Source organism: Idiotropiscis lumnitzeri, chromosome 1, assembly GCF_059441095.1.
Source record: "Idiotropiscis lumnitzeri isolate Australia: NSW breed Sydney's pygmy pipehorse chromosome 1, RoL_Ilum_1.0, whole genome shotgun sequence".
Lineage (NCBI taxonomy): Eukaryota > Metazoa > Chordata > Actinopteri > Syngnathiformes > Syngnathidae > Idiotropiscis > Idiotropiscis lumnitzeri.
The window spans coordinates 36,621,325-36,879,887 of record NC_142391.1 but is presented as its reverse complement, the minus strand read 5'-3'; the positions used below and the strand labels follow the sequence as shown (position 1 = coordinate 36,879,887).

Sequence of the window (258,563 nt, the reverse complement as noted above, 5' to 3'; positions counted from 1 at the left end):
GATACAAAATACTCTATTGTAGGTGGCACTGGTCTTTCAAGTTTCAATAGAACAGGCTTATTGCGATTTATTGTGACGTTTCAATTCAAAAATGGAGACAAGATGGCACCATGCAGCATATACGTGAGCTTTGCTACAGGAGGAAGCTTATAGAGCACTATTGCGAACCTACAAGGGGCCATTTTGATATCTCAACCTCTTCTGAAAGCAATGCACTTTTTTAGACCACTTATAAAACACTGGTAGATAGTTTCTGCTTTGTTGATGAATATTGTGCGTCTGTCATTTAAGACTAAATCTTAACCACAGCTACGGCGTTCACATTTGGTGTATCGCACCATACGTTATGGATACGAGGTAGCACTCATGCGTCTTGTTTAAATCTGTAAACCATAAAATTCGCGAGAATGTTATATATCCATATGCCTCGTAGATACGGGGAGGGCTTGTGATATTGCTTTTATCTAAAGCTCTTATTGCCACGATGGCCGAGTGGTCTAAGGCGCCGCGTTCCGGACCCAGTCTCCCCAGGAGGCCTGGGTTCGAATCTCGTGGCTGCCAGGATGGCCGAGTGGTCTAAGGCGCCGCGTTCAGGACCCAGTCTCCCCAGGAGGCCTGGGTTTGAATCTCGAATTTCCCCATTGTGGGACTAATAAAGGCATTATTATTATTATTATTGGATTATGAACATTAAAATGGATGGCATGATTAAAAACGGCATTAATGTGCTTGAGCTCAACTGTCAGCACAGTGAGCATCGCAGGACTACATCCTTCCCCCAAAGCCACGACAGTCATCACAAAAAAGCTGGCTCCTGCTCCAAGTTTTAGCTCACTACAACACATTTTAAGACTTAAGACGCAAACATTCATTGCTTAAAACTCCTAACATACTAATTTCATAGTGCTTTTTTACACACCTGATATTTTCCAAGATATGATCATATGATATCCATATCTATTTTTTCTTCATTTTAGTATTTATGGTTGTTTGAATACTAGCAGCCATTTATTTTAAGACTTTCCACGCTCCTAATATCGTCCACACGAACACAGATACACAACCAAAGAGCTTCTTTTGCACACTCGCGTGATTCTCACCCTACCTGTAAAGTAGAACTGTCCAGCCAGGAAATGCATTTATGGGCACATTGTATGTGGACGTGCACCTTTTTGAGTGCCATATCTCAACGTCTTTAAAGATACCTGTGTACGTGCGGACTTATAGCCTACCACCTAGAAGCCCAGATCTTGATATTCATTTGGGCTGCTCTTTAAGTTGGTGTTCCCTGAGAGCACCAGTAAAAGTAGCCGTCCACACGTGCAGTGCTGTTCCAGCAGAAAGGGTAAGGAAGAAGAGGAAGGCCACTTGGAAGCCGAACCAATCCACCACACCCCCGGCCAAAGCGCTGAACAGGAGCTTTCCCAACACTTCCAGAGTTGACAGGAAACTGTAGTGGGTTGCCTAACACAGTGTTGGGTAAAGATAAGAGAAACATTTATGCAATGAGTAAGGATCGGCGAAATACATGCATCGTCGGGGCTTGAGTGAATTGTTACATCCCCAGCCATTGTTGTAATCTAGTAAAGACACATGTACAGACACTGTCGGTGAGCACATATGGGACTGGTGCTCCTGCCCTGCCCCAGTCGCATGCCAGTCCGAATCAGCCGAATCGGCCGGTGGCAGTCTGCGGCAGTGAAATGACTCAAAACGTGCAATATGATGTTTCACCTTCAAGAGGCACTGGATCTTGATACAGCATCCTCAGCACGGAAGAGAAAGGATGCGTAAGTGTTTGGGAGAATACGGCCGCTAACAGGTCTGTCAGGGAATGTCCTCGTTTCAAGGTTGCCCCACCCAAGGTGCGCACATGTCATGAAGGTGCGTAAGTGACACCCTTTGAAGAGAGAATCTGCGTAGCCATAAAAGTGCGTAGCAGTGTGGCTTTTCAGGCCTAAGGACATGGGAGAATATGCTCCATAATGAAAAAGCTTATGAATAACTTATTACAAAGTCGTTTTTAAGTGTAATTGTATGATTTTCAGTATATCTGTACGTGCTCAACAGCTTTTCCTGCTTTTCTTTATTCTTTATTTTGTACATATGACAGCTCAGGTTGCTTATTTTTAACCATTTCAACATTTTAATCATTTTTAATTTTGTGGCATTTTAATTTTGAAAAAAATAAAACAATTTGGCAGATATTGACTAGCATACATTGGTATTTCTTACTTGTTGATCCACAACAAGATTTTATTTTATTTATTTAATTATTTGTAATTTTGGGTCATTTAAGAGGCCTTTCTACACTTTTCTAGACTGCCACTTTGAAACGCTTTTTTTTTAATAAAGGGAAATAAATTGCAATTTTTTTTCTATCCGACTCATTGAATAATTGAAAAAATAATTGGCATATTAATTGATTATGGAAAGAATTGTTAATTGTAGTCCTAATGCACACGCACAACACACAGTTGTCAATAGCGAATGGCAAATGTGACATTTCAAGTTGTTAGTAAGGTGATTACCAAACATTACAAAAGGAGCAACAATGAATGAAAAAGCACCAAGGAAGGAGAGTGAGATCATGGCCTGCGATGATGGATGGAAGCCAACTAAGAAGAGGATCCAATCTAGGCCTTGAGGCTTTCAAGATGGAGTGCGGATGTAAGATATTACCTAATCTCTCGTAGCTTTCCCTTTCTTCCCAAGAGCGCCGCATTTAGCAGGTAACTACAGCACAACCCTTGTAATGGCAGAATGCCAATAAACATCTTCAATATATCCCAGAAGACACATGAAAATGTTCCGCATGTAAATATGGATATTATTTGATTGTCATTTTAAAACACCTCTGCGTTCCATCCGTCGCCACTTAATCACTGCAAAGGACATCATGACGGAAATGACTTGGGATGAGTGACCGTGGTGAATTTGAAAGTGACCAAGCACACCGTGGAGTCCATGTGACCACATCTAAGTGGCGTTCCTTTATTCCAAGCAACTTGTATCACAGATTTGGTTTCTTTCTCCTGGGGATCGTTAACAAGCACTCACGCTATTGGCTTTCAGTTACTGGATAGCTCTACCTTCAATAACACTCACATACTGTACTTCCGTCTGCACAGACTACGAACGGGTTCCCTTTACACACATGTACACACACACACGAACGCGCACATGCTCGGTCATGAGAACATTTTAAATGCAATGTGGTTGAGATCACTGAAACTTTTGGTTGATTCTCTAGGCTATTTGCTGCAGTAATAAAACAAACCTTATGTCAGCAACAGAGGCTGTGATTTTCTTGGCCCCTTTTAATTTCGCCTCTCTTCTGCACTTTAAGCATGCGGGCAATTAAAATGATAATTTGTCACCTTGAGATTGACTGAGTGAATGGCTGCGCCGTGACAACGATCACCTCCAGGCAATGATGGCCCAGTTACGACGGGGACAAAAGGAGTTATGTCAAAGACGAGACGACGAAAGAGAAGCGGGAAAAGTCAGAATGGAAAAGAGAGCACTTAAAGGACCCTGAGAATGACAAAGAAATAGTGAGGTGGTTTGAGGGGGACTCTTCCAAGGAGGAGGGGGACAAAAACAGAACGGGTGGGGAGGGTCAAAGAGGAAGGAAATACTGAATAGAAAGTGGGTCTGCTAAGACGATTTGAAATTTTCCAGGTGAAAACAACTGATGAGAAGTGACAGGACGAGTGGATGAAGAGGGCTAGACGGTTTTTCGGTGAGCTGCTGTTAACCAGCAATTGCCTGACTATCTCCCTTTTAGTTGTTACGGGGAGTCACCTCACATCCCCAAACAGCACAATTAAACCGATGTCTGGCAAAGCGCAAAGAAATAAAAGACAAATTAAATTGTCGACATAAGATGACCTCACACAATCAGGAGTCCAATTGTTGCTTATCAGCAGTTTGAGCTCCCACATTAAACTATGACTCTTACCTGAATGCTCTCCTCGGCCCTCTGAGTGCAATGCATCATGGTAGTGAAAGTGAGCGTGGTGATCAGCCCACCCAGGAAATGCTGAACGCTCATACTCAAGATGGCCATACCTGAAGGAGAAAACATTTACATTGGTGCAAAGCAACTACAGAAAGATCATCTTTAGCCCGCCAGCGCTTGCTACGACACCTCTCGTCAAACTCAAAGCATGCTGCTGAAAAGTATTTTCTCACTACCGACGCCCGCCCCCCATTTGTCCCCAAAACACATGTAGTGTATTCTCTGAGGGAAAGCGCAGAGAGGTGTCGGTGAGAAGCACAGAGGAACCACAGAGCTGATCTGTCACTGCTCCTGCGAACGCTGAATTATTCACTCAAGCTGCCAGAGTTTGTGCACAATAAGACTCTTCAATCACACACACACACACACACACACAACGATCAGACTGGAGCCGTGGAAGTAGAAGGTTATCATGTAATATTGAAAATTCCGAAACTGAATGTTTTTCTCTTTTCTTTTATTTCTGGTTCCATTTTCCCTGATATTTTTTGCTTTGCCTTTAAAGAGAAGGGGGGGGGGCTTCAATTGAGTCTGAGAGGCTGAAATGGGGAACAGACAACCGACGGAGAAGAGTGGCGCTCATCTGATTCCCAAATGCTTTGAGACGAGCAGCGCAACTCAATAACGTGTCATTCAGGCAATAAGGACTGAATGGCGCTCTGGAGACAGAAAACCAACCTCTTTTGAATAATTTATAGGACTTTTAGTTTGCGCTATACTTGCAATCAGCTTTAGAATGATTGTCCTTTAGACACCTGATTCCGAACATATTTTTGACACTGTGTCCGCTTAAATGGAATAAGAATGAACAGTAGTATTAAAGAAAATTATCTTCAACTATGGACTAAAATAAACTTGAATTCACTTGAGAAACAATTTATCTATGTTGTTCCATCATCGCTTTTTTTTATTTGAGTCTGTGCGCTCAGCTGTGAGTTTAGATGCACATTTGGTCATTGTTACGATTACTTTCTGTTTAATGCTTCTCTCATTTATTGGCAGATTTAGTTGATGTCAACTTGGAAACCAAAGTTAGAAGGATAAGTGGGCCAAGTGCAGTCCGGCAGTCAAATGCGGTCACTACACTGATGCAAAATTGGAGAGACTATGGACCACCATGAAAAACAAAATCACTGCGTACCACAGGAACACACACAACAGGGATTGCTCACCAGCACCGCTAAACAATATGATTGAGCGAGCGGGATGAACAAGTGGCATGGTCGCTAGAAGCAGACATGATGAGAAGGGAATGTGACGGATAATAGTTACATATAAGGTGAGTACATTTGGTGACGACTGGTTTTCAAATTAAAGTAAAAAATAACAACCTTAACAAAAACTTGAAATTACAGACTTTTTCCTTTATTTGTCATTTTCTTTTTGAAACTATATCAGGACAAATACGGTGCATTTAACAGCCTGGGGGAATCCTCTTTTATTAGTAAGTGTGACGTAAATTGTAAATGCATCCAAACTTCAAGTGCAATGTGATGTTTCACCTTCACAGGGCGCGTGATTTAAAATTTAACTTCAGAAGTGAGTAATCAGAGAAAAAGTGCTTAAGTCAATACGTAGAACGCTCTACCTGACAGGGCATCTGGAACGAAGGTGTGTAAATGACAGATTCAAGTGGATGGGAGAATCAGCTCAACCATAAAATACAAAGCGATGCGGCTTTCCACTCTTATGCTCATATAATATTATTATTATTATTCAGCTACAGTGATAATATTACTCAGCTATAATTGCCAGAGCGGAGAGTTTGTATTATCTACTGTGGGTGTGTATTACAGTAGTGCAGAACAGCAAAGCATTGATAATTTGGAGGCCTGTTTTAACATCCGAGTGTTATTATTTTTGTAAAGGCAGACTCTTGTGTTGATGTTTTTGTCGCCAAATATAATCTAGAGTGGAGAAAAAAAATCTGAAAAATTTGACAGAATTTCAATAAATGTCTCACCTTTTATGAGTGGCGATGGTTCCAGCACAGTGAGTAAGGAGCTCTGGAAGACCATACTGATTGTCCGCAAGACAAAAACACGTCGCATCAGCGCGCCGATGCTATGGACAGAGAAATAAATGACACAGAGATCAGAATTGTATTTATTTTTTTGCTTTCTCTTGACAGACAGTGACAAGATATTCTCAATTTCTCCTCATTCTCTCCACATACACACGGGCCTGCACATGCACACGCAAACACACCCCCACACACACACGCACACGGGTGCTTAAGTAAACAAGTCCCCAGACACTAATTGATTCGCTGTTAGAGCAAGAAAATCATCCCCCTGTGGTTTTGGTTCATGACGTAATCAATAAGCTAACGAGAATCCCAGCATGGTGAAGATAATTAATCACTGTTAATAAACACACACAAACACACATGCACATGAACCCACACTGTTTTTTGACATCAAGGATTAACAGTGCCAATCACTCAGGGGATACCTGCCACTCAAAGAGACAGCGTGTGTGTTAACATGCGATTGTGTGTAAAAACAGTTGAGATGTAAGAGAGAGAAAAAAAAACACAAGATATGAGCAAATATCGTTTTATGCGGATAAGATAAAAATAAAAAGTATCGCCTGTCAGACCTCACTTGCAGTTCAATCATTTATTGCATTTTGGAAAGAAATGTTTTACTATAACCAAAATGTATCCACTAGGTTGTATGCATTCTAATGTAGTTGCAGAATGCTTCATTTAGGTTAACATTTATCTGAAAGTGGAACTAATCTTACTCCCAGATGGGCCCTATCTTAGAAGACAGGTGCCACCTTTTTTTTTTTTGTTACCGTAAATTTTAGATTGCTTCCTAATCGGCTATAATTCCATTTCACGTCATAATCACGGAGTCAGTGGCTCTGACCACACACATTTGCAATCACAAATATTAAATGAGATTTACATTTTGCAATTATCTGTGACAACCTTTATTGGAGCAGATTGGAGAAGAAAAACACTCCACATCACAGGATAATTACTCAGGAGAATAATTAATAGAGAGCCAAGAATTAAAACTCTTAAATTTGGCCTCATTGTTGGTAAATGTGTAGACCGTTTAAACCTGAGGGGGGCAAACTTTTTGATTGGCGGGCCACAATGAGTTCTAAAATTTGACAGGGGGGCCGGACCAGGAGCAGATGGATGGAGTGTTTCGGTCACATCACCTCAAAGGAGAAAAAAAATACATAAAATTTTAAATGAAAGTGAACAAAAGTATTACAACCATATATATATATATATATATATATATATATATATATATATATATATATATATATGTCTTTGAAAAACCACAGTATTTAGAAAATAAAACATCAACAAGGTTTATTAATTTAATTTTTTTTCAAGTTTTTAATGGGCCGCATGTGGCCCCCGGGCCGTAGTTTGCCCACCCCTGGTTTAAGCAGTAAGCAAATAGAAAATGATGAAAGGCAGCAATGGATTTAACAAAATATCGGTCCCCACAAAAGTCACATTGAAAGTTGAAAACAGTCTGGTTCCGTTTGCACAGCCAATGTGATAGACTAATCAAAAAGTCTAACACCTTTCTATCTGTAAATTCAACCATTGTGTGTGCACACCCTGAAGAGATTGTGTGTATATTTGCGCATGAACGCATATGTTTGTGTGTGTAATTGATTTGCTGCTCATGCTGATCTCACACCACAAAACAGACACAGGGGGGTTCCCGGAGTTCTCCAACAGGCTATGTTTGCTTAAATTACTCAACATACTGAGCAAGTACACGTGCATACATACGCACTCAAAATAAAAGAGAAACGGGCAGCATGCACCACAGTTGTCTAAACACACCCAAAAAAAAAAAATCATAAAGAAAGAACAAAGTAAAAGCGGAATGACAAAGAGGGAAAAGAAAAATCCAGATGTATGCAAAACATTTGTACATTGGTTGTGGTAATATGAAACAATATTATGAGATTAAAACCAACTGTATAATTCCCCAATAAATGTGTTTCATGTAAAAGGCGGCGTGTGGACTTGTTCGTCACATGCAATACAGACGCGCTTTGTGGTATGCTAGCGGAGATGATAAGAAGCGACACATTTGCTGATCAAGGCTACCTGAACTGAGCAAGCAGCAAGCCTCCGAGTGACGAGCCACAGATGGAGAAGCCCATGGCGATGACGCCGTTCCAGAAGCCCAGCTCCCTGGCGGTCATGTGATGATCCAGCAGAAACAAGGGAAACATGGTGACTGCACCCTGCTCGCCTGGACACAAGGTCATTTGGGGTGAGGCGTGGTGGATTTGAACTCAGCTGACCACCAAATAAATACTGTGCATCTTTAATGTATCATGTGCCGTAGCTTTCTGACTCTCCACGTGATCTTCCCTGCTTTTAAAAAATAAACATGCCTATTGTGTCATCTTTATAGACATGAAAATGCAGCTGATCAGCTTGGAACCAATGATGATTAAAAAAAAGTGAAGCAGACGGTGAAGCTAATTCTTTTCTGTTATTTCAGATCTAATAAGCACGTCTCAACATTTCAATATGTTTGAAGTACACAGTGAACATGTAAAACGACTTGTTAAAGAACAATCAGTCAGTTGCGATGGGAATGTTATTCCAAGTTGTTAAAGCTGAAAGACTGAACAAAACAAGAGATGATGACTACAGCATCACATACAGCAAACCGGCATGCGGTGCACCTCGGCCTATTCCTGGAAAGTGTCAATAATAGATGCCTGACAAGAAAAAGAATACCCTCAGTCACTATCAAACAGAGGCCTAGCACTTTTCCTAATGCACAAAAAGGAAAACACAACAAAAACACCAGAACTTCCAAGATGAAGCAGACATCACACAGACCTTTCAGTCAAAATAAAAAGTTTCTGTCAGTCAGGCAGTCACACTTCTGTGTGGTGTTGAGTGTGGGGGTAATGTTCTGCTGAACATTACAGTAAAATATTCAGTGGTGCCGACGACACGCCATTATTATATTAATGGAGACTGACTTCAGAAAGACAGTGGGACCAAGGAGCTGCGTGAGTGACAGCTTGGCTCCCAGGTTGCTGTCAAAGACGCACAACACAACCAACGAGTCGCTCACTCAGTCAGCCAGGAGACAAACAAAAATAGAGAAAGAGGGAGAGAGACACATGAAACAGACTGCACGGGGAGAAAAAAAAAAATATCTGAGACGCTCCCAATGATCGGGAGTGCAGGAACAGAGTGTGAGTGTCACTGCTTTAACAGTGGTGTGACAAACCAACAGAAAGAAAGGTGGAGAAGGAAATTTGGATTTGTTGTGCTGGTAAGGTAACATGTGTCTTTCTTCCATGTCTGTCACTCATGTTTCCCTGCTGGCAGTTTACATAGTCACTGTATATACATTTAAAAATATAATAATTGGCTCATAAAAAGCATTTGTACTGTTACTGCACTAGGCTGCAGTTGAGCGTATTTTGAATGTGGGAAAAAAAATCGGCAAAGTCCTAATCAACATTGTGGAGTGTCGGATTAACTTCAAAGTCAATCCATGAATTTTCTGAAGTGCTCATTTGGGAAAAAGATCATGTGCTGCTTGTTATTCTAACTCTTAGGTGGAGTTGATTCCACAATATAATAATATGACAAAATAGAAGTATGAATAAAGTTTTTGGGGATATTTAGCCTAATAGGCATTTTTATGTTTCCATTTTTAATGAAGTGGCTGATTTCTTCTTGATTTATAGAGTGAGAAATAATAATAATTAAAAAAAAAAAGGCAAGATGAGACGTGGCACACATGGGTGGGACAAATTCTTTCAGTAATCAATTTGCTCACACCACGTGAACATACAGCCAAAGTGATCCTTAATGGGCTTGTTTATCCTCACTGTGTTACAACTTTTGCTCACATTTCAGAGAAATGCACGGATTTTATTTCTTGGAGTGGGAATTTGGTTACATAAAACAAATGTGCTAAAAAAAATCGAATTCAGGAAGTACACGGTTGTTTTTTCATCTCATTCCAATATTGATCACTCTAAGTGATAAGTAGCAGTTGTAGCCATGATGCCAGGGTTGTTTACATATGCTCCTCTGCATGTTCGCCTGTTGTTGAGCTCTGTGCTCGGAGCTTCCACAGACCCGCATTCAACTAATTATTTCTTTAAAAGATGGGTGTTGGGGGGTGTGCATAAAAACTCAACCTCGCTGATTATCTCATTCTATTAATATTCTCAAAGCAACAATTGTCCATTTCTGCAGGGATTTCATTAGATGCGCAAAGATTAAACAGAGCAGAGGCGAACGAAAAGGGGGAAAGAGCAGAATCAACGAGGAGACGACAAAAATAGAGTAGCAGGAAAAAGATTGAAAAGTAAAGAAATAAACCAAGAGAAAGTCATTCACACAGTGAATGAGATGAAAGAAACAATAGGAACAAAAGATGAGTATAGGTGGGAGGCGACAAGAGAAGCTGATAGAAAGTAGGAAATGACAATCATGATGCATTTATTTCCCCAAAATGTGAGTAAAGTATGACGTGAGAGAAAGGAGAGCAGTCAGAGATAGAGACAGTTAAGTGGCGGTGGGGGTTGGGGTTGGGGGGGGCACAACAAAACAGACATTGTTACGAGGTTAGTGAGGAGGAAACAGAGGAGGATGTCAGGCTCAAAGAAACTGTACAGTTTGTGTTTACATTCGAGACAGATGCCACAAAAAATACATTGAGAGCGACAAATCTATTTAATATTAAGAGGCGACCTGACACACACGCGCACACACGCAAGAAAGCGGATATATTGAGATGGTTTGTCCAAGTGACATTTATCTCAATAGTCAGACTGCGTTTTGTGTCTTGAGGCTTGTGGCTTATTGAAACTCTAATTGGCGCTTAATCCTATTGACACCATTGGCTACAATCTAACACATGTATAACTCAACTCAGTCGCACTGAGAGGCAGTTACAAATACGCATTTCAGAATGAGCTGTGTATCTCACGATGTGGCTGGTGAGTGTATGCAGCTGTGGCACAAGGGACAGGCAAAATGCGCCATTAGTCCATTGAGTGTGGAGATTTTTGATGATTATTGAATTACAAAGAATTTAAGTGTAAAAAAAAAAATACCTGTTTGGAAATACAATTAATACTAACAATAGCAACAAAAATAAATAAGTATACAATAATTGATTTAAAAAAGAATAAATAGCAATTATTGTTAATTCATGGTAATTTGGTGACTTTCCCCCATTTTGTAATTACTCGATGGAGGCTACACCACATGTTAGTCTAAAATTTCATCGACTTTTTACAGCAAGGCATCGAACAAATTCACAACCATGCTAAACTAGACTTGGCACAAAAATGTAAATTTTTACACCGAGCACAGTCTAGTTGCTGTGACCAAACCGTCAGGTGCGTCGGGAGGGAGGCAGCTCCGTGCACCGAAACGACCAGTAAGGCGGTCCCAAACACGCTAGACGAGACTTGCCCCGGCACCGGCCCGTTATTTTCCCGAGCGTATGGGCAACAGTCTGCCAACCGTCTAAAGTGGCATTTAACCGAAAAACATCTGTGCTTGGTGTACCTGCTCGAATAACAGACAGGATTTTATAACATGTGACATGTTGAGCCCCTGTTTGCCCCCTGCAGTTTATTTTGAGAGCACAGTCAATACTAATTCACCACTGATCAAACCAGAAAAAGAACAGTTTTATAACACATAAATGGTGCATTCAGGAGGGGGTGTGCTTCCTGTGATTAGTTCGATCGGTGTTCATAACAGAAATTAGCATCCGAGAGCATGTGTTCATCACAAAGCTGCGATTACTCTGCGAGTATTACAAAATCAACTCTAAAAGTCAACCATGAAGGTTCATAAGAATACAAATATTAATGAGGCAATGCTTTGACTAGCATCCAGAATATTGCAAATTTCATTCTAATATCATAAGACTAAGAATATTTTTCGATATGTACACATCATTCACATTTGTTTTTTTATAAGTGACGTAATTTTGCCACTCTACGAGACAAATATGGACAGAGGCAACATTACCATGTGATTCTCATCCAAAATATTTCATTTTCATTCTAATATTTTCATAGAATTATTATCACATTGTTGTATTGGAGGCTAACCGGCTGACATTTTTAATCATTTTGTTTGTTCTTGAAATTGTTTTCACATGAAAATGGCAAGTAGCACTAAAATATTTTGGGTCATGCCTTTGTGTAAAAAAGTTTTGTGTACACATGGTTAAATGTGTGCAATGTGCATTGTTGAAATGGTTTGATTTATTGAAAGACTATTAAATATATTATAAGACTCATGGAGGTGATTACAAAATGCAACCAACTTGGTTAACAGGTAGTATTACGCAGCAAAACATTTAAGATTCCTAATTCCCTCACCGTGTTAAGTGACAAGAGTTCAGAAAGTAGCAAAACATGCCACTTTACATTCTTGCTGAAAACTGTCATCCTCCAAACCCACTTCATTTGTAGGAAGTGAGATTGAAATTTTTTTTTCTTCTAAGCTGAGACAACAAATATATTTGTAGAGCACAAAAAAATTCATTATCAGTCATCGGTATCGGTTTGGTGAAGCAGACAGTCATTGGTTATCCTGGAAAAAAGTTACCGTGCTTCCCTTCTAAAACACTGACAATTTGCTTGCACAAGTGACCACACCCTCATAACTGACACTCTGGCCATGTTGCCAATTAACCAGTCACATTCAAACTCATGTTTTAAAAGGGGAGTCAGCACGCACCTGCCACAATTTAACATATCTCTAATTAACCCCAGACAAAGTTCACTTTCCTGATGTTTGGGGGATTCACATTTTATACAACAAGCCAACATTCATACTGAGCAGTGACAGCATCAGTGGGATCTCATTGCTCAAATCAGTCAGGAGAACTGTGCAAAATAATTTTCAAAGCATTAAATACACATTTTAACACAATAAGAACGAAGGGCTGGGCGATTAACCGAAAATTTACCGTTACCGAAATTTATTAGAATGACCGACATCATTTTGCCCATGTCGGTAAATTCGGTGTCTAAAAAAAAAAAATGAAAAAGGAAAGTCTTTTCTGTCTGCGGCAATGTTCATGCCTCTTTAAGTCTGCTCCAGCGCATGTAGTCACGTGACTCAGGCGCTGTCGAAGAATGTAAACACAAGACGCGTTCGTAGCTGGCGATTCAAATTCAGAAGCGGCTGACACGGCTAAAGACGAAGTAACGTTAGTTGAAATTGGTCTTGTCGCGCTTGTCCCAAAAAGAAATTCGACATCTGTCGTTTGGAAATGTTTTGGGTTCCATAAAGACGATGTTTGCGCAAAAGAACATGAACTACAAAGTGCGTCGTAAGCACCTGAAACAGCGCGTCCAACCTTTTCTTTTTCACCACCCACAACACAACCATGCTGTTGACTTGGAGCTTGTGCTAAAAGTTCAAAGTGAGAAGCAAGGTTGGACAAGTGACAACAGCCCACTAACGGAGGCGAAACCATACGAGAGAACGTCTCAGTGGTGGACGGGATAGCCTAGCACATAGCTAAAGATAGAGCTCCTGAAGTTACAGTGGAGCGCACAGGATTTAAACGCCTCAGGAACGTAGCCGACAAGAGGTACGAAAATATTTGCCGCAAACAGCACTTCCCGATATGGACAACATCGGGACGGGAGCGGAGACATGTCGAGCATTTTGCATCCACATCCGACTTGTGGTCGAGTCGCAACATGCATCCCTGTTTGAGCCTGAAATGTGCAGTACATAGACGACAAGTGGCGACTGCGCACCGGAGTGGTACAAACAAACAAAAGAATCCTTAAGTAAATATTAGGGCGAACATACTCCAAAGGGGATGATATCAAATCGGCCAGGGAGATCACAGATCTGCAAAGCGGGCACTTGGAAACCACCTTCCACCAAGATCAAACGCATCTGTGTGTGACCTAATGTGAAAAAGTATGCATTGCTTTTGTTACCACTGGAACTGAAAAATGAATTGATAACAATAAACACTTTTAGTCAATATTGGATATTTAAGAAAACTGCTAAAATGTTTATATAGTGCTGCAAACCAAAGTTACCTAAGACCAAAATGAAGATAAAAGACATTGCGTAGATATAAATACAAGACAGATTTCATTTTCAATTTCAGGAAAAAAAAATATGTTGTGAGGGAGGCCCTGATGAACAAGGCAGTGCCTCATTTTTGTGGCCAACACAATTAATGACCACCACTCAAGCATTAATTGAATTGTCCTTTTCTTGTGTCACTAAGATAAACCAATTTTTATTCTTTACAATATGGCCACGGAAATCAGGATGACAAGCACCCACATGGTATGTTTCTACGTTACCAAATGTGTTCATTCCTATGCTCGTGTTGTTCTGCCCTCTCAGGGCACCATGTGGTGCTTGTTCATTAATTCATCCCTTCCATCAGTCTCCCGTCCCTGCAAGTCCTATTCCCCTTTGGAAAATATCCTCTATCGCCATAAGTTCCTCTCCTCCCCCACAACCGTCCTCGAGTCTACTAATACATGTCTGTGGAAACAGCCCAGTGTGGACGGTAATACAGATTTGACGCCATTGCTGGGAAGATTTGACCTCTTCATTCTGACCACAAATGTAACTCGGGGGGGCGGGGGGGGGGCGGTATGTGGCATGTCGACATTAGTGTCACAACGTGAAAGCTGGAGCCTACCCCAGCAGACTTCAGGCAAGGAACGGTGAACACAATGAACAGGTGGCCACTCAATGGCAGAGTCACATACAGACAAACAAGCATTCAGTAACATTCACTTTTATGAACATTTTAGAGTCTGCGATTAACCTAACATGCTTGTTATGGGGATGTGGCGGGAAGCTATCGTAATAAAAGTAAAAAATTGTGTGTTCTGACAATGGTTAGCTTTAAATAAACGTGAGCACATACACTGAGGTCAAAACATGTTTAGAAGCAGGTTGACTCATCGCTCTGTAGTTTTTGTGACTACAGCACTCTGAAATTATTTTTGCAGGTCTAGGTATACCGGATATGAAAATATTTTCTGATATGATTTATTTTCCCTAAATCAGTCTTCTTGCCAATTCCGAGAGGCAGAGTTGCTATCCACTGATGTTTCACAGAATTGCAGCAGCATTCACATTAGGGTTTTCTTTAGTACATTCTGGCAGATTTGGAAACATCAAGCATTAAGCTGTCCAGTAATAAAAAATCAAGTTAATTCAGCACCCCATGCTGGGAGGTTAGAATCATTAACATTTGAGGTGGTCATATAAAAAATGAGCATCTTATATCTGATTTTTGTGTTTTCCTGGTTGTTTCGTGCCCTCATCTTGCACCGTGCTAGTGCCAACATTTGCACGGCATGGCTGCAGTTACTGTTTGCCGGGAGGTTCCACTTTAGAGTAGAGCTGCATTCAGTGCAATCAAACTCGAGAGTTCATTAAGCAGAGATGGAGAAAAGGGGCTTCAGGTCATATTTGTGTTTCAACAAAGACGATTGCGGGTGTGGGGGGGTGCGTCCAGACTGGGAGATCACTGGTCTCACACAAACATACGCCCACATCGCCTCAACAAAAAACAAAACAGTCTCCAACTGGAAATTACATTGGAAGATGGAGGCCTAAACCATTACAAAGCATTGATTGCTTTTACATTCAAAGATAAGAAAAAACAGGGTTACGTGTCAGAAAATGCAAACAAGTGATCTGGACGTCAATAAATCAGCAATGCAAAGTAGCAATGATGAAAACACCTAAATTAGAAGCGGCTGATTGCACCCTTGGGCTTGTGAGACAGCGAGAGTGCTGTGGGGTGGGGGTTTGCTCCCTAGACAGATTAGGGGCTCCAGCCAGCCTTCATATTCTGTCTAGTAGTGTCGTCTGTTGGGGCTCATCCGATTATGGAACACTCTCTCAAAAACACACATACGACTTCAAAACAAAAGGCCTATGCATTCTCACACATGTATATGTGAATGCTATGCAAATAGGCAAAGACAATTACATTTCCACCACCCACATGCAAACACACATAAGAATGAAGCGCTTTTCCCTTTCAGTTTACTAATGCCATAAAACAAAGAAACTGTAATCCTTCCATAATCCCCCATTGCTTCCAAACTTATACTCTTTCACCCACACACACTCACTGAAATGATCATAAACAACTTTTTTTATTTTCTTTCCCCCCAGAACTATGTTGTTGGCAAACCCCTGCAAGCACTTACACATAAAGTACTGCTTTACCTTGAGAATATATTTTCTTGATTTAAACATCTACTATCTACATCCTACTGCAAACTCTAGGCCAGTGTGGCGGATTCTTTTCACCCATTACTTAACAAACGGCTGCTGTGACTTACCGACAGTCACGTTTCATACACACGCCAACAGCGACATCTAGCGGTGAGTTTGAACCCCACATACCGACCGGAGCCATCGAAAGTACAATATGGGCCATACATATTTGGCCTTAAAATTCAAAAAGTCAAAAATGTAGATAAATTTGTGTGACACACTTTTTGGTTGCTGAAAATAAATAGAACTAGTTAATTTACAAACCTTTGAAATGCATTTTGATGAAAGCAACGTACACTATCAAAAATATATTGGACTGTGTCCTTTATATTGACTTATGTTCTTCTTTGGTACGCAAATACAGATGCCTACACGGATACTTTCAGAGAAGAATTTATCTATACAAATGTCATAGTAGTACGGACCAGTGTGTTATATTTGCATGTCAACTGTCAATTAGAAACACCTCTCTGTCTGACGCATTGCATATTTAGAATCAGATTCAGAAAAAATGCAAGAACAGACAACTGGGATGAGCTCCAGTACGCCCACTATGAAAGAGGGAATGGATGGATGGATGGATCAACAAATTGACAAATGTATGCCTAGGTGACAATGTCAATCAAATGTAAGCACAATTAGGATGATTATATTCATCTACATTATTTTTATCACAGACTACACTGTAGTTCTTGGTTTCCTTATGATTGTGAAACCATATAAGGGACCGTATTTTACGGACTATAAGTCACACTTTTTTAATTGATATGTATGTTTTTTTCTACCTCATTATGCATTTTTGGGCTGGTTCGATTTGTACTCCGGAGCGACTTGTAGTTTGAAAAATATAGTATGTACAAAAGACCATGAGCTACAGTGTATGTGTTTGTTGAGACATCAGACTCACCCAGTTTGTATGTGAGTACATAGAGGACGGTCCAAGCCGTGCCTGGGACAGCCAGCAGCTTTCTCCACACCTTCCATGGCATCAAAGCATCAACTCCCTGTCCTGCTTTTCTGCTGCCATCAGCCTGTTGGCCCTTCACAGGTTCCTCATCCAACACTGGAGCCCCCCACACAAACAGGGCCACGCCTGCATACACGAACGTCAGCAGCATAAACATCCAGCTCCAGCCGGCCACGTCAATCACAGCCAGCAGCCCGCCTCCAGCGAACACCGATCCGGCTTTATAGCCCACAACCTGAGCTGTGTTACCCAGCCCAAGCTCCCCACGACCTTTCAACAGCCCCACTGCCGCTCCATCCACTGCAATATCTTGAACAGAGGCCAGGGTATTCATGGCTAGCAGGGTTCCTGCTACTCCCCAGATGTGCATCTCTGGAGCCAGAGCAGAACTGGTGAGACATGTCAGTGCCAGTCCAGAGACTGTTGCCACCAGCCAACGCCGCTTGGTGCCAATCTTGTCCACCAAAGGGGCCCAAAGCACCTTGAGAACCCATGGGAAATAAAGGATTTTGGTAAAGCCAATGCGCGTCAGGGAATGGCCAGCTCCACGCAGGTAGACGGGAAGCAGGGAAGACTGGAGGCCGTATGGGATGCCCTGGACAAAGTACAGCAGGCCCAAGAAGACTAGTTTGTCATTCATGATCTTGCTCCCAACGTGCAGTGGTCCATTGGTCAGGTTGTTGTCATTGTTTTGGGTACGGAGGAGATGGAAAGGCCGACTCGAATGACCTGAAATAGCAAAAGTGACATTCAAAATTAATGACGCAAACATTTTCATTGAGCCATGCTGCAGTCCTCAAGATAGTCGGACACTCGAGTCAACCATAGCCCGGGTCATTAGATTATTGCTTACGTTAGCCACATAAACCATGCGTGCAATGCAGCAAGTGAAATATTGATGCCAGGTTAAGTCCCTTCATTCAAATCAAGTTTAGTCCATGCTGGAATTTTTGTTCGCTTGCGCTAACTTGTTAAAACCTTCTGTGGCATTTACTCAGCTACATTTAGCTAGCATTCTGACATGCTCCGTCCGCTAAGCGAATTGATTTAAAACACACGCATCACCCTTGCGAACTCTTCTGGGCGTTTCTTTGTTAGTTAGTTTGCTACGTATCTGACAGTAGCTCAATCCCAACAAATAGTGACAACATAAAAGTTGTTCCGGGTAGCGATCTCACCGTTGCCCTCTCTCCCTGCTCGTAATGTTTACATTGGAGCGAGGCGAGGTTGCCAGGCAGGGGAATTATAATCCCCCTTCTGATTTCAAAGGACGAAGGCTGTTGATCAAATCTGGCAACCCGGATACTTATAAAAAGGTATAGCAAAATGATTTGATGTGAATTAGCAGTTGCTTCTCCAGCCTTACAAGATGAATTCAGTCACTACTAAATAAACTAAATCATTTTATCATGTTGTCAAACTTAGAGTTGCACTTTATAGCTCACTTCTTAAAATTAACATTTGCAAACTTGATTTTTTTATATGACCTCAGCTTCCCCCTTTACTTAATTATACATCTTTTAATATTACAGCATTATTACGAACTATTTCGTTTTCAAATGATTTATTTTCCTGTGTCTCAAACTGTGTACTAATTTATTTGTTGTCTTCACCATTATTTCCATTAGCCTTTTGGTCTCATTTTGGTGTGATGGGTTCCTGCCTTGTATCGGTCAATGTCTGAGCATGACTATTACAGGGTTTTTATGTACGCTAATCTGCCTGTCAAAGCACTTCGTAAACAAGCTTTTTGTTACAATGTTTTTTTTTAACTCCAAAAAGTTGTGTTGATATAGTATTTTGTTATATATGTTGGATTCGTGTCTGAAAATGTATTGTATCTCTTCCAGAATCATGACTCGAGGATGACGGTACTTAAAAAGAAAGGCAGCCCACATAGAAAAAAATGCTTTTATTTGCACCAGCTCCTTCTGTTACACAGGTATACAGTATAATTGTCACATGAGGAGGATATTTTGGTAGCAGTGTTGCAAAAACTGAGTTTTTTTTCTATCAAGCACCTGTTATGTCTGTCTATCTGCCATGGTAACACAAGAGTGCGTTGGGTGTAAGTATTTCTTAAAAGTATCATTTTGTATCAGCTGAGGCAAAGCCGATTTGGAATAATTATTTTCTCATTAGCGTTATTTGTGTAAATGTCATGACAGCAGGTTATTTTGCAGAGCTGCATTTGGAGGCGAGCCTTCCGTTAAGTGGCCTCGTCAGCTGTTTGAGATCTCATAGTCAGTAGATGAGAATTCAGTTCTCACTCCCGCAGAGAGCGAGCAGAATCTTCTCATAGTCTCCTTTAGTGTCATCCTGGGAAAAAAAAAGAAAACGGTGTTTAATTATTGCAAGTCCTAAACTGTCTTTGATCAACAATATAGTAACTATCTGTAGATAATGACATGTAAAACTCTACTCTCTGTTTACTCACCAGAATGTCCTGGTAGAGAGTTTTGCCGTATTTCTTCTTGTACTCAGCCTTGATTAGTTTCAAATCTTTTTCAGCACGGCTCACCATGATACGGGTAAGGATGTTTTTGCGGGTTCCAGATCCCTGAAAGAGAATAGTCAAGAGTGAAGACCCTGAGAAGATGGAGCAAACTCCTACTGTATATTTGGTAGCATTCTGTGCATACAACACCTTCATGGCCAAGTAGAGCTTCTCAGCAAAAAAAGCAGGCCTGCTCCCAGCACACTTGACTAGAATAATTAAAATGAAAATTTTTTTTACATTACACTTATGACCAATGTATATTTGAGGTAATATTGGTTAAGCGTGAGATTGTGCCTTTACCTACTGCTGTGAGGCAATTCTCAATATCACCCTTCAGCTCCAGGTCAATTGCTTTGGCCACATCCACTTTGCTGTACTTTGAGTACCTCTGAAACACTGGAAAATAGGAGCAATAGATGACTCATGTCAAGACATGCTCTAAGAAAACTGACACTGCCGAGGAAGGCAGTGAGCTAACTAACCTTCACGAAGATGAGTGGCGCTCCTGACAGTAAGGATTTCAATGAAAACTGAGCAGTCTTTGCCTTTCCTCCCTTCTCCAGCTTCATACAAAGACCTGGCATCGCTGTCAATCAGCTGTTCACACACTCCTTCCGTGCGGTTCGCCTGTGAGAGAAACGTTCCAGGGATCAGCATTCTCTCAACCCGTGACACGGTGTCATACAAGTAGTTGACACTGTAAATAGTTTTAATTGAACTTTTTTGGGAATAATAATGATTCTCCTGGTGCGGTTATCAATGGCAGAGGATATGATGATGTTATTGTTTTAAATTAAGTGTAATTATATAATGGTGACTTTATTAACAAGGATGGAAGGAGTGTTAAACAATAGTTGTCAAATTGTGAATTGTTACCAGTTACCGCCTTCAAGAAGCCTCTTCATGGAAGAGCACCTTTGGCTATTGTAATGCCTTCAGAAGGATGAAGTCCCTGCCCAGATCCTGTAGTGCCATTGCAATGTTTGTTGACAATTCTGTTCATAGCTTTGTTGAGCATATTATATTATTTGGTTTTAGCCATGAATTATGAGGAATGACACTTAACTGGCTCATGATATTGTATTTGTTTCTGTTTTAAAATCACTGTGGGTTCTGAAGATGAGCGTTTTGTGTGTATTCATGTATGTATGAATAATTATACATACACGTACACTTTTTAGTTTATGTATTTATTTATTAATTAATTTATTTATTTATATCGGCCCAAAATAATAAATAAATTGTCACTTAAGAATAATACTTGCATCTGCATGTATAAATGAGCTACAGTAGTGATACAGGATGACTGCAAACCATTATTGTCATTCATTTTGAAACCTGAGACTGAGATGATTGTAAATCAGCACAGAATTGTTATTCTAATATAATATACTGTATTTTCTGTCGACCAATGTACACAACAACATTGTTTGAATTCATCATTGTCAATGTCATGTAAATATTTGCATGTGAGGGATTTATTTTGAAAACTTATGTCGCTGTGGCAGCTACAAACGGGGGAGTGGTATGTTGCCTTAACCTAAGACTATTCAGCAGCTGTGAAAGAAAGGATGAACAAAATCCGCCTCAAACATCCTGTAACAAAATAAGAAGCGAGTGCACGTGGAATCACACATGCTGTACCTTGCAGAGTGAAAACAGTGCATTTCTAAAGTCTCCGCTGGTGTCAGATCTGATGTCTTCCTCCAGGTCCTTCTTGTAATCTTAACAGTGGGAACACAAACATGTCATATTTAGTTAATATGTCTTGGGTTTCTACCTTCTCCCATAGATTACAGTGCAACATCTTGAGTCTCAAAGTTTTAATGAGGCGATAATGACCATACTGTATACAACTTAAATGTCACGAGAGCAACAGCAAAGTGAAAAAGAAAATGTGGGACACTGTCATTTGTGTGTTTGTCGTTCCAACTTTCTAAAGCAGGCATGTCCAGTACTAGTCCTCAAAGGCTGGATTTACTCCCGCTCTAGTGCCTCAATTAGCGGAAAATAAATCTCAGTAAAAATAACTCCCAATTTTACTGTGTTTACCTTCATCTATATGGTATATGTTGTTCCTTGGCTCATGTACAGCCTCTCAACTAAGGATTGGAAAACTGTTTTGAATAGTCCTTGCTAATTTTATCTTTCTTACCATTTACATTCACGTTTTAATAGAAATGCTATAAATAACTGCTGTGGAAAAAATGTAATTACTGTATGACCACAGACATGTGAAGGCCCATTACCGTTAGACATAACTTTCTGTATGAAATGTAAGATTGCTGCTTGACACTTGGCTGCTCTCACCTTCCTTGTAGGCCTTCTTTATATCCAAAATCTCTGTGTTGGTTCGAGAGGCCAAAATCTCAACAAGGGTGTCCTCATCTGTTCCCAATCCCTGTGTCAGGGAATCAAATATAGAAGGGTTAATATTCTGTACTATTTCACAAGTAACCTTTCACAACACTTTTTTTCAGCCCAATGGGAAAAGCCAAGAAGAATACATGGAAGTGGGCGGAGAGCTACGGACTTATATCAGTGTTAACCTCCCAAGTGCAGCAACGGCAGTTCCCCTTCACTACTGAGCATGAGAGGAAGGGAAGGGTGTGAGACAATGAGTGCATATGTACCTTCATGGCCATTTTCAGCAGCTGGGCATCATATTGAGCTGGTGTTTTCAGCAGAGCCATGACCACCTCCTCCAAATCTCCCTTCAACGCCTTCTTCAGTGCTGCCTCCAGAGGCTTTGGGCGCAATAAAACCAGAAAATATTGAGAGTGATTCTGTGAATAACAGTTGTGTGTACTCTACATGAGCAAAGCGGATTAATAACACGCTACAGTTACTTATGTAACTTTTTCAATACGGTAAACTGCACAAGTCAGTTGTTAAATGCAATATACTTATCACTTTTATTTAAGTTTGGCAGATATTCTAAAACTGAGCTATGTTCCGCCTGCTTCTTTTATTTGTATGCATTAATGCTTGCGCAATCTCATTTGTTTTTTGTTTGTCAGAGAGACTTCTGCCTCAGGCGCTGTCACATGACAGTGTTTCACCAATTCAGTAACCACGAATGATGTTCAACTCCGTTTCACCACTCAAATTGAGCCAGGCAGCCACATGACTGCACAGAGTCTTTGCGGCCACACACAGGAGGAAAGACTTCAAAGTGACTCATTAGCATGAAGCATTGCAGAGACAACAGAGAGAACTGCGCGCGACTCACACTCATAAGAGGTCGAATTTGTTGACCTTACAAACTATGAAAAAGAACATACACTGTATGTCATCCCTTCTCAGCTGTATCCGTTTGAAAATGTCCACATTTCAACCTACAATCACCCATTCAGGGGTGCATGTTGTAGTATCAATCTTAATTGTAATTCAATGTTCATTTACTCTGTACGTCAGTTGTCACCATCCTTTCCTACCTTCCCGTTGGATTGTTGGTAAGCGTCTTTAATCTGCTGCCTCTGCTCATTGCTCCTCTTCACCAATATTTCAATGATGGTATTCTCATCCACACCTGCACAAAATACAAAATGAACTAGACTCAAAATGTATGATACAATGCACCTGAGTGGCATCCAGATTGTATTTCCACTTAAACTGTTGGCCAAGAGGACACTGACAGCTGTACTGATGTTGTATCTCGAGCTTTTCTGCGGTCGCTTTGTTACAGCTCCAGCTGTTGTGAAATGCGCCACATAAATAAAGTTGTATTGTATTGTCGTGAACAAGAAAAATGGCAGAAAATAGATAGACCGCTCCAGACAGAAAATGTGTACTTGTGAATGTCTACCAGCAGGAGGTGCTGAGTTATAGAAACAAAAGGGAGCGCCAGTTTTTTCCCCTAGATGTCACATTTCTATGACTGGACAATTTGGCATTAGATTCCCTCAGAGCCCCTAGATATTTTGACATCACCTTTTGCCTTGATGGCCTGGTCCAAGACAGCTGCATCACCACTGGCGCTGAAGTTTAGCGCTGCCTTCACTGTCCCCTCATTCTTTAACACCTGAGATACAACACAGATAAATGTTTAGAGGTAGTGTTTGGTAAATATTGACTATCATCCAATGGTGTGCATGAGGGCACACTTTCTCTATTCATTAACCCAAAGCTTTTACGATCCATCTTTACAAGCACGTTTCTTAATTTAGAACAACAAAAAATATATACTGAGATAAATGTTATGTTCACTCTAAACTGGGTTGTGTGAATCCCAATAACTTCCCTTAAGAGCTAAAAAAAAAGGCCACAAACAAGCCTTCTAGCATAGTAGACTAGTTAGCTAGTGAACACCCTTGTACGGAACAAGAGTGTATGACAAAACAATGATGCCGGATAACCTTGTGCAACCCGCATGCAGGGGAATGGTGCGCAGCATTTCACTGTTTGAAGAGGTTAGATAGGGAGGGGCACAAATTCCTGTTCCATTGAGTCACAAACTCACAAGACATAAAAATGCACATTTTACTGAGTGTCGAGGAGTGAAAATAATCTCCATCAGCTATACTCCCTTCCGTAATAGTTGTGCATAGCGTCTCATTTTCTCAACTCCGCCCTGCTCTTCTGTAGCTAAATGTTTAAACTTTACACTCATTCGTTCTTCTCACTGCTATCTTTTTATGTTCCCTCCTCTTTCCTTTTCTCTGAACTCTGTCAGGAAAACTTTCCACCCAAGCATACCGCAGGAAGAGAAAAAAAAGGGAACAAACATAGTGGTTGGCCTTAGCAACTGGAACAGAAACCAGTGACTTACTGACTCATCGGGCATGCCCAGATAGACTGTCTGCATCATGAACTCTTTGATGAAAGCCATGGTGGGACTGGCTGCAGGACGCTGTCAGATGAGTACACTGAAAAGAGTGAATATATTAAGAGAACAAAAATGAGACAACATTCAGAAAACGACACTGAGAGGCAACATTGGAATTACAATTTTAAAACAGCCTTTCTACTTATAAGAGCACAAGCACTTTACAGTTGATGGTGGTTTTCCATGATGGCAATTATGTGGAGGCTGCCTGGCCACACCCACGTTTAGTTCCCACAAACACGGATGTGTGTCTATCTGGCTTGTCGCGGATTAAACGCAGACGTACGTCTGCGTAATCACAACCACTTTCTTTTACTTATATATGCGTAACGGTTCAAAACTAGTTGATTTCCGGCCACACCCACATCTATTGTATTTTAAACCCGGGAGAGAGAAATTTAATCCGGTACAGCAAGCAGAAAGCATTCGTGCATTTAAATGTCACGAAGAGAAGCCAGACAACATTTTTCAGGTTGTTTATATAAGCAACATAACTTACCGTGTGGCTGTAGAGACGTTTATGTGGGAGTGAGCTTAGCAAGGGCGGTAGACAACCAGAGGGAGTTCATTTATACTCACGTCAAACTCCACCTAGAACCGAGCCCGGCCCATTTTCCCCTCCTCACTTGGACTTTAACACCGCCTGCCTGCCATCCTGAGCTTCAGTGGACGTGGAAGAAAAATAAAGAGGGGGGCGGGGATGGTTCAGACGTCATTTAGTGGGTCCAAGCAGTCACTACCAATCTAAAAAAAAAATCTAAATAAATAATTAAATCACACTCATTATGAAATGCCGAAAAATGTGTTATCTCTTTCTTATACTGTTTAAAGTTATTCACTGTACTCTTGTATTATGATATATTGATATAAACAACAAACTAAATCTGCTTATATTTTCCTTAAAAACTTGATAGTGATAAACGTAAATGTGGATATTTTATTAAAATATAAATGAAATTGTACATGGTAGTTTGTTGTACTATATTTAGTAGTGACAGTGCCATAGTAGTTTAAAGTGGTAGTGCTTGTATAATGTTCTCTATCCCCAAAGAAGACAATTTAGGGCTGTTTGTCTTGTTGGTAACGTAACATCAATCAAAACACACACAAAAAGCACTACTATCTTTGTAAAAGCCCCCAGATAATGATTTTATTGTATTATACACGCAATGTCATCAATTATATTGCGTGTTTAAATTAAATACATACAATGAAAGTTATTGCGTCCAATATAGTATATTCTTGTAATTTATCCTGATAGAAATACCGTACTACTACTGATTTCTGCAGTTATATGTTCTGTAAAATCAAATCATTTGATTGATCGCAGCTGTGTGCCAATAGTATATCCTGCAATATCAGCACAAAGACTAACAAACATTGACATCTTGTAATGAATTTCCTCCAGGTGCGGCATGCTGTCATCGCAAAACATGCAGGAGTTGATGCTCCCCAGAGGCATGATGTCCCAACAGATGAGATTAACTTATCACTGATTACTGTGATTAACAACTGCAGTTGACTGTGTCATCGTTTTGACTGACAACATCACACACCTTTAGAAAAGAAAACAACATTGGGCAATTTGACAACTAATAAAAATCATCTTAACTCTACAAATCACCTACTCGTAGTTAAGGATAATCAGAGCTTTACTGGATCATGAAGAAAACTCTTGAATTTTTATTAAAACACAAATACCCATTTCTATGTGTAGACATGTCAAAAATTCACCAATCAGTAACATTTATAATTATTATTATGTTTTATTATGTAGTTCTAGTATATATGACAACAATGTTTACCTTGCTCGTGGGTAACCTGAGCACTATTTGGAGGGTCCTTTTACCAGCACACTTTGTGTAGTTTAGCCTACTACAAAATGAAACTCCATCTGTGGGGGGTTAATATTTAAAGACAGTGGAGAGTTTGGTTCCCCCCTTCTCACAGAACTGGATCAAATCTTGCTTGTTCTCATGGTCAGTACACAGGTTACCAAACTGAAGCAGACAAAGGAACCTCTCGTATCTGGTCGTAGAACAGGTAATCATTTCATTTTGAAAGTACATGACTATTCTGAATCATTTCTAAGTGAATTGCAGGGATTTATTTAAAAATGTAATGACAGTGTGTGTTAGAGGATTTCGTTTAACTGTCACAAGAATGGAGGTTTTGGTATAGCACACAAACAGCAGAAAAAATGCTATGAAATACTTTACATAAGGAAGACATAAATATTACAATGATATTTTATAGCCAGTTTGACTCTTTAGTATGAACGTTAAATAACAATAACGATTGTCAGTTTCTTGTTAGAGGATTTCTTACACTTTATTGATGATGCGAAACATTGTGCCATTGCAAGTAAGCCTCCAGTACAACAAATCTAATAACGGAGGCAGAAGACTTGTGAACAACTCTGTAGATATTGTGGTATAATATACTGTTTGTACAAAAATAATTGTGCATATTTTGTTCAGACTCAGTTGCTTGAGTTACTGTACATTTGCTTTCAAAATGTATGTAAACTCTTCAGGAGCTGACAATGGGTCCTTCACATTGACCTTTCTGGGAAAGAAAGTAGGGCGACATCACTCCGTGGCCCCTGCAGGCAAGAAATGTGAGTATAAAAGTACGAGCAAATAGAAGCATGTGAGTACAAACATAATATATTGTTGTAAGATGGAAATTAAATTGTACATCATTTGAAAAAGCTTAAAGTCGTTGGATACTCTTTATTTATTTATTTATTTATTTATTTGTTTATTTATTTATTTGTTAATGATAACATAGGACCAAGTCACTGATGTAGTTTTTGGGCCACATGAGCTCGGTTCCCACTCAGTGATGGTGTCATGGATCTGGCGAATGGCAGGCGATCAGATCAGAGTGAACTTCGCCTTTACCCAAAGTCACCTGGGATAGGCTTTTTCCTGCATATCATTCAAAATTTTTTAGGCTTACTCACAGTAGTTCTATCATATGACAGCATATGGTAAGCGCTTTGTTACAGCGACAGCTGTTGTGAAATGCGCTATATAAATAAAATTGTATTGTATTGTATTGTATTGTATAGGGCAGACAGTAAAAGACCAATATGCACAACTATTATATGTCTGCTATCTAGTGGTGATTAGTGATATTACAACTTATAGCTATAATTGACTCTTGTATCCTCCTAGTTTGCACCCACAGATGTGCTTTAGTAGGTTTTCTTTCTTTCTTTTTTCAATATTTTTTTCATTTTTTTACCATTTTTTCCAGGATCCCTCCCCACCAAAACATATATTGAATATTTATTGCATTTTTTTTTGAAGAATTGTTCCGGTTTAAAGAAAAATTTTCTTTTTTTTTTTTTTTTTTTAATAAATTAATCAAGGAATCGGGTCCGCCAGATACCTATCCCTGATCCATATAAATAGTGACCTTTTAATTCAGCGAAACACTGTCACAATACATTGTTGTTGTACAACCTCCATTTAATCCACCCTCAGGACTTGGTCTGTCTGTATTTCCTGCTCATCTAAATTAACATCATTCAAATTTGCATTCTATTTTCTAAGGTGCCTGGGAGGAAAACAACTCATCCACCTGCCTAGAGGATCCCATGGTGTCCCCAAAGCCCGGACCGGTCCCAGTGAAGACATACAACCAGGATCTACCAGGAAGTGTTCCATTGTTTATAGATGAGCGCTCATATCAAGTAGACCAGAAAGGGAACGACACAGCAGGTCAGCTATACATATTACTCATCATCACTTTTATTTAACTCATGAACCCCAAAAGAATGAAAGATGAATAAGACTGAAACTGATATGCCTTTTGAATCTCTGTGTCTTGTTTGAAAGGTGCTTCTGGAAAGAAAGTAACACCATGACGACACACCCACATTCCCGATTGAGAAAACTGAGGAAGATATGTCACAACAGTCTATTTCATCGGCTGATGCCATTTAATGCCAATAATGACTACACTAGATAAACTAAGCCACTATTGTGGATGGCTTTCTAAATATACAAATTAGTATAACATAATGATAATATAATGAGGACTGTATCTACAATACAATACAATGCAACTTTATTTATATTGCACATTTTGCAACATCTAAAATGTAATGCCCAATAAATGTATTCACTCTGAACTGTAAATTAATTACACATCATAGTGCTTTAATATTGATTTTGATCTAAAACAACTCCAATAAATAAAATTTTAGCCATTGTATTGAAAATTTTTCCAATGGCTGTCACGTTTAAAATATTGCATGACAGGCAATAAAGAGACATGAACAACTCAACTCAACTCTACTCAAGCTGTAGAGTTTGTTTGCCCTTTGATTTACTGACGATCAATCCAGGACATAGTCAGACTTTCGCCCAAAATCAGCTGGGCTCGATTCCAGCTCCCAGCAAACCTCAACAGGATGAGTGTTACAGACACTAGATGACTATACACAAAGAAGAAATAACTCCCTTACGTTGAAAGCAGTTGCATTACTGGAATGATTTATCGGAATGTTGTGTAATTTCACAGATTGACAAATACTTGAGAGAATGTGTGCAATGTAGTCTTTAGTAATTTAGGTTAGGCTGAGTCAAACAATAGCCCCAACATAGCCCTCTGTTACTACTTGTGGCGAGAAGTCAAGGTCAGCAAGACCTTATATGTCAGCAGTGGCAGAAGTACTGACAATTTTACAATACAATACAATTGTATTTTTACAGATGGAGCTGTAACAAAGCGCTTTCCATATGGTGTAATATAAATCAGCAGGTAATAAGAACACAAATTAAAACATATAAACACATTTACAATAGATACCAGAAGAACAGCAGAACAGTGACAGTCTCATGTTGTGTCAGAAACTAAAGAATAAAAATGTGTCTTCAAATGGGTTTTAAAAATGGACAGATAGGGAGCTTTTCGAACATTTAATGGAAGCTCGTTCCATAAAGAAGGACCGGCAACAGAAAAGATCCCCCCTGAGGCTCAGCTTAGTCCTCAGCATCTCCAGCAGCATTTGGTCCACAGACCTGAGGCAGTGGGCAGGTGCGTCGGGGTGGAGGAGCTCAGAGAGGTACGCTGGGGCGAGGCCATTTAAAGATTTGAAGACGAACAGAAGTATCTTAAAGCGAACTCCAAAGTGAACTGGGAGCCAGTGAAGAGCGGCTAAGATTGGGGTGATGTGATCTGTCTTCCGAGCGCCAGTTAAAAGGCGAGTGGCAGCATTTTGGACCAGTTGGAGGCGCTTGAGCGAGGACTGGCTGACTCCAAAGCAAAGTGCATTGCAGTAATCTAGCCTAGATGTAACAAATGCATGGATTATTGTTTCTAAGCGCTTTTGGGAAAGAAAGGGCTTCACTTTAGCCAGCTGCCTAAGATGAAAGGAGCTGGATCGAACAAGAGCACTGATCTGCTGATCTAGTTTAAAATCACTGTTCAGTTTTAAACCCAAGTTTGAGACAGTTGGCTTTAGATAAAATGTCAGGGGGCCGATGTCAACAGAATTGAGAGTAGTAATATTGTATAGTAGTATAGAGTATTTCACTTTGCTGCGAACGTTCAATTTCTTTTTTCAATCCGATTTCAGTCTTTAAGTGTTACCATGTTTCTCTAAAATGCCTTCAGGATCAGTGGCGATGGCCAATGTAACTGAAATGATTGGTATTGGGACTATTGCTTCAACCTATCAGATTTCAAATTTGTCCTCACTGGGCCAATGACATCAAGGTTTTTTCATCTTCAGATTTGTTGGTTATAACAAAATTTGTTATAGCCAAACTCCCTGAGCAAAACATATTTTGTATTGTATTGCATTGTAAAGTATTGTATTGTATTGTGCGTACTATGTAGTAATCTGCACAAAATAATAGATATAATAATCAATCCGTGAGGTCGTGTATTTAATGTATTTCATTTAAATGAAAAAAAAAAAGTTTGGGTTTTTTTTGTCATTCATATTGTTTCTGAACTACTCCAGATCATGTGTGTGACTCAGTTGTGTGCTATTGCATTGCATTTTTGCTGATAGTTTCTATAACTGGAAAGTGATAGTGGTGGTACTACTGTTAAGAGGTGGGCTAAGTCAGTTAAGTCCCCACTGAAAGCCTGAATGTAACCACTAATTATTACTGTAACATTTCCCCCCAAAAGTAAGAAACTGTATGAATGAACACATGTGGATTTATTTGGAAAAACAGTTAATTAATTTATTTTTACAGGATAACATAACCTGTGTTCATTGTTGACTACTAGTGCTTGCGAACAATGGAGAGTTGTGTTCTCACTCATACTCACATGGCCACCCTGATGCTGCTGATGTGGTCCGGTGCGCCATCTGATCCGGTGCAGATTTCATGCAAGTGGGCGTATAGTTTCCATGTATATGGCCGCAAACAACCACATAGTGCAGAGAACAGGGACCCGAAATAAGAATATTAAAAGGAGAAGTGGTGCAACAGTGTGTCGTTTAAGTCGCTTGAATGCGTAAACAAATCAAAATGCATACATTAATGGGATGGTCTGTTCGGAGGATCAAATATCATTACCGGAACTCTGAGAGGAATCTTGGACATCGACCAAGAGACGATCGAAGAGAGAGGAAAAGTGAAGAGTGCTTTACTAACGAAACATAACTTCTATCACGGACCAATTTGGGTGAGAGTATTTTGTCTTTTAGTGTCTGTTGTCTGCAAATAAACTGAAAATCTCAAACTTCGGGTGACTGCACAATATAATCACTGCTGTGCTGAAAACAATTATGTCTGTGTTTTTCCAACTTTTGCTGCAACCGGGGTTACTCGGCTCAGAACATTATACTTGTTCAGCTGGAAGGGCGGAATCAATAGGAGTGAAGGCGTCATAATAAATTGGGGCGGTGCTTGCGCTTCAGTCTTTGACCAAGAGCGTCCTCTTGTGGCGTAAAGTGTGTATAACAGGAAGATCTGTTTTAATGTATTATTATTATTATTATTATACTATTAAAAGGGTATGTTTTGTATGCACAGCTATGTTTGGACTATTGTTATCTCAAAGAGCAAATTTAATTTTTTTAACTGGCTCATCAATAGGGAAATGATAGACCGTGGGGCCTAAGGAGTCAACTTAGTCTACCTCACCAATCTGGCAGTTACTTTCATGCACAGTACTTGGTTGTGAGACAGTCATACTTTCACTTTATTCTCTTTTCACACCACCACAGTAAAGAGGTTGAGGGTTCGATTCTGGGCTCCAGCATTCCTGTGTGGACATTGTGTGTTCTCCGCGTCCTTATGTGGGTTTTTTCTGGATACTCTGGTTTCCTCCCACGTTCCAAAAACATGCATGGTAGGTTAACTGAACACCCTAAATTGTCTTTAAGTGTGATGTGAATGTGAATGGTTGTTAGTCTTTGTGTGTTCTGCGATTGGCTGGCAACCAGTTCACGGTGCACCCCGCCTACTACCCGAAGATAGCTAGGATGGGCTCCAGCACTATACTCCAGATGGTAACGAGCATGTGTGCGCCCTCGTCCCTGTTGATGGGCCTGGGGCCCCGCTTCGTGATCTCAATCGCATCCCTGATCAACCACCTAGAGTAGCCTCCTGGAGGGGGAGAACGGACAGCGGATGGTGTGTCCTACCTGTCAATTCATCAGGTAAATGACCAACATCATTTTCTGTCTGAGATAAAAGAACCAACAATTTCAAACTCCTTTAGGAGATGGTCATCATCATCAGATCAAAATCAGAGCAAAGATCTAGCTCCTGCCTTGGAACATTTTGGATTCAGAGTCCATGGAGCAATGTTGTGAGGAAGACAAAACATCAGCGTGCATACGCATCACCAGGACAACACCTTTCCCCATGCCAATAATTAGAACCTTCTCTGTGAGCTCTTTGTTCAGAGCCCTGATGAAGCCAAGAAATGGTCAGGGCGGAAAACATCTGTGTCACGCCAAAAATCAATGGAGGGTGAACCATAAAAGATTTGATGAACTGCTGAAAACTGCATCAAATGATAATTTGGCCGCAAATGGCTGCTACTCTACGTTACCTACTCTGAGGTCATGATTAACTTAATATTGTTGATAAATACACACGTGTCTTTAGGAATGAAGCCATTCAGGATAATTTTTTGTGGTACTATCGGGAAAGTTGAGATCATAATAAAGCCTCTGCTGCATGTAGCAGCCTTTGTCGGCTCTGTAACAACTCCCGAAACTTTCTTGCATTGGCAGATTCATCCTGTCGACTCTTGCTGCTCTCTGTCTTGTGCAGCAGGCCTCAAAACACACCGCAGCAGTTGTACAGTATTAGCCAGCCTTGAAAACACTCGGATGTCAATAAATTGGACTACTCATTTGTTTATTTCTCTTAGCTGTTAAATCAATATGTAAAAAAGGATGCTGAGCTGAAATTTGCATTGTAAAAATTTATAATAAACTCGTTTAACAACATGTGAAGTACTTACGCAATTAGTTTCCAGAGACACATACACCCAACCATAGGCGGGTTTACAAGGTGGCAAGGGGTGGCAGTTGCCACCATCACCAAATGCCTTGCCACCACTACTGTTGGAAATGAATCTATCAATACCAAAGTCAAAAACGTATTATAAATATTACTAATGATGTCTGCATATTGTGTATAAAGGTTTTAATCACTAGTTTAGACTTCACTTCGACTCGTTTTCTCCCATGCCACAAAGTATTGACTTAAACAAAAATGCAAATTTAGCAATAGGCCTACATTGTACCAAAACTTTCCAAAGGTAAGTAAGTAAATATCACCTATTATAATTTGTATGGTTTTCTTATTAAGTCTGCAATGCATCGATTCGATTCTCGCCATTTTCAGTTGTGCGTATGAGAGCTTTTTTCATGGAAGTGTGTCAAAGGATTCCAGTGGATTGTAAAAGCGCATTTCAACGTGCTGTGAGTGTTTCACTTGACTGTGTGCGCGTATTTCACCATGGTGTGTGAGAGCTATTTATATATGACGTCATCGGAACTCCTTTCCTTAGTCTTTCAAAGTAAAACATGTCCGCTGCCCAAAAGTCATGAAGTGGCCGAACTCAAGCAATGCCATAACTTGGTGACATACTGCATAGAATATAAATATTATAATAATCCATATTCCTGTTGATTATTCTCTTAAAATAACGATTTTGCTCATTTAGTTAATATGTTTTGCTTTTATTTTGGAAGTTGGATTTATGTGTCGGTAAAGACGAGCTGGACAGCCAATAGAAAGTCGTCTAGTCCCCGGGAGTCAAGTGACTTTTGAGGATGGGCACTCTTTTTTTTAATTTATTTTTATTTTTTCAATGCTTTAGTTAGCAAATTGGTCATCCGACAGTAGTAATTACCACAGAAGACATGTCAAAAAATCTGAGGTCGACTTCGAACTGTAAGTCCCGCCTATATCGTCATGTGATTGACAGGCGAAGACGGGAGCCAGAGAAGAGTAGAAAATCAGTCGTTGTAAAAGAGCATTATAATAATATTGTAAAAAAAATAAAAAACAGGGATCTACATGCTCTAGCAACGTGGACGGCTGTAAGGGTGCGGAGAAGTGACCGTGAGACGGAGAGAGCCGTGTTTTGAACCGTATCGGCGTCGGAAAGCGCGTAACTCACTTGATGCAGACGAGCTAAGCTATGCTATATGCTATAAACTATGCCAATGTCGCCAGGCCATTATACAGTATTTCTTTAGATGTTTAGAATGAGAAATAATACACAACGTTTTGCTTTTTATGATGTTCGAGGTATTCTGACTGAAATGCAGTGGAATCGAGGTCACCAGTAGTCATTTCCATTACCTGTAATTGTAAATTTGAATGTGAGTTACTATTGCAGTCAGATGCATATGAGATGTCATTTTGTTGGCACGATTTTGATCGCCACTGTTTTGCTTGTTGAATAACAAATGAAAAGTGAGTCATACATGGTGTTTCAAAAGATAATAGTCAATGTTTTATTAAATGAAATTGCAACCTAAAATTGTGTAATATTGTATTATTATCTAAAATGGTTCGACATCGATTTTTTTTGCAGACAAATATAGCTTTTTCTAAAGAAATGAGACGAAAAACAAATGTCTAGGTAAAAATAAATAAATAATTATAATAATAAACAGGACATGTCTTATGGAAGCATTAAAACTTCATTGAAGATTCCTGTGCATTGATGGTGAGCCTCCTAGCGTAAAGAACCAAGCACACCATGGTCATTGAGGAAACTCGACGGTGTGGGAGGAGACTTTTTTTGGGGAATGTGGGAGGAAACCAGAGGACCCATGCAGGCATGGGAGAACATGCAAACTCCACACAGGATGGCCGGAGCCCCGATTGGAATCCTGCATCTCTGCACTGTGGGGCAGACGTGCCAACCACTCGATCGCTGTGGCGCCCATCCATTAAATGTTAAATAAATTATTATTTTTTTAAATGTTGGATTGTTAAGCGAGCTTGTCATAGTGTTTGTTTGTATGAGCGCATTTCAGCAATGTGTATGAGCGCATTTCACTAGTGTGTATGAGCGAAAACATTTCACCTATGTGTATGAGCGCATTTCACTCGTGAGTGTGAGAGCTATTCCTGAATTATGTCCCGAACGGCGTCTCATACCACCCTGTCAGTCCTTTTGGTTACAAGCCATACCAATGCGTCTCCTCCTTTCGGGACTGTACGCTCACTCTTACTGAGCCATGCGTTAAATTGAAGGAGCCTGGCAATGATTAATCACCTGAGTTCAAGTTGGATCTGTACGATGTAATATAGGCATGAACAAGTTCAAAGAAACTTGGTGCCAGAAATGAATACTTTAATACATGTCATATAAAAATAGAAATAGCTTTAGATAGTATTTACACAGATTTCCCAATCAAACCAACACACATGCCAACAGGCTACATCATTAACCAGTGAACCCGTTTTGATTTTTTAAGTAAAGACAAGGGGTTAGATTAGGCCTCTTTGGCATGTATGATTAGATAAGTGACTTGAGCTCGGCCGCTCTGCCGCTGTGACCTTTCCTCCTGGCTTGTGGCATCTTCTTATCTATGACACCCTTGGCACACATCTAGTTGGAATCAGTTAAGACCATAGAATCACGCAGATGGGCTAGGTAGAGTCGCCCGCCTTGTGGGTGGGCGACCAAGGGAGTATAAAGGATTGGAACAATTTTGGCCAGATTAGACCTTCCTCAATAATCTTGCAGAGAAAGGCTTCATGGCCGTCTCTCGATCTTTCTGGCATAAAATTAAATAGTTCAACTGAGAATATGCAGTCTTCTAGAAATTATTATTTGCACAGCAAGCATTAAAGATAAAAGAACCGGGTAAGAGTTCTCCCTTTCAAAGGCATATCTGTTTCTTGCTGAGTAGATGGAATTTTCATACTTCAAATTTGTCATGGAACAAATCACCTCCATTGGAATATAACGATAAACTTGCTGCCGAGAATAAACTACGATTATACGGAACTGCAAGCAGACCTCCACGGTGGATGATGGAGAGCTGCCCAAGCAGATCACAGATAACATTCGTGGAGTGGGCACTTGGAGTCTGCCTTCCAACCCGATCGTTTCATATGACTGTGTGTAATTTTTTATGTAATTTTTTACAAGTAAATGGGTAATTTAAAAAATAAAATTAACATGTAAGTAATAATAATGTGTTCAATTAATTGATTTCTACAATGACTTTGAAGGTTTGCTGCACACTGTTGACATGGTAATGCATGAAATATGATGACATCCACCACACATATCGGCGGAGCTCAGAATCTATGCGCCTGCACCGCGATCAAATTCACCAAAAATGCTTTACGCCACCTGTGTCACAATTTAGACTTGCTTTCAGCTGGTCTAAAATGTAGCCTACTTTCAAATAAAATGCAAAATAAAAAGAAAACGCCCTCGACCCGCCAGAACGCCCAACATGGTGCCGCAAAATACATGCTAAAAGAGGCTTGCACACATACAAAAATCAAGACGCGACAGTTTTTATGCTTGAGTGCACATATGCTGTCTTCGAAAAAAACAAGACAACTATTGTCTTGGAGGCCTGCCTCGGCCTCTTCCCCTGCCTTGTCCAGGTTGAGCCCCCCGAGCATTTCCAGGCGGTCGACTTCTTGGTCCAGGGGCCCGGGTCACCACCCCCCTGGGATTGGAGGCAGCCAGTGACACATCTTTTTGCAGGTTAACCCCTTTCCCACTGGCTGCTGCACCTGGCTTCATTTTGGGAGACTTGGTGTCTTTCTCAATGACAACTTCTGAAGAGATTAACAGAGAATTTAAAAAGGACATAGGAGGACATGCAGATAAAAAATAGTTAAGCATGTGTACGGTGTGTGCATACCAGTTGGGGGCGGTTCTTCCTCAATCGGAGGGAGTATCAAAGATTTGTCCGGCAGCAAATCCTCCAAATCTTTCATGACTTGATTAGTGCTGTCCTTGTTGTTCCTGCGATTCTTCTCCTCATCTCGAGCCTTACAGTTGACCAAATTGTCAATAGCCATTTGTTTGTTTCAGATGGAAATAAACAACTTGAATATATTAAAAGAATGCTGATACTCACCATTTGCATCTTCTTTTTAAGGTCTACATTTGCTTGTTGATATCCTTTTGACACTGCATTCAGATAATAGATGGCCAGCCTGTGGCATAGAGTGTACAAAATTAATATAACAAATGCATGGAGAATAAGAACAAGCACTTAAAGCACCGTGAAATAGAAATATAAGAGCTGCATTAAAATGCTGACAGTACCTTTGCAAAAATAAATGCTCGGTTTTTAAGTATTAATTGAACTATGTTCATGACTGTGGCTGTACTTGTTATCATACTCACCATTTTTTTAACATGATGGTAACATAGTGCAGCTTATATTAGACTGTGCAGGTGTAACAAAGGGACTCGTGAGCATATGTACAGTATTATAAGCACACATTCACTGCAGTAGTGATTTACAGCCTGTTCTTTCTTCCCTCCAAAAAGTATAATTGTCCATCAATTAATTTCTTATAGAGCTTATTTGTCTCCCATCGCTGACTTTGGGCCAAGGTGCGTACTGGTTGCCTGCCAGGCACTGGTTAGACATAGACTAACGATCATTCACACCTTTAGACAATCTTGAGTCTTTGATTAACCTAATACGCATGTTAATGAAGTTAATAAAGAATCTGGTAGTCCTTGCATAATACAATTGTTCATGAATGTGTAACATGGCCTAGTTTCTGATGGTACATTTCATTTTCTCTTACACCATAAGAAGTACAGCAGGCATAATAAGTCCAGGGTTGGTGGCATATCCGAATATGTTCCCTATGATGGAAGGAAGATCCTGTTCGATAGTCTCCATGACTACGTCATACATTTTCTCTTGGCCACTGCAAGTGAAATGAAATGATCAAATAAAACACATTGTCAGTTTTGCAGTTTTAATTTTACAGTATATCCAACGCATACTGCCCATTACTGACCTAAATGGCCCACAGTCAAACGATGGCGACAGAGTCATTATAGTGTAGACCACTGGCAGCAGGCTGAGAAAGAGCACAAGCAGCAGTAGACCCATGTAGAAGTTGTTGGAGCGCGACGCCTTGAAGACTCGTTCATGAGGAACATTACAAGCCATCACAGCCCAACATTGATAGTACATCGAACACAGAAGACGCAACACATTCAGACCCACCAGCCCCGGGGCATAAAAAGCACCCATCCTGAAAGAAAAATAAGGGTTAGCAAAGCTTGATCTGGATGCTGTCGTGTTATTTTAGAAGACATTCTAAAATCACCATATCATTCCTTGATTGAAGATGAGGCCCAGCACATTACCACTGATGTCAAACTCACCATATGAAGGCTGCAGGAAACAAATTGCAAAGATGTCAACGTAATGTAACATTCTTCAACATGACTCTTTTCCCCGAGCAGCTGTAATCGTATGTCTCGCTTCCTGTAATTAAGTTTGCAGTGCAGTGCAATGTTTCACTCACTACTGGGGATCATCTGTCTTGATGGCACATTGGAAAGTATCAGGTTAACGTGATGCTATACAATTTGATGTACTTGTAAAAGCTTCAATAATACAGTACACTATTAGCATAACCATAGTGAGCTGCATGTGAACAAGAGGAACACTGATCAAGAACAAATTGGGAGTATGATGACTCCTTGAGAATACCATACGAAATTAAACCGTGCTGCTACCTGACAAGGGGATGCTGACACATATTGTGAGCACTCACAAATCCAGCCTCCAGGTCCCAGCACCAACAGTAGTTTAGGAAGCGGACGATGACAGCCCGCACGAAATCCCCAATAAGGATTGTCAAGTAGTTCACTTGCATGTCAGACACTATGAGCTTCACAAATTCCTGGAAAGCAAGATAGAGAACAAACAGAATGTGAGGGTGTTGGTTTGAGGTTAAGGGTGGCATCATACTGCTACTATTACGGACAATGCCAACTGCAGTCTCCCAGCAGGGACCTCTGATGACGTCGGCAGGGTGGACATCAGGAGGAGGCACGTCTGTGGTGTTGAAGTAGCTGCTATAGTTGCTACGGTACTCACTTAACGCCCACTCAGTGGCGTTTTTGATGGCCTTTTCACTCTCCAACTAAAGAATAGGAAATAGGCAGATCAAGTATAACATATAAGATTGTTCTTTCATTAGTCGCACGAAGGGGCGATTCTCTTTGCATAGACCTATAAGAAAAAAAGAACAAGGGGCAAAAACTTTGACAAGTAATATTTGATCGACATAAGTGGCCCGTTTTTACCTCCAAATAATTTGTTTGAATTTCATCTTTCATATAAATGTGTAAAATAATTACATGTAGTAAACTCATTCACTACCAGCCGAATAAAAAAAAAAAAAAAAGGATCTTGGACGTCTTTAGCCGTGAATGGAGTTATCAGATATTCTTTTTTGTGTGTATGTGTGTCAGTCATCCTTCAGGATGTTTGATGGCAATCACCGATCTGCCTCTCTTTGGACAAGTCGGGACTGCGATGGAGATAGATTGGGGGGTGGGGAGTAGTTATTTATTTATTTATTTTATATGTTTTGTAGCTTTGCATATACAGTATGTCTTGACAGGACTGTACATTATCAATGCCCCCCCGACTCACTTTTCTGATCAAGTATATGCAAGCCGCACTGAAGACCCCGGAATGGCAAAATGTGTCCAATGTCTTGCTCAGTGGCTCCTTAGTGGCAATCAGTCCTTATTTCCAACATAAATGTGTTCGTCAATAAGTCTACTACTCATTCCAACACAATGTTAATTTTCTTTCGACTGTCCACTTCAGCAGAAAAGACTCTCCCAAAGATGATCTTGTAATCACAAAAAATATTTTTGGGTCAATGTTGAAATCTTTTGGAGCTTTTTCCATGTCTGCTCTCATGTCTTGAAGTGTGTTGTGGTAAGCTCGATAGATACTGTCACAAGAGGTGATATCAGTCATAATAACACCTACCTGGTGTTACCACTATTTTTTTTTACTGAGTAGGGAAAAGAAAGCATTGGTATCTCTTGCAGGAGTTTATGAAACTACTGTCATCTGATTGCTGTTCCGACATGCCTTTCAGATGTGAAAAAAAAATGAAAGAGAGAATACAGGAAACACACAGTACAGGAATATTGCTATTCACACACTGCTGCATGAGCCTTACCTTTGCAGTGACCTCGTCAAAAAGGGCAAAAAGGAAGGTATAAAGATTCCCCAGGAAAAGTGCAAAGATGCGTCCCAGTTGCCACTTGAGAGCAATTCGAGGGTGATAGTCCTCTAGTTCAGCGATGGTTTCAAAGAGAGGCGGACACACCAAGCCCAGCAAAGACATCACAAACTCCACCTGATGGATATTTTATAGTGGGATGTTTCAAATAAACACTATTTTGTTACCACAAGTCAATGCTGCATGAATCCAGGAAACAGCATGTGTGTACTAAATGTTCAGTGTCAACCTGCCTCATTCTTTTCAAACCAGGAGAGTTCATCATTATCCATGTCTGCAAATTCCTGGGAGCGCTTTACCACAAAATAAATGAGGTAACCACTGCCTCCAAGGCTGCACAGGATCAGAACATTGGCAAGGACCCTGAGGAAGCGACGCAGGTGGATATTCTCATCCTTCTGGTTCTCTTGTTCATCGACAATGGATTCCTACAGGTTACATTAAAAGAAAATTAATACAGATCCTAGACATCAAAATTTTCTTTTGAGGCTTGATATGGATTTTATGGACAAAAAAGCTGCTGTTATTGTCAAAAATGGACCATACCTCCATCAATGATATTTCCTTAATATTCACACAATACTTATACAAAAAGAAATCAATTTCCCAATCTAAATTCAGATCTGATTTCACAATTTCTCATTGTGCTCTCACCTTGAAGCTGGTGGTAATGGAGGCATACTTATTATCTGCTGTCTCTGGGTTTCCAATCAGGTAATCCCAGCTGGTGAACATCTTCCAGCTGAAGGTGAACTCTCCCTCTTCAGCACCATCACCTCCTTCATTTGAATTACGGGCCATCCTGTAAAGGAGACCAGAGTAACATCGGCCATTTGACTGCAGTTACCTCAAAACGCGAGCATTTGTGTGTATTTCCTACGTTCTAATGACAACCATCAAGCTGTATCCAAAGATGCCAACGCCAACCAGCAAGTATGACAGGGGAAGTCTGAATTGCAGCACGCCAATGGTTCGCTTATGGTCATAGTATCCGTAGAATAAAAAAGAATATTTGCAGTAACCCTGTTGGGAAGATTGAAAGGAATTGAAATGCAGATAAATACTTTAAGTACTTTAAGAAATGGTTTGACAAAGGCAGTGGGAAATTGGACAATGACATCTACAGAACAGCGATCGAATGTAAGAACATGGACTTGGTGCTCCTGTTACGGCTACAATGGTTTCCACTCTTATGGGACGACTGTACAAGATTATGGAGTCTGTTTGTGATTGTTTCTGCATTCATCCAGTAGAACATTTGTGAGACCAAAGATGACTGAAGTTGGACCCGAGTGAGGATTTGGCTCAAAATGTCATGCTTTCATTTAATAGAGTTGAGATGCGGGCAAGTTGTGCTTTGTTCACTGGGTCACAGTAGTGTTTTTAAGCTCCACCAAACAATTCCCACAAAGAAGAATGCATAGAATTGTCCCATATGTCCAACTCCTGATTGATTAAATAATCCATGGAGTGTGCCAAAAACACACATAACTATTAACTTGATTGCACCCTGTGATTTTCATTCATTTTTGTTGAATACATCTGAAAGTTGGATGAAGACAGTAGAAAATTTGAACTCAGATCCTCACACCAAAATCGAAGAGAACAGAGAAGTCCATAGCTTTTGCCTGCTCCTCTCGGGGTACCGTTTTTCTGGGAATGGAGCCATATGGTAGACCCATGAGAATCTAATACACATCATAAGGTTTGTCAGACAGGAAGCAATTGATAGCATCTAAAATATCAGCTTTGTCAAATATTAAAGAATGGAAACAGGTGTACTTCAGGCAGAACCACCAAGCCAAACATGAAGCCAAACAGGACCAGGTTCAACCCATACATCCACCTCAAAAATATGAAGTAGGATGCCACAGAGGACCCAAAGTGACCTATGAGGAGATGCTTAAGTCAATAAGATAACCCCAATTTGCAAACGCAACAAACCAAAATGCTTGCTTAATTTCATCATTTCCAGGAGAATGTCAATATGGTACCAACTTTCTACTTCCTTTATCTTTCTCTCCCAGGGTATGCAGGCTGTCTTGAAGTTTTCAAAGTCACGTTTGAACTTGATGAATTTCTAGGGGAGAATGTTGATCTAATAATAACAGTTGTACGGTCACAGCTTAAAATGTCAACAAACGTGAAAACTAGAGACATTACCTTAGTCATCATGACTTTGAATGCGTACAATTTCCTTCCCTTTCCTTTCCCAAGAGCTCCTTCAAACTTTTCAATAAACTCCTGTGCTTCCCTATTGGACAAGCAGAGAAGTCAATCATTAGAAACTGAGAATGCTCAGAAGAGGAACCAGCCAATACAGGGCCAATCCAGTCAGTTAATTAGTGTTAAGATCTGTAAGTGAAATGAAAAGGATGGAATGAGTTACTGATACATGATGCTTTGTACAAGGTGATAGTAGATGGGATGATCAGGCCAAACAAGCAGCTGGTAAGAAACCACAACCCCCGGCCGGGGTCAAGTTCATGCAAAAGTTACGACAACTCACCTATCATCTTACACTGATCTACACTTTCACATTAGCTATAAAACTTTAGCTATGCTTTCTACTATTCTGATTGGTAAATTAATTAGGTAAATAAAACAATTATCTATGTTGTAAAAAAAAAAAAGTTCTCCACTTTACTGTTTATATAACACGTCAACTAAACTCACATTATGATTCCTTAGAGATGTGTGTGTCCACTGTGACTTTTACTACTTGTGCAAAGACTGCACAACAATAAAGACGATGCCATAAATAGCATGTCTCATTGTGTTATAAGCCTATACATCGAGTTTGGTTTTAAGAAAAGACACTATTTAGTTGCGAGAGAATGCAGTTATGGTGTACAAAAAAAAAGATACATTTGACTAAAAGATGATGGCACTGCAAGAGTAGGAAATAAATAGTTAAAGTAGGCAAACAAGCTTTAATATGCACAGTCATCATCACATGTACAGGACATACGTGATGGTTGGCCTTAAGAGAAGCAAATAAGTCTTTGCATGGAACAAATAATTAAAAAGCAAATAAGAAAAACTCTCAAAACGTTTGATTGCCGAGAAAACAATACGAGGAGAGGAGTTGAAATTAGGCGTTGATTTTTGGATTGCATTTTTTTACTTGAACAATACGAGTCTCCTCTTCATGCGCCACGGTTTATTCCTCAACGTGGCAATCAGTTTCTTCTTCTCCTCTACTTCTTCCTTGAGGGCTGCCATTTCTCCTTCAGAGAGAGACTCTTCATCAGAGTCAGAGGAGGAAGAAGAGCTGATGAAGGGAAAGAGCAGTCATGTGCCATGACTTTTTCGCAACCACAATGACTTCTAAATTACTAAAGATGTAATATCGCAGACACCTGCCAGACCTTCAAATTTTTATTTTGTAGAATGAATTGTTAGCCGTTCTATTTTAATATTGATTTTTTTAATCAACGTGGAATCTGAAAAATCTTGCTGTATGTATTTAGTATAGCAGAAGGAATTTGTTTAAAAAAATCGCTTTCTCCCTTATGCTTGATTAAAATCCCAAATTGAACTCAGGACATTCCGTAATCATTCTCATGGGACAGACGGTAGATGGCGCTTTACAGAGGGCTTGCCTGAGTGCAGCAGTATATGATTAATGAATGAGTGACTAATCAGACTGATGTAACGGATAATTCTTGACTTGCTGTAAAGCTTACAGCAAATACAGCGGCAACATATGATGTGTTTGCGGACTGATTCAAACGGGAGTCTCATCTATGATTAGATGTTCAAAGCAACATCCATCGGGCATGCTGCGCTTTACAAAAGATGAAGAAAGTCAGCTGGTATTGTAGGTGAGAGAGACTCTTAGAGAATACTGCACCTGCTCAACTTCCTCTTCTTCTTTTTGTCCTTCTCACCACCTTTATTGTTCCCTCTTTTCCCTTTAGCGTCTCCTTTCTTCTCTTTATTCTGCTCCTCTTTGTCCTTTTTGGACACGGCCTTGGATCCCCTTTTCTTCCTCTTGCGGTCCTCCTCGCTCTCATCCTCGCTTTGCTCCCTCGCTGCTTTCTTCCTGGAAGTTTTGGAGGCTTTGCTTTTCACACTCTTGTTATCATCATCATTAGCTTCTTCTTCATCGCTGTCCCAGCGCTGTGCTTTCTTCTTTCTTCCTCTCTTCTTTGGTGCCTCATCCTCTTCTTCCTCATCATCTTCTTCATCACTGTACCGCTTGACTTTACGTTGAGGTTTGGCCCTTCTGTTTTTATTTCTTCTCCTGGCCTCTTCTTAAAAAAAAAGTTGACATTCATTACCGGTAAATAGTGCAGAGAGAGACATCAGTTAAGGATGACAGTCTGTTTTTAATTGAATTAGGGTAAGAAAGACAAAGCTTCCGTTGTCTCAAACGGCGACTGATCGCCACCAAAACGCGAATGCACATTACTACTATTGTCCACTTCAACCTGTGAAAGTATAAAATCGTTCTGCACAATAGTTTGGATTTATTGACATCAAACATGAGCTCATGTGATCACCTCCACAAAATCTAAAATACCATGCCGATCGATTCTTCACTTACACAGGCTGAAGCGGAAGAGAGCAAGAATGTGGACACAAACCCCGACTGGTTATGTTTGGAACATTTAGCTCAGCAGACAGGCATGGATCTTTATCCCCACCCCTTCCCTCCTCGGCTAACAGTAGGATAACGGCACGGCTGAAAAAGCTTCAGAAGTGGGCATGCCAATTTGTTGGAAATCTTATCACAAAAAAATAAATCAATAAATAAATCACTACAGTCTTTTAGGGGGGGCGTTTTAGTACTGATATCATTTTTACATTCAAACCTATTATATCAGAGCCAATATTAACGTCAATCCAGTGTCCCTTTAATTGGTGACAAATGTAACTGTTCAACCTGTGCAATCTAATCTAGAATCAATATCCAATCAAATAACAAGGTGTAGCATCAAAGTATCAAAAATGTTGATATTACACTCGTAATATTGTTAGATCTGGTTTGACACTGTCAGAGAGATATTGATATAACAGAACCATACAGAAATGTTCTTTTTTTTAACCTACTCGATTGGGAAAATATAAGGAATGGCATTCTTATTAATGTGAAGTCATCATTTCTGACACAGCTCTTATTGGAGCGCATCAAAATGTATGAGTGCACGTAAGGTGAAAAGTGTAGAAAAGACAAGTGAAGTGAAAATCAAAATTGACTCACCTTCACTTCCACTCTCGTCTACAGCATCCACCTCGATACCAACTGGAACAAATAAAAAGTCAAACAAATGATCTCTAACACCAGCTAAGGCTTGGAACAAAAAAAAAAAAAAAAACTGTCTCACCATTTTCAACATCAATAGCATCATTTCTCTTCTTCGAAGGCATCCTGTGTGAGTCATTGATTGTGTAGTTGACCTATTTAGTTAATCTTCTTCTGCCTGCTTCAGACTCTTGTCTCCGCACCATCCATGAAGCGAGGCTGTGAAGGAAAAATATGCGCACAAACCCACGCACACACACTTATGGGGGGGGCAAATGTGCTCCTGCTTGACAACGAAGGCCATCGGATGACGAGCAGAAGCCCACGGGGTTGAAACCTTAATTGAGCAACACTTAAACAGACCACGGCCATGTCAATCAAAATGGCAAATGATACGGTAAGTCAACTTGACCTTTAAATGAATAATGTATTACAACATGCAACAATGCCTAAATGTTGATCGTTGGAAAGGGAAATCAAATAAACAATGGTTTATCTTTTGCTATCACTGACCTAGAAATGAGACACCAAAGCAAAGAATAATAAAAAAATAAAGACAATTAAAGTTGGATGAGAGGTTGTGCAATGCTGGGTAAAAAGTGAACATAAAAAGTTGATAGTTGACGCAAACATGGGCCATGTGTTTTCATGCAACCTAAAATCTTCCTGTAAAAATTCAAGTTGAGGGAAATTCAAGAAGGTACATTATATTCTCTCCAGCACATAATTGCTGTCCTGTCAAAAACACTTGTGTCCATTTTTTCCAGATTTTTTTTATTTATACGTGAATGAAGTTTCTGCGTTACATTAATATGAAGATTATTAAAAATGACTAAATTGATCATTTTTTGCAAAACAGAGACGATATGCAAAATGAAGGAGTAAATGTTGGGCTGACATGTTACAACAACCATAATGCGAGCCTCGAGTCAAATGTCAAGTTGGTCCGTTTGAATAATGCAGTGAAAGAAAATATGTGAAGCTGTCCTTCACCTTAACCTCAATATGCTGTCTTCCAAAAGCTCCTCCTTTTGGTCCGCCTAACCTGCACCTTCCAGTAGTCCACTCTGCTTACATCCAACGTACCTGCTCTACTTTACTGATACAGTATGCTTCCCGTTTCTGTCTCCCTATGTTCGAGGTCCCTGTTTTTGGATGGGTTGAAACTCTAGACTTTAGTTGCTCTGTACTTGCTACATGTGCAATGACAAGAAAAAATGTGATTCACATTCCCTTTCTAGTTTGTATGTATTGTGGTTGTTCAGCTAAATCCATGGTTCATTGTTGGAAAGACAGAAAGACAAACATGGATCGGTAGTTTTAACTAAATGAAAAGTAACAAAATGCAAATTGAAAAATGAAATTAGGATTTGCTAATGAATGCTGAGAAACAACAACAGCTCTGTTTAATCCGAGCCTTTCATAGCAACACTTTGATACCTTTTTGCTCCATGAGCTCATCTTATTTGATCGAGATTGCTCAACTCTCGGGATTTTCCACAAAACCAACCAGATTGCGTTATAATCTCTGATGTCAAATCAGTGTACGGTGCGCTGCAATGTCTTACTCTTCCCCTTCATTAATCTTAGTGAATATGAGATGCCCTTATGTGTCCAGAGAAAGTTAAGAGATCAGATAGTGTGCCGTTGTGTGGCTCAGTTACGGGGCAAAAGCATGGAGGCATGAGTTATAGAGCAGCAGTTTGGTTTTGATCCACAGGGTTGTAAGGATCAAGTCAGAAGTATAGTGACTAGAGGCTCAAGTTACGCGCCTTATCATCATCCACAGGTTTCAGCAAATCGTATGATTGACAACCATTTGCCATGTGTGTGAGACGTTCCTGACATGTGGTTCTCAAATAACTGCAGAATGAATGCTTGATCCTTGCCATGAATTTATAATGAGCATCCGCCGATAAAGAGCTGATTAGCATTGGAACTTAATTTCTCTATTGAGCCTAATTATAAAGGATATTTTTTTATTTACCCAAACAATTGGGGCTTATGATTCTCAATGACATTCCTTGGTGTACAAGATGCTCTATAGGAATTAGTACATCAATTAACTAACAGGATACATGTTTATGCTTGACGAAGAGGTCAGATGAGGGATTAGTGATCGACAGGACTACAGAGCAGAACGGTCACCAGGATACTGGATCTGACAGGGCAGCGTTATCAGATGATTCAAGTCAGACATCCTCGTAACATGATGAAGATCAGCTCAGGAGACTGAGATGAAACAATTTACAATTGAGACACACTATGACATGGTTTAATTAAACTGGCATGATCACAATTCAAAAGTCAAGTCACGTCAAATTTATTCATACAAGTCTTAATCACAGAAACATCTCAAAGGGCTTCACATGCCCTCAGTTGACAAATACTAACGACATCCCACAGTCTCTCTTCTGGAGACCACAGAAGTCCTTTAGAAAGAAAATGTGCTAAAAAACCCATGTAGTAGACTTCTAATCTTTGAATCACACACTTTGGAAAATGACTTTCTCAGTAAAGTGCCTTTTCAAATTCATGCTCACTCACTCAGCGTCTCTGCAGCCTTGGCATCTTGTGCATCTTCTGCTCACTTTGCTGAGGGAAACCAGGCAGGTACCTGGAAGGCTCATTGTTGCTATGGCGATAACTTCCAGAGTCAGAGGTTCGGGTTGCTTTACGTACTAGGTCTTTAACAGCAGGAGAATTGTGTCCATTTTTGCCATGATGTGATTTCTGAGATCTACCCTTGTTTTCTTTCCCATCTGTAGAGGCGGACGAGGGTTACTTGATAATAGAACAACAAATGTTGAAAAGCAGCAGCCTGCAATTAATTTGAAATTAAGATATATACCAACATTATTATTATAATTTATATTTAATTGTAATTTATATTATTGTTTCAAGCATTTTTTGTACTGTGTCTCACTTTCATGGTCTTGCAGGAAATCAAGGCTCTTTTGTTTTTCTGCAGCCTCGGACGCAGCCTGTCTGGCCTCTTCCAAATCGTTTGCGGCTTTCAATGCAGCTTGCTTGTTCTTTCTCTTGTTCTCCTCGTTTTGCTGAAATCAAAAACACAAATATCCAATTAATCATTGATGTCATGCTTTCAATGTGAAATGTAACGTAATACAATTAATGAAATAAATGACCCTTATTCTGATCCTACCCTCGAATGTCCATTCGAATATCATTTTGCTGCTATCTGCTGGAGAACTGCCACAAGTACAACTACTGTGCATCATCACTACAACTCCATAGTATTTCTGCAAAGGTGTACTAAAAAATACTTATAAACACTTATGCCAAATCTTTGCAATTACAATCTGAAATCATTCAGAAAATCAATATCTGTAATGCAAAGTTAGTTTGTTTTTGTAGTGGGATTGTGTATAATTACTTCATGAAAAGTGCATTTTATCCTTCCACACATCCATTTTCTGTATTACCAGACCAAGTGACTGGATTTTGGGCAAGAGGCAGCATATACTCTAAATTGGTCATTAAAGCTCAGGGCACATGTCGATTAACAACCATTCACAGTCACATTTACACATATGGATAATTTTACTCTTCAAGTTTCCTAACATGTATGTTAGCAGTATTTGGAATGTGGAAGGGAGTCATAATACCTGGAGAAAACCCACTCACACGGAGAACATACAAAGTCCACACAGGCCTTGATTAAGACTTGAACCCGAAAACTCCAAATTGTGAGATATTAACCACTCATTCACTATGTTAAAGTATTTACTAATTTACCGTCTGGAGCTTTTTCTTCAATTCAACATTTGCTTCTTTGTAGGTTTTGGATGTGGACTGCAGGTAATAAATGCCCAGCCTATAAGACAGTGTGGTGGGTTATCATTGACAATAAATAGTAAATGTTCCCTGTGCATCGTATCACATAGTTGACTTGATAGACAGTTGACACGATGACGTTAGTTAATGCTAAGAGAGAAAATACTGTAACTGGCTGAAGCACACACTGATGATGCAGCATTGAGACCAAGTGGAGTTTAGTCTACTCATCCAGATTTGCCATTATGATCTGAAAACCAATTCTAGTTTATCACTTTTCACAAAGACATGAAAGTCATGCCCCACATGTTTTAATTTTTTTTTAATCGATGTTACTCACACCATCAACAACATGAAAGGTAGGACCAGTCCAGGATTTGAGGCATAACTGAACACTTTTCCGAACCAGGCTGGGAAGTCCGACTCTAGAGTCTCATGGATTACATCAAACATACGATTCTTGCCACTATGAAGAAATAGAAAGTGAATGAATACCCATGGCCATTTGAAATACACTGAAAAGAATGGTGAGTTGAATTTACTTAATGTTTTTTTCAAGTGGTTAAAAAAATGATTTAATTTTGTACATGGACCTAATCTAATAAAATTGAGTAAATTTAACACACTTTTTTTTTTACCGTGTAGGATGCATTCATTACCTGAATGGTCCGCAATCAAAAGACGGAGGGATTGTGACAATGGTGTACATTGCAGGTAGGGTGGAGAGGAAGAGAATGACCAGTAACATTGCCATGTAGAAGTTGTTGGAACGAGAGGCCTTGAACACTCTTTCCTGAGGCACATTGCAGCACATGACGGCCCAGCACTGAAGGTACATGGACACATGGAGGCGGAGAACATTCAAGGCAGGCAGGCATGGAGCATAGAAGGCGCCCATCCTAGAAGAAAGCATGATGCAAAAATTGATAATTGTTTTGAACGTTTTAATGCAGGGCAGGATATGTGGCATGCCAGGATGGGACTAGGTGGAAAAGAACAGGAGAGGACATGATGGGATGAATGGGACATGATATTTCCATCCATCTGTTTCCTATGCCTCATTAGAGTCGCAGGTGTGCTGGATAGGATGGGATGGGACTGGATAGGATAGGCGATGGTGTCACAGATGAATACAGAACTGTATAAAAATATTGTATTGTACTTTTGAATGTGAAAGTCTGGATTTCACCTCTTCACTTCACAATTCTCTTTTTTTATTTCTTTTAAAAAAAAAAAAAAAAAGAAAGAAAAAACACACAGTCACTTACCATATCATTCCTTGATTAAAGATCAAGCCAAGGACATTCCCACTGACATCAAACTCAGAGTACGACGGCTTTTAGAAAGTGTAGCAAAAAAAAAAAAGAAGAACTAAATAGTCTCCTGACTCATATTTTCACAGCCTCTGTAGACATTTATGGAGGCAGGTAGAAAATGCTGACTCACAAATCCGGCCTCCAGGTCCCAGCACCAGCAGTAGTTGAGAAAACGAACAAGCACGGCTCTCAGAAAATCACCAATAAGCAGTGTGGCGTAGGTTGTCATGGTGTCAGATATGATGAGCCGCACAAACTCCTGCAAAGGACCATGCTCCTGTGAGGGATCGCGCATGCATTTATAAGAGGCAGTGTATACTATACTATGAGGTTAGTATACCGAAGGCAAAAATTGCCCTTTTATATGCAAGGTACTTACGCAGTTGATGTGATGGAATTATCTATCTATGAGCAAAACTGTTGTCCAAGCATAAAGGCCCTGGGTATCATTAGCCTGTACTTATGAACGAGGTCATTTTCCTTATCCTGCATGTGATGGTATGGTCTAACCTGCCCCACCATGGTCTCCCAGCAAGGCCCACGGGGCACATCGGCAGGATGAACAGCAGGTGGCGCGGTACTGTTTCCTGACAGGGTGACGTTGTATAAACTTGCTTCCCACTGGGTTATATTAAATTTGATTATTTTTTCCTCTTCCCTCTGAAACACACATACACTCCTGAGTTCACACTTTAATAAACTGCCTATCATGTTCACACTACAATCCTCACTTTGAGGTTGATCTCATCCATGAGTGCAATGATGAACGTGTAGAGATTCCCTAAGAAGAGGGCAAATATGCGTCCGAGCTGCCACTGCAGGGCAACTCGCGGATGGTAGTTCTCCAGGCTGCTAATGATGTCAAACAGCATGGGACAAAACATCCCCAGTAATGACATGACCATATTTACCTGGAAAAAAACACAACCTGTTACACTCAGTGGTGCCCTATAGTGCAAAGAGTGGGATTCAACCAAATTTTCTGAATGACAGATTTACGGAGACTGTACAGAAAATCTTTAAAGGGGAAGTCGACCCCAAAATTGTCTTTTCAATATTATGTTCAATGCAATCCCACTAGTCTAAAAACGGAATTCTGATTAATATTGCATTTCTGCAATATAAATAAAGCAGTAAAACTTAAAATAAAAGTAAGCAACACTGCATTACTGTGTCTGAACATCATTCTTTTTAACTGTTTATTTTTTTTATTAAAATTGAAAAGCCAGTTTAAAAAAAGATCTATTCAAAAGAGCTAATTTCTTGTAGTAATTGTTAAGAGTTACACACTGAGAAAGGGTTTTACTGTTTTAATATTTTTTCCCTTTCATTTATTGCAATGCCATTTATTTTTCTGCTTCAGTTATGGTTAAAAGGTCGATGCCAAAGAATTAAATTTGATTTAACAATTGGTCGGACAAAAGGTTCAGGATGATTTCACAAGCCAAAAAAAGGTTGGGAATGGCTGTGTAATGTGAATATGACCAGGGAATATCTACAAAATTTCCCAATCCAACCAGTAAGAAAAAGCACATCCAATGAAATTGTATGATTCATTCCCTGGTCAAATCTTGAATTTATACCTCATTCCTTTCCCACCAGGAATGATTTTCCAGTCCATCCAGAGCAAACTTCTGAGAGCGCCTTACGACAAAGTAAATGAGGTATCCACTTCCTGCTAGGCAGCACAGCACCAGGAAATTGGCCATGACTCGCAGGAAGCGCGTCAAATGGATGTTGTCATCCTTATGGTTCTCTTGCTCTTCTAAAATGGCTTCCTGGTGAGGCAGTAGGAGGAGACTCAAGGTAGTCGTTAATCCCTCCCAACTATTGCATAAATATAAACATCAACACCAACACATTTGATTTGACCTTGAAGCTGGTGGTGATTGAGGCAAATTTATTATCTGCAGTTTCAGCATTCCCTATAAGGTAGTCCCAACTTGTGAACATTTTCCAGCTGAAATTAAAGCTGCTATCATCGCTGATGCCGGTCTCATTTGAATTACGGGCCATCCTTTTATTGAAGACAGCACAAAGTCACCATAGTCATTACATTTACTAATGTGTATATACAGTAGTTATAAACTCACGTTCTAATAACCACCATGTAGCTGTAGGCCACCGTTCCAACGCCAACCAGGAAATAAGACAGTGGCATACGAAACTTGAGCCAGCCAATGGCACGCTGGTCATTGTAGTAACCATAGAAGAGGACAGAGTACTGGGCGTAACCCTGCGCAAACATGTTTTAATCCAAAGAAGAGCCAGTAAAAGTGACATTATTTGACATAAAGAAATACTGACCCCAAAGTCCCACAAGACAGCAAAGTCCATGGCGCTCCCTTCCTCAGCCCTCGGGACCGTCTTTCTTGAGATGCTGCCATAAGGCCGCCCCATTAATGCCTGATTACAATGATAGTCAACAGCGACATGAAAAACAAACTCAAAGTCACGCTGGAAAACCCTTAAAGCAACAAACCTCAGGCACCATGACCAGGCCAAAAGTGAGCCCAAACAAGATCATGTTGATGCCGTACATCCACCTCAGGAAGATGAAGTAAGAGGCAACAGAAGAGCCAAAGTGACCTGTAATGTGCGGCGCATAATGGGGGCAAAATGACTGGCCATTAATGCTCACTTCAAGGCCGTAAATGCATTGCAATCACTATAAGATTGCAAAACTCATTTGGGACTTTAAACATACTTTCAATCTCTTTGATTTTCATCTCCCATGGAATGCAAGCAGTTTTGAAGTTTTCAAAGTCTCGTTGAAACTTCATCCATTTCTAAAAGTAGAAAAAAAAACTAAGACTGTTAAGGGGTGAGACATCTGAGGAAATTCTGGTGTGTGTCTTTTGACATGGAAAAACACAGTTTTGTGTTTGTTTTCATGTTTACCATAAATACAACAAACATTGAACAAAAAAATATTGATATTTGGAACCTTTGTGAGTTGACATAACGTTGACAAAAGTTTGACCGCAAACTGACGTGCACAGAGATAGCAAAATTCTGGCGTGTTTTTCATTCTTCCCATTGGTGTGTAGTTGGGTCTTCATGTGCTGAGTAACATGTTGGCTTGGGTTAGTTGTTTGATTCAAATATGACCATTTTTATGGAGGTTTGAAGAGTTAAGCAAGACTTGTTTGCCTTAGCAAGCGAACGACGATGTTTTGCCAATGGAGTGAAACCTTTCTTAACTTTGTGAAGAGTTTTTCAGAACAAGCCAATAGTTACAAAAATGCGCGGAAGCCTTGAGAAAAAAAATATTTTTTTAATGAAAAAAAACAGTATTTGAGTAATTTAACAGCAGCTGCCCTCTTACCTTGGTCATCATGACCTTGTATGCGTAGAACTTTCTACCTTTCCCTTTGCCCAAAGCTCCCTCATAGTTCTCTACAAACTCCTGAGACTCCCTGCAAGTCAGAAGATGAGTTCACTCCAGATTCAACAGTCAATAGTTTGACCTGTGAATGTTTCAAAGAAGTTACCGTAAGGTTAACAGCTTCTTTTTCATCGACCACGGCTTTCCCCGGAGACTCTGGATCAATTTCTTCCTCCGGTCCACTTCCTCTTTTAGCTCCTGAAGTTCCTCTGCTGTCAGAGACTGTGGCCTCAACTCTTCCTCATCGCTGACCTCTTCCTCAGTGTCGTCTTCCTCACTTGTCTCCTTCTCTGAACTGAGATAATTGTTTTGTTGTAATTGTTTCTTTGTATTGTTAATGTAAAATAATTATGTTGTTTTCCAAAATGAAATGGGTAAAGGTTTACCTTGTTTCAGTTACTTTCTTGTTCTTTTTCAACTTCACTGCCGGTCTTTTCTCCTTTTCCTCATGTTCATAAATATTCTCTTTTCTCTCTTCTTTTGGGGCTCTTTCATGTTTCTTCTTCCGCTTGACATTTTCATCCTCAGCTCCCCTCACCATCTGCACCTTTTCTCTTCTTTTTTTATTTTCTAGGTTCTTCTTTGCAGTCTTTTCTTTGTGGTCCTTCTCAATCTCCTTTGTGGATTTGTTTTCATCACTGTTTCCTCTCCTCCTCTTGAGTTTTTCTTTCCTCTCTGATCTGTCCACAAACTCCTCTTGAGTCTCTGCTGAATGTTTTTTCTTCTTTCCGTGTACCTTCTTTCTCTCTCTTTTACCATCCTGCTTCTTTTTTTTAATTTTATTTTCATATTCCTCTGCTATAGTGCAAATGTGATCTTCATCACCTGTCGTATAAGTAAATGTATGTTTACTATTCCAATTGAACTTGGAGCATGTTCAATGGTACAATAAATTCATAAATATGAGATGGAACATTAGTAGTACTCTGGTCAAGGACAGGGGTAGGAAATGAACCTGTCTCACATCTGAAGGATGCTTTATCCAGACTGCACGTTTCAGACATGAGACAAATGCTTTTCAGGGGATGTAGCAGGTATAAAGATTACAGGATTCATTCATACACTTACCTCCATCCAGTCCAATGTTAACTAAGAACAAAGGGACCATAAGAACTGAATGAGCCACATGTATGTATATGTGTATGTCTAGCTGTCCATATATAGATGATATAGTTTCCCTGTTCCAACTCACCTGATTCAAATGGTCAGCTCGTCAGCAAGCTTTGCACAAGTCTGTTAGCGATTTATATATATTTCTTGTTCGTTAATGATACTAAAGCCCATTGAAGCAAATAAACACACACAACACCAAAAACTGCTAATCTGTCTTTTTTCAGAATTTTGGGGTATCTATTTAAGTCAACTGTTTCTATTCTTACAGTATTGTCCTCTTAATGCTTATTGATCTTGCTTGCAACCTCTGACTTAAATTTCATAAATGGAGTTCTTTTCTATAATCACAATGCTGTACTGACTCCATATGAGTATGCTACTTACAGTATACCCAGCATTGTCTTTAAAAGGAGCATAAATTGAAAGAAGGAAGAGATCAGCCCTTTGATGCATGTTCTTAAGTGAAACTCGAGTCGTGGTGTCACGGAGCATTTCAAAAGTGTGCATCAGAGGTGCAGGATCAAACAATAGTCTAATGAAGGGAGTCGGGGTGACTAAAGGGGCTCCAGGGTAGCAACAGAAGTTCAGACAAAGGTGCCGAGGTTATTGTTAACATCAGTTTAACAATTGAGATTGGGATGGAAAAGCAAATATTGTTTTATCATGACGCCATTGCAAGTCTAAAGGGGCTTTCTGTGCATAAAGTATTGCATTTATGCCTTTAATCGTCCAGCTCAAAATACCATGCAACCCAAATAAGTTGATCACAAATATAAAGTGGACTTACTGTCATCCTCAGTAGTGATCAGTTTGTCGTGAGGCATCTTCCTCTCATGGTTCTCGACCTCCAACTGGCCCGAGGTCCAGAGAGCTTGGTCAACGTGTGAAATAAAAATCAAGCTGGTTTCTCCTTCTATGACGTAAATACACACACTGCCTTGACAGCAAATAATGTGTGCATATGTGCATAGAAGCATGACTATGATGAGCACCTCACATGAGAAGTTCACTTTTTCCTTGCCACCCATTGACCCAAAACGCACACAATGACATCCTGGAAACTTTAGAGCCTCGTAATTTCACTGCCAATCAATTATTCAAAACAGTTATGGAGTGTGTTATCTGCGTGTGTGTGTTCGGGGCGTGTGGGTGTGTGCGGGTGTGTGTGTGTGTGTGTCAATGTGTATGTGTCCAGCAGTGTGTTTGCGCCTCTTTACACGTTTGAGTTACAAGGTAATAACATGAACATTGTGAGAGCAGAAGGTCAATGCAGGTGTGAGGGTTGTTAATGTCAGACAGTATTCTAATAATGTAACTATGTATGAAACAAAGTTACATGATAGAAACTGGATGAAGCTAATTCTTCAAACAATTTAAATGATGACAAAATCATATCTAATCCTGATTGTTTGGAATTTTGGATTGGATCTTCAGAACTTTATTAATCCTATTTAATTAGGATTTTGCTCAATAACTACTGATCATATGAGCAAAGAACATGAAATAAGACCCACTTTTGGCTGTGCCGTAAATTGTGAAAGCTGTGTGATTTGGTCTTTTTGTCAACTGTGGGCATGTGAAGAGCCCTTTGTGACTATCTTGTGATCAGGGCTATTTAAATAAATGTGACTTGACTTGACTTGTCTGTAGACACATACCACTCATGTGTAGGGTAAGCAACTAATGTGACAAGCAGTTCAAAAGAGGTTACTTAAGGAGGTAGAGTATGTTAAATACAATTAACAAACAAAACATTTGAATCTACAAAAAATACCAATAGAAAACAAATCTTTGGGGGGATTTTGTGAAATAGATGTGCAGGTCAACTAAATGCATGTCAAGAATCATTCGAGCATCAGTTTAGAACAGCTAGAACAGCATTTTTCTGGATTTTGCCAATTCCCAATAATCCGCCAGACAGCTCATTTCATTATCTTCCTCCTGGTTTCTTTCATATCCTCACTCTGCTACATGATGCCTTCATTGGCTGCATTAACATCCACCTGACCAGCTCACCTCTGTCCAACTTTTTCCCTATTCTGCGCTTCTCATTCCGCAGGTGGACCAGTTTGACCCTTTCTGCTTTTCTGTCTCAGCCAGTAGAAAAGTGAAAAGCTTCTCTAATTGCATTACTTTAAAATAGTAACTCATTTTAATCTGGCATTTTAGAAATGTTATGATCAAAGCTACCTTCATGTTATGTGAAAGCTATTGTATTTAGTTGAGGCACTATTGAAGCAATTTAAATAATTTTCTGCTTTTATTTGATTGCTCAAGCACGAGTGGCGTAAAAATAAATAAACAAATGTTGCAGGCAAGCGTGCGTGTTTGCCTCACGGAGGGAAGAAGTGTCTTGTGTAGACTATCTCTATTCCCTCTTTCCAAATTTCGCTGCAGCTACGAGGGAATCTTAAAGGAAGTTGTCAAGGCCATCTGAGCAGAGTGATTTCTAGGCACTGTAAACGATCTCATTCCTCTCAGAAGAAGATACTTGTGCTCACGTGTGGAAATACAGATATTTGCAAAATTGCGACATAGTGATGTGATGTGTTACATTGCATTAAAAATAGTGTCTTGTGTTAGTTTAACATTTTGATTAACCAATCAAAGAAGGTGGACCCATCCATCCATATTTTATGCCATTTATGGGAGCTGGAGCCCATAGCTTGACATTGGGCAAAAAGCATTCAAACCCTGCACTGGTCACTACTCAATCACAGGGCATACGGTATAAGGAAACAGACAACCATTTGCCGCCACTAGATTGTATCACATATAATCAAAATATATTTTGTTTCTCCTTGTTGACAGTCAGGCATGACATGGTGTACCAAGTAGGAACAAGAAGTGCAGTGCGTTCACTGCGGCATGTCAAGTTTATCAGCTAAAATTGAGAAATAATCTGTAGAGATAAATGACTGACTCACTGCCATCATGATAAGAGACGACTGAGCCCCACAAAATTTCCTGTATGAGCTTTGGTGCAAACAGCAGATCTCTGCATTTTGTAACTCATAAAGGAGGTCACAGAAACAATGCAAAGTCGGAGATTTGGTGTACGTATTATGCTGCATTTTGGAGTTGATTACTGAAGTTAATATTGTATTTGATTATGTAGGCATTTAAAAACCAAGGCTTTATTTTCACTGAAAGAATTTTTTTTATATATAAATAAATAAAATGTGTCCTGTGATGTACCATACATAACAAGGCATAAAACAAATGTCAAATGTCCCTGCCTGTGTTTATTTACAATCAACCCATGAACTTCGACCCCACCAATGTTGACGTTGATGTAAAACAGCAGGGAGATTGGCCCTGAGGTTAAAAAACAACAGTTTTTCCCAGTGACATAGTCGGCGCAGAGACGGCCTCCTTTGGCCACCAATATTCGCTTCCCATTAGATGTTTTTGGGACTGAACTTATCAGAACCATCTCAGAGGTAGTTCGAGGGCTAACAGGGCCTTGTTGTCACTGTCATCTGATTGGCTGACAGCAATGCAGCACAGAACTCCTCTGCAAATGCCCATTAAGATGAACCGCCTGCCAGCCATTGCCAGTCATATTTTTCAAGGTGATTCAACAATAAGACAATCACAGCACACAGAAATTTGCCATTACAGAAATGCAAATTATAGAATCGCTCAATTGCTCAAGGTTGTTTACCTGAAAGACAATCGTTGCTTTTGAGTAAACATTTGATTATATTTTTTTATCAGTTTCAAACACTGGATAAAACCAGTTCTCATTTATCTTTAGTAGGACCACTGTTCTTTCACAGATACAAAGGTGTGTTTTCAACCTAGAATAAAAACCGTCATTTTGGCTGATGTTTACATGACAATGCCATTTCGGAGCAAGAAAAACAGCTCACAATTTCAATCAAAAGGCTTCTCAGGGTAGGGTCGCGAAGGTTTTTTTTTTCTTTCACGTACACAAAACATGTTGTCAAAACAATCCCTGGGAATACAATAGTCTAATATGAGTGTGGAGAGAGTCACTTGGAATGTTTTGATCATGATGTGCTTGCAGTTTTAGCTTTTGAATGGACACAGAACTGTTTTTTGCATCCAGGCCGGCATTTTTTCTGCTTTTTCTCAACTCGGTGTACTGTCTGTAAGGATGGAGAATGTGAAGCACATTTGCTAACATGCCGGCATCCCACATAGTATCAAATGTGTAACAATGTGCAAGGACAGCATGTGAAGTGAAACACTCGAACTCATTTCCCACATCACTTTATGTTAATCTCAGTGGCGGGCCGTGCATTTCCCACCTAGACCTTCAGTGAAGTCCTACTTAGTCCGATCAGAATAAATTCCCCTCATAATACAATCATTTATGACACCACGGCTTGACAAATAATATAGGGAGAGACACTTACGCACTACTGAGTGTTGCACCACTTCGACGAAAGAGAACGAAAACGAAAGAACTTCTCTTGAAAGGTCCGTCTTGAAAATGTTCTTGCCAATCCACACTTTTCCCTCATTCGACCAATGTGGTTTAAAAAAGAAAGAATATATTTTAGATTATATTTTATATTTAGGAACACTTGCCAGTTACGACTTTTTGGTGTTCTGGTGTGTTCATTCCGCATAGCGCTGCCCCCTCACAAGTCGCGTTCATCACCTTCAAAGTAAGGCCAGCAAAAAGGCCTTACTGTGATCAACTCGTGATCTGATTGGCTCTCGCGACTGTCAATCAACTGTGCGAGTCGCTGACACACACAGCACAGACGCCAGCATCTATGAATCTGAAGGCTGCAAAAGAGAATGTGCCGCTGTATTATGAAATCTACCTAGCAACTAAAGATAGCTGAATTTTGATTGGACAAAAATTCTCACCTAAACAATTCAACATAATGACTATCCTGTGAATAATAATTCATATATATATATATATATATATATATATATATATATATATATATATACATATATATTTATATATGTATATGTATATGTATATGTGCTGTGAAAAAGCATTGGACCTCTTCCTGATTTCTGTGTTTTTTGCATATCTGTCACTCACAAAGGTTTTATTTCATCACACCAATTGCAATATTTCAATATCACACTGCGACAGCCCAAGGAAATAGAACATGCAGTATCTAGATGATGATTTCATTTGCTAAGGAGGGAAAACAATACATTCTGGGAATCTATTTGAGAGGCCAAAACAAAAAACATAGGGCACATAAATGGACCAATTTTGTTCTGGCAAAGAGAGGGAATTTCAAGTCAGTGTCAACGAGTGTTCTTTGCCACAAGCACTTCCAAGAGCTGCTTTCTCACCCCTTTTGCTTATAATAAAGGGTTTGCAAAAAAAGTAGGTGGGATTACAATCTATTTTGAAAAACGTGTGGTGTGTTGCGTATTTTGTGACAGCTTGTGTGTGACTGACGGGTGTGATGTATGTATGGTGAGTGCACATGCGCTGAAGAAGAACGATGAGAAGGGATGAAAAAGGGCAAGGCCGTGTGAGAACCTTGTGTGTGTGAACAAGTAGCCGAGGAAAACGAGTGTGCTGGTTTTAAGTAGAGTTAAACAGCTAGTGTGTATGTGTATGTACCTCAGAAAAAATGACCAATCACAATGTAGGAAACCAACCCACTATTACATGTTATCTTAGTACTAGTAGAATAATCTCACCGTGCGTAATTTAAAGCACAACAGAGCATTTAATTTAAAACATAATTGTAACAAGCTCCCCTTCCTCCAACTCTTCAAATACCTGGATCCTTGAGAAACATTTGAGATTTTGTTTTGTGAGTCAATTTCTGACTGGTTTAAAAAACACTTTCGATGTTGAGCTCTGATGTAGTTGCCTTGGAATGACATCACATTTCCAGGTTTGGCACTCTCATTTCGGAAAATTGTTATTTTACCAAATATACCAGATGAAAAAATATTTTTTCATGCTTTATTATTTGCATTAGGTGTAATTACTTAACTTGTGACACAAAAAGAATTAATTTGGCATTTTCAAAACTTACTTCACACTAGGTCTTTATGAAAGTCAGCTATCATAATGCTAACATACAAAGCAACTTCAAAAGCAAACAAACGGCAGCAACATTGCAGCGATATAATCCTTAATGCAACAGACATTTGAACATAAATAGTTTAACAACACATGAAAACAGACAAACATTCTTTTCCCTGAGAACATCAGTTGTGAAATTCTTCCTTGCGTGTTTGTATATCTATTAAACACCTCCTAGCCAAGGAAAAGAAGGAAGGACGTGCACAAGTGGAGCTGGAAGACATTAATGGCTTTGGCATTAATTTCGACGCTGATTTGCGAAATGAGTGTGTTGAGTTACAAGTGTGGTGTTTGAATAAATCAAACTTTAAAGTAAAGGCACCACAAAACATAAAGACTGAGTATTTTTGCCTGCTCAACTTATTCATTGTCCTCCAAAACAAGCAGGGATGAGAAGGAGTTAGTGTGCAAATGTGATAACAATTGGCCCGGCATGCATGTTTTCAGTAGTTTTTTGCATTACAGTGTGGACACTGATTGTGTTGACAATGTTCCTATTTTACAAGGTTGTTGCTGCATAAACATTCCCTGCGCCTCTTTGAAAATCTGTCTGCTAAATAATGTATTAAGATATTCACATACTGGCGCGCTTATGACGAAGTATGTTTTTTAGCCTTCGTTTCTCTTGTTCTTTCTTTAAACTTCTGGTTTAAGAGTGAGGAAAACTGAATTTCAGCCTCATATGGAAGAGCAGGAAACACCTTTCAGGAACAAACTATCTTGAACATGTGGAGAGTTGGCGGGGGAATATTGCTCAATATACTCGTCGCGTGATCCGGGCACAGCTCGTGTGTAAAGGGAGAGGGAGGAAAGCATGGTAAGTATGCCTGCGTAAAGCTACGTCATCAAGCAAGAGGCGGAGTTGATCTTCTTTGGGGGCGGGACTTGGCTGCTTCAATTGACAGATTACAGTGGAGGGGCGTGGCTTGTCCTTGCAGACAGAGAAGCACGTGGCTCGGCCAGTCTGCACGAGGGAGCAGCAACAAAGAGCAGCCAGTCTCGAACAGTACACGGGACATCTGCTGCAGACACGCGCGCGCACACGCTTTTTGCACAAGCATACTCACGTTCACGTTCGCCACACACATGCATGTGGTCTCATATGGCGTTCAAACACCCACAAAGGAGCATGGAAAACCAGGCAAATAGTTATTCTCTAACCACGTGCAGCAGTTATATGGATATGCAGCACATTTGACCTTTGGGACACATACACACACACACATATAGATATATATACAGTTTCACAGTTTCCACAAAGACCACACATTCTTGTTTTTCCAGCAATCATCGAGAATGCTATGCAAGGGAAAGGTTTTTGTGTGTGAATACTGGAGGGGAAAGTAAGAATTTAGACAGAATGTGGCAGGAAAGTTGGGGGACTCCTCCCTGGGCAAGGAACAAGAAACACATTCATGATGCAGAAGCGCTGTGTAACAGTTTGAAAGGGGGGAAGAATAATAAGTGGTTGCTGAATCAGCTGATTAACCCTTTTAGATTGCAATTTTTTTTCATTCACTTTTAGCATTTTTTCACATTTACTTGACTTCAAGCAGTGATCCCACCTTGGGAATATCAACAGTTTATTGAATTTACAAAGAAAGACTGTGCTCATGTATTGCAAGTAATGCATACGCTCTGTCTGTATATGTCAAGAAATATATAAATAACAAAGTTCCTGATCTCTCAAAAAAATGCAGACAAATATGCTCTGTTTGTGAAACGTTACCCAACGCCCCCTCATCTGGGGGCTCAACATAATGTTGAATGTTCAATGTGAGCAGAGCAGGGTGGGGATCAACTTTTGAAGCAATGGTTTTGGTCAACCTCTGTGTTTATCATGCCCCGCACACAGCTTATGTAAATGGATAAGCTGCCATTTCCATTGCTAGCCTCTTTATCAACAGTGTTTTGCAACACAGAAGTGCAGTTGTGTGCACGAGCGCGTGCCTTTCTGTGCTTGCATGAGTGTGTGTACGCGTGTATTTGCGTGTGCGTGCGTGCATGTGCGTGTGTGTAAGGTGGGCCAATGTCTGCCTAGTAACTAGACTCATGCTGTTCCAGATTCCCATAAGTAATCCTCACACCCACATAACCACAGAAGGAAACTCCCAAAACTGTAAGACATGTTACCATTACCATGACAACATCATCACTATCAGCTCCTCACGTGTATCTGTCATGGTGGTGGAAAGGAAGACCTCCTCGATATAACCAACGCTCAAAAAGACCCCCCCCCCCCTGCACACACACACACCACTACCAGCACACACTGGTACAGAAACCTCTTAACACACACAAACATAGAAGCAGAATGATGACAGCATATACAGGAGGGGGATGGCCAACGATACTCAACACCTCCCACTTTCTCCTCAGTCGCCCCCTCCCCTCACTGAAACTCATGAACCTTTACATACTAAACAGACATACATTTCACATCCACACGGTCCGTCTTTTCTTCTCTGCACATAGCTGCGTTAACATAACTCTCAGACTCACAAAGGCCTCAGTGTAGAGAGCCAAGTAGCTTAACCCTCCCCCATTACTCGCTTTGCTTGCTGTACTGACATGAAAAGCTCATGTCTATAGAACGACAGGGGAACCGTGTCAATAACATATACACACAATGACACAATGAGCTCACTTGATACTCACATATGAAATGCTTCCAAGTCCAAACAGTTAAATGCCGCTTTATCAATAGGTGTCAAAATATACAATCACCTCATGTTATTGCGCTCTCATTTCAGGCACAGAATTGGTGTTTGCAATCACCTGAGTGATGACAAAATTCAACTACACTCATATATTAGCCTATCTACTGTATTTACATATTGAAATATATGCAAATGCAGAAATGACACGTCATGTCCAAAGTAAACTGTAAGAGCAGTTTTGGTTGTTTCGGCCGTGAAACAAAGCGATGATGAACTTGTAAATGTCTTGAACCTCATGCACAGTGATTACACAATGTGGCAGTAATAAAGAGACTATCAACATGCTCCCTTGTTTGCACTGTGACTGAATTTATCAACTGTGATAAAGCGCCACTTCGGCTTCTGGATTTATACAGAGATCCCGCATTCCATAATGGAGGTGTGTCAACACTGTCAATACTTTGAATAAGCTACTCCTCTGTTGCCATTCAGACACTGGCAGATGGTGTTATAGCCTTGATAGCTGCCAGTCGCCTTGATATTTTGTTCGTTTGGATGCGGATTTCACAGCGAGAGTAGAGTCTACTTTATCTAAAATTGTGAACTTGATTAAGAAATCCCCTTGGCTACACCTTTTTCCATTCCCCAGTGTCAGTCAGTATCAATGGCTTCCAGACTGTACAAGTCCTCTGAGTTCCACGAATCAATTGATAGACAGCATGTTCTAAATGAAGCGCACACACATGCAGTGATGGCCCAAAGAGTGTTTGTTTTCTACCGGGGCTGTGCCTGCCAATGCGTTATGTGTTATTGTGAATGACTGGCAAGGTGGAGGAATACGTTGAGACTTGTCAGACCTGCAGGGCCAACTGACACACTGCAAGTGAATAGAAGGAACATGTTTTTGTGTCCCCCAAACATGACGAGACATAGAAAGACTGGGGTCTTGAAATGAAACAACAAGAAGCGGAAAAAAACATGGTTTGTACAGTTTGTCCTTGTGTTTCCCCACATATGCTGTCAGGTGGCATTGGTACTATTAACTAATTATTGAGAAAAGTTTGACATTTAAAAAAAAATATTGGAAAATTGATAGATGGATGATTACTGGTACATTTTTTAAAATTTGAAAAAGATGACTTGTGACATAAGAAGAAGACTACTTTCTATTGTTGGTTTTGAAAGGACATTCAAAACAAACTGAAGGATAGTAGTGTAATATTGCGATGGCCCCTTTCATCTTTTTTTTTTTTTCACGAGCTCTTCTAATAGTGTTTGAACATCGTATTTCCTCAAACTCCAGAATGCATAAGTTCTCTTTGATTGTTTCCAGTATTTGCTTTATACTCCTAAATTCTTTGAATGACACTGGACATGACCCAAAACATTCGTTGATTTTTACTGTGATCTAATTTATTTGAATGCTGCGTGATTACATAAACAGTAATTCATTTGTCATTTTGTCCTGCCAGTAAATTATGCTGAAAAGTGAAAAAACAGTAGCACAACTTTCTTTGCCTTTCGCAGACTCTGAAAAGCAACATGCGTGTGCAAACACTTAGCTCTTAAAATGTAGCCAGTTTAATGAGACAACAGTGAAAAATTCTAGAAGTTATTTAGGGTTTGGGGAAAATTGTTACAATTAAGAGTTGTAAACTCTTAAACTACCATTTAAAGCTAATCACGTGACAGTAAATCTATCCACATTTGGGTGATAAAATAGGTCGACATCGCTGTACAGTGCCTATGGAGTCATCAGAATCAATCTATCCTCATAAAAATACAAAAACATAATATCAATACACTGCAATACAATCAACAACATAACGTCTTATAATAGGTCAAACAATTGGAAATGTACACATCCAAATTGTTTAAACATGTGTGAGTTTAACTATTAATCTGCATTTACAATGTCTAATTACAATGAATAGGAAGTTTAAAGGAACGTTTCCACTTTTTGGGGGTTAAGTCTCAGACAATTTATGATACTCACTTCGCTTGTTAGTAGCGGATCACTGTTAGAAACATGATGTACTTTTTGCCTGCACTATTGTCCCATTCTCAAGACTTTGTGTTTATAATATTCCCTTTATTAGTCCCACAATGGGGAAATTCGAGATTCGAACCCAGGCCTCCTGGGGAGACTGGGTCCTGAACGCGGCGCCTTAGACCACTCGGCCATCCAGTTTGTGTGTCTGTGTGTTGGGGGTTTTCTAGCAATGTGGAAATAACCTTATCAAGTTTTACAGATGATATACCTAGGTGGACAAAAAAACAACAATAAAAAACAAGCAGCAAAGAAACACACCGTGCGTAGCCTAATATCTCCAGTTGGGGTGTGTTATGACTCTACAATCTCGACCGTTTCGGAAGATTACTCAATAAAACGGATAAAAAAGGTTGTTGTCCTTGTAGGTGGATGACGACGGGATGTGTAATAAAGGCGAGACATGTAGTGCGCTTGCGCTGGGCGAAACTAATCTGGGGGCTCCGCGGGCAGCCAATAGCGACACGTTGTTTCACCCGTGACACCATCCGCCACTCCTCTTACTAAAGAAGGAAACAAACATCCACCCAGAAAGATCTGGAGATCAGCAGAGAGAGGGAGGACGGGAGAGACGAGGCCGAGGAGGGAGAGCTTAACCCATCCGTACCAGCCTTGAAACAGACCAGCACGCCACGTTAAGGCGAGACAGGGACTGCCAGCTGGAATTGACGCCCATCTTTTTTTCACCATTAACGTCTGTTTCCCTTGACACCTCGCGAGACACTCGTCGAATTTCACCAGGTGATTTTTTTCCCCTCTTTAAATTATTTCTGATAAGAGCTGTTGTTTTTTTTTCCTGTCGTGGTATAAAAACAAGTAGGTGCTATGATATTAATGGAACGGTTGGTTCAAAGCGACCTTTAACGGCGGATTGAAAGGTCAGGTGGTGTGTGCGTGACGGTCTCGTGTGTTGGGGGGGAAAGAAAAAACAACAAGCTGAGCGATAGTACTGTTTTATTTTTATGCGTTGGCAGTGTTTACAAGCAGTATTTTGAGAACTATGCGTCCGTGTCAGTAGCCCTCGAACGTGACTCGGTCTGGTTTGGGGAAAAACATGGGGGAGAGAGATAGCTGGTGCTTGTTACTGTGCCTGTGGTTCTACATGGCCCAAGCTGGGGGATGGGGGAACGAAAACCAGATCATTCCTGTCAACATTTAGACACCGAATAGACGAGCAAAGCGAGATACATAAGCCAAATCTGTACAGTCCTGGGCAAAAAAGACTTAAGTACAGCGTTTTACCAAGTGGTTAAAATAGTTTCTTCTTTGGGAGAATTCGACGTTTGGTCGATGTTGCTTTCGAGCGATTTTGGTGGTTCTAAGTAGTTACATTTGCGGTTTTTCTTTGGAGATGTTAAATGGCTGAAATAGTATGAGGAATGGTAGTTGCTATCTTAATGTCCAAACAGGAAACACGGAGATGGCAGACAAAGGAAGAAACAAAGGCATCAGAGAGCACACTGTCTAGACTGTTGGACTAAACATCATAGCTCCCCACTTCCTGTTGCTCTCAATTTCTGTGACACTTTTTCTATTTTTTAATAGAATACTTATCTCTGTAACAGAACTACAATTCTCTTTCAGTTCAGTCCCGTCCAGTGTGACTCAGTAGTTTTTAGTCCAGCAGGGCCTGAAATATGAGCTCAGCTTCCTGCTGATACTCTGAAGTCAACCAAAGAGGAAGACCAACCCTGGCTAGTATGATAAAGTTAGATTGATTGGAATTCAATGTTTATATGTGCTGGTGAAGGCATTTGTTAGGAAATGCTTTTGTTTAAACAAGTTGGTTTGACAGCGCACATTAACAGAACATTTTCTGTTAAACTATTAGAGATCATAGAATCTTTGCAAAATTCAGAAGCACATGTTTAACGGTTTATTTGTGTGTGTGTCTGTGTCAAGACCATTACATCTTGATATGTTGGATGTCTCAACGGTTTCATGAACGGTCTGGTCAACATGTGTGATTGCGAAAGAAGGGCTCAAATGTGAATGCTAAGTCTGTTCCTTTGTCGCCATAAGAGCATGATTTATACATGTGCAGTCATGTTGACTTAGGTTAGCTCGATACTTAACTGATCCCGGAGGAAATTCTGGCATTCTGTGGTATTTTTTTGTAGATTAAACGCAGTAATAGTGTTAACTCTGGTGGATTCAGCCCTAGTTTAAAGAGCCTCTAACTTACTGCGCTGATGAGTAAAGAATTTTCACCAGTCAGCAGATGAACACATGACGCAAAGCCAGAGAAGGTCACCTGTGGGCTTTTCCGAGGAAACCCTCTGCTGACGTGCAAAGCATACATGAGGGAAGGAGTAGGAGGGGGTGGTTTAAGAATTAAAACAGTTGTCGGTGAGCTCGGGATACCTTTGTTGTGCTGTCAAGACTTTCTGATACAACTGCCAGCCTCTTTGAAACATGAAACTACCCAACCGCTGTTTGTGACCAAAATATTGACAAGCGAACAGCTGCTATGTTACAGAACAGTCCCAAATGAATTTAGGAGAAAGATGTGCTCCTTCTTGCAGCATGAGCTTGTTTTTTTGTCTGTATTAGTTGATCATATTCTTGGTTAAAGAGTTAGAAAACACCCTCTTATGTATGCCTTCCTGTCTCCTCAAATGCCTGCTCATTCATCAAGGACTGTTTGAATTGTGCACTTTCCCATTACACAATCTCCGCTTGTATTTCATCACTGCAGTGTTGCTGTACATCAGCGTCATTCAATGACATGGTTTGCCAAGAGAACGTGTGTTTACTGGATGTGTGTGTAAGGGAAGGGTGTGTGGCTTGAGTGAGGAAGTTTTGAAAGGCCTTATTTGGTAAGATGTCTTTGTAGAGAATTTAAGAGGGTGGAATTGTCATTATTTTTCCTTAGTTTTTGCTTTGAGTTCCTTTTGAAATCGCAACATTTGTCTACTACGGGTGTGTAATTATTGCAATTATCACAAGGTGATGAGTCAAGTTATTATGCAATATAAAAGTAAACTTGACAGTTTTTACACAATGTTCTATTAAATGGAAGAAAGTAGGATGTTGTCATAACTGTGATACGTCATGAGGGGTGAGTTTTTCTTGATGACAAATGGTGCGTCAGCTCCAGGGGGAGTAGTGCCAACTGTTGGCAGCACCTGCTCAGGGGTATGGCGTACGAGGTTGAACAATGCTCCATTTTCTGTCAGGTGGTGATTTGCTTCACATATTTACCCAGTGTATGAGGTTTTTAAAATATATCCTCACCCTTTCTTTCTTCTCTTTTCAGCAATGGCCCAAGAGACAAACCAGAGTCCGGTGCCCATGCTTTGTGCCACAGGCTGTGGTTTCTATGGCAACCCGCGAACCAATGGAATGTGCTCTGTATGCTACAAGGAACACCTGACAAGGCAGCAGAGCAGTGACCGGATGAGCCCCCTCAGCCCTATGGGTATGTTAGGCCACATCAAAGTTTTGGATTAACGACCTACAATGTAGCCTGAAGGTGTTCCTATAGCACATGTTTAGGTCTCTAAAGGCGCAAGGGGCTTTGTTTTGAAATTCATTTATGACTCTCCTTCGACTGGTGTATATTCCCAGCAGCCCCCACACTCCCTCTCTGGTTTTCCACTCAGCGTAATGAAAGACAGCTGTTTTCCTTAGTGGCATGATTCAAGGTTACAGTCACTTGTAAGGTCAACCATGGGAGTCAATCGTCACAGCCTTGACTCAAGATTAGCTCTATAATTGTGAGGGGAGTAAGAGGCACAAAAGAAGTGATCTCTATAGTATCTGACATCACATTTTCCTAAAGAGACTATTGTGTTCTGCTGGCAATGCTGTCTCATGATAATGATAACTTTGTGCTCATACAGGCTCAACTTCTAGTCCTACCTCAGAGGTGTCTGCGATCCAGAGACTAGAAGCTAGTCTAGCCAAGGTTGATGCCTGCCCTGCCTCGTTGCCAGACATGTCTAGGTCTGTACCAAGTGATTTTCTCTTAATTGGCAACTAAAGACACTCTTGTGTCTGACAGGGTGCTGCACCCCTACTTTTCGATCATATTCTCTTTTTTTCACATCTACAGAACTGTTCAAGGATCTCTTCCTGTGACTCAACAAATGACAGAGATGAGCATCTCGAGAGAGGACAAGCGTGAATCCCTAGAACCTGGTACGCACGCACGCACGCGCAGACATTTGAATCACGTGCGGGTGCCAGCTCACGCACAGACTTCTGGAGGCCATGTTGCATTCCATTTACTCAACCACAGGGTTTTCTTTCTGCATCTAAGAAAGCAGCAGTCTAAAAATAGACACGTTTAAAAATAACTCTACACCATAAGACATTTTTGGATTAGCTGCTTGCAGAAGCCCACTCAACAGGGCAGAAAAGGGGTAATTTCAAGATGGAGCCTACACTCATTACTGTCTGAATAACATGGAGTGCTGTTAAAAGGATACATGTGAACTTATTTTTTGTGGTAATTTACTGCGCTGGCACCACTTCAGAGAAAATGTCTTAATTCTGCTGCGTTTGCAAATTAAAATGAGCTATATTAGAAAATGTGTCTTTTAAAAAAAAATGCTTTCCGTCTTTGGCAGTTATAAACCAGCCAGTTGCCTCTAGCCCAACTCCTATCGCTTCTTCGAGCAGTGACGACAGCAAGGATGACTCGTCCAAGCCGAAGAAGAACAGATGCTTCATGTGCCGCAAGAGGGTGGGCCTTACAGGTACGTGGTGGGGACGGCATTTAAAATGTTCCTTTTTTTTTTGTTATTGTTCTCAACCGTTGAACACTTGTGTTGCTTCCAGGATTTGACTGCCGCTGCGGAAACCTATTCTGTGGGATCCACCGGTACTCCGACAAGCACAACTGCCCCTATGACTACAAGGCCGAGGCTGCCGTGAAGATCCGTAAGGAGAACCCCGTGGTGGTGGCTGACAAGATCCAGAGAATATAGATCTCACAATGCCAATGATGCAAGTGGCAGTGATGAAGATAACACTTTTTTTAAAAAGACTGATGTGTTTCACCTTTGGAATTGAACACTGGCATTTGTGGCCAAGTGAGGATGGAAAGGACTTGATTTACAAAATTAAAACCTCAAGAAGACATTAAAAGAAAATCCTGTCTGAGGGAGATGCATGAATGATCATTTTGCTCCCCTTTTGATTAATCCATTGTGTTAGTTTTATCATATGTTCTGTGGTGTGACTTCCCAAGAATACCTTGTCTTATAAAGAGCAGCCCAGCGTAAATGTCGGAGATAAGCTGCACACCTTTCACCCTAACCAGGCATATTGTGCCAAACTATAGGCCACTCTTGCTCACTCCCTGTCATGCGCCAGAAACCAAGTCAAGAATTGAGACCCTGCTGTAGGAGCTGCCCCCCCCAAAATGTTGCACAAGGGGTTCCGTTAGTTTCTCTGTCTTTCCTGGCTTGACCTACCTCACAGCTGCTCTGTTAGCCTTTTTTTCCCTCTGTGTGCTCCTCCGCTGTGACCCCAACAGAGCAGCAGGGCACCTCTCTTTGGCCTCAGTGACCCCTCTGATCAGCATTCTTGTGTTGACTGATCGGTTTGATTGTGATGAGGCTCAGTCTTGTTTAATTATGGAGGTATAGTGCAGGGCAGGGAAAATGCACCTTCACCTTTCACTGAATTCAAACTCTAGCAGTGGGCATTCTGGGTAAACGAGCTTGTATGTGAGTGACAGGTTGGGAGGGTGGAGGCCTCACAGCTCAATCTTGGCTATGTAGTTGAATGAATGGAATTTAGGCATGATTTTCTTGATTTACAGGAGAGTTTCCATAAAATGGCCTCAGTCTAGTTGGGTTGCAGGTATTTTTACTTGCTGAGACAATTGTTTATTTTTGCCCCCCACCGTCACATCGATATTGTTCTTATCTTGGCACATGTATTCAATGCGCAAATGCAGTTGGAGTATGTGAACCATGATTATGTCTTTGGTCTTCATTTTAAGTGTGCGAACAGAACGTTTGTGTGAGCACTGTGTGTGTGTGTGTGTGTGCGCATGGGCGCACAGAAACAAGGTTTATCAGCACATGTTTACAGAAAACTACAGGAGCATGCCAGAGGTAGATTTAAATGAAATACAATATACTACCACAATCACATGTAGCGTCTGTGCTTGCGTATGTGTGCGCGCGTGCGTGTGTTTGTGCAAGGTGCGTTTTCATGGCTTCTTTTCACCTTACGTGTGCGAGTTGTTGATCTCCCAGTGTGTTTTTCATTTAAGACAATGATGTATCTTGATTGTTTTCCCCTTTCTGATTCTTAGTTATATGCAAATTTGTACAAAAAAATGAAAAAAACAAAACTGTTGATATTTATGTATTGCTTATAATCCTGCTATCCAGCATTACCACAGAATAGTATCATGTAAATAAACCTGTACAGAGAGACATTATCAATGATCTTGTGTATAGTATTTCATTATGTCGCGTGTCATTATGTACACGCCACTGTCGGGTGATGACTTTGCCGTATTCAAGCATATAAAGAAAGCTGCGGGCTCAATTTTCTCATATAGGCCAGAAACCTGCCTTTTTTGCGAATAAAATTACGTTGCAAAAGGTTACTCTGCACATTTGTGCCGCAACTGCCAGAAAAACAATGGAGTGGCACTTGGTGTGTACTCTGTAAGGCCTCGCCTCAGCTAAACCGGTTGCTTGCGTTATTACTGAGACCTGGCGAAGCTCACTGAAATGCACCGACAAGCGTCATTCAAGCATCGTCTGGGTCACACAGGAAGTATTAGTATCGCGTTCTTATTGGATGAAGGTCGAACTGTACGGACAGGGTGAACCTTGTGCGTATGCTTCAAAAACAATATGTTCTTTCACACTCCTTTTGGGAGTGAGTTCACAGATGGCGTCACAGCAACAGCTGCTCAGACAGCTGAGGCGTGCTCGTGGTGTCCCTGTGACAGAGAGCGGCAAAGATCACATTGTTTGGACACAGGCCGAGGACAATAGAAGATTGAGACAACATATTAGATAACTTGGATTCAAGTTGTTCAGACACGGACGGGTCACCAAGCTTTTCGAAATGGAGAGCTACTTCTTAGGAGCTGATTAATACGATGGGTTATCAGTTTGATGCACACATATGGGATAATAAATTTACTGGAACTACTTTTGATTAATAATTAATTATGTTTATCTTTGTGAACATGATATTGATTTCTATTCCCAATGTCCCATCCCTACCGAGCTATTCTTAGAACAGGCCTGCAGGCTGCTAATGAGGTCCTTGGGCGCTACCTGGTGCCTATAGGCACCATGTTGGTGCCCCTGTGTTTTGTATGTGAGAAAATTGGGAGGAGGATTCAGCACATGCTGACCTCCTGTGAACAAGAGCAATAGAGTGGAAGAAACGCTTGGTTAACACTTATCTGCCACCACAAACACCGTATTTCGTAGTTTCCACTGGTGCCTGAAGCTTACTTGTGTCGCCTTTGTGTATGTGTGTGTGTATGCCAATGCAGGTGTGACTTAACAGGAAAAGGCAAGACTGAAGTACAGTGACAGAGTTAGGCTCCCTGATGTGACAGTGTGTTTGACAATGATCAAAAGGCACACTAGTTTCTGATAGTGCATATGTCGGTGTCCCTTTGTTATAAATACGCATACTGCTAATGTGACTGTGTTTCAACATGACTGTCTAACAGCCCTTATAAGGATGGGCATCGGAAATTTGCATTTTCTGTGCTGTGACGCCTATGTTAGAAATGACAAATTTTCAAAAGAACTAATTGTACCAAAGTCATTGATGGTGTAGTGATACACTCGCCTGATCGGTTCCCACTCAATGAGCCAATCCTCAGTAAAAGCACATGACAGCCTGACTGGAGTTTGACAAAAGGCACTTGATGGACTCTCTGACCATGAGAAATGAAATTCTCTGGTCTGATGAGACAAAGATTGAAATCTTTGGTGTGAATTCCGGGTGTCAGATGGAATCCAGACACCGCTCGTCACCTGACCAACGCCATCACTACAGTAAAACATGGTGGTGGCAGCATGATGCTGTGGAGATGTTTTTCTGCCATAGGAACTGGGAGACAAGTCAGTATTGAGTGACAGATGAATGCAGCAATTTACTGAGACTTCCTGGATGAATTCCTGCTCCAGATTGCTCAGGACCTCAGACTCAGGCGGAGGTTTGCCTTCCAACAGGACAGGATGGTTACAAAACTAGAAGTTGATGACAGCCCATTTAACCTTCACGTATGAGGCCTATTAATTTAGGAGTGTTCACTTTTCACATCAGGCCTGGCTAAATTGTCAATATTTTATTAATTTGTTGTGCAATTAAAAAATGGATCAGGAGCTTCCCCTACAATTGTACAAAAATAAATCAGCCTTGTACGTTTTCACCTAGACCTATAAACATTGCGTGGTGGTAGCGTCACCTATTGTCTAAAAGAAATACATGTTTTGTTTTGTTTTTCTTTGATGTTTTTCTCCCCAAACAAGCCTTGTTGTTGTTGGTACTGGCTAGAGGAAAATACACCTTATTGTCTTTGATTTTTTTTCTCCGAGCATATTAAGCAGGCCTACCTCATATTTAATCGGAACAGTGTTTAGACCTTCCTGATCTTGAAACAGTCAGACATTTTTCACAAAAAGTTGTTTTTGGGGCCAAACATAGTTCCCCAATAAATCAACATTTTGAGGGTCTAAATGAGCACAAAATCCCATGAAACTTTGCACACATATGAGGCCTGGCAAATTCATCAATGTTTTATTCGTTTACTGAGTGAGTTTTAAAAGATAGTTCGCGAAATTGTCATGTCATTATCCACACCGCTTATCCTGTACAGGGTTGCGGGAGGGTGCTGGAGCCTATCCTAGCTGACTACGGGCAAAAGGCGCACTACACCCTGAACTGGTCGCCAGCCAGTCACAGGACAGACATAGACACCGTCACTGAGTGGGAACTGAACCCACGCTGCCCGCCCACAAGTCAGGTGAGTGTACCACTACACCATCAGTGACACTAGCTCGTATCTTTTTGATTTTTTTTTTAAAGCAGCCCTGGTTGCCGTTTGCCCTAGAGCTACGAACACCTGATAGTATATGGAGACAAATGCTGAACCTAACAGGAAGTCAGCCATTTTAAATTTACTATGAAGGTCAATGGCCTCAAAATGTCTTAGTTCACACACAAATAAATCAAGCTTAGACGCTGTCTTTTTTTTTCAGAAATTAAGTGACAAACACACAAATATAAATTGAGAAGAACTTGACACAAATTACACTGCACCATAAGCAGCTGTAACTTGACCCAAATGATAATTATTTCTAAATATTTCTCACATGCGATAATAGTTCTGGCCTGAAGACATCGAGGAACTTGTTTTTTCATCATAGCAATAGCGCTGCCTACTGGCTAAAGGAAATATATTAGTATTTTTTGTTTTCTCCATCTAGGTTGACCAAACTTACCTCAAATTTTATATCATATTTATTTGAAAGAGATTTGAGGCTTTCAGCATTTTGCAACATATAGTTTGTGATTTTTTTTTTTTATGCAAAGCTGTTGCCGTGGCAACTCATATACGGCAAGAAAAACAACACTACCTTTGAGAGTCTACGAATGCAAGAAAAATCATGAATCTTTGCACATGTATCAGGCCTGGCAAACTCATCAATGTTTTATTTGTTTATCGTGGCTTTTTTTAAGATGGAGAGCTGGCAAAAAAAACAGCCCCGGTTGTACGTTTTACATAGAACTACGAAAATGTGTTAGTATATCTAAACTGGCTGTAATATAATATATATACTTAAATAAAATGCAATTCCAACGTTACCAGGCCCTTTATAGCTGCTTGTGGCTCTAGTTCGTTTTTTTTATTAAGGATATTTCCTGGTTAAATAAACGTAGAATTAAACAAAAAATATGTATACGAGCGTGTAAATGCATTGTCCATAAAAGCCTTAGAGGGCGCTACTTTTAGCTCAGTGTTTGCCTTGTGTCACCTCTGACACCGGAAACGGAAATCCCGGAGGCTGGAAGTTATTGACCGCTCGTGTTAGCGCCGCTATTGTAACGTAGGGCGAGCGTGAATTTGACTGAAGCTAGATTATTTTATCAACATTTTCATGATAAACGTTCATATCCTTCGCCGATGAGTCCCGCATCCAATTGCAGGAAGAGTGTGCAACAAGTGTTGTGGTAGATTTGAGACCGTATCACGTTATTTTTAGAAGTGCGCTGAAAGCTAACAAAGTGGCACCATGGCGGATGTTACCGCTCGTAGTCTGCAGTATGAATACAAGGCGGTGAGTTTGTTTTTGCAGGATACTTAACTCATTGGATTTTAGATGGCTTGTCATGATGTCGTTTGACTATATTATACAATATGTTGACTGAATATATTCGTCCATATATTTGTCAGTTTATGTTAGCATGCTCATTGGCAATTAGCCTCACTTGCTACATGAACCCAATGTGGATGTTGTGAACCCTAGAACTCGAACTTGGTGCTGCAAGCTGATCGCTCCCTGATCGACCGCACTCGAAGAGATGAACCTACGGGAGAGGTGCTGTCCCTGGTGGGGAAGCTGGAGGGAACCAAGATGGGAGACAAAGCTCAGAGGACAAAACCTCAGAAACTGGAAGAGAGACGAGACAAGTTAGTACTGTCTTGATACATTTCTTCTCACATTAATGTATATCACCCTACGTTTTAGGAATGAATATGTGGTTGATCTTCGCGTGCATTGTCCGTGTTTAAAGTTATTTGGTTTAATATTGTTCAATGTTATATATTAGGATTAGGATTTACGTGACTTGATATTTTTTTTTTATATTCGATGGTTACTGTGTGTATGTACACACGGAGTGAATATTCTGAAGTTGTTACATGTGTAACGATTCAGTTGTTTCCCATTCTCTGACAATGCGTTATAACACAAAATAATCACATCCATCCATTATCTAAGACGCTTCTTCTCATGAGGGTTGCGGGGGTGCTGGAGTCTATCCCAGCTGTCTTCTGGCAGTAGGCGAGGTACACCCTGAACTAGTTTTGAGCCAATCCCAGGGTACACAAAGACAAACACCCATCCTTGCTCACACTTGTACCTAGGGACAATTTAGAGTGTTCACTTAACCTACCATGCATGTTTTTGAAATGTGTGTGGGGGGGTGAGGTACCGGAAGAAAACCCATGCAAGCACGGGGAGAACATACAAACTCCACACAGGAAGGCCGGAGCCGGAATCGAACCCTGCACCTCTGCACTGTCTTTGTTCTAACTCGCCGTCCACCGTTCCTCCAAAATAATCACAAATTGCACCATTTTCTGATTCATCTTGAATATGACACAAGATTCACAAAATATTTTTTCTATTCATAACACTTTCTGTAACATTTAGAAACCTTAAAATACATGTAATGTGGGTTAGATCTTTGTGAACATGATCTATATCTTTGCTGCTGTAACACTTCAAATTTCCCCATTGTGGGACTAATAAAGGACATCTTTATCTTTATCTTTTGTATAATAAAAATACAATAATATACATCGAAGGCTTTTAGTGGTTGGTCAAGTCATTCTTTTGATTTTTCCGTTCAAACAGGAGACGGAAAAGAGATGAAGACAGACATGATATCAACAAAATGAAGGGCTTTACGCTCCTGTCAGAGGGCATTGATGAAATGGTGGGAATTGTATACAAACCCAAAACCAAAGAAACAAGAGAGACTTACGAAGTTTTGCTCAGCTTCATCCATGCTGCTTTGGGGGATCAGGTCTGTAAATGCAACTTTGTAACATCTGAACTTTTGGTTTAAATTATTGACTAATAACAGTTAGTAAATTGACTTGACTGTCTCTTTTTAGCCGCGTGATATTCTGTGTGGAGCAGCAGATGAAGTCTTGGCGGTGCTAAAGAACGATAAAATGAGGGATAAGGAGAGGCGGCGTGAGGTCGAACAGCTTCTTGGACCTGCCGATGACACACGCTACCACGTGCTGGTCAACCTGGGCAAGAAAATCACAGACTATGGGGGTGACAAAGATTTACAGAATATGGGTATGTTCAAAAGAAGCTACTGTGCAATGAGACCTGGTTGCCAATAAATCACATTTGTGAAATAATGCATTTTCTAACAAACCTCTTTTTTTGTAGATGACAACATTGATGAAACATATGGCGTCAATGTCCAATTTGGATCTGATGAGGAGGTATGTTAAACTTGTAAGAGAATTTTGGGGAAACCTCAGTTTTGCAGACCAATCTTGTATTTTTGCATTTATTTTTTGACTGTATTGCTTCTTCAGGAGGGTGATGAAGACAAATATGGCGAAGTACGCGATGAGCACTCAGATGAAGACAGTGAAGGAGAGGAAGCTGATGTGGGCTGCGCTCTTTCAGCCAACGTAAGCCATCAATCAGTTTGAGTCGTTGACATTAAGTCAGCCTGATCGTGTACTGATGACTCTTTCCGGCCCATTTAGCTTGGTGTCACAGGTGATGTGATGACTGTAAAGAAAAAAGACCTCCACCCTCGAGACATTGACGCCTTTTGGCTTCAACGACAGCTCAGTCGCTTTTATGATGATGCTATTGTCTCTCAGAAGAAAGCTGACGAGGTCTTAGAAATCCTCAAGGTTTGTTCATCGCCCTTTGCGTTGTGATATCGCACTGTGTTGTTTTTTTTGTTACAGAGTATTTGTATCTTTTTTTCTAGACTGCCAGTGATGATAGAGAGTGTGAAAACCAGCTTGTGTTGCTTCTTGGCTTTAACACATTTGACTTTATCAAAATCCTTCGCCAACATCGTCGCATGAGTAAGTGATTGTTGCTTTAGTGTTACTCTGGCATAGAACAAGGAGCGAATCTATTAAGACACTCAGTGACATAGTTGACCCTGAAATTTGTACATTTTTGTGAGTCCAGATTTAGTTAGCATGTTTTTCGCAACCCACAGTTCAGTATTGTACAATGCTGGCAAGCGCTCAAAGTGAAGCAGAAAAGGAACGAATCATTGGAAAGATGGAGTCTGATCAAGAGCTGTCAAAGATTCTGTACAAACTGCAAGAGACGGAGAAGGAGGATATTATTCGGGTAAGGTGCATGTCTTTGCATTTATTAGTATGCAATTATTTTTATTTTTTTTTCAAATTTTAATTTTTTCTCTTTTTTTTTTTTAGGAGGAACGATCTCGCAGGGAGAGAGTAAGGAAGTCCCGTGTGGACGACATGGAAGCGATGGACACAGGCCACGGAGAGGTAAATAGGTGGCAGGGTTGATTTAGTTGCAGCATGACATTTTGACATATACTGTATATGTTGCTATTATCCAAACAAATACCCGCTGCAAAATTATTGTATGGGCCGCTCAAACTGGAATGCGAGCTAGGGCTGAGCAATACCGTTATTGTACCATTATCTGAATATGAACATTCAAGTTAACAGCATTAAAAATCAAAACATTATCAGCCAAGTATGTGGACTTACCATGCTTGCACTGCGTGTATAGTTCAGACCAACCAACCTTTTGAGTTTGGCGTGGATTGACAGCTAAAGCCAGCCAATGAAAAGCATCTGACATGGAGGGATGAAGAGAGAGACATGCTGTGCACATGTTGGCTATCCATTTCCTTTTTATATGTACCTGTTGTGGTAAAAATGTATGCGAGTCCTGTACACGTCGTTCCATTCAAGTGAATGAGCTAGCTCCCGTTTTTAAACACATCCCTGTTTTTGTCTTCATTGTTGCCCATATCCCCTTTCTTTATCAACCTGTGTTCCATGACTGACGCTTTTTGTATTAACAAAGTTATACAGTACATGGGAAGCCTCAAAATGCCATACAGGATCACACAATTCACATTGCAGACGATGATGACTATCAGTTGTAATCATAAAACTGCACTTCCCACATCCTTTTGGATTGATGTTTTGCTTTATAAAAAAATGCTTTTCACTGAACCCATATTAATACTATCCTCTCAAAATATCTGGCATGAATATCAAGATTAGAAATCTTGTCCATATCGCCTGGCCCTATTGTGTGCAAGTTGGAAAGTTGTTTATGATGTCCACCCTTGTCCTACAGGCAGTTGCCCCCCGTCAACTATTGGACCTTGACGACTTAACCTTCACCCAGGGAAGCCATTTCATGGCTAACAAGCGCTGCCAGCTGCCAGATGGTTCTTTCCGCAAGCAAAGGAAAGGTTATGAAGAAGTGCATGTGCCTGCACTCAAACCCAAGCCCTTTGCTGATGATGAGGTTTGTTTTTGCCTGCTCCAGATAACCGTCTTGCTAGAAAAGCTCTTACACATGTGAAGCACACCTCATTTGCTTTCTCATGATTGTGTCATTAGGTGCTTGTTTCAATTGAGAAGCTGCCCAAGTATGCACAGGCTGGCTTTGAAGGTTTCAAAAACCTAAACCGTATCCAGAGCAAACTGTTTAAAACCGCCATGGAGACGGATGAGAACCTGCTTGTGTGCGCACCAACTGTAGGTTGACTTGCACCGCTGATGGGATGCGTTAGATTTTCTACTGCAGAGATTCTTCTACACCTGTTTTCTCGATTAATTAATTTTGTTGTGTGCGTGCGTGTGTGCAGGGAGCTGGTAAGACCAATGTTGCTCTGATGGCAATGCTTAGGGAAATAGGCAAGCATATAAACATGGATGGAACCATAAATGTGGATGACTTCAAAATAATCTACATTGCACCTATGCGCTCTCTAGTACAAGAGATGGTGGGAAGCTTTAGCAAGGTAAGTCTCATCGCCTTCTAACATATTTAATGCCTCAACGTGTTCAAACATGCCAAGTATTCACAATTTTTAAATTTATTAATTTTTTCCCAACTTTTTGTACGTTTCCAGCGATTGGCAAGCTATGGAATCACAGTTTCTGAGCTGACAGGAGACCACCAACTGTGCAAGGAGGAGATCAATGCTACTCAAATTATTGTCTGCACCCCTGAAAAATGGGACATCATTACTCGTAAAGGAGGCGAGCGTACCTACACCCAACTAGTGCGCCTCATCATCATTGTAAGTTCAATCCATATGTTTTTTTGTTTTTTTTTGACTGTGTTATAGAATGTATTTGAAATAATAAATGTGAATGCTTGTACAGGATGAAATCCACCTGCTCCACGATGATCGTGGACCCGTGTTGGAGTCTCTGGTGGCAAGGACCATCCGCAACGTGGAGCTGACTCAGGAAGATGTGCGTCTGCTTGGTCTCAGTGCCACGCTCCCCAACTACGAGGACGTGGCTACCTGCCTGCGTGTTGATCCTGCCAAGGGTCTCTTCTATTTTGACAACAGGTATGTCGTATGTTAAATGATTAGCTTGGGCCCCTTTTGTGGGTTGATCAAATATATCACGTTGTGTGACTTGTGACACATGTCGCATTCTCTCTCCAGTTTCCGACCAGTTCCCCTGGAGCAGACTTATGTTGGCATCACGGAGAAGAAAGCCATTAAACGTTTCCAGATCATGAATGAAATTGTATATGAGAAGATAATGGAGCATGCTGGGAAGAACCAGGTATGTCTTGTGTTACTGTGCATTTGAGGGACACACTTGTGGCCTCTGTTCATCGCATTATTTCCACACGCCACCACATCTAGTTGAAATTCACCTATTCGCTGCTTTTGTGCAGATTTTTTTGTAGCCTTTCTGTAAATAGCCAAAGATGCTGACCAAGCCCTGACTAATTGGAATGTAGTTTGGTGTCAAGGAAGTATGTTGACGTTATACATCTCGACTGTTTAACGTCTTTGTAAATTGGTGAGGAGCCAAGTTTAGTCTGGGTTATTAGCGGAAGTCACAGACCTTGACCACAACTGTTTTCTCTGCTAAGTGTGTATTAAAGAGCTAAAACTAACTAAGGTTTGTTTATTGCTGGACAATTGCATTTTAACCAGTTGTGAAGGTAACATGCCAGAGTTATGGTTGAGCTATTAATCGAGGGAAATGCAATAACGATTAACATGTTCAGGGAAGCTGTCGATTGCATTTTTTGGGGCCATTTGCAGGAGAGCTCAGTCTTGATCCTGCAAGTTTACTGTACAGTAATGTTAAATCACATTTAGCCACCATCCAACCTTTTGCCCCCTTTTTCTGCCAGGTGCTAGTATTTGTTCACTCCAGGAAAGAGACCGGAAAGACAGCCAGGGCCATCCGAGACATGTGTTTGGAGAAGGACACGCTAGGTCTTTTCCTTCGAGAAGGCTCAGCCTCCACTGAAGTGTTGCGCACTGAAGCAGAACAATGCAAGGTAACAAGTCCAAAGAAAATAACATACAATTAGCAGCTATCTATTTTTGAACACTTTTGCAAAAATCTGAAGGCCTGCATATTGCCCGAATTGCCTTTCCATAGAATCTTGAGCTGAAGGATTTGCTGCCTTACGGCTTTGCAATTCACCACGCCGGAATGACCAGAGTGGATCGTACGCTGGTGGAAGATCTGTTCGCTGATCGGCACATTCAGGTCCTGGTATCCACGGCAACCTTGGCTTGGGGTGTCAACCTGCCAGCACACACAGTCATCATCAAAGGTACACAGGTGTACAGCCCTGAGAAAGGCAGATGGACTGAGCTCGGTGCCTTGGACATTTTGCAGGTCAGTGTCAAGAACATACAAAGTGAGAAAGGATGCTCTGACTAGCAAATGATGTTACTGATATAACCCAATTTCAGATGCTTGGTCGAGCTGGCCGTCCTCAATATGACACCAAGGGAGAAGGAATCCTGATCACATCCCATGGAGAGCTGCAGTATTACCTGTCCCTGCTCAACCAGCAGCTGCCCATAGAGAGTCAGATGGTGGGCAAGCTTCCTGACATGCTTAATGCGGAGATTGTCCTGGGAAATGTTCAGAATGTGAAAGTAAGTCGCTGCCATGTACAGAAGACCCTTCAAGAATGGTATTGGAATAGTCACTGAAGGTTTGAAGCATTTTGGGTGTTATATTTTAGGATGCTGTGAACTGGCTGGGTTACACTTACCTCTACGTGCGCATGCTTCGAAACCCAACACTGTATGGCGTCTCCCACGATGACCGGTCCACAGATCCCCTGCTGGAGCGACGCCGGACTGACCTGGTGCACACAGCTGCCAATGTACTAGACAAAAACAGTCTCATCAAATACGACAAGAGGACTGGCAGTTTCCAGGTATGTGCCTCAGCGTGCTTTTATGATCTTTTTTTCATAGACTGCTTCTAATTGGTCTTTATCTCTTGAAAGGTGACTGATCTGGGCCGCATTGCCAGTCATTTCTACATTACACATGACTCGGTTCAAACCTACAACCAGTTGCTTAAGCCAACCCTCAGTGAGATTGAGCTCTTCCGTGTCTTCTCTCTTTCTTCTGAGTTCAAGAACATCACAGTAAGAGAGGTATGGTGAACTCCTGCAAGTTTAGTTAGTGTTGTCTGATCATAAAGCACACATGATGATGCGTGGATGCTTACAATACGATGGGTTTGTTTTTAGGAGGAGAAGTTGGAACTTCAGAAGCTGCTGGAGAGAGTTCCGATTCCGGTGAAGGAAAGCATTGAGGAGCCCAGTGCTAAGGTAGCTGTCAAAGTTGTGCCTATACAATAAACATGGCCAGACCATGCAAAATCTATTCATGGGCTTGAATGTCCCAGAGGCAGACTTCGTCCGATTTCTTGAAACATATTGTAATTTGCTTTTCATCATTATTTTTGTTGTTGTTATTAGAATTATTTTATTATTTATTATTTTTTTTGTCTTTTCACAGATCAATGTACTGCTTCAGGCATTCATCTCTCAGCTAAAACTGGAAGGCTTTGCCCTCATGGCAGATATGGTGTATGTGACACAGGTGCATACTGTTCCATATTTATTTAATCATATTCTTATGGTTACCCTGGCAAACTTTATCCGAGGAAATATGCCGTCTGGCAACCAATCCTTGTCCTAATCAAGTGTTTACATCCTCTCTTAGAGTGCTGGAAGGCTGATGCGAGCTATTTTTGAGATTGTTCTGAACAGAGGCTGGGCTCAACTCTCAGACAAAACCATGAATTTGTGCAAAATGATTGACAAGAGAATGTAAGTATGTCACAAAATGATTGGTTTGCAAAGGGAAGATGCTCATTTATATTGTAATTTCTTTCAGGTGGCAGTCAATGTCCCCACTGAGACAGTTTAAGAAATTGCCAGAAGAAGTGATCAAGAAGATTGAAAAGAAAAACTTCCCTTTTGAGCGTCTCTACGACCTCAACCACAATGAGATTGGTGAGTTTCCTCCTCCTACAATGCCGATATTTTCTCTACAGTCAATCATAGTGTGTTTGATGTTTTTTCAGGGGAGCTGATTCGAATGCCAAAAATGGGGAAGACCATCCACAAATATGTCCACCAGTTCCCTAAACTGGACCTAGCTGTCCATCTGCAGCCCATCACCCGCTCCACACTCAAAGTGGAGCTCACTATCACTCCTGACTTTCAGTGGGATGACAAGGTCACTAATTAAACCTCATGAGCAGCAAATAATGTGCAGCATTGTATATATACTGATTTTATGTGGCATGTTTTAGATTCACGCTTCATCAGAGGCTTTCTGGATCCTGGTGGAGGACGTCGACAGTGAGGTGATCCTCCACCATGAGTACTTTCTACTCAAAGCCAAGTACGCCCAGGATGAGCACCTTGTCACCTTCTTTGTCCCTGTATTTGAGCCTCTGCCCCCACAGTACTTCATTCGTGTGGTTTCTGACCGCTGGCTCTGTAAGTAAATGTTTTTTTTTTTTCATACAGACGCCACATTGCGTTGCCCCGGTAACCATTTCAAGCAACCTCTTGAATTGCTGTATTTGTGATTGTTTCAGCTTGTGAGACCCAGCTTCCAGTGTCGTTCCGTCATCTTATCCTCCCCGAGAAGTACCCCCCACCCACAGAGTTGCTTGACCTGCAGCCCCTTCCTGTCACTGCTCTCAGGAACTCTGCCTTTGAGGCCCTCTACCAGAACAAGTTCCCCTTCTTTAACCCAATTCAAACACAAGGTACAATAAACGTTTTTTTTTTTTACCATACTGCATTGAACCAGTGTGAGCATTTTGATTTTGATTTTATTTTGATTCTGTGGCCCTCCAGTGTTCAATGCCGTGTACAACAGTGATGACAATGTGTTTGTGGGAGCCCCCACTGGCAGTGGAAAGACAATCTGTGCTGAGTTTGCCATTCTGAGGATGCTGCTCCACAACGCAGAAGGTCGCTGTGTTTATATCACCCCCATGGAGGCACTTGCAGAACAGGTATGGTCTCATTTGAAGGTTGTGTTGGTCAATAATTTGACTATCAGAATCAGAAGGCCTTTTATTGTCATTATACTCAGTGTACAACGAGATTGTATACGCCCAGGTGATTTGTATTTATTTATTTATTTATTTTTTTTTAATTAATACTTTCTTAAGTGGCTTCCATCGTAAAAGTGTGCACCTGTTGACGTGCACTCATTTACAAAAAAAAAAAAAAAAGTTTTGCACTGCCCTACTTGAAGACCAAGAGTCTCAAATCCTATTTGAAAGTCTTGCATCTTCCCCTTGTCAGGTGTTTGTTGACTGGCACCAAAAGTTCCAGGACTTCCTGAACAAGAAGGTGGTGTTGCTGACAGGAGAAACAAGCACAGATCTGAAACTGTTAGGTAAAGGCGACATTATTGTCAGCACGCCAGATAAATGGGACATCCTGTCTCGCCGTTGGAAGCAGAGGAAGAATGTCCAAAATGTCAGTCTTTTTATTGTGGATGAGACACACCTCATTGGAGGAGAAAATGGGGTAAGAAAGTCGTAAGCTTAAGTGCTGTGTTTTAATAGGACGTTCGCCATGATTGTGAACTTTTTTTTTTTTTTTTTTACCAGCCTGTGCTAGAGGTCATCTGCTCAAGGATGAGGTACATTTCCTCTCAGATTGAGCGTCCCATACGCATCGTGGCGCTCAGCTCATCTCTATCCAACGCCAAAGACGTCGCTCACTGGCTGGGTTGTAGCACCACGGCCACGTTCAACTTCCATCCCAATGTCAGGCCGGTGCCTCTGGAGCTGCACATCCAGGTGTGCAAAAGTTTGTGTTGTTTGTCCAGGCTCTGCTTCGCTTTCAAGAAGTAAGTAGCAAGTTAAATGCACCACCCTGATGTCTTCTTTCTGGTGTTTTTAGGGCTTCAACGTGAGTCACACTCAGACTCGGCTGCTCTCCATGGCCAAGCCGGTGTATCACGCCATCATGAAGCACTCGCCCTCCAAACCAGCAGTGGTGTTTGTGCCGTCCCGCAGGCAGACTCGGCTCACGGCCATCGACATCCTCACATTCTGTGCTGCGGATGTGGTTCCTCAGAGGTCAGTCTGACTTCCTGTCCGACAACTGCTGTGTATTTTCAGAATGACAATTCCCTTCATTGTCATTGTACTCAAGTGTGCAATGAGATTAAGCTTGCTGGAGGGGTGTGAAACTATCAAACAAATGTTTTTTCAGTGGTCTTCATATTGCAGGTCTTTATATGGGTCTGGAACGTATCCCCCTTTATGAATGGGGGTTCACTGTAAATGGTTGTCCTCCTTTAGGTTCCTGCATTGCACTGAGAAAGATCTCGTGCCTTTCCTGGATAAGATAAACGATGCAACCCTGAAGGAGACTCTGGCCAATGGTGTGGGTTACCTCCATGAGGGCCTGTCTGCAACCGAACGGAAAATAGTGGAGCAGCTCTTCAACTCGGGTACGACCTCTGATGCCCTGCACTTAATTTTAGTGTGAAGGTTTAGAGGTTTATCATTTATTTCTTGCGTTGGATCTTGTTTTCCAGGAGCTGTTCAGGTGGTAGTGTCATCTCGCTCCCTCTGCTGGGGGGTCAACATCTCTGCCCATCTTGTCATTGTCATGGACACGCAGTACTACAATGGCATCATACATGCGTAAGTAAAAATAAAACGCTTTGAACATTTCGGGATAAAGCTGACATACACAAAAACGAGAAATCATAGATCACACTCTGAAAACATTGAAACACGTTTGATTTTGAATATGAACAACATATACCATCTGAAACCACATGTACTTTTTGACTTTAGAAATTGTAAACAGCAAGCACCAAAGTAAAAATTTCATGCAAAATCCCACAAAATTGATTTAAATTGAATTGACCTATATGACAGTGATATACTGAAAAATGGTGGGATTAAATCAAATAGTAATCTAGTTCATTTTGGATTTTATTAATTACTCCATCTCTCTCTGTCTCTCTTTTAGGGACAGTGCAAAACCTAAGCATATTATGCTGAAATCTGGCATTTGTTATAATTTCAACACCAGCAGTTTGTAGGGCTCGCAGTTTTTAAATTAACCTCATCATTTGTGATATAAAATGTTATGATGCTACCTTTCTAATAACATTTCTCAACCAGTTATCAGCCAACCACCAAGGGGAGAATGCGCCGTTAAAGCGCTCTTAAAATGCCTAGATAACATGAGAGCATTCCTTTTAAGAAGGAAGCCTGCAGTCAGTTGTCGTACTGCTGAGAGCGAATTATGTCGAAAGAAGATATACTGCAAAAATTGGAATTGAGGAGAGAAAAAAAATCTATAAAATTTAGTGGTGTACATTATTCACCTGCACATGTGCATTTGTATTTCTTCTTACGTCTTGTGCCATGCTGGCCATCATTCTTGCAGCTATGTGGATTATCCCATATACGACGTGCTCCAGATGGTTGGCAAAGCCAACAGACCTATTCTTGATGACGAGGGACGCTGTGTGATCATGTGTCAGGGTTCTAAGAAGGTATGGGTTTTTTTTTTTTTTTTTTTTCCCCAGGTGTGGATAAATGAATGTGTAAACAATTAAAGCTTGTTTTTTTGCTTTCCTTAGGACTTCTTCAAGAAGTTCTTGTATGAGCCTCTGCCTGTGGAGTCCCACTTGGACCACTGTCTCCATGATCACTTCAATGCTGAGATTGTCACCAAAACGGTGGAGAACAAGCAGGACGCTGTGGACTACCTGACTTGGACGTTCCTGTACCGTCGTATGACCCAGAACCCCAACTACTACAACCTGCAAGGTGAACATGTTTGTCTTGTCTTCAAAGAGGAGAACAAGCTGGTGAGTGAGCCCAGACAGAAGCTTGCTGACTGTGTGTTGACCTTGTGGCAGGCATGTCCCATCGCCACCTGTCTGATCATTTGTCGGAGTTGGTGGAACACACGCTCCATGACCTGGAGCAGTCCAAGTGCATCAGCATCGAGGACGAGATGGATGTGGCGCCGCTCAACTTGGGCATGATCGCCGCCTACTACTACATCAACTACACCACCATCGGTTTGTGCCATCATATTGGAATGCAGTGCACGTTATGCCTCGTAGAGGGTGGGGGCGCTGCGCTCCAGACCCACTTGCAAATTTGTCAAATGAACCGACCATATAATTAAAAAAAAAAAAAGTGTTGTTAATTTTTTTCCCTTTTTTTGGGCAGAGCTGTTCAGTATGTCTCTCAACGCCAAGACAAAGATCCGCGGCTTAATCGAGATCATTTCCAATGCTGCAGAATATAAAAACATTCCCATCAGGCATCATGAGGATACGCTCCTCCGACAGGTAAATTTTTCTTGCTAAATCCTGCCAAGTAGACTGTGCAATTTTGTAAAGTTTAAAAAATTCCAAGCATCTTTTTTTTTTGTCAACTGCAGCTGGCTCAGAAGGTACCCCACAAACTGAACAACCCCAAGTTCAACGACCCCCATGTGAAGACCAACCTGCTGCTCCAGGCACACCTCTCCAGGATGCAGCTGAGTGCCGAGCTGCAGTCAGACACCGAGGAGATCCTGAGCAAAGTGTGCATTTAGAAGCCGGTGTTACTTTTGGTTTGCCGTGTGATGGCTTGACTAACGTCTCTTGCATTGTTGTGCTTGTCAGGCGGTGCGTTTGATCCAGGCCTGCGTGGATGTGCTGTCCAGTAACGGCTGGCTGAGTCCTGCCTTGGCGGCTATGGAATTGGCCCAGATGGTCACACAGGCCATGTGGTCCAAGGATTCCTACCTCAAACAGCTCCCATTCTTCACCTCTGAGCACATTAAGCGCTGCATGGAAAAGGTAAACAAACACCCTGACTTATGTTTCTTAAGACCATTTCAAGTCCTACGAGCTTTAGAGTAATGATCTGCCCTGAATGAAATAGGGTGTGGAGAGCATCTTTGACATCATGGAGATGGAAGATGAAGACAGAAGCGCTTTGCTGCAGCTCTCTGACGCTCAGATGGCCGACGTGGCTCGCTTCTGTAACCGCTATCCTAACATCGAGCTGTCCTATGAGGTGGCCGAAAAGGACAACATCAAGAGGTTTGCGTCCTAATTTGCTCATGCATAAGCACCACTTTTCATTTTGAGCTTCTTCACGGATTTTGTTGTTTTTGCGTTGGATTGCTTAAAATACAACAGTGCATTGATGACATCATCATAGCTTCAATGAAAGTCATATTTTGGTTTTACTTTCTTCTCAGTGGCAATCCAGTTCTGGTTCAGGTTCAACTGGAGAGAGAGGAGGAGGTCACTGGGCCTGTCATTGCGCCCATGTTCCCTCAGGTATTGGTTCAAAGTTCTTAAATAATTATTTAAATTGACTGTCAAATGTAGTAATCCAACAAAAACCGTGATTTTAGTTTCAGTTCATCGTGGCGATATGAGCTTGCCGACAGTGTTGGTCAAATCGGAGCATTAGCTTTTTAACTGCCTTTTTTTAACTGCTTTTGTATTTATTGTGATTTGCGTGAATTAACCTATTGTTGGAAATTGTTTCAGCAATTTATTTCTAAACTATTCATAAATACAATTCCTCAGAATCGTGAAGAGGGCTGGTGGGTTGTGATTGGAGACCCCAAGTCCAACAGCCTCATCTCGATCAAGCGACTGACTCTTCAACAGAAAGCAAAGGTCAGTTTGACGCACTCGACCTGTATGAAGGCTGTGGCAAGCTTCCATATTAAACCGGCCTTCATCCCTTCCGACAGGTCAAACTGGACTTTGTTGCACCGGCCATGGGCGTTCACAACTACACGCTGTACTTCATGAGCGATGCCTACATGGGTTGCGACCAGGAGTACAAGTTCAGCACTGACGTGAAAGAGGCCGACAGCGACGCAGACAGCGACTCCGATTGAAGCGGCACGAGAACCCTGGGAGTCTCGTTTTCTGTACATACGTCATAGGGTTTATTTACTCTACACTTCAGTTTTCTGACCATGTTTTTTTTTTTTTTTCCCCAATTGTTGGGTATGTGTTCATGTCAGCTTTATTATGATGTGCACTGATCCAGAAAAAAATACCTATTTTTAATTTAGTTACAGAATCAGTCAGGTTAAATTTTACTTGTAGGCACTTTTTGATGTTGTCCCACAAAATTTAAGTTTGTCTTTCCACAATAAGTGACTATACTCAATTTTGACCAGTCCTTGTGTTTTTAATAAGCTGAGTTTTGCAATAAAGAGAAGCCTTGTCATTGTTTTTGCCATGATATAAACATTTGGAACCTATAATACAATGAGTTATCAGATAGGCTCAACATTTAGTTATTTTTTTACACCATAAGTACATTGATGAGGCTGAAAGAGAAAATGGAGCACAAAGTTATGTTGTGGGCCATGCTCAGTCCTGCTCTTGGAACCTCCAGATGGCAATGTCGCCGCTGTCGCTACAAGAAGCCAGCAGTCCTGCTTCTTTTGGATTCCATGCCACGCTGTTGACGTCCTGGCTGTGAGCTTTTGGCATGTGTGCAGCCAACGAGAACAGTGGCTGGTCAGGGTCAGAAAACGCCTCCTCCTTAAAAACTCGCACAGCGTCGTCACCGCTGGCAGTTGCCAAGACCCCGGTCAGATGACACCTGAGGCGAAACTTAGGATGAGCTTTTTGATGTGTATTGTACTCCTTGTAATAAGTTAACTCAATGAACCAACTAATTTGATAACTAAAAAAATCCCCTCCACGAGCTGTCACCTTATTGTGGTGAAGGCATTTGAGTGCCCCAATGATCCTATACAATACAATACAACTTTATTTATCCAGCACATTTCACAACAGCTGGAGCTGTAACAAAGCGCTTTCCATACGCTGTCATATAAATTAGCAGGTAATTAAAACATTTCCAATAGATACTAGAAGAACAGTATCAAAAGGATTAACCTCTTTGTGGCTGATTTATATGAGAATCCCTTATTAAAAGTAGGTGATTTTCAAGTCTTCACTTATTTCCTAATTTCTCCACAATGAATGGTTAAAAAATGACTAATTTCAGTTTCCTGATCAAAAAATAAATAAACTGAACTTGTTTGTGAAAGATGGGCCATCTTGGCTGCAGGGACACTATAAATTACTCGAGAGTCTTTTAGGGGGGCATTTCAGTACTGGTGTCATTTTTTTACATGCAAACCTATTATGTAAGTGCCAATGTTACGCTCAAACAAGTGTCCCTTTAATAAAAATAGAATAGAATTTTTTGCCCCTTTATCAGACCTGAAGGAACTATCGTCTTTACATAAAAAAAGCATTTTACAAAAACAAGAGGCCAATCTTACCAATCAATGTCGTAAACTGTGCGTCCATGGTAACCAGAGAGCGTGCAAACACACTTCCATGACATGTCACCTGGTCACAGCACAAAAGGTTAAGGTCATTACCGCAACGGGAACCCAAGAAGTTTTTTTTTTACTATTCAACTCACCTTGACCACTTTCAGCGGGATACTCCTTCCAAATCTTGACGGTGCGATCATCGCTGCATGACGCCAGCCTTTCTCCGGTGGCACTGAAGGACAGATTCCACACGGTGGATGTGTGGCCCTGCAGCGTGGCCTGACACTCCCAGTCGTCATCCACCTCTTTGTAAATACAAATGTTGTTGTCGTAGCTCGCAGAGACCAGAAGCTACATGGACATATCAAGAACAAAAACATCAGTAAGGAGCAGGTAAAAAAAATTGGATAAGTGCCAGGACTCACTTCTTGTGTTGGGTGCCACACCACATGTTTGACATCTTGTGTGTGGGAGTTCAGTACTGTAACACATTCGTAATCGTCCTCCTCATCCACTGTGAAACAAAAGACAGCAGATTGTCAACTGTGCTGGACAGCAAATCGCCACTATATCGCCATTTTCATTTCTCCATCATTGCTTATCTATGCATGTACTGTACGGTGCATACCCTGCATACCCACGGTTCAGCACCTGCAGATTTGCATATTCACAGATTTCGATATTTGTGGATTTTCTTTCTCTTGATCTTTAAAAAAGGTTTTGTGGGGATTTTTTGGAAGATTTATTCTCCATAAATGTTTTGTTCTTGTAGGTTAGGCTTACAATAAGATAAAGGCAAATGAACCATGAATTAATATGAAAGGTTTATCATTTATCTACTTCAATCAGAGTAGTTTATGTACCGGCTGTCTAGGTGTTAAATCTTTTACGCATTCACTATGACAAGACAACATAATTCGAGCAAACAAATGTGGTATCAAAATAAGTCATACTGGATGTCAGACTACATCAATAATGCAAACAAATCTGAGACTTTATCACTTCAACTTTTCATAAAATAATATGTAAACAAATGGACTACACTTCTTTTAACACTGAACTTATCTATACGTTTCATAAATAAATCTTACGAAATTAAGCATTTTTTTGTTCTGCTTTCAAAATATGTATTTCTAGCTTCTCCATGTTGATTTGAATTTGATTAATTGTTCAGGCCTACATTTATGGCATCTTTGAGAACGTATGGTAGTGATCCCAAGCACCAGTGGTCAATCCTGACCGTTCAGCAAAGGATAAAACTTTTGAATATGCTTTGTGAAGAATAGAGTCACATGGCTGTTATAGTGTAAGACATGACGGAAATGACTGTCAACATAACTACTGTAATACTGCATGAATATTATAGTACTGCCATTTGTGGGTAATGACAGCACTTTTCAATACTGTATAACATTTTCTATACACGTTATGCCTACAAATTATTTTGTGGTCAAATATGTTCAGAAAAGTTATTTGATTTCTTTATATTATGGATTTTCTCATATTTCTAGTGGACACGGATCATGTCTCACGCGATAAACACGGGTTGACTCACTGTAAATCTAGTGTTTGGCCAAATACACACCTTCCCAAACCCAAACACTTTTGTCCCGACTGCATGTTGCCAGCAGGTTCCCTGAAGGGGCCCAAGCCACACATTTCACCTCGTTCTCATGCCCCTCCAACATAGTCAAGCTCTGAAAGGACAAGAGGAGAGCCTATGTGATTTATTCAAAGGACAAACATTTCCAACAATTCTAAAGATTCAAACAAACCTCAAATTCGTCATTTTTCTTCTTCCAGATGCACGTCGTAGCATCAAAGCTAGCAGAGGCCAGATAATTCCCACAGGGAGACCACGCCAACTTCCTCACGGTACGCTGGTGGCCATCCTCCAGCACGCCCTTACAGACCCATGAGTCCCCTGCAAGTAGAATATTTTATTTCGAGTAAGTGGCATAGAAAGTACACAAACAATGGCTCACTATTTCCGTCCACTGATAGGAACGTTGACGTATGTTGTTTTTGTTGCTATATTACATAGTCCAAGCTGTTGACTTTAAAGTATATGTACTAATGATTGTTTAATATACAGTAATTTTTTTGTGATTAAATTATCCCCGTGGACCATTATGTTGGGAGATGACATTGTGATCGATCTGCAGTGAGCAGGTGGAGAACGTTTAGAGAGGTGGAGGCAGTCACTGGAAAGGAATGAAGACGTGCCCAAGTAAAACCGAATCTTCAGTATGTGTGTGAGTGAAAAGGGGTGGGGGGTGATTCCACATGGACAAAATGAGCATACAGAGCCTTTCGCCTTGACAGTTTTATATAAAAGGTGAAGAAGGGAGAGAACTCACCCTCTCGTCCCCAGATCCGGATGGCCTTGTCGCCGCCACACGAGGCCAGGAGAGTCCCGTTTGGACTCCAGCCAACAAACCAGCACCGAGAGTCCGGGTGCGCGTTCAATCTCTGAACCAGAGTCAGATTTTCCTTCATGTCGAAAGAGTCAGCTCCGATATTCCAATTTGGCTTACTGACGCCTAATGTGACAGTTAGCCCACGCGGGACCTTAAGATGAAGATAGCTCGTCGCTGCGAAAAAGTCAACCTATCAAATATATTGGTCTTGTATCACGATCGGAATGTTGATAGTAATGTGAAAATAATATGACAATCTTGGGTTTATACCGCCGAACAAAGTGCGAAAGTTCAAAAGCACAGCTACTACGGAAGCGGCGCCATGTTTGTTATCTTGTTTACGCAAGGCATTGTGGGGCACATGTTTGAATAAATATGTATAAAACTTCATGCAGTGTGCAAAACTAAATAGAAAATGGTTAAAACGCAAAAAATAAAAATGAACGTAATCACACGTAAAGGCAGTACATTTACTCTTAAATTCTGGGACTACACTTCAATTTAACCACTTTTAAATGACAGATTATAAATGAACTGCAATTTCATCTACGCCAAATGATAAATTGCATAGCCAAATAAAAACAGCTGAGTGAAAAGAAAGTGAAATTCGCACTATTGTATTCATCATCAAATTATACTTGTTGTTTTACCATTCATCGATAGGAGTCAGCACCGAAGCCCACGTGCCTCAAAGCAGGTTGAAGCAGTGACGAAGAAGAATGTCGTAAACAAGGAAGTCAATAAATTTACAGGAAGCCGCTGTTGGCTGTCTTTTGTTTTGTTTGTTTCTTTGCTTTCCTTTTTCATTGCAATCGTTATCATTTCTACAAGGACAGTAATTTGGATTCACTGAAAAGTCAGTGATCAGTTTCCCTTCCTAAATTTACGGCGTTTTTGTTTTTTTGACGACGATAAATAACGTTAGCTTTTGGATAGCCGTAGACGCTAATAACAGAGCTAACAGGCCTGAAGGCCATCTGTTCGTTTGTCGGCGATCCATTCTCCCGATAAGCCAAAATATTTTGTGGTGAGTTCGGACCGCGGTGATTGAAACATTTGTTTGCTGTTCATCCGATTCGTGTTCATCGTCGCTAAGTGTGCTCTTAGGAGCGCAGTCGTTAGGACTGTTTAAAGCAACCAATTTCCAAGGACCGGACGAGCATGTATGCCCCGCCGGGTTCGACCGGTCCTGGAGGCCGAAGAAGGAGAGGGGGCACCCCTTTGCCCAAGCAACCAGAGCGGAGCCTCGTCTCGGCTCTTCCCGGAGCCCTTTCCATAACCGCCCTGTGCACGGCTCTCGCGGAACCAGCTTGGCTCCGGGTTCACGGAGGGACTTGCCCCAGACAGGAAATCGGGGTGGCAGATGTCCTAGGCTACATCGACCCCAAGCTCCTGGACGGTGAGGTCTAGGACCTGACTTTTTCCAGTCTGCTGGGAGACACCGATATTTGTGTAATGATAAATTGTTATGACTTGGTCTTTCAGATTACTGCGTGAACCCCCAGACCATATTGTTGCTGCGAGTGATCGCAGCATTCTGTTTCCTGGGCATCTTTTGCAGTCTGACTGCATTTCTCTTGGATGTGTTTGGACCGAAGTACCCTGCCCTTAAGATCACACGGAGATATGCCTTTGCACATATCCTCACAGGTCAGCCTTTATGTCATGACTTTTGACTTCCCGGTAGTGTGTCACGATAGTGAGCTGATTAATAGTCCCGCCAGATGTAAAGTGGGGATAATTTATAATGAACATTAGTTTACATGCTGTTTAGACTCTGGTTTATCATATTCTTAATATTAGTTATTTTATAATAATTAACACTTTAACATAGTTTGTTGTATTTTTATATTAAACTGCATTTGATCAATTATGTAGTTACTATTACATTTATTCCATTATTTTATGAGCATGTGTCTTCAGATTGATAGTGAGTCAATGCATCTCAGAATTTGGGGCAACATGCTCAACATGATTTAACTTCAAACAGTACTGGTGAATTTACTTCTCATATGCAACTAGTAAAGAGCATGTATGCTTGACAGCAAATAATTTACACTTGATTGCCTTCTATTTGAAGCTAAATTGTTAAAATATGTGTGCTGGTGTTTATCAGTTCTCATCGTGTTCCCTTCTTTGCCCTGAGTAGCTTTATAGCAGGTTGTATCAGCTGGCTCTCACTGTCGGCTGTCAAAGTATTAGTATTTCCATATCTCACTTCCTGCTTGTTCTTTCTCAAAAAATTGCAGACATCCCGGAAGAGTGGTAGAGGTTGTGGCCATTTCTTTCTCTTGTTTTTAGTATAAGTACGTTGGAGTACTGCCGATAACTGATAATGCCATTTGCGTCGTGCAATTTTGATGGGGATTTATTTTAATCCGATGTTGTTAAAAAAAAAACACAAAACTTTTATTGACCATGGAATAAAAGCCACTCAAATATAATAGTTCATATGAACCCTCATTGATCCTATTGCACTTATCTGAGAGGTTTACTGTGAGAGGTATTCTCTTGGTCTACAGGAGGGCAGTGTTTTGCAGGTACATAACATGTACATTTGATGAAAAGACAAAATAAGAACGTCGTAGCATAGCGGTGGTAGTATAACTAATTTTTCGATGAGTAAAATTAATATTCTGAGTATTGTTAAGTATTTCTGTAAATGTTCCTGCAACGTCTATAGAGTTTCACATGATGTGTTCGTATTTGCAAGACAGTGTTGTGTTTGCTTCAATAGACAATATGTAATTCTTTATTTTGTGTGTTTTACGATAAACGTCAAGTGGGAGTCTCAATCAACCACTTTGCAGCAAGCACATGTTGAATCTTTGGAAAAGCTGTCCGCTGTCTTCCAAACTGCACACCGCATGCTCCGGGATGACAAAATCGTAGAATACGACTTTCACAGCCTGGTATCGTTTGTTGTAGTGTCGGAAAATTGAAAAGATTTGTGGTTTCAGACATAAAGACACAATTGCCTGCTCTGTCGCTGTCCGTCTATGAAGTATTGTTACTAAAAGCGCATGGGATTTTTTATTTATTTTTTGACATTGAGGTTGCAATATTTTCCCCATTGCTATTTCGTGCAACCCTACTTAGTGGTAAAGATTTTGTTTCAAAGTGTCTCATTTCCCTAACAGCGTTGTGTGTTTCTACCTTCCAGTGCTCCAATGTGCCACCGTCATCGGCTTCTGCTACTGGGCCTCAGAGCTCATATTGTCGCTGCAGCAACAACACAAAAAATACCACGGGTCGCTTGTATACGTCACCTTCGCCATCAGCTTCTACCTGGTGGCGGGGGCCGGCGGGGCTTCCATCCTCGCCACGGCCGCCAACCTCCTGCGCCACTACCCCACCGAGGAGGAGGAGCAAGCTTTAGAATTGCTCTCCGAGATGGAGGACAGCAGCGAAACGTTCCCCGTCGACTACGACATCAGCAACCAGTTTCAGCCTCCGCCCGCGTACACGCCCTGACAGGGCAAGGCGTCATTTGCCGGAGGAGTCAACATGCTCGCGGTCAGATGGATTTATTTGCAAATACTCTCAATAGTTGAATGCGTTGTGTGCAGCAAGTGCACACACTCAATGACTGACAAGCGCTTGGGTGCATGAGAGCTAAGAAATGGTTCTTGCTTTCACAGATGTTGATTTGCATGTAAATGGCTTGTAGGACTTGCTTCTTCATCCAAAGATGAATGCTAACTCAATATGGCTGATGAAGTAATTGATCAAGCAGCCTGATCAATGCTGATTATTACTATCCAAGATGGCTGTTGACCACTGGTTGATTGGCTGGCTTCGGTGTGGAGCTTTGAGCATTCTTTTTTTTTTTTCCTTATTTTTTTTCTTTCAATGTTTTAACAAAATGTACGTGCTTTGGTTACTGATACATCAAAAGTACAGAAAACACTTGAGGCATTTTTTGGACATTTCTTTTATACAAAATAACAAACAGCCCTTTATTTATTAATTAGTTAGATGTGTAGATTTTTCTTTTCTGTTGCTGGTTTAGTCTTACATGGTCACATTCTGTGCTTGAGATGAGACACGAAACAACATGTTTTCTATGCTAGCAAGCTCTCCACTACAGATGGAGATTAAGGAAAGTGTTTTGAAATCAAAGTAAGATTCACATTCAACAGGAACCTCACTTCATTAATTGGTGATGTCATGTCCTTTGTATATAATTTGTTTCAATCAAACTTTATTTGTACTGTGTGAACCAGAAGTGTTTCTGTTCATGTGAGAAGTTTTGTGTGCTAATCTTAAAACCTCATAGCACTTGTGCTATTAGGATTCAAATTGTGATTACTGTCGTGTGGTTATCCAAGTTGGTTGTGTGCTTTTCTGTTTCACACAGGTCCTGCTTTTTATTTCTGGATTTTGAATTATATGTTCATCATCACTTTGTAAATATTGTTTATACATTAAAAAAAAAGTAGTCAAAATACAATCAAACCACTTGTCTTTTGTGTTTTGGCATTTCCAACTACAAAATTAAGACTATCGCCACATGTTGCACATACAGTACAAGCATACGGTCAGAACTATTTGGACCCCAATGATGAGTTTTTATGATTTGGCTTTTCATACATCGTCCAGATTGCTATTGCGTAATCACATGTGACAACAAAATAATTATGTACTGTGTTTTTCCCCCCACAATGCAAAGCTGCTGAACAGCAAACCTACATTAAATGCAAGAACTCCTTTTGTGTTTTTTTTCCTCAGAAAAATCAACTCCTTCAAAATTTGAATATTCAGGTTTTATGGTTTTCCGGTATTTCCAAATCCACACAACATTATTAGGCCTACACATCTAGTAGAAGGGCAGTATAACTCTCACCTGAAGTGGTGAATGGTGATATTACCACTGAAGCTACAACTTAAAACTAAAGTCATTTCAAATGGCCAATTTCTGGCTTTTAAAAACATGAAAAGAACTTTAGAAAAAACGTAGTAGTCAATAACAGTTACATTTTTAGACAAAACTAACACCTGCATCATATTTGATCTGCTTGTTAGTTTGCAGTTAAACAGGTGTGCTCACAACTTGGAGTGCTGTTGCACCAAGTGGACTGACATGAATCATGAGCCGAGTTTACGTGGAGGTATTCCAATTAAAATGAATCGGACTGTCCAAACATAATGAAATTGCTCCATACAAACACCTCAATCGGAATAAAGAAGGTGGAATATTGTTTTGTTTTCTGCGTGCTTGTGCAGGTTTTCTCAAGATAATTTAATTTGTCCTACATCCCCGAAACATGCATGTTAGGTTAATTGAAGACGCAAATTTGTGGTAATGGCTGCGTGTTTGTGCGTATGTGCTCTGCCATTGACTGGTGACCAGTCGAGGTTCTATACTGACATTTGCCCAAAGTTAGCTGGGATCTGCTCCAGCTCACCCACAACCTTCATGAGGACATGCAGTGCAGACAATGGGAGGAGATGGAAGCTTGAAGAGGATGAAACAGAAAGGCCAACTGCAAAAATTCAAACCTGGGTCAGATAATCATTTTTGCATGACACAAGTACAAAAAATAAGACCACCAGATCAATAATAACAAAATAACCCTTTTTTCTCAAATAAAGGAATTTATTCAATACAAACATATAAAAACAACAAAACAATATATAAAACTTTTCAGTTTGTACAAAACCTCCAAAGTCATCACTCCAGATGTAACTTCTCATTTGGGGTTATTTTAGTAGAAACAGTTCGCAAAGTACGTTACAAAGTTATAGGATGTCAAGTGACCAAATCGGCTTTTGTCATTTCTCAGTTTAATAAAAAAAAACAAAAAAAAAACACGGGCACAGTTTATAAAAGACTGAATCATTCACAGTGCTGTCTTCACATCAGTGAATTGTAAACATGTTTGCATATTAGAATTCATTTCACAAAACATGAGAGCAAAGCTCAAATCAGAAAAAGGCAATATAACATTTTCCTGTATTACTCATACCATCCACTTGAATAATTTTTTTTACATCAATGCAAGTAAAAAATTGCACATCTCAACAGATAAACATGCTGAGACACAAAGGGAAATAGGTGAAGCAGGGGCAAATTAAACTAAAATATTTTTACTGAGAAGAATAATTAACATCACCAACTGCCCTGAGGTGCTTGTACTAAATGATAAGAACATTAATTATATTAAATTTAGAACACGAATGTCAGTAGTAGGGGAAAGGGTAGGAAAGAACATTTTCATTTTGGAGCAAAATAATTGTCAAAAGCTTTCTTATGATTTGAAAAAAAAATCTTCACCTGAAATAACAGCTTCAGTGTTGTGAGTTGCTGGTTACATTAAGGGCCGCCGCTCACTGAGCGATGCAGCGGAACGGCATTGTGACTGAACGCCCGCGCAGTGTGTAAGGTTCTGCCACAAAATTTCCCGTTCGGCTGAGTCTCTGCCACTGGTTTTGCAGCAAGTTCAAATTATAGCCAATCAAAAACTTTCACACAGGTGAAAAATCACGGTTTTCATGGAGTGACACAAAAGCCACCCATTGCCAAGTCCTAAAAAGACATTATATACAAGTTTTGTTTTACAATAATACTTAACCATATTTCTAATTTTATATATCCCTGTAGATGAAATGGCAAAACTTTTAGTAATAATACAAGCGAGCGGTGCATGTACCACGCTGGTTACATTTAAGTAAATGGGAGCGAGCACCTTTTGTCTCACCAATGACCTCTTTCTGTAGTAACCTACAGTATGTTTTCTGTTTCAAACACTCTTGTTTTTCTGGATTTAAAGAACAGATACTCAACTCTTCTAATTACAAAATATTGAACAGGGAGCCCCAAAATGCAATACAGGCTGGCACAGTTCACATCGCTAGGAGTCCACACATTAAATCGCCCAATGCGTAGGGGTGAGCGGTCAACTGTCATTTTTTGCGATGGTCAGGCCCTAGTCGGGTTTGGAAGCATCGTGCAGGGTGCGGCGGCCCTAAAGCAAAATGCTTCCTGTTTTGTTTCAAAGATGTGTCTGTGTCTGATTGTCCCAAAAAAAACAAAACAAACAAAAACAAAATACACGGTTGCAGAAGCTTTTATAAAAATTAAATAATCCCTTCTCAGCGGAAACAAAAACAAGATAATTCAATTTCATGACAAATATGGACAAAGCACTTTGCAGTACAGTCTTGGATTCTTTTATACTGCCTGAACGGACAATAGAAGCTTTTTTCCATGTCAAGTGAGACTGTTCATGCAGCTGTGGTCTGCTACTTGTTGTCTTTCTCACACGCACCTGTAGAAACAAAGAGCATTGCAGCATTGAAGTACAGCTCTGAATAGAACACTACCTTTTCGAAAGGAATTTGCAAGCAAGCAAACACAAGCAGACGAAACATTAAAAGGCGTGAGTGACAGGCAAGAGGCAGGCAGGCGAGCAATGAAGGGAAATGAAGGAAAAGAGGGCAGCCGGAGAGTGACGGACCAAGTTCTGCTTCTAGAGCAGCGCTGAGTTGCAGTCAGAGTCCGAATCATGTCCAGGGGCGAGGAAGGGCTCGTGAGGACAGATGGAATCCTGAACCCGTCTGTACGCTTGGTACTCCTGCCGGAGAGCGTTGAAACGCGCCTCGCTAAGGGATTGGCGGTACTGGCTGGAAGGTGTGTTGGAAACAGTTGGGCAGGCTGGGTGAGGCGAGCCTGAGGGAGGGCATGGGGGACAGGAAATGCATGGGTGGATGTCATGGGAAAAGCTCACATTTATCACAACACTTAAGGGGCGAGCTCATGCAGCACCGTCGCATTCAACGTCAATCCCAATGGCACATGCTACGACACGATCAAACATTAAGGAAGTGACATCACCTTTGTTTCTTTGGTCCTGGAGGCCAGCAGGTTGATCACACACAAGCCTCCCTCTTCTTGTCTGGAAATCTGCTGGTGACTGATCAAACCTCAAGGCCTCCAGGACTTCAGAGTCCACACATACGTCAGCAGAATCCCACTCATAACTTTCATCTACTGACGTGTTCCTTCTACTGGAATGCACAAAAGCAAAATGTCAGAATGATACAACGCCATACACAGGAAGTCAGACAAAAACAAGTGTCATTTTGGCAAACAAGAATATATCCCTCCACCATGAGAAAAGTCCTGTTTGTTGCCTATTTCCTGGTGAGGTAATGTTTCACCTTTTTGATCTCCTCTCAGGTGGATCCAGCTCAGCTCTGTGCCGCTCACTCTCCTCGGTAGTTTCGGGAGAGCTGAGCAGTGTGGGAGTGATGGACATTGACTGGCGGAAGAGACCGGCGCTGCCTCTGCCACTGCTCTGACTGGCATAGCTGGCCCTCCCTCCTTCTCGAGGCTCTGTCTCGCCCACCCTCCTCATCATTCTGTCCGCCGGTCTGTAACTGTCACCCTCCCTCTGAGGGAAAGGCATGCTGTAGGGTGAGGGCCAGCTGATGCCTCTGGGCAGGTACGACCTCGGGGGGCCCATTCTGGGGTCCATCAGCCTCATGTTCTCTGGCCTGGGTCCAGACCAGGGGTGATAATTGGGGACTGGAATGCTGGTGGGCATGGGGAAGTACTTGTACTGAGCAGATCTCAGCGTATCTGGGTAAGACGGGGACCACCTTGAGGACTCAGAGAAAACTGTCGCTTGCCTTCGGGGGTCGCAGTGTTCCAACATTGGGGAGACGGACCTTTCTCTGGGTGGGTACATGCTAGGAGGGAAATAGGAGGGACTAGATCTTTGCGCACATCTGGGTCTCTCCAAGCTCCCCATGGTAGGTCGCCTGAGGGGGATGTACTCCCTCCAGGAAGGACCTGGCCTGAGAAAGGACGATGGAGTGCGACCTAAACTGTAAGATTTCACCCTCACATCTGGGTTTGGGAACTCATCCCAGTAACATTTCTCAGAGATGTATGTCCTGGGGCTCTCAATGTGCTCCCATCTCGGGGAGCCAAAACTGATGGATTTCTTAAGGAAAGGTCGGGGGGGTCCTAGACCTGAGAGTGTCCTACAAGGGCCGACACTTAAGGATTTCTTCAGAAATGGCACAGGGGCTTGACTTATTCGCAGTGCAATGTTATTGGTCCGATTTCCCGGAGAACCTTTTCTTTGGGTTTGCTCTGATAAAGACTCACTACTGTCCACAAAGCTCTGAGAATGTTTTGACACGATGTCTACCATGCCTTTTGCGGCACTGAGCAAAGTGTGAGCTGGTCGGCTACCCGGTCTTGACTCGCTGCTTTTAGTCTCAGCTCGAATCTGTGTCTTTTCATTGTATAGTTGTTTGCTAGTTTTTTCTGGAGCAGGTGATTGTGGTTTTATGTCGTCTGGAAATCGTACCCGAGGTTGAGACTCTTTTGCTTCGACGTGAGGCCTACAGCCAAGTTTTTCTGGCGAAAGTGATGGTTCAAAGCAACCCTTTATTTTATTGAATTCCCTTTCTGCAATTTCCTGAACATGAACCTCCCAGTTTTTAGGGACTACATCGGGTTTAGCCACTATGGATTGCACAGATTTTGGGTCCAAACATTGTCCAGCAGCATCTGCAACTTCACCTTGTTCCACAGGCTCATCTACACTCATCTCAATAAAACCTGGAAGACTCAGATATTCCAGAATTGCACTCGTCTGCATTGACGACATTTTAGAAGGGGATGCAGCTGGCCTGTTCTTGAATGACCCTGACATTCCCGGGACAGAAAATTGGGATAGATCATTTTCAGCTTCTTCTACAAGAGTCAATGTTGACACAGGGCCGGGACTATCAGAGAACAGACATTTTTCACTCCTCCTGGAGCGTGCTCGCACACCTTCTCTTTCTGATCCCAAGCTGTGACGGTCATCCCCGCCTTGATGTTTAGCGTCTTTGCCATTTGATTTAACTTGATGCTCATAGGGTAAGGTTGGAATACGTGGGGTACCGGGATCCCTGGTGGCTGCATATGATGTTGAAGTAGTAAAAGCTGGACTACCAGACCGCTTACTGTAGGCTAAAGGACTTTGAGAAGCCGAATCCCAATTTCGAGTGCCATATGCATATGAATTCCTGGACCGTGAGGGAGCACCTCCAACACTAATATTTTCCCTCAGACCCTCAGTCGTGAACTTACTACACGGATCGGAATCTCTATGAGGACTAAGTGACTTGGCTCTGGACGACGTCCCTAAACATCGAAGTGTGGAGTTTTCAAATGTCACATCTGTGGAAGGCATGGGAAGGGAGGTGTTCTGAGTGACTGGAGAATGTGATAAATCAACAGCAAGAGAGTCTGTAGTTTCCGCACATGAATGAGAACGCTGTAACTGCTGTAATACCGCCGATGTGTTCTCCCAGGGGCTCTTTACTGGAACAAGATTTGTTATGGCTGTAACAGGGCTAATGTCCCATTCAATGTGAGATGTAGGAACTCGATCCGTTGGACTGCTCGTGCTCCCAAAGTAACATGCCCTTCGATAGTCTGCTACCCGACTTGTGTGGCCGGAGGACTTGTGTTTTTGACGTAGTGTAACATCTTGTAGTTTCCATACAGGTTCTTCCTCAGACTGCGATACGCTACATTTAGGGCTCTCGTTCCCATCGTCTTGGATTCTGTGATTGGTTGTATAGCGTTCTAGCTCACGCTCCATTTCCTCCCGTTCCTTGGCAAGTTGTATGCACTTTTTGATGCTATCGCTCTCCAGTTCACTGTCAAGTTGTGTGATAAGTGTGCTATCATCAGTGAGGTGACTGGCCATTGGTTGATAGCCTGAAGACTGAGGTCTGTCCGCCTCTCGGTCCAAAACATAGGTTCGCCTTGACAAAATGGGGAAAAGGTCTTCTGTGCGAGCTGGCATGCGATGCCTTTTCAAAGAATCACTGGGTTTTTTCTCACTATTATCTGAATAGAAGCTTGCTCTTTCCAGGAGGTTCTCGGAACCATGTTCATCATCAGAGTAAAAGCAGCCATGACGGGAGAAGTTCCGAGCAATCGATCGTACTCTTCCAGGGGAGGAAGTAGGCCTGCTAAGCTCCAGGACATCCACAGTAAGAGGAGAAACCTTCCTCTCATCTTTGTCGGAACTCAGGATACTTGATTTCGGAGAGTCCCGAAAGGATGTCCGGTTGCTTCCTGAGCCACTTGCACCACCATTACTTTGCAAGATGTCCTTGAGATTTTTCTTATTTGAGGGACTGGAACTCTCTATCAGAGGTTGGATTATGAAACGGCCATCTGGGCCTCTGTGAATAGACTCCAAAGATGTTGGTGAGGGAGCCTGAGAGCCCAGGTGGCTTTCAAAGAGTGTGTAATGCGGTGGCGGAGATGAATTGGCCAATAGTTGCTTGCGCTGGTCTTGGTATTCTCCTCGACTGCCTTTATCAAAGGAGGAGCGGCCATACTGTGAGGAGGAGGTGGGGAAGAAGGGAATAGGTGGACACAGCTTCAGCTTCAAGACACTGTCCGGGCTGCGGGGAGGAGAGCGAGCTCTGAGGGGGGAAAAAGGAAATAGACAAATAATAGAAAGTGATGATGATGAAAATTCCACACATTTCATACGTACGAACAGTAGATCAATTGGGACACTTACTCTAAAGATGGACTCTTTTGGAAAGCAGATGGGACATCTAAAAAAAGAACAACTTATTAAAAACACATTTTGAACTAACGATAATATAAGAAGATTATATTCATCCATCGTGTTTTACCTTGTTGTCTCTTCCTGCGTCGACGCTCTCTCCAGTTTCTCATATAGCAAGCGGTCACAAATGAGAGCACGATGGCCATGAAAAGGAAGCACACCCCTCCGACCACACCTGCCAGGAGTGGCGCAGGGACAAGCTCCATGAAACTAGGGCTTAGGGGGTAAATCTCCATCCCTGTAGTCCAATCAGACAGACTGCAGTTAGACAAATTGTCCATCATATTTTGGCAATCATTACATACTATTAAATAGGTGAACTTCAACTTTTACCTGCAGTAGATATACTGACAAAGTCACTTGGTTCACTGCGTACTTGATTGCTGCAAGACATCAGCCTCAGATCATAACTGGAGTCCTGAGCGACAGGAAGATTTGATGAACTCATCATTAAGCCAAAACAACCCCCATTAAATCTTTTAGCATTCAATTTTTTTTTTTAAATTAAATAAATGTAATATTGACACATGAAAATCAGAAGCATTTGCACACATACGACTGTTTGATTATGCGAACCAGCAAATAGTGAGAAATCCGCCTTACGCGAAGTAGTCCTTGTACAAGAACTTCACTCTCATTGGCACTGATGTTGCTGCTCAGGATGACCCACTGGCCCTGATTGCGACGAGCCTGCAGCACATAACTTGTCAGCGGAGAGGAAGGAATCTCGGGAGGTGACCACTGGAGGAGAACACCATGTCTGGTCCGGTTAGCAGACAAGATTATAGGCGGCTCGAGTGTTAGTAGAGTGGTGATGACAGTTGGGGCTTCTGTGGGCACAACTAGGAGGAGAAAAAAGATTTAGGTCCGTACCAATGCAAAAGTGGTTAGAAATGGCAAAGTTCAAAAAAATATTCACAAACCTTTGGTTCTTACAGTAACAATTTCACTGAAAGGTCCAGAGCCGAGTTTATTCTGAGGTAGGACACTGAACTGATAACTAGTTGCAGCCAGAAGGCCAGTCACCAACAAGTACTTTTTGGATGTGGGCACTGGTAAAGATGCCCATTCATGTTTACCTCTGGATGCTTGCTTGACCCTGACAAAAAAAAAGGGAGGAATGTTGGCCTTTGCATCTTAAAAGTACATCATCCATGTTGCATGATATTTACCACACAGTGAACTTCTGGGTGTATCCACCATCAAACCCCGGCACCCAAGACACATTTGCTTGATTTATATCTGTGTTTACTGACACTGAAGACACAGCATGAGGACTGGTACCTGAGCAAAACACAGAAAAAATGATTATATACAACACTCCCATCTGTTTTATAAATTTTTTTTGGGACAGGGACTCACTTACCCAGCACCATCACCACAGTGCCTGCACTGACAGTTGCGACACGAGTCGAGGCCAAGCATTCCCAGGCCCCGTGGTGGTCTTTACTGAGAGGCTGCAGCAGGAGGGACCCATTAGCCAACACAAAGTACTGCGAACGAGGAATAGGGCCAATCTGCTAGGGAAGACATCATCGGTTTAACAAAAAGAATGACAACCACACTTGTGCAAATCGTCTACGTTCATGAGCAAATCATCTTCACCTTGCTCCATGTTATGTTCGGCGCGGGATCTCCATCGGCTTCACAAGGGATGATCAACTCTCTGCCTACCTCTTGAAGATACTCAGGCCGAGGAGGCACTTGGAAGGAGGGTGGATCCTGGAACACAGGATAGCCTTTGTTACATTGCGCTTTGTGCGAGGAGAAGGACCGCCGCAACCAAACACAGTGGGAGTTGCCTTGCGTACCTGCACGATGACCTGGGTGGGCTCAGATTGACCCATGGTGCCGTAGCTGTTATACGCAGTGCAGCTGTACATACCCACAGCATTGTCGTTTGCAGTCGCTATGAAAACCGAGCCCTCAGAGTTCACCATCCAGCCTGGCAACTACAGGAAAAAGGTCAAAGATGTAAAATAACCCCTCTTTGCTTCTGATCTGAAAAGTAAAAACATGCACTTGAAAGCGAGACAGTCATGCAATATCTCACAACTTACATTGTCAAGATTTAAATTGTTTCCATCTTTGGTCCAGTTCACATAGAGCACAGGGGGGTCCGCCTGGACAGGACACACAATGACCCCCTCCATGCCGGAGGGCAAGTAGGTTTCCCGTGGCATTCGGACAACTCGAGCAGGGTCTACCGCGGCGTAGGGAATTTGCAACAGAAAGAATAGATTTATAATACTACAAGAGGATTGGCTTTTCAAGCAGATTCAATTCTTACGTTTCACTTTAAGATGTGCTGATGCTGAGGGGGGAGTCAATATCCCATTTGTTGGGATACAGGTGTAGTTTCCAGCATCTTCTGGAATTAGATTAGGGATTAAAAGGGTTCCGTCCACCAGAATCTTCACTCTGGATTTTAATGATCTAAAACGAAACAAAAAAGTATTTGTTTATCCAATGTTGTTATCAGAAAGACTGCCATTTCAATAAGATCGGAAATTGTCTAGTGAATTCTTTGTATTGCTTTTTATCGTCTGTGCTTGGTCTAAATTATTTTATGTACACGTATCTTTTGCTTTTCTATACAATCTGATGAGTATGTTGTGTTTGTGATCTTCATTTTGTATTCGGCAGGACCAATGATGTTATGATAATTGAGACTCACTCAATGTGGTAAACATTCTGTCCTTGTTTCATCCACTCATATGTGAGGTTGGAAGGGTAAGCGTCAGCCTGGCACTGCAAAACTGCATCCTGGGACATATTGAGAGTGGTGTCTTCTGGCGAGATGATGATGATTGGGGGACCTTCATTGGCAAAGTCAAAGAACACTTGTGACAACAGTAACTAATCTGTACGGATTTCTATGTACATCACTGCTGTAGTAACAAGAGATGGACAGAAGGTGGCACTGTGGTTTGATTGATTTAGTTTGGGTTCCTGTACTGTACTTTCAAACGCTTTAATCCTTGTTTTGGCATCATCACATGGTGCAACGATTATCATCGCTACAGTGGTTAAGCGACAAGAACAACTTTGTTTCTATTCATTCCAACACTCACCTTTGACCTGAAGCTGCGTAGCATGCGTCAGGTTGCCTTCTGAATTAGAAACATGGCATTTATATACTCCTGAAATGCTTCTTGTGGCTGACGTCAACGACAAGGTACCGTTGAGCACCTGAATGGTAATTGCAAAAAAAAAAAAATGTTCAAGGAAAGAAGGGAGTGGGAAAAGTTGGAGACAAAACGGTCAGACAAGCAATTTGATGCAGCGGAATCAAAAGGTTGCATATGTGACAGAATTTCCCAGTAAAATTTAAACATATGAATGTAAATGAGTCATGTTCCTCACTTTGATTTTCTCATGTTTCTCAATTGGGCTCTCATCTTTGTGCCACACAACAGTTGGGCGAGGGTTGCCATGAGCACCGCAGCTGAGCGTCAACGAGTCTCCGAGCAAAACCTCCACAAAAGTTGGAGGCGTCTTGATAAACACAGGTGGAGCTGAAACAAACAGAGAACGGATGACACAGCTATTCTTTATGGATTTGTTTACACTTTACATACAGAGTTGTGGTTTTGTAAAACGTGTAGCTTTGGTTGCAAGCCGGTTTGGTAGGAAAAACAAAACAAATGTTCTCAATTACTTATTGTGTCATTTTGATTTTCGCACTCACTCGGTCCATCCAAGCTAAAAATAAATGCAACATAACCTAAACACAAGAGTCATCTGTATTGTCTTCACGTGAAATACAATACGTGCAAGAATGCACCACTATTGAATGAATGAATCGTGTCCTGTGGTTATTTGCAACCTGATGCACCACATGTAGGCCTTTTATTGAGTCAGGTATGAAAAATGTGAAATCTACTTTTCGCACTCAATAAATAGTCTGTGGCACAATTGTGGCACTGAAAGAGAAGTTGATATGTGACAAGTATTTTCATCATCTCACCTTTTAACACAAACCTTAACGACACTGCAGAACATGTCTTGGTTCAATTTCTTAAAATCAGCAAGGAAGAAACATATAAAGACAATTTCCGCTCATGTCACATCGAGTCATGCCGCATAACAGTGAATTTGGATTGCCAGTACGTTTTAGCAACAGGCTGCCCCTGATGTCAACAATCAAAATGCCAATGATGAGCCAGCAAAAAAGCATCTTTTTTTTGCCCACACCCTGCCGTGCTGCACCTGTGATGGAGAGGAAGGTCCATGTGCCATTTTGGAAGTTGTCAGTTTTGCTATCCAGGAGCAGGATGCGACACTCAAACCAGCCCTCATCCTCAAGGGTCAGCCGTTCCACCAGCAGGGAGGCGCCGCCGGTCAGAGAGACCCGCCCTGTGGGAGCAGGGGGGAGGGAGGGACAGAGAGATGAGAGGGTCAGTGCAGTCAGGCAGACAGACCGCCGCAGTCAGCACATGCAGGAGAGGAGCTTACAGTGTCGATGACACGGGGATCATGACACAATGGCCTCAGTCAGTCATAAACTTTATGTTCCACAAGCAAAAAAATCTGTGCCACTGATATTTGGAAGAAAGAATTATTTTGTAGTAGGTAGGGTAAGAGGGGTTGCTCATATTTGAGTCCATTATTTAAATTATGTGATGAGTGTAATGATCAAATTGATATGAAATCATATCTTTGAATGGTTCCAACTCACACTTGCACCCATGCCTGATTACATCCTCTCGCACACATTTCATCTTTCGCTGTCATAATTCCCAACTCGACCCCTTCTCTGTACATTTTATATTTCCCTTTTAGGCTTTGAAACTTGATCTGTCGGTTGCCTGGTGACTGCCGCCTGAAGTTACCCCCTCCTCACTTTCTTTCCTTTTATTCCGTCTCTCAATGAACTCTTTTTTACCCCCTTCAGTCTCAGCCCTTTTAACGACAGGAGGGTGTGTGTAGGAGGGGGAAACGCACACGTTGTTCATACCAAGGCTGTGGCTGAAGCAGTTTGAAAGTAAACAGAGTCAATATTGGGACGTTCCCAGCATCGTGTCATTTTTGTTTGCAGGGGGAAAGGTGATGACTTACATAGGCAAATATTAAACTATTGCTTTTTTATTCGTTCACGCAAGATACTCAAACTCCATTTTCAATCCTTTTATTTTATTTATTGGCACAGCACTTTTGGCACATTTCATCTCAAAGCAGTCAGCCAGTGAATACAAGAGGAAATAATGTCAGAATGCCCTATTCAACCTTGAAGCAAGTTTTACACAAAGCAAAATAATATCTTCACTATTGACTTCGCCTTACAAGGCATCGTCTGGAACAGAGCCTGAACACTGTGAAATTCATTTAACTTTTGACACGGCCTCCAGACAGGGTGAAACACATGCTGTGAGTATAAAACGGGCAACAATGGCTTATAATTAACCCTGCATTCCTGACTGGGGCTGTTGCTGTGCTTAATGGTTACGTTTAATGATTGACTCAACTCTGTCAAGACTCGGATGGGCAATACTCTCCTCTGAAATCCTCGATCAAACAAATGCCTTGAATCTCAGGTCAGCGTTGACCAAACAAGTGGGGAGGTCATAGAGAGAAGGAGTTGAGGGGATAACCTCAGGCATGTTCCTCCTTTAACTGTTCATTTCCCATGCAAGCCTTGCAATTAAATGTAGAGGAAAAACGTGTTCACAGGAAAATTAACGAAAACAAAAGAAATCTAATCCCCCGGTGGCTAACAGTTCTTGAATGCGCATTTAAAAAAAAAAAAAACGTGTGCTGATCTCATGGCTTTGTGTCACGTGGTAGCGTGTTGATTTTCAAAATTTGGTGCTTGCACCGGTTCACCATTGAGTTACTGCCGCTCCTCTGTTGGACAATTTAACCCCTTCCCGCTGCCTCGCTCTTGTCCATCACTACAAATGGACGACAGCCCCCCACTCTGCATTCTCGCCTGTTACCATAGTGACAAAACCAAGGAAAACCCGGACAGTCGGTTTAGATTTGAATTCAGTTGCTGTAGAAACATGGCGGCATGGATAAGGGAGTGTTGATCGCGGAGGGGAGAAATTAGGAAAATGACACTAAGAGAAAACTTGTTTTGATTTAAAACAAAATGCTGCCATGCAGCACTTTGAGGCACATACAAAGAAAGAGAAAAAGGAGAGGAATCCATTTTCGAATTCAGCCTAAAGTCAAACAAAAGGCTGGCACTGAATGATAAATGTTGCCCCCCCCCACACACACACACATTTCAAGGTTTAGTTTCCGAACTTGAACTCAAACTGGCATTTGGCAGGTGCTCTGCTACAAGGAGGCATTACTTCTGGGCTGATGCCCACACATAAGGAAATACTTAAACACGAGCACTAACAATCATCAATCATATGAGTGGAACAAAAACCAAGTAAGTGAATGAGAGGTTATGGAGAGGTTACTCAAATTGTGAGCATCCATAACCCACTGACAACTAATAAGAGGTGGACCCTCTTGACCTCTATGCTCCGTAACTCCCCCACAGACACATTCATCACTCCCTCTGCTTCAAGGCACAAACATCATTAGACTTTTTTTTTTTTTTTGGTGGACAACAGAGAGAAAGGCAGACACAATAGCTGTGTCTCCCTCATAGTCTTGCTCCTCTTCCTCCGGATTGTTTTCCTCCAGTAGCTAGCACATGCATGACAAAAAACAAAATCCTTGTTCCAACAGGTCAGGTCAGTCACCGGTGCCATAAAACTCAAATTCACACTGAGTGGTTTTCAGGGGGGAGAAGAAGTCGGGTAACTAAGCGATGAATTCCTCAATTCAATTTTCTTCCTGAATTCACCAAATACAAACACCTGATGCACTTGGCGCTGTTCGGAGAAACAAAAGCAGCTCAACTAACTCTAAAATGTCAACTGGTCTCAGCCATGACCACCTAAACTTATGGACTTTGATGCGATTCCGTGAGATAGACTAACAGAGGAAGAAAGATTATTCACTTTGAATAGCATCAGCACTGCTTTTCTTTGTCCATTCGTATGTGCGGAAGAGAGCGGGGCAGAGGTGCATTGTGGGATATGTTTTGATTTGAATACAATCATAAGTCCGGGATCTGGCCCCATGCTTCTGACAGCTCCCCTCTCGTGTTCCCCCAAATTTCCCTCTTCAATCCTCCTGTCCCCCTAATCAGTTTAAGCCTCTTATGAATAGCTCTTTGTCGTGATATAGATTACAGTTAACTCTGCCCCTCTCACTCTGTCCAGCGCTGTTAACCCCTGCGCCATTAAGCACACTCGCCTCACGTGCCAAGCTTCACCACAGGCATTGACACTCTGACACGATCAGTCTCTGAATTATGCTCATCATATGGAATGTGATTAGTAACAAGCAAAAGGCATGTAGTAACTTGGTTGCTGCTCCAAGACAAAGGTCACAACATTCTTGCCAAACATCATATTAGAATACTTGTAGCAGCAAAACAGATTGAAAAACAAAACGACTGGTGGTGTTCTTATTGAATTTCTTGCAGATCTTCAATTGTGATTTTTAATTAAAGCAACAAACTATTTAGTGTTGACTATTATGCACCGCATATTCAGCTAAAATTACCTCACGGGACTTGGATTAGTGGTATCCAAGATCTTTGAATTTATAAAGCTAAACCACTTAGGTGAAGGCTAAAAAAAAATTAAAAAAAAAAAAAAAAAAAAGTAAAAGAGAATGGGTGGTCTTCAATTACACTTTGATCACTTTTGCCATCCAATTAACTTCCTTGTCACTTTCTTTTAACTCATATGCATACAGTACAAAAATACACTGCCTTCCATTGTAAAATCCAGAATTGGTGTCAGGTATTGTTTTGAAACCATCTGTCACTTACTGTGAAAAGAACAATTTGGGGAAAAATGTCAATTGTAGATTACGGCTGTTATCTACAGATCAACCGTCGCCCTCCAGATCATTTTATTAATAGGACATAATCTGCTATATCCAAAGTTTGGCATTCACAGATTTATGTGGCAGCTGAATTCTTATTTGTGACCTATCCTCCTGTATTTGGTGAAAAACTCACGTGTTTGATAAAGTGACAAATAATTGATTATCAAAATAATCAACTATTTTGATCATGAATTAACGATTTAGATTATCTTGTTTAACTTAAAATTATCCAAATCATTGGAATTTCAGCCTCTTAACAGTAAATGTCTCAGATTTCTGTAGTCTGTAGTAGGAATTGAAATGAAAAAAAAAGTTATATGTTTATAGTCAGAATTATTGTAGAATTGGAAAAAATAGGGAATACAAGCAACATAATGGAAACGTAGACTACAAAATCTCTTAGTAGGGGAAACAAAAACCTACGATTGACTAAAGTGGAATAAATTAAACCAAACAACAACAGCACCAAGATTCCACGAGGTAGCATCAAATACTTTTATTGCTTTGGCCTGAGCACACAAACAGCGAAGAAATGCGCCCTTCAGTGTAAAATGCAAAAGGCGTTACTGTATGCTTGAGATTTTGCTTGATCTTTTTTTCCCTTCTTAGTTTCTTGTGTTCTTCTCCAAGATAAACAGAAATCACTGAGGACGCGGACGCTATATTGACATATAGTGGTAGTGCGAATGCAAGTGTGAATGGTCTCTATGCCCTGTTATTGGCAGGCGACCAGTCAATGCTGTCATCTGCATTTCACCCAAAGTCTTCTTGGACAGGCTCCAGCTGCCAGCAATTCTCAAGAAGAAGAAAAGCGGTACAGAAAATGGATGGGTGGATCGTACACTGCTGCCATATCTAAAAACCTTTTTTGACATCTTCAGTACACTTGGCGTGTCCACCCAACAACACACGGAGTTCTAAGGAATTAGCAACAAGATGCCTCTGTCAATTTTCCATGGACTACGACCACAGTCCATTTCAGAACATTGTTGCATTGGAATCTAAAATTCACCAGTTTGAAGAGAATGTGGTAGTGAATGGAATATGTCAAAATGAGACGGCATTACCAAGGCAAAACAGCAGACAAAAGGATGCGCGGCTATTTAAGCCATTCTTAAAGGGGATGTCAACGCCCTAAATTATTTGCAATAAAATGTTCTATGCACCTTCACTAGTCCAAACATGGCATTCGGATTAACATTGCATTTGTGGAATATTAGTTAAGCAGTAAAATCCACCAGGTGTTAGCCATCTCAGGGTGCAGCCATTTTGTCACTTTCATGTCTCAAATTACTGTAGATAATGTCAATCTTTTTTTTCATTAAATTTAGATTTTATGAATTTGTCTTACTATTATTTAATTCCATTATCACCATTGTGTATGAGGCTGCATCTTGCCTTGGTCCCCAATTGTAAAACATAATTAGTTCTCATCCCTCTTTCCTGGTTAAATAAATAGAAAAAATAAATAATCAAAATCAATTTTGTGACCTTATCATCTGGAGAGGTCAAGATAAAGTTGAAAATATGATGAGCCTGGGTGTTGTGGCACACCATTGTGTCACGAGAGACAGAGAGCTCAAGAGTGCCATTGAAATGAATTCAGTGTGATTTAATTTGACCAGAAATTATAATTTACAAATATATCCTTGTTCATCTATCTATGCCAGCAATGTAGCAAAAGCCAGAACAATTTAAAAAGCTCTTCCATTTTATGGCAGTATCCACCAGTTACACAAAAACGTATTCAGTAAGTCATAACTCCTTACAACAACTGGATATCAATATTTATTTAATTAAATAAGCCTAGAGTTTACATCGAGGTCCATTTGTGATCATTATTGTTTTCAGTATTTCTAACATTTTGGGACATTTTTGCGTGGACTTTTCTAACATGAATTGAGTGCCTTGGCGCAATACAGGTTGGGAAACGCTGCACACGAGAACTGTTTGCTCTTAGTTGTGTGAGGTTCTGTGCCCTTCCCAACTTCAATTGTTTAACCCACGACTAGTTTCTGATAGAGTTGTCACTCTTATAGTGGTTTACTGGATAGCACGTCCGCCTCAGAGAGCAGTGGTTGTGGGTTCGATTCCAGCACCGGCCTTCCTTGTGTGGAGTTTGCATGTTCTCCCCGTGCTTGTGTGGGTTTCCTCCGGGTACTCTGGTTTCCTTCCACATTCCAAAAACAGGCATGGTAAGTTGATTGAACACTCTAAATTGTCCCTAGGTGTGATTGTGAGTGTGGATGGTTGTTTGTCTTTGAGTGCCTTGCGATTGGCTGACAATCAGTTCAGGGTGTACCTCGCCTACTGCCCGAAGATAGCTGGGATAGGCTTCAGCATGCCCGAGGCACTCGAGGGGGAAAGCGGCTTGGATAATTGATGGATGGCTGGACCTTTGCATGGACTTGATCGTTTGATCTCTTGTTGGAGAGTATTTGGACTTCCTTGCTTTGTCATCCACATCCACGCTGAAAATGCTGATGGCGTGTGTGCGTGTGTGTGTGTGTATGTGTCTGCCTGAGAGAATGTGTGTGCGAGTGTGAATGTGCATGCAAAAATGCCAGAGCCTCTCCCATGCTCGAAGGACCCACTGCGAGGATAATGAAGGCCTACAGAGATTTGGGGGTTTGCCCATTGTTGCCGTGGCCTCAGGTCGAACTCTCCTGCTCACCATCTCCGATGATTTTCCTCAGCACACGGGAGCCATTTGATCTTGCCCTGCAACAGTAAACCTACCTGACACCAACAGACCCCCACGCTTTTTTTCAACTAATTCAGCTCAAGAAGACTATAATAGCATGTCAGTGCAGAGTTGATCTGGCTGTTTCCTCTGTGAGTTGTTCACTCATGTTCAGGCCTCCAGGGCACGCTGAGTGGGAAACATGAGAGGGCTGAGGGATACTAATACCTTTCGGATTCACTTGAATCAGACAACTAGGACGAATGTCTTCAGAAGGAATCAAAGGAATGATGCCATTCTGAAGACTCCTTAAATACACGATAGTCTACATTTAAAAAAATCCATTTAATTGAGTAAAATATGTGCCTTAGATATTGCTCACTTTGTGATTTTACTTTGAGACAGAGCAGCGTGAGACAGAAACAAAGCAATAGATAAAGTATACAGATGTTTTAGATGCTCGTATATATTTATTGAACGGCATTGAGTTTACCAAAGGTGGGCCATAAAATTCTATGCAATCTAGTCTGGCGCCAAGATACCACTTGTGTGACTCCACCTCTGAACTGCAGGGAAATGCTAAATTTATGATTATATTTTGGGAGTATATACTTGAAACTATCAGTAACATGCTGGTTTAAGTGTCTGATGTCATTCAAGCAAGGACAACGTTCTGGAAACTGTCATCAACTCAACAGTCATCATAAAACCCCCAACACTGTAATTTGAGGGTAAGATACATTAGAGCAGCAACGCTGACACGCTTCACATGCTGCCATCTGCCTCCTCTGGATGGGGAGGCATAAAGATCTGACGCAGGCGGGGGGGGGGGGGGGGTAAAGCTCAACGCAGATAACAACACACACGGGATGGCTACGCCTAAACACTGGGATATCCCAAACAGTGCCTGAGAATGTTATTTAGTCTGTTAGGGCTGCAAAAATATCAGATGACTGCCCAGAAACAATAGCACAGTTCATGGCCTATCATGCACACACATGCAGGCCAATTGCTCAGTGGAAGCTGCCTGTTTGTAGCTGACTCGACACACAATCAATGTAGTGGTAATAAATTCCACCAAGGTGCATGTTTACAATACCACAAGGGCCTTTATTCTTGGCTGGAGTTGCTTTTGTCAGATGTATGCACTATACATGCAGGAGAGCATATTTACTGTATTTCCATGACATATTAGGGTCAGTATGGGATTTTGGGTGTCCTTGTGGATTTTGTAAAGCAAAGGGAGGTAGTGATACCCCTCTTTGTCTTTTGTTCATGGGTAGACAATGACGGGATTATCGAGCCCCAGAAGCAAACTCCCGTTATTCGCCATGCTTCATCCTTCCTGCTCCACTCACAATCTCTTACTGGGTCACCCCTCTGCATACTAATAAAAACACTGTCATCAGACCACCAAGCCCCCACCTGCGCTTAATCCTACCATGCGCATAGCTTCTTGTACCCTCCCCCTTGGTCTTTGCAGAGCTGCCCCACCCCCTAGCCGCCTCCATTAGAACAGAAGCATTCTTGCCCCTTTTCCCACTGCTTCTGCCATTACGGCAGACAGGCCATCCAAAGACTGAAAACCTGCAGTCATTCTAAATCTGTTTGAGTGTGTATAAAAACAAATCTCAATTGATTGATTGATGGAAGGTCTCATGGTCAATGTCAAAAGTTTGAAAGTTCCCTGTCAGAGAAAGTAACAAATCCTTTGTTGGCTGAATGAGAAAATGAAACACGAAATAAATGCCTCTTACCCTTGTAGTTGGGATGAACCCGGGGAGCATACACTCCAAATTTGATGAGGATGGGAACGTTGTAACCGAGCCGCACCCACTCCACCACATGTAATGGGAAGAGGTTTGGGCTGGTGGCGTCGTTTGATTTTGGAGTGAGACTGCAGCCCAGTTCGGCAGAGCCTCCCTCTTTGCCACGAACAACTGATGATGAACCTTGAGACACACCTGTAAAGACAAGAATACGTGACCTAAATAAAGAAAATGGGTGCATTCTGGACTGATAAATAAAAACGGCAAACGCAATGTTTGGGAGCGGCTTGAAAACTATTGCCGTAATTGGAATCAATCCAACTATAAAGTGTGTTCACATTTTGTAGTGTTGCTTGAGTGTACAATGAATATGGAGACCTTAAAAGTCATGAAATAGGATGCTCAACTAAATAAAAAAAAGAATAATAATAAAAATAAAAAAATAAATAGAAAATAAATAAATAGAAAAACAATATACATTAGGATGCCTTGTGCCAAACAGAAAAATAATTTTCCATTCCCGGGGTATTGATTTCTGTTGCAAAAATATCGTTAAACACATCTCAACACATATGGGCATTGAATGTTTTGTTCGTATAAATGTTCAAAATGACACTCATCCTAAAACTATGTAACTTTATCATAATACATTTATTTGATCAATATTTATTACGGAAGGTGTACCAGATGATGCTAATAGTTATGTTGTATGCTACAGCAATGGTGTAATTAACAGTGCGTCCGAATAGTGTTTGAAAAACATTTTTTATTTGACTGATGAATGAAATGTGTAGCCCACTAAATAAAAAAAAAAAAAGTCCCTATATAATGAGTAGCTCCTAGGGAATAAATGATCCCAAAGACAACCTTTGAGCCATTTAAAGAGAGCAATAGCTGCCAGACCTGAGGGTGAAGTGCTTGCTATTGGTCTTAAAATGTGCTTCGCAGTGAGAGAAATGAAGTTCGCCAAAAGGAGGGGTCAAAAGAGAAAGGTTGAAGTCACATTTTGAAGTGGAACTTGGGCGAGCACTTGCCCAGCAGAGCGCTCACTGTGAACAGCCGGGGGCATGTAGAGAAGGGATGTAAAACAACGATGTGCCATTTGGTGACAAGATCTTATGGTGGCAAAGCCTGCAAACACACTGCAATCTCATTAGTGACACCTGGAGTAGCCTCTCCTCTCCATCTCGGCAAACTCCCTCGCTACCATGTGCTCACGTGGGCGTGTGCGCTCCTGGGTGCCAGTGTTTGCTCTACTGCTCATCTGGCCTGGTCATTACTTTAATCCCACAGGGGGGTGGGGTTGGGACGAGGGGGGGCTGACACTCTGATAGAGGGCAGCAGGCCACTCTGTGCTCTCTCCAGCCGACCTCCCGCCACCCACTGGGGTACACACATGGTGAGAGGACCAGCACAATCAATCCTCCGACCCCCCTTGCACACACACATGCACTAAAAGAAGCGTGCCTGCGGTTGAGAGCAGCATAAATCCCAGATTGATCTAATTCCACACCCAGAGATGTTATTTAAGTTGCATTTTGGCCCCAATTCTCTGTCATTTAAGCGAATTGCTGCGCTATAACCCTTCCTCTTTACAGAGGGAGCCGTGCCAGTGTGCTCATCATCCCGTCGACTGTAACGAGTCGGGATTGTTTAACAGCAACATGTGCCAACTGCTAAGCGATGCTTTGACATGGCAGGCAATTTGGCAAAGCGATGAAGCCAAGTGGAGCAACAAACGCAAGAAAAACCACGGGTGTCAAGGGTGTCTTGTAACGCTCACATCAGTTCATCATCTTCAATTATGAAAACAGTCAGTTGGAATGATGCTCTTCTTCTGGTTTTCAAGTGTGCTTAAAAAAGATTTAATGGGTTTCATTGGTAATGTAATGTAATACGCTAAGGCCCCGGTTTACCGTGTAGTAGATTATTGTACGATATATTACTTTGTTTGCTGTAGGCTACATGGCAAAAACAGACATTTTGCAGATGACAGTACCAGCTGTTTGAATTATTGATCTTACAAATCCTTGTCGAATATAAAGACTGCAAAATATGTGCACCTATTTGCATGTCGGAGTAAAATCCAGATTGTATTAGCATACTCACTTAGCAGAAAGATGGCTAGAGTGGTGGTGATCGCCTGAAGCCACCGTCTCTCCGGTCCCATGGCCGTCCGTCACGCTGCTTCACACATCGCCCGACCTAAGAGACAAGGCCATAAGTCGCATTCAGTCTTTAGCAGAACTACAACAGTCATTCTCAAGTCAAAGACAGTAGTCCTTCAAATTAACATCAAAGTCATACTTCGTAAGAACTATTGCTACACAAATTGTACATCTGGGTTGGGGTTGGACTTCATCCATTTCCAGGCACTCCGACAAACATTTCCCGTCAGTCTTACTGATAGCTTGAATTAAACACAAAGATTTTCTCATCTTTCACTATTAGAATTTTGCCATAGCAATGTGGCACACTTTTTTTTTCTACGCCAAAGTGGGCGTCACAGACAACAAATGAGCAAAAATAATGACGTACTTAACGGTCAACTAAAAAAACAAGAGGAGTTGAGGCTACTTGAGGGCCTCCTCGACCTAATTTCCCGCCACTTCATTCAATAACCAGAATGCCTTCAAACAGCATGACAGCCTTTCAAGCAATATAGGAATTTTTCTTCTATATTCTAAACAGCAAATTTGAACTTGGATAATTTGCATGAACCTGGGCAAACAAAACAACAGGCTATAATTGGCAAATATTGACTTGACTCTTTACATGGTGTGTATTAGAGATGACAATATTTGCCTCTCGAAACTTTTAATAACATCATAAAACTACAGAATGAGACAGTACGAGCCTTGTCTTTGGAACACGCAGGCGGGTAAGCCCTGCAGGCACTGTCTGCAGGTGCAAAAGGAAGAACAAGACAACTATGCAATTTCTTCAGGCATCAGGCCAAGGGGATTTTGAAAGGATATCGTTACAAAGGTGGTCTCAAACGGCAGGCCTTTTAGTCAAGCGACTATATTTTTGGGAATTCAAACTGACAAACGCATTTAAAGACCCAACGTAAGTACCTCCCAAAGAACTAACATAATCCAAACAGCTAAATCACCTGACGCACGTGCTACCTGTGCTCCCATGTTTCACTGGATTTCACTGACACAAATTGCTTTGGATCTAGTCATGACTTAGCCTTCTGGATGGTACATATGTGGCACCTCGAGCACAGTAATCCTACCCTGTTGCTCCTTAGTGTTAATAGTCTAATCGAATTAGAGATGAAATGGTGAGACCAATCAAGGACATTGAATTAAGTCACAAAATACTTGTTTTTCCAGCATTATATGAATGTCGTTGATATCGTTCAGGTGTTTGTTCTCATGGCATTTCAACATTGCTCTCTACTGTCCCGAGCAGTATTTCCCAACCTGTATTAATCTCGCAGCACACCACTAAACAGACAACACAAAAATGATAAATACTGAAATAATAATGATCTTGTCTCAATTTACTCACAAATTGACTAACTCAGTGTGAAACCACAGACAGTTTAAAGAATTACTCGATACTCGCAGGAAGATTCAATTTATTCTGTTGAATGAATGGCAACTGTTTTGTTTCATCTTCTGCCAACTAATGGAAGAGCATTTAGTTGTTCTGCCTGTCACTACACACCACTGGCATTGATAGATGAACAAAGATATATTTATAATGAATAAATAATAATTGTCAGAATCAGAAAAATGAAGCGAACATTGACAATTTCCCATGGTACACTTGCTGATGTCTCTACTCCACTTAATACACTGGTTGGAAATCACTGGACCACAGTAGAATGAAAAATTAATGCATAACAATTATGTCAAATGAAGCACTGTTCTATATGACAGTGATTTTTGTATACATAGCAGCTGGTGGACTTTCCCTCTCCATATGTGTTGCCACTCTTACAATTGAATCAACTCATTAACTGAATAATGCAAACGGTTACGGTGGATCATGCAATGGGTTACTACCATGGAATTACCGTAACTGTCAAGTGTCTCCACACCTGTCTTTCCATATTGGGCATATGTGCGCATATGCAATGAGTCAGGCGGGAGCATGATTGATGTTAGTGACAGTAACAGGCATGATAAGCAGTAGCAATACTCTGTTGTTAATCCTTATTAATCCTGACAGAGACGGCAGTCTTAGTAAACCAGCCATGGTGGGGAAACACAAGTGTCATTTCAGTAAACACGTTCACAGTTGCACAAAAGAATTCCACACAGACGCAAACAAAGACAAAAATCACGGCAACTTCTGCTTTTATCACATACAGTTGGGGGTGTTTTAGTAAAAGAAGTGAAAGTATTCTTTTGTGTGGTGTCTTTTCAGGCATGTGGGTTTCAATTGCACTCAAAGGTTTTTGTCCATTTATTTTCTATGCCACTTTTTCAGGGTCTGACTTCACTACTACTACTACTTTTAAAATCAATGACGCACCTCTGTATGTTTGTCTGCATTAAATGGTCACAACATTTCAGGATGTTGTGGTGGCTGAGCATTTTCAGGTCAAACTTGTAAAGTGCAAGTAGGATCATTCCTACTAGCACCATTATCACTACCGAGAGATATGGCGTTAATGACTGTATGATACCTAATTGCCACATCAAAGGTAAAATAGATGAGGACTCAAAACTTGCCACGTTCTCTCCTTTTTGTTAAAAGAACAAAAAAACCTGTCATCCTAGACTTTGCAAAATCTGCCTTTTTTGAACACACATCCACACGTCATTAAAAAAAAAAAACATCTTTAGGTAAGACCTTGACTTTCTCAAACCCTAACTGTAAGAGACATCACTTGAGCATATTTTTTTAACTCACAGGATTGTACAACCTTGAAACAAATTAGCCGTCACAGAATCAAAAATTCAAAATTGTGAAAATCACAGTGAAAATTTCTAACTTGCGTCCCCTAAGTAATCAGTCACTCTTTGTTTGTTTGTTATTTGAGCTGACAACCACTACAGCCTTAACTTCTATGTAGTTGGACCCGCTTATACAAGAATCGATCACCACTTTCTGTACCCTGGCACGCCAACCCACTTTAGGAAATGTATTGACTTTTTCTTGCACAAAAGGAAATGAACTTGGCATGTGGTGGGCACGAGTGGAGCCCTGGTCTCGTGAGCGGGAAAGCCTGCTGTTTATGGATTAACGCAGTGATTTCTGCGTGCAGCCACGGGGTCCATCAATACGGGCTAATGAGAAATGACTGAATGTCCGTCCATTTTTTACCGCTAAATGATTGAATGTTGATTGAATGAATGAAAGCCATTCAATGACTGTATGTTTTTAACGTTCAGTTCAGTGATAAAAATGGGGCTTACAGTACAACAAAATAAATACTCAAATAAGATGCTCCATATCATGCTATCTAGTTTTGTTGTAGGTCATAAAGTAGAGAATGTTGCAGCTAGTTGAAATCTTTGCCCCACCTGCTCCCAAACCCCAGGGGTCAGCTCAGTCTCATTAAGCTACTTTACAGACATGATCAGGAGGAGAACTAAGAGTTGAAACCTGCGGCAAAAAAAGACATTTCTAAACTATAAGATAAGTGTTGAATTTCTGCAATTTTGAATGGGTCAAGTCAAAAACTGCATAACATCCACAGATCACTTTTCTATAGCGCCTGTTATTACGGTCACAGGGTCCACCTTGGACTGGTTGCCACTTGCCAGCCTATCGCAAGCAAAAAAAAGAAAAAGAAAACAACCATTCATACTCACAATCACACATCTAGACAATTTAGAACCCTCAATTAACCAAACGTGCTCATTAACCCGTGGAAGACCCACAAAAGGACAGGAAGAACATGCAAACACCACACGGGTAAGCCAAAACCAAGATTCAAAGTCCAAACCTCAGAACTGTGAGGCGGACGTGCTAAACACTTTATCACATTGCTGGCCAGTTAAACAACATAATATATGCAGTGCCTTTGCTTGTTTATTCCCTACTTTTTATGCAGAGTGTGTCACAAATAGGGAGAACCTCAAGTAAATGTTAGATATTGCCGCCAGATAGCACAGCCCCACCATAAAATCCTGTAGCACAACACAAAGGATTACAGGCGTTCGGAATGATGTGTAGCACATTCCCTATTGACGCAGGCGTGGGGGGACTTTATTTGTGAGTCTTCTGTGTTTTAAATAAAAAGAACAAAAACGAACTGCGAATAGCATCCTGTGCTGGAGCAGGTAGATGACTATGGTCCGTGAGGAAATGAAAGCAAGCAACAAGCCCTTTACATCTGCACCCCTACAATCCATTGTGCTGCTCAGTGCTCATTGCCACCACCCAGACAGACAGACCTGTAAATCATAACAGCCGCATCTTTTGTCTGACTCAGTCAACTGGAAAAGATGTCGCAATAAAACACTATAATCATTTTACTTGTTTCTCACTGTCTCAATGCAAGCAACAGGGTCACTACAAAATACTCAAAAGCCACAGTGGTAGTATTACAAAATGAAACTATTGGAAATTCCAAGTGGATCACATTATGTCAATTGACATAAACAAAGGAACTGGGAAAACATATTTTCATTTTACATTTTAGGCAGGAATACAAAACAAAAAGTATTACTTAGCTATTTATGTACCAATGTAATTATAGGGACATGCAAGTGGCACGCAATTGAGAACTAGAGTGCAACAAAGCTACAGTTGAGATTGGATCCAAACAACATTGCGAAATATAATATTATGTCACATATTCAGGTTAATTTTCGGTTTTTGAAGTTTACTAAATAGTGAGTGGCTGCAGAAAAGGCTGCATATGAATGAGCTTACCTTGCTTGAGGCACTTTTGGAACTTTAACGTTTCAATCCATGGATGGATGATTAGACTCTTCTTGCAGGTTCACTTCAAGCTAATTTCATCACTTGGATAAATAATATCAAGGACCTTTAACGGGTTGAAAAAGTAGTCACATTTTCAGAACCAAAAATATTAATCTCTCATGTTGATCAGACTTGCCAGGGATAGAAATTCAAGACTCAGTCCGTCCAGCCTCGGGCAGTTTTAGGTCCCTTTAAACTTATTGCGCGTCTATTGCAGGACTATGTCTTCATTCAAGGTGGCTGAAAGTAGCTAGTGAGATCCCCACAAAAAAATACGATTTCGGAAGAGAAGAAATAAAAAATAACCACACAGTGCACCTTCCCTTCAGATGGCCGCTAGTTTCATCGGGGGAAAAAAACCGCTCCCAGCACGTTTTAGCCAAAACCCGATGTTGATACTCCGAGTCCCTCCTCCATTACAGAGCTGCGTCAAAACACGTTAATTCCAAGGCATTCTCTATGACTTCCGGTTACGCTTTCAAAATAATCCTGAATGATTCAGTGTGAAAATAAATAAATCAGCGACGCTGAACATGATCATGATATGAATAGTATATGTTTCATATACCATGAACGTGCTGAATAAGTTAGGTCGGTTGCATATAAGATCCCTGGTGAAATCGAGTTTAGTCTCACTCAAAAGCCTTTATGTTGAAGACAAACACAAATTCCGTCAATTAGCAACTAGTCAACTTGAGCTTTATGCAGCGGCTATTTGGGCGCCTCACACAAAAGCGCCTTTTCGTGAGAAAAAGTCTTAGTAGGGACGTAACAAAAGGCAAACAGTAGCCAAAAGACCAAGAGATGTTTGCCGCAGGCCCGGCTTTCCAAAAGCTATCCAAAATTACCACCGTGAGGTGTTGTTAAAAAAATAAATAGCACGTGCAAATACATACACACAATAGAGCATCTGCCGAACGGATCATAAGGCAAACACGTTTTCCACAGGAAAGATAATAATCCACTTGGAGACAAAACTGTTATCTTCTCAACTAAACCTATGGTTTGACTACCATTCACCATTAACTAGCAAAACAAAAATCATGTATGTTCTGAAAGCCAAATCTACTAATCGTTGCACCCTCCCATGTTACTGTACGCTACTACTGTGAAAACTTTTTATCATGACTTTAGTAGGCCAATTGTGCAGTTTGAAGCACATTTCTATTGCACGTTAGCCTAACACCACTAGGAGGCATCAAAACCCCTGAAACTGTCATTTTTATTATCAATCACAACATAACCGTTTTGATAAACTTGGCACAAAGAAAATTACTTCTCTGCACGTGAAATAATAGTTTCTCTCTTTGATTAAATCTGATTATGCTTATACTAAGAAAAAATGTTTTAGCACAGGCCTTTATGTCATCAAAACATGTTTCAGAGCTTTGGCATCATGGAAAATAAAAGTTAAATATGAATGAGATAATAATGACAATTTTAGTACGGCAATGGCTGGGAATGTCTTCCATTCCCAAATCTCTCGCATCTTATCATTAATTCTTCCTTTCAAATCTTTTTTTTCCTGTTCACAAGATTCCAATTGGTCAATCAAAAGCTCAACCACGGTTGAGTTTCTCTCTTTATTACATCATATCCATGGCTGTTGAAACGAGAATTTTGACCAAGGAGTGAAAATGACAAATATTGGTTTTCAAACGCTGGGAGTAAATGTAAAAATTGGACAGAAAAAATAAATACTTTGACAACATAAAAATGAGCTTCATTACATACAGTATTTAAGTATTTACTTCCCACCACAGCTAAATTGTACATTGCAACCTGTCAATTACCCGTTTTAACGTAACAACAATAAACAGAACTCTTCTATGCCATGAATATAAAACAATTCAGGTGTTTGTGCTACAGTATCTGAAATTATTTCATAAATTGTACTATAAATACAGTTCACAGCCAACACATGACCTTTTATTTTTACATAATACTGTTCCATTGTCTGCAGTCAACTCAAGTTATCCCAATAGCTTAAGATGGCCCACATAAAAAGATTGCTGCCTGAATTAACAAATCAAGAATAAGTCATAAATGGCAGCTGTATTCATTTACTGAGAAACAAAACATTTACACTTATCACACTATTTTTGCCTCAAATCAGCAAGTGAACAATATGAAAACTCAAGTAAAAAAGAAGATAATCATCAGAGTACTAAAATTACATCCTTATCGGAGGGATACGAGTCAGAAATTTGGAGACTTTAACATGATTCAAGAAACAAAGCATTTAGTCATCAAAGTCTGGGATATCGTCATAGGAGTATCCTGGGTATCCTTTTGATGCGTAATAAGCTATTCGCAGGTGGTAAATTCCAGGAAGAAAAACAAGGATTCCTATGACCAGGACAGGAATGGTGCGGTCCGAGTGCTGAAAGGGACAGGAAAAGGTTTCAGTAGGGCGAATAGCATTTTCGAAAGTCATCATCTAATGATAGTGCACTGTGAAAACGTTTTTACTCACGGTCACTCCAAAGTATCCGGCCAGGAGAAGAGAGCCGATGATGATTAAAAGAGAGCCGATTAAGAACAAGACTGTGGCGAGTGCTATGGCTTTGTATGGGACTTTGGGTGGACTTCTTTTGAACTGGAATACAAGAACAACTTTGCTTTAATGACACATTTCACAATCATACGAGAACACAAGTCGACTTTTTGAGCCATACGTGTCTTTTTGTATGTTTGGAGAGAGGGGTTGGCTCTTCTTTTCGTGATGTATTTTGGATGTTTTTATTGCACAGCGCTTTGGGTTGCATTTTTATGTATGAAACGTGCTATATAAATAACATTTAATTGATTGCTTTTGTTTGATGGGATTTTAATATGGCATAATGATGGCCTGCAAATGTGTGATCTGGTTATTTGGTGGTGAAGTCTCTGACTGTGTCCCTCTGTTGTATGTTGTTTCACAGGGTTTTATTTTGGGGCCATTGCGTTTTCACTGTGTCAGTCCTCCATTCGGGTGGGCATCCCTACCTATGACCACTTGAACATATCAAAAGGATTAACCTCTCCGTGGTTGATATGTATGAGAATTAGGAACTGTGAAAGTCAGGAGAGGTACGTAAATTATGTTGTTAGGTCGTGGCCCATTGCTTCTTTGCTGATCACGGTGAGGATGCACGGCATCGAAGCACCAGTCGGGATATTTACAGAGACTGAATAGGGAATGAGTAGACATGCACGTTTATTTGCATGTGGATTGCCCAACATTACAACAACACTACAACATGCCATCCAATTTAAAACGTAAAAGGCGAAGTTATCAGAATCAAAATGCCCTTTATTGTCATTGCGCTCAGTGTACGAGATATGCATTGGCCACACTTGGTTCTGAAGTTGGCCTCCTCGCTAGAGCTTTTTCTTCCTCTCCGGAACTTTTTTGTTCGCTGAACATTGATGCTCCCGAAGCGGCCCGGTCTAAAAGCACGTGTCGCTCCGTAATGCGCACATTTCAAGAAGACCACCTGCAGGATTCATCAATGAGGAGTTTATCTGAAATCAACGTTGACTCGCGCCGGAACGCTGACAGCTTCATATATTGGCTGCAAGTGGTGGTGGATGCGAACGTGCATGAGTGGCAACAGCCAGGCATCCCGGCACCAAGTCGCCGGTAAAAAGCTAATTTTCTTGTGCTAACGTCGTCTGTTTAGCGACCAAAAGCTAATTGCAGCCCTGTTAATTTTAACAAGCCGAAGAACGTACTGTTGTTACCCGTGGGCGGTGGGAGGTGTAAACATTGATGCCTGGCAGCCTCCTCACACTTAACAAAAGATTAGCATAGCTCTTGTCCGCTTCAGCCTGTGTAAGTGGAGAATCAATCTGCAGAGTATTTTGGATTTTGTGGAGGTGATCACATGACCTCACGGTTGATGTCAATGAATCCAAACTCTTCTGCAGAACGCTTTTATACGTTCACAGGTTGAAGTGGACAAGAGTAATAATGTGCATTTGCATTTTGGTGGCGATCGGTCGCCGTTTTGGATAAAAGAACTGACATGGCAAGCAATATTGTAAAAGGGGGCGTGACAATTTGTCGTAAATCTCATCCTAAAAAAACAAAGTAAAAACTTAAATCACTACAGAGTAGGGCTGGACAATATGGCTGAAAACTATATTGTGACGCATGTATGTCATATCGGTTGATATCGACATATATGGAATTATTAATATTTTTTTTAACTATTGAAAATAAAAAAGGGGGAAGGGCTGAATTCCGATTTGTTTTATTTTAAAATGTACAACGCACGCCGGCCTCCCTTGCGATGGATATCTCATGTGCGAGAGCTACGGGCCGTTTAGTCCAGTGCGTGTCCGCGGAGGGTGCTTGTTAGCGGCTTTACTGCTGCGTATGCCCACCTCCCTTGCGACGGAGCTCTCATGTGATGGAGCTCCGGGCTGTTTCGTCCAGGGCGTGTCCGGGTAGGGTGCTTGTTATCGGCTTAACTATTAAGCAAGCCTGCCTCTCTCCTGCGAAGCTCCCGTGTGATGGAACTGAGGGACGTTTTCTCAAGTCGGCCGGTAGAACCAACTTACCCCACTCGTCTTTTTTTTTTGTTTTGAGTCACGCTAGCTCAGCGGCGCATGCGTAAACCTCAGGTTGTATTTCCGCAATGGTAATGAGTTTGTGACGAGTGGGGCAGTGATAGGTCGAATCTGCTCCGTTGTTTTTTAGGGGGGTTTTGATCGATAATCTATCGATACCATTTTATATTGATATCACTCACCGAACTATTGCGAGACATATCAATATCGAATTATCATCACAGCCCGACTACAGAGTCTTTTAGGGGAGGGGCATTTTAGTGCTAATGTTAACGTCAATGAAGTGTCCCTTTAATTACTAATTCTAATTTAATGAAGAAATATATTTGTCCAATCAAACGCCAGTTATGAATTTTGCGCTTCAGCCCCAGCAAGGCGTGAAACAAGTCCATTGACAATTGGGCATTACATTCAAATGATTAGAGAGGGTCAAAGTGAGTTCGCCTGTATAAATTACAGTGCACATTAGAGGCCATTTTGAAATGTCAACCAAAAGCTCAAAATCCCTAACTTTTGTGACTGGTGTCTACGAATACTTTGAAGTTTTCTTGTATAATGTATTATCTTGGTCGTCTTACCTGTAAATCAATGTAGCCGTCGTCATGAGTGGCTAACCTGGAGTACTTCACTTTACTGGCAGGAACGCTGTTAACAACGCTTCGAGCCGGCATCTTTAATTTGCAAATGACAGCTTGCTCAATAGTGTCGGCTACTCTCTACAAGACCATTGGCGACAGGGTGATCATCATTTGGAGGACAAACTCACGGCAAAATAACTAAACAACACCCAAGTGGGATTATGACTGTCACGTCCGTTCCTTCTTCGCAACACTTCCTGGTCTTCAGTACGCATGCGCAGAAGGCATTGACTCGTCAACATTGTGGTTTACAAATTTATTTTCACACACTTTATATGTAATATATTATATTAATAATAATTAAACATTTACACCAGTCTACGTGTACAATTATACAGATACATAAAAATCAAATGTTCCCAATTTTACAAGCTACACTTTTCCTGCTCAACCGCTAGAGTGAGCTGTTGAGTCGTTAGGTGTAATGACAAGCAGCCACAATGCATCGCAGAGTCCAATAGCTTTGTGAGGATTTATGTTTGTGCATGCTCATTTCCGCTGTGTCTCTCGATGGTCAGCTTTGATATCACAATGGTCTCAGTCTCACAAGATAATGTTTCTGTCTAGGCTGCGGGTGTACTAATAAATCACATGACAGAGATTATGTCTGAACGCTGTTTCATCAAACGTGGCTGCAAAATATGAGAATATTATAACAATAATGATGATGATGTAAATGTAAATCTTTACAAGCTATTGTTTGCTTATCTTTTTCTCCATGTTTCATGACAATGCAGATCACACAGGAGAATTTCAATAAATTGGTGTGTCGTTTTTCATTTAATTATCTCAGTAGGCAATTCAAAGTGGAGCTCATGTGTTCGTTCATTCATTCATTAGGAAAATATTTTTCTGGTCATTTTGTTCCTAAACATATGCGTATGATCGTTTTTTATTTAATATTCTAACTTCTTGGGAGCTGATTTAGGAGTTTTGTGACATAATTCACTGTGTGTACTGAATATACGTATTTAATACATAAGTTTGACTTTAATTAAGACACTCAAATAAGTTACGCGTCCCACAATATTCTCATTTATTTAGATGTACCTGTATGTTAAATATAACAACCCTGAGATATCCCTACCTGTAGTTGATCATCAATGTATAGAATCACCTTTGATCTGAGTTATTAATAAATATTACACTGCCTTTATCATGCATAAAATAGAATGTGGTATAACGTTTTGTGAAATACCAAATAAATAAGATTTGCACAATTCTTCTCTAATAATTAAAGCTATGAATAATTAAAGCTTTTGTAGTGGGTGTAGCGTTGACCACACTACCCCCACCTACCTTTGCCCTGCTCGTGTTAGAAAATTGGGCTGTCACATAGACAAATATAGACTCTCCTGAAGGCAGAATTCAGATTGCTGCCTGGCCCTACAGGGGCCATCATTACGATCCAAGCTCTCCGTCAGGTCTACAATCAATGATGTATGTCCACAGTTTGTAAATGGCCCAGAGGCCACCACTATTTCCGCGAGTGATAATACACCAAATGCATATTTGTATTAGAAGTGCTAGCGGCATCAATAACAAACTCTCAAAGCGTTGCACTGCACACAGTGAGTCTTGAGTGATCATGAGGATGCTGGATGACCTCAGCCATTACTACTCTTTCAGAGCCACACTGTAGCTCTTGCAAAGCCAATTGAGCATTTACAGAGAGTGTAAACGACATCCTGAAATGTGTGAAGATGAACGGGGCTGTTCTGAATTCCCCTGTTCAAGCTTTGCCAGGATGGCCTCAGTAGGGTTAAAGGGGGTCGAGCCCAACGACCCCATCTCTGAAAAATATAAACAATGACGGACAAAACATGTCAGGAAAGGAGGTCCATAAACAAGGCTGTAAACAAGGTTATAAAGGAGGAGATTTGCCATTTTCACACTGCACTCTCAAGGGGAATATAAGACACAAAATCATCCATTTATGGTTCATATCCCCATGGTGCTGTAAGAAGTACATTTAGTATGAGTCAGGCAGGACTATATAGTATACTCTATGTAGTCTATGTTTCGATTATTATTAAATACGGGTGTACTAATGCACCCTAAATCTCTACAAAATTAGTTAATTAGCCTAGAAATCAAGATGATTTAGTTTTACAGTACACTATTTCATTTATTTTCTTATTTTGGACTAGCCACTTAAAACCGCCCACACCTGCAGTGTAAATACTCTCTCAAACATGGCTGCATCACCGGCACAGCCTCCGTTGTGTGCCGAGTCCATCCTTATCTGTCTTCTTGCTTCATTTGTAAATCCAATTCCTAGATTTTAGATCATTTATGTCAACATGCTTAATCTTCCACTGAGACATTATCTTAGAATCATCTGATGCTTTGCAAGACAACCGTGTTACCAGTCCACAGACGTTATGACCACTTGTATAAACAGATCCAATGCAGGAGTATGAATGAAATAAAGTCTGCGTTAACAAAGATGATAATGCTCAGTTTAAGTAACACTGTCAGAGTGGTAATTCATATTACTAAATGTTTTTTTCTGGTCGGAGTTTGAAGTGAATCACATTGGACTAGTGTTCTTGAGAGAGTCAAAATATTAGACACAGTGTGATGCATTAAGGTTCTGCATCATTGAAAGCTACACTCAGTGACAAAAAAAATCATGAATTGGGGTTTTGGTTACTGGTGTAGAGGTTTATTCAATTTATCGTACTTGCATGCAGGTAGTGCTGCAGGTATGAACTCCCATTCAGTCATGGTGCAGCCTAGAGTGAAGTCTGCCTTTCACAAGAAGTCAGATGGCTCCAGCCGACTGTGACAAGAAGTGCATGGCAAAAGTAAGCATGTTCTGGACTCAGGTAGAAGTACAAATACTTGAGTAGAAAAATCCCTTGTTAAAAGTAAAAGAACTGATTCAACTCCTTTATATGTAAGTAGAAGTTATTAGTTCTCTAAAATACACATCAGTAGAAAAAAAAGGTGTTTTTTTTTTACTCCAATTATGTGCAGTTTGATAACTTTGCACAGTAAAAAAAAACTAAGGCTGGCCACAAAATAGTTTCATCTTTTATTAATTTACATAATGATCACACAGAGAACTTAGAGGAAAAAAAAACACTGGAAAATAGATTTGCTCTGTAAGCAGATGGATACATTTGAACAGCTTTGTAGCTGCTTAATTATCCTATCATAACAACAGAAAAACACCTACATCTGTTTTTGCAGTTTTAATATTTGAATGCCAGAAGCTGCTGTTTTTTATGCGAACAAAATAGCTATAAATCATTAATTTAGCCAGCATCTTCAAATCTTTTAATCTTTAAAGGAACCTAAACCATAACAACAAACGGATCTCAAAATACAACCACTTACTGCAATTATTAAAACACATTGTTAGAAATATGTAATAATTTCTTGGAAGTTAAAACAAATTTTGTTTGTTCACAATGTTATTTGACGCACTGCAGTCGCCATGTTTTCTCATTGTCCATATACAGGAGTAGAGTGTGAATTGTATGTATTTGGAACAAATTATTGACCTCTTTTTTGGAAAAAGAACTCACCACTTATTTTATTGTAAACCCCTTCAGATTGATATACTGATTTAAAAAGTTGTTCGTCAATTGACCTCTAAACCATACCAAATAATTTGAGGTGGTGCCCCCAGAGGCAAACAGGAGTAGTGCATTTCTCCGGCTTGCAATCAGATATACACTCTCAAGAGCGACCCAATAGTTGTTGCACAATGGCTGGCATCATTTGTGTTATCACCATTATTGCTTCTCATCATTTCGCTTCATGGCGCTGCTGTTTATGTTTTTTCCACCTTTAAAGACTCCAAAATCTCAATCAGCCTACATCTCTCTGCTTACTTCTTTTTTTTTTCTACGTACGTAAACCTGTTTTAATTCAGAGGCTGATAAAAGTCACAAGCCCATTATTGAGTCAGGGGTAGAAAGTTGTTGGCAGTCAAAGTAAAAAGTCAGCAGCAAAATGATTACAGATAAAGTTCAGATACCTGAAAAATATAGTACATAAAAAAAAAAAAGTAGTTGCACTTTGGTATTATTAATGGTATTTACCACCACTGACTGTGAACCTGAACAGGCTAAGTACTGGAAAATTAATGAATGCTACCTGTTTGTATTGATAGACTCTATATTTTCATAGGGCCATTGTGTATTCTTTTAAATATTCCAAATTACCTGTGTAAAAAGCTTAACCTGTAAATTAACCCTTGTGTTTACTTACAATCCAGATATCGACAGCGGTATTCTCTAGGAATCTTCCAGTCCATGTGGGTTTTTGCTTCATTTGGAACCATTGGCCTGTAAGCATCGATGTGGCGTACGTGGCATGACAACAACACTGCTGGAGTGCCATCTGGAGATGTCATTAATTAATCAGGTGATAGACATGTCATCGCTGGTCAGAGGGGAGCAAAGGATATTGTTATCTAGAGATTCTATTTGCCACTGCCAAAGGTGATCTTATGCTGCTTTTGGATGTGTGTTTGTGTGTGTTCGTATTTGTGACTGGTAAGAGGACAATGTCCTTTGGGTGACACCACGCAGTAGGAGAACAGCATTTAAGCCGTAATTAGAGTCCTGTTCGGAGTGGAGTTCTGTCTGCTGCGATAATGAGGTCCGCCTTCATTACAGCAATTGCGCATAGACTCAATGATTGGAGTCCAACTAAAGCCTGCACCATTATAGCACTTCAGCATCCTGAAAAATCTCACTTGTCCCTACATTATTACTTTTAAAGCCACCACAAGTCAGAACTGATCGAATGTGGTCCTACCGGTGTTAAAATAGACATGTAAATACAGGAATCATTTCTTCCTTCTTTGGTCGCCAGAGCAATACACACAGCTGATAAATCATTTGTCAGATAGGTGTGCTCCTTTATTAATCATAGGCTATGAGTAATGTGTATGATTGAATGTGAATTAGGAAAAAGAACACCCTGTTTTGAAAGTGTACAGATGGCAGATTAGAAATATTTGTGATCCTTTACTGAGATTGTTGTCACACTCGATGCAGAACGCATTTAACTTGGATGCTGTTTCATTAATTATTTAGATCGGTTTCAGCTACAGTTACATTGTTATTTGTTATAAATCCATCATAGCTAAGAAATGACTGCAGCGGTTTAGCAGTCTATTTCAGGTGCAAGGCTCAGTGGAAGTATGAGTGTAGGTGGACAGCTGTCACGATACCAGAGCTTCATAAACCAGATGACGCAGTCCAAGCACTTTTATTTCACAATGTCAGAGCACTCTGTAAAAAATGTCACACCCCCAAGGAGTAGTGACTTCGAGAATGCGACTGCAGCAAAACTTACACATGATAGCATAGTTTCGGTTTCTGTTTTTTTGGGGTGCATTTTGCCCAGCACATGACAAAAAATCTATGCATGTTCATTCATCTTTAAGATAGGGAATCTGATTAATTGGTGCAATTAACGCGAATGTCACTGTAAATGCCAACATCAGTGTGGATGCTTGGCTCACGTTGCTGCCTTCATGATGGGGAGCGTTTCCTCCAGTGCAGAGATATTGATTTGGGTATCTTTCAAAAGTCGTCAGCCCACCCGACCGCAGGGCCAGCTCATATACAGGTAATTGCTTTTTCAAGAGGTCTTAGGTATAGCATGATAAACCTTTACAAGATGCAAAGACTCAGATGCTGACACCCACACATGGAATGACAATGCAATTTTGGGGGGGTAATTATGTTCTACAATATTTTCAACACTCACAAATATTCATTTGCCTTGTTTTCTGAGTTCAGTTGCTATTTCAAATTAACTGATTTGCTGAACATAAATTGGGCAGCTTGAGCATGTGTGTAAAGCAATCATGTGTGTACTATAAAGACCTGATCTGCATAAATGTTAGACTTGATGTCTATGACACCAGAATGTCCCACATGCAAGCACAGGAGAGCAAGATTGAAAAGTCCACTATGCTGCACTCTTGCTGTTGTGCTATAAAATGGTGAAGTTCACCTGAACAAAGTTTACTCCTAAAGTCAAATGAAATGTCTATAAGAATTTTTCACAACAAAAAGGTCCCCCTTTCTGTGAGCCCCAACAGGCTAAATGTAAGTTTCCCGAGAAAATTAATTACCCACCCAATTCAATTAACAGTGAGTGTGATTATTTTAATTATTTTAATCTTCATCTCCTCCAGAGAGAGGAGAGAGGAGAGAGAGGGGGGGTGGTTTGTGGGCAAGCAAGCAAACACTTTGAATAATACAACCTTCATGAATTCGCACCATGCAATTGCAATTGCCTGTTGCACCTGCAGGCAATTGCAGAACTATTGATTGGACAGCTTTCATTGTGTACAATTTTTGAAAACCAGATGAATATGAAGAGGTTAAATTATATATATTGTTCTGTAGATCTGATCATTTGAACGAATATTTGGACAGAATAAGGAACTCGTCAATTTCATCTGGAAATAATTAAATATGACGCTTTTTAAAGTGTTAAAAGTAGTCCTGTAACATTTTTCATTGAAGTCCTCAGTGAAGGTGAGAGAGTGAACGTTGAGGGAATATTTCTCAATGGGAAATCACTTTGGGGATTGGCTGGGATGTGCGTACGTGTGGAATAGATTGCGGAATGACTCCGCGGCGGGCGCACGATGCCAGGATGTGGATGCTTGACTGGCTGGATGGTGATGGGCGACACTGATCAACTAGACTGGGGGAGTGAGAGGATGGAGTCAACAAGTCCTCATCGTCATTTGTAGTGTCGGGGAGCACGTGAAGGGGGCTCAGTGAATCGATTCACTCGTGAGGCTTTCTTTGCCGTGGGTCCACTTGATCCGTGGCTTTTAGCGCATGAGGATCTCCGTGGGCGCAGATGTGACCAATACTTCGTGAGGGATGTTCAAACCCCAATCAGACACGGGTGAGTCCACTTTAATAATTTTATATAGATTTTAAAAACTCTTCTAGGGGGCGTTACCTCGTTTCGCATGATTGATTAATCCTCACACGCTGATATTAAAGGCAGAGCTTTGAAAATCATTTGCGAGTGCTGTATAATTAATTGAACGTTAATTAACAACGAATGTAAAAACAGCACAAGCTACAACACGGCAATATTTCAGTAGAGCAGCTAATATATATATATAGCTCATGAAAATCAATAATGTGAATTTGGAATAATATCTATTTAATCTGTGGATCAGTGGTGTTCATCTGCAACCATCAAACACGTCTGTGTTGGTGGTTACACTGTGTTTTTGGTATTTATCTAGTTGTGGGTAAATGTAACAGTAACAATCCAAATAGAATCTGTATCGGCAGAATTATTGACAATGCTGTTATACTGCATGGATTTTATTCAAACGTGCAGGTGCCCCTATCAGTTATTCCAATGAGTGTATCTAATTTAGTTATACTGGTGCACAGATCCTTTTTGTTTTGTACTCTTAAAAGCCCTACAAGCATCCTCACATTGGTGTTAATGAAGTGACATGCAGTGATTCTCATTGGAAAAGATTTTTAATCCTAAAAATGTACTTTATGGCTCCGTGCCCGGCAAAGTCTAATGATAGCCTTGAATCCCTTCCTCTGTCATTCTTAAGGAGGACTCTAAAGTGAGTGTCTGTCAGGCAACGCACAGCGGCCACTGCTTACCCAGTGTGAGGAGGTGGAGATTGCAACCGAGGCACAGTGGATGTTTACGCTTCCACTTAAAAATAACTGCAGCCGTGGAGTGACCATATGTCTCAAAATGTCCTTGACATTATTGTGAATCGCAGTCCATGCTCATTAGCAGCTACATGTGGTAGCCTGTCTGCCAAGTTCACCTCTTTCTAAAATATTGTGAGTTCATAATAGGGAAGACTTTTGATGAGATAAGTTCGGTGGGCTCCCTATGGAGTGTATATATATTTAGGAGTACATTACTTCAAGTAGGTGAGGCTGGTGAAATCAACTGGTCTTTCATCATGGCTCAATATAATGAACTTCCATCCAAGCCTCCCAGGAAGATCAAACTGGATGAAAGAGGCTCATCTTAAATCTTAACACTCAAGAAATGGGCTCACTTTAATAAAATGGAGCACTCGAATGCAAGCAAAACAATCATGGTTGCATGCAGGGAGTGTTATGTCATATTGATTTCCTTTAGTTCGGTATACGCCACACGACTAGACAATTTCATTGCTGTGTGGTTTTCTTAATATGCATACAGTTTAAAATGATTGCGGTGAAAGTATCTTCGGAAATGCCATTGTGGATAAGCATTAACACTACTTTAGTAATCTCCTCGAAGGCAGTGCACACCTCAGCAGACACATATATCTTTAGAGCAGTGTGGGTGGAAGAGGCGCTGAGCTGCTGGTTCCCAATGACCTCTGGATGCAAGCTATGCCACACCATCAATGAGGCGAGCACACAGCAGAACTTATCGGCAACGTGGAGTCCATCAAACACTCCAATGCGCACTCGGTGCAGTATTGAGCAGAGATTTGCGGCAAAATGTCAATGGTTAATAGTGTGGCGTGAAGAGGAGGGAGGGAGGGGGAGAGACACTACATGATGCTTTCACCTCTCACCAGATTGTCTGATTTTAACAATGGCACATTGATTTGACTCCGCAAAAGCCACAGTGTTAATTCATGTGAGATTTTAGCTTATCCTAATTACACTACCTCTCTCTTAGATTTTTTTTCTGCTCTGGTGCAATTTAGAGATCAGATCAAGGGGGCTGGGGGCAGGTCAAAACAGATTCTTAGTTTTCACAATAGTTTCTTTAATCTGTAACCTTGGGTCATGGTTTGTCGATATAAACATAGACAAGCTGAAGTCATATTGATCTACCAGCTCTTAAACATCGCCTCCCTCTCATAGACATAAAGGATCTGATTCACAGTACGAGTGTGAGGCAAATAATTAAAAAAAAAAAAAACATTGAAAAAAAGACAAAACAAGAATCGCCTGCTATTGTTTTCTGATGAATGACAGTGTTTTAATTTCCTATTTCTTTTCAAAGGTTCTGGATGTTGCAACTGTTACATGCCAGCTGTATTCACACTGCAATTACTCCAGCAATCAAGAACAGGAATCTGGAACATGACTGCGCCCACCAACAATTGTGTCAAGGACTTGAATTTTGCAATACTCTAAACACGGATTTAAAAGTGACCGTACAGGATCAAAGAAGCTCTACACTGACCACCAGCCTGTTTTTGCAGCAGAAGTTCGTGCCTATGGGTTTTTCTGATTAGGCTTTCCCTATTCCCCTTCTGGTACCAATCACAAAGACACATCACAGAACTTTGAGGAATTGTCCCTTCAGTTGAACTCCGTTTTATTCGACTGAAACTGCTCAGCAAACATGACAACAGAGACGAGCTCTCCGGCAAGCTAGTTAGAGCACATCCAAAACTGTGTCGTGCAAAGTCACCCATCCACCGGCAGCTCCATGTCAGTTGCAGGTACCCTAATGCTCCCATCACCTACCCCAGGGGTCCTCCCAAATGGGCCGACCCGCTTCTGACTCCATTTGTCACAGTAATCCAGTTTGCAGAGCTCGTGCATACCGACCTCTGCGTACATAGATGATTGTTGAGAAAATATGCAGAGTAGCATTCATTTTTAAATGATTTTCAATATGGAGCATGGATATTTTTAAGGTATTATTACACTCCATCTATTTCGCTCCTCTCACTGTGTTGTTGCAAACGTCATGTGGTTACAACATAATGGGTCATTCAGCAGCAACATCATTCACACTGTGTATTGTCAAGGCTGACTACTTACTTTTATGACATGCGCTAATGTCCCCCTCCACCTGGGGTGAAATCTAAAACAAAAGCTGTGCGCTTTAGTCGGACAGGCCGCATACAAACTCAGTCCGGCATCATTGTGGTACTGCCACAAATGGTGCGTGTGCGGCACAAAATGACACCAGCTCCTCTGACTCAAAACTGCTCCAACTGCAGCCAGGTGCTGACTCCGGAACTCAGTGTGGTCAAGGCTGTTGTTCTGGGATTGGTGCTAGGCGTCTTCATCGTGTTTGGAGTCGTTGGGAACATCTTGGTTATCCTCTCAGTAGTTTGCCACCGACACCTGCGAACAGTGACCCATTATTTCATCGTTAATCTTGCAGTGGCAGACCTGCTACTGAGCTCTACGGTAGTACCCTTCTCTGCCATATTTGAGATCCTGGACCGGTGGGTTTTTGGACGGGTCTTTTGTAATGTTTGGGCAGCTGTTGATGTACTCTGTTGCACAGCTTCAATAATGAGTTTGTGTGTGATATCTGTGGATCGCTACATTGGGGTCAGTTACCCACTGCGTCATCCAGCTATAATGACAAAGCGCAGGGCACTGCTGGCTGTCATGCTGCTGTGGGTGCTGTCAGTCATCATATCCATCGGCCCTCTGTTTGGCTGGAAAGAGCCGGCGCCGGATGACGAATCCATCTGCAAGATCACGGAGGAGCCAGCCTACGCGATCTTCTCTGCTGTGGGCTCCTTCTACCTCCCTCTGGCCATCATCCTGGCCATGTACTGCAGGGTGTACGTGGTGGCGCACAGGGAGAGCCAAGGCCTCCGGGAGGGTCACAAGACAGAGAAGTCAGATTCAGAGTTTGTTATACTCAGGATCCATCGAGGCAACACAACTGCGAGTGATGACGAGGCCCTCCGCAGTCGCACGCATTTTGCGCTGAGATTGCTCAAGTTCTCACGGGAGAAGAAGGCGGCCAAGACGTTGGGAATTGTCGTGGGCTGCTTTGTACTGTGCTGGCTGCCTTTCTTCCTGGTCCTCCCCATCAGTGAGTATCAGCTTGTCTATGCTTCAGTTTTATTCTTATTCTTACCCTTCAGCTCTCATCAATACTTTTTACTTTTTCCTCTGCTACATCTCATCATGGGTCATATGATTAGGTATGCCATAACAATCTAATGATTATCTCACATGACCCAATGCTGGCTAAATTGTCAGTGAGGTTACTTCGGTTCAGTTCGGGTGACTTCAAGCAAAAACCAGACTACACCGTGCAGTGGTTAACAGTCGCTCACAGTGCACATAAAAAGACAGACAATCAATCATATTCACGTGACTGGCAAAATACAAACATTGGAATTTCCCTTTATTCGTCATCTAAAATGGAATTTCAAGCAACCTAGAAATATCCTGCATACAGATGGACCTGGCATTGTCTAAATTCCCCATATAGTTTCCAGTTTGCAGGCATACATAACACCACATTTGGTTATATCTTCATACGGTTTAAACCCCACGTGCAAGAGAGTTGCATTCATTTTAGAAATGAATACAAAGTGAGTTCAATAAATATGCAAATATCCTACTTCTAATTTGTTTGTCCAGGAACAAAAGTCAGTCTATTTTAAGAAAATTAAAATCTCTATTCATGTTTTTTTTTCAAACAACCATGCATTCATTTACATCCTTGGTAGCAATTTAAGAACTTGCAGACTTGAATGTTGAATGGCAACAATTAAAATGCCTCCTCGGTAGGACAATAACATTTACATGCACTGAAGTCGAATAGCCTCTAGATCTTCAACGCTTTTTTAACCAGTCCAGATCAGAAAAAGGCTGAGATAGCTGACTGCTTCAAGCGTACCGCTTGTCTGTAAACAATAGCTCCGAATATGAGAGAAATGTCTTTCACTTGCATGCAGCTCCATGATTGAAGTGTCAATTCTGCGTCTTATGGCCCTCGTGTCGGTGGATCATTTAATCACAGTCTTAGAAACAGACAGGCAGAGCCATCAAACGCATGTCAGACTTTATGATGTCCACTTAACTGATGGAGAGAAGCCTCAGTGAAAATCACACAACTCACCATGCATGGCATAGCGTATGTGCAGTGTTGTGAGCAGTGAAATAAAAAAATTGATTCATTTGCAAAGGAACATGATGACTGATGTAAACTTTTACAATTCATCAAAGGATTTAAAGGCATTTTAGGAAACATACTTTCCTTTTGCAATTACGACAGCTATGACAGATTTCGGATCTATTTGACAGCACTTGGCACACAAACTAGTTCACCTTTTGTAAGTTTACCAAGGCCTTTTCATTTTGCAGTTCCTCACAATTGGATACAGCATTGTAGGAGATTTAAAAATGCGTTAATTAATATAGTTGTCATATGTAGTGGTGTACTGCATCACACTGCCAGATTGTTGTTTTTTTGGGGGTTTTTTGGGCATCATTTCTTACACCATAGTTGTCAATCTCCGGTCCTCGAGGGCCGCCATCCCGCTTGTTTTAATGTTTCCCCGCTCCAACACACAAGATTCAAATTATGAGCTCATCAGCAAGCTCCACAGAAGCCCGATAACGATCATTATCATTTGAATCAGGTGTGTCGGATGATACAGGATAATAAAACATACAGGATATCATGGCCTGTCTACACTGATCTCATCCTTCTTGCGCTTCCCACCTGATCTTACTTTGCCCCCCAACCCTCCAACCCCCGCAAACTAAATTCCCCCCAAAAATTACATTTCACATATTTTTATTGTTGCATGCCTCTTTCCTTCGGTCCACTTATTACTGTCTTAAAGTCTTGCTTGTCCCGCAAATATAAAATTCGTATATCAAATTGTTTAATGTATCGTGTTTCCCGACCCCGCTCCATATCCCCATTTCACTTTGCTCAGAGTATCGACCAGCTACTGGCTCACGGTGAGGTATAGCTGTCAACAGCGAGCGGAGGCCCAACTTTCAATCATCTTTCAATATGCAAATGAGCCAGTGTCAGGTTTCTAATAGCAGTTTGCAGCAGTAAACTTCAAATGTAAATCAAAGGAACTTTGTTAAACTTGTTCATTGGGTTTTGTGTCGTGACATTCTTAATTGCTTATAACCTATAAACAAGGCTTACCATTTTTCTTGAAAATCTGAAAACTCCTGTAAAGGACTCAGCCTTGTAAACAAGTGACATACAACAGAACAGAGTGTGTTCAGAGTGTTGAGATTACTTGCATTCAATTCTGAGGTTGCGTATACATTGTAGCACAATGCCCCCTCCAGATTTTTGGCTGCCCCCCTCATACTTGCTTGTCAAGATAGTGGCCCTCTCGAGTATGACACTTTGACCCCCGTGACTTACACGAAAGCAACAAAAAAAAAAAAAAAGAAATATATATATATATGTATATACAAATAACACCTTTCAACATGATGAAGTGTGGTTCTAACACCAAGTTATTAACATGAGTAATTTAATACCTCTCAGATTGTGTCAGTACACAAAAAACACAGCGCCTGCACTTGACTTTAGATTGAGTGGGCGTACCTAATGTAGTGGCTGGAGAAAATAATTAGATAATAAACTGTTGATTTATGGGTCGCGTTGGAACAGGGGAATCTTTGTAATCTCTCAGTAATGACAAGAAGATACAGCAAGCCGCCGGTACTTTTAAAAACACTAATGGCCTACCAAATGTGGTGTTATTTTTAATTTCTCCATTTCACGCAACGGACACTGGAGGTTTATAGTGTGAATCTTGTAACAGTAGTCACTGGTAGATTGAATCAGCAACAATGTAACAGTGACATGGCCATGTAATACTCATTTTAGTCCATTTTAAATATGCAAACATGCCGGCAAAGAATAGGATCTGCAAGCAGATGTCAGACACTGACAATGCTTCGCAAAGACGAACAAACGGAGACAATTACCTTGACAAGTGAATGGAAAGGGAACCAGCAGGAGTGTGCAGGAAATAGGACACAGCTGAATCCATTCAGACTATCACAGTACACAGGTGGGAGAGGCGTCACTGATTGGCTGACACCCGACAGATCATGTCTGATGAGACAGGTGTGACCAATCAAATGACAGGAGGGTAACAAACACTGTCACGCCAAAAAAAAAAAAAATAAATGGCCCAAGGAGTTCCTACAGTAGGATACAGTACACACATACAATTAAGTAGTCTCAAATCTCAAAAGATTATCCTGACTATTATCCTCTGGTGTGGGCTCTAGGTGACTTTTCAATTCTATCTGCTCGAAAAAAAAAAAAAAAAAACGGTAGCACAACAATCGTAATTATCAATATTTCCAATCACAAATCCATTTATAAGTTAAGTGGTTAACACTGAGTTCCGCTGTGTTACAGACTGTATAGCTAGTTGACGTGAAACAGAACAATAGCCAATTAAGAAGCCACGTTAAGCCTGCTACGGAAATAATTGGAGGAGCAATTGGTTATGTTGAATGTTTCTCAACCTACATTGAGTCAAGACACACCGATATTTCGAAAATGTCGCAGAACATCACCATCACTATTCAAAACGAATTGTAGCTTTGTGGTCAATTAAACAGGCCCAAATTTCACACAAAGTAAATTTGTTAATCAACTGCGACAAAGTCATTAATATTTCAGTGTGGTGTATGGGTTGTTTTCATCAAATTTGATGCATTTTGATAGACGAAGACCGAACCCATTGGATTTCCTTTTGAAAATGACTTCATTTTACTGATATAGTTTGAATTAATAGCAGGCGTTATTTAAACGGTAAAAATGTTTGTAAGGGAAAGAAATTCTGCAGTAATATTTTTACAACCTTTAATGCCAAAATGGTCTGCATCATTATGTAACACGAATTAATTTTCACATGTTTTTTGAAGCTGCTAATTCCTTTTTTGTACATGTATAATTTTTCTCCTTGATATACCTTCACCCTCAACTAGTTGCCACCCAATCGCAGGCGTTTTCCATGAGCCTCTTGCAACTTCTTCTCAATGTCTTAAGAGTTTATTCTTTGGTGATTATTTTTCAATGGTCTGTCTTTGTCACTCAAGCTGTCTTTACCAATAATCCATGAATGCCACTGGAGAGTCTCGTTATGTTGTTGCAATACGAGAGGGATTGGTGAATTGAAGTACCAGGATGAGGCATTCATTTTGCTTTGGCAATATAGCAGACAGCAAAATAAATGTTAAATGTTATTTTTGAGCTATGGATGAATTTGTGAAACTGTAAGATTTATCGTTGTGTAAAGACAAGTGTGTAACAGGTTTAATGAGTCGTTAGGATCATTTATGCACTTGTGTCTGCAGAGTTTGAAGGGTAACGTGACTCACAGGGTTTTTATGAAGCTGTTTGTTTTTACTATTGTGCACTTTGGTCAAAACCGTCAGGCAAAAAGTGGGCTTTTTCATTCATTGATTTTTTTTTCTTTTCCCCCCTTTTTGTCTTTATCATGTCATATATGAAAATGACCCATTTACCTTTGGTGATCATTTTTTTCAAATGTTAAAATATGTCCACTGGCTCAATAAAGATTGGGTGATGGCGATGCAATAATCCTCCAGGTATAAGGTTAAAAATGAGAAAATGAACACATGGCTGTCGTAAACCTCTCCCAACAAACTATTTCTGAATGGATGGTTTGAACTAGAAGATGAGTGAGATGCTGCTGCAAAGCTTTACACGCCCCCACATCTCAACATCACGAGCGCACAAAACCTCTATCCACACAGACTGGGAGAACACATTTTTTCCTGTGCACTCTCATTCTCAATATGATCTCCTGAAGATACTATTAGGATCATTGAGGCTTCAAAAAAAAATAAAATAAATGAGATGCTCCACATTCAAAAGTCATTCACATATTTTGACATTATAGTGCTTGCGTTTAAGCCTCTTTACCAACGAGAAAAGAAATGACTTGATTAAGTCAATAAAGGTATTATTGTTTTACTCTTATAATGGCTAAAAAACGCTGTGCTGTCCTTAAACTATATACTATAGATTTACTTAATATACTGTATACATCGAAAGAATAAAGAATGCATAATGAAAGAAATAGTAATGATATAAATCTTATAGTCATATGATGTCTGAATATGCAGTAAGGTATGTACATAGTGCAAACTGCAAGAAGATGACTTTATGAGGTGGGGGTTATTGCCCATCCAGGATAGAGGTTTATTGCACTCCAGTCACATGGGTGATTGTGCTGGGCTGCGGGGGCGTGTTTCTTGCAGGAAAAAAAATAAACTGTACTCAGTAGATGTAAACAGGAAGTATAAAAAGGTTATCCAGTCTGCACGTTGCACACAGCAGATATTGCTAATATCAGAGAAAACGGGTAACACACAATGTTGGCAATGGAAGTGTTCATTTTGTGTCGAAGAAATGTTTAACATGTTTTTGGTTAGTTTTTACAGAACTGTCAGTCACAAATTTTTAACACATACAAAATATGATCTTACTAATCATATTTCTTTGGGTGAGGATGTCATCTGAGACATTACATTGTACAAGTGGCGCCTAAGTCTTGACAACGGTTGCACACATTTTGACAAGGCGGTGATGCTTCACGAGTCTTCCAAACTCGAAAATGAAACTACCAAGAGTAAAGGCAATAAAAGAGCTCCTTTTTTTTTCGTTTAGCCCAGCTGCGATAAAATGATGGAACTGTACTGTGAGGCACAAAATGATTTGCTCCCAAGCTCTCTTCACCCGTCTTTCCATCTATCTCTGCATCGCAATCTCATTTTTCAAAGCCAGTGTTTGGCATCTGCAGCAGCCCGTCCAATAAAGCCTCTCACATGGCAGCCTCTCCCCAATGTGCTGGACACATAGTTGACAGACAAACAGTCGGAAAAATCCCATAACGCACACTTGTCTTTATACTGCCATATTCAAGTTTTTTTGTTCACTAAAATTCCCCAGTGCTGAATGTGTAAAACAATTATTTTTAATCATTCGGAAATCTAAAATATTACATAATGTCTTGTCATAACATTTACCTATATTGATATTTTAATAATAAGAGCATAGACACCTTACATCTTTGGTACAAGGGTTATTGAACACGTGAAATTGCTGTTTTTACCATTCCGGCCTTCCTCTATTTGATAGCAGAGGAAATAAATTTAATCCGTGTTTTTGTGCTGGTGTTGTGTCATGAGATTATTTCCAATCTAAATTATGTGCCTCGGCACAATAAAGGTTGAGAAATTTAGAGATTTAGAGCAGGGGTCAGCAACCTTTTGAAATTGAGAGCTACTTTTTGGCTGCGGTTTAGTCCAAATGGCTGCCATTTTGATACACATACCAAAAATATCAAAATGACCTCAAACCATATGTGCATGTTATTATTAATAATTATATTCATGCGAGGATACCGATCATGTTAATGATTTTCTCACAATTATTAGGAAATAGATAAATATCAATGATTTTTTTTCTACAAATCTCTGCCAGTGTTTGCATTTTAAATGATCACTTATGTAACATTTCTAGAAACTCACATTGTCCCATCACTAGTGGTGAGCTACAGAAGCTTTGGAGCAGGCTCATGGGCTACTTATGTGATTCTTGGGGCTACCTGATTAAAGATCTTTTTGCTTTGGAAGGAGGTAATCATCAGGGCTTTGTATAATCTATTTGCGAACACAAAAGACATGAATTAAAAAGAAAACTGCTTGATGGTACACAGCTTATTAAATAAAAAGTGAAGTATGACCCTGAATTTGTCTGTTTGGTGATACTGTGGCCTGTCATGTGTCCCTACAGGCTCCATCTTCCCTGCTTACAGACCACCAGACACAGTCTTCAAGATCACCTTCTGGCTGGGCTACTTCAACAGCTGCATCAACCCCATCATCTACCCATGCTCCAACCAGGAGTTTAAAAAGGCCTTCCAGAGTTTACTGGGAGCTCACTGTCTGAGAGCCAGTCCAAGACAGCATCATCATCAACATCATCATCATCATCTGACTGTGAGTCAGAGTCAAATGCATGTCCACAACCAACCCCTTACTTTGAACCTTGCTGACAGGGGGGCATCCGGTCGCCTCAGCCCCTCCTCTCCCATCGATCTGTCCAGGACTCCGTCCTCTCGCGACAGCAGGGAGTGGAACGTTTTTTCAGACGATCCCACTGAGGGAACCAGACCAGCAGGCAAAAGCGGAAAAGTGGCCAAACTGTGCAGTAAAAGCTTCCAACGGACCTGCTGCTGCATTCCCAGTGGTGGGAGTTCGCCACAGGAGGCAAACTGCACCCACCCCCCTCCGGTGGGAAAACTTCCTACCATTAAAATCCATCAATTGTCTTTGTCGGATAAAGGGGAGTTTGTATAACCACAGTATTCTCACATGAGAGCATATTTTTTGAGTTGAGCCAGCAGTGGAGTCTTTTTAAACTTCCCTTATTTTGGGGGTAGATCACAAACTTCACAGATGGATGAAGATGTTCTTGGAGGAGGAGGAAAAGTTTTCAACCAAATACAGCTTCTTTCACTTAGTTTTGTGTAATTGTATTATGTTTACATATTATACTGTAAACTACTGAAGAACAAAATTAAAATTGATTGTTTTGTTGCATGATAAATAATGCAAGTCCGTGGTGCTAAAGTTATCTCAAAAGTCTTCAAGAAACCTTGTGTACTTCCATGTCACATGACAATAAATTAACATTTGCCCTTCAAAGTTTTCATGGTGGCATTTGTGGACTTTGGTTTACGAACCAAAAAATATTACCCATCCAAAGTTGAGGTTCATTCATCTCTCTGAATATTCCCACAAATTGATGCACCTCCTTCAGTGCATGTGCCAGATGGAAGTCTTAATATACTCATGTGGAATTTTACTGACCTTGTGGTTGCTGACCTCAATCCTGACCAGCCCCCAAGCCTCTTAAAAAAGACACCAGATTTGGATGTCAAGATAAATCATGCACAGTCTCAAGCATTCCTATCTCAGGCTCCTCTCATTCAATCAACTATCATCCACATATGCAACTCGGAGCCTTTTGTCAAATGATCCATGTATGGTGATGTTTACTACTGCGATGGTTCATAATTGCAAAGTGTGTCCAAGCACTCCCAGCATGGTTGATTTATTTCCTCCAGGTTGCTGTGATGCCGTCAGCATCATGACACCGCTCTCACCTTCCACATGTTAAATTTGCTCGTACAAGTGCAGCCGACAGTTTTCTCACACAGGGAAGCGGCCAGAGTGCTTGTCATTGGCTGCCACATCTGTGACCCCTTAAATCACACCATCCCTGCACAGATGCCATTAGGGGAGACACTAGCAGCAGCAATAAAACCGGAGATGATACCGCTGACCTAATTCTCACCTCTCGCTCTTGTCCTCTGAATAGGGATTATGACCATCAATCCCTACAACAAATACCTGTGTCCTGGCACATCATTTTCTATACGTATCAGCATGGAATGAGTACTTTGATTCAATTTGGAGTTCTACATAATAATAATAATAATAATAATAATTTGCCCTTTATTAGTCTCACAATGGGGAAATTCGAGATTCGAACCCAGGCCTCCTGGGGAGACTGGGTCCTGAACGCGGCGCCATAGACCACTCGGCCATCCTGGCAGCCATGAGTCAGATGTAGACTACAGGACAGGCTTGACACGTTTTGATTACACACCAATTCTTTAGGGAAGTGGTGTCAAACTCATTTTTGTGGATGGGCCAGATCATACTTATGGTTTCCCTCAGAGGGCCGTTATGACGTCACCGCGTACCGAAACAAACTGATGGGTTAGCGAGTTTTGAAATCAGAAGCCAGGAAGTAATTGTTTGTTCAACAATTTATTTAAAGGGGGAGTATTGCTAACAAATGAACGACAATATCTCATATCTCAATGTTGTTAAAAGTGAAGTAAATGTGTTAGAAACAGGAAGTTGACACACATGATTTCCCCTTTGCGGGCCACATAAAATCAGGTCGCGGGCCAGATCTGGCCCCCGGGCCTTGAGTTTGACACCAGTGCTTTAGGGGATCTAATGCAATCATGAGTTGAGGTTTGGAAATTCACTTCATGTAAGACTCTGGTTAAATGATAAATTGTGTGGCAAAATGGACACCTGGCCTTTGCACACTCACGAAAAATAAAGAAAATAAGGACCCTTTCTCACTTTTGACGGACTTTATATAAGGTTTAACTGTCCTAGAGGGTCACCAAATCTGCTCGAGTTAATCTCAAATTTATGTGACGGGGTTAATGTCAGGTTTCAAGTTCTTCCATACATAGCACATCAAAATATGCCTTTATGCACCTCGTCTGAAGTGCAGTCAAGTTGGAACAGGAAGGCTCCAAACTGTTCCGAAGGTGTCAGTGAACAAATACCCTGGACCAAAATATCTCAATAAGATGACATTTTAGATACTAATTAGGATTTGAAATGTTGTCATTCCAGTGTCTCAATAGATTTGCCCATGTGTTCGATGATGCTCTGCGGATGACTCATCCAGGCGAGTTCCCCAACAGGGATCAGTTTTGTGATGCCTTTCTGTGGCAATTTCTCCCCCAAAGCTATCATCCGTGGGAGGAGATGTTATTAGAAATGACCCCTTTCCATTGTAATTACAGTACTTGTGTCTAGACTGGGTACTTTTCGAACAGACAGTGGCTCTCACTAAATGCAGCACTTCAATACATTTATTTGATCACTGTTTTCATGTGCTCAACTCATTTTACCTGCAATTGAAAGAGCAAGAGCTGGAACATGACAATGAAGATGTGGAGCTTATTCTTCCCTTGTTGCCTCCACACCGTGTCTGTATTGGGCCTGTTGTATATCTCTGCATATAGTACAGTACTCAGGATAAGGTATGCTGTATCTTAACAACAACATTTTCAGCGGCCAATTGATTTCACAGTTTACTTTTATTCAGGGATGATACTGTACTGTAGGTAATGATAAGTTAGATGGCAGGGGATATATATAATTGATGTGTATCCACTTTTGAGGACATCCTTGTTGTTGGGAGCTCATTGAGATTTTTCTTGTTTAAATTGTGTTCCTTGGCTCACTAAAAGTTGGGAATCACTGATATAATAGCACAGCAACTCCGTGCTGTGAGGAGTTTGCATGTTCTCCATACATAGGTTAATAAAAGACTCCATTGTAAATAAGTGTGAATGTGAGTGTGGAATTGAAGTAGTTGGGTTTTCCCACACCAACTTAGTTTGATGCCGTCCAGTTGCAATAGATTCAATGCCCTATGAAAGGCTGTTAGCCTATCTGTGATTGGCTGGAGACCCATACAGGGTGTACGCCTCCTTTCAGGCTAGTCAGACTCACATTTCAACTATCATTCCTATGAATTTTGACATATGGCGTAAAATGTTTCATCAAACATAGCAAACAGATGGGGCATGGGAAAGTGGTCAGTAACAAATGTTTTATTCATACTTTACTCCACTGAAGTCAACACAGGTCAGGTCAGATGCAGAAAGGACCATTGATTTGTGCCCCGTCAAACCTTGGTATCCTACGAGATATACATGACTGAATATGACACTAAGTGGGACAACACCAGCGCTGCACGTTACAGCTCAATAACTACTATGAAGGACCTCACCAAAATAATGTCATCCACTTCACATTATAGCCTGGCATGAGAGGCGTACACTTGACAAGGCAAATGGAGGACCTACTGTAACTACAACTTACTGGGGTTCAAGTTCATACCCGTGATGATGATAAAGGAGAACTGGATTTCTGGTACTTGGTTCACAACACAAACACAAAGAGAAGTGGGCAAATGATCAGCACGCAGTGAGGGTTCTCCTAAATATAGAACAATCCATGTTGCCATGTTCCATCAGGTCTCAAAGATCACTTGTTTCAAGAGCCTTCATCGATACAGTGTGCTATCAATATCTTAAAGAACAAGCAGGGTACTAATTTCATTCAACATATAACCTAAAAACCATAGAAACTCCACCGAAAAACTTGCAAGCTCACATACATGTATATTATTTGGATTGGTAGGGTTGCAAAACAAATTTGTCTTGTGGCTAAATCGGTCCCCCGAGTGCATACTCTAAAGCAAAGACAATTGCAGAATGATGGATGCAGGAACAGTCAACGTCAACTGCTCATATACCCAATAGCATTGCTCATTTAGCACCAGATGCGGACAGCAAACATCTGCAAACCTCACGTCTAACTTTGCAGTTGTCTGTATATTCAAAAGTGTTCAGCAGACACATCATAACAGGGTCGAGGAGGCGAAAGATTAACACAGATGAAGTGCGTGGCGAAGGTGTCTCAAATGTTGTGTGCCTCCCAAATTCAGGATGAAATTGAAACCTAACTCCTAAATACAAATTTGTTACCTTTCAGTGCATTAAATGCATTAATCAATGATTAATGTGATTAGAAAAACAAACAAAGCCGTATTCAAAAATGGACGGTGCGGTGGAACAATAACACAAACGGAAGACCAGGTTGAGCAGAAAAATTAAATGACAAAAAAAAAAGAATATCTACAGTCTAGTTTTCTGGTGACTATAAATAGCCTTGTGAACAAGAAAAGAAATGGCATGCTCTAGAATTGACTTTGGGGTTTTTGTGGTCCTAAAATGCCCAATGGGACTGGATAGTGTTCAGAAGCCCAGAGGACAAAGTATCAGGTTAAACATCTTGCAATAATTTCAAATCCCCGTGACTCTTTCCTATTAGGTTAAATAAAATAAAGTAGTGCTTTTCTTAACGTTAAATACAACATGAGAGTGAGTGACGATGGAAGAGTGAAGCGCAAGGCATGCAAGGAGTGACAGGCTGCCAGTCCTATGCCTCCCTGCACCTTGGTGCAGTTCGAAAACAGCTCAACCGAGGCTGGTGATGTTGGCCTTTCCTCCAGGGGGAGCCACGATGCGTTGGGTGTTACGGCGTGGAACATTGTCGTCAATTTGGGCACCTAGCAATGACAACATTTATTATAATCGCAATACAACTGCAAGTAAAATTGCTGTCCTACTCGGGAGGGAAGATGTGGAGACTGTAGCTCACTCACCTGACAGACTGAAGCCAGACTGGTGGAGGTTGCGCGCTGGCTGTTGAATAAATTGTTGCTGCTGTTGCTGCTTGGTAGGAGAGGTCTTCACAGCAGACACTGAAGACAGAACCTTGGGAGTAAGAATCACCTCACACACCGGCCCATCGTACTGACCCCGGGGGACTCCACGCAACTCTGTCAACTGAACATACAAACCATTTCATCAGTGAGATAGCATTTACTACTTGTCATGCTAGATTCATGATTCCCAACTATTGCGCCAGAGCATAGTTAGCTTTACTTAATCTATCGTTGTTACGACTGTATAATTTTTTATTTCAGTACAGTGACATGGGCATTCGCAAATTAGCATTTTTTTTCAACCCCATCCTCTTAATTTGCGCCACAAGAGTACTACATTGGCACCATCTTGTGGCATCTTGGCAGTAAGGAATTATGTTTAAATAAATTGATCTTAATTTAGACAAAACTAGCGCTTTGCTACCGGCCATCTTGGTGCCACGGAACTATGGTGTGGTCAGGATTTCCATTTAGACAAAAACTATATTTGGCTGCCATTTTATGGCATCTATTGGCATAATTACAGTACAATCCCTTTAAGAGTTTTTCAAAGACAAAAATAATTGCCTTGGCTCAATAAAGGTTGGGAAACACTGTGTTAAATCATTCTTCCTATGTGGACACACCCTGCTGCGAGCCTTTATCTTCTTGTAGACGTGGTCCGGAAAGGCTTTCCGGCTCACGTAGCGGCCGCAACCTTCAGTTGTGTGAAGGCTGCCTTCTTCCAGCACGACCTTGCCTTGGCTGATCACCACCAGAGGACCTCCGCGCACCTCTGTGCCCTCAAAGATGTTGTACTCGACAGCCTGGTAGGAGGAGAGGAAGCCAGAGACAGCAGTCAAAAGCGATCTTTATTAAAGCATCTACACATCCATTTCTAATCCTCATTAAGAGAGAGTTGGGCCTATCATAACCGTCTTAAAAGTGTAACGTGGGGTACACCCAACCCTGGACTGGTCAACAGTTATCGCAGGTCACATGTCGAAAAGCAACCATTCAAACTTCCAACCATGGGCAATTTAGAGTTTTCAATTAACCTTCATTCATATTTTTTGAGACGTGGGTGGAAGTCAAAGAAAACCAACACAAGAGCTGAACCGAACCCCAAATCGCAGAATAGTGAAGCAGATGAATTAACCACTAAAATGCCACAACAAATACCAAGTTGTGGTTCTTGGCTGAGATGATCTTGGTGACATCTGGGTCCCACAAAACAAGGTCAGCATCAGAGCCCACAGCAATGCGGCCCTTGCGAGGAAAAAGGTTGAAGATCTTGGCCGCATTTGTGCTGGTCACTGCCACAAACTGATTCTCATCCATCTTCCCAGTCACCTGATTGGACATATCATGGGAACAAGGCCTCAGAACACATGCAGAGGAGATTTCTTTTCCCTAGAGTGAATATTTGCCCTCACCACACATTTGTCCCAGATTAGAGACATCCTCTCTTCCGTGCCATTGGTCCCCTCTGGGATTAAAGTGAAGTTATCTTTGCCCACCGCACGCTGGGAGGTCTGGAAAGTGCAGTGAGCACTACCGGTCACCTGCAGATCCCCGCTGGATTTGACAGAATGTCAAAGTGTACTTTCAGATGGCAATACAACATTAAGAAGTACAAATAGTGCCTCAGGACGATGCAGACTTTAATGCCACATCATTAGTTTCCTTCTCTTGATCTTGTCATTCTTTTTGTAGAAGTAGCACAATATGCTAGATCTATAAAAGCCCCCCATTCCAAAACAAGACACTGGTCGGGATCCAACTGTCTTTGAATTACCATCGATCAGCAAACATAATTTCATAAAGTGATTTGATTTAAGAGTTTAATCTGTTCCATGACAAAGCTTGTAACTCAATTTACGCATACAGTATATCAAATTAGTTTCTCAATTTAAATGAATTGAAATGCCATTAATCAGTTCAAACCACCCCACCATAAAACGTGACATTTTAAAGAAAAAAAAGCACTGTATGTTTCCAATATGAAAACAGAGAAAGTAATTAAATAAACCGGTTTTAAGAAGTGAAAATAAGCAAAAAGATATGCATGCATGCAGTAGTGTATTTGTGTGATGCCGTGTGCGTTTAAGAGAAGCGCGACCTAGAAAGTGACTATGAAGTTGGTCGGTTGGTTTACTTTGTGGTTGGTCTCTGTGTTAGAATCTTTTCTATGCTACTTGCAGTCTTTTGAGTTTATATTTGGCCAGTTCAATAAATGGCCGATGCGCCTTTCCTTTCATCTGGCTTCAACATTCTCAGTAGTCAAATTTTGGCCCATAACACTAACAAAATAAAGTTCCGGCTTACGAAAGTCATGAGTTGGTGCACCTATAGTCAAGTAGTTATCACTGGATGCTCTCGGACAGTCTTATCCGCCTTCTCTCCGAGACAAACGATTACATGCCCGACTTCCTGCAAGACACTTGGTATTTGTTACAGCGGTGTTTTGTTTCACGGAGTGGTTTATTTGAAAGTTTCTACCACCAGGATTTGGGGGGTTTTACTGCCAGTAAACAGTTTTGTCAATAGGCTGTAGTGTAGAGAGCACTTATGGAGAGGAATATGCTCTGCTCATAAAATCCAAAACATTGAGGCCAATCATTCTAATATTTGCAGTTGCTGAAGATGACATATGTAGAGACGTTCACATTAATATTGAAGATTGATTGATGTTTTATGACTTTGCGCGACATGAAGCTTGTTTACATTAAATGTCTCAGTCATGTGGTTAAGAGAGAAACAAGAGGTTCAGGCAGAAAACTGTGTCCAACCTCTTTCAACAAAATGGTGACCAACTTTATTGTTGTATAGGTACTGATACGCCTCAGAGGCTTTAAGATTTCTCATGTCTGAAACAACAGAGTTAGGAATGTAGTAGAACATGCGACTGACTTTTTTTTTTTTAAGTCATCCTCCTACCCAGCTACATTAGCAGGACGCAGCATTGACATGTTTTCTCTTATAAGATGCAACAAAGGTCGTTCGCACATTGTTCAAGTCTGTAAATGTTATATAAAGTGGACTCTCGCAAAGAGTTTCCATACTAACGAAATATCAGTTTCCTTATACCAGAAGTCGCGCATCTAATTCACGCAAAGGCTCATGGGTTGTACGAGCAAGACAGATAAGCAGACACAAAAGGAGTATGATGTATCTGAAAAGACTGTGCTATCTTTGATTCCAAACACCAACCATGACAACAGAGAGCTGAGGTAATCGGGGGTGGTGGGATCAGGACTGAGTGGGGGAGAAGTGACGTAGGTCGCAGCCTTGGCCCAGTTCTTGCTCCAGTAATGGGTGCCGTCAGTGCCCAAGCTGGCCGAGATTGGCTCACCGAAAACCACAGAACCTAAAAAGAGCCGACGGGAGCAGCCATTGCAAAATTGAAGTATCGTGTACAGGAAACGAAAACATCTCATGACATACCCTTTTTCCGAGCCAGAGCGATGACATCTGCAGCACTCTTGCTCATCACCTTGGTGATGTAGACTGGACAATTTGTCTGATTGGCTATGGTGATAGAGCGATTGACTGCTTCTGCCTCCACCTGACGAGCACACATATACCGGAATATTCTCCTTTCTGGAAGCCTTTCTTGAGCTCTCTACTGTGTTTAAATTTTAAGCCAACTCACCTCTTCGGGGCGACTAAGCACATGACCTTCAGGGCCAGTTATACCCAGGTCGAGAATACGTCGTTGCTCCTATTAAATCCAGACAAAAACATCAGACTCTAAATTTGAGAAAACTGCTTATTGCATAACAGTATATTTTATTTCTTACCTCAGCAATGATGTCGCCATTCTCAGCATGCACTTGAGCAATGGCACCAAGATCTCTGATGGCACTGAAAACCTCATAAATCTAAAATATCACAACAAAGACTAGTGAGCTCATTAGCAACAGTCACACACAGACGTCTCACAGTCAAACATGCAAAGATGCAGCGAAAAGAGAAGACCTCACTAATGTCGCGCAAGACTTAAGCGTACCTGAGAGTCAGAAAGTTGGAAAACATCCTTATAGGCCAAATAGACCAGGAAAGAGTTGACACCTGAAGATAGAAAACTTATGAGAGACAAAAGTGGAAAAAAGAGAGCAAAAGAGAGAGAACGCAGAGCAAAGGAGGAAGAGTAAAACAAAAAACAAACAATTACAAGAGAGACATTGGAGAGCCTTATGAAAACGTTTTTTTGTTTTGTTTTGTTTTTTTGAACACCATGCAAAGATTGAATGAGGAAAAACCTGACATTTGATATGAAACAATTACTCAGCTGGGTATTTGTGGCTGTACCTTTGACAGTCGTAATAATTTAGTGGTCGTATTACGAATGCTGACTTCATACCATGTTCCTTCACCAAGGTCTCCATCTCCTCCTGAGTGCCGTTGTTCCAGTCGGTGAGGTCCACATGGAGCGAGTAGTCACAACAGGATTTGCTGTCTGCCAATTCTCTCCACTGCTTGAAAGCTGCAACCAAGCCCATGCCAGCCTCCGGCACGACGTGGTCAACTAGAAAACACCAAATAAACACGCTACATTTAATGTTTGGGAGCTAGGTGTATTTAAACACCTTGTAGAGTGCACAAACGCCATGTTAGAATCGCTATGATGGGATTTGTGTGCCTTTGTTGACAACGCACAAAGATCTGGCTGATGGACAACTTACTGATCATGGTGGTGCCCCCCGCCAGAGCTGCCCGGGTACCCTGGTAGAAGTCATCTGCTGCCACCATGCCTCGGTCAGACATCTGGAATCGGGTGTGCACGTCAACGCCTCCAGGCATCACCATTCTCCCATGAGCCTCGATGATCTTAACGCCCCCAGGGACAATTAGGTTGTCACCTATTTGCCTGGAAGAAGTGTGGGGGGGTGGATGAGGAAAAAGCAAAAACTAGAAAGCTAACATCACCATTTGAGTCACCATTTGTTTTAGCTGTAAAAAACCAACTCAGATTTAAAAAAAAGAATTATTAAGTAACATTTTTATTATATACATATATATACATATATATATATATATACATATATATACATATATACATACATATACATACACATACATATACATACACATATATATATATATATATATATATATATATGCACACACACAAGCATTTCATTTGACATTGATGAAATGATGATATTTTATTGAAATAGGGAAAACTGAAAACTGGAAAAGTAAAACTAACTTACTTGATGACTCCGTCCTCCATGTAGATATCAGCCATGAAGGACTGATCGTCATTCACGATCTTGGCTCCTTTTATGAGGAGACGGTCACTCTGCAAGTCAGAGTTTTCATTTGATGAACTATCGATCAAATCCATCAATTTTCAACAGTGCTTGTCCTTATCGGGGTCACGGCTGAGCAGAAGCATATTCTACTTGACATGAAAACTTGTAAACTCCATGCATGAGGCATTTGAACCCTGTTTGAGCTAACTCTGTCTCCATCATGAAAAAAATTAAATAAAAAACAAAAGTGTGACTGGTGGCCTACTTTTCATTAATTTTCCTACAATCTCACAAGGACATTATGGCAAGCTATTAAAAGCCATTCACTGAAAGTCATGAAAACACAATATGAATAAAGACATATCGTATTGATTTGATAGCAAAATGATCTGGCTGGAAGAAAGCAATATAGATTTAGTGACTGCCTTTTGCCTGCGTAGTTAAATGAGAAAACAGGCTTATGACTAAATATTGAGAATGCTCTAATAGTAATACTTTAACATTAATCTGGAAATTACATTGCACACTGGCACTGACTGTTAGATACCAGTCACTGCATAACCCCCCGACAACTCTATTTATTTGCACAATGACAACAATAACAATAAAAGGACTTGTTTGTGCAACTCAAAATGTGCTCAAATGTATCGGCTTCATTCATTAACTGTAGAAAAGCCTCAGTGTGAAGCTGTTTAGAATACACTATTCACTTGATACCGTTGTAATACAGTTGTAGAATAGTAGTAACTCCATAAAACACAAGAATGAAACATCCATCCATCCAGCCATTATCTGAACTGCACTAGCATGGTTTTTGAAAGCTCAACAAAGACGTGTAAAACCCCAGACCCTGTGAGTCTCCCATCATGTTATTTCATTTGGCCTGCGAAAGCTCTCCACAAATCTTAATTGACTTTGTTTCAAAACAAGCCATAGAAAATGTAGATAAGCAAAATACATGGGGAAGTATGACATGTGTCATAAAGGTTCCAGGACTGTTGTCACAAAATATATATTTGAAAGGCAAACTGCAGGTTTTAACCTTCCCTGTTAGGGAGACGACCAATCAACACGTCGGCAAAGCGATCCTGTGCCATTTGATTCAGTCAGTGTGCGAGAAGAAGCGAGAGTTATGGCAGGAAAAAAAAATTATTCTGGCTGCAAGAACTGTAAGTGCCTTGCAGCCCCATGCCTTGCCTGCAAACAAAACAGCAAAATACAACACAGCTTTATTTATATAGCGCATTACACAACAGCTGGAGCTGTAACAGTGCAGCTCAGCTTCTGATTAGCAGACTTTATGGCTAGCCTTTTTTTTATAGTTACAATTTTCAGTGGCATTTAAAAAGACTCTTTCCCACTCTTAAGATGGAGCGCCAAAGCAATATCAAATGCCATTTTTACCGTTCAAACTGTTAAATTTGCTCTAATCTGCATTGAAAACAAAAAGACAGCAAACTATTAATTACACTTTCCTAAAAAGAAAAGATTTAAGAAATTTATGTTTCATTTTAAATGTGATTAAGTCAGTCTCTGTTTAAATGTACTTATACAAACCGTACCAACCATCAATAGAACAAACAGAAAGCAGAACTATTCAATTTCTTATCCTGCTATACCTAATGAAAAAAAACAGAACACCAAAAATAAACATCATAGCTATCAATGACAATGCATGGTAAAATCCACAAGCTTTTATAGATCAAGCTTAAAAACAAATGTGAAAATATCACCAAAACCTTATGTGCTAAGAAAAAAGTAATGACATTTTAAATCAGTGTCAAAATGCGTTTTGGGGGAGAGACACATAAAGCCATCTCTGATAAAAAAAATAAATAAATAATTGCTGTTGACCAGTTTTATGATCTTCCAGTAAATCGAAGCAGATACAAAACTAACCGGTGTATCCATCGGTTGCCATGAGGAGGAATAAATTGTTACATAATCATTGCTATTTCCGTTGGTAATATACGGATATAGACAAATAGCGTGTCAGATAAGGATTTGAAACTGGATGCACCTGCACAAGATCTGACAGCTACCTGTTGTGAACGTAGACGCACTGCAGGTTTGCTTGCGGTTTTAAAAGCATGCCAATGCAACACATTACAAATCCTGTTCACTATTATTTGATGTCGATATTGCTCCATCAACGAGGCTCCAACAGCTGCACGATTAGGGATTTTGGAATGGGTGCTGTCAGGTGACCTACTTTAAAGAGATTTTATTTCAATCGACCATCGCGACATCCATGCTGCGTGTCTACAACGTGCGATTTAAATTCTCGAACACAACTAAGAAAATGTAAGCCCCCCCCCCAAAAAAAAAAAATTACAAATGGAGTTTGCACATACATAAAATGTGAACAGTGTGTAGCAAAAAATTAACTGATGCTGCTGACCGGTGGTAACTGTATGCATACGTACGGCTACAGTCCGCTAGCTTATTGTAGCGGGTAAAAGAAGCGGTCGGGTAAAAACAACAATCTACTCACAGTGATTCGAGGAATGTTCTTTTTTCCTTGGTAACCCGACATTTTGAGTATCCCTCCAGTGGTCCCCTGCCTCTTGGCTAAGGCTAGCTTGCTAGCAAGACTGATACAGCTCAGCAGCCGGTGAAAGGATGAATGGATGCTCAATGGACAGTCGACGCCCAGGGCAATTTGTACCTGTCTGACAACTCCTATCGATAGTAAATGCGGTTTGCAAAGTGCTATCCAACGCACTAATTAAATATGGGTACCACAATTTCAGACTAGAATTCAAATTATTGGAATTCTGTAGGAATAGATCCCAGAAGACAAGTCTCCAGAAAGGGGCTAAATCGTATCGCGCATGCGCAATACCCCACCCTTGTCAGCTACAGCTCCATATTGTTTTAACCCTAAAGGCGCAAGCGTTACATAACCTTTTATGGAGACAGTATATCAGTGATAGTCTTATTGTCACATTTTTCTTTTATTCACAAGTTATATTGTTGAATTTTAATGTAATGTGACTCCACCTAGGTTTACTTTAAAAAATGTTTCAAAAATCTATTTTTAGTGAGCTCTTCTCCTTTGTCGAGATGATGCACCCACCTCAGATTTATTCAAATGAGCATGAGATACACTTGTGCATTAGGTTCTGCACAAGTCACTCTGAATGTATTTTACCACCAGATGTACCAGAACACGGCAGGATAGCCAGGCAATAATTGGCTCGATTGGCCCCCAAAAGATGACTTTGAGCCATATCAATGACAAAGCACTGCACTGAGAATGTTTCGCTGTTGTTTGCGCCAAACATACTTTGGACTTGTGGGTGAAAAGGTCAACCTCAATTTTATGGGTCCATAATGCATTTTACTCAAGAAATTTCAAGTGTTTTTGCAGAATTTTGCCCACACCTTAAATCCAGTGTTCAAGGTTTCTTTCCAAGAGGAACACTTGTGTTTTCTTTTTTTTTTTAGTTTTAGTAAGTAAGGATAATGGCTATGGACCTGCTTTATGTGTAAAGTTTCCCTTTGTTATTTGGCATTATATACAATCAAATTTAAAATTGAACACTTTGGTGCTCACCACCAAAAGGACACCATACTGAAAGTGAAGGTTGGTGGTGGCAGCATCATGCTTTGGTGCTGTTTTTCCTCAACTACAACATCAGAAATTGATCAGGGTTTGCTCAAAGGTACCTTAAATGGTGGCAGATCTGTGTTGATTGCCATTTAACATGAGTTTGAAAGTCACTGGTTAATTCAGAGCACAGTCCCAGAAACAAATTTTATTTCAACAAATGTTTACAGGTTAAATCACATTAAAGGAGGAATGTTTTGAAATTATTCATCTTGACCTCATCTGTTTGTCACAAACACCTGGCATTTAACAGGGATGTGTTGTTTTATTTCTACTATAATTTGGCTGTTATTTTCCCTCTTGAAAAAAATAAATTGACCTTCATATCCACTGTTTATATATACAGGACACACAAACATCACATTTTGGAGAGTGCATCAATGAATGGGGACTAACATCCAGATGACCAGATTTCTGCTTTATTCAGTATGTCATGTTAGAGTTTCCATTTTCTTCTGTTTGTTTACAAGCTGTGCAGAAGCCTGTCTAATCTATGTTTGAGTTATTATGACTACATTTCCATTATGGAACCTTATGTTATATTGCTAGTCAACTGCACACAAGCCATCGTGATATTTAAGATTAACCAGAACAATAGATTTGGTTTTCACAGTACGTTATATATAAATTTTAAACACTGTCAAATGCGTTATTCAGCCATTCAGTCATTATCTTCATTATTATTATAAGCATCAATATAAAGCAGTTAGTTACACTTAAATTAGTAAAAGCTTGTCTTACTCTTTCTTTCTGTAAGTTTACAAGCATTGTACATATTAAGTCACACTGGAAAATGAAAATAGACAGTTACATCTTGATGAAAACAGGCTCCTGGAAACAGCTTATTCAATGGCGTGTATATATATATATATATATATATATATATATATATATATATATATATATATATATATATATCATTATAATATATTGACACAATATCAGGGAGATTCTACTAATTAGAGCAGATCACAGTTTTATGTATCTTCATATCTCCATTTCAATGGCAAAACATGTAAGGGAAATTAAAAAAACACTGATTAAACTGTGCAGTGGTAAAAGATATTATTTTGACACTTTGCCATTGTTGCTGTAATGTGCAATAAAAAGCAAAATATAAAGGCAAAAAAAAAAAAACACCCAAAAAAACAGCATATGGCCAAGTACATTCTTGCCTGGCCCAAGTTCTACTATCATAATGTAGTCAAATACCACAAAATGCAAAAGTCACTGGCTACATGGTAGATGAAGTCTGAAGAGTTTAATCTTCAAAACATGAAGCCCTAAAAAGAAAACCACCCGCTATTTCAAAAAGACGTGTGCAGCATTACATTTCCTTCGGCAACTGCACCTCAAAAGTTCAGCGCATAAAGTTAAGGCGTTACAAGTTCCTTCCTTCCTACCCATACCCCTTTTCATATTCAGGATATGGCGCATATTTTTGGTTCATAACCCTGGCGAATGAAAGAGTAGTGGGGCGACTCAGCTAGAGGGCCAGATTGTCAGGTGGCAACCCAACAAAAAAATAAGGAGTGAAACTTTGACAAACTATCTCCAAACCTTCAACCCACTTAGGTTAAACCCTTGTCGCATTTGTATTTGTATTGGATCAGGATGACTAAGATTTTTTTTCATCTTGAACAGGAGTTGTTATTGGATACAAGTCAAGTGGGATGCCTTAGGTCAAGGTGAGGAGTAACCACATTACAACATGTGCGCGTACACTTACACTGTGACACAATCTAATATGGATTGGGAGGGTAAATGTGGGTGCACGATGACTGCGGAGAAACATGTGATAACAGACTGCTTGAAAGACAGGAGGACACCCAGGCACTGCTCATTTTCTACTCAGTAAGAGCTGGCAGAGGCCGTGGCGATTCTTTTACCGATGTACACCCTTTGAAGAGAAAACAAACAGGAAATTGACATGAAAATAGGGTCTAACGAACTCGAAGCATCTCTTACATAATTATCACACTATTGTAACAGCCAATCCGAATCAGACAACCGTTTTGTTTTATTATGACTAAAGCTTCAGCATGTGGGAAACAGATAAATCATTCTTGGTATAATTTTTAAGGCAAAACCCAAATCACAAACGGGGGAAAATATATGATAAAGGAAAGTGATGAACAGACAATAACATACATTGCCAATTATCTAAATTAATAATTCCAAAACCACCGGTCTGTGGACCAGTCTCAATCCAATGGATATTAAGCATCGGCCACACATTGGGACTGTACAAAAATATTTGATTGATAATCAGAGTATGAAAGGCTTACTTTGAAAATGAGGTGCATATATATATATACGCATATTACACCAATAACCTGGATCATGTGGTATTGTAGTAAAAAAAAAAAGGAACACCACAAATGTGTGTTAAAAAAAAAACCCAAAAAAACAAGAGCGTCTTTGCAAAATTGAAGGGGCCATATGTTGAGACAGAGGAAGAAGAGCCAACAACTTTCAAAAAAAGATGCATTTTAGAGACTTTATGAGATTTGTCACTCCAGGTGAACATGTGGTGCCAAGACAATTAATTAAGTCTTCAGAACTGCCCAAAAACACATATTGAAAACCTTTCTGCCATTTCCAATATTCCACTTTTGTGAGGTAGAAAATGTTGGCGACCAAAAAAATCACGGAGTAGAGAGGACATATGTAGATTAAGTAACATACGTCCAGTGTGATTGTCTCCTATTACTGCTAGATGGGAACGACTCGTTGAAGAAAACAGCAGGGCTCTCAAAAATGATGACACCTATTCAGTGCAACACTGAGTTCTATTTCTAATATTGTTGGTCTGTTAAAACAGTGCCTTCTATAAAAACGGTCAGTGGTTCAAAAAAAGTTAGACCGCTGATCAAAGAGATTAAAATGTGTGGCCATGGGCATTAAACATACAACTTCTTACCCAATTCCGAGGGCGAGGATGTGTGAAATGAGAAGCGACGGGATGAAAACTTTGAGGAAATCAGCGGAGAATACGCCGCCTTTCTTCATAACTCCACTTTTTCTCATACTAAGGGATACTGCACGTCGCGGGTGCCTGAAGTGGAATTCCCTGAAATAACACAAACGTAATTGACATCATACATTTTGATTTAAAAAAAAAAAAAAGTAAAAGCCACAATCAGATGAAAAATAAGGAGTCTCCTCACTTGGGTGGAATGTTTTCCGGCCTGCTGGACCAATCGGCTACCCAGTCGACATCTTTGTTCATGAGGATATCATCCTCTCTGTCTTTGTCTGCGCCTTCTTCTTCTTCTGACTACAAATGTGAAGGGGGCAAATAGTTAAGACTGAAAGATGATCACAACCAGGTACGGTGGACCCCATTAAGTCGAAATGATTGTACAGTATCTATGTTTTGCTTTTTGGTGTTGTGTTTGTGTGATCCCCCCACAGATGGGTAGGAGGGATGGCAAATAGATATGATGACAACCATAACCCCGGAAATATGACGTGTTAAATTCCTATAAGAGATTCATCCATGTTGTATGACACTTGTCCTCATTAGGGTTGTGGCTGGGTTAGCTACAGCCTATCCCAACTAACTTTGGGCAAGAGGTGGAGTACACCACAGAACCCAATGAGAGATCCGGTTTCAATGAATTGTTTTTGTTTTGAAAAATTTAAATAGGATAAATTTTACCTGACTACCTCTTGGACTAGACATGTCCACATCAAAAGTGATCTGACCCTCATCCTGGGTGGGACTCTGTGGCCTGTGAGGACTGAGTTGACAAGTTGTGGTTAATAGGTCTGTTTCTACACAAGTGACAACATGTAGCGCATAACTTAAAACCCACCTGTCACATGAAGAATTGCTCGGGCTGGATTCATGTTGTGCATCCAGGAGGATCCTCTCCATGTCCTCGTTATGAATGGAAGAGGATGACGGAACATGTTCTAGTCCACCGATGAGGGTTTCATCCATTTCAGGCACCACTTCCAAGGTTTGAGTTGTGCTAGCGTTTGCATTTATTTGGTCTGCAGCAGCTGACATTTGCAAGCTGCTGAGCACGCCGTGCGCTCCTGTATTTCCATTCAACTCCAACTCCACCCAAGAGCCTTAATCATAAAAGGTTAAAGACAATCTTAGGTGAATTGACTTTTCTTGCTCAAGAGAAAAACTCACCTAACAACCAATAATGCAATGATTCTCAACCAGGTTGCCGTGGCACACATTAGTGTGCTGTGAGAGATCGTTTAGAGTGCTGCGGAAAATTACCCAATGTCACTTATTTTTGAGGAAAAACATGTTATAATCGAATACATTTTTTTGGGTTAATTTATCTTGTGTCAATTAAACACGTATAATAACAGGCAAAACAAGGAAATGTTTAACAATGAAATGCTTTGCAACTCAATTACTGAATGGTATATATTTAATTTGAATATACACTTTTTGTGAATCCTTTTTTCCGAGGTAAAATATGTGCATTGGCTCAATAAATATTGAGAAACACTGGATTAATGCATAAGGCGTTTTATTTAGAATATCTGCACTGCATCAGTGATTGCGTTTAGCTTTGTGCCACTGCCCTACTAACAGCGAGAGCTTCTTTTTTTTCTAGCCAGGAGGGCGTTATGCAATGCATTACAGTCTGCTTGGCTGCAAACAGAATGCGAACTAATCACACTTAACACTTCTTTCGTCCGTTCCTGTTGTACTACGAGCTATTGAAACGATTGACTAACACGATAGAACGACGTGCCCAAGCATAATTGAATGTGTGTTTATTGCCATATGTCAACAATGCAGGTCTCTGTTGCGTAACAGACGGGCAGCTCCGACGTATCGCTGTTGCAGATAAGATGCTCGTACTCTAATTTTATTTTACATTTTTTTGCGTGTGAACAAACCCCGGACCAATCATTCGTCTAAAATTTGTTTTCGTGTAAGTACGAACGTCCCATGAACATTTTCTTTCTTTCGTGTTTCCTTTTTTAAATAGTAAATTAGAGAGAGTGTCTGGTAAATCAAAGATGGAATTCTATAGCCCTCCAGATATTGGTAACTGCAGGGAACATATTTAAATAAAAAGCAACGCAATGTTATTCTTTTTGTCCCAAGTTGTTTTTATTTTGGTTGGAGTCCGCCCAACTTTGCGAGGGCTATGTGATTGGCTACAATTCCCATCAGTCACATAATTGTGAAACCCTATTGGCTATCTTTTAGAAACGTCAATCTACATCATCGACCGCCCCTCCATGAGGATGAGGAAACGCTTTTACCCGATATAACTTTACCCCAAATTGCCAATGCACCATTATGATCGAAAGACAGAACACATGATTAGGAAACTCAAATAAGCATCAGGTTCCGACAAACATATAAATACAAACGATTTTACGTACCGTGAAGTCCAGGCTCTTCGTTATTGTTTTGTTGAGCAGCAGCGGTGGACATGTTGACTTCTGTTTTAGTATTCGTCAACATGACCAGGGCGTGCGCATGCGCGTAGTCTGTCCAGAGTCCAGGCAAGATAGCAAAGCAGTGTTTAACTAGGTAATAGACTTGTATGCATGCACCATCCATGCGTGGACGTGCATCTTTCATGTTAAAATACGTGTACGTGTAACTGTATTGTGATGTGAATAGCCAAACAAGGTTTAACAAAAGCACAAGGCTTTATGCGATGACTGATACAAATTCGTCATTGATGCCTGCGACTCATTAAGTCATTTAAGATGTGAAAGTATCCGTCACCCACCGAGTAAACGTTTAACAAACAGCTTTTATATTATATTGTTTGTGTGATTAAATCGTGGTAATTCGTTCCATTTTATTTACACGCATGTGCCATATTATGTATAATTGAAATTTAGTTTCTAAATGTTATCGCATTAGTTATCTTATCTAGTAATTGATTCCATATGAAAAATACATCCATGCAGTTCAGTAGTTTTCCACGCCATGCCGATTTCTAAATTTCTTTATTCAATAACCTCTTGAATGAAAAACATACCATTTTAAATGCCCAAAATAAAAGTGCATAGTGATGTACTGTAAAAAAAAATAAAATACGCACAGCTCCACTGTTGTTCATGTCGCGACATTATAGTTCGTCATGCGTTCAGAATGAACTTACACAATCAAAAAACAAAGCTTTTGATTAAGGCATTATTGTTTTTTTATTTAGGACTGACAAGCTACTTTGTTGGAGGTACAGTTTTGAACATTGCCCTGAGTGTCATGTCTGGCACGTTAGACGAAATGCTTTATTAAGAAAGGCAAGTGGGGGTTTTTGATTTCCAACACATTCAGTGCCTTAACCATGAACAGAATTCCACTTAATAAACGGCAGTTAATGTTTTTGAAGAATGATGATGACCAGACCTGGTACCCAAGAGCAAACTGTTGTTGAGATTATCAAACTATGGTATCCCAAGATTGCCCCGAGAAGCCTCAATTCCTAAACAGGACAAGAGAGGTTTTGATTATGCCCCGTCACAGAATGATATTATGAACAGCCCTGAGGAATTGACATCGCCTCAATTTGTTGGCATTTCAGTCAATGTGAAAATCACTAAGTAGGTTGAACAGATGTTGAGTTTAAAAGAAAAGTAACTGAAGGAAAAAAAAAGAAAATATCCTCAACCCGTTTGTTCCGCAAGATCGGCAGCTTGTGACAGAGGCAAAGGAGAAACAGGCGCTTACATTTTTAGGTCATTTCTTCCGAGTGCTTCACAAACTGTCCCCTTAAATAATTATAATCATACCCTTTTAAGGAAATATGGCTAACATCACTGGCTTTGAAATGAGTAAATTGAAAAATGCCCTTTACCCCTTTCAAGTCGGATACTGTATTGCCCAATATGCCTTTTGAAGATTTTGAAGAATGATTAAAAAAAAAAAAAAAGTCACAGCCAGCTAACCGTTGAAAATATTTGCTCCCATTAGAAAGGGCATGCTCCTCCGAAGAATCACAGGACTTTCAAACCCATATGTGCCCAGTTGATGGCTCTCTGTCATGCAGCCTTCCATCTAATCCAGAGGGGCCCAATACCGGTTCTCGAGAGCGCCAATCAAGTCAGTTTTAAGTATATCCCGATTCCAACACACCTGACTCAAATGATCAGCTATTAGCAAGGCTTGAATATGCTTGATGATTTGAATCAGGTGTGCACCAGGAGGAATGTATCCAAAACAGGCTGGATGGGGAACTCGAGGTCTGGACTTGAGCTCACCTGATCTAATCAAACCAGCCATCAGAGAGACAGCTCAATTTTAAATGTCAGTGATCAGACTAGAACTATTGCCTTAATTTATACAAAAATAAATCAACTATAGTGACTATTTTCTCTTCACAGGTACAGTAAAAAACATCATAAAAAATGAAACTTGATTCAAGGGGTAAAGTCATCTGTCTGACATATAACATTTGTTTTGTGGAAGTTGACAGCAGCATCAGACAAACATCACAAAACATTTGGCCAGCTTGCATACAGAATTCCAGCCATTGAGCTGTAAAATAAAGGAGTATAATTTACAGTCATCGAGTACACCTTACTTTGGCAACATGATTCTTTTCCTCCAAACTCAATACCGGCCGATATGTGCATACTATTCCCATGTCTGTTAAAAGTTAACCATGTTACGAAAGCAATGTATTCATACGATACGATTAAACTAATTTCTGACAGCTGTGTATTTAGAAAACTTAAGCAGTTTATGTCAAAGGAAATTAACCTGATAAAGTACGCCCCCTGCTTCGCAAGTACATAACTAGCCAAAAATATGTGTTTTCAAATGCCACACAAGTGAAACTTGACATCCGTGTTAAATTGCAAGGCAGCAGAAAAAATAAGTGGCAGTAATGTTTGTAGAACACCTTTTAAGAACCTTAACAGGAAAAATCCTAGATTGGACCTTTAATATATAAAAGCAGGAAGGCGTCGTGAGTAAATTTGGCAAATTGACAAATATGTGGTGCAAATAAGGAGTGTCAACCACTTATATTAGCAGTGTTTCATGCCAGTGCAAATGAGTCTACGAGAGACATTTTCCTGCTAAAATTAATAAAATGTAGAAACAAAGAATGCATTAACAATTGGTAATGACACAAATGCACGAACGAGAAAAAAAACATTTGTTTGTTTACACGTGTTCCCTTTGGTCTGGGATACAGGAGTTGCACCCAGCAGCTGGATGAACAAGTGCCTCGACTGGAGGGAAAGTACATAAGCCCCTGAATCCCAAAGTCTGTACAGTAATTAGCCCAACACAGCCTGCATGTTCATTTTTATGTTCACGTATTAAAAGTGTACTCGTGATGATCGGTCATACCCAAGGTCTGAGGCAGACTTGGCATTAAGACGGTGTTGTGTCTGTGTAATGTCGCAAAAAGGGATCATCAAATGCTAGTTAAGTTTATCCTGGAATATGTACAGATTATTGGTGGTGGCCACGGCAATAATGTTGTCCAGAGGATGCCAGGCAGTGTGGAGGATCTTCTTGTTAAAGTCCAAACTGTCTACACTGATCTCATCCTTCTTGCGCTTCCCACCTGATCGTACTTTGCGGGGTTTAAGGACAGACTGCGGTTTGCTGTTCTCCCGTGATGCCTCGAGGGTCACATCCTGCCTGTAGCCTCTGTCAAACATCCTGAAGAAATTATTGTAGGAGCCTGTCATGACCACACTGCAGACAGAGCAGAAAGTGAGAGAGAGAAATCTGAGTGGGCTGGATAGTAAACAATCCTAGCAAACCCAAACTAAAATAACTGTTAAGGGGGAAGAGAAGGTTTCCCCCTTGCCACCTTAAAAAAAAAACAAGCAACATTGTCAGCAGCCTCATTGGTATTCTATAAAGAGGTCAATCTAAAGCACCAAGAACAGGGGTGTCATGATCCAGTCCTGGAGGGCCGCTGTCCTGCATGCTTTCAAATCTCTCCTGGTTACAACCCACCTGATTCAAATGATCAGCTCATCAGCAAGCTCTGAAGAAGCCTGATAAGTATCCTGCTCATTTGAATCAGGTGTATTGCAGCCGGGAGAGATGGAAAACATGCAGGAAAGCGGCCCTCCACAACTGGAGTTTGACACCCCTGACTTAGACCAATTGTGGCTTGAATGAACATCAATAAAGAGAATGTAGGTTCTCACCTGTCGTTCCCATTCCAACAGCACGCAAATTTGTCAAAGATGCAATCATTCTCGTAGAGTGAACACATCTTGCTTCTTAGATATTCATGCACCTGGTAAAGGACAACAATTTGAGGGAATATATCAAGAGTTCAACTTGGCCAGCATAACATACCTGATAAGTCTCCACTGGACGCGTCTCCATATTGAGGTCCCAGATTTTGATGGACAGATAGTCACGGGTCATCATGTAACGTCCACTGTGGCTGAAGTTCACATCAGAGATGGATGACGTTATTTCTGAGAAGAAGGAACGATTGTTTGGATCCTCTGTCTCTTCAAAAACTGCGAACAAAACAATGCACTTCAATCCTTGCTACATATTGTTATCCTTGAGCCAACTCAAGAATGACAGGCAAGCATAAAAATTGGAATTTTAGACAATGACCTGGCATCATTGTAATGCTTTGGAAATGAAATTCAGAATTTTAGTTGGGTTGCGTCACATCAGGGGCAACTTTTGCTTACATTTGGCATGGTTGTCACACAGTGCTGATGCCCTCATGTCGCACAAGCGGATAGCGCCCTTACTGCTACTGTACACAAACGTATTACATTGGTTAGGATGGAACTCTGATGCTGTGATCACCTCGGTCAATTCCTCCATGTTAGCTGGCTTAATGTCAACAATATCTGAGTGGGGACAAGTTCAGGTCCAACAGCAAGAGGAAACTTTATATTATACCAAGAAAATCGCTGAGCATATGATCAATTAACAGAAAAATAATGAGAGTGGGGCTGCAACTAACAATCATTATGAAAATTGATTAATTGATGAATCATCTTGAAAAAGTTTTATTTTTAATATTTTAGATATATATTTATGTTTAGTCCCAATCGTATATTCAAAAACTTTCAAATTCAGTTACTGGATTGGTCCATAGTTAGAAATTTAAGTGAACTATTTTTTTTGTTTTAATTTGAAAAGATAATCAGCCTACTTTCATGGAGTAGGACAGAAATTGGATAACATTCACTGTTGAGAAACTGAAATTCTGAGTATTTGGACAAATTTACATGAGAAAAAGGTATGCAAACAATTCATTGATCATCAAAAATAATTACAGAGGAATTTAATAATAGATTAATCAATGCAACTGTAGTTGAGTTTGCATTTTTCACATTAAAATCACATTACTGATTCGATCCTTCAGCCATGCTCTCTAAAAACTGCCCTCTCCCACAGTGGAAAGGATGTGCTCAACTAACGGCCTGGAAAAGATGAGCGGTTTCCAACACCGATGAGGTCTGTGAGGAGCTAAAAAAGAAAGGATACTAAAGCTGCGATCTGTGATTTCCAAGTGCCACAGGTTGATGCGAAGATCATCTGAGGACAGGTAAGTTTCACAATCACTGTTGACCGAGATGGAATTGATGTGGTAGGTGTGAGCGTTTGCAAAGACTCGACGGGGGCTGGCCTCCACCATCAGGTCCATGGGCCTGAATATTGGTACCTAGGGATCAAGAACCGTGAATTTCTTTTTTCAGAATAGATGATAAAATGTGAACGTGTGATGGCATGCAAAAAAAATAAAAATAAATCAGAATCCTAAATTACGGAAAATACTCACCCGTAATGCTGTGACTGTATTTGGATCTCTGTATCGACCATCATCATCTTTCAAATTGTAACCTTCCGGTCTCTTGTCTCGCTCACTAATTTTCCACAGCTTTATGGTTTTATCTATGAGAAGACAATGGCATAACTGATTACACAAAATCAATAGTTATTAAAAAAAAAAAAATCAGTGGTTGCTTATTGCATCGTGTGGGTGGCTGCACAAAAACAACTTGAATGTGATCTTAAAGACAAGACTTGTCATTTACATTGCTACGCATCTACATGACTGACCTTTTCCTGATGTGTAACCTGAAATGTTTTGAAATACTGCCCTAGTCAACATAAGTCAACTACTACAGTCAGAGCCAGCAAATATTTTTCTTATCTTACACCGTTTCACCGTCTCCATTACAAAATTCTACGCATATTATTTCTGGTCTTATGTACTTGATGTATATTTTCAGTCATATCGAAAAATGATCCTATTTGGCCAACATTCTGGAAAGGAAGTTACATAGCATTCTCTCTGGAGTTAACTTGCCATTTGTGGATAAAAGGAAGTGAGCAGCATTCTTCTGGGGTAACCATCGAATCTTGTTGATCTTTTCTTCAATCTCAAGGCTTTTCAGATAGTCAAACTCAGGTTCATGGCTCTGAAAGGTGCTGTAGACATTGTATTCTCCACGGCACTGAGGCTGATTTTTACTCTAAAAACAAAACAAAACAAAAAAACAAAGCAAAGATCGTGACAGGTACGCCAATGCAAAATTGCAAATAATGCCGGACAGATTCAAACAAAAATCGATGTGTCACCATAAAAAGTACCTCTGGCTCTTGTTGAAAGATGACTACGCGGCCTCCTTTGTCACCAGTGGCAAGCAACTCCCCAGAGTGGTTGAACTCAACAGTGGATATGATATCAGCTGTCAACACAGTAGTGTCAAAAGAATTTTTCTTTAAACATTAAATCTCCATACAAGGTAACATGTCAAGTCAATTTATATAGCCCTTAATCACAAGAAAGTCTCAAAGGGCTTCACATGCCCACAGATGACAAATATTGACGACTACCACTGATCTTAACCCCCTGTAGGGCAAGGAAAAACTTAAAATCCTAACTAGGGAAAAATGAGAAACCATGAGACGGGACCACAGATGGGGGGAAAATGCCCCCTTCTAGAATGATCTGGTTTCAATGGATGCTGAGCTGGGCAACATTTTCCATATATGATGCTCTACAATGTTAGTTGCAACAACGTGAAAGAAAATCAAATGACGTGCTGCAGGAGGATGATTTTGGTGAAGTGGGTCCTCGTCCAGTTGATCAATGCTGTAATCTCTATAGCGGCACCTCCGATCTTGTACAAGCAACCAGAATGCCAAGACTACATAAAGTTCCCTTATTTTGTTACCAATGAGCTACAAGAACAATGCCAATCAGGGTAAAAACAGAAAAGACCAGTGAGACAAGTCTGTGTGGATGTACACATACACTACACGATCCCGGGCTGAAGTTGAGTAACGGTATCTATCCAATTTCTCTCTTTATACGGTTATCCATCTAGTAACATCAAGCAGGGCTGGGGAAACTCACAATTGGCACCTCCAAGAGCATTTACATCTAATCATACAACACAGTACAACAATCAATCCCTGTTTACTGCCTGGCACTATTGTGAGGACTAATCTTAACACAGGCAAACAGTGTGGGCCAAACAAAGTGCCTGATACAGCTCTTCTCTGTGCATGCTCATACAAACACAAGCAACAATGAATTAATAAAAAGCAATTGTTATAGTGGTCCAGTTAAATTAGACGTTATTCTGTACTCCCCGGCTGATGACGATGATGGCACTAATAATGTTTTTGTCGACGTGGGGTAGGGGTGTTTGTTGTGGATTAAGCTTTAGATGATCAGGAATTTGGAGCCGATCACCAATCAGCGATTTAAAAAAAATGGACGGTAGGGTCCCAGTCTATTTATGGTTTAAACTTTTAAGATACACAAACATATTTTTCGGAGGGGCTTCAATTACAAGCATTTATTCTGCTTTCACAGCAGGGTTCAGTTTTGCTTAAAATTCTGCTAATTTTGCACATCTAAAAAAGGATAATATTTTAAGTCACATGCCATGCATAACATTGGATAATCGTAAGGAGGGTTAAGTGTTAAAGCATCAAATTTACGACTATATAACATCTGCTCCTCTTCATATTGCCAGTATGCGGCTGTGTTGAAAATATTATTTCATTCCAATCAATAATTAATTTGAATAATCAGAGCTCCTTGAATCACGTTTTGGTGTGGCATTACAGTTCTGAAAGTTAAGTGTTCTTTAAGTTCTGGTTCGCCTCCGAGTATTAACTCAAATGTCACAAAAATAGAAGATCGAAATTCTGCTGGGAACATTGCATAGCCAAAGACTTCAAAAAGACTTTATAAAAGTGATTAGAAGACGGATGGACGGAATATTCTTTATTATCTTTCCATTAGCTCACTGGTCTTAATTTGTTGTGTTTATGCTCAGGTGCCAAGAGGTCCAACTCCACAATTTTATAGGCTTATTATACAGAAAGTGCAGACAAACAAACTGAATGGGAAAGAGCAGTGCAAGCTTGACATGAGAGACTAAAAGAGGACAGGATGCAGCTCTTTGCTTTTCTCCCACTAATTCACACAGCTGGAGTAGTCTATTCTGGGAACAAAATGGAAGACAACATTTGAGAGTCCCAAAGTCACAAGGGAAGCGCACAAGAGATGGCTCTGGGAGTCAACAGCCATCAGACAGCTCACGCACATTTAACAGCATGCTGTCATCTAGCAGATATCAGAAGTACTTTTAGCTACAGGTTGACAGGTCAAGATGCAGCAGGAGATATGGAAATTACTGCCATACCTGTTTTAAGTATTTGAGGAAGCGAAAAGCTCGACATCATCAGAAAAAAGCAGAGATGCTTTTTGAGACCACCAAACTGAACCCCCTGAATGCCCCGGCTGCGACTGTAAATTCTATCCATAAAGGTTCTAAACAGAATCTGTGGAAAAGGGGCAGACTTGACAAAGTCCAAGTCTCACTGGAAACAAATCAGACTTACTGCCGACAATATGAACCAGACTCTGACATCGGTGGTACAGGGACCAAACAACCCGAATTAGGGGGGTGGGGGCATGTACCCATACTCTCGAAGAACCCCCTACAGAACTTCCCTAGGGACATGGTCAAACACCTTCTCCCAGTTTACAAAACACATGTAGACTGGTTTGACAATCTCCCATGCATCTTCAAGGACCCCGTCAAAATTGTAGAGCTGGTCTGACAATCCAGAGGTACTGGCCTCTGTGTCCATGTGGTGTTATAGAGGCGTGTCAACCAGGACAGCTCCACAACATCCGGAGCCTTGGTACCGGCCAACGTTAAATTCTGCTTCGACAGCTGGTATCTGTCAGCTGCCTTGACACCCTTCACCCGAGTGTCCAAAATATGTTGGCGCAAATCCGATGACGCGACTACAAAGTCGATCATTGAACTGTAGCCTAGGGTGTCCTGCTGCTATGTGCAGATATGGACACCCCTAAGTTTGAACATGGTGTTTGTTGTGGACAATCTGTGACCAGCACAAGTGTCCAGTGACAAAACATCACTTGCGGTCAGACCGGGTTCCTCCAAATCACGATGGACAAATCACAATGCTCTTTCCTCACCAATTAAAGTAAGACGAGTCCATCAAATAGCAAAACATGCGTCTGCATGTTGTCGCTAACTACTTTTTTTACATGATAAAAATAAGACGCATTCAATAAACTACTGCGGTAACACATACACATACGAGAAGGACTGATATCCTGATAATTTCAATAATCAAGTGCATTTGCCATGAACGCATTCTGCAAACAGAGTGGCTATATACAATAGGTAGATCATGGGGCATGTTCTGTATGGATAGCACACGCTTTGGCATTGACCAAAAAGTCAGCTTCTTCAAAATCAGTTGAGAAATGAGAAAGTTAAGACTTATTTTCAATGCACAAGCATTACAAGTAATGAGTACGTTGCTGCCACTAATGTCGCTGAGCTGAGTTGGGCTGCTACTTATCACAGCAATTGCAGTGCTCATGCTTTTGTAAAAAGATAATGGCATGCTGATCATTGGGGTGATATAAAGGGGGTCAGGAGTACTCACATTAGGATTAGCAGCTAGTCAGACATTCGGGTTTGATCGGTGTAGAATGCTCGACAATCAGACTTGTATTTATATTTTTATTTACAACTTAGCACACAGTGCTACAGTATTCTTTAGGCATGATGTCAGATTTCTTCTTTCCATCATGTATGTGGTCCGCAACCAGGTGGCCGCACACAGACAGAGAAAAAATACAACAAAATAAACCCTTAACCCTTTTTTGTGGCCATACAACCATCTTAGTATCTAGATGGATTATTTCAACAATAATTCCATGACACTAATCACTACTTTCGCACCAGCCGGGGGGGTTGGCGACATCTTGTGGCATCTTAATGCTAATGCTATTCTATGCATTTAACCACCCCGGGTCCCACCCAGGCTATCCTGTGTTAGCATGGCTTTGCAATCAATCGGGCGTCCTATGTTTCTGACTTGATCAAGCAAAGAAATCACTGTCACTTGTGTGGCATTTCTAATGCTTTAAATTAGAATATTACACTATGATAATTAGTGAACTTGTATCGTGAACTTCCCAGCAACACAGTGAGGTTTGCTACAATACAATGAGCTTCCGGACAACATTGCAATAAATATCATAGAGTGACATCAATACCGCGATAAAACCAAACGTTGAGCTTTCAATATCGTTATGGAATAAATTTGTCCCAAAGCCATTGAAAGTTGCTGACCCCCATTTTACACAAGTGCAGTGTGTGTGAGGGCTCTTCAATCAAGTTGATAGAAAGGGTTACATGTCAATCAAGTTACCAAGGGCTTGAATATCATGTGCATGCGCTAGTAGGGGAAAACCGTTGAGTAGGGTTGGCGTACCAAATTTGGCCTCAAATTGGAGGAGAAAAATGCTTAACAAAAATATGAGGTCTGACACGGGCGTTTTAACAGTTTTGGTTGAACTTAATGGCAATGCCAATTTGCGTGGGCATCATTGGAGCATTTTAAGGCTTCAAATCTTCAGCGTCACTTGAGTTCCTACCAGGTTGCTCATTTGAAAGTCGGCAAGAAAAGTTGACATATTTGTTCCTAAAATATGTGGGGCAGCTTATGACTGTTCATGTGTAGGCAGTGGACTCACCTTCCGCAACATCGTCATCTATTGCTCCTTTGACTTGGGAAAAACACCATTGCACCTCGTCGCTCTCATCACCGACCCCTGCAGGAGGCAGAAATCCAGTTTGCAGACACCACACCAAAGCAAGAGAAACTTTGTTTTGGAAACAAGTTAAGAACGCACACTACAGATACTAACATCTGCCTAGCATGCTAGCTAGCCCTTGCTTGTTATCATCAACAGACTAGGTTAAGTTGCGTTTTGTTCGTGACTCACTAACCAGCAACCGCAGCCTCGCCGTGTCGTTCAAGTTTTACCTGCCATGGTGGTGGTCCAGGGATAGAGGAGCTCTTAGAAGCGGGCTCAGGCCCTGGGTCGAGCACTGCTATTGCTTGACTCTGCCGCCTCTGACTGCCGAGGAGATGTGGAGGAATGAAGCCGAGAGCGCTGCCGATGTTTTTTTTTAGACAAGCATACGCAAGCAACGACCTTTGTCCGACTGTTGCAAAAAGTTAAAATATTCCCTTATAGAAAATGGTAACAACGAATTCCTCGGAACAGGTGTTGAGACTTTGCACTTCACTTTTAAGAATTCCCTCGTTCCTGCCTCTCCCCACCTTATACTTTCAAAATGGCGCAAAGCGGGTGGCGTTGATAATTGTGTAAGGGTCACACCAGGAGAGCGGCGATGGTTAGCCAAGAAAATAATCATTATCTCAGTCCTGAATTGTTTGTGTGCAAATTAATTGAATCCACCATCAGAGAATATGACCATTTGAATGGTGATATAATTTTTGTATTACTCAAAATCGGCGATGACTCTGCGTTGGAAAGAACCGGAAACGCCAAACCCCGACCCGTGGACTGGTATTGTGACATAAATCAAACGCAACAACGCACAGAGTTTGGTCAAGAAAAATGTTTTACATTTGAGCTTTTAATACAGTTTACCTTACGTTTTCATTCAAACCAGGTAGGGTAACATCATACAAATATTCACTTTTATATTTCTATATTTTCCTGTTGTCTAATTACATTTAAGTCTAATATCTCTAAATGCACGCGGCTCCATCCATCAACAAATAAAATAGGCACGTTACAGACAGCGAAGAAAATGCATGGACATCAATACGTCTAGATATCGGGGTTCTTTCATTGAAGGTGCAAAAGAGACCCTGGACATAAATCAGCCATATATTTACTTAGCCAGGTTAGTATCATGAGATGACTATCCAAGCAGTAAAAAAGCTGGCAAATACAATCAGAATTCAGACATATACGCAATTCATACCATTTCTTTATCCCGCTTGCTTTAATTCTGTACATTTTTGTCATGGGTTAGCTATAGATTAGAGCAAGTTGGGGAAAAAACGTTCACACTTCAAGTGTTACTGTGATGTGAATTTCGAGTTAAAATTAAATATCTCAATTTGATTACAGAGATCCACGTCCAAGTGCAGGTTGAATCTCGGTGTCGTTTTACTTTCCCACCATGTAGTAAGTGGTCCAACGGGCGAGAAGCAAGGAACCGAAAAGTACAGTGTAGCTGAAGAGGACAAATTTAAGGATTTCCCTGAATGTCCGCAGGAAGCGGATAAACAACGGCTCGGAATCCAGATGCACCTGCTGTGTCTTGTGCCTGGGAGCAGCAAGAGTCAGGTGTCCCAGGTTTCCACCTCGTCCCATTCTGCAAACATACACTTGTCACGACACGAAATAATTAAGCAAATAAACTTCCATCCAACCATTAACCGAGGCACCATCAAAGTATTTAAATTCAAGCCATTGTATTAGAGGACACACTCTTATGTTGTTGACTGTTAAATAATGCAACTGCAAATGGCACTGAAAGGTTTCCGTATTGATGTTTATTCCACAAACAACATAGCCTCACCAGTCATTACTTTAGCTCTCACAGATCTGTGCTCTTAAAATAAGAAATGGCCATATAAATAAAAGCATGCATGATAATATGAAAACATTTAATATACATTTTAAAAAAGGACCAGTGATTTTTTTAACAAAGGTAGAAGTTACAGTCAAGGCTTTAGTAATTGTCCTAGAGGAAGTATAAATTTGTAAAATGCACAAATACTATTTGCAAAAACAAGGGACACTTTTGAAAGTAATTTACTGTTTATGCAGCATCATAAAGCTGTTAAATCTTAATACAGCAAATGTTAAACAAATTAAATATTAATCAAAATGAAAGCGTGCACATGTCCACAAGCAGCAGTCATTATTGTAGGAAATAAGTTTTAAAACTCATACCTTGATGTTGTTGCAGCAGGACCGGCACTGTTCACAGGGTGGGCTTCTAGTTGAAGTTGGCTGGTGCAACCTCAAGCCTTTCAACTCCCAGCTGAGGAGGAGCCAAAGACAAGAGCTGATCACAAGGATGTCATTCCCCTGGGATTGATCCTAATGGTAGTTATGCCTCCTGTGCACCTGCTCCTCAGACACACCCTAGTATAATATAAACTCTGTCGCGCAAATCTTACTCATAAATCTAATTAGAAATAAGAAATAAACATGGATTTGTCCATGAGGAGTACACAGAGTATTTCTTGTCAGCAGGTAGCCCTCTTTATACTGTAAAGACAAGACGCTATTGACTGAAGACCCAAAACCCTGCTGCCGTTCAGTTATTCTCTGCCGGAACATTGAGCAAATGGCCTCCTAATTCGATCAGTGTTCTGTGCTGTCAAATGATAGGATGCTGAGGCCCAAGCTCTCCAGACGGCGTAGGAGCATTATCGGCTGATCGGGAGGCCTGTTACTGCACTAATTGCTCCTTCCGCGGGCTGGGCCACTGCTGACAGCTATACTCCCACCTCCCTCATGAAAATCCTGTGTTCAAAATAACGGATGCATTCAGATCTGATTTAGTTAACATATTTTACCTGGAAGAGAAAAAACATGCACACAAAAGAGAGGATTGAATCAACAATAATCCCCCCCAAAAAATATTTCACAAATTACATTTTGACAAACGCTTTATTAATACATATAATATATACAGCAGTTCCGTAATAAAGAAATGACTCTTACACTATGCAGTAACAATGAGCCAGTTTTTCAATATCTCAGTACAATCCAGGAACAGAAAGTGCCTCATCTGTTTCCCTAACATGGACATCAGTGAAACACCTGCTGCATGCTGATAGTGACATGAAGAGTTGTCAGTCAATGGGTTGTTTGATGTGTCCAGGTGTGTCACAGTTGACTCAGTGCACCTGGGTTTCGGGTCTGTCCATGAGAGATTTGATCCAAGATGCACCGTTGATGAGTTTGGTTGTCGCTATAACATATTCCATCCCGCTGTCCTCCATTTGAGAAAGGAAACGGAGAGCCGCTATTTCGGCATATGTCACCCCTCCCAGGAAAAACACCAGCGTTGTCCTATTCTCCCCCTGCTGGCCTGCAAGTTAGTGAAGATGTCATTTAACACGTACAGTAATATTCATACCTGATCGTAGTTGTCTGTAAAAAGTCAGTCCATTAAATTGTTTGATGTCCAACTTTGAGAAATACAGTGGTATACAAATACGTGCAGAAAAAGTACCTACTAGGAAAAAAATAATTAAAAGCATCCAATTATCCATTAGCTTTGCGGCAATTCTTTTATTATCACCCTTGAAAATGTGCTCTAACATGGGCAAGCAGAAGCAAGCCACTGAATCTAATTTCACAGTTTTAATTAACAGATTTCAAAGCAAGTGTCATTCCCATCAGTGTTGACACCTCCAACTGCCAAAATGGCAGCACTGGTGGTGACTCAACACATGCTGTGTTGTTGTTATCTATCACTCTCTTTAACACGTGTACACATACAAAGACAAGAGGCAACTGACAGAGGTAGGGTAACAATGTCAGCCTTTTGCAATCCATCTAATAATTCAGGTTTTACTATCACACGAACAAAGCCTTACTCTTATCTATACCTGGCAGGCAAAAGGCTGTTAGAAAACCATGTTTGTGTTGGCTCTTACGTTTTTTGTGGAGTCCAGCGGGCAGCTGCTGGCGCTCCTCAAAGTGTGGACCTGGGAGCATCTTCAGCACCTCCTCAATGCTCCGCCAGCCTGGCCTAGCCAACACTTGGGTGAGTCGGATGCTTAATGGAGCATAGCCACTGTATACGTAGGAGATGTCATTGGGGTTCTGAGTGGAAGACAAAAATCAGACCACCAAATATAATCATGTCCTCATCACAGTTAAAAGGTAACACATCTAATCTCCCTGCTATTCATACCTGCTCATTTGCATCCTCCATCCACAGTTTAAGGGTTTTTCTAATAGTAGGGTAATTATTCCTCGAGCTGGTCTGTGGTTTCAGAAGACCCCCTTTCTCTAGGTTGTTCAGTGTCAGAATGTTCTCATAGCCAAAGGTCTTATGAAAGAAAAGCATACATGTAGATGCAAGTTAATGGATGTCACCAAAGATATAACTATTTCAAAAAGGAGCAAACGTATAAATTACATTGTATCATGACACACTATAGAGAAAAAGCACTGACATACACGTTAACAAATACATTTGTGTTAGATCTATCAGCTCTACCCAAACCTTTAGTCTTTATTTTACCAAAACATTTTGGACAGCTACACATTTAATACAATGACAAATCCATATTTCAATTTACTTTAACTTCCTGTAAGAGGAATGGCAAGTTCCAGTATAATTTATCTGCATCGTAGATCACAACAAATTTATTGGACATTTTTATTCCATTTTATTTGTTACGCTACCTGGAGAATCTCCCGCTTGTAGTAGTCAAGGACCTTCTGTTTAAGGCCGTTGTTACAGACTGACTGCATGCACATGAGGCGCAGAATCTTGATGAGGGGATCTTTTTGGGCAATGCGGTCTTCAATGTACGTGTTAACCTGCATTATAAAATGTCAGCTATATTAGATTTATGGCCAATGTAACATTTCTCAAAAATCTTTCTTTTTTTTTTTTTTACACCACACCTACACCCAAAGAAATATTACAATAGTTGAAATAAATGATGGGGTCAAGGACGAGGTACCTTGTCTGTGTCAACTCCAGTCATGAACTCCTGCTCCACAGTTAGATTATCAAAAAAAGCCTCGGATGCTGAAACAGACACAATCCAATGAAATAAACTTGTGGAGTGAAAAACTTTTGTTATTAATCAGATGTGTAAAAGGGAGTAAAGCAACTGATTGTTTACAGACTTGTGATATCCTTAATGAGTTCTGCAATGGATGTGTGGTTGGCCAGAGAGCTCCGTGCTGCCTGCATATGAGGCAACTGGGACACAAACTGCTTAATTTCGCCAACTGTTTTGGCATTGTGGCGTTCCTGTAAAATAAAATAAACACAACATGGCTGTAGTTAAAAAAAAAGCATTGAGGATATTGTTAGGCTTCCTGATGGAAAGTGTACTTTCTTATCTCTTTACAATTGCCATCAACTACTTAACCATATGGATTTTACCTCCAGACATTTGTGCTAACATGTTAGATTACAATCATATCTGATTGTAATTCAGTTAGGCTGTCAGAAAGAGACGACAACAAGTGTCTGAGTGTCTTTGCACATTTCAAAGTGGATAAAGATATTAGGGTGGTTTTAAGATGAAGCCAGACCAACCTCAAAGGCAGCAGAAATTATTTTAGCCTTTTTACTGAGTGCTGCTCCAACAGCATTGAAGTTTTTGTCACGGATTTCAGCATAAAGCTCCTCTGCTGAGTTCAGTTGCAACTTCTTGGGCTCTGTGGGCAAATCTTTACTTGCTTCACCTTGTTTTTTCTGGGCAAACTTCTCAGGTGGCAACTTGACATAACCTGCAAAACAAATTGAAATACAACTTGGTCACTAAACAAAGGAGCAATACATATTTAATATCTAATTTAAAAAATTAAAATATTATCCTAACCGTTATTGATTCCATAGAGCTCATCAATGAGACCTTCATATGTGAGCTGTGTCGCCAGAGGAGTTAGCAGGTCTACATTCCGGTCTAAGAGGAGCAGTGTGTCAAACACAGGCAGGATCTGATTCTGAATACCTGCAAACTCTCGCTTCATCCTTAGCATCATATTTGCAACATGCTGATAACCAACAGATAAAGAAAGACAATGAAACACCAGTCGACCCACAATAAGATGCGTTGCTGTTAAATGATTTCTGCTTGCTAATTACCCACCCGTGCACACTCTCCTTTCCCATAAATCTGTGGAATAGTGCCATACAACGCCTGTAAGGTCATAAGGCCTTTGGCTGTGTGGTAAAGGCTTGTTTGGTCATTTTCCAAGTAGCTCTCCTGTAAGAGGATGCAAAATAAATTAATATCACAGGACAAAAACATGATAGCTTTTATAAGTGATTGTTACAGTAGTATTTTTCCATAATTGTCTGCAAATTGATAACAGTAATGATACTGCTCATTTTGAGGGTGAGCCAACTGATTGATTCTCTAACTTGACCACTTGATGTCATTAAATCCAACTTGCACTGGACGCAATTAACTGAATCAGTGATTTTTTAAAAATTATCTATTAAAAACATGTTGTTTTTTTTCCCTTATGGCTATTTTATAGAAGTAAACATTTTTTAAATATTTTTCTTGCACTGTACATTATTTTAGTAATCCATATTTTTTAAGTTATTTTGTTTTTAAATGTTGTACTTTTAATTATGTGAAACACCGAGTTGTCATGTCTCCTATGAAATGTGCTATAAAAAAGCTGCTTTGCCTATTAAAATTTCCTCTAGTTTCCCCTAAGGGAGAAGGTGCTTCATTTTAAGAGCAGTGGGATGCTTGATTTTCCTTTTAAATGTATATTTTGAACACACCCTGAAGGCACTTTCATATTCCATGGACAGTAGGTCACCATCATATGGAATCAGGTCCAGGATATACTCATCAATGTTGATGAAGGAGCCCAGCACACCCTGCTCTTTCAGCCTTTGTTCACACAGCATGCTCCGCCGGGGCACAAACAGGATGTGGAAGTCACGTGTTGAATGCAGCTTATCTTCACTGACAACACAACATACAAGGAATGGGCAGTGAATATTGTGTATGAAGGTGACATTCAAGTATTTCAAATCCTGGACTGTCTTTAAAGGAATGTTTCTGGGTAAATTTTTAAAGTGAGACGCATAAAACTTACCTGAATACATTCTCAGCAATAATATCCATGAGCTCTAGCCTGGGGCGGACAAAGAAGATGATGTTTTTGACATCGGCAGAGGGGAGCCGACCACTCTTGAGGGTGAACATCTTTTCCACCTCATGTTCCTGAATCAAAGAACACCATGTATTTATGATACCACAAAATTACGTAAGCCTTTCGGTTTGTCCCATCAGAGATTGTCCCTGCGATGTTGTTAAATTAATACCACTCAGCATTACTGTTTATGGGGAAGAATAAACAGATTTTTGCATACAACTCTAGTAGAGTTAACAAAAAGCCTTACTAAGTTAATAATATGAATACAAACCAAGAGTGTAGTTACCTTAAGCAGGGAGTATTGTGCTATTAGTCCAAAAGGTCCAGTCAGATATTCGTCCCAAACTATGGCCTACAGAGCAAGAGCACACACAAAACACATCAGAACCGAGACCTGCAATAATTAAATAACACCCCCTGTATTTCAAAGTTTGCCACTGTTATATATTTTGGACAGATGATAATGTGACTTCAGCTCATATGTCATTCAATAGGAAAGCTAAAGCTCCAAGCACTGTTCAGCAGGCTATGTTGATGGCTGCAGAACGGTGTCAGTGCCCTTTCTCCGTCCCCTGCAGTTCTTCCCTACATGATAAATATTACCTTGCTTCCCGCACACTTGTCCAAGAACTCCCTGAGCTCTTTTCTTGCTGCTTCTCTCAGAATGTTTAAATTGACTCTTCCGTACGATAAGTGGGCAGCCATTTTTCTATTGGAGTCGCAGAGCAAATCAGGTGACTCACAGCTACGTCACGTGACCTGCAATCTATACACAGTACAACAAGAAATGATCTAAATATATGAGCGACTTGTTTATTGAGCCTCGGATTTGGGGAACTAATAGTCCATCAAATAAATGTAAGTAAATATCACTAACTGACATTATATCTGAGTGAAAAAAAAATATTTTAGGTCGTAAAGTAACTCCTCCGTGCGCATGCGTATTGGATAAACGATGATCACGAGGGAGAGCTCATTGTATTTGTGTTTGTTAGTGAATTTGTGTCAAACGTAAAAAAAAAAAAATACTCGTTTGGGTAACACTGTTGGGATTTTATGAAACACACGCACCGATCACTGTCCATGTCCGAGTCTTCCGAATGACACATGATCATAAGTAACAGAATGTTTATTATTTGAAGGCGTGGCATGCATTGTACATCCAGAATCATGGGCGGCAAAAACTAAAAATACAATTCGCAATTATAGTGTTTAATTTTCACAGAGCGATTACGTGTCGATTCTACTCATTCAGTTAGACTTTATCACGCAATGAAACTAAACGGTCGCATTTGACACTCTGGCGCAATAAACAAGTTGTCCTTTAGATGGTGTAATTACCCCATTAGATCCCCTCGCGTCAGTATTGAGGGAAAAGTGAGGAATTTTCAAATCACTGTTTAGAAACGTTTGCTGCATATAACTCGTTACAGAATATTAACGTTAGAATCAACATAATTATGTCAGAATACATAATTGTTTTATTGTTAACGATGCGTCAAAACAGCCATCTGTCTCGGATATAGCACAAAACAAAATTAAAATGAAGCCAACGTACAGCGTAGAGTTCGAATAAAACTATATTTACACCCAATACTTCCTTGGTGTGTCTATAACATGAAAAATGAGAAATCTTCGAATCGTGCCCCATTGTGCTGCTCCAGACACAATTTGATCAGGTGGTGACTGTTCATTATGCATTAGTCTTATCACTTCACATCCAGGGGTTTCCTTCCCAGTGAATCAAGGGCTTTCCATCCTCTACGCAGAATAGAACGCGAGTTCCCACGCACACCGTAGAGATCCACTGTGCCTCTAGCCACGGACTACTCCTCCGGGCTGAATATTAAAACCCAGGTTCCGGTGTGACAAGAAGCATGCGTATTGACTGACTCTTTCGCCGGATCCAAGACCTGCATACTCGTCATCTCGATCTCATCTCCCCGACAACTGACTGAGAAGGAGAGGCTGCTCTGGATTCTCAGGTGTGTTTTATCATCGCCTGAAGCATGACAAAATTTAAAATTACGCAGCCTCAAACTGAAGCCTCTGTGAGGGTCGCACGTCCGACCACTGACTTGAATGGATGCAACCTTTCATTCACAAGAGAGGAGAGCCGATAATGATCTTTTACGAGAAGCGTCTTTCATTGTCTGCTTATTAATTTGATGGGGCAAATAGCCACTTACACACTCAGTCGCCTGAATGAAAAATGGCAATTTGTGCAGATCATTGTTCATGCATGACGCGCCTGTTAATTAACCTGGGTGAAAGACCAATGATATGCATCACCATTTGATTGATTTCTTTGTTTCAGGGAAAACAATGTATTGCATTATTCAGAAAACCTCAAGGTATTAAGAGAGCAAATTACCATTCATGGCAACATACATCAGTCCTTTGTGTGAATTCAGTTTGAAGATATATTAGACTACATACTGTGTTCTATTTTTACACCTTCTTAAATGCATTGAGAACATGACAAGCTGACTGCCCTCATGCAGTGCTTGCTTCCTGGTTGCAATCAGATCTGGAATAAGACCACAGACCTGGTAAGCCATGTAGGACATTGAGTGGTTGCGTTCCTTGGGTGTTGCTGCGGGATTTTTAGGAGCTCGATGGGAAACCTCAATGAATCCTTTCCAGTTCTGATGTGGACAGGGCACATGTGGACTCCATTGGGTCATTGAACAGGTGCTTGTGTCACCTCGTTGTTGTGTTGTTGTCTCACTCTGTACCCACGAGTTAGTACCTTTTGTCAAGTGCTGCTGGAGGGTGGAAGAAGGAGCTAGTTCCACCAATTCCTCCTACAGACCTGAAGCCTGGGGATTAAATGGGGGAGGGGAGAAAAAAAATCTGAATATTCCTTGTGAAAAATATCTGCAGCTGCTTCCTTGCACTTAAACAACTAGTATATGATTGGTGCATGCTTCGACCTCTTTTATTTTTATAGGCTTGTCAGCTGGGCCAAAATGGTGCAAGGAAGAAAACATCATGTTAACATGTAGAGATGTGTGTTTTGGGAAAAGATGGAGGAGTGAAGTAAGTGCTCTGCATGCTAACTGCATTATTTAGAATGAAGGGAATCAAGGCGACGCTACCAGTTTCCAATATGTCGTTGCCTTATTCCCTGACTATGACCATGACACATCTTAACTCGATGCATCCTATGTGATCCACTGACACGGTTTGTAAAACAGAGGCCCATTTAGCACTGTACAGGTATATGGACTGTCGTGATCATACGCACTGGTCGTCGCACATGTACTCAAGCCGTGTTAAATCATTTTGCTTCCTCCCACCTTGCTGTTACCATGGTCACAGTTGGTGAAAGGTGAATGTGTGCTACTCACAATCTGTTATATTTATACAGTTTGGAACACAATAATGGGAGCTGTCTGTTTTGTAAGATTTCCTTTAGTTTGCCAAACAACCTTATTCTGCCATTTGCAGTCCGTCTGCAAAGGGGGTGTCGTTATCTTAAAATTCTCATCAGTATAGTGAGTGAGAATCAATGCCTTTTTGAAATTGGCTCCTGAAACAGCCGGTTATATCGGAAGAGACTGAAGTAATTGGGTAATCAAAAGAGCACCTGAGCAAGGAGTATAGGAAAAGTCCAAAACTCACCTTCGTCATCACTGGACGTTTGTCTTGTTAATTATTCAGTAGAACCCTCAAGGTCCAACAGTAACTATTACAACTGACCTCATATTTGTTCAGATTTTTGAAATAGATATAATCTGTTCTGTTACCATCATAAAGTTTACTCACTGTACAGCCAATGTTATAAATAACTGTACATTGTCATTTTAAGAGTGACAATTAACATTTTTAAAATATAAAAAATAACTTTTGATAACAAAAATAAATGACAGTGCATATGCGTAGGAGCTAGTCAGTCTGCAGCTAGTGCTAGCAGCAAACATTAATACATCAATACACTGTCTGGTTAAGTCTTCCTGGTGTGCCCACGAATGTCTTTGACTAACCACCCTCAACAAATTAGGTCTTTCGTTTGAAACTGGTACCTAAGCTGCAACCACTCTGTGTACTGGAACTGAAGGAATAAATGTAGCACATTACTGCCGAGACAACTCACAAACTCCGTTGCAAACAAGTTCTGTTATGTGAGTTTGGTTCCAAAGCAATGCTAGTCATAGACAAAAGAAAAGAAAAAATATTGCACAGTAATTTGCCAGTAGTTTTTTTTTTTTTTTTTTTTTTTTTTTGGAGGAGGCTATGCACACATTTCGTTGTTTTGCCCGTTCCATGAATGGATCATCCTTGTTGGGGAGCAGTTTTTGTTTTTCTGAAACTCCCCAACAGAAGCAGAAGATTGAGCATGATTGGCTTGGATTGTTCACGAAAAACATTACCTTGTTGTTACCCTAATGCAAAATATTTTGTAGCAAACACACATACTAAAGCTATCATTAGTGTTAACCGTTCTCACCAAAGCAAGACTAGTTTAAATTTTATGGATTGCAACAGTACCAGTAATTATTAGTTGAAGGAGAACTAGGACGGGGTTTATAGAAGCCATTTTCCGTTACCATGCTGTCGCAAAATGGACCGTCAGCTAAACTCATGTTAAAGAGGGAATTGTTTGTTTATCTCTGTCTCTTATAAAAGCATGCTTGAAAAGTGCAGAACTTTATTATAAGAATTGTTTTTAGCATCAGCATTCCTAGCCCACAGTCGGACTTACAAGTTTTTCGAGATATGATCTGCCATTCTGACATTTTTTTGCTTTGACTTGCAAGTGCAAACTTGTGAAAAAAGCGCTGTAATGTGGCAGTGAACTCAACTCATCTTAAAATAAATTGTCAAATAGTGAACACTTCACTTCACAAAAAAAGAGGCTTCAAGCTATTTAATGCCACTCCCAGTTGAACTTTATTGTTAAACTGAATATAAAACAAAGAAACTTCCACATGTATTTCAAACAACCAAATGACTCCCTATAAAGAAAGGCCCTGCAAGTTTAATGCTAACATACAATGGAAATTCCACTGACTTGCTAACAATTAGCATCTAGGTAGCAGTTTTAAAACACTTTAAGCAACTGCTGTTTCAACACAAACAGTGAATGGGAAAATATCACAGTACACACAGGCATATATTATTTATTCTCTGGGTGAAAAAGACAAATATCCAACCATCCATCCATTAGCCAAGCCGCTTCTCTGTACAGGTTATTGAGTCTCTGAAAGTATTGACAATGTGAAGAGACAAACGCACAAGAGCCACTTTCTTCATCATTTTTCAGTGTGACCGTATTATACTGCTTCCAGTGGCCAAAGTGGACTCACCAGAAGGAGCTGTAGAATTAATTGAATCGTTTTTATGATGTATGTATTACAGAACGCTATTTTTCATACTTTTTATGTTTTTGAGGGGTTGGGGTTCCTGGAACTAATTGACGGAATTTTCCATCATTGCAAAAGGCAACAGTGATTTGAGATACGAGTGTTTTGAGTTAGGAGCGTGGTCAAAGGAACAATTGATGGCGTCTGCAGGCACCAAATAGCCTCCACGAACCTCATGAGCAGCTCAAGGGTCCATTCTGGAAATGGCTCATCTGTGAAATACTGTACATCAAATTTTTTTGGGTTGCTAGCCTATTCTCACAAAAACCTGCCTCACTTACTAGTGACCTGCATTGAACTGTGCGAATGGATGAACGTATGCCTTTGTGAAGTGCTTTGGGCAGAAGATAAAGTGCTATAAAAGTGCAGTCCATTTACCATTTATTTTGCAGCTTTTCTTTCTTCAAATCACACTTGCAATAGTTCATAATTGGAAATGACAATATTAAAAAAAATACATATTGTTCAAAGTTTGGTATTGTAGAGCATAATCAAACCATAATAATTGTGCGGACGAACTAGCGGGCGCAACAATGAGATGATTTATCCCCAAATAATTTGAGCGAAATTCAAAAAAGCTGGTGATTCCTTCCTAACTTCTTGTGAGCTTCATTATTTAGCAGAAGTGAATCGTCCCATCTGATGAGAGATGTTTCTTTTGAATACTTTAAAAATTTACATTATCAACAGATAAACGAGGTGGCTTGTGGTTGCGTTTGATATAGCGTTTTGACCACAGACATTTCAGTGATGATTTCATGTTATGTTTGGCCGTCCTGAAATGCTATGAACAGAAATAAATGGCCAGTGCGTCAGCAGCCATTGTCAAAATACCACCCATGCCTCCACAATGTATACAGGGATGAAGAACCATCCCGCAAGCAGGCTCCAGCTAGAGTGCAGTTAATTGCGTGCTCCATGACTGCTCCCCATTTACTTCCACAGTTCTCTATTAAGGACTTTAAACTGTTTTATATTTCTTAAAACATGTGTGTTTGCTGTTCAACTATTTTGGAATGGGTTGTCTTGTTTTAAGCAATCAACGTTTTCCTTGATTTTTCAGAATATTCATGAGTAGTACAGATGCAGATGAATACAGACTACGATCGTTTGGCCTTATCAAAGATCTTTGCTCAAGTGCCATTGTAATTCAGTCTATGTTGTGCGGATTTAAGAATGAAAATAAGCCAGCGCGAGTGACTCGGCATGTCTCTTGGACAGGGCAAAGGACACAGCAGAATTAGCAGCAGGTTTGCTTGTTGGACACGGGGATGGTCTTTCCTGTTTGTGCTCCAACGATGCGGGACTTGGAGCATCGCCTGCACAGACAATTTGGTTGCATCAGTGCAACACTTGTCCATTTGAGAGGTGAGGAGTCCTCACAGATGGTTTTCACAGATGGTGTCCACCAACACGCCTGTCTGTGCTAAACATACTGTATTTTGTTGATGTGGCACACCTAAAAGACAGCCATTATTGTTTCCCACGCAGAGGGTTGTTCTCACTTAATAACTACTGTGGATATTTGATTAAGATCTGAGAGTCAGAAAGCTTACACAAATGCCTTTAGAGAGGGGGCGTACACAAATGAACAGCACTGGGGGTTGAAGTTGTAAATAATTAAGAAATGCTGAGTGATGTTTTCCTCCAGTAGTGAAGGGCCGCATGGTGCAGTGCACTCTCGTCTAAGTCCACTGTTTGCTCTGGCGATGGATGGCGTTGGCGGAGTAAGTGGGTGCCCGTTTCTGGTCTTTTCTACTGCATCTCCATGGAGTGTATTTGTTATAAAGTTGTCCTATTATCTTTATCTGTTGAGCCAAAACAGAAAAAAATGGTTTCACTTTTGTTATTTGTTAGATTATATGAAATGTCCAACACCTAAAAACAAGTGTTCACCCAAAGCATATTAAAAATAGATCAAATACATCCCAAACTTTGTTTTTCAACCATTAATTTAAGTATTCTCATTGTACACGACAATATTTTATTCTCAGTTCCATAATATCAACGTTCATCATAGTAGTCATCATCAATAATAAAAAGTACTGTAACTCACGACAACTCAAGAAATACTGTATTTATTAATTGAATTTGTACATTTACAAAAACACAACCTTAAAGCATTAAAAAAAAGTACCAGGAAGCCTGTCTTTGAATCAATGCACGTGCCACTATTTTGTGCCTGCTTAAAAAATATTATAATATTATAAATATATAATAGATTGAAGGAAATATAAATAAACCCATGACACTATAGCTCAGAAATTGCTAACTTAACAAATCTTGTAAATTAACTAGTTTCTTGTAACATTCTGAAGATTGCACAAGGTTGTATTAATCGGAAATGGCATTTTGCACTTAAACATTAAGGCTCTCTCACTACTTGAAAAACGCGTACCCGACGAGCCGTATGTGTATTCTGTATTGCCATGACAATCGTTAACATAAACCTTCTGGAAAATTAGTTCACAACAACTGCTAATGTGATTCTGTGGGTGGTTAGTTTGAGAAGGAAGGGTAAACTTGTTCAATGCTTTTTTTTCTTCCTTCAGCCCAACTTTTGGCCCAACAAGCAAGCTAGCGGCCTGATGAAAGTTCAATTTAGGTCAACTAAACCAATATTGTGAATTTAAACATTGATCTCTTATTCTCATTAACCCGTTTAAGAAATGGCCTTCTTCAAGTATCGCCAGGGAATTCTTGCCCTGGAAAATGAATTATGTTTCAGTGCCATTATAGTCAATATATTAGAGAATTTTTTTTTTTGATGACTGACATAGTTGCTGTTCTCCTTTTGAAACTTGAAAGTATGTCAAATTGTAACCGTAGTCAATCATGGCCTTTGTTTGGATTGTTTTATATAACACTATTTCTTTGGGAAACATTGAAAATGAGCTGAGTGGTACATTTTGGACAGTGAAGCGATCTGTTAGGGAAAGTTGACATTTAATGGGAAAATCGAAGTGAATAATACTTTTTGCTGTCTTTAATGGATTTGCTCCTTGGACCCATCACCAACTTCCTTCCAGTAAGTTTTATGAGGTATCTGAGTTATAGTTATGTTTTGTGTTCTGACAGTGAAGCGAATAGCATCACACTCTCAGGGATTGGAGCAATTTGGTGGCTCGGGGTGGCCACCTCTTGTCAGTCTCTGACCACCTCCCTGATCAGATCTTTAATACCTGTTACTTGGTAGAGCAGGGTAATTAGTCAAAATTGAATTGTGATTCCGATTTTGGTTTCTTTTGATTTTGAAATATTTTAATAGAAGAAAAATGATGTGCCAAATGGCTGTGTGTGTCAGTGCGTATGTTTCCGAAGTTGTAAAGTACCCTGAATGCACAACAAGTGCACAACAAGAACAACTCGTATTTATTAAGTTATTGCATATTCTCATTTGATTGTTATTTTCAGTTTTTATCTTTATAAAGTTGAGGTTTCAATTAATTTTTGTTGCACCAACACCCATTTCCATATGATATGGCACAAAATACGATACCCGAGGTCCCAGATTAGCACAGTGAGTCCCAAGACCGGTGAAAATAGAAGAACAAAATAAGATTAACTAAGTATGATAAAGAGATAAGAGAAATCTTTATTCACGGTTTGATTGTTTGCAAAGCTGCCGTGCAGCAAATGAGTGGATGCAGCAATGGCTGCACCAGAAGGAAAATGCAAGATGCTTCAATTTCACATAATTTTTGTCCCTAAAAGAATGAAACATGAATAAAATGTTCAACGTGCGAGGATGAATGGGCATGAGGTGTTGTGTTTTGGTAATAATACCAAATAATTATTACTTTCACACCATAGCCAACAATCAACATGGCTGAGAAGTTATTTTTCCTCATACAAATGGACTCATAAAATAAAACATACACATACGAATCATGTCCAACATAGTCTCAATGTGAACAGAAACGAACCTACGGAAAAAGCCTCCTTTTGAATTGTGAAGAATGATGACATTTTTGTGTCAGTGTGCTTTTTAGATATGACTTATGTTTGTTGGTTAAGGCATATGTGCATATGTGTTCATTTTATTTCATGGAACTCAGATAAAATGAAGGTATGATGATCAATGACTTCTTGGTTACAGAGCGAGTCGCAAGAATCCGAACGATGTGCGCATACGTGTATGGCTCGGGCACCCCTTAGTGCAGGGGTCCTCAATCCTATTCCTCGAGGGCCGGTGTCCTGCCTTTTTTGCATCTCTCCTGCCTGCTTTGAATCAGGTGTGTTGCAGCATCGAGAGATGCAAAACAGGAACAGAATTGAAGACCTTTTCCTTAGTGAGTCGTTTTGTCATCCTGGCCACATCTCTGATACATTTCTGGCTAGTCCTCTGCTCACACTTCAATTGGTTTTCCAACCAAAACCCGTCAACTCAACACTATGTCCGTTTTGGATAGTCTGGCACTGGCTAATGTCTCCCCATGCCTGTGTCGCATGCAGCTGTGAGATCCATAACGATCCATATTGGATCAATCCATCATTGTCCTGCATGCATTTTTGTCACCCTCCCTACTTTAATACCACGTGAACATCTTGTAAGGAAGATGCTGACTAAACTCTGCGCTTTTACTTTCAGTGAGCCTGCAGTAATGAGTCATGCACCTGCTTTTCAAAATCACATCAATTGGCGGTGGTAACGCTTGCATTCACTTCAAGCAACCAAGACGAGTGCATGACGATGTTTCTAAAAATGGCTGACAAATGCTTTGTGCTTGAAGTGTGTTCAGGGAGTACAGATGTAGAGATCTATTGACTGTCCTCCTCGGTCCTTAAATGCTTTGCTAAACTCATTCCTTCTTTCCTTCATATGAAATTCTATACAAGATGTTGGTGCATGGGTGATTTCATGTTTATTTTTTGGATTTGAGCATGCAAAGGTTTCTTTCATTTTCCTTTCATGTTAGATTGTCGCCATCAACTAGCACTTGTATGTTTTTTAAAATGCAGGTACTTGGAATAAAGATGATTCTGAGGATATTTTTAAAGACTATCGTGGTATCCTCCCGGACATTTTCCGCCACAATATTGTGTAAATACGAACAGCGTTTCTTGTCCTATCTCTGCACTACTTTGTAACACAGGGGAAAACAATCAAAGAACAAAGTGTGATATGGAGATATGCAGAATAACTGCATTTTTAGTTCCTGTAGATTAGCAAGACTTTCTGTGACATTAAGGTGGAGACAGTCTAATGTAATTGGCCTCAAGAGGTTAAAATGTTTGCAGTATACGTGGTCTCTCTTATAGAGCTAGGCGATAGGGCTGAAAACTATATGGTGACGCAAGTATGTCATATCGGTCAATATCGATATATATCGAATTATTATTGTTTTTGTTTTTTTTAACTATTGAAAATAATTGAATGAATTCCGATTTGTTTTATTTTAAAACTTAACATTTAACAATCAAAATGAACTAGAAAAAAAGTCAAACGCACGCCGGCCTCCCTTGTGATGATTGTCCGGGGAGGGTGCTTGTTAGCGGCTTAACTGCTACGTACACCGGCCTCGCTTCTCCGGAGCGCTCGTGTGATGGAGCAACAGGCCGTTTCCTCAAGTCGGCCGGTAAGTCGACCTTTCGCCACCCGTTTTTTTTTTTGTTTGTTTTGAGTCACGCTAGCTCAGCGGTGCATGCGTAAGCCTCAGGTTGTATTTCGTAAATAGGAGGGAGTTTGTGACGATCTGCTCCGTTGTTTTTTTTTTGTTTTTTGTTTTTTTTGGACGATAATTTATCCATACCATTTTCTATTGATATCAATCACCCAACTATCGTGATACGTATTGATATCGAATTATTGTCACAGCCCTACTCTCTTGTCATCCTCGCAGACAGAAATGTTTTACATGATTCCTGTCCAAACAATTGACACTAAATGTGATCACCTTTAAAGTCAGACTGGGCAGCCCCTTAATCTGCTTCTTTACACTTTGTGTTAGTTTTCGACCATCTTGTTGAATTGGGTCATTTTGTTATTTACTTCTCTACTACACAGTTATCATAGATTCTGTCCATAACTTTTATGGACAGTATTTCTAGGTGCAGCCAAGGCAATGTGGGGGTCCAGTTTGGTGGTCTCAGTATTGCATCTCTGCTTTTTGCAGATGATGTGGTAAAGTTGTCTTCTTCTTCAAGCCGTGATCTCCAACTTTCACTGGAGCGGTTCGGGATGAAGATCAACACCTCCAAATCTGAGACCCTGGTTCTCAGTCGGAAAAGGGTGGAGTGCCCTCTCCAGGTCGGGGAAGAAATCCTGCCCCAAGTGGAGGAGTTCAAGTATCTTGAGTTCTTGTTTATGAGTGAGGGGAGGATGGAGTGTGAGATCGACAGGCGGATCGGTGCAGCGTCTGCTGGGATACGCACATCGTATCGGTCTGTCGTGGTTAAGAAGGAGCTGAGCCCAAAGGCAAAGCTCTCGATTTACCAGTTGATCTACATTCCTATACCCTCACCTATGGTCACGACCTGTGGTTTGTGACCAAAAGAACAAGATCTCGGTTACAAGCGGCCAAAATGGGTGTCCGGGCTCTCCCTTGGAGATAGTTTGAGAAGCTCTGTCGTCTGAGAGAGACTCAGTCGAGTCGCTATTCCTCCGCATTGAGAGGAGCCAGATGATCGGGCATCTGATTAGGATGCCTCCTGGACACCTCCTTGGTGGGGTGTTCCGGGCATGTCCCATCGGCAGGAGGCCCAGAGAACGACCCAGGATACGCTGGAGAGCTTATGCCTCCCGGCTGGCCTGGGAACGCCTGGGGATCCCTCCGGAAGAGCTGGAAGACATGGCTGGGGAGAAGGATGTCTGGGTGTCCCTGCTGAAGCTGCTGCCTCAGCGACCCAAACCCGGATAAGTGGCCGATAACGGATGGACTTCTCTACTAAACCCCCAAAAACGATGGAATCAATAGAGGATGTTCGTTTAGTTGTTTGATTTTGTATAGGAAAAGAGCAGATGACAGATATGACGCAAAACTAAACTCATTTCAAATGGCAACTTTTTGGCCTTAAGAAACATTAAAATCAAGGGGGGAAATTGGGTCGTCAGTCAGAGTTACTTGTTTAGGCCAAGCACAGGGGAAAAAATGTAATCACTCAATTCTGATGGGGAAAAATGTAATCATGAAAACAACAACAATCAGAGAAGACTTCAACACACCATGAGTACTTTGTTGCACCACCTCTGGCTTTTCTCACAACTCAGTCTCAGAGACGTGGATTTCGTGATTCATCAATCTGGCTCCAACTTTCTCTTACTGCTTTTGTCAGATTAGCTTTGCACATTGGAACTTTGTCATTGACCATTTTCTTCGACTCACACCAGCGGAAGGAGAAGAGTGAGAGGGAGATCCGTGTGTAATGATGACAGAACCGGTTGCTCGGAGTTGGCGTCGGCTACGGCCCACCCTAGCCGTGTCAAAACAATAAAAAAGGAGGAAACTAAATGACCGTCTCTGACGTTGTGACTTTTGAAGACGCTACAATACTTTGAAAAGCACAATGTAAATGAATGACAGTTTTACTTCATCTTATTTTTCCTACTTTGCTTATCAAATGCAATTTTTGTTTTATCTTAATATGAACTCAACTTTAGCAACGTCTAATACGTGGCTGGCAAGTGACTGCTGTCCTCTTGTACATGGTGAGCCTGAAGTACATGTGGACAAACCACAGGAACATCACAAATAAATAATTTGAAAAACAGCATCAATAATTTCTGACATTGCTACAGTACGTGACACAAGCTTCAACAATAAAACAACAACTTTATTTTTCTTACTTTTCCTGCTTTGCTTCTTTTCCCATCTCGCGGGAGTTTCGGTCACTTTCGTTGTGGCTTTTGCAATCGCACTCTCGTACATTGTTGTGTTGTGGTTTTTGCACTCGTGCATGTCAGTCAACATGGTGCAACAGCTAATGAGCAGATCTAACCCGATGCCGGTGTTAGTTTTGGGAATGGGTGATTCCATAATATTTTCATTTAGTTTCCATACTTGGTCGAAACATGTAACTGTTCCTGACTTTTTTTTTAATTTCTATTACTCTTTCTTATATCCATAAATTTGCTATTTGAAATAACTTTAGTTTTGTGTCCCTGAAGACATGATGACTTCTGCTGGCGGGATGCTGCAGTGGCATCAAATATGAAAAGCCCACACCCAGTAGTCCAGTCCTACAGCTAGTACAGCAAGTTTGTTGCTATTTCTTGAGTCTCACAGGCAGAGCGCTGACAGATTATGGCCCACAAGGTACGCGCTCCGATGCACCATCCAGTGCATTAAAATGATCAGCCGAGTGCGAGAGAGTGTGATCTTACGGTCCTGGAATGATTGCATGGGAAAAACTGTTGACAGGAGAAAGCTATTGATTTTTCTTTTTCACATTTTCACTGTTCATCCCTTTACTGCTGTAGAGTGGCTGCACTCTCGCCGTCATGCACCATCACAATTCTCGACATACAATGCTCATGAGGATTTTGGTTGCTGCAGCCTGCGGGGCTTCACTGTATGGTGCTACTTGCCCTCAGGACATACAGTGTTTACACCCCACACATGGATCACACTTCTCCCAAAGGATTTTCTGGGGAAATCCTAACAAATGAAAGACTGTCAAAAGTAACATTGAGTTGTGTTCTCCACTTTTTTCAATTGATGCACACCGACAAAACCAAAACCTTTTCATTACGGGTTTTAAAAATGCGGGTGAAAACTCCTCAGCAACATTGAGTTTACTTTTATCTTTAGCATTGCTGAATTCATGAATTTCAAGGCTGAATTTCAATGCAACGCAGATTGCAATGCCCTCACGGCTTCAGTGGATCTGGAAATTATTCACTGCGTTTCACTTTTTATGCATGTTATGCTACAGACAGACTTATTCAAAATTTTATTCATTTTATTTCTTTAATTTCCACACTGTGTTACATTCAGTTGTTTAGACGTGATTTGGAAAGGCAACTATTACAACAACATTAACGTCCCATAGTTGAAAGTGGAAGTGAAAGCACAAGCAAAAATCGGGCATAGTTCACCACTTTTTGAATTGGCACCATTAGCAAATGGTCCAAGTGTTTAACAACATTTTCAACATACAATTGCAAGGAATAAAGAGATTTCACCATCTACGTTATCATTCGATTCAAATTCACAGAATTTGGAAAAATCTCTGTACGGAAGCAGCAATGCCCAGAACCAAAACTCAATGCCTGTGAAACTTTTGGTCCCTCAGGCAGCACTGCATTACAAACCAACATCCTTGTATAAAGAATATTGCCACATGAGCTCAGGAACCTGCCAGAAAAAAATCATTTCAATTGACATACTTTGCTGCTTCATCTTCAAATGCAAGTTAAAATTCTTCTATGCAAAGCGAAAGCCATATTTCAACCAAATGACAACGGCTTCTTTGGGCCTGAGCTCAACTGAAATGGACATAAGTAAAGTGAAAAAGTACTGTGGTCTGACGAGTGCACGTTTCACATTGATTTTGGAAATCATGAACCTTGTGTTGTCCGGCCCGGATTTTTATAAGCGCAAAGTTCAAAAGCATCTCAGATGTTGAACTTGAACTTGCACATCAATGAAGTAACCAATAATGCTGTAACTGTATGTACAGGTTTTGGAGCACCTATCTTGTCTTTGTAGTGTATTCAATTGAATATAGGTTGAATCAAATCATAGCATTCTGATTTTATTGATTTATTTGTTTTACACAACTTCATTGAAATTGGGGTTTGTATGTTGTTTATCAAATGTGTTCAAAACAATCCATTCACTGTTGGGTCAAGAGATTGCATATTGAAAGAAAAAAACTCCACAACTGAGCTTTATGCTGTACGGAACAGCTGTAGCCTTTTCTTCAATGTGTCTCTCATTCTCCTTCATAATGTTGTAACATAGGCCGTATTTAATTTCGATTTCTAAAACAAGCTGCTAAACAATGAGCTGTGTACTGTAAATGGCCCTCAGATTGGACTTTGAGTAAACCTATGCAACTGATTAAAAGGGGGGAGACGGGCATATCTTGCAATTGGTCGTTTGAAGCATGCAGAATATTGTAAAAGTGATGATAAGATGAATCGTTGATTTCTGTCCATTGTGGTGGTCATAAATGCGAGGTCCTCAATTATTCAATTTTGAATCATCCCTTTCATCAATCTGTAGCAATTAAATGCATCTGGTGGGTTGCCAATTAGAGCTCTGCACTGTTCTGGCCCATTTAGACCAAATGTCCTCTCTGATGACTGAGCAACCTGTAGTTGCAGTTAAGTCAATGCAGCGTAAGCACGAGCTAAAAACAATGAACTAGCTAAATGTGCGTACTAGAGGATTTAAATCAGAACTAATCATTGTTTTAATGACTTGACAATACTTATTAACCCTGCATACCCCCTCCCTCACACACTATTAATTTCCATTAATTAGACACAACAGAGTCCTAAATTTTCATGTTACAATTTCAATGTTATTGGACTTTCACGTTGCTTTCATCTGTCTTATAGAATGTGTTAGTGCTGCCATGACTGACAGGTGATGAGCAGCAGCTCAGATCGCTGGATGTCCAAGGACAGGCAGAGAACCATGCACGCTAGGTGAGCACAATAATCAGCACATGGAGTTGTCATTTGGCTGTGCAATCACCAAAGACTAATCCTTTGTCTCCACTTGCATCCCTCTATTGTGTGATTTGTGTGACACAGTGATAAAGAACAGTGAGTAGATAACACCTCTACTATCTGCCCCATCTTCCCTTTCAATGTATTTTGTGCCATTTGTAGACTAATATGAGATGTTTACATTGCACATGAAGCATTTGTATAGTCAAGGCATGTGTGCTCATTTAATTGTTACAAACATAGAATGTGACGTGTGCGCTAAGGCGCATGCGTGATTGATTTCATTAAAAAATAAAAATAAAATAAATTATCCACTGTTTGACCGACAGGGGCAATTGGACCAAGCAGCCAGGCCCGGGTCCTGGTTCTGCTCCAGAGTTGACAGATGAAGAAAAAGAAATTATAAATGGTGTGATTGCACGAGCTGAGAAAATGGAGGCCATGGAGCAAGAGAGGATTGGGTGAGACACTGAAAATCACCAGTGCATGGAAATCTGTTCAATCCACAGTGATAATTTAACTTGGTGATTTTGAAGCCAGATGCCATTTAAGTCAGGTGTTGCTTCTATAGGCGCTTAATAAACCGCCTGGACGACATGAAGAAGACTGTATGTGGGGATGGACTCTCTCGTTGTGTGCTGTGTGGGGAGCAGCTGGGGACACCTGGGGTCAGCTCAGTGGTGTGTGAGGACTGCAAAAAGGTAAGTGCGAAAATAACTACAAAAGGCGCTATCCCAGGAATTTGTGTGATGTGACTTACTACGTTAACATATTTGGGTTAAGGTCAAAATTCTGTTTTTCGAGTCATTCGTTATAACCCGTTTACATGGCTTGAGCGGACAGAGTTATTCATAAAAATTGCCTGTTCCCGCCCCTGCCTTTAAAAAAAAAAAAGTGTCTGAGATGCTAACGGCAGAGGTTTATTTAAACATCATTAGCTGGCTAATTTACTACTCAAATCCGCTTACCTTATTATGGTCTTTATTAATCTCCTTCTTATTATTCGTCTCCTTCTTTTTCTCTCCCATGAATGTGACCAATGCAGGTAAGTACGCACTGTTGGTGTTATAGGGATTCTGGTATTCCCCCCCCCCTCCTCTAATGGTATGCCCCAGTAGCAGGTGGGAGACGCGGGTTACGTGATGTCAGAATAAGAAAATACAGCACGCTTGAAGACACACTGCTGTCTCGCATCTCTTCATGCTCAAACAGTTGGTAGTTGCGCTTTTGACGCGTTCTGAGGCAATTTTTGTCATTTGCCCATTTCTTTCATAAAACGCCCGAGGGACGATTTGTGGGCTGGACTAAAATCAACCTCCGGCCTTTGTTAATTGATCCCTTTTTTTAAATTTGTCAACCCCCCCCCCAAAAAAATGGGCGTCCGGCCAGGCCAGAGGGCCTAGCTCTGCGTATTACTCAATTTATTGTATAATAAATTCATACAAATCCCCAGATACTGTACGCTATGCCCATGTAGGGTGAGAGACGCACAGGGATGACACCAGAGCATTCTCACCAGTCGTTAAGTAATGATACTACGCAATGCTTGTCTGTCAATATGACTTCACAAATGGGAATTTGTGACATTTCATACAGCTCTGTTTGATGAAGGCAACACTTCAGGATTATCATCATCATCAGCATCATTTAGTTAACTGTATACTATAAATGGCAGGCAGTTGGCTATTTTTGTTTTGTCGTTGCATAGAACATGTGTACAAAGTGTGGTACCCAGTGCAGCAGCAGGCCCCGTGCTGTGTGGCTGTGCAAAATCTGCAGAGAACAGCGAGAGGTGAGTGCGCCGAGCTAGGAAATGAACAACTTCCTATTAGGAAACCCATAACAGATGTTTTTTTTTTGTCTCAGGTGTGGAAGAGGTCTGGTGCTTGGTTCTTTAAAGGATTTCCCAAACAATTCCTTCCTGCACCTATGCCATTATCTAAACCCAAAGACCAACGAGCTCAGGAAGTCGCCTCCAAAGTCCGGGAGGAGGCAACTCCGCATCAACAACCTGGTGCGTGCAGCAGACTGCTGCTTTGAGTCCGTTTCAATCATTATTCATCTTTCAACTTGGGGCCTACTTGGAGATGCTGCAGCACACATTTTCAATTGAACATTTTCTCTCTCTCAGGTCAGAGTCAGCCTCCTGCAACTGACAACCAGGTTTCAGGCAAGTTAGCATCCGTTGATTACATGCATACAAGTTTTTTTTCTCTACATTTTTGTTTTCAACAGATTTGTTGCACCTGAGGGTTAAATACTTTAGCGGGTGTTACGACTGACTATACATTTTATGACTGACTGTGCTATTCCAAGACTTTGAAGCGAAGGTTCACTTTATAAAATTCAACAAATGTGAAGATAATGTTTTTAAAAGAGCATTTTGTTAGATTTCGTGACATGTATGGTTGCATTTTGCGATGCTTTAGCGAATGACCTGTGAAAGAACAGTGGCCTGGATTGTTGTAATTAATTGTTAATTGAAATGAACCAAAGAAAATTTGAAATGCATTTTTTTGTGTTAATGACAGATGAGGATAACCCTCAGCTAACGACAGTTATGTTGTGAATTCTTTATAAATCCCTCTACTTATTGGTCACATTATTAGGTACACTTTGCTATTCCAGGAAGGCTCTGGCCTGCAAAACCTCCTTAAATATTGATAACTAATTCAGTACAATGCTGGAGCAGTTGCTCTGAGAGATTTGTTAATGTCGACTTGATAGCATCTCACTTGATGTGAATGTCAATTTCCAACGCATTCCAACGATAATCTATTGGATACAGACCTAGCGACTGTCAATGCTCTATACAAGTAGTTAAAACCAGCAAAATAAATTTGAACATGATATTCTATCACGCTAGAGGCAGCCATCGGACAATGGAATACTGGTTAAGAGGGCATTGATAGCAAAAAAAAAAAAAAGGTGCCTGTGTTTGAACCAGGAGGTCACCAACCTTTTTGAAACTGGGAACTACAACTTCTTTCTGTACTGATTGATGTGAAGGTCTATCATTTTGATGCGCACACTTCTGAAATCACAAAATGCTGACCTCACAAACCTTTATGAAACTGATTCAGTAACTGGTTCAGTTACTGTGTTTCAAAGTTAAAGCAGACGTTTGCAATAGTCTGTTTTCATGAAGGACTACAAAAATCTATTATTTACTGCCGAGAGGTTGAAATCAGAAGATTTGTACAATTTGAATTCATACAAGGGCTCCAAAACTATTCCTCGATTATTGGAATAGTTGTTGATACATCGATTAATTTTGACAGCTGTAGAATTAACTCATAAAACATTTTACTCCAATAACATGGCGCTCCTTTGAATAAATCCCCTTTAAAAGAGGCATTTAAATATCAGGGTGGCAAACACCTCTAAAATATCCAGCTATCTATCTCAATATAATATTCAGACCTACTAATTATATCAGTTTTACTTTATTTGCATCAGTCAGCTGAGATTTAATGAGACAAGTTGAGCTGACACATGGCTGTTTTGATTTTGCCGCGCCTGTGCCAAAGGTTACTGTCTCCCCGGGGAAACAAGTTGTCGGCATGAATGTCATTTCATCAACATACTCATGAAATGACTGAAGATATTTACTTGTCTTGAAAATGTATTCATAAATGTTTCCGCTGCAATTTGCTCACAAACCCCTGGTTGGGAAACACTGCTCTACACTCCTTTGGTGTACAAGTTGTCTAGTAAATGCTATGACAAAAAGGTTTAGGGGTACACAAGACAAAAAAAGATTTGGAACCACTACTCCACACCACAGGTGTGAATTTCAAGGCCTGGAAGGCCCACTAAATCAAATGAAGTGTCTATTTCACATTTCTTGCCAAATGGATTTGTCCTTTTCATTTTGAGCACTATACAAAACAGGAAGGACTCATGCTTTACATTTTGACGCCATGATCCAATTGTATTTGTAGGAATCATTCAGTCAGCCAATATTTTACAATTTTTCTGTTATCCAAGTTTGGTAAAAATTCAGTTTCTTGTTGCTGACATACAGTAAGTGGACCTTTTTTTGCGTGAGCGTCTTCTACATTCTGGCTAGAGTACCTCACTTTTAATGAGTGCTCATTTGGTTTATTGTTTCCTACTTATCAGCTTTAACAAGTTTGATACACTCCTCTTAGCTCCACTAACCTCGATGTATTTTCAACCTGACTGCTGCTCAGAGCTCATACATGGGACACTGTCACATGACTTCCTGATAATAGAAGGAAGGAACTATGAACTATGCAATGGTTCCATGTTTGTACTGTCGTTGACTGCTGCAGCGTGTTGTACAGAATGTAGGTCAATGCCTTTGAACAAAAAGCTGCAACATCAAAAGTATCCAGAGAGGCTGGGGAGTTATTACGTATTCTGCTGCAGTGAAAGCCTGAAGTGCGAATATACACGTCTCCCTCCTGAATTGTGTGTGTTTGCATATATACTGTATTATGCCTATTTTTAGGAGCAGAGCTCAAGGGCCGTGCTGGTTACCCACCTGTGGCCCCCAAGCCGTCCGTTGTGCGAATGGCCACAGGCAATGCCGGGCCTGAAGAGGCAGAGCAGGGAAGCCCGGTGGTGATGAAGAGGATGGTGCCCGTTCAAAGCTCCAGGCCGCAGCCCGTTGTGACGCCATCTATGGCTCTGCAGGGTGAGGGGCAGCTGGGTCCCGTTCTCCCACGCACGCCCTAAATAACAGTCCTGAATATGAACCAATTTCTATATCCTGCATGTGTGTTTGTAGGTCAGGTGGGACGTGAAGGAGGTGCTTACTCTTCTGTTGCAGTCCCTTCAGAGCAGAGAGCACCTTCTGCTCTACGAGAGGACAGAAGGCAGCCGGCCGCTTACAGTGCTCCTCCTGCCCGACATCAACCTCCCCCTGCAGCCGAGGAAGAAGAGGTCAATGACTATGATTCTGATGAAGCCAGTGAGTACATCACGTGCAAGCTCAATTCTTTGGGGAAACACTGACTGACATGTTTTGTCACTCATTTCAGATAGTCACTTCATTGATTTTTTTTTTTTTTTCAATTTGCGGTCTGTTTTGAAGTTAAAAAAAAGTCTTAAGCCCATGGTAATGAATTTACATTTCAGACTCTGTGGGAACTGTAAAATTTGAATAATTCTGTAAAAGAGCAAACATGAAGTACTTTTTTGACAGCATCCATTTACTACTATAGACTACACAACAAATGAAATAAGCACCACAAGGGATTCAAGCAGGAAAATGTCTACTCAACAACGAGCTCAAAGGAGATTGTACAATGCTAAAATCCTAATTATGTTTATTTATCACCAAGTTTGATGATGCGATTGTTTTCTATAAGGGCAGAACTGTGCCTTCTTCCAAACTTGCAGTCAATGGCAAAATGTTACTCTTCCCATAATTATTTAAAAAGCAGACTGTCTCTTTAGTCCCTCATATCAATCAGTCAAAAAAGAAAAACAATAGTTTTAACTTATCCCAGAAGGGTTATTTGTTTTGCAGTAGAGGCCACAAAAACATTTAACAGAGCACGCGGTATGTTCTGTAATTACAATCCTGACACCAGAAGCATAAACCAAACAGTGAAGTGTGCTAATCTCTCTTGGTCTCTTTTAGCCACTTTGGGCTCTCTGGAGTTCAGTCTGATGTATGACCAGGAAAGCAACAGCCTTCATTGTAGCATCCTTAAGGCTAAGGTACGGCTCTCCTCATTCAGTTCTTGCACCAAGGGACTATTCTTTTCAAATTTAAGGCAGTTGTGCAAATAATTAATTAAGCAAACCTCCTTATAATGTGATCACATTCAAATGAAAATCATAGCATGTTTGTAGTTTGACAAATCCACTAATATAGTAATGAAGCTCTGAAAAATACTTATTTTGAATATTGTAAGAGTAATAATTTTATTTTAATTGCACAATTTATTTGAACTAAACCTATCCCCTCAAGGTTCTTTTACAACATTTTCTGCTTTTGACATGATTTCTCCTTTTCATCCCCAGGGCTTGAAACCTATGGATTCAAATGGGCTGGCAGATCCTTATGTCAAGCTTCATCTGTTGCCAGGAGCTAGCAAGGTTGAATAATTAAAATAAATAAATGATTTTAAAAAAATCTTTAAAAATATGCACAGTATGTCTTTCTCAATTAGCAAAAACATTGAGGGGAAAACGACTCAATGTTTCTGGCCTTCTGTAAGCTCAAGCCTGACACCTTGTGGTTATAAAAAAGTAAAATAATTTAAAAAAGGTGTGGTATTCAGAAAGCAACACTAGAATAAAGTTGCCATGCAGGCACGTCATATAAAAATGAGCTCAAAATCTCAAAGCATGCAACATGAGCCATTCGGTCTCCTGTTCTGATTTCCTCTTCATTAACAGTCAACCAAGCTGCGCACAAAGACCTTGAGGAACACCCGCAACCCTGCGTGGAATGAAACCCTCACCTATCACGGCCTGACGGATGATGACATGCAGCGCAAGACCTTCAGGTGGATACAGCAAGTCGTCACACTCATATCGCATTGCTAGTCTGTTCTCAATGGCCTTCTCATAATTTGTGGTGTCCTGGCACTGGCTTTGCACAGGCTGTCCGTCTGTGATGAGGACAAATTTGGGCACAATGAGTTCATTGGGGAGACCCGAGTGGCCCTGAAGAAACTGAAAATGAACCAGAAGAAAAATTTCAACGTGTGTCTGGAGAGAGTTGTTCCCGTGAGTGATGATGATTACCATAAGCATGCTTTCTTCTTTCTTCTGAATCCCTAACTGACCCGCTTGATGTGATGCCTTGCTCACAGACAAAGAGAACAGCGACCGCCGGTGGAGCTCGGGGCATTGCTCTCTATGAAGATGAGGTAGGTGTCCCTCTGTTTCCAGAACATGACAAAATGCAACACATTCCACTTATTATATATGTATCCTTTTACTCTTGCTGTGTTTTCTAGTCTGCAAAAGATGGCGGAGAAGTAGAGGAACGCGGTCGCATTCTTATCTCCCTCATGTACAACACGCAGCTGAACCGCCTCCTTGTGGGTGTGGTTCGCTGTGTTCATTTGGCTGCCATGGATGCTAATGGCTATTCTGACCCTTATGTCAAAATGTAAGTATTAGACACGTTGGCAATATCATATTCATGAGCAATTGGTTGGGGAACATTCCGAGGTGGAGCCCACCTCTCACGCAAAATCGGTTGGGATAGTTTCCAGCACACCCGTAGCCCTGATAGGGAAGCGGTATAGAAAATGGATGGAAATTGGTGACATGGTTGACATTCTTGAAAATATTGGTTGTTGGTAAGGACTTCAGTGCTGGGTGACGTGCGTTAAAGTGCATGGCATTTTTAACATTATTTTTCAAAATTATTATGAATAAATTTAGAGAGAAATTAAGTCATTTATATTTTGTAACAATAAATTCAAATTGTGGGCAACCCTTTTCATCACCAGTCTTTTTTTCTTTTTGTGTGTACAGTCTATCATAAAGATTTTTTTGGGTGTGTAAATGTACAATTTACCACAGCTGTAGTGAGTTGAAATGCTTTATATTGCTTTTGAAAGTTCTTGAATGTGACATTGCAAAAAATATTTCTAACCTGCTTCTATAATTGACAGAGTTCTGAAACCTGACATGGGCAAGAAGGGCAAGTGCAAAACTCAGATCAAGAAAAGGACTTTAAACCCTGAGTTCAATGAGGTCTGTAAGAGAATTGTTGGTAAAATACAAATATGTTTCAATTAAAAAAAAAAAAAAAGACTTTCCCAGATGACGACTGACCACTATTTGGATATGACAAATACCATAGTTGGAAATGTTGCATCTTTTCCATTTCAGGAATTCAGCTTTGACATTAAACACAGTGAACTGGCTAAGAAGACTTTAGATGTCTCTGTTTGGGATTATGATATCGGCAAATCCAATGACTACATTGGTGAGTATTTGATCAAAAAAACAATTGAGCTGTCTCATTACTGCCAAAATGAAATGAAATGAAATGAAATTCCATCCCTGCAGGTGGCTGTCAGCTGGGCATCACTGCCAAAGGAGAGAGGCTAAAACACTGGTATGAGTGTTTGAAGAACAAAGACAAGAGGATTGAGCGCTGGCACACTTTGATGAATGAGAATCACACCGCTAGTGATTAACTACCTGTTACAAACAGAGCATGAGCTAGAACATCCCCTGTCCTCTTGGTCTGCATTTACCTCTCTGTGCGCCTTTTATATAATCGCCTAAGTTTTGTTGTGTATTTTTTCACCACCTGCACAGGCACTGCTCCCATGCCTCCTTGTTGTCTTTTTCTTTTCTCTCCCTGTGCTGACTTGATCCACATTTGAGAGATGCACTATATAGACTAAGGTAACGAGATACTTACCAATCAATTGATGAATTAATCAAGAGTTGGGCTACAGCCTGAATCTGATTTTTTTTTTTTTTTATCCTAAAACCTTTCAGACAGTTCTATACTTAAAACTGTGGGAACAGTTGGGGAATGGACATTTTCCGCTCCAGCGTGGCTGTGCCCCAGTGCACAATGCAATGTCCATAAATACATGGTTGGATGAGTTTTGTGTGGAATAACTTGCACAAAGGTCCAACCTCAATCCATTAAACACTTTTGGGAACAGAGATAACGAGCCACCAGGCCCTCTCTCAGGTCCAACTTTAGTGATATCTGATCTCACAAACGTTCTTTTGGAGGAATGGACAAAGGAAAATCTCAGACGCACACCAATCTTTACAGAAAAGAAGTTAATTTTTACTTACGTGCTGTGATCATGTAGTCAAATATTTTTTCCGTATAGTTTGTCATGGTTAACATCAAGGCGCTTTTATTTATTAAAACAAAAACAAAAAGTCTCCAGGGTAAAAAGAAGGAAAATCTCAGTCCACACTTGTGACCTTTGTTCCCCCCCGAAAAATGCATTTGCTGGAGTCAAACGCATGGCTAAGTAAACAGGTGTCGCTCTAACCTCAAACGAAGCCAACCAAAAGCATGGAAAATAAAAACAAAACAAAACAGGAATCATACATGTGGTGTAGAAGTGCCGCTAAATTTAAGCTTTCTTCTTCCGTTCCTCCATTTTCTGAGATAACATGGATGAAATGATGAGTTCATTGATTCTGAAAAATACTTGTTTGTGTGGACTTAGCCAGCGATTTCATTTATGCATCCGAGACATGTAGACAAAGAGTTGCACAATTGTACAGTGGTATGCTGAGTCTGAGACATTGTTTGCTTCGTCGGCATTGAAAAAGAAAACCAATATGTTGTAGCACCAGGTCACAATCATTTACTGAGGAACCTAAAAGCAGAAAGCTTGCACCGAAACATTCACCACAATGTCTAGCGTATTAGTTTTGCTATCTGGTGTGATAATGACACACCTGATTATAACACTTGAATTATACAAGCATGCCAAACCACAGAAGTACGAGACAACACTGAACATAATGTAGATAACCATGAAGAAATGTTTACATACTGATACATTGCTCAGGTTAGGATAGAAATGTGACGTAGATGACTCATGAATATTTGGATCCACCAATTGTTAATTTGTGATTTGATGAGAGCACACCAAGGTAAATATTAGCTGTATGTACATGTGGTTACTTAATCTGTGACATTTGAGTTTGTGGTGATTAACATTCAGTCAGGTTTTCAATGTCAACTTTTACACTGAATGCACACGGTGTGTGTTCAGTCCTTAGCAAATTAGTCAGGAAGAAAAGGTGGAACGTTTTTTTTTTTTGTTTTTTTTTTTGTCATAAGTGTGTGCAGCCTTACCTGCATGCACTGTGCTTGTGACTCTCATGTGCCTGCGGCAGTTGTGGCCCACTCTTACCCCCACACACCATTTGCACAATGCAGAGTTATTCTGCCACTCCTTCCCAATTCATGGCTTTGGCGTGTATTCAATAATCACTGCAAACCAAGCAAAGCACACCTTACAAAGTGGAATGACCTCAACTTATACAGCTGTTTGCAAGTTATTCCAAGTACAAAAACAAGAAATTCTATGCATGAAGTTTATTGTGGTACAAGATATATACAGGATACAAATCTATATAAAAAGATATGTATACAGTATCTGTATGTAAATACAGTGTATGTATATATATATATATATATATATATATATATATATATATATATATATATATATATATATATATGAGAATAATCAATAGTAATTCTATTAATGTTTACATCTTCATATACAAGAGGCCATGTTCTGCATGACTATGGCATAACTTGAATAAACAGCTAAGCTGATTTGATAAGCATATAATCACATGGCTCTTAACGGGTAGCAGTTGCAGATTTAAGAGACTCACGTCTTTCATCATCTGTCTTGTTGTCTCTCCACAACATCTCTGCCCCCTGTGACAGTGTGCAAAGCACCTGCCAGTAGCATCTTGTATCTGATTCTATTTTGTGCTGCTTCGGCCGTTGTGGTCATTACATGAGATCAACACAAATCATGTTGGATTGATTGTTTGCTTTAAAACAGGAATCTCTCGGGTCATTGTGCCAATCTTGATCTCTGTTGTACTGTAAATAGAGTAGTGCATGCACTGGGAACATGGATGTTTGCACACAATGTTGCATGTAAAACTTTTGCAGAGGTAACACAGGTCAATAAAAGCAAATAAAATCAATTCATGTGTGTTGCTAAGACCAAAGTCATCCATGGGTGTGAAGCCCCTGGACAGGTGTGGTTGATGTCAGTGAGAACTGACTGACTGTCATTATCATCATCAGTTGTTAAAAAAACAAACTCTCTCTCTCTCTCTCTCTCTCTCTCTCTCTCTCTCTCCATATATATATATATATATATAAATCCTATGTACACTCATTGGATATATCATTAGGTAGACTGGTAGGTACTCATGAGTTCTTAGCTGTACTTTACACACAGTATGTCCTGACTACCAGGACAAAGAATGTCCAATCACATTTATTTTTTAAATTCCTCTACCTTTGAAAAGTACTTAGAATATTGAAAACACATTTTTGAGGGGAAAAGTATTTTATTTTTCAGTTATGGTTTGTCCACTACAGTGGATGTCAGAATTCCATACACGTGGAACTGAACTTTGTTGGCAACCAGTTAATCCAAGATGACATAAACATAACTGTCCATCATCTCTTTTGTTTAACTTTTGCTTATATGGTATGATACTTAAAAAAGAAAATTCCCTTCCTTATAAACATAAAGGAAAAGTTTGCTCTTGTTTTGCTGTTGCAACCGGATCTGCGACACCTTGATGCATTTATATCATTCACCGTCTCTGGAAGATGGATGGCGCCATATGTCTCATAGCTGCATTTGGCTGCAATTTACCCCTTGGACGTGCGCGAGTGTAGTTATGTTCACTGTCAGTCGTCATTACTGCTTGGGATCAACTTACTCTTCACCGAGGGGCGGTTTGAAAGGAACCTCAGTGGTTTCTTCCCCGCTAACTGGCAGTCACTTGAAGCCGTGAGTTGGTGGAAAGTGGAAAACTGCCCACGCACTGTCCCATTTCCTATAGTGTGAGAGACCATCCTGTAGAAACGCAACATTCAGTCGACCAAGTCCACACCATCCTTGTTGGTGTTGTACCCGGCAGTTGCAGTATTTCTGACACTGGATCTGTTAACTTCTACTTCTAGAACCTTGTAAGGACCCACATTTCAAAAGCCAGGCCAATGAAGACTGGTCTCTAGGCACTTATTTTAAAGTGCAAACTTGATATAATTCAGTTTCTTTTTTGGGATTGGGCACTCATACCATTAATTTAAAAGCCCTTTTTTTTTTTCTTTCTCCCTCTCTGAGTCACAATCATCACATAGTATGTCACAGCATCATTTCATTTTCTACAATTAGAATGACCCTTGCAGCAAGGGCCTTGCTTGTCTGTGTTTCAATTTTACAGCTTGGCTGGTCAGGTTGAATGCTTCCAGCAGGCTCCCATTTTCTTTTCACTCCTGATGCATTGTCAATGTCAATATGGCTTTACACTGCCAAAGGAGAGAAAATACAGCAGAAGGAAATGGTTCAAGTCGCTCTTAATGTTAGACTCGGACAACAACCGATCGCAACAATGCCAGTCTTATATAAATGTGCTTTCAATACAGATAAAGTTGACTTCTATTTGAGTGCTACATTATTTTTAATTTCCAGCTGTTCTGGTGCAAAACCTTTGACCTATTTGAAGCGCTTACAAAGATAAAGAAGACACTGCTGGAGAGCAAAATTCAGGCAACGAGGAAAAGAGGGATTCCTGCTCGCTTTTATGTGCAATGCCCAAGGCTGGAGAGAGAACTGACATAAAGACACCTAATTATAGACTGAACTTGCGACATCGCTTCACAATTCATGCACTTTTGTTGCCCTCAGAAAATTTAAATATAGTTTGTTGGACTGTTTGACTAATTTCAATACAACGGAACCCTTGAAAAGGTATGTAATGAAATTTTGTATTATTAGTCCATAAGGCGATATGGTGGACACCTTGTTAGCATGTCTGCCTCACAGTACAGAGGTTGTGGGTTTGAATCCGGCCCCAGCCTTCCTGTGTGGAGTATGCAGGTTCTTCAGGTACTCTGATTTTCTCCTGCATTTCAAAAACATGTATGGTAGGTTAATTGAACACTTTGAATTGTCCCTATGTATGATTGTGAATGGAACGTTTTTCTGTGTGTGCCCTCTAATTGGCTGGCAAACATTTTGGGGTGTACCCCCCGACTGCCTGAAGACAGCTAGGATAGCTAGGTTCCAGCACACCCGCAAACCTTGTGAGGATAAGCGGTTTGGATAATAGATGGATGAATAGTTAGGACATCCATCCATCCAGGAGTACAATAATGTATTTTGTCGCTGTCCTGTGAAAAACACTTACATTATGTAATTTATATGGAAAGGCCTTTGTTACAGCTCCAGCTGTTGTTAAATGTGCTATATAAATTTGTATTGTGTATATATTTTTTTTATTTTTACGTTATTAGTGTTTCCGCTTAACAGGCATTCCATTAATGTTAACATTTTTAAAAGATGACAAATTGGACTTACATGTTTTTCACAGGACAGCAATACAAGGCACTACAGGAATTTAGTTAGTTAGCTAGTTATTTGCAACTACACTCTTGTGCAACTAGATTATCTCAGTTTCAAACTCAGGTTTCAAACTCACATTAGGGTTTCAAAGTAAGGTTTTAAACTAGTCAGGGTTTGAAAGTAGAGTCTAAAACTGGGGATAGGGTTTCAGAGTATTGTTTCAATTTGAGTTTCACACTAGGGTAAGGGTTTCAAAGTAGGGTTTCACTCTAGGGTCGGGGTTTCAAAGTAGGGTTACAGTTTCAAAGTAGGGTTTTAAACTAGGGTTAGGGTGGAGCAGGAAAAGAGGAAAGTGGATGACAAAACAGTCAACTGGAAACACTGAGAACTACCATTCGGTTGACAATCATTTAGCCCCCTCAAGTTGTGTATCAATCTTACGTGGAAGTAATGTAATAATGAACGCAAACCATATCATACTGATAATTGCATTGCTGACGCGAAGTTAAATAGCTGTATTGTGTTAATGGACTTGGAAAACTTGACCCTAAGACCCGCAGTGCATGCTGGGAGGAGCTCGTTGGCCTTGGAAACATGGCGTCGCACTGACAGCTGCATTCTCATTATCGTCTTCCGCCACTCAAGACAGTGGCTGGGCTATAAACGGAGCTGCGTGAGGGGACTTTTTTTTCTCACGAAAATTTCCGACGATAGATGCAATATACGTCGCGACCCCACTGACGGTGTAAAGGCGTGGCGCTCCAACGTATTTAGTGCTAGTGTCACGCCCACTCTGCTCGGGAGCGTTAACGAGTCGACGCCGCACGGGTAGCTAGCTGCGCTTGTCGCTAGCCAAAGCAGACAGCTAGCAGCTAGCTGCAGCAGTAGCAGTTGCTGTTAGCACGGACGGGAAAAGCGCAGACATGCGATGTGAACAAGACCTGCCATCGCTCTGTTTTCACCGTGTGGCTGCAGTCCGCTCGCTCGCAGCCCAGCACGGCGCGTTCTGTTAAACCGGACGGGCTTGCCAGCAGTATATTATTATTGAACAGCAGCCGCAGCCAGGGCGTTTTCTGTCATTCTGGCACTGAATTTTTAATGTCCGACCCCTTTGGCATCACTGTCGGAGGAGAGAGCGATGGGCTCCGGGGCTGTGGACTCATCCCAGTGGCTTTCGGTGAAAGAGGAAACCATTTTTCTCCACGATGGGCTCATTCGGGTCACAGATCTGGCCGAACTCCCGAGTGAAATTGGAGTGTCGGAGCAGGGGGACACCGAGCAGGAGGTGAGTCGAGTCACACGCCCATGACGCTTTGTCTTTAGGACGTGTTTATAAAGGGAACAAGCAAGTATGACAGCGGTGGGCTTTGTTTCGGCGTGTATGTAGAATGTGTTTTGACAATCTGCGGCAACACACCCTTGATGATAACGATAGCGCAAACGTTTGCAACTTTCCCTGTCCTGCTTGTTATCAACCCTCTGTCAAGGTGTTTGTTGTGCTTGTGTTTCCGGGAGTTTCTTTCAGAATAAAAGTACTTGAAACCACAATTTATGAATTTATTTTGAAACGTTTGAAGAAAGGCTTCATTAATTTTACTCTTGTGGCTTGGTAGTAATTAATTTTTATTTTGCTGGGAAAAACGGATGAAAGCTCAAAAACCTCTATATCACCTCGATATTGTAACACCCTCATTTGCGTTAAAAGGACACCCAGTTGCCAATGCTCTTGAATTTCTTTATTCCCACAAGGTGTAAGAGATTGGACATTCATCCAGGAGCTGCTATTGGCCACAGCTCACAGCCAGTCACCCAACACACCGACTGCTTGGTTTTGAGCGAATATGGCACTCATACATTTTCATCAGCAATGTTTCTTTTACCAGTCATACTGTGTTCCTTGGCTTTTCCATCTCAAAGACATCACATACACACGTGTGACAAAGCAAGTAAAGAGCAACTTTTAATTTAATACAACCACTTACAAGCATGCTTCACATCACTAAAATGTAATTCACATTTATAGCAACATTTTCGACACACGTTGGGTCCAACGAGACATAACGTGAGCAAACTCACTGTAAGACAATAGACACATAGACAACGAAGAGGACATAATAAAAAATGATGCCTTAATCAATGCAAAAAATGGCACAGGGCTGACCATAAACGGGAAACAACGTGCTATTCCACAATTTTTACCAAAAGTGGACTTGTGAAAGTTTTGTCGAGCTCCGAGTGTGCACAAGGACAAGCAGACAGGTGCATGTGTTCAGTGAACATTTCAGCCAGGAGGAGTTGTTTACAGTTAAGTTGGGACTTACCACACCGGTGACATTAAAAACCAACGCCTTTGTAATGAAATATATCAAAAGAAGAACTGGCTCTTACAGCCTTGTCAAGTATTTTTAACAAGCCAGAAGTGGGAGATGAGCTTAACTGACAGATGGAGCATCGGGAGTCCTCTCAAACCTTTGCCATCGCCGACGCCGGCGGTGGCTTCTGGGTCGTTACATCCATAATGCGAGGGCAGTCCATACTCGAGACTCCGGACAAAAGCAGCACGCTTTCATCATGCGCTCAGGGTAGCAGGCCATTATTTCCAGGATTGTCCGTGTGTCGTTTGTAGCGAGCAAACGGCATGGAAACATGCTGCTGTCTGCTGCATTTCCTGGTCTCCTCGTTCTCCAAAGTTACTACTTAATGATCAGCTGGTGTCATCAGACTAACTTACAGTAGTGCTTTGCATTTTGGTTTATACACCATACTGTATAACAGAGTGACTAACAACAAAAATACATCTTGGACTCCAGACTATACCAGACCAAAAAAGCACTCTCATTCTGTTAGTGGTCATTGATTTTTCAAGGTAGGGTGTGTAACACTGAATGAACTGCCATGAACTGCACCACCCAAATCTAGTACACGCCTTTACAAAATTCATCTGAAAAGCAAATATACAAATTAAGAAGCATCAAAGATGGTGTTGTTGCCTTCCAGAGTCAGTCAATCTTGTATGTGTTGTTATTGAGCATGCAAAATTGACCAGGTAGTGTTCACAGTTTTGCTGATGTTACATTTGGGAAATGTAATATTTCAAAAGTCTATTTTGGTGGGCAGTCCACAAGTGTGGGTGTTACTCATTTATATATATTGTTTATGAATTACTGACCAATCCAAAGTGTTGAAAATGAGTAAATCTCTTTGACTATGCAAAATTAATGCCGTTTTAGTGCCGACATTTCTACTGGGGTCCGGACATATTTTAGGGGTGAAGATGAATGTAGTTGTCAGATTTTTTGATTTGGGCAATTGATGTAGGTTGGTGGGCTGATGTAGAAAAGGACGGTTTAATATGACAACCTGCACACGCTGTGGTATGTTTTTAGCCGTGAGTGGCGGCTCAGCCTTAGTGATCACATAAGCATCATAATCACGGCACTTCAAACAGGCTACCAAGTGTTATATAATCATTCCATTAATATCCACATTAGAATTATGACATATCTCCATATGGGATGGAGGTATCCCATATGGAGCAGAACAGGAGATCCCTTTTTGAATAAAGTTGCAGTTCTTTCTGTTTTTATCCATTGTCCCCCATTTCCAACCTTGTATGCGCTCAGCTCTAGACATTCAGAACTGTTTTGGATTGTGTTGTGATGCTGACTGCGTTCCATCTGGCAGCAGCAGTATTTCTTAGAACAAGGCACAGAGGGCCCGGCCTCCAGTTAAAGACTTTTACCGTAACATTAGTAGAGTTAGCGAAATGCAATCAATACAAATTGTGCTTACTCAATGCAATAATAGTTTTTTCCCCCTAGTCCTTCGTTCATAGGCTTCACATTCTAATCGATTGCTGAAATGCTGCTTAAGTGCACGTGATGCACGTTGTTTCACTGTGGTTTGTCTGACTATTATTTCCTAGAGCACAGAAGTATAGACATGATCGTGCCTTTCCCTTGATTGTTTTCAAAATGTCCATTCTTTTTTCATTGGAAAAACATTTTGTCATCCAGTTAGCCCACTAAGTTGTTGTCTCCTTGAGGACTTTTTTGCATTTAAACTAGGCCGTATCCCGTTGTTTGTTGGGTTAGTTTTTTTTTTTTTGTGGGAAATAATTTACTTTTCCTGTTCTCATCGTCCACCACTCTCCATTCCAGATTCTGACGTTCGAGACGAAGAACCCAGTCGAGCTGGCCGAGCGTTTACGTGCAGTCTGTGGAAATCAGAGTAACGCTTATGCCCGCCTGCTGGAATACCGACTCAATGCTCTGCGTGGCCTGTGGGGGGCACAGCGGCAGCTGGCCCTGGAGGAACAACAGGAGCGAGAAGGGACTGGGGGTGCTGATGAGGAGACCTTGGCTTTGCTCAAAAGACAAGGTCTGCTCCAGCAGCCCGAGCAGGCTCCCTTTACCTCCCGTGTTGGCCTGCTGCTGGTCTTCCCCCTTCTACAGTCACAGACCCGCAGTGACCCGGCGCTCTGTGGCGTCACCGCGGAGGTGCTGCTGACCTGTCTCCGGGACTGCCAGCCGCTCAGCCTCAGCAAAGAGCCTGCCGACTGCCTGAATGGCTTGGAGGGGCTACTCTGCTCCTGGTTGGAAGATGGTGCTCAGGAGTCCGTCCAAATGCAAAAGGCGACCCAAATGCAGATTCTTCGCACTCCCAGACATCGGGAAAATGCTGCTGCTGCACTCGTTGCACTTGCCTGTGCCAGGTGAGCCCAGCACACACGCAGCTCAACAAAACTTACTTGCCTTCATAATACTTACTTACCAAAATGCACTCTGTGCATCTTCTTAAAAGAATTAAAGCATGCAGCAAGCAACATGCACAATATATGCCATACTGTGACGCTATCTATCCACCCTCTTCAAGATGATTCCAATATTTAACATATTAACAAGCTAAATCATTAAAAACAAATCCCTATTAATATAAACCGATAATCTGCCAAACTCAGTTAAGTTAAAAAAAATATATCTTTTCTGTGAGAAAAAAAAGTCATTTCCAGAAATATACAATCCTCAAACTCATGCTTTGTTGCGGAATATTTTCTTTTATCACAGCACTTACTCACTCTTTTTTTGGTAGGACTTGAATAGGATGTGTTGTTTGGGTCATTCATTGTCTTGCTGAAAGATGAGGTTCCTCTTGAGCGTCAGCGTTCTGGCACAACCCTGAAGTGTTTGTGCTAATACTGACTGGTATTTTGAGCTTTTCATAATTCCCTCCACCTTAACTATGGATCCAGCTCCAAAGTAAACGCCTCAGAACATAAGAACATAATGCCGTCAGCACTGTGCTTCACTGTAGCGATGGTGTTTTTATTTTTTGGTTGTGAATTATGTTCGCACAAACACAGCTTTTTTAATTACAACCAAAAAGCCTTTGTTTTTCATAGGACCGTAACCATGACATATTTTGGAGATCGTATGTGTAATCTTGTAAAATAGAGCTGGTGTTGGTAAGATAAGGCTTTTCCAACTTTCCACCCTACCTGATAGCTCACATTGCAATTTTGAAAGGACTTCCACTTCTTTGCCATGTCACTAGTTTGCCATATTTTCTTCACTTGGTGATGACTGTCTTCACTGTGTTTCATGTTTAATGGTTTAAAAATATTGTGTCCCCTTCTCCTGCCTGATACATTTAAACAATGATATCCCACAGATGCTGTGAATGCATTTTGAAGGAACATTGCTTGTGCTGTTACGTGCCTGTACAGATGTCAGGAAAAGCCTACTAGAACGGCTGAACTATAGTTGGGTTTTATCAGAGGCCGTTTAGGTGGTGGCAGATGTGTGCTGAATACCAATTAACATGGGTTTGAATGTTAATTAGTTATTTTATGTCATATTAACAGTGGAAAAAGTTTTTAACAATTTATCTTGGTTAATTTTTAACGCAAAAAACTAGCATTTGAGCATGGGTGTGTCGACTTTTTATCTCCAGTCAGTTTGATTCCTGCACATGCAAAAACGCAAACCGATTTAATTTAGGCTAACCATGGAAACCCGTCTCACCCGTGTGTAAATATTTTGACTGTTTGCATAATTCTCAAGTTAGAATTAATGGATAATATTTGCACAGTTTTGCTGACATACTGAAAGCTAGTCTATTAAGTAGTTCCCATTTCCAACAAGTTATGTCTGATTTGCATTTAATTTGCCTGTCTGTGAAACAGTTATGCAGAGATACGCACAGAGGTGCTTGATACAATATTTGGATGTGCCGTACTGTTTGTGGATATACCAGTTGGTTCTGATATATCTTCTTCCCATGTGGTTTGAGTACTCCTTTTTAAAGAAAATCCTGTTTTATGTCATTGAGCCTTCAACTTGTCAAGGCGTGTGAACTGTGAGGCTCTGTAGTCCTGTATAATATGAAATATAAAATGAATCGTTTTGCACAAGGTGTTTTATATCGCAGCTTGTCACGTCAGTGTTGTGTGCATCAGTCGGACCACTGCTTCAGCTTCTGCTAGTGACAACTGATCTTGACTTGTCAAAACCAGAACCCTCTACTTTTTGTTCAGCCTTTATTGGACCGTCAGCTCTTTGTTGTCAGGAACCGTCCATCCATTTGAGTAAATTTGCCATTTGGAAGGTGATGTCACCGTGTTGTCATGTTGGACAAATGCAATTTATTTGCAATAATTTCAGCCATAATCACATTGTAATTGGTATCACTATCAGAAAACTATCTCTTCTCAGTGCACAGATATTTGCTGTGAATACAGATTGCTTTATTGCTCAAAGGACAGGGAATGTGCCACAGCACTAAAATGCTCAAATGCATTGTTCATTACGCTCTGCAGTATTACACATTGTGATATGTCTACATTATGAACCAATTTGTGGCATTGTAATGGAAATGTAACATTATTATTATTATGTTCTTTGGAATAATTTGGCAAACTGTTTTCCAGGGGATCTCTAAAGACCTTCATCCACACAGTGCACCTACTGCAGAAACAATCGGATCTGGGCCAGCTCCCAGTGTCAGATGTCCTGTACAGGTAACACTTTGTTGTTGATTCACCGTATAATCAACTGTATTAGTGACTTTGCCCTCTACGGGAGTAACTTTCATTCTTGCTTCAGACTTTTACTTTTGGAAGGAGGGCCGGGCTCTTCATCATGCCTGCTTGGGGGGAAACACAGTGTGTCGTGGGGTTTTGAGGATATGCTACCCACACCTGATAACTCTGCTGGAGGAGCTGAAAATAAAGGTAAAATACCTGATTAAATTATTATTATTATTATTACACTCATTATTTTTGTGGCAAATTCAGTGGTTTTAGCTGTCAACTGTTTTTACCAACAACTGAACATGGCTACGGGGGAGGCATTCAGTTAATATATATTCAGCAGGGTGTTAAGGGTGAAATACAGACAAGACTGTGATGACTCACTAAGAAATCGATAAGGTGATTTCACAGAGCAATAGAAGTTGATCAGGGCTGTACTATATCCCTAGCAACAGTTTTGCCTTTATGGCACTTGAAAACATAACAATGCATCTCTATCTCGTCGTCTTTACCCGCATCTCTGCTGGCAGTATAGTTGTGCAACTGGTCTAAAGCAGCTAGTATCTTATTTCAGTGTATTGATCCTCCTTTTCATCGTGACCTCCCTGTAATTTTTTTTTTTAGAACTTTATTAACAACAAAACACTTGTTGAACAATCCTTAACACATGTCCTTTCCCACCTTGTAATTCTTTTGGTCCAATTTCTCACAGACACCGACCTGGGGCGCTGTTTGGCCACTGACGGGCTCTATCTGTACACCACTAACTCGTCTGGGAGAGGACTTAGCAAGCTTGGCTCTGGCTTACATGGGACGCTGAGGTAATAGAACACTTGCCTTTACTCTATAGCATCCTAAAAAAAGAGTAAGATGCTAAATATATTGGTCATCTCATTGATTCCAATAATGTCTGCATTCTTTCCTGTATTTTCCTAAATAGATATCTGGTTGCTTGGAGTCATGTCTTGTCGGAATGGCTTTGATTGATTAGTTGGTGGGATAACAAGGCACTGTGCCCCCCTGCATAATTTAGTACATGATGTGGTTGGATCCGATTTACAATGATATTTTCAATCCATTCAGAAATGAGCTCATTCAATGTTAAACACACCTTTCAGTCTTTTAATGAGTTATCGCCTGCTTGGCCTAGACTGTTCATGGCCAGGTGTCTCAAATACTTGCAGTATTTTGTTGTTTTGCAGCCTCATCTTATGAGAGGGTTTCTGTTTTCATCCTTCCAAAAATATATTTAGCAAAATACGCATTTCCAGCACGGAATGAAAATGTGCTGTTATCACAAAGATGTGTGATTCAGTTGCATAAAGTGCCAAAATGAAAGTTCTGCATGTATTTGTGCAGGGGATTTGTTTACTGTCGAAATGAGGAGTTGGAGCCTGGTTGGGCGGTGTACAGCAGCGGTCGCCTTCTCCACCGCCCTTCTGCCTTTGATGCCAAGCCTCATCAGCTGTGCCAGGTCATTGACCCCTTCACATTACAGGTAATGCGCCATCAAATCAGCCAACATGAATACGTATGATTCAGTAGCTACAATTAGCGCAACTACACAAATGAATACTGCTAACATGGTCCCATGTTCATGCTGCTGTTTTTAGGTTTGCCAGATTGTCCCCATGCCAGCCCATCACTTTCCAGTGGGTAGCAGCATGACTACACTGCATCTCTGCTCAGATGGAACCTACCTATATTGGGTGTGGTCCCCAGCCAGTCTCAATGAGAAGACCCAGAAGGGCCACTCCGTCTTCATGGATGTCTTTCACCTTTCTGTGAGTCATTTCTCTGCACTATTTGGTGATTTTTAGCAGGATTCTTAGATTTTGCACAGTGTTTGATGGGTTCTCTGCTTTTGCTCACGATACAGACACAGACAGGGCTGTGTATTGCAGACATCTTGCAGGAGAGAGTTATTCTGACTCGCAAAGAAGGCGAGTCTTCCAAGTGCTTGAATGAGCTTCTTTTGAGTCGAATGTCTCGCTTCCGGGCCTCACATTCTGCCACATTGGCTGCTCTCACAGGCTCTACCATCACAAACACTGTCAAAGAGGAGCAGTCTGGTAATTAATCGGCCTAACATCCAAAAGCCAGTTAAATTCACTGCTTCAATAATATATATTATATTTATCATTTTTTGTATCATATCCCTTCTGGGTTTTTCATCTCCATAGCTGTCAACACAAGCTGTGGACTTCCTCTGAAGACTCTGAGGAAGACCCCAATGTATGTGTGTGGAACATACTTAGTGATGCTAGTCCCGCCTCCGGGTGTATCTGGGAGCTCTGCCACACGCTCCCTGTTTGGAGGAACCAGCAGCCTGTCCTCTCTAAAAAGTAAGAGCACATTGACACCATCATTGTCACTAATATTTTTAGAATATCTCAACTAAATGTTTGGTGCTTTCCACTAAAGCGTCCTCTTCTTATTTCAGTATTAGCCTCTAGTTTAGTCTTCAGCCTTGCTGACGGGCAGTTCAGCAGCCGGGCTGACCTCATTGATGCTCCTGGCAGTTCCCTTGGCAGAGGAGCTCAGGTGGCAGGACTGGGTGAGCACTAATTCTGTCCCAAATGAGCGTTGGAATGTGAATTAAACTAAATGCCATTTTATTGTGTGGCCTTTTAGGAGCATGTTATGATGCACTGAACAACTTGATCTGGACTTGCTCAAGCGATTACATAGATCAATGGTGTAACCCGGGGAATCAGGCCTTTCATCATGTGTGCCATAGGTTGGGTGTGAGCCATATCATAAAAGAACCCAAAGGTTGGAATTAAGCACTATATCATTGTGGCATGTATTAGTATATCACAAGCCTCACCCCCCCCCCCTCCGTCATTATTATGATTGTATTATTTTCTTAATGTTTTACCTCTTTTCGCAGAAGAAATGGTAGACACGAGCGAGGTGATCAATCAGCTACTTCATCATGTAGGTGCCATGTGTGTACACCAGCTTAACCTGCTAGCAGCCAGCAGTAACTGCCTGCCCCTAGGTGCTCTACTGGGCAAACAACATCCTATCGAGGCCAGTCACTTTAGCAGCATCTGCGACATAATGGAGAAGGCAATGGTCAGTGGAGATACCAGCATCATCCGCTGTGTTTTGGTAGTCTTTCAGGTTAGTTGTTACTTCGCCGAGATGTATTTAGATGCTTTCTTCACTTGATTTATGTTTTAAAGTTACTGTATCTTTTGCACATGGTTTGTTTTCTCCAGGTTGTATTTAAGTTCTTCAATCCTCAGTCAGAGCAGAACAGAGAAAGTGTGCGTAGGGCAGGTCTGCTCTTGTGGCAGCTACTAATGGCTCCAGTGGATCAGATAGGCGCTGAAATTCAGAGAGAAGTGTGCCTGGCCATCAGGTAAATATGTTTGTATTTTTGTATTATATACTCCTTGGACTGATATTAGAAATAATACATGCTTTAAAAAAATAATTTTTTTTAACATTTCTCTCATTTTTCTCCAGCTCAGGCCTGAATACTTTGTATCAGGGGGAGGCTGAACTCAACAAATTGCTGAAACTTGTTCTAAGTGAAGGTGCTTAAATATGATGATTTACAGTAGACATAATGCCAGTGTCCTTTATGTGTAAATGTTTTGTTTGATTATCAGGTGAAAGGAATAGCGGGTTGTCTCAGCTTCGGGATGTCATCCTGACCAGTATGGCAGACCAACTGCAGAAAAATAGGTTTGGAAGTGAAGAAGATGACCACTACAGGTGAGTGGTATGCAGCTGATAACAGGTGGGTGATATGGGCTTAAAAAAATGTTTCACCAATCTTTTGTCAGTTTCTGAAAACTTTCGACACATACTACACGTGATATAGTCTGTACCTACAGTACGTACCTAAAATGTGGGGTGTGAAGTTTTATGGAATTAAGTTGTTTGACTTTTAGCTTACTTCGAACATCCGACAAACTTTTAACCGCTTACATTAAATAATGTATGTGATTGTGGAATTATTTACTGCCAAAGGTTAATTGCTTTGTCAATGGTACAAAGCGTGTTTGACAACTTGGCGAGGGCTGCATGAGTGTGTCGCTCAGCTTTACCTACCTTTTCTTTAGTGGTAGTTGAGCTTTGGAGTCACAAAGTTGCCGAATGGTGCAGAAGTGTCTGTGAATTGTTCTTCACAGCGGATGTTTTTCCAGTACATCTTACAATATTATTTTAACCGACGTCAGTTCCAGACTAGGGACGTGGACTTACTATTTGAAACAAAAGTTTTGTTACCTTGGCTGAGTCACAACTAAATATTGCCCACTAATTTGCTGAATGAAAGATATTACTTTCTGTTCCTTTGCCGTCTAAGCAGGCTGATTCCCTGAATAAGAATTTCATCACTTCCTCCTTCTTTGCAGCCAATCAATAGACCCGAACGGGTCTGTTTTTGAGACAGTACTAATATTCGATAATTCAAAATTGTACCTAATGAAAGTAACTGATCATAATATCGAGGCCGATATATGTATCACCCACTCCTACTAGCTGACCTAGTTAGTGGCTCGTATGGAAATACTATTTAAAAAAAAAAAAAAACATGTTAAAGTTGATCACTATAGGTGAGTGGTAATCAGGCAGTTCCTGAGTGTGTTGGCATTTCATTGAGCCACAAGTCTTTAAGCTTTTCAAATATGGAACTTTACATACAGAACATGTGAAAGGCACTGGTGGTTTAAAGATAAAGATGTCCTTTATTGGTCCCACAATGGGGAAATTTGAGGTGTTACAGCAGCAAAGATATAGATCACACAGAGTCGGCGGCGTAATGTAGCCGTTAATGTATAACATTAGCAGCAGACATTCATAAAAAGCATGCAAATATACACAGTATAAACGTATCTAAGTGTAAGGAAACACTCCTAATGCCTGTCCATTATACAGAGGGGGAAACACTGTAATGATAAAAACTACTGAATGATTGAAAATACTGCAATGATAAAAATATTGCAATGACAAAAGTACTGTAATGGTACTGAAATGATAGAAAAGTACTGCATGATAGAAAATACTGCAATGATAAAAGTACTGTAATGGTAAAAAGTACTGCAATGATAAAATATACTGCAATGGTAAAAGTACTGCAATGATAAAAGTACTGTAATAGTGAACGTCCTGCAATGGTAGAAATACTGCAGTGATAGAAGTACTGTTATAAGAATACTGTAATGGTAAACAAAATACATCATTGGTCAATATTTAAGTACACCATTGGCTGAAAGTACAGTAGTAGTGTATATTGCATCCTAGGACTGCACAATTGGACTAATGCCCTCCCGTTTGTAGGCCTGACCCAATGTTCTTGTTAAAAAGTCTGACAGCAGTCGGCAGGCAGGAGCGGGGAAATCTCTCTTTGGTACAGCGAGGGTGTAACAGTCTATCACTGAAGTTGCTGTGGAGTGTTCTCAGAATGTCATTGAGTGGGTGGGCTGGGTTGTCCAGCATTGATGACAATTTTGCCGTCATCGTCCTGCCCCCCACTGAGTCCACAGAGTCCAGGGAGCAGCCCAGGACAGAGCTGGCCCTCCTCACTAGTTTGTCCAGTCTCTTTTTGTCCCGGCCCGAGATGCCTCCTGCCCAGGAGACCACTCCATAGAAGATGACTGATGAAACCACAGAGTCATAGAAGTTCCTGAGGAGTGTTCCCCGAACGCCAAAGGACCTCAGCCTCCTGAGTAGGAAGAGTCTGCTCTGACCCTTCCTATAGAGAGTGTCATGTTGTTACCTTTCACCCAGATAACTTGGGTTTAATTCCCGGCCAGTGTGATAATTGCCTTCCGTAGTCTGGATAAAATTGTCAGGAAGGGCATCAGGTGTAAAAAGTGTGCCAAACAAATTGCGCATGCAACTCATTTTGCCGTGGACATGCCAAAAGATGCAACAACATGCAGAACATGTCCTATCAGTGGGATTGTGTTACGATTGCGTTTATATGTTGAGGAATGCGGTGCATACCTGGAGCAACCAATTTTCCACGCAGCTTCCACATTACCACTTCTTTATCTACAAAAAATATCTTGCGGAAATAATAATAGATCGGAAATAGAAAGTGTATAATGCTTCAGAATCTAAAAAAAAAATGTTTTCTACAGGCTGAGTGATGACCTACTGCAGTGTATCCTCAAGACAGTAGTTCGGGAATCCTGCCTTCTCATTACCAAATGTCAGACAGTCGCTCGAGATGACTTCCAGAAGCTGCTCTCGACAGTGCCAGTATGCTCATTACAGTCTGCACAGGAATGCAAGCTTTGTTACTTTGTTCTGATTCAAGTCTGAGATGTCACTTCCTCCCTATAGGTGGTTTCTCCTTGTCTGCGCTATCTCATGGCTGTTCAGAACCACCTTCTCAGTAACACCGTTCTTATTCGTCCAGATGATAGTGATGACAGTGACAGCTCCCTACAAGGGGAAACAATGAAGGTACAGGTAAACATCCCCTTTAAATACCCCTTCCTCTACTAATTCTTTGCACTCACTGCAGTTTTTATCAGTTCAGAATGCAGAGTTCTAATTTAAAATTATAGTTAATGATACACATATACACAATAAGCAACTCTTGTCATGTTATTTAATGTGTGTGTTAAAAATAGAGTTCAAAGTAAAGTGAGAAAAACAGTGCATGCAAGCATGATGGTGAAGCAAAATTTTGGAAGCAGAGTTACCGAAGTCTGGGCCTTTTCTGTCTGGCGTTCTCAGGAGCTTCAAGGCAGCATTCTCTCCTTAGCAACCAAGATCCTGGTGGGGTGTGATGAGGCACTGGAGACGTTGCAGCAGGTGACAACAGCCCTCATTAACAGTGAGATCCCTGACAAGGAAACCAGGTGATTTTATTTAAAAAAAAAATTAACTTCATAATCTATCCTGCATTTCATCAAACGGCAGAAATGGGCCTTTAAAATTGGTACCATGTTATCTGAGTTCACAAAACACTTGTTTTTTTTAAACACATATGAAAGTAGTTAGAAGTAAACTAGGACAATGTTGTAATGTAGCTTGCTTTTATTATCCATAGTACATACTCACTGGTTAGTATTCAAAGTTATCCCTTGCTCTTGTTTTCCAAAGGTTGAAAGGTCTTGAGCAGATAACAAAGGCAACAATGCTGGGCCACTTATTGCCAGTGTTGCTGACCTCTCTGATGCACCCTAACCTGCAGACCCTCACACTAGCTGATGCACTCATGCCTCAGTTAGTGCAGTTGGTTTTATACACCAGTCAGGTTAGTTAATCTTTGTATTAAATCTCCCCCAAAAATCCTGCAGTCGAATGTTACATGTGTTCTACTTTTTGTTTTCCTTCCAGACTGCTCTGTTACTAAAGACTCAGGCTCCTCTTTTCTCAGAAGAGCCACATTTGGGGGGCTGTGTAGGGCAGGGGATGAAGACCTCTGCTGTTGAGGACAAGTACGTTCTATGGAGGACCACCGGACTGATAGTATTGCTTGGACAATAGCTGTGCTTTTATTAAAGTGTCAGCTGTTAAACAAGATTTATTTGAGAAAATCCCTATCCTTTACTAGGATTCTTGATGAACGTGAGGAGCCAGGATTCCTGACAGGACTGAAGATCCCTGCTCCTTGGGCTGCTGGCAAGACGGTGGAGACTGTGCATCCTGTGCGAGACAACTATAAATTCAAGGAGACTGTGCACATTCCAGGGGCTCGCTGTTTGTACCTTCGCTTTGATTCACGCTGCTCTTCCCAATATGACTATGACAAGGTATTAGACGAGGCTTTCTCAAAGCACGGTTAAAATGATTGATTGATTGATTGGAGTCGGTGTATTCTTTCTTTTTTTTTTTAGTTGGTTATTTATTCTGGTCCCAACACTAATAGTCGTAAAGTAACAGAATATGGGGGGAACACTCTGGGATATGGCAGTCGCAGTGTTTTGGGGACAGGATGGCCCAAAGATCTTGTCAAGGTAATGGAAGCTGTGAGCAACACGTATACGGAGAACTATCAACAGTCTTAATCTTGACTGCATACATGTATTATCTTTTGTTTAGGTTGAAGGTGACACAGTGACTTTCTCCTTTGAAATGAGAAGTGGACGAGAGCACAACACTCCTGATAAAGCCATGTGGGGGTTTTCTTGCACTGTCCGAGCTCAGGTGAAACTCACCAACTTTGGCATGTTGTTAAAATCCTCACATTTAGTAGTTCTACCCCATTGATTCTAATTCAAAAATATATATATTATACTCATAATTCCTCATGAGGAAATTAAACCTTGCATTCAAATTCAAATGCACGTCACACAACACAGAAGCAAACAGCGCACATGCAGGCATGTGGAGAAATGTCAGAGCGAAAGGGCCACAAAGTAATGCTACACCTCTTGAGCTGGGAGCTCAGGACTGTGGTTTGCTCAGTGGCACCTTGACAGTGGCCAGGAAACAGACTCTCACATCTCTCACCCACCTTGTTGCTGTTTTTATATTTATTGACCCTCCATCTGCACAGCCAAACTCATTACAGATGAGCTACGACTGCCCTATTACTTGTACAATATTTTTTGTTAATGTCATCTTTTCAGGAGTCATCTGAAGATGTCTCGGGAGGCCTCCCTTTCCTGGCAGACCTGGCACTTGGCCTGTCAGTGCTCGCTTGTTCAATGCTACGCATTTTATATAATGGGCCAGAAGTGACAAGAGAGGAGGACGCCTGCCATGATTTGCTGTGCTCAAAGCTGCTGCAAAGGTAATGCACCAAATAAGAACTTTAGAATTTTTATTTTGAACTATATTCATCAAATGAGTATGTTTCAATTAGAACAGAAAAAAACACGTGTCATTTAACCACATGCAGCCATCCATATTGATAAGAAAGAGATGTGTCGAAATGAGAATACAGTCTGCTGACAAATTTATTTTTCCTCAGGTGTCAGTGGCAGGTGGAAGCAAACGGTGCACTCTCTCCTGCTCTCACGCCAAGCCCTTCACCTTTGCCTCTAACCATCGAGGAGGACCGTGAATTCACCTACCCTGCCGATGTACTCATTCCGCCTCCAGGTTTTACTTCCGGCGCCTACTTTGACTTGCCGCGCATACGCCTCCCTCCAGGCATCATGGGAAGGTTGCGAGAGGTTTCTGGAAGAGCTCGCCCACAGTTTCGGCCCAGCATTAAGTAAGGACTATATGGAAACAATACCAATTTTTTTTTCATAATGAACATTTTATATGATTTATAGCATTTTAGCTACATGCTTTATTGTATTATTGTCAGTAAATATAACCATTTAATGAGCAACTGTTTCATTCCTGAAAGAGAGGTGATCCGGCCAGATGTCATGGAGGAGGTTATCGTGTCATGTGTCATAAAGCATCTCAGCTTGGTGGATGGCCTGCAGTCACTTGTTAACTACCAGTACCGTGAAGACCACACAGAAGAGTTTGACTTGGTCTGCAAGATCATGGCTGAAACCTTCAAAAAGATAAATGCCATGGAGCGTCAGCTGCAGGTAATTGTTTCTTATTTTTATTTTTAATTTGATGTGAATCTCAGTGTGTACTATCCACACTGCGTATCTTAACAAATTAATATACATTTTATTATGTTGTCCTTTTAACATTATGACTAGGAAAGCTTTGACAAATCAAGTCCCAACAACCTTGGAAAACAAATGTTGTTTTTAAGACATTGCTGACAATCCAGAACACATGCAAGTCAAAATTGTGTGATTAAAACCGCCACTAATTTCTTAATTCTGTTGAATTCGATCTAAAACGTAAAGGCAATTCTCTCATAACATTGTTGTTTTTGTGAACATCATTTTAGTTTTTTTGTGTGAGAGGTCTTGCGTGTGCAAATTGTCTCTTCTTTCCATCATACTGTAGAAACTTTTATATATTGTTTTTGATGTATGTATATCATTTCGTTATATTGTAGCATTGTTATTAATGGCAAAATATTTTGATAATACTGTATAGCATGTTTTCTTCCGCTGTTACTACACCTAATCTCAATGTTAACATCAATTATTTAACTATCTTCCATGTTGGACGCAGAGTGTCGCAGAATTGGAGCAAAAGTGGCAAAATGAGGTAGAGGAGGCCCAGCAGGGAAAGCTGGAGAACAACACCCCTTTCTTTCACGACTACCACTTCTTTGAGGTAGCCTGCTGAAAAATGTATTTCAAACTGTACTATAATTTGATGTTCATGTTGTCCTCTTTTTTTTCGTCAGAATAAGATTAAAGAGCTTGAGCTACTTTGCTCCCTGAAAGATGTCCCCCTTGATTTTAGTGACTTGGAAAATGTTGTCCTTGGATTGCGGCAAGTCAATTAAAATACAGTAATCCTTTCACTTGAGTTATGACAGTATAAAATAATTTATAACCACTTTTTATATCTGCGCCAACAGGGAAAAGTTCTTTCACGAGGTAAACACCTTGCACCTTAAAAGTGGCACCACACTAGCTAAAACTAAGGCACTTGTAAAGAGTCTGATGAACCGTACGGAGCTACTGCTTCATGTTACCATCGCACCACACTGCAGAAGCCTAACCACTACACCTGCTGGAACACCAGGTCCAGGTAGACATCCTCTTTAATCCAAATTAAATTATGTATTGTATTGTAAACTAAATTTCTGCGTATTTAATTCATCCAGTGTTGGACAGTGATTTTCTTTCTCTCTTAATTTTTGTATCAGCTTCCAAGTCTGTATCAGACGCCAAGACTGCCATCTCCATTGTGAAGCAGCCAGTCTTCCTGCGCAGCATGTCTGCGCCCTCTGACTTAGAGATGATTGCTAACCAGGATCTGGAGTTTACACATGCTGCTCAAAGGTTTTTTTTTCTTCTCTATTTTTATTTATAGAAAAAAACAAACCTAAATAAATAAAAAACGTCTTTTTTGTTCTGCAGGAGGCGACATCACCCTACTAGTCATCGAAGTAGCTCATTTACACTGCTGCAGTCTCTCGCGGTTGAAGACAGCCGAGACAAGCCAACATACAGTGTTCTACTGGGTCAGCTCTTTGCGTTTATCGGCACTACACCTGATCAAGCTGTAAGTCTATTTCTTAATAACGATATACAACTTTTGCCTTAAATAAGGCCATGGATTGCAAATATCTTGGTTCTGTTGATCTGGGCTGTCGGTAATGAAGTTGTTATAAATTGATAATCCTATTGATTTTTTCCATCAATTACTGTGATAATCAATATTAATAATAAATAATATTAATATTCATATAAGAAATAATTTGTGGTCAACTTAACCTTGGAAGAATTTTTTTTCTCACCAGCCCTATATGGATGTGTTAAGTCTTATTTGTTAATGGTCCCTGGTTCATGATTTCCCATGTTACTACTTTCTATTTTTCCAGCACTAAGATCCCAATCAATCTCTCAATTAAGCATCTCAACCGCCGTTTAGGCTATTATGGCAATGTATTGAATAGAAAGTACAGATATGTTTTAAAATGTAGGGAGTAAAAGTAAAAAGTCATCAAAAAAATAAATACAGATGTAAAGTACATGTAAATAACTTAATTACAGTCCACTCTGTTACTTTCGCCTCTCTACTGACGATGACAAATATCCATCATTTGTGTAGGTGTCAAGCAGCAGTTTCCTGTCTGCTGCACAGACACGGTGGCGCCGTGGGAGCACACGAAAGCAGGCGCTTGTCCATATGAGAGAGCTGCTCACCGCTGCAGTCAGAGTGGGTGGGGTCACCCACCTTGTTGGGCCTGTTACTATGGTTTTGCAAGGTGGTCCAAGGTTAGAAAAGAATGCTACAACACAAAACACTCGTGCACTGTACAATATACAACTCTCTTTTCCTACTGTCTTTTGTACACATGTTAAATGTATACAGGATCGAGGAGCTGACCTGTGGTGGAATGGTAGAACAGGTGCAGGAGGCCTTTGGGGAGACGATGACGTCTGTAGTCTCTCTGTGTGCTCGCTACCCCATCGCTTGTGCCAATAGTATCGGCTTGCTTTGCACAATACCCTACACAAGGCAAGAGACTTATGAGCTCTCCTGTTGCCCCATCATATCCTTTTCACAGAATACTCACTATATATTTTTTTTACTGCATTTATTGACATAGGAGTGAGGAACAGTGTCTAGTTCGCAGTGGGCTGGTGCAGCTCATGGACAGCTTATGTAGCTTGAGTGGTCAGAGGGAGTGCAGTTCAAATGAGAAGCAGACCAAAAAGCAGAAGGTAGCCACCATGGCCTGGGCTGCATTTCAGGTGCTTGCTAACCGCTGCATCGAGTGGGAAAAAGTGGAAGGTAAAGTGAAATATTGTTAAGGGGTCGATTAATGTTGATGAAATGATGGTATTTTTTTTTTTATCATAGGTGGATGTGCCATTATTATATTTTTTAGCAGTATTTTTTTTCTTGTGTGTTTTAATTTCTTAAAGGTGGCTCAACAGATGGAGTGCATTCCGGTTTGGCTCGACAGGTGTCCAGTTTACTGACCAATCATCTGGCCAGAGCGACCGAGTGCTGTGGGAATCAAGCAGCTGGCAATGATGCCTTGCAAGATGTGCTCAGTCTTCTCAATGACCTTTCCAGGTAGCTTTTGTTATGCCATTATTTGTGGTGGATCATCTTTGATACTAATGGAATGGTTGATGGGAAAATAAAGAAAAAAACAAAAAACAATGCGCGCATTAAGGCACCATGATTAGTCCACATTCACTATAATACCAGCAGAGGACCCCTTATGGATCACGTAAGTTGCATTTAAGGAAACATTTTGGAAACTTGGAGTAAAACGAGTGAGTAAAATTAACGTTAATGATTTTTTTTTTCTGCCTCTTGTCCCTATGCCGTCATTCAGGCAGACATGTTACTAGCTTACCAAATAATTGATTTATTGATGCCTTTTAATTTGAAGGTGGCCCTCGTGGTGATGTAACGGCTAACTTGATTTCCATTTTCGACAATTTGGCTTGCAATGCACTTTTAATTGACATTACATAGTTGCAAAGGCCATCCTGAAATCATATTCAAATTATATATTTATTTATTTTGTACCCTGCCTACTCTCCAAATACGCTTGAACATAATACAAATATGCTATAGCACGCCCGTTACCCTTGTGAGGAGAATTATTAATGGATGGATGAATCTGAAAAACGATCCATGAATTGATCCGAACCGTGACTTAGGTGATCCATTGCACCACTAGTAGTTATATTCCGTATTTTCCGGGCCATAGGGCGCTCTTTAAAGTCCCTAATCTTGCCCAAAACAAACAAAGCGCCTTGTAAAGCGACGCGCCCATTATATGGACTAAGCATCACTCGCGACCATCAACCCTTTTACTCATTGGGCTGTTTGGAGTGCATGTTAGCACACCCTGCTGGTCAAAGTCTGAGTCATCTATGCTTCTAATTGACCGTGACTTATACATTATGTGACTATTGTGTTTGGGTGATGGTGTAGGAGAAAGCTGGACAAAAGGGCAGCTGTCCACAATGTTGTAGTCTGTCTTATCATTTATGTTATTGCAAGCAAGAAACGTCCCAGGTTTACAACAGACCGCAAAAAGCCCAAAGCACAACAGCACATCTCTCTAAACAGCCATGTGATTGGCTGAGTCAGAGTGGCTCCCAAGAAGCCATTGCTATAATCTTTTTGTGTTATTTTTATTTCTTTTGGGTATATAGATGGCATGAGTGATACATGTTTTGTGTTAATCTTATTTCTTTGTTTCATTGTTTGCTTGTATGCTGAGTTTTTTTTTTGGTTTTGATTTGAAACCGTGTGAGTGTGGTGACCAGTGAAATCCCTCCCCTGACGTTGTCTAGTAGACTATTGCCAAGACACCTTTAATTGGTTAGAGTCATTGTTATTGGCAGTGATTCCCAATAGTTTCATGACATCTGTTATTGAACCAGCCGAGCTAGCGCAGAGCGAGCTAGCGCTAGCAAGCCTGCTGAGCTAGTGCTAGCGAGCCAGCTGAGCTCGCGCTAGCGAGCCAGCGCGAGCCAGCTGAGCTAGCGCCTTCTAGTGCGGCGCGCCTAGTATATGCATTAAATACGGAAATAGCACCCTCAACTAGTGTTGCGCCCTTTGCTGCAGCGAGTCTTATGGCCGTAAAAATACGGTACTTATGTCTGTGAGTATATCTATACAGTAAATGCATTTTGCATTTCATTCCAGGAGCCACATAGGAAAAGCTATCCTGAGCCAACCAGCCTGTGTTTCGAAGCTCTTGTCTTTGCTGCTTGACCAGAGACCTTCCCCAAAGCTGGTACTAATCATCCTGCAGCTTTGTCGAGCTGCCTTGCCTCTCATGAGCGTGGAGGACTGTGGTAACGTGGCCCTACCATCATGGAGCTTTTCTATGAACACGCTCGATGCAGCGCAACAAGATGATAACGACCCCGCCTCGCGTATTGCTGCCTTGCTGCTGGCCAAACTGGCAGACTATGTGGTACCAGGTTTGTGTTTCTCATCCCTGAAAAACATTTGGCTGGGGTACACTCTCAAAGCTATAAATGCTAAATAAACCATGAAATTTTCTACTAATGTTGTGAACTCCTTACCAGGTTGCCAGACCTTGTTGTCTCCCAGCTCTTCTGAGCCAGACACAAGTCTGTCTCGAGCCAGTTCCAAAGGAGCCCTGAAGACTGAAGATATTGGTGAAGAAGGTGAAGCAGTCGATGGTAAACTATCTATCTTCATCCACAAGCGAGAGGATCAATCTTCTCATGAGGTTCTTCAACCACTTCTAAGGTAATGTCTCTTGAAACTAGAGTGTTAAGCAGAGTGAATGTTTTCTAGTTTCACAAATTTTAGCCTATTCAAGATTTTCTGAACGTACGTGTTCTCTCTCCGTTTCTAAAATGTAGCAGTTCAGAGGGACGTCCCTTTCGACTTGGCACCGGTGCAAACATGGAAAAGGTTGTTAAGATGGACAGAGATATGACCAAAGTAAGACCTAAAATATGATTTTCTTTTTTGTTGCTTACTCCTGTTTTTTTTTTTCCCCCCTTCCAGTTCTAAACCCTATTACTTTTTTTTTTAGAGTGGGCATTGTGAGGTGATCACAGAGGAAGCATCTGCTGCTCTGAGGAAGGCCACGAAATGGGCTCAGTCTGGTCTAATAGTTAGTGTTGGTCCGCCTGTCGAGACTCTGTCCCAAGAGACCGCTGGAGGCATCACATCTGGCGACAAGAAGAAAACTGCCCAAACATCTGCTTGTAGGGACAGGAACACTGAGCTGGCCAGGTAATATGACCATGTGTGGAAGCATTAACATACCCTGAGTGCCTAATATTTTTGGACAAAATGAGTCAGAATGATATCAAAGGGACTAACTGAAAATCCTGTCTTCTCCAGGTCGGACCCCGTTAGGCCGTTCATCAGTGGGCATGTTGCCAACAGTATGGCTGCTGAGGTTATTGCTCTGTTGCATAGTCTACTTACCGCCCCTGAGTCAAACACGGCACAAATCTGGACGAGCACTGCTGAAAAAGTAAATGTTACTCATGATTGTTGCTTTCTTCGTTACATTGAGAAACCAAAGAAGCCGAAATATTTCCATTGAGATCCACTTTGAAAACATGTCACACTTTTATTGTGAAATTTACTTGTGCCATAAATCCTGAAGTTAGTGCCAGTGATGGGGGCGGCTTGTGAAGTCAGTGCGCGTATAAGGTACAGGTGTCAAATCAGCTGAGTCGGCTGGTGATCGCTTGCTGTCAGCGGCTGAGAAGTGTCTCAAAATGTGCAATGCGATGTTTTGCTTTTAAGAGGCACTAGACTGAAACACAGCCTTGGAGACTGTGCACACTGACATATTTGTCAGAGGCATGCCCTGATGTCAAGGTCGCTCCACAGAGAGTGCGTCCATTTCATGATGGTATGTAAGTCAATGGGAGAATCTGTGCGGCCCAAAAAGTACTCCGTAGTGCACCTTTTTTGACTTGGGCGAATATGCCCCTAGTTCAGCACATGTAATATTATGCGATTAATTCAAACTGAGTTTAATTTCGATGACTGATTTATCATCCTGAAATACCATTTCGAACAGCACCACTGTGCATAAACATGACGAGGAGGTGCAGGTAAAATGAAAGAGATGACATGGAGCATGGATCTTTTCATCTTGTGTAAAAAAATAAAATTCAGAACATAGTACAGCATGAAACTTTCCTCTGTTTATCCTAGGTGCTCTCCAGGGCTTTGATGTTCATCCCTCAATTGGGGAAGTATGCTGAGAGTATTTTGGAGAATGGAAGCAGCAGTGGTAGGAAGCTGGCTAAGCTTCAGGCCATTGGCAGGCAGGCGGTTGCGGCACTCTGTGCTCTGGGGGGCTTCAAAGAAACCATTAAAATTGGGTCTGAGGTTCAGGTAAGGGATACATGTTACTGATACTGTACTATTTTAATCATATCATTGATAAACTCCTTTAAACATCTTTGCATATACCGTATCTCGTATCTACAGGTCATAGGTAAAGGAGTGCTGGGCAGTGTGGGTATTGTGATGTCTATCAACGAGCAGGAGGGCATTGCAACTGTCAAATTCCCCTCGTGTGACTATAGGAGAACTTGTAAAGCCTCAGATGTGCTGACAGTACCAATATCACGCTTGTGTACACCTAGATCTGAGGTAAGACTTCCTCTCTGTAGTTTAATCACCTTTGTCGTGTAATGGAAAAAATAATTGATTTTCACCTCATTGTTCTTCCCAATCCTCAGGCATTGCCCTTGTACAAACTATCGATCACTGAGAAGGTGGTGCAAGCAGTGCAATCCATGCTTCTGCCACAAGAGGGCAGCCTGTCCATTCACTCCTCTCTACCAGCTTCTGGAGATGGATCCAGCCCAGTGATGGCTGCAGTCCGCTTGCTTGCTGAAATCAGAACCAGGTTAGTCAAAAATGAACAGTAGTCTAGATCAAGTGGATACAGAGCGCAAAGCATGACCCCATGTACTGTGCAACAACTGTATCATTTCATTTTTAGGGCATGCCTGGTAATGGCACAGCTCTTGGAGGATAGCTCATTTTGTGAAGAGTTCATTCAGCAGTGTCCTGCAGCTGTGGAGGTGCTCAACCTGGTCGCTCAAGAATGTAGTCCTGGTAAGAAAACAATAGACACCCTAAAACGTAAAGACAATAGTTCTCATTATTTGTCCCCTCTTGGTGTTTGCAGGAGAACGTCTTGGTATCGTCGAGGCTCAGTGTGAAAGAGTGCGAATGCTATATCGAGACTGTGCTCGTCCACCCCCGCCACCACTTCAGACAGACAGACGCCAGGTAGAGTTACCATGTCTCTAAATATGCAAATTGCAATCAAAATGTTAAGCATATTGTTGAATAAAAAAAAAAAGATTTGGTGGCAGCTATTGTTGACTGTTGAAGAATTACTTTGGAATAGTTGATTACTTAATTACTATTGCCTTTCTATTACAAAGTTTTTAATGAGAATAACAGAGTACATTTTTTTCAATGGTACGTTCAATTATATAAGCATGTTCATGCAAAATCTGGGCCAATAGTGTTTGCAACACTTTGCCTCTATTATGCCTCTCCAGCCAAAGGAAATAACCTGGTGTCCCTCCCGGGTGTTCCCTCCAGTCCGGGCCTGCATGTTCTCATCCCGTCTTACCTCTGTCACTTTCTTGGCTGACCCTAGTGCTGGAGGAGGGCTCCCCCGGGGCACGTTCATTTACGCCACCTCTCCTGTGCCAATTCAGGTTGATCATTTGTTAGATCGTCGTCATTGGGAATTTCTTTTCATCCTCTGACTTTGGATAGTTGTAAAAATGCCCTCTTTTTTTCCCCTTACAGGCACCTTCGTTTTACTGGGAAATAGAGGTTGTCTCCTATGGAGACTCTGAGGAGGACAGTGGCCCCATTGTGTCCTTTGGTTTTGCCACTGAGGCCGAAAAGCGAGACGGAGCGTGGACCAACCCTGTTGGCACTTGTCTGTTTCACAAGTGAGTTGACCTTTTTTAAATCATTGGATACCTTTTATCGTTAGTGTTTTTTTATTTTGTTCTGTCCCCAGTAAGAGATGTTTGATATCCATTTGTGTTGTTCCAATTTTGACCTGTTCGTTCTTCTGTTTCTTTGTGGCAGTAATGGAAGGGCAGTGCATTATAATGGCTCCAGTCTGCTTCAGTGGAAAAGTGTCAGGCTAGATGTGTCTCTCCTTCCTGGTGAGAGCAGTTTGGTTTTGGTTTGCATGTATTTTATTTTTCCACAAAATTGCTTTGAGAAAAATGTTCTCGGAATCATAGAGTGTTCATTATTGCTAAAGTTACGATTACTGTTTAACATGATTTAAATGTTGTAATCCCAATGGTAACGCTGCATTTACATTAACGCAGGCGATGTGGCTGGAATAGGTTGGGAGCGGTCAGAAGGTACACCGCCACCACCAGGCCAGGCCCCGAAAGGACGGGTCTACTTCACCTATTGTGGCCAAAGGCTCAGTCCGAGCCTTGAGGAGGTGGCGGGTGGAATGTGGCCCTTGGTTCACATTCAAAAGAAAGTATGCTGATTACAGTAAAATGTCTTTCAATGTTGATGTTCAAATTTTCCTTCTGCTATTGCAAAAAATTTGTAAAAATTGTTTTGTAGAATTCAAAGATTCGCGCCAACTTTGGAAATCGTCCATTTGCGTACGCTGAAGGCCAAGCACACAGGAATGCTGCTGACTTGTGCATTGACCTTGCAGAAGAAATAAGTGCAAATTTTGAAGCACTCCCCTTTGCCATGGCCTCAGACAGCGATAATGATGCAGGCGCCAGCGTTACATCTGACTCAGGCTCCCATGGACCCCCCTGTCGAATTGCAGCCGTGGCAGTTCCTCAGCAACGTATGTTTTTGTATTACCCTCTAATGTGTCTCTTTTTTTTTTATCGAGATCACTCTCTGGTGCGTGACTGGCAACATTAATATAACTATTCTTTTTCTCTCTGTCACTCTCAGAGTACAACAGTGACCTGTCCTGCCATTACAAGGTGGAGCTAAGCTATGAGAACCTAGTCACTTCTGGGCCGGATCCACACCCTCCGCCTATTGCTGATGATGAAAGTGACGATGAGGATGATGATGATGTCCCCAGGGTAAGTGGGCTCTTCATCATCTAGTGACAGTGTCACCGTTTGTGCTTCTTTATTTGACGGTTACATTTAAAATTCAGGAAGACCACTATGCCTTGCTGGTAAAGGCATGGGAAACCAAAGTGTTCCCCACTATTCGAAGGAGGTTCCGTAATGAAGCTGAGAGGAAATCTGGTCTGGACCAAATTAAAGGAGCCCTGCAGTTAGGTAAAAACAATACATATGTCAAGTCAAACAATTATCTTAAGGCATTGATCTTATGGTGCCTTTAAATGGCAACAGGCATGGTAGACATTGCTAGACAGACAGTGGAGTTCTTGTATGAGGAGAATGGCGGCATTCCTCGAGACCTCTACCTCCCCACCATAGAAGATATCAAGGATGAAGCCAACAAATTCACAATTGATAAAGTTCGCAAAGGTAGCTTTTCCGATACATTACTACTCATACTTGGCATTAAGCTTTGAAATTCTTTATTATTACTATTAATACTCTGTAGTATTATTTTATTTTAACTTCTTTTCTGCATCTTTATATAGGCTTGACTGTGGTCATCCGCTGTCCAGACAGTAACAATACCAACAGCACTACAGGTGGTACAGCACTGCCCAAGTTTGCCATTCGGGGCATGTTGAAAACCTTTGGCTTGCATGGAGTCGTGTTGGATGTTGACTCTGTAAGTGCAATACTAAATGTTTCAGTGCTTTGTGCCACCTTCGGGTCTCAACTTTTGCTTGACTTTGTGTTTGTTTGGTTTACCCCCACTAGCTGAATGAGCTGGTACAGGTGGAAACCTACCTTCGCAGTGAGGGCGTGCTAGTGAGGTACTGGTACCCTATTGAAATTCTGGAGCGTCCCCCTGCTGGATCTCGACGTACTGCAGCTAATGGATTAGTTTCTCTCGACAGTAGCAACATTCAGATTCACAGGTATGTTTTGGCCTAAATAGCACCTAAATGCACACTACCTTTTTGTTGATTTAATTTTTATTTATTTTTTTCTTAGAGAGCTACTTCGTTGTGAGAGTGCACTGGCTCGTTTATATTGCCGAATGGCCCTACTGAATATCTACGCCCCGAAAAATCCCCACACCTTCACTCGTCTCTTCCACATACCTGCGATCCGAGACATCACCTTGGAACACCTACAGCTTTTGTCTAACCAGCTGCTGGCTCCACCCCTTCCTGGTGAGTGGTCAGATTTTGTAGAACTAAGTACGCATCTGAGCTCCTCTTCCTACCTCCTTTAACATTTATCTTCCTCCAGATGGCACTATTAGTTCTGGTTCGATCCTCCTGGCTCAGTCAGTGCTTCACAACCTTCAAGACCAAAGCTGCTCTCCCACAGACCTATTTTACCAGGGCAATGCGCAACCCATCCGGGAGTGGCTGACTGTGGCCATCACTCGTGCCTTGCATCAAGGAGAGGAAAGCTTGCTTGAACTAACTAAACAGATTTGCTGTTTCCTCCAGGTTTGCTCTGCCCATCATTCAGTTAATTTTACAAAATTTGGGTTTATGTATAATGTAAATCTGTGTGTTTTTTTGGTTACAGCATGCACCGGAGCAGTTTACATCTGAGGAGTTCCCGGTAACAGAGTCGAAAGTGAGCATGGACGTCAGCTTTCCAGGGGCTGCATTTGTGATTGTATCTTGCAAGGAGAGCCAACTTGGCTGCCGCAAAGAGTGAGATAACTGCCATTTTTTTCTGTAAATCACTATAAACCTTGTCTATTATCCGCTGCTAAAAATGTGGAACATCTCTTTGTCCCATTAGCGCTAGCCTGTACAAGGCTCCCTGGGCACGGGTAATGTTGTATGGTCTGGGTCACAAAGTGCGTAGAAATGGCCAGCTTAATCTGATGGAGGCTGTGTGCTATCCTTTGGATGCCTCACCTGCCAACACAGGCCTTACTCCCCCGCCCACCACCAATCAGTACCCCTCTGTTATCATCCCAACTGATAAGGTGCACATCAAGCTGGGTATGTATGCACTCAATTATGCCTTTTTTACCATCCATTCCATCTAGCCATTATCTAAGTCCACATATGTATGTTGAATTATTAATTGCATATTAAATTTGTCTTGATTCATAGGTGTGTCGCCCCCTCCTGGTGCTGTATTGGTTCTGCATTCCCTGCCTCTGGAATTTCCTCTAGCCATGGCATTTGCTGAGCAGCTGTTGACGTGGAAATTGGGAGAGAGTAGTGAGAGGTCAGAAGACGAGCTGGACACAGTCCCGTCATCTGTACTGCTACAAGTGTTAGAACTGCTCGGTAGGTGACATATTTTAAACCCTTATGCAAATCCACACTCAAATGTTGTGGGCTCATGAACCACCCCTCATAACAGTTGTGTAAACTAGTGGAGATCATGCTCCTGTTTGTAACAAATATGATATGAAAGTATCACCCCCTTATTGGAGACAATCATACATTTGTTTACCTGGGATGTAAATATCTTAAAATATCAACCACGAAAATGATTCATGGCTTACAGAGCCTGCATTAAGTAGGCTTGCAGTTGTTCATAAACTTGCTTTCAACAGTTCCTGTGTTGGGTTGTGTTTTTCGTATTAGGTGGTTTACTTTGGACCACGGATCTGGCTCCCTCCATAAAAGAACTCATCTTTCACTTGCTGGCAGAACTCTTGCGGAAGATTCACCACTTGGAGCAGCGTAAAAGCCCCTCTGGCTTGTCCAGCTCAATCGCTCTGCTGCTTAACCCCTGCCTCGCGGTACTCATGGCCCTGCAGACAGAACTCCGTAAGCTCTACGATCGGGAAACTCAGGGCTGGACTGCGGCAGGAGCTGGGGCTGGGGGATCTTCATCTGGAGGCGTTGCTTTGGCACTTGCAGCAGAGCAGAGCCGGTTCTCCACCTACTTCCATGCTTTGATGGAGGTCTGTCTCGCTGTGGCCGAGGTGACTTTGCCTCTCAGTGTTGGAGGTTCCACAGTTGGAAGCCTGACCTCCACCAGTGCCCCTAACCTTAGTGATTCTTCGTCGTCATCATCCTCATCCCCTGGCCAGACACCACAGAGTCCCAGCCTTCTGTCCAAGCGTAAGAAGGTGAAGATGAAGCGTGAGAGAGCAGCGGCTGCAGTGGCTGCTGTGGTCTCCGGTAAAAGGGGAAGTGGAGGTGCCCGTCTGTCAGAAAGTGACAGTGCCCTGCTAAACATGGCGGGTAGTAAACCTGAAGACATGCTGTGGTTCCACCGCTGCCTAACTCTTCTGATGATTCTTCGACATCTTGCAAATAAGGATCCCCAGGGATTGAGCGTGACAAGTGATGCAGTGACCGATGCTTGCCAGGCTTTGGTGGGTCCCACTGCCCACAGCCGCCTGTTGGTGCTTTCAGGTATTCCTACACATCTGGAAGAGGCAGTGGTTCGTAATGCCATCCGCCGGGCTTGCAATGCGCATGGAGGGCTTTTCAAAGATGAAGTGTACATACCTCTGCAGGAAGAGGACCCTAAGAAAACTAAAACGGGGGCTAGGGTCTCAAGCCCTCAGGGTGGTAAAGTGAGCACTGAGTCTGAGCGCCCCCTCCCCCACAGCGGAGGTCCTGTGAGTCCTGACAGCTCCAGCAGCGTGACTCCAGCTCTGAGTGTGAGCGCATCAGCTTCGACCAGCCAGACCTCCATCTGCAGCTCTTCTCAGGGAGTCTCTCGCACCGCCAGTGAACTTTCCGTTGATCAGGAACAATTAGCTGTCCCGGCTGTCAACTCTGCCGCAGCAGCATCTGCTGGAAACCACCCCCAGCAGGGTTCCCATGAACCACAGACTGTTTCTAGCCAGGAAAGTCTAGATACTTCTCTTTGTAGCACAGGAAGCCTGGGGAGTCTTGGCAGCTTAGGGGAGCCTGTGGATAGTGCAGAGACAGCATCAGTGTCAGACGGAGGCTCTATGCACACGGTCACCTCACAGGAGAGCAATGCAGTCCTGGCGAGGCCAATCAAAGGTTATGCTGTCATTGAGGTGAACTAAATACCTTTGTGTTAGAAAGGTAATCTTGTTTTTTGTCCTGCATCAAATGCTTCTTTATTATTAATTCCAGGTGCGTTCTCGAGCCAAAGTGGAAAAAATACGTGCCAGCCTCTTTAACAGCAGTGACCTAATTGGTTTGTCCAGTCTGGAAGGTGAAGAGGAGCTAATGGAGTTGACCAATGAGGAGATCCTCACAGCCTCGAGTGTGAACCAAAGTCTGTTTGACACTCAGGGTAGCTCTGCTCTCGAAGACTATTTTCTGGACAAGTCTATTCGAGGTTTGTATTTGACCAGGGATGATTTTGTTCTGCAACATTATTTGTTTTTGTGTAATTTAAAAACATCTTTTCCAAGGTGACAAGCTTGTTCCTGGAGCACGAGACGTTCTTATGGATATTTTTAAGAGTTGTATGCACTCCGAACAAATGCTCAGCCTCACACCTGCCAAGCCAGTGAAAGTGTCTGATATATACCTCAGCAAAGAGCAAATCAACTCTCAGACCCCTGGCAACCTATTGCATACTTTCTTTACCAATGTCCGGCCTCCTAAGAAAGTACTTGAAGACCAACTGACTCAGGTAAATTTCAATAGTCAGGTAATCTTGAACCTTGAAAACTAAAACAGGCTACCGAAAACAATTTTGAATGTGTCTCCACATCTCTACCCCAAATGTTAATATTCTTGCTCTGGCACCTCAAAGTCTCTGTGCATCTGATCACATTTGTAAAAAAAAACATTTGTTTACGTGCAGATTCTAAGAAAGTATGGCATTCCCAAACCCAATAAGAACAAGTACAGCAAAGCAGGGAAAGAACAGCATCAAGGCAAGGTTGTAAGTACAAAGAGGCCAATCACCAAGCCCCCCACTAAGGAAAAGTCTGTTCTCAACAGTGTAAGGTAAGACTGCATGATGTACATGTTTCCCCCTTGAGCATTTACTTTATTAGTGCTTTTCGAGACATTCATATTTGTGTTTGGGAATTTATAGTTCACGTATCTCTGCTAGGACTGCGCTCAGTGAGAAAAAGACAGTCCTTAAACCCAAATCTCCAGAGAAATCCAGACCCGATGAGAAAGATGTGGAAAAGTCTCCTGCTAAAAAACTTGAAGGTTCTTCTATAACAGAAATGATTAAACACCACAGACAATGCATAACTTTCCATACCCATCATGCTACATAGTCTCATGCTAACAGTTTATGAAAATGTATTCAATGAATTCTTTCAGTTGCTTTTCAGTTAACGCTGAGCTGCCTCTCACACACCTTTTTTTCTTTCCTCTAGTCTCAGAGGAGAAGTACCTAACATTGGAGGGCTTCCACAGGTTTGCAGTTGACCGAGCCAAGCAGGACATCCGCAGCGTCTGGAGGGCAATTTTGGCATGTGGCTATGACCTTCACTTTGAAAGGTGAGCCTGGGAATGTCAGACCACTCTTAACACCGCCCCATCTGATGTAATGTCGATATGTGTCACATGCTGGCTCCCCAGAACATAGTATACATACAGTAATCTATAAATGCACACGGTATTTATTCATGCAGTCTCTTGGATTGTAATGTAAGCGAGCATCCTGCTATTAAGTACCTTGTAATTTCTAAACATTTCTAACATTTATAAGCTCGTGATTATGGTGTAACTATATATCCCGTCCTTTTAGTAGTTACAGGTCATTTTTGTCTTCATCAGATGCACCTGTATAGACACACGGCATGCCCAGAAGACTTGTCGGAAATGGTCTTTAGAAATGGATGTTGCGTTGGTCCAGTACATCAATAGGTTGTGTCGTCACCTTGCTATCACACCTGCCAGACTACATCCCCATGAAGTCTACTTGGAGCCCAGTGATTGTGTCGATCCTCGTGTGACCTGCCTGCTCAGTGAGTAACACACTTGAACATCTCTATCTTTCCCTAGATATTTATTGTGAAAACCACTCATAATAATTGTTCAAACAACCTTTTGTGTTTGTTTTGAAGATGTGTCTGTAGAGAGCTTGCGCTTGCGTTTTGCTCTGCTGCAGTCGCTCAACAACACACTAGAGAGTTTTTTCCTGCCGCTGGTGGAGCTAAGACAGACGTGCACTTATCAGAACAGCATTGCAGCCTTGTTATGCGAGGCAAAAGGTGAGTTGCACATTGGTACTTTCAGCAGATCACAGCGATGGGAGCCTGTTAGCGTTCTGTCCGTAGCCATGTCAATCATTTTTCTCACAAAATGTCCTCAGTTCTCTTCATTATTTATTTATTTTTTTTATGATGACAGGACTGATTTACTATGACACGAAGGTCTCTGTAATGAACAGAGTACTGAATGCCACAGTACAGCGAACAGCAGACCATGCAGCTCCAGAGATTACACTGGATCCTCTTGAGATTGTGGGAGGTAGCAACTATTTCAACTTGTTGTACACTTTCATATTGTATACGCTGTATCTGTACGTACATCCTCTTGGTGTCCTGCAGGTGAGATTAGATCATCCGAAAACACGTACTTCTGCCAGGCTGCTCGCCAGCTTGCATGCATGCCATCGTCACAGCTTTGTGTGAAACTAGCCAGCGGAGGCGACCCAACCTATGCTTTCAACATCCGTTTCACCGGGGAGGAAGTTCACGGCACAAGTTGGCTCATCTATTTTTTTTCTCTGCAACATATCTACTGTGACCAGAACTATGGCAGATTACAGCACCTGTGTTTGTATTTGACTAGGTGGTTCCTTCAGACACTTCCTATGGCAGGTATGCAAGGAGTTACAGAGTTCGGCTCTTTCTCTGCTGCTGCCTTGTCCCAGTGCTGCTGCCAACCGTAACAAGGTAATGCCGTTACCGAAATTTATTACAATGACCGAAATCATTTTGCCCATGTCGGTAAATTCGGTGTTTAAAAAAAAAAGAAAAGCCTTTTCTGTCTGCGGCAATGTTCATGCCCCTTTAAGACCGCGACAGCGCCTCTAGTCACGTGACTCCACCCGTCTGATCGAGAAAGAAAACAGACGTCGCTGTCGTAACTGGCGATTCAAATCCAGAAGCTTTTTCACCACCCACAACACAACCATGCTGTGCTGAAAGTTCAAAGTGAGAAGCAAGGTTCGACAAGTGCCAACAGCCCATAACGGAGGCGACACCAAATGAGAGAACGTCTCAGAGGTGGACGCGATAGCCTAGCACATAGCTAAAGATAAAGCTCCTCTCGTTACAGTGGCGCGCACAGGATTTAAATGCTTCATGAAAGCCGTATTTCCCGATATGGAATACATCGGGCCGGGAGCTAAGACATGTCAAGCATTTTGCATCTACATCCGACTTGTGGTCGGGTCGCAACATGGATCCCTGATTGAGCCTGACTGTGCATTACATAGATGACAAGTGGCGACTGCGCACCAGAGTACTCGAGACGGCACATTTTCCCCGATGATGCACACTTGTTTATTTGGCTTGCATTGAAATTTTCTTTCATTTTATTTAGCATTTTTTTATTTGCCATTATTTACATCATGAGAGCATCGTGGCGCAATCTATTTGCAGAAAAAGATTTTGCAAGAGGTACCCTTTTTCTTTGTGCCATTGTTCAAGTCATGCAAAGCAAGCTATTTGGAATGTTTATACAAATGATTTTTGTACTTTTATTTTTCATTGAAAAGTAATGTGTACCAGTTGGTCAATAAAAAAAAAAAACAGTCAATATGCATTTCCTGCATTTATTTTGATTTTAGTCCACGGGAGGAATTTATTGTGCATTTATCGTTATCGAGGTAAAATTGCTCAATTTCTCGCAATATTGATTTGAGGTCATATTGTACAGCCCTACACTCTACTGTCTGGAGTATTTCCATTGCCATTCCTTTACTTTAAATGTATATTTGTTTTACTATCCATGCCTATGGTCTGTAAATGCATATTAGTTTACCGTATTTTTACGGCCATAAGACGCGCTGCATCAAAGGGCGCAACACCAGTTGATGGTGCTATTTCCGTATTTAATGCATATACTAGGCGCGCCGCACTACAAGGCGCTAGCTCAGCTCGCGCTAGTTCAACTGCTAGCGCAAGCAACTGCCTCGCGCTTGCCTCGGCTGCAGCTAGCGCAAGCAACTGCCTCGCGCTAGCGCGAGCCTCGGCTGCCCGCGTTAGCGTTGCCCTCGGCTGCCCGCGGTAGCTGCTCGCTCGCGCAACTGCGCTAGCTGCCTCGCCAAGCGCTCACTGGGCTAGCGTTAGCTCGGCTGCTCGCGCTAGCTAGTGTTAGCTCGCGTTAGCTCGGCTGGTCACGCTAGCTCGGCTGCTCGCGCTAGCTAGTGCCAGCTCACCAGGACTCAATCCCCTAAGAGATCGTTGCCAGAGGTAATCACCCCATTTCAATGACAGGTGTCATGAAACTATTAGGAATCATTGCCAATACCAATGACTCTAATCAATACACGGTGTCTTGGCAATAGTCTACTAGACAACGTCAGGGGAGGGATTTCACTGGTCACCACACTCCTTAGAGTCACGGTTTCAAATCAAAACCAAAAAAAAACTCAGCATACAAGCAAACAATGAAACAAAGAAATAAGATTAACACAAAGCATGTATCTCTCATGCCATCTATATACCCAAAAGAAATAAAAATAACACAAAAAGATTATAGCAATGGCTTCTTGGGAGCCACTCAGACTCAGCCAATCGCACGGCTGTTTAGAGAGATGTGCTGTTGTGCTTTGGGCTTTTTGCAGTCTGTTGTCTAAACCTGGGACGTTTCTTGCTTGCAATAACATAAATGATAAGACAGACTACAACATTGTGGACAGCTGCCCTTTTGTCCTGCTTTCTCCTACACCAAACAGCCCAATGAGTAAAAGGGTTGATGGTCGCAAGTGATGCTTAGTCCATAAAATGGGCGCGTCGCTTTACAAGGCGCTTTGATTGTTTTGGGGAAGATTAGGGACTTTAAAGAGCGCCCTATGACCCGGAAAATACGGTACTTCAAATAATGTCTTTGCTCATCGATACATGCTAGTGACGTATAGTGACAGTGTGTGGTATAGTTATGTCAGTTATGTCATTGTCACTTTTTAATTAGCCTGGTGCATAACTTATATCTGGGTATGATTTCGTTCTTTTTTTTCTTGTCTTACATAGGGGAAGTACATATTGACACCATGTCCTATCAGCTATGCGGAAGAGCAGTTGTTACACTTCTTTGGTCAGCTACTGGGCATCGCCATCCGTGCAGATGTGCCCCTCCCTTTGGACCTGCTAAGCTCTTTTTGGAAAGGTCTGGTGGGTGAGGCCCTCGATCCTGAGCAGGACCTACACGAAGCAGATATGCTCACATACAACTATGTCAAGAAGTTTGAAAATGTAAGAATTAGTTCCTGTCCTTTTAATGTACATGAATCTCTTCTCTGCAAGTTAAGCGTTGGCCGCAATTGCGTCTTCTCAATCTCAACTGTTTGTGTTGTGTAGGTTAATGATGATGCAGAGCTGGAGGCACTCTGTGCTGAGATTTCCTCCCAACACCATTCAGGCGAGAGCCCTGACTCTCCTAGCAGGCCCTGCTGTACCTTTACCTACATCACGATGACGGGCGAAGAGGTGGAGCTTTGTCAAGGAGGGCGCAACCTCACTGTCGGGTGATTGTTCACAACTGTATTTTTGTGTATTGAATGAACATTTCCCTATGCTGTATTTAGTTGCAATATCCTGCATGTTCTTGTTTTTGCAGCTGGGAGAATAAGGATGTGTACGCACAGGCAGTACAGAGCCTTCGTTTGAGGGAGCTGCAGAATGTTGCGTGTATGACAGCAGTGCGTGCAGGGCTGGCCTCCATTATTCCCCTGCAGCTTCTAACCATGCTCAGCCCACTGGAGATGGAGCTGCGGACCTGTGGCTTGCCCTACATTAACCTAGAGTTTCTCAAGGTTTACCAGCTTTGCATTCTTTATCAACCTTAAAATCTTATTGGGTCAGTTGTTGTTTATATTGGTGGTCACGTCTTATGATTTTTGATAGGCTCACACCATGTATCAGGTGGGTCTGATGGAGACGGACCAGCACATTGAGTTCTTCTGGACTGCTCTAGAGATGTTCACTCAGGAGGAGCTTTGCAAGTTCATCAAGTTTGCCTGCAACCAGGAACGTATCCCTTTCACATGTCCCTGCAAGGACGGAGGCCCCGACACTGCCCACGTCCCCCCATACCCAATGAAGATTGCACCTCCTGATGGAGCAGCAGGTAATGCTGATTAGCATCATTCTACTTTAAAACCACGACTGTTGTTGCTATATAATATTCTTTTTAGTGCAGCGGTCGCTTCTCGTCTTGTCACCTTTGACTTTGACATGCCCATTGCTGAAATTACTTTAGTTCAGACAAAAAAGCTAAAAAGTTACAGTTCAATTCCTGTAGTTAGACAAATGAGAGCTCTGATCCAAGCTCAAGTGCAGTATGGTGAACCTTTGTTTATCAATCAATCAATCAAATTGTATTCATCTAGCACTTTTCTTATATAAAAATGCAACTCAAGGTGCTGTATAATAAAAACATCCAAAATACAACACCCACTCCCTCTTAAAATACACAACAACATATATCCGCAAGCATGCCTGTGCTCACACCTACCCTCACACACATAAACAAAACACACAAATCATATATTTTTTATCCTCTATGTTGAATAACCAATACTTGGGTGGTACTGTTATGATAAGTTGAACCATATATCATTCTGTTTGTGGCCAAGGCCTTCACACCAGAAGGAGTTAACCCAGTGTCAATTCAATGGATGCAGCGTGACAAAACATTTTGAGTCCTATTTAACTATGTCACTATTTGTGTATTTTTATTCAGGTCAATAGTATGGACTTGAGTGAGTGCTATTTATAAATAAATAAAATCCATTTCAACACTTTTTGTTGAGTGGTTCAGAAATGAATTAAAACTATATCTCAAGGTGCCACTGTATACGTACTGTAAAAATAATAATAAAAAAAAACCAATCATTTAAAATTTTACTGTATAGCGAGGACATGAACGATGAACCACAATATAGCATGGGAAGACCGTATACTAAGCCCCGTAGCCCCAGGATGGTTGGAAGCGGTAGGCCTCAGTACAATATGAATGCTCATGTGCATTACACAAAATTCACTTTTATCCAACAGTCAATTTTGTATCACAATAACTGATGGACTTCAGCTTGATCCATTAAAACCTGCTACCCAAATCACAGCCTCCAAATCATTTTTGAGGAAGGGCACATATTTTACATTGAAAAATCTCCTGGCACATTACCAAAAATGAAATTGTGACAAAATATATATGTATCTGAACGCATACTTACCAGTGTACTTACTTGATGAAAAGCATGAAATTATCCTTTCTGTCACTATATGTCACTAGCATAGGTAGATGGACAAATATGCATTTTTTGTTGTTAAAAAATAAATGAATTAAAAAAAATAAATTCTTAACAGTTAAGTTAAATCTCATGGAATGTGCAATGGCACCGTTTGGTAATTACTACATATATATATTCTGATTCTGATATATATATATATAGTATAACTGTACAGTGATTGATTGCGTCATATCTTCTTTCCATGCATGGCAGGTCCACCAGATGCTCGCTACATCCGCGTGGAGACCTGTATGTTCATGGTCAAACTGCCTCAGTATTCTTCTTTGGACGTGATGCTGGAGAAACTACGCTACGCCATCCACTACCGCGAGGACCCGCTCAGTGGCTAAGACTTGATAACCACCCTCTTTCGTGACCCCCTGAGATACCTGACAACCTATATCCATCACCCGCTCCCTACAGCCTGCCTCAGAGATTCTTCTCTGATCTGCTCTATTCAAGTCACCTTTATTTGATTTTAGTAGCTTTCAATGCTTTGCATGTTGACCCCTGACTTTGTTCTTGCTGTTGTCGTCATGATTAGTTTTTACTCAGTTTTTGAAGATATCAGGGACGATCATCATAAAACCCCGACACATTTGATGACCATCTGTTCTGCTTGCACTGAGGAGTGAAACAACTCTTACACTGGTTAGCGATCACTCCCACTAGCTTTTCGATGAACATACAACCTTACACTAATGTATGTGTTGAAACTTCTCTGTGTGGTGATACAAGTTGGGAGCGTGGCGCTGAAATGTGAATCAGTGCAAAGGCTTCCATCCAAACTGCAAATGCGTTACCCAGCTGCCTCCTTCTGTGTTCCATCAGTGGGGGGATGTCACGAAACATGCCTTTACACTGAGGTGAAAACCTTTTAGTCACGAGTGAAGCTACAAACGCAAAGTTATTGTAATTGGTGTGAGGTATGAAAGTGGAATAGTATTATGTGGGCTATTATGTAGTTACGGGTTACCAAAAAAATAATGGACAAACATATGCCGCTAAAACCAGAACCAATCTTACTAAGACTCTAAGGAGATTGTGTTTAAGTTGTCTTTCCATCTTAATAAGAGAATACATCATTTTCTCGCTTTGCCATCATGGTGGTCGTACTATTGAGTGAGACCCGCAAGTTGCTTTGGTGACGTACGGTACGAGTTGTGTTGTGAGACAGGAGGGCGACTATGTTCTCATGAGCAGCCCCTCCCACTTGTGTGCTTTTGCTACTGAATGTGAAACAAACCCACTCCCTCTCCCCAACATACACAATCTACACTCATACACGTGGTGGTGGTGGTTGGGGGAGGGGGCAGTAAGTTCTCTTCATTTCTGCCTTGTAATCATTTTCTTTAATGGAAGAGTTTTTTTTTTTTTTAAATACACATAACCAAATGTTTAGCTGTGTAAAAATAATAGGGGAACAAATGTAAATAGACTGTTGTTTGAGTGCAGTTTTTATTCATTGCTAATTTCACCTTTTTTTTGGTTTGCACTACTTCCAAGAAAATATTCTCAAAAAAGAAAGAGATAAACAAACAAACAATGTAATGTCTGTTGGATATCCAGTTTGCTGTGGTATTATTTTATTCTATTTTTTTATTATTTTTTTGGAAAGCACTTGTCTCATACTCGGACGGATTCATTTTCTACAGCTCATGGTGCAACATGTTTTCTTGTGTGAGTAAATCAATTTGACCTGATCAACGTGAATAACACAACAGAATTGATATGTGACACATTGCATTGTTGACATGCCTGAGACTTTAGTTTTGATTCTGTTTTTTGAGAGTCTAATATGCCGCTGCTATTGGGGACGCTCTTGCTTCTACTTCCTCCCACGGGGGAATTAGATGTGTGACATAAAGGACTTATTCATCGGAGTGGGGGTTGATAAAATGTGCTGTACATTTACTTGATATTTATTATAATTATTTATGGTTGCATTAACTTAACTTTTACTGTCTTACCTCTGCACATTGGAAACGTAACATCTAAAATGGCTTCTACATACACATGTAAAGAATCAGATGGCATTTGAGATTTCTGTGTCACAATAAAAGACGTCTTCATGTACAAACAATTGTGACTCTCCTGTTGCTCTGTTGACCTTCAACTGCCGACAGAGGCTCCGTCAGTTGCTTTTGTTACCCTTTGCAAAATGGGTTTTTATTTCGAGCATGATGGATGGCGCTTGCGTGGGAAACATGTTTTGTCCCCTATATGCCGTGCTTTTTTTATGTACGGCCCCTTGACTGGCTCGTGTTACATCGCTAGTAACCCTTGTAAACCAGACACCTTTACAAAGCAGCGTTCTAGAGCAGACCAGTTCGAGCTGGATCTCATTCATGTAACCAGCAGTATGCCACAATCCTTAGGTATGTTCGACTCCATTAATTCCTATAGTCTGAAGGGCCTACATAATTTATCTGCAATGTCAGCGTCCTTTTCCATTCCACAGCCTAGCCATTCCCTAAGCGCAATATTTCTAGTGGTCTTTGAGAAATACATGATGTTGTGACTCTATGTTTGAAAAAAAAAATAAGAGCGATTGGTGGCTGTCACATTGTGTTGGTCTCATCCCCTGACTACTTGCAAGTACGGAAATGGACCACATTCTCAATCCATCAACCAATCCAACATCAGGTAAATGAGTGTAAAATTAACATGCCACTGACTCACAAAAACCTTCTACATCAGGACACGAGGCATTTATCAACCGCAGAGTCGGATTATGCAACATTTGTTGTCATGTACAGTGTGGTACAGAATGTACTGTTTCCGCTTGTGGAAAGTGTGACATATACCGATACTTCATTGTGTATGTCTTATTTGTCCCGAACAATCGTGAGCTTCCAAAAAGCTGAAAAAAATCAATCCTAAATTATTTATTTTTTCAAAACAGCTATTACAGTCAGAAATATATGTATCAAATATTTTTCAGTTGTTTGACTTTTTAAGCTACAATAGGTGACATTTTCAGATTGATTTTCATAAACTGTTTTTCAGTGAGGATTCGATTTTTTTTCTATTTTATTCCTGACATGGGTCAGCGATTGACTGCAACAATGACTTTTCATGCAACCCAGGTTTGAATTGATTTAAAGTAAAAATCACATTTTTTAACATTTATTTCTTTAATGTCTTTTTTTTGGACAGGCGGTCTCATATTTAATTGCTGTACGCACTCATTTTTAAAACAGTTTATTATCCAACATTACTTTTTGTTATTGTTGTAAGCCCAACTTATAGGAAGGAGTGAAGGCTGTGAAATTTTGTGGATAGTTCAGATAAAGAAAAAGTATACCATCTGGTGGGCAAACATGAAACTGGAGAATTTGAAACCGGTGGTCCAAATGGCAATGTTGAAGTAAAGGATTATACTCGTTATAATAATAAATGTGATTTGCACGTATTATCTACATTCATTCAGCACTGCAAAAAAAGGCACAACATATCCCTGGATTCTTATTTTTCAATTCCTCAATTCATCAAGAAATGAAGGGTGCCATATTCAGAAATATGATTTATTCTTTCATTACAGATGGAGTACAAAAACAAGCACAAATCTATTGTTTTTCTTTCTACATTGGTTATATACAACATCCTTTCTGCGACGCAGCTTCACATCTGTCAGTCTCTGTGCTCAGTAAGTATTTCACAGTCTGGAATGATTTGGTCTATGGAGCATATGAAGAATGGAACAGGTTTTGCAAGCAGATGATGGATAGGCAGGAAGTATAAACACACAAAAGAAGCGAGGCCATGCTAGAGAACACCAAGTTGTTTTTTCAATCTCTGCAGCTGCTCCATGCTGATGTTGTTGCCTCCACACACAACAAGGACCACGGGGCCCAGTTGCCTTTCCAGCTTGCCCTCATTCTGTATCCGTTTGATGACATCACTGTATACAGCGGCGAGAGCGACGCCACAGGCGGGCTCCACCAGAATCTTCTCATCATCTGCGCATGGAGGAACCCCCAGAAGAGGTCAACGTCACGTCTGTTTTTGTTTTTGGATCAATTGGCTGTGGTTGGTACTCACCCGCAAAGCGCTCCACGGCCTTTATGGCCTCCTGGTCTGTGATTACTTCTGATAAGACTGTGTGCTCCTGCACCAGTTTAAGTGTCTGTGGAGAGACCCTCGTCAGGCCTAGTGTGGTGGCAACAAAGTTGACTTTAGCCACAAACACCAACACCCATTGTATTTAGTTGAGTTTACCTGGTAAAGTGACGAGCTCCCCTGCCTTCATGGCTGCATTGAGGCTATGCGCTCCTATGGTCTCCATGGCAACGATGGGCACGTCCGCCCAGCCGGCACGCCGTAGGCCCTCCACTACCCCGTTTAGCAACCCGCCGCCTCCCACCGACAGCACGATGGCGCCTGGCTTCTCCTTCATGTTTTGCTCCAGTTCCTGCACCAGTGACGTGTGGCCCTCCCAGTAACATAGCCCAACATTGATGTCACTTCACTGGCTTTACTACAGGAACAAAAGCACAGCATGCATTGGCTGGAGAATTCATAAGTAATAAGTTGGTCTTTGAATCTTGGACTGTGTAAAGCAGTCATAACGGAACATTTATTGTACTGTAGAAATGTATTGCTTAAACTAAGTGTAATGTACTTACACTTGGTGTATGTGTGCCTGTTTAGCTGAACACAAAGCTATTGTTCTGTTACATGAATGGATACACAAGTTTATTGGAACCTTCTATTATTGACATAAAGTGTGCTTTTGGGATCATAGTAAAGATTTGTTTACAAAAAGAAATCATAAACTTCATCTTAAGTAAAGTTAGTTACTTCGGTGGCATATGGCAGGTTGGGCTGAACCATTCTGGAATGGGGGAGACTCTGGGTTTTTAGAATAATACATTTGAATAGCCTACTGAAGATTATGGAATGGGGGAGACTCTGGGTTTTTAGAATAATACATTTGAATAGCCTACTGAAGATTAAATTCATTTTAAGAAATTATATTTTCATGAAATATTTACACAAATTAAAAAATATTTTTAAAGGATATTTGCATGGACGTACTCCCAATTTGAGAACCACTGCCCTAAATTGACAGCAGCGGTAATTAGCTAAATATTATTTACGTTTCTGTAAAGCAGGGGTCACCAGGGGTCACCAACTTTCTTGAAACTGAGAGCTATTTCTTGATTAACCCCAAGGTCCACCGGTTTGATTCACACTTATAAGCGATAAGCGATTCAGAATATCAATCGATGGATGAATATAATTAATAATTATCGTTTAATTTTTAACAAATTTTTATTAACAGACACATTTCTCACACTTTTTTTCCATGAATCTCTGCAGTGTTTACATTTCCAAATTGTCACTTCTACAACATTCCTAGAAAATCACAATGTCCCATCGCTGATGAGCTACTTTTGGCACCGGCTACTAATGTGGTCCTTGGGGCTACCTGGAGCCCAGGGGCACCATGTTGGTCACCCCTGGTGAAAGGATAGCAGCAGTTATTAGCGCTTTGATTTTATTTAAGTAAAAATATGTACTTTCTTAAACAGAAAAAAATGTCAAGAATTATGAGGATGTACATTTATAGTTCTTGACTTGCATTCCTGAACAGAAACCAGTTCTAACGGTTGAATATTATACTTCATTAATTTCTGACTTTTTAAAGAAGCACAGTGAGTTGAGTAAAAAGATTAATTCAGTTTGAAATTCCCTATTTCTGGTCAGGGTGGTAAAATGATGCAGGCTTACCAAAAGTAAGGTTAAACAAGATTTGAAAGATTTCTGAAATATTTCTATTTTCTTCCCCTGTACATTGCAGTCAGCCTAATAAATCGTCTATGGGCATGATGCAATGGTTCTCAATGTATCTTAGAACTCTTTCCTTTCGGTGAGAAGGGGACGAATGTACTTTATGTTATGGATTATTAAGATTATTTCTGACACAGACTCACCAGATGAGGGGGTCATCAAAGGGAGAGATGAATATCCAGCCTGGGTTGTTAGCCACAAGCTGCTGTCCGTACTCAATGCTTTCATCCAGAGCCTGAAAAAGACGCAAATATGACTCTTGATCATGGTTCTCATTTCACTTTGGGTCAAGTGCAATTCAATAAATAATTATCTGACCTTGCCGTGGATCACCACCGTAGCCCCCTCATCCCGCAGACGGTCCACTGTGGGGTTTGGCGTGACACTGGGCACCACGATGGTCGCAGGTACTCCCAGCTTGCGGGCTGAATAGGCTGCAGCCATGCCTGCGTTTCCACCTGTTGGAATAAGTGGGACGTGAAACATTTAAAGACAGTTCCAAAGGAAGATGAACTCTCATCTTGGAGCAGCACTCACCTGAACAACAGACAAACCTCTCACATCCTCGCTCGGCCCACTGCACATTAAAAACAAAATGAAACAATCATGAAGTGTTTTTTTTTTTTTTATCTTAACTTGAGTTTGTCCGTTACTGACACTAAGAAGAAAGAACTACCTATCACCATGACTTACAGTTTTGCACAAGTGTCCGATGCCCCTGATCTTAAAGGAGCCTGTTGGCTGGGACGAGTCCAGTTTGAGGTAAACTGGGGTTTGTGCTACTTTTGTGAGGGCTAGGCTCTCTCTGACTGGGGTGACCACATGAAGTGGCTGTTGGGTCTTCATGTCTCTGGGGAGAACGTCACTCTGTCTTACATTACACATTTCAGTGTTTGCAATGCATGATGATACATGAACCCTGAAAAAAATAAAAATAAAAAGCAAGAGTTCTTCAACTTACTACAGGCAGATTGATGACTGAATGACACGCTCAATAATGATATTGATGATCTTATCCTCTCCTGGTGCAGCCAGAGCCCATATATACTTGCCTCTGCGATGGGCTCGGCAAAGGAGGCCCACTTGTGGACCAATCAGCTTGGCATTCTTCTACAAGCCACGCCCCCTCCAGGACATACAGTCAAACTGTGGATGAATATCCTCTGATTTCGTCTAGATTTCCAAACAAATATACAAAGGATGATTATACCGGTACGTGACTTGTGAAATTTCTTTCAAATCCCCCAAATTTCTTTTGGTCTTGGCTATGTGAAATGCAAAACATACGCAGAGAAAATTAGGATAATGTTTTTAAGAAACTCATTCCGAATGTAAATGCATTTTATTGATTTCTTTTTACTGATCCCCCGCACGGGTATTTTTTTATTGTATTCATTCAT

General features: G+C 41.0%; 18 protein-coding genes across 33 annotated transcripts; 6 read left to right on the top strand and 12 right to left on the bottom strand.

Moving 5' to 3' along the window:
* Positions 1–679: 679 nt before the first annotated feature.
* On the bottom strand, positions 680–18,507 carry slc33a2 (solute carrier family 33 member 2). 3 transcript variants are annotated; one of them, XM_088298929.1, is made up of 6 exons: positions 18,459–18,507; positions 17,221–18,009; positions 8,121–8,268; positions 5,988–6,088; positions 3,965–4,074; positions 680–1,464 (listed from the first exon to the last, which is right to left on the bottom strand). In XM_088298929.1, exons 2-6 carry the CDS (start codon positions 17,918–17,920, stop codon positions 1,258–1,260), a joined length of 1,266 nt encoding a protein of 421 aa, XP_088155055.1. In that variant the 5' UTR covers positions 17,921–18,009; positions 18,459–18,507; the 3' UTR covers positions 680–1,257. The 3 variants fall into 3 exon arrangements, with proteins under 3 accessions (XP_088155055.1, XP_088155037.1, XP_088155045.1); XM_088298911.1 differs by having other exon boundaries at positions 18,134–18,489; XM_088298919.1 differs by having other exon boundaries at positions 18,346–18,489.
* A 670-nt stretch (positions 18,508–19,177) lies between these two features.
* On the bottom strand, positions 19,178–25,265 carry anxa1a (annexin A1a). 2 transcript variants are annotated; one of them, XM_088298889.1, is made up of 12 exons: positions 25,108–25,265; positions 24,552–24,648; positions 23,714–23,804; positions 23,218–23,312; positions 22,414–22,527; positions 22,091–22,181; positions 21,425–21,504; positions 20,263–20,407; positions 20,081–20,176; positions 19,928–19,986; positions 19,718–19,840; positions 19,178–19,599 (listed from the first exon to the last, which is right to left on the bottom strand). In XM_088298889.1, exons 2-12 carry the CDS (start codon positions 24,609–24,611, stop codon positions 19,540–19,542), a joined length of 1,014 nt encoding a protein of 337 aa, XP_088155015.1. In that variant the 5' UTR covers positions 24,612–24,648; positions 25,108–25,265; the 3' UTR covers positions 19,178–19,539. The 2 variants fall into 2 exon arrangements, with proteins under 2 accessions (XP_088155015.1, XP_088155025.1); XM_088298899.1 differs by lacking the exon at positions 25,108–25,265 and adding an exon at positions 24,774–24,798.
* A 10,497-nt stretch (positions 25,266–35,762) lies between these two features.
* tmc2b (transmembrane channel-like 2b) lies at positions 35,763–45,798 on the bottom strand. Of its 2 annotated transcripts, XM_088305810.1 has the most exons (21): positions 45,673–45,798; positions 45,549–45,590; positions 44,196–44,598; positions 43,702–43,710; positions 43,467–43,613; positions 42,503–42,593; positions 42,338–42,419; positions 42,122–42,228; positions 41,929–42,027; positions 41,220–41,362; positions 40,994–41,141; positions 40,573–40,767; positions 40,277–40,456; positions 39,059–39,217; positions 38,846–38,974; positions 38,393–38,460; positions 38,078–38,317; positions 37,859–37,984; positions 37,174–37,252; positions 36,955–37,084; positions 35,763–36,868 (listed from the first exon to the last, which is right to left on the bottom strand). In XM_088305810.1, exons 1-21 carry the CDS (start codon positions 45,713–45,715, stop codon positions 36,645–36,647), a joined length of 2,844 nt encoding a protein of 947 aa, XP_088161936.1. In that variant the 5' UTR covers positions 45,716–45,798; the 3' UTR covers positions 35,763–36,644. The 2 variants fall into 2 exon arrangements, with proteins under 2 accessions (XP_088161936.1, XP_088161929.1); XM_088305803.1 differs by lacking the exon at positions 43,702–43,710.
* Positions 45,799–48,137: 2,339 nt separating this feature from the next.
* tmc1 (transmembrane channel-like 1) lies at positions 48,138–56,029 on the bottom strand. The gene is made up of 19 exons (XM_088306648.1): positions 55,993–56,029; positions 54,479–54,917; positions 54,199–54,387; positions 54,033–54,123; positions 53,412–53,493; positions 53,187–53,293; positions 53,012–53,110; positions 52,798–52,940; positions 52,577–52,721; positions 52,288–52,482; positions 51,436–51,615; positions 51,215–51,364; positions 50,835–50,963; positions 50,657–50,724; positions 50,048–50,287; positions 49,729–49,854; positions 49,350–49,428; positions 48,517–48,649; positions 48,138–48,352 (listed from the first exon to the last, which is right to left on the bottom strand). The coding sequence occupies exons 1-19, from the start codon at positions 56,027–56,029 to the stop codon at positions 48,138–48,140; spliced, it is 2,847 nt and encodes a 948-aa protein (XP_088162774.1).
* Positions 56,030–66,423: 10,394 nt separating this feature from the next.
* zfand5a (zinc finger, AN1-type domain 5a) lies at positions 66,424–72,367 on the top strand. The gene is made up of 6 exons (XM_088298881.1): positions 66,424–66,705; positions 69,224–69,385; positions 69,810–69,912; positions 70,022–70,107; positions 70,539–70,667; positions 70,750–72,367. The coding sequence occupies exons 2-6, from the start codon at positions 69,226–69,228 to the stop codon at positions 70,896–70,898; spliced, it is 627 nt and encodes a 208-aa protein (XP_088155007.1). The 5' UTR covers positions 66,424–66,705; positions 69,224–69,225; the 3' UTR covers positions 70,899–72,367.
* A 3,573-nt stretch (positions 72,368–75,940) lies between these two features.
* On the top strand, positions 75,941–90,460 carry snrnp200 (small nuclear ribonucleoprotein 200 (U5)). Its single transcript, XM_088298848.1, has 44 exons — positions 75,941–76,247; positions 76,437–76,600; positions 77,550–77,721; positions 77,813–78,005; positions 78,102–78,157; positions 78,254–78,352; positions 78,431–78,583; positions 78,664–78,763; positions 78,904–79,040; positions 79,127–79,204; positions 80,034–80,207; positions 80,303–80,440; positions 80,551–80,706; positions 80,818–80,988; positions 81,074–81,267; positions 81,367–81,490; positions 82,074–82,223; positions 82,328–82,570; positions 82,648–82,836; positions 82,926–83,123; positions 83,196–83,348; positions 83,445–83,525; positions 83,716–83,799; positions 83,923–84,029; positions 84,097–84,215; positions 84,287–84,441; positions 84,518–84,707; positions 84,809–84,982; positions 85,074–85,234; positions 85,530–85,757; positions 85,841–86,032; positions 86,136–86,314; positions 86,540–86,691; positions 86,779–86,887; positions 87,645–87,753; positions 87,841–88,030; positions 88,123–88,287; positions 88,442–88,563; positions 88,656–88,799; positions 88,882–89,058; positions 89,144–89,304; positions 89,466–89,547; positions 89,803–89,895; positions 89,973–90,460. Exons 1-44 carry the CDS (start codon positions 76,203–76,205, stop codon positions 90,120–90,122), a joined length of 6,411 nt encoding a protein of 2,136 aa, XP_088154974.1. The 5' UTR covers positions 75,941–76,202; the 3' UTR covers positions 90,123–90,460.
* ciao1 (cytosolic iron-sulfur assembly component 1) lies at positions 90,397–94,303 on the bottom strand. Its single transcript, XM_088298859.1, has 7 exons — positions 93,890–94,303; positions 93,305–93,453; positions 93,115–93,226; positions 91,955–92,043; positions 91,679–91,880; positions 91,533–91,602; positions 90,397–90,841 (listed from the first exon to the last, which is right to left on the bottom strand). Exons 1-7 carry the CDS (start codon positions 94,026–94,028, stop codon positions 90,607–90,609), a joined length of 996 nt encoding a protein of 331 aa, XP_088154985.1. The 5' UTR covers positions 94,029–94,303; the 3' UTR covers positions 90,397–90,606.
* Positions 94,304–94,660: 357 nt separating this feature from the next.
* Positions 94,661–98,407, top strand: tmem127 (transmembrane protein 127). Its single transcript, XM_088298868.1, has 3 exons — positions 94,661–95,348; positions 95,435–95,599; positions 97,113–98,407. Exons 1-3 carry the CDS (start codon positions 95,111–95,113, stop codon positions 97,421–97,423), a joined length of 714 nt encoding a protein of 237 aa, XP_088154994.1. The 5' UTR covers positions 94,661–95,110; the 3' UTR covers positions 97,424–98,407.
* Positions 98,408–99,656: 1,249 nt separating this feature from the next.
* On the bottom strand, positions 99,657–125,164 carry igsf9b (immunoglobulin superfamily, member 9b). 3 transcript variants are annotated; one of them, XM_088298819.1, is made up of 22 exons: positions 124,750–125,164; positions 120,016–120,111; positions 117,895–118,101; positions 109,762–109,908; positions 108,916–109,067; positions 108,624–108,741; positions 108,227–108,368; positions 107,840–107,985; positions 107,610–107,752; positions 107,361–107,501; positions 107,155–107,271; positions 106,916–107,066; positions 106,722–106,833; positions 106,473–106,648; positions 106,153–106,391; positions 105,883–105,967; positions 105,617–105,787; positions 105,499–105,535; positions 102,113–105,397; positions 101,787–101,959; positions 101,410–101,621; positions 99,657–101,220 (listed from the first exon to the last, which is right to left on the bottom strand). In XM_088298819.1, exons 2-21 carry the CDS (start codon positions 120,074–120,076, stop codon positions 101,422–101,424), a joined length of 6,003 nt encoding a protein of 2,000 aa, XP_088154945.1. In that variant the 5' UTR covers positions 120,077–120,111; positions 124,750–125,164; the 3' UTR covers positions 99,657–101,220; positions 101,410–101,421. The 3 variants fall into 3 exon arrangements, with proteins under 3 accessions (XP_088154945.1, XP_088154955.1, XP_088154962.1); XM_088298829.1 differs by lacking the exon at positions 101,410–101,621; XM_088298836.1 differs by lacking the exons at positions 101,410–101,621; positions 101,787–101,959.
* Positions 125,165–126,716: 1,552 nt separating this feature from the next.
* tmem230b (transmembrane protein 230b) lies at positions 126,717–130,216 on the bottom strand. The gene is made up of 3 exons (XM_088305777.1): positions 129,936–130,216; positions 127,277–127,399; positions 126,717–127,183 (listed from the first exon to the last, which is right to left on the bottom strand). Exons 1-3 carry the CDS (start codon positions 130,026–130,028, stop codon positions 127,043–127,045), a joined length of 357 nt encoding a protein of 118 aa, XP_088161903.1. The 5' UTR covers positions 130,029–130,216; the 3' UTR covers positions 126,717–127,042.
* A 6,356-nt stretch (positions 130,217–136,572) lies between these two features.
* Positions 136,573–148,429, top strand: adra1aa (adrenoceptor alpha 1Aa). 3 transcript variants are annotated; one of them, XM_088298807.1, is made up of 4 exons: positions 136,573–136,892; positions 138,987–140,774; positions 147,516–147,721; positions 147,802–148,024. In XM_088298807.1, the coding sequence occupies exons 2-4, from the start codon at positions 139,877–139,879 to the stop codon at positions 147,883–147,885; spliced, it is 1,188 nt and encodes a 395-aa protein (XP_088154933.1). In that variant the 5' UTR covers positions 136,573–136,892; positions 138,987–139,876; the 3' UTR covers positions 147,886–148,024. The 3 variants fall into 3 exon arrangements, with proteins under 3 accessions (XP_088154933.1, XP_088154924.1, XP_088154917.1); XM_088298798.1 differs by having other exon boundaries at positions 147,781–148,024; XM_088298791.1 differs by having other exon boundaries at positions 147,516–148,429.
* Positions 148,430–151,143: 2,714 nt separating this feature from the next.
* On the bottom strand, positions 151,144–160,937 carry LOC148344491 (dihydropyrimidinase-related protein 2-like). Its single transcript, XM_088298779.1, has 14 exons — positions 160,575–160,937; positions 158,039–158,127; positions 157,508–157,692; positions 157,186–157,350; positions 156,832–156,893; positions 156,623–156,703; positions 156,475–156,543; positions 156,267–156,387; positions 156,033–156,189; positions 154,256–154,397; positions 154,002–154,172; positions 153,467–153,646; positions 152,778–152,961; positions 151,144–152,681 (listed from the first exon to the last, which is right to left on the bottom strand). Exons 1-14 carry the CDS (start codon positions 160,614–160,616, stop codon positions 152,590–152,592), a joined length of 1,740 nt encoding a protein of 579 aa, XP_088154905.1. The 5' UTR covers positions 160,617–160,937; the 3' UTR covers positions 151,144–152,589.
* A 1,153-nt stretch (positions 160,938–162,090) lies between these two features.
* On the bottom strand, positions 162,091–167,177 carry bnip3la (BCL2 interacting protein 3 like a). The gene is made up of 6 exons (XM_088298767.1): positions 167,067–167,177; positions 165,515–165,776; positions 165,358–165,439; positions 164,864–164,973; positions 164,617–164,766; positions 162,091–163,593 (listed from the first exon to the last, which is right to left on the bottom strand). Exons 1-6 carry the CDS (start codon positions 167,146–167,148, stop codon positions 163,545–163,547), a joined length of 735 nt encoding a protein of 244 aa, XP_088154893.1. The 5' UTR covers positions 167,149–167,177; the 3' UTR covers positions 162,091–163,544.
* A 1,880-nt stretch (positions 167,178–169,057) lies between these two features.
* On the bottom strand, positions 169,058–178,510 carry LOC148344489 (serine/threonine-protein phosphatase 2A 55 kDa regulatory subunit B alpha isoform-like). Its single transcript, XM_088298754.1, has 10 exons — positions 177,988–178,510; positions 177,695–177,772; positions 173,242–173,339; positions 172,958–173,123; positions 172,427–172,539; positions 172,132–172,309; positions 171,324–171,488; positions 170,971–171,140; positions 170,817–170,908; positions 169,058–170,352 (listed from the first exon to the last, which is right to left on the bottom strand). Exons 1-10 carry the CDS (start codon positions 177,992–177,994, stop codon positions 170,073–170,075), a joined length of 1,347 nt encoding a protein of 448 aa, XP_088154880.1. The 5' UTR covers positions 177,995–178,510; the 3' UTR covers positions 169,058–170,072.
* Positions 178,511–178,803: 293 nt separating this feature from the next.
* On the bottom strand, positions 178,804–185,646 carry vps33a (VPS33A core subunit of CORVET and HOPS complexes). 3 transcript variants are annotated; one of them, XR_015844095.1, is made up of 15 exons: positions 185,480–185,646; positions 185,163–185,228; positions 184,817–184,944; positions 184,497–184,683; positions 183,847–183,963; positions 183,577–183,751; positions 183,291–183,484; positions 182,873–182,999; positions 182,704–182,771; positions 182,420–182,557; positions 181,923–182,060; positions 181,663–181,831; positions 180,722–181,091; positions 179,942–180,032; positions 178,804–179,370 (listed from the first exon to the last, which is right to left on the bottom strand). XR_015844095.1 is itself a non-coding variant. In XM_088298742.1 (13 exons), the coding sequence occupies exons 1-13, from the start codon at positions 185,579–185,581 to the stop codon at positions 180,898–180,900; spliced, it is 1,803 nt and encodes a 600-aa protein (XP_088154868.1). In that variant the 5' UTR covers positions 185,582–185,646; the 3' UTR covers positions 180,649–180,897. The 3 variants fall into 3 exon arrangements, 1 of the variants encoding a protein (XP_088154868.1); XR_015844085.1 differs by having other exon boundaries at positions 178,804–179,357; XM_088298742.1 differs by lacking the exons at positions 178,804–179,370; positions 179,942–180,032 and having other exon boundaries at positions 180,649–181,091.
* On the top strand, positions 185,615–211,528 carry LOC148344487 (rabphilin-3A-like). Of its 3 annotated transcripts, XM_088298708.1 has the most exons (20): positions 185,615–185,734; positions 186,646–186,861; positions 200,753–200,842; positions 200,951–200,962; positions 201,196–201,327; positions 201,438–201,567; positions 202,575–202,658; positions 202,733–202,880; positions 202,998–203,036; positions 205,344–205,529; positions 205,623–205,805; positions 206,481–206,560; positions 206,867–206,941; positions 207,245–207,354; positions 207,451–207,577; positions 207,664–207,720; positions 207,811–207,965; positions 208,477–208,558; positions 208,697–208,793; positions 208,877–211,528. In XM_088298708.1, exons 3-20 carry the CDS (start codon positions 200,784–200,786, stop codon positions 209,005–209,007), a joined length of 1,887 nt encoding a protein of 628 aa, XP_088154834.1. In that variant the 5' UTR covers positions 185,615–185,734; positions 186,646–186,861; positions 200,753–200,783; the 3' UTR covers positions 209,008–211,528. The 3 variants fall into 3 exon arrangements, with proteins under 3 accessions (XP_088154834.1, XP_088154844.1, XP_088154852.1); XM_088298718.1 differs by lacking the exon at positions 185,615–185,734 and having other exon boundaries at positions 186,562–186,861; positions 205,350–205,529; XM_088298726.1 differs by lacking the exons at positions 185,615–185,734; positions 200,951–200,962 and having other exon boundaries at positions 186,563–186,861.
* Positions 211,529–214,489: 2,961 nt separating this feature from the next.
* On the top strand, positions 214,490–253,450 carry hectd4 (HECT domain containing E3 ubiquitin protein ligase 4). Of its 4 annotated transcripts, none has more exons than XM_088298678.1 (76): positions 214,490–215,194; positions 218,070–218,623; positions 220,838–220,927; positions 221,013–221,140; positions 221,652–221,760; positions 222,299–222,437; positions 222,553–222,723; positions 222,819–223,011; positions 223,123–223,284; positions 223,383–223,496; positions 223,574–223,714; positions 223,836–224,068; positions 224,167–224,309; positions 224,417–224,487; positions 224,563–224,668; positions 227,044–227,164; positions 227,249–227,377; positions 227,648–227,772; positions 228,017–228,170; positions 228,254–228,354; positions 228,471–228,669; positions 228,754–228,873; positions 228,959–229,063; positions 229,489–229,652; positions 229,833–230,078; positions 230,220–230,412; positions 230,960–231,064; positions 231,138–231,226; positions 231,315–231,487; positions 231,606–231,741; positions 231,820–231,964; positions 232,514–232,680; positions 232,778–232,924; positions 233,016–233,200; positions 233,335–233,488; positions 235,085–235,365; positions 235,474–235,660; positions 235,777–235,858; positions 235,953–236,155; positions 236,267–236,402; positions 237,098–237,280; positions 237,377–237,541; positions 237,631–237,800; positions 237,897–238,012; positions 238,086–238,189; positions 238,468–238,629; positions 238,724–238,872; positions 239,015–239,094; positions 239,266–239,429; positions 239,519–239,756; positions 239,870–240,006; positions 240,084–240,210; positions 240,286–240,423; positions 240,543–240,679; positions 240,772–240,932; positions 241,009–241,190; positions 241,270–241,475; positions 241,558–241,688; positions 241,780–241,985; positions 242,100–242,279; positions 242,583–243,982; positions 244,062–244,269; positions 244,346–244,569; positions 244,744–244,889; positions 244,981–245,102; positions 245,276–245,399; positions 245,679–245,869; positions 245,969–246,115; positions 246,255–246,374; positions 246,455–246,610; positions 246,699–246,802; positions 249,107–249,328; positions 249,434–249,600; positions 249,693–249,888; positions 249,980–250,202; positions 251,581–253,450. In XM_088298678.1, the coding sequence occupies exons 1-76, from the start codon at positions 215,048–215,050 to the stop codon at positions 251,715–251,717; spliced, it is 13,371 nt and encodes a 4,456-aa protein (XP_088154804.1). In that variant the 5' UTR covers positions 214,490–215,047; the 3' UTR covers positions 251,718–253,450. The 4 variants fall into 4 exon arrangements, with proteins under 4 accessions (XP_088154804.1, XP_088154814.1, XP_088154824.1 ...); XM_088298688.1 differs by having other exon boundaries at positions 223,833–224,068; positions 227,249–227,371; XM_088298698.1 differs by having other exon boundaries at positions 223,833–224,068; positions 244,999–245,102.
* Positions 253,451–255,016: 1,566 nt separating this feature from the next.
* Positions 255,017–258,159, bottom strand: LOC148344485 (L-serine dehydratase/L-threonine deaminase-like). The gene is given in 6 exon segments (XM_088306474.1): positions 255,017–255,329; positions 255,412–255,802; positions 257,303–257,398; positions 257,482–257,621; positions 257,701–257,740; positions 257,857–258,159. Coding segments are annotated over 6 exon segments (1,053 nt in total). The 5' UTR covers positions 258,049–258,159; the 3' UTR covers positions 255,017–255,135.
* Positions 258,160–258,563: the final 404 nt, after the last annotated feature.

What these genes read in the sequence shown, in the direction of transcription:
- slc33a2 (XM_088298929.1), bottom strand. Translation starts at nt 17,920, where the DNA reads ATGAATGACAAACTAGTCTTCTTGGGCCTGCTGTACTTTGTCCAGGGC. An exon ending in TGTACTCACATACAAACTGG is followed by an intron (nt 8,269 to 17,220) that starts GTGAGTCTGATG and finishes CCTTGTGTCCAG; the next exon opens with GCGAGCAGGGTGCAGTCACC. An exon ending in GGGCCGAGGAGAGCATTCAG is followed by an intron (nt 1,465 to 3,964) that starts GTAAGAGTCATA and finishes ACACTGTGTTAG; the next exon opens with GCAACCCACTACAGTTTCCT.
- anxa1a (XM_088298889.1), bottom strand. Translation starts at nt 24,611, where the DNA reads ATGGCTTTCATCAAAGAGTTCATGATGCAGACAGTCTATCTGGGCATG. An exon ending in TGGGCATGCCCGATGAGTCA is followed by an intron (nt 23,805 to 24,551) that starts GTAAGTCACTGG and finishes GTTGTATCTCAG; the next exon opens with GTGTTAAAGAATGAGGGGAC. An exon ending in GAATTGCCTCACAGCAGTAG is followed by an intron (nt 19,987 to 20,080) that starts GTAAAGGCACAA and finishes TAATTATTCTAG; the next exon opens with TCAAGTGTGCTGGGAGCAGG.
- tmc2b (XM_088305810.1), bottom strand. Translation starts at nt 45,715, where the DNA reads ATGCCTTCGAAGAAGAGAAATGATGCTATTGATGTTGAAAATG. An exon ending in GCTTGGTGGTTCTGCCTGAA is followed by an intron (nt 42,028 to 42,121) that starts GTACACCTGTTT and finishes GATGTGTATTAG; the next exon opens with ATTCTCATGGGTCTACCATA. An exon ending in CCTGCTGTACTTCTTATGGT is followed by an intron (nt 37,253 to 37,858) that starts GTAAGAGAAAAT and finishes TCTATGCCACAG; the next exon opens with GCTGGCCATCTATTATCTGA.
- tmc1 (XM_088306648.1), bottom strand. Translation starts at nt 56,029, where the DNA reads ATGCCTCACGACAAACTGATCACTACTGAGGATGACA. An exon ending in TTTAATCAAGGAATGATATG is followed by an intron (nt 50,288 to 50,656) that starts GTAAGTGACTGT and finishes GCTTTCTTCTAG; the next exon opens with GATGGGCGCCTTCTATGCTC. An exon ending in TGAAGAAAAAGCTCCAGACG is followed by an intron (nt 48,650 to 49,349) that starts GTAAATTAGTAA and finishes TTTTGATTTCAG; the next exon opens with CAAAACGAGGAGAACAAGAG.
- zfand5a (XM_088298881.1), top strand. Translation starts at nt 69,226, where the DNA reads ATGGCCCAAGAGACAAACCAGAGTCCGGTGCCCATGCTTTGTGCCACA. An exon ending in TCGTTGCCAGACATGTCTAG is followed by an intron (nt 69,913 to 70,021) that starts GTCTGTACCAAG and finishes TCACATCTACAG; the next exon opens with AACTGTTCAAGGATCTCTTC. An exon ending in CAAGAGGGTGGGCCTTACAG is followed by an intron (nt 70,668 to 70,749) that starts GTACGTGGTGGG and finishes TGTTGCTTCCAG; the next exon opens with GATTTGACTGCCGCTGCGGA.
- snrnp200 (XM_088298848.1), top strand. Translation starts at nt 76,203, where the DNA reads ATGGCGGATGTTACCGCTCGTAGTCTGCAGTATGAATACAAGGCG. An exon ending in TGGACACAGGCCACGGAGAG is followed by an intron (nt 79,205 to 80,033) that starts GTAAATAGGTGG and finishes CTTGTCCTACAG; the next exon opens with GCAGTTGCCCCCCGTCAACT. An exon ending in CAACTACTACAACCTGCAAG is followed by an intron (nt 88,031 to 88,122) that starts GTGAACATGTTT and finishes ACCTTGTGGCAG; the next exon opens with GCATGTCCCATCGCCACCTG.
- ciao1 (XM_088298859.1), bottom strand. Translation starts at nt 94,028, where the DNA reads ATGAAGGAAAATCTGACTCTGGTTCAGAGATTGAACGCGCACCCGGAC. An exon ending in AAGTGTTTGGGTTTGGGAAG is followed by an intron (nt 92,044 to 93,114) that starts GTGTGTATTTGG and finishes TTTGTTTCACAG; the next exon opens with TGGATGAGGAGGACGATTAC. An exon ending in TCCCGCTGAAAGTGGTCAAG is followed by an intron (nt 91,603 to 91,678) that starts GTGAGTTGAATA and finishes TGCTGTGACCAG; the next exon opens with GTGACATGTCATGGAAGTGT.
- tmem127 (XM_088298868.1), top strand. Translation starts at nt 95,111, where the DNA reads ATGTATGCCCCGCCGGGTTCGACCGGTCCTGGAGGCCGAAGAAGGAGA. An exon ending in CGACCCCAAGCTCCTGGACG is followed by an intron (nt 95,349 to 95,434) that starts GTGAGGTCTAGG and finishes TTGGTCTTTCAG; the next exon opens with ATTACTGCGTGAACCCCCAG. An exon ending in CTTTGCACATATCCTCACAG is followed by an intron (nt 95,600 to 97,112) that starts GTCAGCCTTTAT and finishes TCTACCTTCCAG; the next exon opens with TGCTCCAATGTGCCACCGTC.
- igsf9b (XM_088298819.1), bottom strand. Translation starts at nt 120,076, where the DNA reads ATGGGACCGGAGAGACGGTGGCTTCAGGCGATCACCACCACTCTAGCC. An exon ending in AGCACATCTTAAAGTGAAAC is followed by an intron (nt 107,753 to 107,839) that starts GTAAGAATTGAA and finishes ACGCCGCGGTAG; the next exon opens with ACCCTGCTCGAGTTGTCCGA. An exon ending in CAAAAGAGTCCATCTTTAGA is followed by an intron (nt 105,398 to 105,498) that starts GTAAGTGTCCCA and finishes TTCCCCCCTCAG; the next exon opens with AGCTCGCTCTCCTCCCCGCA.
- tmem230b (XM_088305777.1), bottom strand. Translation starts at nt 130,028, where the DNA reads ATGCCGGCTCGAAGCGTTGTTAACAGCGTTCCTGCCAGTAAAGTGAAG. An exon ending in ACGGCTACATTGATTTACAG is followed by an intron (nt 127,400 to 129,935) that starts GTAAGACGACCA and finishes CTTGTATTCCAG; the next exon opens with TTCAAAAGAAGTCCACCCAA. An exon ending in CCGGATACTTTGGAGTGACC is followed by an intron (nt 127,184 to 127,276) that starts GTGAGTAAAAAC and finishes TGTCCCTTTCAG; the next exon opens with CACTCGGACCGCACCATTCC.
- adra1aa (XM_088298791.1), top strand. Translation starts at nt 139,877, where the DNA reads ATGGTGCGTGTGCGGCACAAAATGACACCAGCTCCTCTGACTCAAAAC. An exon ending in CTTCCTGGTCCTCCCCATCA is followed by an intron (nt 140,775 to 147,515) that starts GTGAGTATCAGC and finishes GTGTCCCTACAG; the next exon opens with GCTCCATCTTCCCTGCTTAC.
- LOC148344491 (XM_088298779.1), bottom strand. Translation starts at nt 160,616, where the DNA reads ATGTCGGGTTACCAAGGAAAAAAGAACATTCCTCGAATCACT. An exon ending in ATGGCGACATCATTGCTGAG is followed by an intron (nt 156,544 to 156,622) that starts GTAAGAAATAAA and finishes TGGATTTAATAG; the next exon opens with GAGCAACGACGTATTCTCGA. An exon ending in TGCTTAGTCGCCCCGAAGAG is followed by an intron (nt 156,388 to 156,474) that starts GTGAGTTGGCTT and finishes TGTGCTCGTCAG; the next exon opens with GTGGAGGCAGAAGCAGTCAA.
- bnip3la (XM_088298767.1), bottom strand. Translation starts at nt 167,148, where the DNA reads ATGTTGACGAATACTAAAACAGAAGTCAACATGTCCACCGCTGCTGCT. An exon ending in CTAGTCCAAGAGGTAGTCAG is followed by an intron (nt 164,974 to 165,357) that starts GTAAAATTTATC and finishes TCACATTTGTAG; the next exon opens with TCAGAAGAAGAAGAAGGCGC. An exon ending in CCGGAAAACATTCCACCCAA is followed by an intron (nt 164,767 to 164,863) that starts GTGAGGAGACTC and finishes GTGTTATTTCAG; the next exon opens with GGAATTCCACTTCAGGCACC.
- LOC148344489 (XM_088298754.1), bottom strand. An exon ending in AGATGACGATGTTGCGGAAG is followed by an intron (nt 173,340 to 177,694) that starts GTGAGTCCACTG and finishes CTGTGTTGACAG; the next exon opens with CTGATATCATATCCACTGTT. An exon ending in GTGTGACAACCATGCCAAAT is followed by an intron (nt 171,141 to 171,323) that starts GTAAGCAAAAGT and finishes TTTTGTTCGCAG; the next exon opens with TTTTTGAAGAGACAGAGGAT.
- vps33a (XM_088298742.1), bottom strand. Translation starts at nt 185,581, where the DNA reads ATGGCTGCCCACTTATCGTACGGAAGAGTCAATTTAAACATTCTGAGA. An exon ending in TAATTTCTGCTGCCTTTGAG is followed by an intron (nt 183,000 to 183,290) that starts GTTGGTCTGGCT and finishes TTTATTTTACAG; the next exon opens with GAACGCCACAATGCCAAAAC. An exon ending in ACAAGCGGGAGATTCTCCAG is followed by an intron (nt 182,061 to 182,419) that starts GTAGCGTAACAA and finishes TTCTTTCATAAG; the next exon opens with ACCTTTGGCTATGAGAACAT.
- LOC148344487 (XM_088298708.1), top strand. Translation starts at nt 200,784, where the DNA reads ATGAGCAGCAGCTCAGATCGCTGGATGTCCAAGGACAGGCAGAGAACC. An exon ending in TTGCTCTCTATGAAGATGAG is followed by an intron (nt 207,721 to 207,810) that starts GTAGGTGTCCCT and finishes TGTGTTTTCTAG; the next exon opens with TCTGCAAAAGATGGCGGAGA. An exon ending in CAAATCCAATGACTACATTG is followed by an intron (nt 208,794 to 208,876) that starts GTGAGTATTTGA and finishes CCATCCCTGCAG; the next exon opens with GTGGCTGTCAGCTGGGCATC.
- hectd4 (XM_088298668.1), top strand. Translation starts at nt 215,048, where the DNA reads ATGGGCTCCGGGGCTGTGGACTCATCCCAGTGGCTTTCGGTGAAAGAG. An exon ending in GAAGAAGATGACCACTACAG is followed by an intron (nt 224,669 to 227,043) that starts GTGAGTGGTATG and finishes TGTTTTCTACAG; the next exon opens with GCTGAGTGATGACCTACTGC. An exon ending in GGACGAGCACTGCTGAAAAA is followed by an intron (nt 236,403 to 237,097) that starts GTAAATGTTACT and finishes TGTTTATCCTAG; the next exon opens with GTGCTCTCCAGGGCTTTGAT.